At 51.5% G+C, this 246,372-nt stretch overlaps 6 protein-coding genes across 14 annotated transcripts; 2 read left to right on the top strand and 4 right to left on the bottom strand.

Annotated features, from left to right (window-relative positions):
* Window positions 1-7,822: 7,822 nt before the first annotated feature.
* Window positions 7,823-23,395, bottom strand: TP53INP2 (tumor protein p53 inducible nuclear protein 2). Of its 2 annotated transcripts, none has more exons than XM_035548127.2 (4): window positions 23,235-23,395; window positions 16,110-16,442; window positions 12,806-13,112; window positions 7,823-11,281 (listed from the first exon to the last, which is right to left on the bottom strand). In XM_035548127.2, exons 2-4 carry the CDS (start codon window positions 16,231-16,233, stop codon window positions 11,029-11,031), a joined length of 684 nt encoding a protein of 227 aa, XP_035404020.1. In that variant the 5' UTR covers window positions 16,234-16,442; window positions 23,235-23,395; the 3' UTR covers window positions 7,823-11,028. The 2 variants fall into 2 exon arrangements, with proteins under 2 accessions (XP_035404020.1, XP_035404021.1); XM_035548128.2 differs by having other exon boundaries at window positions 12,806-12,935; window positions 23,235-23,388.
* Window positions 23,396-52,989: 29,594 nt separating this feature from the next.
* Window positions 52,990-76,470, top strand: PIGU (phosphatidylinositol glycan anchor biosynthesis class U). 2 transcript variants are annotated; one of them, XM_035548147.2, is made up of 12 exons: window positions 53,000-53,269; window positions 58,164-58,228; window positions 59,492-59,551; window positions 60,516-60,578; window positions 61,922-62,031; window positions 63,704-63,804; window positions 65,484-65,581; window positions 67,855-68,009; window positions 68,472-68,615; window positions 70,760-70,884; window positions 72,834-72,976; window positions 75,878-76,470. In XM_035548147.2, the coding sequence occupies exons 1-12, from the start codon at window positions 53,140-53,142 to the stop codon at window positions 75,989-75,991; spliced, it is 1,308 nt and encodes a 435-aa protein (XP_035404040.1). In that variant the 5' UTR covers window positions 53,000-53,139; the 3' UTR covers window positions 75,992-76,470. The 2 variants fall into 2 exon arrangements, with proteins under 2 accessions (XP_035404041.1, XP_035404040.1); XM_035548148.2 differs by lacking the exon at window positions 72,834-72,976 and having other exon boundaries at window positions 52,990-53,269.
* Window positions 76,471-77,765: 1,295 nt separating this feature from the next.
* Window positions 77,766-85,561, top strand: TLDC2 (TBC/LysM-associated domain containing 2). The gene is made up of 8 exons (XM_050714088.1): window positions 77,766-77,935; window positions 78,037-78,158; window positions 82,876-83,063; window positions 83,241-83,402; window positions 84,250-84,402; window positions 84,573-84,668; window positions 85,262-85,335; window positions 85,426-85,561. The coding sequence occupies exons 1-8, from the start codon at window positions 77,766-77,768 to the stop codon at window positions 85,559-85,561; spliced, it is 1,101 nt and encodes a 366-aa protein (XP_050570045.1).
* Window positions 85,562-90,123: 4,562 nt separating this feature from the next.
* SAMHD1 (SAM and HD domain containing deoxynucleoside triphosphate triphosphohydrolase 1) lies at window positions 90,124-121,187 on the bottom strand. 3 transcript variants are annotated; one of them, XM_035548129.2, is made up of 16 exons: window positions 121,004-121,187; window positions 120,815-120,881; window positions 116,447-116,516; window positions 114,439-114,599; window positions 108,417-108,532; window positions 107,716-107,786; window positions 106,513-106,668; window positions 104,336-104,436; window positions 104,121-104,229; window positions 103,469-103,560; window positions 101,815-101,930; window positions 97,638-97,777; window positions 95,169-95,264; window positions 94,180-94,284; window positions 93,678-93,815; window positions 90,124-92,123 (listed from the first exon to the last, which is right to left on the bottom strand). In XM_035548129.2, the coding sequence occupies exons 1-16, from the start codon at window positions 121,185-121,187 to the stop codon at window positions 92,001-92,003; spliced, it is 1,845 nt and encodes a 614-aa protein (XP_035404022.1). In that variant the 3' UTR covers window positions 90,124-92,000. The 3 variants fall into 3 exon arrangements, with proteins under 3 accessions (XP_035404022.1, XP_035404023.1, XP_035404024.1); XM_035548130.2 differs by lacking the exon at window positions 121,004-121,187 and adding an exon at window positions 119,071-119,174 and having other exon boundaries at window positions 90,147-92,123; window positions 120,815-120,878; XM_035548131.2 differs by lacking the exons at window positions 120,815-120,881; window positions 121,004-121,187 and adding exons at window positions 119,071-119,174; window positions 119,856-120,245 and having other exon boundaries at window positions 90,147-92,123.
* A 2,777-nt stretch (window positions 121,188-123,964) lies between these two features.
* On the bottom strand, window positions 123,965-148,746 carry RBL1 (RB transcriptional corepressor like 1). Of its 5 annotated transcripts, none has more exons than XM_035548136.2 (22): window positions 148,586-148,746; window positions 147,889-148,022; window positions 146,868-147,068; window positions 145,357-145,421; window positions 145,137-145,265; window positions 144,849-145,009; window positions 144,041-144,090; window positions 142,286-142,472; window positions 140,723-140,889; window positions 139,094-139,206; window positions 138,435-138,538; window positions 137,442-137,579; window positions 135,017-135,181; window positions 134,706-134,841; window positions 132,924-133,190; window positions 131,779-131,957; window positions 130,103-130,279; window positions 129,538-129,609; window positions 129,263-129,347; window positions 127,255-127,421; window positions 126,651-126,815; window positions 123,965-126,379 (listed from the first exon to the last, which is right to left on the bottom strand). In XM_035548136.2, exons 2-22 carry the CDS (start codon window positions 147,939-147,941, stop codon window positions 126,209-126,211), a joined length of 2,952 nt encoding a protein of 983 aa, XP_035404029.1. In that variant the 5' UTR covers window positions 147,942-148,022; window positions 148,586-148,746; the 3' UTR covers window positions 123,965-126,208. The 5 variants fall into 5 exon arrangements, with proteins under 5 accessions (XP_035404029.1, XP_035404025.1, XP_035404026.1 ...); XM_035548132.2 differs by lacking the exon at window positions 148,586-148,746 and adding an exon at window positions 148,135-148,333; XM_035548133.2 differs by lacking the exon at window positions 148,586-148,746 and adding an exon at window positions 148,135-148,292 and having other exon boundaries at window positions 139,154-139,206.
* Window positions 148,747-153,599: 4,853 nt separating this feature from the next.
* On the bottom strand, window positions 153,600-242,688 carry CHD6 (chromodomain helicase DNA binding protein 6). Its single transcript, XM_050714016.1, has 40 exons — window positions 242,113-242,688; window positions 215,794-215,849; window positions 214,914-215,414; window positions 208,101-208,245; window positions 203,923-204,425; window positions 199,650-199,797; window positions 199,037-199,186; window positions 197,199-197,264; window positions 196,729-196,787; window positions 196,274-196,391; window positions 194,961-195,047; window positions 194,550-194,699; window positions 194,123-194,244; window positions 191,247-191,490; window positions 190,613-190,789; window positions 189,067-189,210; window positions 187,998-188,253; window positions 187,332-187,542; window positions 186,743-186,938; window positions 186,100-186,264; window positions 185,120-185,299; window positions 182,909-183,019; window positions 181,557-181,759; window positions 180,939-181,138; window positions 175,918-176,077; window positions 175,390-175,479; window positions 174,345-174,448; window positions 173,523-173,652; window positions 173,173-173,233; window positions 172,467-172,524; window positions 171,380-171,599; window positions 168,904-169,112; window positions 166,192-167,757; window positions 165,533-165,681; window positions 165,045-165,251; window positions 163,434-163,880; window positions 162,509-162,700; window positions 160,611-160,730; window positions 159,182-159,286; window positions 153,600-157,124 (listed from the first exon to the last, which is right to left on the bottom strand). The coding sequence occupies exons 3-40, from the start codon at window positions 215,054-215,056 to the stop codon at window positions 156,234-156,236; spliced, it is 8,487 nt and encodes a 2,828-aa protein (XP_050569973.1). The 5' UTR covers window positions 215,057-215,414; window positions 215,794-215,849; window positions 242,113-242,688; the 3' UTR covers window positions 153,600-156,233.
* Window positions 242,689-246,372: the final 3,684 nt, after the last annotated feature.

Here is a 246,372-nt window from a genome sequence, read left to right as displayed (position 1 = left end):
GCAGGGGGTGGTCTGAAATTGGTTTCCAGAAAAAGTATCTACACCTGTAGGATTTCTTATATATCTTTATAATATTTATATATAGTATGCATGCATTTCACACTCACACATGCAGTCAGTAGGAAGCCATTTGAGTTTCTGAAGTGCCCATTTTACTGCTTCCAGCCTCCACCATGTTTCTTAACCTTGCCTTCAGTTGGCCGGCTCACATAGTTGGTTTTATTCTACAGGTGAGCTTGTGCTAAGGACATGGCAGAATTACTGCAAGCCTGTCAGAAATCCTGGTGACTTTGCTGGAGGTGGAAAGGCCATGCCGTGGTGTTGCTGTCCCATGTCCTACCCCTGAGTCTGCCTGAAATGTCAGGGGTGAGGGTTAAGTGTGCGGCAGCCTGGGGTCTGCCTCATCCTGTGCCTGGCCTCGGTGCTGCTATTGCCTGTCAGGTCGGGGCAGGGGGGATGAGGAGCTGGACAAAGTCTGCGAAACTGAAGGGTTGTGTTCACAACCTGAGGTCCATGTTCTGTAGGCTGGGAAAGGACGCGCAGAGCCCAAAGCTCTTGGCATTTGTGCTACACGTGCAGAACGTGAGATCCTGCATTCAAGCTTAGCTGCACTTGTGCTTAGTGCAGCACTGTAGTCTGGTCTGCCTGCAAGGTGGAAAGGCTTCTTTTAATATCCTTTTTTTTTTTTTTTTTTTTTTATCAGTATGCTCAGGAAGAGAGGGATGTGCTCAGGATTACAGAAAGCAGCATGCCGGGGGAAGCTGGGGGCAGGGTCACGATCTACAGAGACATGGGCAGGCCAAAGCAAGGGGCTGGCAGGACCCTTGGGAAAGGGTGGATGTAAGATCCTGCACCTGGGAAGGAACCAGGGACCCCTTTTGCTGGTGCCTGGTCAGGGCATGCTTCAGTTTTTTATTGGTGTCCCTTTCCTGGACAACTTGTCAGTGGCTGGCTGGGGAGCAGCTCTGCAGGAGGAGCCCTGTCCCTGGGCAGCAAGGAGGCTTAAGCTGATGCTCTTAATGGAAGTGTAGCCACTGCCCCTTTCCTTGGCACTTGTTAGACCAGATGTGGGGTATTACCACCCAATTTCCACCCCCACATGCAAGAATATTATTGATAACCTGAAGGGGGCTGAGTAGCGGGCCAAGATGGCCAAGGTCTGGGAACACTGGGCCAAAGAGGAGATTGAGAGTCGGTGGGGTCTCTGGGGATTTTCAAGAATTAAAGCCTTGTACAAGAGGGTCTGAATTTGGTGCCTAACCTGCTGTGAGCAGGAGGCTGGACTGAAGACCTCCTGATGTCTCTCCAGCCAGAACTGCTCTGCCTTGTTTCCTGCTGCTAACTTTGATTTTCCCAGAAGGAGGTTTATCAAAGCTCTCTTTTACCCGTGTTCCATCCCGGCTACCTAACCGAACAATTCCTTGCAGTGCTTCTCCCGGCAAAGGGGGTGGGAGCTGCAGGTGGCTGCCGGTCCGCAGCCCCCAGAGCATCCCTCAGCCTCGCTCTGCTGGGGTCCGGCACCCTGCTGAGCTGCCGGGTTGGGTGAGCACAGCCCCACCACACCACAGCCGCTGCAGGTTGCTCACAACTGTGTCCACGCATGTATCATAGAATCATAGAATATCCCAAGTTGGAAGGGACCCATAAGGATCATCGAGTCCAACTCCTGGCACCACACAGGTCTACCCAAAATTTTAGACCATGTGACTTAAGTGCAGTGTCCAAACGCTTCTTAAATTCAGACAGGCTTGGTGCAGGGACTCCTTCCCTGGGGAGCTTGTTCCAGTGGGCGACCACCCTCTCGGTGAAGAACCTCTTCCTGATGTGTAGCCTAAACCTCCCCTGCCTCAGCTTGACACCATTCCTGCGGGTCCTATCACTGGTGACTAAAGAGAAGAGATCAGTGCCTGCCCCTCCACTCCCCCTCGTGAGGAAGCTGTAGACCACGATGAGGTCTCCCCTCAGCCTCCTCTTCTCCAGGCTGAACAGGCCAAGTGACCTCAGCCGCTCCTCATACGTCTTCCCCTCTAGGCCCTTCACCATCTTCGTCGCCCTCCTCTGGACACTCTCCAACAGTTTTACATCCTTTTTGTACTGTGGTGCCCAGCGCTGCACACAGTACTCGAGGTGAGGCCGCACCAGCACAGAGCAGAGTGGGACAATCACTTCCCTCGACCAGCTAGCAATGCCGTGCTTGATGCACCCCAGGATACGGTTGGCCCTCCTGGCTGCCAGGGCACACTGCTGGCTCATATTCAACTTGCTGTCAACCACAACCCCCAGATCCCTCTCTGCGGGGCTGCTCTCCAGCGTCTCGTTGCCCAGTCTGTACGTATAGCCAGGGTTGCCCCGTCCCAGGTGCAGGACCCGGCACCTGCTTTTGTTAAACCTCGTGCGGTTGGTGATCGCCCAGCTCTCCAATCTGTCCAGATCTCTCTGCAAGGCCTTTCCACCCTCAGCCGAGTCTACAACTCCTCCAAGTTCGGTGTCGTTGGCAAATTTGCTCAAAACACCTTCTAGTCCTGCATCTGAATCGTTTATAAAGACACTGAAGAGGACTGGCCCTAAAATGGAGGCTTGGGGGACCCCACTGGTGACCATCCGCCAGCCAGATGTGTCCTCATTTACCACAACCCTTTGAGCTCTGCCAGTCAGCCAATTGCTCACCCATCGGATGATGGATGGAGACCACAGCCTCTGGGCAACCTGCTCCTGTGGTCAACCACCTGCACAGTAAAAAAAGCTTTTTTCATGTTTAAGTGAATTTTATTTTTTAATTTCCATTTGTGCTTCCCATCTTGTCACTGTGCTGAGAAGAGTCTGGTTCTATCTCCACTACTCCTCCCGTCGGGTATTTATACATTGATGAGACCCCTCCGTAGCCTTCTCCAGGCTGAGCAAGCTCTCAGCCTCTCATCTGTCAAACACTCCACGCCCTTACTTGTCTTAGAGGAATGTCTCTGCCTCTCAGTTTTCGGGAGGGTGGCATAAGTACATGAGGCTGTTGTGTATTTTTGTTTGAAGGAACAGCTGATGCTGTAGGGATGGTTGGGCACCAACGCTGGCAAATGTTAGCTCAAAGAAGTGGTCTTGCAGAACCAGCTGATGCAGGACTCGCTTTTTTTCAGGCAGCTACCACCTGCTTTAGCCTTTGCACTCATCTACCAAGTTTTAGGGTTTGTTAATGAGGAAAAAAATGTTCTCAAATGACTCAGCCTGTACCATCCTCTCCCCTGTGCGTCCTTATCTCCAAGGGGGTTTTATTCTATTGACTTGTCTCCAATAGTTATGGTATTGACTTATAGAAGCTTATTTTGAAAGCAAAAACTTTCTGCATCTTGCAAACAGTTTGTAAACAAGTTTTCTTTCAGGCTTCAGAGCAATACACATAAAATAGACTTTAAATATATTTTTTTTTATTTCTTGTGTTTTTTTCTTTATATTAGATTTTTTTTTCAGTCAAAAGACAGCATTACAATCTAACAACCAAAACCAGGTTACACACACACAGGCACGCTACGCAACATATTCCAGGCAGTCATGTCCTTCAGTCTGTTGACACATGGCAAATGTTTAAACAATGTCCTACAAGAAGTAAACACCCTTTCTCTAGTAACCTTGCTTACATCGATTTAACACGTAACACACAAAAAAGGACGCATTTTGTTAGCTTTGAGTTTCGAACTAGTTTTCAGTTCTACAGCATAAGTGATGTAGAAAATGTGGGGCTTTTTTTCCCTTCTCAAAATCACATTGTCAAGGTTGTCCCACTGTTGTAAGGCATTCAACAGAGCCCGACCACCCTTGGGCAGGACACAGCTGTGTGTTCGTCTGCTGGAGCGCGTGGGCACCTGGCTTCCCTACAACGCGTGTACCCCGACCAGGCCGGCACGGGCCCTGCCAGCCACGGGGCTGGGCAGGGAGCAGAGCCAGCAGACGTACTCCAGTGCATTTGAGGGAAGGCTTAAGGTGACCTTTTAGCCCAAATAGCACTTTCACTTCAGACGAGCCTTTGGAAGGAAAAGCTGGATGTTGAACATGCCGCCTGTCCTGGCGAAGCGCTGGTGGCTGTTCAGCCACTGCTGCTCAGCCTCCGTGCACAAACCGGTGAGGAACTGGGCTGGGGGCTGAGCTTTTCAAAACTGCCTAAGAGATTTAGCAGCTGAAATGGTGGGCTTTTTAGGGCATTAATTCTGTTAGGCTTCTCTGAAAATCCCAGCATCTACTTTTAAAACAACATAGAAATGCAGAAATATTGAAAATGTAATTCCCAGTCATCTCTTGCATAGGACTTTTAACTATAGTTCACAAATTTATTCAAGTTCTGCAGTTGTTTAAAAAAAAAGATGGCATACCATGAAAAAGGGTGAAAGGCACATATACAGTCATACAGCATGGAGATGTACAATGTGTGTAGATGAGCTTTACAAGCAAAATACCTAGTTGTAGGGTTGATACAGATAAATAAAATATTGCAATACTTAACTGCTCCATACGGATACATTTATGATACAAGATAAAAGACTATTACTATTTTACCATTACGCCTTGTGCTGTTCTCCCATCCCTAGATTTCCCAAAGCATAACTGTGATGAAACAGAGCTGAAGATGAGCTTTAGCAAAGTGGGCATAGCTGCTTCCAGCTTCCCTGACAAGGACAAGTGGGTGAACGTGAAAGAGCAGAGAAACACTGGGCCTGGAATTTGCTGTGCTGGTTTCCCTCTCCGTTTGCAAGGAATAAAATCTTCTTGCCCCCCCCAGAGGTGATGAATTACAAAGGTGGGGGAGGGGGGCAGCAGGAGTTCTGCCCTTAGCTGCCATGGAGCCGAAGCGTCACATTGGTGTTGCTATGCTCCAAGTTCACGTGCTGTGGCTGGAAGGGGGTGCATGGCAAATCCCCCCTAAAAGAGCATTTTGGTCACTCTGGGCACAGGGCTGGGAGAGCAGCACCCCTAGTGCAGCCCGGTGGGTGTTAACATGAAAGAGTAGAGTGGGTACCCCGCACATTGCCTCCCTGCGAGAAAGAATGAAAGGACTATCATCAAGGGACAACTTTGTTATTAAATGGAGCTGCTCGCCTTTTTCATCTTCATATTTTAAAGAAAGAGGAGTAGCTGTCATTAATGGCACAGATCTCTTCTCACAGGCGGAAAAGCTGTTTGCTGGTGCGCGGACAAATGGCACGAGGCTCCAGGCCATGGAAGATGCCGCACACAAGCTGAGTCCGACCACCAGGGCCGGGGCGCTGGGCGGCTGGGAGCACTTCCACTGCACCAGTCAGGCGACCCGTCACAGCCTCCGCGGTCACATTGAGGGCACAAGGACTGAGCCCTTGAAGACACCAGGGAATTATTCATGATTCTGAACAGTACTGAACAGATCTGAGAGGAGCGGGTGGAGGAGGAAAGCTTTCCCCAGAACACAAGCTGTGGGTCGATCAGCCCCAGCTAAGGCCCTTGGGTGTCCCAGATGGCTCTGGGTGCAGGTCTCTGGGGGCAGCAGAGAGGGAAGAGGAGGCCTGGGGGGGCTCCAGGTGATGAGGTCTAGGAGGCAGCATCTCCCTCCCACTGCCAGTAGCTGCTTCTGAGTGCTAAAATTAAGGTACATCTGTGCTGTCCGTGGAAACAGTGGCAGGGTTGCATTCGCCAGGCTAGTGATGAGAGGCGCACAGTGGCCCCGGCCACACAAGGGTGCTGGCCTCTTGCTGTAAATCCGGGTGTCTGGGGGAGGCTCAGGTGCCGCCATCGTCCCCAAGCTGCCTGGGGTGCAGCAGGTGGAAGGCTGAGCACCACATTCTTCAGCCACCTCCACTGGGGTCTCCTGCCACTTCTTACTGTATTCACTTTCTAGCTGTTAAATAGTTTAATCTTTGGGACTTGTTTTTCAATAACTCAATAATTCAATAATTTTTCAAAACCTAATTTCCACTTTATGCAGGGCAGCGGAATTGATGTTTAGCCTCCATGGGAGCAATTGCAAAGCTGTGTGATTGGAGTGTGAAATCTCATTGGAGTATTTTTTTCTTCATTTTTTTTGCTCTGATGACAGGACATCTGTGACTCTTCCTGCCCAGTGGGGCTGAATGGAAGTGATATCGGTGAGATGTAAAGGTAAAAATTATGTATTCATTAGAAATGTGCCTAGAGGTAAAGTGAATATTCCCATGGTGGTGATCTTTGGGATGAGCTAAGTGTTTAACATTTTCCATTACAGAAAAGAAAAGCTGGCTCTCATGGAAAGAATTGTTTTCTTCCCAGACCGAGCTTTCACAACAGTTTTTTGAAAAGCGTATTTGTGGGCGCGCGCTTCAGCATGCCAGGTGACCGGGGCCTTCTGCCCCGCCACCTCACAGCCTTCCAGTGCTGGCGAGAGCCAAAATTCAGTAGCGGGACTTTGTCACAGCTGCCGCAAGCTGCCGGTGAGGCACCCTGCTTGTGTGATGCCAGAGCTGCTGGGCTGCCAGCGCAGGGTCGGGAAGCTGGGCTGCCCCAGCACTGCCGGGGGGGCACACGGGTTCGGATGCATCCTGCTGCAACCCGACTTTCATATCAAGCGGTGGCACTTCTCCAGGGGACTGCCCCTGCTCTTCTGGCATTTCTGGCAGCCTTGCCACTTGCTTCCAGGGTGAAACAAGAAATGCAGTCCTGCCCGTCCCCTGCACCAGCATTCCTCTGTCTGCCCCGCTGCCTCACCCACTCCAGCTGCCTCATCCCAGTGACCAGTGGGAGCCAGGCAAGCTGGGACCGATTCAGAAAGCACAGTGCTGCTTGACTTCCAAATCCCGGGGGGCTCTTACACACTGCTTAAAGTCACACCTGGTTACTTACAGCCAAAACGCCTAAGGAGGGACTAGCTACATCCTAGCAGTACAATTTGAATTGTGGGGACATGCACAAGGGAATTGGGGATGATGCTCAGGGATGCTTGCACCACGAGGAAGTGGCTGCAGCTCCTCCGCCTGGGCCGCTCAGTCTTCAGTGGGTGGCAGCTGGCCGAATCTCCCCCCTCCACCGGGGCCACGGCACGCATCCTCACAGCTTCAACATGCTCTGTCAGGACCACGCAGATGAGTAACCAACGGCCTCACAGGCAGAAACAAACACCACATCTGAACAGAGGAGTCCAGAAAAAACACACTTTTAAAGACCCCAGCCAATTTGTTTGTCCCTGAGTCCACGCTGTAGTTTCCTCCTACACAAGTAACAAACAAAAAGAAACCAAGAGCTCGTCCTTGCTGCGTAAGCAGGACACAGCCCAATGCCTTCCTGCCAGCCCTCAGCATGTTTGCTTCAACTTCCCATTGGGAGCATTGCACAGCTAGTCACAAATTGAAAATACTGGATGCAAAAAAACTAAAAACCCCAAACCCCAAAACAACCTACCAAACATCCACACTGTGTTTTAAAATATTTACACATGTACACATGTGCACAAGCAAAAAAAGTTATTTTTTTTAAGCACCTTTCATTTGTTTTAAGATTTGAGGAGACTCATAATCTCAGTGTAAAGGGTTTTCCTTGATCTTACAATACTAGGCCAGGAGATTTGGTATCAGGCCAGCTGTAGTGATCACCACTGTACAGATCAGAAGCATTGCAGGGCTTCTGCAAAGCACAGTTCAAACATGTCTCTGCCACAGCATAAGAAGTGTCGGTCACAATGTGTGATAGGTACATCAGTACTCACTTTGTATGGGGTTAATACATGATTAGTAAATATTAATACGTGTGCAAACAACAGACGGGGGGACCACAGGAGCCTATTCACCACAGTAAATGCACTTCATTGACCTGTGGGATGCTACAAATCTGGATTAACCTCTTCATTAAAACAGTATTAATAATTTATTAACCCTTTATAAAGATACTCTTGATATCAAGTGTGATAATAGTTCTGCTTTTTTTTTTCCAGTGTTGGCTGGGAGTAGCATGATGAAAGATGTCTCAGACTGGCACAGAAAGATGAAAGGAAACCAAAATATTTTGCAGTCGCTTCCCCAAAATGGGACATAGTAACAGCATTAGCTATTTGAAACAGATGATGGGCACTAACAGGGCACAGCCGGCACTGCTGAGCCAGTGGGGGCTTTGCCAGGGGCTGCACGAGCAGGAGGCCAGGGATGGTGTCGGCACGGGGCTCTCTTACTGGAGCAATGCTTGCGAGCACCTGGGGTGAGTCACCACCCGGGGTGGTGGCCCCAGCACATTTGCGCCTCTCAGCTGAGGAAGGGGCAAAGGTGTCGCAGCCAACCCTGGTTTCAGGAGCTCTCTGCAGCAGCATCTCAGAAGTGCAGAACTTGCAGCAGGTGAATATGAGCTGGGAGGCAGAAATTGCTACGGTTGTCCACTTCTTGATGTACACTTGGGCTAGAGAGAAAATTCTTCCTTTGAAGGCATTGCCTGGGCAGGGAACAGCCCGGTGGCCACAGAGGACACAATGCAGAGCCGTGGGAAAGAGTGAGACGAGGGGTGCGGCTCCAGGATTCAGCCCCAGCCCTCCTTTGCCACTCTGAACCTTCTGGGCAGAGGCACCCGAGTGCTCAGAACATCCCCTTTTGCCTTCAGCAGCACTTATGGCAGCATTTGTTTGCAATGCTCCCAGTTTATCTCAGGGATCCCTTTAGAAATAAGAAGGCATTTAACGTGAAGCCAAGGAAGCCAAAGGATGTAAACTTTCCCCTGGAGTCAAGGAGTCATCAGTCGCTGGCGGAGAAATGAAATCGCGCATCCTGTCTGCCAGGCGATGGTGTGCTCAGCGCAGCCTCACGGCTCTGCTGCAACGGTGCCCAGTGAGAGGCAGGGGGATGAGGAAGGCCCGAGGGAGCACCGGGCTCCCCAGCTCGTTCATCTCGGCTGTGAAGATAAGCTCTGCTACCTCCGGATTTATCAGAAAGGCTGAAAAAGCAGTGGAACAGAACAGCCCGTTTTCTGCCTGGGAAGCTTTTACTGTGCCTTTTATTGTAATTAGAAAGCAGAATTTGAAATGGGGGTTTCTGTTAGAAATGGGACTGTGGTGCAGGCGCCAGTCCCGGAGCAGGTACTGGCTGCAGGTGCAGGATATGGCCAGCGTTGTGCCTGGCACAGGGCTTGTCGGCCGCTGTCGCTGCCTGCACCTTTTTTCGGCAGCATGGCAGCTTGTGCCATGCGCATGTGATGAGCGTTGCAGGCCTCTGCACCATCCCAGCAGGGCTTGAACAAGAAACTGGCCTGGAAGAATTGAAACTGAGAGGCTCTGACGTGTGGCTTAAAATAGATATTTGAAATAAATTTTCATTCTTTCTGTGCTTTTGGGAATGCTGTGTCATCAGAGCTAAAGATACACTCTGCAGGCAAACAGTATCAGCCACTTCCCATGAGGTCCAGGTTTCTCAGTCACAGATCCAGGAGGCTGGTAGTTACAGAAGGGCTTGTGGGTGTTTTTTTCCTCTCATTAGAAAAAAAAAATAAAAATAAAAAATCAACAGTCCAAGGTTGGACCTACCACAGTGACTTAAAACCAGTTCAGACACTGATGTTATGGGTGTTAACAATGCTGAAGGGCAGACTCTCCAGTGGGGTGCTTGCTCCCTGGAGCAGCCTGGGTGCAGCAGCATTAAAAATCAGCATTGCCCATGACTGAATTTGGCCCGTCGTGTGAAATATGCGATTGTTGGTGGGGCCAGATGGGGAGTTCCCTGCGTGACTGCAGTCCAGTGGCAGTGCCAGCCCTGGTCTTCCTCCCACCGCAGCCAGGACCACGGTACCAGCTCCGCATGAGCTCGCGCGTCACAGCCGCTCTGTTTCCATCCTCGCCCTCAGTTCAGCCTTTTCCCCTGGCCTCTTGCTCACACCCGACCTCCTCGCTGCTCTCATTTCACATCCTCTCACCACTAGCTCCAATGTGCTTCCACCACCTCAGGGAGGCTGTGCGAGTCCCCTTCTCTGCTGTCTTCCAGAGAGTGATGCAGGGCAGTCAATGTTCCTTGGCTCAAACAGTGCCTCATCCAAGTGCATATAAACATACAGACATGTACATGTCCATATGTACATCTAAATGTGTTATGTGGGTACAGCCAGCGCAGGTGAGTGGCTCCAGGAGGAGCACACAACCTTGAGGCTTGCTCGTGGCCAGCAGCTTGGTGGGACCAACACTTGCTGAAGGTTGTGGTGACCCCACCAACATCCCCACGCTGATGCCACTTCCCTGCAGACCATGCTCTCCTCAGTGGTGCTCAAACAGCTCCTGGGTCAGTGCTTTGTTTCCTGAGATTTCTTGTAATGTTGTCTTTAAAAACACAAAACACCGAGACCTGCCTGGCTTTCTTGTGGGAATGGCAGTGGGGTTTTTGTATTATTGTGGTAAAAGTACAATTAAGAAATTTCGGCTGGGATGGGGTTTGCTGGTTTTACCTGTGCTGGAGCCACCAAGGCCACCTGCTGAGAGCATCACAGGCACTGCCAGGCCTGGGGCTGGAGCAGGGCAGTGCTGTGCCGTGGGGGCCACGCTGAGAAGGGACAAGATCAGGCCCTAGCAGCAATGTCACCAGCGTGCGGCGATAGCAGGGTCCCATCTCTGCTCTGGTCTGAGACACCAGGAGCAGTGGAGGTGTGGGGGAGGAAGCATTATTTAGTGTCATTGATGATATTTTCCTAAAAATACCAAACCTCGTTGCTTTGTTCCTCTTTGCACTTCCACTTGGTATCCGCTTGTGACATCACAGTCTGTTTACATGGAGGAGTATGATGTCATAAAGAAAGGCACTGATGTCACAGGCTCTTCAGGACACAAAAGAACAGGCTTCTCCATGAATTTTGGAACGGGGTGATTTCACAGGGGGCACCACTGCCCCACGCAGACGCTGGTGGACGGACGGGCACGGGGCAGAGGACGGCACCACTCTCCCGGCCCGTGCTGCGTGAGGCAATGCCAGCGTGGGCCTGGAGACGTGAGGGGTGCGGGGAGGCGGAGTGGCGGCACTGGGGCTGGTGTCGAAGGGAGGCCGAGCCCCGCCGGGAGGTGCCGTGGCGGCGGGGCGGCCGCTGGCAAGGTCAGTAGTTGCAGTGGCGCTGGCAGGGCTGGTGGAGGAAGCTCCCCACATGCTGTCGGGCCCGGCGGGCCGGGCGCTGTCGGGCCCGGTCCTGCCGCTGCAGCGCCTTCTGGCTGAGCCATGGCTTTTCTGCCAGCTGCTTGGCCCGCTGCACCCGCCGTGCCTGGCTGACCTTCTCCAGGATGGCAGCCTTCACTGACAGGGACGTGCTGTGGTGCGGCATGTGCCGCTCCAGCCGGGGCTCTGGCACCTCCCTGCAGAGAGACGGGACTGTCAGTGGCCAGTGGTGCTTGGTCCCCCCCAGCCACGTGGCCATCGCACCCACGCACCAGCAGCCCACCCTTACCCACCCGCCTGCAAGATCTGCCTGCAGCCCCGTGGTGGCCGTATTGCCACCAGCACCCTCAAACCTGGTGGGCAGGAGCCAAGCACAGCCCACAGCCCCCTCGTGTCCATCCCGCTCCTAACCAGATTTATTCCCTTGCCTATTCCCAGCTCTCTTTGGCCCCTTTCTTCACCCTCCAGCACTAAGGTTTCTCTTAAGCTCTCGAGATGGCACTGAGACCCTCAGGACAACTTTGCAAAGGGAAAGGTCCAAGAGGGATCATGTGCCCTGGCCAAACAAAGGATCACCCCAAATTCTGCCTTGTGAGGCCGTGTAAATAAGCATGCTGCAATGCCAGGGGACGCTTCCCTGCCCCATTGGGGGGCTCACAGGGGAGGTGCTGGAGGGCCGGTGCAGGGGTAGCAGCGACCCACAGCATGGTGGTACCGGGACTCACCGGTGGGTCAGGGCTTTCCTGGGTGCTGTGGGGAGAAGGCAGAGCTCCGCACGCTGCAGAGAGGCTGCGGCCCCAGGAAGGGGCGGGGGGAAGGAGGAGGGGGGTGGCTGGGAAAAGAGATGGCAGTGGGGTCAGATTTTGCTTGCATCTGTTAGGTGGCAGGCCGGGGCATCTCTGTTTAACACCCCTGTTACACTGGATTGTGGGGCAGGGAGAAAGGTCTCACAGCCCAGGCCAGCAGAGAGCCAGGAAGGAGAGCTGGGGGCAGGGGTCTGCAGCACCCCCCCGTGTGGGGAAACCAGGGACTCAGGGGCACCAGTGCCCGGGGGCCACCCTCTTCTGGTGGGGCTGCTTTGCTTGTGCCATGTACATGCAAGCTTCCGTGTTTAAACTCAGTCCAGGAGACTCCCCCAGACTGGTGGTGGGGTAACACGCAGCATCCTCAGAGGACAGCCATGTGCCAGGAAAGGATGAGGAAGAGGCCACTGCTGTCCGTGCCAGCAGTAACCACACAGCAAGGGCTTCACATGGCTGGTCCCACACCCACAGCTGTCTTAATGTGGACCCAGTACACATCAAGGTCACTCTTCCAAAGTATTTTGGGGCACAGAGGCTGCTGTCCTTGCACAGTGCTGGCTGGGACACCCTGCCAGGTGGGACATGGGGACACTGACGTCACAGAATCACAGGATGGTTTGGGTTGGAAGTGACCTTCAGAGATCACCCAGACCAAGCCCTGCTGTGGGCAGGGACATCTTTCACCAGATCAGGTTGCTCAAAGCCTCATACAACCTGACCTTGAATACCTTCAGCAATGGGGCATCCACAGCTTCTCTGGGCAACCTGCACCAGTGCCTCAGCGAGAAAAGTTTCTTCCTAATAACCAACCTCAATCCACCCTCCAGTTTAAAACCGCCACGCCTGGGTCCCCTGGGCAGCACGGGTGAAATGCTGCGGGGCATGCGCGGCCGCCCTAGTCCTTGGCCCCGCACTCACCCAGCAGTGGAGTCCTGCGGCTCCTCCACGTCCAGCTCGAGGGTGCTGGTGACATAGACAGACATGCTGGGGTGCTCGATGAGCAGGTCCTCCATGGGGCTGCTGCCCACGCCATCGGGGCCGGGCTCCTCTGCAGTAAAACATGGGGGAGGGGTGACAAACCAACTCTCGTCCATCAAGCAGGGGCCGGGCAGGGCAGGCACGGGGCTGCGGGCGTGGGCCGGGGCAGGTGGCGGCACCAGGCAGGGCCTCACCGAGCACCCGCAGGCCCCGGCCCGCCGCTGTGTGCCGGGGTGGGCGGCACCGCCTGGGGAGCGAGCGGGGTGCGGAGCCATGCGGGGTGCAGCGGGGACACACACACACCATGTACAGTGGGGGGGGGGGGGGGGGGGAGAGAAAGGGGCATCATTAGTGCGAGAGGCACCCCACGGCATCGCCACCGCTGCCGCAGGTCCAGGGGAGTCTTGGCAGGCCAGCCATGCCCCTCGCGCTGACCCAGCGCACAAGTTGACGGTTTCAGTCTGGGTGGATTTACCAACCACTGGGGTTTACGGTGGAAATTTTTTTCCTTCTTGAAGCAGAGAAGGAAATTTGGCCAGAAAGACACATTGCTTTTGTCTGCAAGCTTTCTTAGATCACCTGAACTGCGGTGCTCACACAGCTGCGCTGCACTGTGCGCCTTCACACGCGCACACACGGCACTGTGCACGTGTGGAACCAAGCAGACACACGTGCACACACACGGCGCGCACCTTTTTCCTGGAAAAGACCTTTCTCTCTGGGAATAAAATCTTCACCAAAAGCTTTCACTTTGGCTTTGACTTCAGTCCACCAGGGCCAATTTTCAGCCAGCTGAGCACGAGCTGCCCCCACGTGCTCTGGCCTCCGGCCACACAGGCCAGGGCTTTTCCCATGCCGGGAGCCACGGCTGTGCCCAGCAGGGTGCTGCGCTCACCATGAAACCCAGACCCACTTCAGGCTCATCCCGGGGTCAGAGGAACCATTCTCTTCAGCGTGGGTTCAGTGCAGGTCTCTATGGACATGTCTGACTCTGCTGCTGGGTGAGGGTGCAGGAGAAATCAGAGGTGAATGTGAGCTTGCAGTGCCCAAACAGGCTAGAAAAAATATGAAGCACGAAGTATGGGGCAGGCGTTTACCACCTAACATGTCCCAGCTCCTCCAGCCTAGGGCTTAGGGCCGGCCACAATTAGCCTTGCAGACAGGAGAGCATCTTTCTTCAGGTCAGTGGATACGAGGCTATGAATAGCTGCTGACATGCCAGGCTGCAGATTATTTGTCAGCCTGCAGACAGACAGAGCCTGGCCTGAACACTTCTCCCCCCGGGGTCAGGTATGCTCCCACGACATGGAGCCATGTGTGCTTATCTGTCCCCATCCACCCCAAAGGTGGCTTCTAATGTCACAAGTGCTGTTACAGGGTTCCCACATTGCTGGGGGACTTGCAGCCTGAACTCTAAGCCCTGAGAAATGTACCCAGATCGCTCCCAGGAGGGCAGGCGCGTTCTGCAATGCACGGGTCAAAGACCTGTCGGGGGTGCAAGGATCTGGAGGCTGCTGGGGGAGAGCCAGGCTGCGACGCGCTCGCCTGCCACCACCGTAACATGGAGGATCAGGGCTGGAGCCAAGAGGCTGAGGTTTTGAAGTGCTTTGCATAACTCAGGGCTCCGAAAAAGGGCTGAAATAAATCGATCCCTTGCTGGCTGGGGAATGCTTAGGCAGCCATGGTGCCTGTGGGGATTAGCAGTGGGGTGCCAGGTCCATGCAGACATCCTTCCAAAAGCTGGGTCTGCACCAAGGGCCTGGCTGCTTGATTAAAAAAAAAAAAAAAAAAAAAAAAAAAGACAACCAGAAATACAGGAGCCTTTAGTAACAAAGTCAGCCCTGGATCCCCACCAAGCCAGCTGTGGGCTCTCACCCAGGGATTCATGGCACAGCCCAGCATTTCTCTGCTAGAGAAAACTTGTGGTTCCTCCTGGCATGATGCTCTGGGCACACTGTGGCCATTGCTGGCAATAGGACTGAGGCCAGCTAGCCCTGATGTGTGGCAACAGCATGCCCTGTGCTGCAGGGAGCTCCTTGCAACCCATCTCTTCCCGCATCACTGCTATGACCCCCAGGACAGCCACCAGGGAGCCCAGAGGACTGGGACTCCTCCACGGCTGCCCACACCACCCTCCTGCCTCCACCAGCTCTCCACAGGGCTCCCAGGCTGGCACCAGGGTGTCCCTGTCCCCCGCCCCAGGCATGTTTGAGCTCCGGTCCCCTTTCCAGCTCACTGCATGGGGCACCGATCCCTAATGAATGACACCCATCAGCTGTGCTCAGCGCATGTGGCAGGGGCATCCCTGTGAGGGAGACGAGCCCCAGCCCCTGCAGGACCACCAGTGTCTCCTGGGCTGGGGCTCTGTGACTCACCAGAGGCTGTAAAAGCAGCTGGAAGCCACCAAGGAGCAGCAACCCAAAGGCTGCAGCGCAGACAGGCTTGTTTGTGTAAGTTCGCTGTGCAATTTGCAAGCAAAAGGTCACAAAATGATCATTGCAATTGGTTGAGTCATAGGCCCTACAATAGCAACGCAAAGATCTTAATGGAGCTTGAGAAGCCCTCGTGGCACAAGGAATGTGACCTGCCTGGCTGCTGTCAAAGGGCCTGGGATGGTCCCAGCCGTCCCTGGGAGTGGGGAGCCCCAGCAGACAAGGGGCTCCACGGGTACGTTACAACTGTGGACCTCTCCTGAGTGCTCCTGGCAAGGGCGCTGGGAATGCTTTGGGAAGAGAAACCCTTGCAAAAACTTTTGGAGTGGAGATTGGCTCCCCTGGGTGGCCTCAGATGACCCCAGTGTGGCACGGAGCTGGAGGTGGCTGCAAGGGGACGGGCACCCGACTGAGCCACGTGGCTGATGGCACCGGGCACGGCACCAGCCACGGTGGAGGGGACATGCCCGTCACCCCTGCCCGCCTGTGGCTCAGCCAAGGCCACAGTGCTCTGTCCCCAGCCCAGCGAGCCTCCAGCAGGTGGGACTGCACCGAAACCCAGGGGCACCTCCCGACCCAGGGCTGTGTGAGGATCCTGTTCTAGTGCTGGGGGCTCAGCAGCTGGGGGGCAGCACCACCCACCAGCCCAGAGTGCCACCACTGCTGGTGGCAAGGCAGGAACCTCCCCTGAGAGAGCAAAAGGAAGGCTCCCAGGCAAGGTCTGCTATTGCCTGACAGGGCTTGTCCAGTGCTGGAAAGACAAGACCCTCCAGCAGCTATGCGAAACGAGGGTGAAACCTTGCTTTTCTCACCTCCAAGATCGATTATAAGCCATCCATCCTCCTCCTCCTCCTCGGAGACAAAGGGCTTGGGCTCCTCCAGGCCCTCTGGCGTGCTGCTGTCGCTGAAGAAGAGACTGGTGAGACGCTGGAACATGGTGGGAAGTGGTCAGATGGGGCAGAACAGGAATAAAGCTACTGCTGAGCGCCTGCCTCAATGCAGGGAGAGGCAGAGGGGCACGGAGCTTGACAGCGTTGGAGGTCCTTCCTTGGGGCAGGGGTGCTTTGCTGCTAACGAAGTCTCAGCTGAGTTAAAGGGCGTGCAGTGCAGTTATGAGGTTCTTCTCTTGGCTTCAGTGCAAAGGCCTACCAAAGAAAACAAGGAGAAACGCATTCAGACTGGACATGTAGGATGTGTGGTGCTGGAGGGGACAGCAGGAAGGCCGTTCCAGCCCCAGTCCCTGCCATGTCCCCTAGCACTGTGCTACATGTGGCCGTGCCAGGACGGGTGCCCACAGCCCCTGGCCTGCCCCAGCCCCACATGGCATGCACCACCGCCGTGTCCCCTCCCCAGCCAGCCGCACACCCCAGGGGCAGCACCAAGCACTGTCCTGCAGTCAGGCTGGGACCTGCTCCCCTCTCTGTAAATCTGGACCTGGCCAGCACCAGTTCCCCCATCACCACACACAGGCTGTGGCACGAATCTCCGTGGGACAGGCAAGAACAGGGTGAGGATGATGCTGTGTCTGAAGACCTGGCATGAGCCAGGGCGATTGCTGCAGTGCAAGAGGAGTTGGGCCCTAAAATCCACTCTTAGCAGGATGCTAAATGCACACCTCACAAGAGGACAGAGGCACCAGCACTGCCAGCGAGCCATGTCAGCACCCCTGCCTGCCCCAAGCTGCTCTCCAAGAAGCTGTTCAGGATGGGCCACAGACCAAAACTGTAGCTGGAAGTTGGGAAGCAGCAGGGGAGCCTTTCATTTGATTTTTCTTTCTATTAGTAATGTGTGCTGATTGGACTCGGGCTCGAGAACTCTGTGCTGATACCTCTTTTACATTGGTGTAATTCTGAAAGCTGTCACTGTTATTTCCTCTGGGTGCACTTGCAGAGGTGCTCTTGTAAAGCAGCCACACGCAGTTCCAGCTCTGGTAGGTGACACTGTCACATGTGGCATCACTGGGACTTTTCAGCAATGCCCCAAGACCAGACCATGCTTCCGTACCAGCGGGGTTCTCCAAGATCACAGCCCAGCACCGTGGGGCAGAAACCCAGCTAAGTGCAAGGGGGACAGGGACAGCTGTCTTGTGCCTGTCCCCTTCCTGACAGGGGCGATGGGGCATTTCCAGCACAGCCACTGCTCGCTCACATGTGCCGCATGCACCCACAGCTGTCCCTTTGAGAGGCAGACCTAGGACCTTGGGTAGGTGTCGTGGGCAAGGCTCTTCTCCAACCAGGCTACGTTACTGTGCCAGTTTTACCACTGGGGAAAAACTGTGCCAGTTTTACCACTGCAGCTTGGGGGAGGTCAGGACTCCAGTTTCATCTATGTCTGCAAAGCTTTTGGAAAGCCATGCACAGATGGCAGACACAAGGCACAGAGTATTAATCGTGCAGAGAAAATGCATTTGGTCCAGAGACATAAAAGTGCATTAAAATGCCAGCAAGGGCGGGATGTGGGGAAAGGCAGAGCCCCTGACCAGGCTAACTGCACGTGGTCCTGCTCGGCACACTGAGGGCAAAGCCCAGCTGGCAGCTCTACAAGGAAGGTGGTGAATCCATGGGATCTGCAGAGCTGCCAGTCTGGGGACAGGACATCCTCAGTGCATTAGGCTTCAGAGGTAAACGGGGGTCCCCAGGTTTGCTACAAGCTGGTCAGTGAGAGCAGGGACCCAGTGCAGTCCCTGGGCAGCTCTGGGGGGAGTGAGGGGGGCTCGGTACCACTGCGCAGCCGGTGCAACCCGGCCCCTGCAGCACCAGTCAGGCTCACGGCAGGTATGTGCAGTGAGTCCAGGTGCTTGCTCCTGCTCCAGAGCTCTGGCACGCTTGTATTTACTTGTTCTGGGATTGCCGTGCATTTTGGCTTCTTGGTCGCAGATGCACAGGAGATCTAATGCCTGCTCCACAAGGCCAAAAAAAAACAAACAAAGGGAACCTTGAGGATGATGGGATCCCCCTAGACTCTGGGGCTCATCCTGCATCTCTACTGCCACAATTCACCCCTTCGCCAGCACCCGAGAAGTGGCAGTGGCTGAGCAAGCCAGGTCCAGGCAGGATGCCTTGCTCACAGCATGCTCAAGCCATCTCTTGGCATAAAGTCATCAAGGATTCCCCACTACTTGTTCTAGAAGTGTTCCCCCCGCAGTACTGAGTGGAGGGGTTTGGGGCACTGAGGCACATCCCAGGCATTTGCTCTGGCTGCAGGCACAGCCATGGCAGCTCTCATCCCCCAAAACCCTGACCGCAGCAAAGCCACAGCACTTCAAGCATCATCCACTCACACACTCCCCACAAAGCTATTGGGGCAGCCCCTTTCCCTGGAGCGTTAAATCCTACCAATAAAAATTAGGAAAAAAAAAAAAAAAAACAAAAAAACAAAAACCACGAACAAGGGCTTGATACGCTTGCTGGGCTCTCCCCTTTGCTGGCCATGGCCACGCTCTCCCCTCTGTAGGACCAGGCTGGCTCCCAGGACCGTGGCTCCTGGGGCCTGGGGGAGGCAGGGGCGCTGCCCCCCACCCGCCTTGAGGTCTGCTGGAAGCGTTCCTGGCTTGAGGGGGCTGCCTGCGTCTTTTCCCCAGGCATGTGCACCACAGCTCGGCAGGGAACCTGGGGACCAGAGGCTGCGGCAGGGGGATGCCGGTGGCTGGGAGAGGCCCCGGACAAGGAGCTCCTCTCCAGCAGGCTCAAAGCTGAGCTTTGAGCTCAGGATAAATTACAGTCATAACAGAGAGCAGAAAGTCTTGGCTTTTATTTGTATTGTTTAAACCTGAGAGCTGCCTTCACTGGACAACAGCAAAGACTTCAGGAAACATGCTCCTCCTTCCGTCCCTCCAGGCCTCTCAGGAGACCGGGCCCAAAGCACCACGGCTGCCACCAGGAGATCCAGGGGCCGAAGCATCTGGGCTCCGCAGATGCTTACCCTGGCTCATAGATAAGTTCCCTTTCCTAAATGCACAAGGCACAGTGGATACTATTAGTTTCAATTGACACCCCACCCCAAATTCAGCTTCTTTTTCTAAAAACCCTGAGATAACACTTCCATTGGCAGATCCCACCCCCACAACAAGGCAGGGGCCATCCTGCCCTGGCACCGACCCGGGCCCACCTCCCACTGCACCGGGCAGAAGGGAGGGGAGGGAGCTCACAAGAAGCTGCCAGAGCAGCAGGAAAGAGGGAAAGCTCCCCCAGGAGCAAAAGATGGATCACTTCAAGGGTCCTGCCCCAGGCAGCGTACACACACCACCAGCTACCCCAGCTGCCTCACGAGAACCCCCTGCTGCCGGGGGGGGCCTTCCCACGCTTGGGCAAACTCATTGCTGAGAGCAGCCAGGGCCTCCGTAGTGGGCTTTGGGGGGGCAGCCCCCAGCTTCGGGGCCTCCACAAGAGGAGCATCCTTCAGCAACGGCCAGGGCTGGGCTCCGTGGGCAGGATCAGCCCTGGGCGTGAAGCAAGCTTGCCTTGCCCGCACCGCAGCAGGAACACGGCCATATCCAACAGCTAGCTCAACAAGGGGCAGCACAACACTTCTCAGAGTCCATCCTGAGCAGGAAGCAGGGTCTCCGCCCTGGGGATCTTTAATCCTCACACTCAGGTTACACTGTCTGCTTGTACACTGTGTTAAAAAGGCAGGATCAGGCTGTTCACCTCCCCTCCACTGTAAAAGGGAGCAGCTCCCGGCCAGCATGACCAGCACAGAGTCCTTGGTCCCCTCCAGACCCTCCTTGCAATCCACCAAAGCCCTCAGCTCCGTGTCCTTGTCACAGAGGGGCAGCTCTCCTGGGTCCTGATGTGGTGAAAGGCTCCGGGGCTGGCCATGACCAGCTGCACTGTGACAGCGGGAGTGTCCCGCACCACCCCAGGACACCCCAGAGACATCACCTGGCCAAGCACCGAGGGACGCTGCCCTCACCGCTGGGCTCCCCTGTCCCAGCAACCCGTGCTGTGGTGACATCCCTCGTCCTCTGCCATGGGGACAGCTGCACCCATCCCAGGCTTCCAGCTTGGTGCACCAACCCCATCCCAGGCTACTGCCAGCAAGTGGGGAATGCCTGCAAGGGACATGCACTTGGGGACAGAGGAGTTTCCCAAGCAGCCCAGCCCTCCCAGAAAGCCCAACAGCCACAGCCTTTTAGAACTTGCTGGAGGGTATTAAATAATACACATTAAAGTAGGAGTATGGAAATCATAATGCATTTAGTTGTTCCCCCCCCCCAAAAAAAAAATAAATAAACTCTACACAATAATTAGCTTCCTGAGTCACCGTCCCTACGAATAACCCCGGGAGCTAAGAATAGGTGAGAGGAATGGCAGCACAGCCCTGAGGTGTACAAGGAGCCTGCGGCAGCCTCAGCCTCACAAGGACTGGCAGCTCCAGGCTGCAACACCAGCAGCTGCTCCGCCTGGAAACAACACTGGGCTCCTTGAAACTTCCCATAAATACCCCACAGCAGGAGGGATGCTGATGACAAACGGCAGAAACGGTCCTTCCTCAGCAGGGCTAAGAATACTCTGAGCAGTCATCGTGGCGGAGGTATGAATCAGGTGTGTGCCTCCAGCACAAGTGGGAAATGTTATTTTCAGTTCACTTTACCTAAACTAGTCAAGCACTTCCCAGGCTGCTCTCTCCGCACAGCATGTACCAAAACCCTAAACCCAGCACTGAGACACAGAGAGAAGGGAGCGGGGATGCCCCCGCTTAGCGCCCCAGGAGGGGGTGGTGAGGCATCCCCGCTCTGCCCCCCATCCCTCCAAGGCAGGGCAGGGACCCGACCTGCCACAGGCTTGCCCAGGATGGCTCTGCAGGGCTGTCCCTGTGTCACACCCGCGGCACAGCTCCTGTTTGCCCGTTTGCTTTAGCAGCAGCCGCATTTATGAGTCTCTATCCTGCCAGAGGCTGATTGACAGCAGGGTCTCCTCTGCTGCCTCAAATGGAGCAACAGCAAAGGGAGGGGGAAAAGAAGGCAGAGAGCAACAAGAAAAGCCTGGAGAAAAAACTCTAACATGAAACTTTCCTTACTAATGGGAGACAACCCTTTTGGCTTGGATCACACCAACCAAGTCATTTCAGCATCCAAACCAAGCAAGACTCCAGAGACAACAAAACACCCATGCTGAGGCAATCCCTGCAAGTGCCAAGACATCCACTCCGGTGCCAGCCGCGCGGGGTCCCTGTGCTGCTGCTGCAGGGAAGGTCACTGCCCCAAGGACAAACCTCATCTGCTGCCATCTAATGCCATCGCACACAGAGCCCTGGAAAGCCTGCCAGCAGCCGAGCCAGCAGGAATTTTTAGATTTGCTGTGAGCAATCCTAGGAAATGCAAGGAACCCAGATGTTTCCTCTCTGGGATGCACTGCATGGAACATCCCTGGGGGCACACGCTGGGAGGCAAGCAGTCCCAGCATCACACCCTTGGTACATCGCAGGAGGCCCAGTGCTGATGGGAAGGGTGGACTTTGGCACCCCGGGCTCACCTTGGCATCTGTCCTGAGCCTGCCTGGGGCCACATGGGGCCAGGCAAGCCTTGCTGAGCAATTCACCCTATAAAGCTCTGAGACAAGAGTTCACACCCCAGGTTTTTCCAGTCTTGCTCTGAGCAGGTGATATTGGTTTATTCTTGACAGAAAAGCTTCCCCTGCACTTTTTCCTTTTGCATCCAGCCAGACAAGCGCGGGTTGATGCAACAGATTCCTAATGGTGACAGTGAGGTAGAACAGAAATATCAGTGTTCTTTTTGGGGAATTAAAAAAGGAGAGGAAATATTTATTCTAGAGGGGGAAAAAAAAAAAAAAAAAAGTTCTTGGCACTGCATAGCCCAAGCCTGGTAGGAACTAAGGTGAAGCGCTGTCCTACACTGGTGCCCATCGCCTGTTCCTGCAGTGGCTCGGTGTCACAGCAAGGCGCTGGCCAAGTCTGTGGCCACACCTGGCACCTGCACAGCTCAGCCCTCGCTGGTGCCCGCTGCCAGCACCGGGCACTGCCGCTGCGCACCCGGGGCACCCGCCCCTCTGCGCAGGCTTCTGAGCTCGGCGACCACCACGGAAACCCCAGCGCCTCTTTATCCCCAACGTCCCCGTGCGGCTGCCGGGACGTGAGCAAGGCGCGCTGCGGTGACAGAGGGCAGCTCCTCGGGAGCGTGACGGCAGCCGGCCGGGGGCAGGCGGCCTCGGGACCGGCCCCCCCCTTCCCTTCCTTTCCCTTCCTTTCCCTTCCCCGGGCCGCCCTCCTGACCCAACCGCCTCCGCCAAGGGCGCTGCGCCACGAGCCCGCGGGAGCCGCTGCCACGGCTCCGGCTCGCTCGGGGAGCCCCGCACGGGGCCGGGGCCGGGGCCACGGGAGCGGAGCGGCCGCACGGCCCCGGGCAGCGCAGCGCAGCCCCGCTCCCCCCGCACGCCCCCCCCCGCCCGGGGCCGGGGTCGCGGCAGGACAGCGGGGGGGGGACTCGTGACGTCCCAATGTCATATGCAAATGAGGTGACGTCACCGCGGTCTTCCAGCGCGCCGCAGCCAATGGGGGCCGCGGGCGGCCCGGCTCCGAGCGCGGCGGTGCAGAAACAAACAACGGGCGGGGGGGGGAAGCGGGGGAAAGGGGGGGGCGCGCGGCCCAGCCCGGCCCGGCCCCGCCGCGCTGCCCTGACCCGGCCCGGCACGGCCCCGCCGCGGGCGGACAAAGGCTCCCCGCGGCAGCCGCCGCGCCCCGGCTCCCGAGCGGGTCCGTGCCCAGCGGAACCACAGCCCTCCGCCCGCAGCCGGCCCGGCGCCCCGCCGGGGGGAAGGGTCCCGGTGCCGGTCGGACCGAGCCGAGCCGATCCGAGCCGAGCCCTACCCTACCCTAACCTGCCCCGCTCCGCCGCCCCCCACCGCTCCCGGGCACCGGCGGCCCGGCCGCGAGCCGCCCCGCTGCCCGCCCCCCGCAGAGCCGCCGCATCCCGCACTCACCTTGCCGGTGTCGCTGTCGGGGCCGGAGGCAGGGCGGGAGCGCGCACCGCGCGGTTCTGCGCCGCGCCCGCCGCTGCCCCGCACAAATCGGGACCTCCCGACAGCTGATCGTGACGTCACAAAGCGGCCCGCCCGCCCCCGCCCGCCGGCCAATGGGAGGCGGGGCCGCGCGGGGGGCGGGGCGGGGCCTGGAGGTCCCGGCCCCGGGGCGGCGGGGCGGGAGCGGGGGTTGCCCGCGGCCGCCGGGACCCCGCTCAGCGGCGGGGCGGCTCCGGAGCCCGAGCCCCGCGGGCCGAGCTGCGGCGGAGCTCCCCGGGTCCGCCCGGCAGCCCCGGGCCGAGCCGGGCGCTTCCAGCTCGGTGCCGCGGGCAGCCCGAGCAGCCGGCGCCCCGGGCGCGGCTCGAGGGGCTCCAAGGCCCTTGGGGGGCTCGTCCCTGCCCGAGGAGGAGCCCCGCGGGGCCTCACCGCACCGCCCGTGTCGGTGCGGCTCTCACCGGAGGGGCCGCGGTACGGCTCCCGCCGGCCGCAGCCGAGCGTAGAAATTACCCCCTAACCCTGCCGCCGTGCGGGAGCGGCCGCGAATAAACGCCCCGGAACGAACCTTGCTAGGCTTGAGCTTACCCCGGGACAAACCCTCCCGTCCCGTCCCGTCCCCCGAAGGGCCGCCCGGGCGGGCCTCCCCTGCCCGTCCCTGCCGGCACCGGAGATGTTCCCGGCCCCGCCGCCCCCCCCCCCCCCCCCAAGATGCGAGCACCCAGCTCCACCGCCCGGCGCCAGCCTGCAGCGTGCTGCACGGGAAACCCGGTTGTCTTCCGTCCCCTGGCCGTGCGGCAGCCGGGAGCCGGGAGGCAGGGCCACCCGCCCCGCCAGCGGGGTGAGCTGGCCGTGCCCCGGCCTGTTCCCGCTGCCGCAGGCGGGCACGGGGCCGGTGGCAGCGCCCAGCAGGTGCCTGCGGGTTTCCTGCCCGCGGGGAGCGGCCGCTTGGCTGCGGCTCGGCACGTGGCGGCACGGGACCAGGCGCTGCTGGGCTGTGTGTAACCGGTGGCACTCCGGGCACTCGGGTGACTGCTGAAAATAGGATGATGGTCGGGTCGGTTTCTGCTTCACCGAAGCGGTTTTGAGGAGCACCACCAAAAGCTCCCGGCAAGGCGCAGAGCCAGCGTGTAAGGCTTTGTTTCAGCGCTGACACCCAACGGCTGGCACGCAAATCAGCCGGGGCTCTCATTATTTCCCTGTCCTTTACTAAAAACAGGATGCTGCGCCCAGCTACCCAAAACTCGACGAAACAAGAGACTGGGAAAGGGTAACGTGACTGGATCTTTGCAAAGCCCTCCAGGAACGTGTCAGCAGCAGCGGGGGGGGCTGAGCACAGGCGTCCCTCCAGCAGCCCCGTGTCCCTGCAGCGTCCTGAGGCCACCTCGCTGCAGCCTGGCCAGGTGCTTGTCCTGGCATCTGGGACGTGGGGGTCCCCTCGTCCCCGTGAGCGTTGCCCCAGTCATTTCCCTGGCTGATGACAGGGTCACACAGGCAACTGCTGAGCACCGTGAAGAAGCATTTCATAACCGTGCCCTCTGGCCTGGGGTTATAGGTCAAAAGTAAGTTTGAGACCTCGCAGCTCCAACATGCCTGTGGATCAGTTTGAGTCACATGGCTTGCTGCCTTTTTGCGAGTTGCATGCTCATCTTTTTGGGGCTGGGAGGAATTGTTAATGAAGCCATGCACAGAGACAACGCTTAAAACACACAGTGTGTGCAACAGAAAAGAGAAAAGGAAAAGGAACTGAGCTGAAGTTGCTCTTCCTCCCTTTCCAGAAGGAGCCCCCAGCCACAGGTCACCCCTGGGTTGCGAGCATGAGCCATGGGTGTGCCCAGGAAGCATGGCCCCCATCCATCCCTCCTGCCACTTGGGGTCAGGCTAAAGGAAAAGCTTCTGCTTTGACCACTGATCCATTCCCTGTCCCCCTCTGAAATGGTCTAGGAGGTGTCACTGTCACCCACACCTCAGGCATCAGGGTGTCTCCTGCTTCAGCTCCTCAGTGTTTTCATGCTGCTGTCTCTTGGGATGGGGTTTCTTGGGAGACCTTGGGAAAAGCTGTTTTTCTGCCTCCTGGACCAAGGAAAGAGAGAACACACAGTTTTACAACATTAGAAGTCCTCCTTGCTTTCTTCACTTTTTCTCTGGCCCCTCAAGCCGCAGTCCCAGAACAGGAGGTGTGCTGGCCGTGGGTGGGAGCTCTGCCTCTGCTCACTCTTCTCAAAATTCCCTTTGAATGGGCAAAACTCCCAGCTGTGAGGAATTTCAGGAGAGCCTTGCTAGGGTTTTGTGGCTCAGCAGACATCTGTCCCACCACCATGCCCAAGACCTGGTTGCCCCAGGTGAGCTCCATCCCAGGTCCGCACAGCTCCGCAGCATGGAGAGCAGAGCTGTCCCCTCCCTGCTCCCTTCTCCTCTCCGCTGGCATCAAAGGGGTGCTGCCAGGGAAGCCCGCCCGTGCCAGGCCAGGCTGACACCTGCAGAGCATGAGTTGGACACAGCCCTTGCCAGACCCAGGACCGTATAGACACAGCGTGGCCCCGGAGCTCATTAGCTTGGAGCTGTTAACGGCCTTTGCTCACATGCTCCCTGGTGACCGGGGCGCCGCTGCTGCCAGCTCTGGGCTTTGCAGCTTCCTCCTGCTGCTGGCATCAGCTCCCAGCCCATGGTGGGCACAGACACCCCCACCTTCCTGCCCAGCCCCCCTCTGAGCATCCTTGGCTCTGCAAGGAGCCAGCCACGTGGAACCTATCATTATTTCAAGGCTGAGGGTGGATCCTTCCCCGGGGACACCTCAAGCTGTTCCTGGGGCTGGACACAAGACCCCAGCCTGAGCAAGGGGCTGAGGGGTTGAGGGGACAGATGCCACCTCCCAGCGATCACAACCCATGTCCCAGCCATGGGACAACCACAGCCCTGCAGCCCCAAGAAACCTACCTATTCCACTGATTTACCTATGGCCCATGTGGCACCTGAGGATGTGGGAAAGCTCTGCCCCAGGTGCAGCAGCAGGCAGGCAGGCTTCATACTGCACATTTGTCCCCAGGGAGCTGCCTATCACCTGGGATGGGGACAGTCCAGGGTGTTCAGAGCTGCAGCCCAGGGCCTGGGGCTGCTGCAGACTCTAAGCATGGGTTTCCAGTAGTGAAGAAGTTTGCCTACAGCAAATAACTGTGAGAGCACTCAGAAAATGCCCAACATCAGCTGGTGAACTCACCTGAGATAAATCTGGGTGTTATATTTACACTTCTCTGGGAAAGAAAAAAAAAAAAAAAGACAGACTTGCTCTGTATTTGGAGTTTGGGTCAATTGTTCCCATATTCATTTGTGTAAGAGGTCATCAGCTTTCTGCCAGGCAGTGACAAAACATCTTTTGAAACAAGGATTGCAAAAGATTTGGGCCCTGGGAGGCTGCCCAGAGAGGCAGGTGCTCCGGGGCAGCCGAGGGGGACGTGCTGGCTGCCTTCTGCACCCGCACAGCCCATGGTGGGGTTTCTCTCCCAGCCGGGGAGGCTGCAGAGCGCCCAGCACACCCCTGCCAGGATGTCCCCGTGAGCATCCCCGCCTGACCCTGGCCGGGAGCTCTCTGACTCAGTGCCTGTTTGATTGACGTCCTGTTTTCTACTGGCTTCTTGCTTGGCTTTGGGACAGGAGGAAACAGGAGCTGTCACGATGAGCCCAGCAATTCTCCTCGGGGCAGTTTTGGGGCGTGTGCCTCAGCCAGGGGCGCTGCCTGCACGGATGGGGTGTCCGATGGCTGCACTGGTGCTTGTCTAGGGAAGGTGGGTTGGTAACAGCAGCAGCCCGGAGGGAAAGCGAGCAATATTTTCCCTCCAGCCTTGGTAAAATCATTTTGGGCGGTAGTAAGTAGCTGGAAAATTTTGCCTTCCCAGGTCCTTGCTCCTGGGGAGAACTGGGAGGACAAGGCCGAGGGGGAGCTCTCAGGCCACCCAGCTCTGTGTCACAAAGTAGCATCAGAGGTGACGAGGGCCAGAGCCACCTGCAACCAGAGCCGTGCTGCTGACATTTCCCAGCCTGGAAGGTGCCACTGGAGCTGCAGGCTACTGTCCCTGTGGGAAAGGGAGCCATGCCCCCGGTGCCCACAGCCTGAGTGCAGGAGGTAGCCATCCCTTCCTAAGGAGCCACCCGGTGAAGTGCAGCAGCTCCAGGACGTACTGTACTCGGGGACAGGAGCCCCGTGTCCTGGCCCACCTGGGTGCCAGGCCCCTGCCTGCCCTGCTGGGCCTCTTTAATGTCAGGGCCAAATCCTGCCAAGCTGACCCTGGGCAGGGTCCCAGCCTGGCCATGCTGTGCTGCAGCCACTGGGCAAGGGCAGGTCAGGCCAGGATTCCACGGGACTGCCTCTGCACCTCCAGGCTGGGTCAATCCAGCAACCTGCAACCGTCAGCTGGTGCAGAAGAGGGTTTCTGGCTCTTTTGACTCTAGCCACATATTTGTCTTGTGCACGATGAGACTTCGGATGCTGGTCAAGCTGGAGAGCGGCGCTGAGCTGAGCTGGACCCAGCCAGGCAGGGGAAGCTTGGTCCTAACAAGGCAGGAGCGAAGAACTGGGCTGAGTTGAACAAAAAGCAAAGCCCTGGCCACCTGGCCAGGCTGCCCTGCTGGAATTTTGGCATGGATTTGCTCGTGGCTTGCCTGTCCGAGCTGGAGCCCTGGGGCTGTGACCGAGAGGCACTCACACTGAGGAGCGAGTGCCTCTGGGCCAGGACGCGCGGCAGCGGTGCTCGTGGAGGACGCCTCTTGGCAGCAGCACCCGCGTGCTTGTGGCGGGCACCGAGAGCATGCTGGCCCACCCGTCAGCTCAGCCTGCTCACTGGTGTGCACCAGTTTATTTTAAATCACTCGCTGTCACAGGAGGCAGGAACTACCTACACTCGAATTCAAGCCAGGACAGTTAAGAGCAAATAAAATGAAGCCTCGGTCTTCTGTTCCTAGGGCTGGGAGAATTAAAGGTGGGGAAATCACTCTTCTGTGCATGCCCAGCCTTGCCTGCTCAGTGAGGGCCGAGCGTGGGCCGAGCGGTATGTCCCGCAGCAGCAGTTCACTTTGCTGGTGTGATCCAGGCTTGCCTCTTCCCTTTGGCCCTACACCCCTCGGCACACAGCCACACCGCGCCTTCCCCAGCAGCTGCTGTCCACAGGGGACACTGCTCTGGCCACCACCATGGCGCCGTGGTGCCGTGGTGCCATGGCCCAGCTCTGGCATGGACACAAAGCTGTTCCCTCAGGCATTCTGGATCACCCGCTCCCCTGGTGCTCTCCCATTCCCACTGTGTGGCCAAAACCTCACCATGGGCATCCTCACCTGGAGAGCCTGAGTAAAACAGGGACCGCTGACCCCCACCCCCCAGCAATGAGTTTTCTGCCCAGAGGCTGTTTTTGTCCCCCTGTGCAAGGAGAGGGGGCCCTGAGGTGCCTGGGAGGGGGGGACATGGGCTGGCTTTGGGGTGCCCACACTGCACTCAGCTGCCCTGGCCCTGCCACCAGCATCGGTGCTGCTCTGCTGTCTTTTCCTCAGTGGTGACTTTCCCGCACTCTACAGGGCTGGTGCTGCAGCAGGTCCCTGGGACAAGGGATGTTTATCCAGCACTCAGATCAACCCTGATCTTTAAATAAAGTGGGAGGATCTGTTCCAGGCAGTGCCCAGGCTCCTCAGCCGTGTTGATGTCTGTCCTTGCAGTGACTTCACCTTCGCTATTTCCATACCATCTTCAGCCTGCAACACGCAGGGCCAGCTGCTGTCTGTGGGCAACAAGTGAAGGACGGAGCAGACATGGGGCAATTTTTCTACGTGCTGCCCGCAAGCTGGTCGGTGAGGTTCTCGTCATGCAGAGTGCTTTGGTCTGGGGACCCTGTTTAGCAGCTCTTTACGTGCTTCTTGATCAAGATTGTGTGGCCAGGTGTGAAGGGTGGGGGAGGGACCTGGGGAGCTGATGGTGAGCCTGGAGCAAGCTCCCCTTCTTGGGACTTTCCTCCTCGTTGAGCTTCTGTGGCTGCAGTAAAGGCCTTATGCTAACACTGAGCAAAGTCTTTGGAGCCTAACAGCACAGCTACCCACAGAGACAGAGGGACACCAGGACAGGAGATCTCCTCTGCCTGCTGCTCACAGAGAAATGTGGCCGTGCTCCCGGTGCCACCCAGGGCTTAAAGCCAAGAGAACTCCCAGTACAGGAGGGCAGCTATAAATGTCCTGCCCCAAGCAGGTTTTGCTATATTGAGGGGAGGAAGTGAACACTAAAGACTTCTCATAAACTGCAGTCTGACTTTCTGCTGAGATGATAGGAACGGATTCCTGGGTGCTCCTCTGAGCTTTTATAAGTGTGCATCCCTGCTCGGGCCATTCCCCTACCCCATCCTCCCCACACCCACCTCAGCAGCTCAACCATGGTGAGAAAGCCAGGGCCACATCCCAGATGGGGCCGGCACCCGCAGAGCAGCACGGCCACGCGCTGCAGTGCCAGGGAGTGCAGCCTCCTGCGGCACGGCCACTCCGCTCCGTCCTCTGTGCTCCCAGGGCCATTTGTGCTTCCAGGGTTGTCCCCAAGGCCGCATGAAGGCAGTGGGGCAGTAGCACCGTGGGGCACAGCCACATCAGGGCCACCATTGAGAAATGTCCCACCCCAGCACGGTGCAGCTTGTGCCTGACAAGAGCTGACAGTCGCAGGGCTGCGACACCCACAGGTCTCAGAGGGGTTGGGACAAATGAAGGACGCTCAGCGGGAGGGCTGAGTCCCAGTCTCGTCTCTCACCTTTGTCCTGTCTGGGGACAGCGCTGGCCTTTCCTGGGTGCCTGGATGCTGCCAGCCCTGGGCCGGCCCTGCCGGGCACAGCTTGTGTTACTGCAGGGATGGGGAGGGAATTGACACCATGGAGCTTGCTGGCAGAGGAGCAAAAGCCCTGGCGGCCTCCCAAGTCTTTCAAAAGCCCTCCCCCAGTTGAGTGAGGCCAGGCAGAACCTCAGCACCTCTCTGCGGGGAGCTGGAAGGGGAGGCAGGGTCACAGTGACAATGGTGATGGGGCTCCGGACTGGAGGGTACAGGAGGACAGGGGCGAGTCTTTGCTGTCTGGGCACCATCCCAAGACCTTTCACACATACAGGAGTTTTTAAACAAATACATCCAGCCCCTGATTGTGGTGTGGGTCGCTGACTGTCACAGTCCATCCACATCCTGGCTGCAGATCAAGCACAAGGCACGGCTGAAGCACATGAGCAGTGTTTGCTTGGCCTGGATCTGCCTGGGTTCATCATCCCAGGGCTCAGCGCTGGGCTGAACCTGCAGTGCTCATGCCTGGGGCATGTCCGTGTCTCTTCTTGCAGCAGCACTGCACCATCCCCCAGTGACTCTGGGCGTCTGCTCCCCACAGCCTTGCATGCCGCAGCTGCTGTTGGAGACCTCAGAGAGGTCTGGCTCGGCAGCGAGCTTTAATGGCCTTGAGAGGGTGACCCAGCATCTGTGCCTGTCAGTTTGCACCTGGGGCTGTGGTCTGCCCCAGCACAGAGCTTTCCGAGGCGCTGACCTTAAAAAGCGCACATCACGGGCTGCTTGGAAGGGTTCTGCTCCCAGGCTTTTCCACTGGGCCTTGGCAGGCACCCCTGCCCTGCCAGCCGAGAGCTCCCACCCAGTGAGGCTGTCACCCAGCCCAGCCCCAGCAGCCTTAAAAGGCTGCCCCCATGGGGACCAAGCCCCAGTGCGGCCCTCAGAGCCCTCTCCATGATGCATGTGGAGGAAAAGCTTAGTTCCGAACCCACCCAAGCAGCAGATGTACTGTTCTCCCACACCCTGAAGCCCAGGTTTCTGCTGCTCCTGCTGAAAGTCTCCTTGGAAGGAGGAAAAGCAGCAAAGGCCTTTCATGGCATTTTGGAAGAAAGGTTTTTGCTTCACCTTTAGCAAAGATAATTTATTTATCTTGGTTGCACTGGTATTAAATGCAATAAGCATACAAAGCCATGCCACAATGCATTTTAAGCGACTGTGACGAGGACAGCGCTTCTGTCTGTTGGATGGGGCACTGCTGCAGAGCTGCCTCCAGTGCACCAGACCCTAGCCCCACCGGCAGCCCTGGGGACATTGGAGCCAGGCAGGCTTAGAATATCTACTGAAAAGCCCTAGGAAGGAAAGGGGGCTTAAAACATTATTTTCTCTCTCTCTCTTTCTTTTTTTTTTTTTTTTTTTTTTTTTGTTGAGTACTAATAAAAAGACCCAAAAGCCCATTTGCCTTCTCTTCAACCCCCTTCCAAACATTTGGGTATTGGACAATGCTGAAAACTCGGAACCTGTGATGCATCAGAGCACGAGAGTGAGCAGGGACCATAAGTCAGCACACAGCCCAAAAATAGCACAGGAGGGTTATCTGAAAAATGCACTAAATATAGACAAAACCAGTCCAGGCCCCCAGCTGCAGTGCGGGCGGCCTGGCATGCAGCTAAGCACCCCTTGCAGACAGACGCCCCCTCTGAGGGGGCCTCGTCGCCCCAGCTCAGCACAGAGCAAGCTCGCAGCTCACCACCCGCACAGCCCGCAGGCAGGGCTCCTCTCCAGGGCAGGGCGTTCAGCCTCATTCACAGCACTGACTGGGAAACCCTGCAGTTTTCCAGCACTTCACAGCACTGTAAAAGCTCTACCCGGCAGTGGTACCTCAGGGGCAGAAGCCTCACCCTGCACTGCGCGACATGGTGACCCGGTGCTGCGGCTCTCGGGGCAGGGGACGGGCAGCCCTGTGCCCCACGGCGCCGCCTGCCTGGGCCTGCGGCTCCATCTGGGCACCGGCATCCCACAGCTCTGTGTCCTTCCGAGATTTGGTGATTTCTGGTTATTAGCTCCTCTGATTAGGAAATAAAACCTTCCCCTAAGATGAGGACTGAGACAATGGCAGAAAATGCATCTGATAGGGAAGGCCAGGTCTTGGTGTGGAGGCTTTGAAATGTGGTAGGCAAGTCTCCTTGAAATAAGTCCGAGAGCCCTCGAGGTCCTCAGGGCTCACGGGCGAGCGGCTCTGGAGCCAGGCACGTGCTGCGGGTCCCAGCCTGCCTGCTGCCGTCGGGTCGGTCTCGTGAGCGAGTCACACCTGTAGCACGAGGCTGGCTCCGTCAGCTGGGGTTGTCAGTGTGCTTTATTCACAGATTGGAGGTAAATACTTTGCCAGGCATCTCTGACGCAGAGTGCACAGGGGTTGTGAAGAGGTGCTTCACCTGACAGCCAGCACACCTCCCCAGCACCGCTGCTCCTGATTTCTTCCTCATCTCCAGCCGCAGTTTCGGCCACTGAGGAAGCTGGTTTTGCAAGGTCAGCAGCACAAACACACCTGGTGACAAGACCTTCCTTGATCCGCTGGGCCGCGGGGCTCGGCCCACATGGTTAATCACTTCTTTCATAAACACCGTGTCATGGTGCTGTAGATTAGCTCTCACAAACAGCGCCAGCCCCCCGCCCCCGGCCCCACCCTTGCCCGTGCATAGCACCGTGACAGCGTGGTGAGAAGGGGCCGGAGGGGTGAGGTCGGGAGCAGGAGGGGACGCACTGGGCCCATGCCAGGGGCGAGTGTCCGAGAGCTGGCTGGTGCCAGGGTTTGCAGGGCTCGTGCCCCCTGCAAGCCCACCCAAGCAAGGAGAGCAAGCAAGGAGGTTGTCGGGGGCTGATCCATAGCAGGGGGATGGAGTCAGGCACGGGGGGCTCTTGGGAAGGGTCACAGCCATACCGTACCATTCACCTAGCCCTGCATCAGCATTCTCAGGTCCAAGCGACAGCCTCCCAGGCAGCTCTGCAGCCTCTCTTCCCAGGTGGGCCAAACACAGAAGTTTCATTTCAGTGAGCTTTCCTGGTCTCATCTGAAGGAGGGCAATGACACCAGAAAGAGCATGTTTTGGAGAACTTGTGGTTTTCTGCCTACAAACCTCTTCACCTCTGAACCATCGCACACTTAGATAAAAAGCTCTTGCAGAATGGCTTCTCCTGCAAAACCCATGTTGCTCCAGTTTGAATGTTTGTGTGTGTGTAACTCAGGTTGTTAAAACAACAAAAAAAAAAAAACCTTTTACTTCCTGCTCTTCCACCACTGAAGGCCACCGTGCAGGTGATGCAAGAGCTGGCTATGATTGCAGTGTGGCTGCAATCCCTCTGTGCCTGGGGCAGTGAGGGTTGCGCAAGGGGTATCGGTCGGGCCAGGTGTGAAAGTAAAGCCAGCAAAGAGACCACTGCTCCCCCCACGCTGCAGGGAGGGTGTAGAAAAGCAGTGGTGAGGACTGAAACAATGTTCATGGTTGTGAGAAAGTGTTTTAGAGGCGCCTGGTTCAGCCTCCAAAATGCTGCATTAAGCCGAAATATTTTAATTCCAGTACTTGCACTTTCCATTTGGGGCTGGCACCAGTGGCGCCGATGCAAAAAGTTGCCACTAAAGAGGACAGGACTCGTGTATGTGCTTATCTTTAGGAGCACTGTCGTCCTCTAAACAGGCCAGGAAGCTAAATGTGGCATCATAATCGCAACCCTTTCCACCAGCAATCTGAAGAAACAAAGATGAATCTGAATGATGATGAGCTAATTTAGCTGACACCCTAGAGAGGGAGGTGTCCATCCCTTCCCTGCTTTGCTGAGCAAGAGCAGCATGCCAGAGATGGGAGAGCAGCTCAAAACAACGGGTGTCACCCTGAGGACAGGTACTGGCCCCAGCAATCCAGCCAGGCAGGTGGAGCCGGGGGCAGTGGGGAGCCAGAGAGACTGGTTTAGGATGGGGACGGCACCTCCCCAGGGCCTCCTCACTGGGGAATTAGGTCACAGCGGGGCCTTTTTGTGGGCACACACTGAGCCAGGTGGGCTCCTTGGCCTCTGCTCTGCACAGGGTTCCCTAAATTTGAAAGCAGTGATGTTCTCGGGTGGTCAGGCTCCCTTTCGGGTGGGGGGATTTGGCCGTGGCCGGACAGGGGATGCAGAGCAGGGCCAGGCGCTGCAGCTTGTGCGTGGCGCTGGTCCTGGTGCGTGGTGCTGTCTGTGCTCACTGCTGTGTGCCTGTGCAAGAGGAGGCAGTTGGCAGGGGACTTTTTCTGGAATGAAAACAGGAGAAATGCTGCAAGCAAGACACTGGCATAAGCATCTTACAGGGCAGCTCACAGCTGCATCATTCACAGGAGACACTGCTTTCCAGGTGTTTGCCCATTGCTTCCCCAGAACTCAGGCACTGGGAGATCCCAAACTAGCCAGAGATCCCTCAACTTGCTCTATCCAGTGCTTAGTGGCAGGGGCTTGTCTGCAGCAGAATAACCCCCTTCTCCAGAGGCAGCAGCTGAGCAGCCCCTGCCCAGCACGTGGCCAGCTCAAGGCTGCAGTGAGGCCACGTGTGATGGCACAAGGGAAGCGGAAGGGTTTTGAGATTTCCTCCCAGCCTCTGCCCCTGGGTGCTCTGCAGAGACTCACACACCATGGGACGGATGGATACAGACTTCAAAGTGCCACGTCCCATGGGACAAAACTGCCAGGGGGAAGGTGACTCTTCCCTGAGAGATGGTCACAAGGCTCAGCACCCAGCAGCAATGCTGAGCATCTGGAGCGGTGGCAGAGTCACCACCAGGCGAGTCATGCATCAGGATGGCCACGTGCGTGACAACAAATGGCCACAGGTGCAGGCTTGGGGAGGGAGAAGAACTGAGGTCACCAGCAGAGTCACCGGCATGTCTGAGCACCAGCCACCTCCATCCCAGCTGCCCAGAGCATCTTCCAGTGCCTCCCGCTGGCACCAACCCACCCTGACCAGCCTCTCCCTGGGAAGGCTGTCCCCTCCTTTTCTTCCCAACACCCCCGCCTACAACAGGAGACTGTCCCCACTGTGCTGGTGCCATGGGGACGACCCGGGAGCACTCCGGGTTGGGGTAACCCACACCCAGGCAGCAGTGTCACCCTCAGCCCCAGGAAGGATCCCAGCCTCAGCATCAGCTGGCACCAGGAGAGGGAGCTGGAAGTCCTCTGCTCAGAGGACGCATGTCACCCATGCTGCTGCCCTCCTGCTTGGGATGGGACATGCTGCTGCCCACACCTCTTGCCTGGGCACTTTGAGAAGTGAGAGACAACCACAGCCACTTTCCTGAGCTGGTTTGCTTGTAATGACCACCTTGCACCAGGGCTGGAAGAGGGCAGAGATTTTTTTTTACCCTAAAAGCCTGGAAGCATCTGGCTGGGGGCAAGGGGCAGGGGCATGTGACCTTGGAGCAAGGAAGGGATGTCCCCAGCTGCACCAGGGGGAACACAACAGGAGCATGTGGCTGTGGCCCTGGCCGAGGGGTTTGGTGTGGTTTGTCACATGAAATGGTGGCACCGTCACCCCAGGAAGCCCAGCCAATGCAACCCACCAGCGCTCCTTGCAGCATGGGAACATGGCACAGCCCTCGTCCCAATGCCCTGCGGGTGACATTGCCCGGAGGAGCTGGGACATCGGAGGCTGGTGGGGTGGCACGGGCAGAGGCAGAGACTGACCCAGCCATAGCCTGACCTGGGGAATTTTCTAATAAAAAAGGTCAGTGTGTTTTCAAGCCAGAGGCAGTGCCTTTCTCCAGGAGGGAGGCATGGAAATGGTCTCCTAAAAAATGTCTCTAGTGAAGGGTGATTTATGTGGAAAAGTGGCCTCAGAGAGGCTCCATTGCTCCTTGTCCCCAGAGAGGACAACAATGAGGCAGATGATGGGGACAGGGGCAGCTGTGGGCAGAGTACTGCAGGTGACAAACTACCCTGAACAGCAGCAGTTCGTGTCTGGGCAAGCACCAAGGGGGCAGAGCAGAGGAGTGTGTGGCGAGTCCATCCTTACACTGTTCAGCTGCCACTTTGCTTGTTTCTCCCCAAAGCAACCTGTTCTACCGCAAACCACAGGCAGAAAATGTTTCATTATTTGGACACCGGGGATCACTTGCAGTTTTCAGTTTCCACCTACATTTCAACCCAGAAAATTTACCACTGCCTTTTTCTTTTCTTCCAGACATTTCTGTGGAAGGTTTTTCCTCTTTTCTGACTAGAGCTTTAATCTGTTGTGCTTCAGTTCACTTGAGAGCAAGAAGAAATCAGTATTTTAGCCTGACTTATGCCTCCCAAGCCCCAGGAGCTGCAGGAGGCATTGACTCAACAGACGACCAGATCTGTGCACCCAAATCCCCTGCACCTGGCAGCCACCTGTGCACTTTTTTTTGCTCTAGCATGTTTTTTTCAAATTAATAGGTATGCAAATACAGAGCAATCAGTGTTTTGAATAGTCTGACCTAAAATATTTTTTAGTGAGGCACAAAAACCTGAGCCTTCACCTGTGCCTGTGTCTTGGGTTTCAGAGTGAATAGGTACATAATGGTTTGTTTCAATATAAGAAGCATCATTCCCTGTGAGGAGGGTAACTAAGAGGAGCAATCAATCTTGTAATACATTTGTATGCCAGGTTTTAAATAGTTACAAGAAAGCAGGTAGAATGCTTTGGCACTGCCTCCCATTGCAAATGTTCAGATATTGAAGTGTCTCTTTGCAAGTGTTTCATCTTTGGGCTGCTTTGAAAGTGAACGTTTGATGCTTTCTCATGTCTGGTGGTATTGTAACGTGGGAGAGATGCAAAGCATGTCTTAGCCGTAAAATAAGACATTAAGGGTTGTGACACGCATATAGCCCCTGGGAATTTCTATAGATACACATGCAAGCAGGTGCCATGGGGTTTGTAGAGAGAGGGTTTTCCACTTTGTTGAAGTGGAAAAAACAGGCTTTGGGCACACACTAACTCTTCTTCGAGTCTGAAAAAGAGGCACACATCTTTAAATCTAAAAAAAGTACAAGTCAAAAGGAATAACACTGAGAACAAGCTATTTGATAGTTAGGCTGAGAAATCTCTGACGCCTGCACTTGATCTGGTTTCTCCTACGCTAGAGCAATGCCTGCCACTACTGAGAACTGCCAAGGATTTGGGTTTGCTATAAATCTCATCTCATACGGGGAAGAAGGTGGAAACAGGACAGTACAAACACACAGGGTTCCCTAGAGTAACTTCAGCACATTTCCTAAGGCTGTTCAGAAGAGCAGACACAACTAAAAAGAAGGTTTTCGGCCCTGCAGTGCGTGTCTGCACCACTCTCCAGGCAGGGGACAGGAACAGTGCTCAGGTACCATTCACCCCTCTCTGCAGCACAGGAGCTTGTGCAGCCCCTGTTAGAATTTTGGAAACTCTTCCTTGTGGACGTGTCCTCCTGCTACACACCGCGAGGGAAAGCTACAGCCCTTGCTCCAAGCGGTGCCATGGGGATGGCACGCCTGGGCCTTCCTGTCCCACCTCCAGCTCACACGAGACCAGTCCCATGTCATCTGGCCATAGGCCTCCCACTGCTCCCTCTCCCAGCATCATTGTAGCCCCTCCAGTAGTTCCAATGTGGACGTGGAAATATAACTGCAAAGTGAGCCATGGTCTTATTTTCCTTTAACCTGTTTTTCCATGTTGCCAACTTTGTTCCTTGTGTTGGGCTTGATCTGGGCTGAAATGCCCAGATGGCAACGTGGCACTTTCCTGAACTGACTTTCTGTGGGAAACTCCCTGAAACTAACAGTGTTTCATCAGTCCAAATGAAAATGTACAGAATCCATGGCATTGAATGAGGAGTGCTTCTAGATGTCATCCAGGGTTGCCAAATGATGGAGGTGAAACACGTGCACTTCCTGGGGCTGGTGTTGGTTTTGTGACATTGGTTTGGATCAGAATTGAGCTGAGTTTGGGCTCAAAGTTTAGTCTGTTTTTTTGGAGGAGGTTGCAAGACACCTGAGTTCAAAATCTTTGATGTCATCATTTAACCTACGTGGATGAGCTGGAAAAATATTCATCCAGACCTTTACTGTGTTCCAGCTTAGCATCAGTCTGAGGGAGGTGGGGTTGTTCAGCCTGGAGAAGAGAAGGCTCCGGGGAGACCTCACAGCAGCCTGACAGGACCTAAGGGGGCTGCAGGAAAGCTGGGGAGGGACTCTTTGTCAGGGGTGTAGCGATAGGACAAGGGTAATGGCTTTAAACTAAAAGAGGGTAGGTTTAGATTAGAAGTAAGGAAGAAATTCTTTACTCAGAGGGCGGTGAGGCACTGGCACAGGTTGCCCAGAGAAGCTGTGGATGCTCCATCCCTGGCAGTGTTCAAGGTCAGGCTGGATGAGGCCCTGAGCAACCTGATCTAGTGGGTGGTGTCCCTGCCCATGGTAGGGGGTTGGAACTGGATGGGCTTTGCGGTCCCTTCCAACCCAAACCATTCTGTGATTCTATGAATGGATTTCCATGTGGGGGCCGCTCCCTGGACTGCTTTATGCAGCAGGGATGGACAGAACACATGTCAGAAGGAAGAATATATGATTACACTACTTTAGAAAAAGAAATATTTTCACTGTAACTAAAACTGCACACAACAAGGTGGATACTGTATTTCTGCTGCCTTTATTCCCAAAGAATACAGAATCTAAATTTGTCCTCTAGTGCCCTAAACAACATTGAGCTTCCACAGTGCAAAAAGACAGGCGAGATTTCGCACAGGAGTGCCAACCCCAATAACCCTCCAGCCATCCTTCCAAAAGCTGCTAGGTGCTGTATGATGAAGCCTAACAGAATTGCCTGGCAACATGTAACACATGCATGTAGACAGCAATCTAGCCTCTGGCTCCACCACATGTTCACAAGAAACACTTACTAACAAGGACTGGTCTTGTAGAGTGTAGGAAGAAGGCATTTTGCATTGAAAATGAACGCAAAGCATCAGCTCGGTGACATGGTTTAGTTCCTCTGATGAGGAGAAATCACGTGCATTTACTTGCCTCCACCTCTGTCTGTCAACAGCTGTTCCCTCCAGGCCAACTTCAGGAGAAGCACTCTGCTTTCAGGAGCTGACTGACCAGGGCAACCCTTCCACCACACAGTGAGAGGCTGTCCAGAGGAAGAGGGAACTAGGATGCTGGCTGTAGGAATACACACATGGTTTAATAGGCAAGCACTGTGATACAGCGTAGACACAGCACATGCTTGCAGGTGCTTGGGCAGATGCACTGCTTTCAGGAGGAACAACCTGGCTCACTGGGCATTTTGGGTCTCCCACAGCCACAAAGAATAGGGCCAAAGTGATCTACAGTCATGGAAGAGATCAGCTCCTTGTGGTAAAATAGCAGCTCTCCCATCTGAGACGCTACAAGTTCATGCACGAAAGACCAAACAGAGGGTAATCACATGGCACACCTTGCTTTAAATCCTCCTCCCCGTTGCTCCCACTGACACACTCCCCAGTCATTGGCAGGATCATGAGCCCAAGGAGGTTCAAACAGGCAGAAAGCTCAAGCTCTCAGTTCCCCTGCCATCACATCCAGCCTACAGTTGCTTTGCTCAAAGCAAGGGTCAAACACCATAGCTTTCCTCCCTTGTTTGAGAGCGCCCAGTTCTAGCCCTGAGACCTGATGCAGCAAGCTAGAAATGAGTGAAGGCTGCAGAGGTGACTCCCTGCACTGGAATTACCTTCCTAGCAAGAGGATGTCTCCAGCTCCCCTGCTTGGAAAGGCTGATGGAAAGCAGACTCTTCTATGCAGGTGTTGTTAAAATTAGGTGGTTTGGTCAGAAATGGTTGGTCTTCCCTCTCATCCAAATGGGTCATCGGGTTGTGCCATACCTTCTAGCTTCCCCTGCCACACAACTGTACTGTGCAGCACTTTTCACAGACAAAATTAGAAAGGTAGGTCTTTTCCCTGTATTTTTTGAAGAATAGAACCATTTAACTTCAGAAAACAAATTTTGCAAGAAACGAAAATATGTCATTGGATAATGGTGATTTCTTCTAGATCTCTATTTTGTTCAGGACATTTGATCTCCATACACAGAACACAAGTAACTTTGCTTGCCAGATTTTGGGAGGCATCCTGAGCAGGGTCCAAGGCCTCCAAGGAGACTGGAGAAGATAGCACCAGACCTCTAGACGTATTCCTCTAGTTTCTGGCTGCAGTTCTGGATGAGACAACCTAGAGCTAGTGTCACTTCTCCCCATTTAGTCCCTCCAGACGGTTTCTGTTGACTATCATTCCACAATATACTTCAATATTCCCTGTTCTTAAAATTGCTCATTGAACCTGGCATGCAGAAAGGACGTGACACAGGGCCAGTTTGAGCACCCTCTCTCCGAGCATCAGCATGGCACGTCTCTCTGGGAGCTCATCCCAGTCAAGTGGCACTGTGGGTCTCTTGATGCGTCAGCTCACTTGACAAGCTGAAAGCCAAATGAGACACACCAGCCCCATTTCTGTTTGTTTTCTGGGCTTCACCTTTGCTGCACTTCTTTCCTTCCAATGTCATTGTAAGATTAACCCCTGTCCATTATTTCAGGTCTTTCCTCTTTTCCCGTCCCTTTCCCTGGCTTCATCTTGCAAAAGCTTCTCTGACCTACTCTCTGTGACATTTAATGTTTTTATATAGACAAGTCAAATGAAATACTTTTGAAAATAGTTCCTCCCATGTAACCAGGTAGTACGAACTAGTATCAAAAAAAAAAATTAGAAAATCACACAAGTTGTAAACAAGTGGTAAATGTCTGTCTGTTAAGCAGAAGAAGAGCAAAGAGCAGCCCCGGAGAGTGATGCCTGAGCAAGATGTCCCATAGCGCTGGCAGCAGCTGCCCTCAGCTGCCCTCCACCTCCTCACGGCCAGGTGCTAACACCTCCCCAGGCTTGCCCCTGCCTCTTCTGCACTGGCCGCACTCTGCCCGTCCTCATTGCAGGGACTTCATGCCGACTGCTGAAGGCCATCGTCTTCCTGGACTTGGACAATGCTTCTAGGGCAAAACTGCAAAGACCCCTAAGGATTCTAGGTTAAATCATTTTGCAAAATCTTTCAGGCTTCCTGAAATATTTTGGTCTCTTCCAGCCCTCCTTCTCCCACAATAATTGTTTCATCTATTAAGCTTGACATAAATCATCTTTTTTTCCATTTCTCAATGAGGTTTAATTCCAAAACAGCATGCAGTGCTATACAACATCAGGGGTGCTTTTTTTTTTTTTTTTTGTGCATTACTGGTAAAATGCAAGGAGACAAGACAGGACAAACCTGCAGGAACCTTCCCACCCTGTATCAGTGCCCTCTGCCTCTGAGGACAATGGGCAGAGCCCCTGTGCCCTGCGGCACTGTCTCTGTGTACCAACTCCCCTGGGCCAAGGCCCCAGGTGGCTGGGGGACACGCGTTGGTTTTGCTCCCCACCACTGGAAGCTTTGGGGTTGTGAGCTGGTCCCTGAGCCAGGGGAAGCTTACTGCAGGAAAAGTGCAGGAGTTGTGAAGGGGGTGTAGGGGAGATTCCTTGCTCAGGGTGCAATGGAAATGGGTTCCCTGGGTCAGTACAGGGGTGCTTGCAAGGCACCTCTGTATTTTGCCTGAAAGCACGCTCTTGCCTTGATGGCAAATAAATCCAATAAAATGGCTCAGAAAAGCAGGTGCTGCTCTAGCAGTCCCCACAGCATGCAGAAGCATGGGGCAGCTCAGCAGCTGTCAGCCAAAAAACAGCTTTGTTTTCTTAAAACACACTAACGCCCCTGCATAACCAGGCAAGAAGGGGGAGCATCCATCATACAAACCGACCACTTTATCACACAGGCAGCAAAGGCTGAAGCAAAAAGAATGAGCCACGTATTTTAGAACCACAGTGCACAGCACCTCCTCAGCTGCTTGCAGGCAGGACTTGCTGATGGGCAGGAGAGGGGAGCTGGACCCTTGGATCCATTTTCCTTAGGAGCTGTGCTGCCCAGCTGGTCTCCCACAGGGAGACCACAGACTGAGAAAGCGAGCGTGATACACAGAGCTGCTCTTCATAACCATCTTCACCTTTTCAGCCTCTCCTCGCTCCAGCTGTTACAAACCTGCCTGGTTTCCCTTTGCATGAAAGGGAGGAAGGAAACGGGGCAGCTGGCTGTGAATGCCCAGCCTGTGTCCTTGGGATTCTGGATCTGACCCTGTTTGGTATAAAGGGACATAAAGCCAACATACTATTTGATCAGGGAAAAAACAACAACGAAGTGCTTTATTTTTTCATTCATTCTAGATGAGCGAATCTAGGAGATCCACAAATATCTTCAGTTGCAAGAAGTATTGTCTTGAATACTGCAGATCTGGCTGTAAATTTGTTGCCATGTTAGAACTGATATTAGGCTCTTTGTTATATTAAAGCTACAGAGATGGAGAAGTCAAAGAACTGAATGCATTTAGCAGAGCAAAGACAAAGTGATTATCCTCAGCAGTGAGATGGCAGGGAATCAGTAGCAGCATGTTTCATTTCTGTTTCATTAGCCAGGTTATTCTGCCACCAGGATTAAAGCAATGTTGTGTCCAAACGTGTGGTCCCATTATTTGGGAAAGCATGAACAGCTTGAGGGCTTATCTAAATACAACAATTAGAGCAGCCACATAAAAAATGTTGAAGTGACAGCTAATTGAGAAATTTGTGAGCCCCAGAGAGCTCTTTAAAAGGTCACTTTCCAATCAAGACTGGCTCAGCTGCTGTAGTGCTGCTGGCTGTAAGGGTGAGGGACCTCTGGTGATGGTAAAGGGGCAAGCTTTGCACTGACCCCTTGCTTTGCTGAAGACCCTTTCCAACAGCTTCATTGCTGGCTTCCACACTTACCTACATCCACAGGACTCATACTCCTTTTATTTCTTTTCAAATCATTTTTTCTTTTTTTTCTTTTTCTTTTTCTCTTTTTCTTGTCATAACTACCACAAGATGTTGTTTATCTTCAGGCAGCTCAACTCCTCATTCCTCTCTGAATGGGCAGTTCTGGCCAGGAGAGAGGATTTGTCTTGGATCTTGAAATAAAGGATTGAGCTGTCCTTGACTAGATTCTGTCTAAATCTGGAGCTCCTGACAACATGTGGTAGTTTTGTTTGGACTATTCCCTCTATACTGAGTGCTTCTGTCAGTCTCAGCTCCAGGTTGCTATTATGGCAATGATAAACTAACCAAGCCTTGTTCCAAATTCAGCTTTGTCAAGGATAGATCACTAAATCTAAGTTGCATTTATTTTTGGATGCAGTCTGAGAATTTGAAGAGCCTGAGCCTCTTTAGTTTGGCTTCTGTCAACATCAGCTCTTTGAAGGAGTAATTGGTGTGGTTCTGACCTGTTGACCTGTGAGCAGATGACCTGGACCTACATCAGTAACTGGTGGGCAGCTGGAGGTGGTATTTTGCTGGAAAGCTTCTTATTGCCTTTACTGATTTCTTACTCAGTATCTCCATGCAAAGAAGAGAAGACAGAAATAAATCCATTCACAGATGAGTTTCTCCTCACTGATAACCATACTCCTCCAGCCTGGACAGTGTGAACATCCTGGTTATGTGATACCTTGGCCCACTGAAACACTGAAATTCCCCACTGGAAAAGTATCTTTTTTTTTTTTTTTTTTTTTAAACTTCCCCCTGCTGTTTTAGGAGCCCTTGTCTGTCCCTGTTACCTTCTTCTAGACTTCAAGAGTGAGGCAGAGGTTAAATGAAGGATTTGATAGATGCTATGTAAAATAGGCCCCTACAGAGAAAGATCTTTGCTAGCTAGGGAGACGACACAGGTGAGGTTTGTGGGCTCAGCATCTCTATGCTGGTTGTTTAAAAGAAAATCTTTAATTCTTGGGATTTCTGTGCAAATGTAATTGTTTATAGTGCATCCATCTTGCATTCACACATCTCTGGAGCAGCAGTCATACAGTCTCAATCAATGCAGACTCAATCAAGTGCATGAAAGGCTCAAGGCCTTGAATAGCTCTGCACAGAACAGAGGATGTGACACACAGCCCGGGAGTGCAGAGCCAGCTGATCTGGACTCACTCCTGCACACTGCTTTCTGTACAGCTCACATGTTGTCCCCTGCCTCTGTGACAGGTCATGGCTGACGTGCCCACATCTCAGGCAGCTTGCCATGAAACACCTCGCCAGGAAGGCAGAGCTCCAGTGTCTGGCAAGAGTCACCAGCCTCATCAGTGTAATGTTGCAGACAACCCATTGCAGCAAACAGACAAATTTTAAACACTTGAAATTCTCTTTCCCAACACTTAATGATTTCCTTCTGCCTGGACTGTTCCCAAAGCTGAAAAGAGACGGAACTCCTATGAAGAATCTATCCAAACCTTGCTGACATTAGCAAACACCCTACCTGTGATTTTCCACAGCACTGGGGACATTTGTGCTCCAGGCTATTACTGCCATCAGAAAAGGTGAACTCCACCTGGTACACTACGCTGGCAACACCCATCAGAGTGAAAACACACTGCTCCTGCAACTAGCAACGCATCCTGGAAATGACTGAGTAAGAACAGAAGAGAAACACAGGGAAGGGGAAGGGCAGAAACCTGTACAAGGGCCGGTTTGTAAAGAGTCTTGGTAACATACAGATCCCTTTCCACTTCTTGCCCGTCTGACTGTATGTCAGATTGCAGACGGAGGCAAGTATGTTTCCTTAGACCTAACAATGTTTTCAGGAAAAGCTGATGAACACTCTGAATTCCCTCATCTGCCTGTTCCCATTCTGATTGTCTGCTAAAGAGGGCAAAGGACAAAGCACACCTAGTTTTAACAACTGCTTTTCCATCTATCATACCCCATTGGTCTCAATCCTTTCACTGATTTCCTCACAAATGAAGGAAATCATATTGATTTTTAAATCTGTATTAGCAGTTTGTCACTGCACACACCCCAGGTATTCCTTCCTCTCCTGACTTTTGCTTCTCCTTTTCTTTAGTCCAGCTGGTGGGCCCTCTTGCATAACAGTGGGGGTCTCTGCACACAGGTCTGGGCTTTGCTAAGCACAACACACGTTGCTGATCGTAGCACAGACTGCTACAAACCAGGTGTAGCTCTTAGCTGCTCTACCAGGGGGCATTACAGGCAGTTCTCAAGGCTGCAGAATGAACAGTACTGTGGACAAGTAAAGGACTGCCAAAATGCTGGAACAGAAGTACTCTGAGCTGTTACAGCAGTGACCTGTGAGTTCATCACACCTGAAGCGCTTCTGGTCATATCACAAATGACCTAAAATACCCACTGGTCCATAAGACCCAGGGATGAGCCAGCCACTCCACCTCCTGCCTATTTACCCTCTAGTCATTCCTCAGACTTTCCAAGAAAGGCACAACGCAGATGAGTCTGTCAAGGCACCTGCTAGGATGAGAAGTGAATCCAACTGCTAAATCCATGAACCTCTGCAAGTCTGGTGTGAACAATGACCTCTGCAGCCCACCAAGGGATTTTAGCCAGTGACCTTCCCAGAAGAGTGCCACGTCCATCACAATGTTATCATTGGGAACCAGCGATGCACCTGGGTGGTGCAGCCCTGAGTAGGTTGAGTGGTATGACAGCAAAGTCCGTGCCAGCCGATGAGACAGCCTGTTTTTCTAAGATGCTGCTGTCAAGAGCTGTTAATGCTCTGTTTAGACAAGGCCCAAAAGCGGAACAGTGTTTCTTTGTCAGACCTTTTAGATTCATCTTGTCTGACTCTATCTGTCAAGAAGTTTGGTGTTCAGTTTCCATAAGCATCTTGGCCCTTCCCCACCTAGGAGAGATGTCTAAAATAAGTCTTTGGCTCTCTGGACAAGCCCACATCTCCACAATGCAGATAACAAGCTTCCACCAGACGATTAGTTGGCTTAAGTCAGCAGGCAGGAATTACAGCTTTCCTCTCTGGGTACTTTTTTTTTTTTTTTTTTTTCCGTTTTAAACTCACTCTGGAAAATGTTCAGAGTGGCACCAGAAATATCTTTCTGGAAACTGAGAAAATCAGATTTCCTTTCTTACAACAAAGTGATTTGTCTTTCATATACAGGAAGTTCCTGGCATAGGAAGGCACTTAGAGAAATCTGAAATGCAATTTATTCACTTCTCTCTCCGAAGCCACAGAAGAAGAGCTGATCAGACAGACTTCATTTTTTTTACAGATGTCTTCTAACCTCTGTAGAAGAGGTGAAAGCAACTGAGGTGTTTTATCAAAGAAGGATCCTGGTATTTAAGATAGAGGACATAAAAGTGGGCTTCACAAGAGAACCAAAACCACTGGGGAACAGTAATGATTTCAATGCAGCTATTGCTCTGTCAAGTCTCTGGTAGGAACAACAGAAGAGAAGATACTGTAGCACTGGAGTGTTTGACTGTCAGGAAACAAAACATGACACCATGATTAAAATAAAAGATGGGTGAAAATTATCTGTCTGGGACATGGGGGTGTGGTGGAATAGACCCCAAGGCCATAGGAAGCATCCCTGCACTATTAACACTATTGCACAGGGCAGTGATCTCAGTTAGAGTAATATATATACTTGTAGTGTCCCGATACAAAAAGATTGATTTAGATTGGAAGAGCTGCAAGGGAGGGCTGTAGGGTGCCTAAGGAATCATAATAGAATCATAGAATCATAGAATATCCCGAGTTGGAAGGGACCCATAAGGATCATCGAGTCCAACCCCTGGCACCACACAGGTCTATCCCAAAATTCAGACCACGTGACTAAGTGCACAGTCCAAACGCTTCTTAAACTCTGGCAGGCTTGGTGCAGTGACTCCTTCCCTGGGGAGCCTGTTCCAGTGAGCGACCACCCTCTTGGTGAAGAACCTCTTCCTGATGTGTAGCCTAAGCCTCCCCTGCCTCAGCTTGACACCATCCTCAGCTTGACACTAGAAAAGGAGTAGCATGTTTACCCAGCAAAATGTCACCATTGCATAATATCAGCAGGGCACAGAAAAGGTGCCCAAACCAGCATCTGTTTGCAGGACCAAAAATGAATCATCCCTGAATTGGCTCAATCTTAATCAGAGTGTTTTATGGAAGTCCTCCTGTGGTGCAACATCACCAAGTTGTATTTATCATCTAAATATCAGTGTGGGTGCCCCATTTAGGCAATGCAACCAATGAAGTTGAGAAGCTGCTAACAGTAGTCCTCAAGCGTCCTTTTGGCTCTGTGTGGATCTGCACTTTACTTACGCAACAAAAGCTTGGAGGCCTCAGGGTAGACAACGAGAGGAAGTCCCCTTCAGGGCTGAATTTGCTACTGCTTGTGTGGACCAGCAATCACTTCACCATCACGCTGCAGTACCTACCAGTGGAAGGAGATACAGAACCTTCAGATGGTTAAACTGCCCCCATGCTTCAGTACGCCAAGCCTGCTGTGTGTGTTAGTCCTAGCTCCCTTGCACTGAATGGAATTTCAGGAAGAAAGCACAGCGCAGCAAAAGCCCAGATGCTGCAAAAATACCATCAGTTTGGGGTAAACACCAGGAAACAGGAGATCAGGTTTCTTTCTACTGAATAAATAAATAAATAAAATGTTGTATGAACCAAGAAAGACCTGATTTCTCAGAATTTTCTATTTTGTATTCTTATTCTTGCTTCAAGTCTCACTTAAAGTGTCAGCATCAGTCTCCAATAGCCCTTGAGACCTCTTCAGACACAGACACAGACACAGACACAGATTTCTTGGTTGGAAGAGACCTCAAGATCACCTAGTCCAACCTCCGACCTAACACTAAGTACTCCACTAAACCATATCGCTAAGCTCTACATCTAAACGTCTTTTAAAGACCTCCAGGGATGGTGACTCCACCACCTCCCTGGGCAGCCCGTTCCAATGCTTAATAACCCTTTCGGTAAAGAAGTACTTCCTAACATCCAACCTAAAACTCCCCTGTCGCAACTTTCGCCCATTCCCCCTCATCCTGTCACCAGGCACGTGGGAGAACAGACCAACCCCCACCTCACTACAGCCTCCTTTAAGGTAACTGTAGAGAGCGATAAGGTCGCCCCTGAGCCTCCTCTTCTCCAGGCTGAACAAGCCCAGCTCCCTCAGCCGCTCCTCCTAAGACTTGTTCTCCAGACCCCTCACCAGCTTGGTCGCCCTTCTCTGGACTCGCTCGAGCACGTCCATGTCCTTCCTGTAGCGAGGAGCCCAAAACTGAACACAGTACTCGAGGTGCGGCCTCACCAGAGCCGAGTACAGGGGGACAATCACTTCCCTAGACCTGCTGGCCACACTGCTTCTTATACAGGCCAGGATGCTGTTGGCCTTCTTGGCCACCTGAGCACACTGCTGGCTCATATTCAGCCGACTATCAACCAATACTCCCAGGTCCTTCTCGGCCAGGCAGCTTTCCAACCACTCATCTCCCAGCCTGTAGCGCTGCTTGGGGTTGTTGCGCCCCAGGTGCAGGACCCGGCACTTGGCCTTGTTGAACTTCATACAGTTGACCTCAGCCCATCGCTCCAGCCTATCCAGATCCTCCTGCAGAGCCTTCCTGCCCTCGAGCAGATCGACACACGCACTTAGCTTGGTGTCATCTGCAAACTTACTGAGGGTGCACTGGACGCCCTCATCCAGATCATCGATAAAGATATTAAAGAGGACCGGCCCCAGTACCGAGCCCTGGGGGACACCACTTGTGACCAGCCTCCAACCAGATTTGACTCCATTCACCACAACTCTCTGGGCCCGGCTATCCAGCCAGTTTCTAACCCAGCGAAGCGTACGCCAGTCCAAGCCCCGAGCAGCCAGTTTCTTGAGGAGAATGTTGTGGGGAACGGTGTCAAAAGCCTTACTGAGGATCAAGGTAAACCACATCCACAGCCCTTCCCTCATCCACCAAGCGCGTCACTTTGTCATAGAAGGAGATCAGGTTCGTCAAGCAGGACCTGCCTTTCATAAACCCATGCTGACTGGGCCTGATCGCCTGCTTGCCCTGCAAGTGCCGCGTGATGACCCTCAAGATAATCTGCTCCATGAGCTTTCCTGGCACTGAGGTCAAACTGACAGGCCTATAGTTCCCCGGGTCTGCCCTCCGGCCCTTCTTATAGATGGGCGTCACATTGGCTAGCCGCCAGTCAACTGGGACCTCCCCCGATAGCCAGGACTGCCGATAAATGATGGAAAGCGGCTCGGCCAGCTCCTCCGCCAGTTCTTTCAGTACCCTTTAAGGAGTTGTGGTAAGCACACACATGCTGTGTGTAGCTGCCTTTTGTCTAAGGGTCACTTAAGGGAGTACTTCCCTATTGCGTCCACTGTCATCCCTCCCTGCCACCTCACTGCCTGGGGAAGCGGCCATCCACTCTGCACTGGCTTTGAGCTACACAGCACTGCTTGGCTGCACAGTACATACTGCCAGGTGATCTCAAACTATTGCCTTTTCTAAAACTGGCACACCAGTTTGGGTCTCTTTTACCTCTTCAAGGATTCTGATTTTCATAAAACTTGTAAGGGACAGCAAGACTTTTAGAGGTCTACTCCTCTGTCTCATTTGGCTAAAAGTGGATTCAGAAGTGACCCTTAGACAAAAGGCAGCTACACACAGCATGTGTGTGCTTACCACAACTCCTTAAAGGCCCAGTTCTAATCCCCAAATTAGTGCCAGTCTGCAGACAGAAACCAACACTCCGGCACTTAAAACACTTGTATTTGTCTCAGACATTTGATGCTTTGAGGGGACTCAAACACTGTGGTGGTTTTACTCAAGCGGGCAGCCGAGTTCCACCACGGCTGCTCTCTCACTCCCCCTCCTCAAAGCGGAGGAGGAGAAAATACAACACAAAGAGTTCAAGGGTTGAGATAAGGACAAGGAGATCACTCAACAATTATTGTGATGGGCAAAACAGACTCAGAGTAGGGAGACGGTAAGATTTATTGCCTAGTACTAACAACCTAGAGAAGTGAGAAACAAAGAAAACAAACCAAAAACACCTTCCCCCCAATCCGCCGTCTTCTGGTCTTCTTCCTCCTCCCCTGAGCGGAGCAGGGGAACAGGGGAATGGGGGCTGCGGGCAGTCCGTAGCGCTTCGTCTCCGCTGCTCCTTCTTGGTCACTCGCTGCCCCTGCTCCCATGTGGGGTCCCTCCCATGGGATGCCGTCCTTCCCGAACTGAGCCTGCGGGGGCTGACCACAGGCAGCAGCTCTTCAAGAACTGCTCCCACACGGCTCCGTACCTTGGGGTCCATCCCCCAGGAGGAAACTGCTCCAACCTGGGTCTCCCACGGGTGGCAGCTCCCCCCAGACCCCCTGCTCCTGCGGGGGCTCTCCATGGGCCGCAGCCTCCTCCAGGCCACATCCACCTGCTCCACCGGGGGCTCCTCCACGGGCTGCAGCGTGGAGATCTGCTCCGTGTGGGACCCATGGGCTGCAGGGGGACAGCCTGCTCCACCAGGGGCCTCTCCACAGGCCGCAGGGGAACTGCTGCTGTGTGCCTGGAGCACCTCCTGCCTCCTGCTGCACTCACCTTGGGGTCTGCAGGGCTGTTTCTCACTCCTCTCTTTCTCTCCCAGCTGCTGTGGAGCAGCAGGGTTTTTTTCCCTTTCTTATATATGCTCTCACAGAGGCACCTAGATGATTCTGTAACATCGTTTATTGGCTCGGCTCTGGCCAGCAGTGGGACCCTTATCTAACATGGGGCAGCTTCTGGATTCTTCTCACAGAAGCCACCCCTACGGCCCCCTGCTACCAAACCTTGCCATGTAAACCCACTACAAACACGTGAACTCAGATTGTGAACATCATTCTGTTGCTTAGTCCCAAGATATCCTACGGGGAAAACATTTGAGCAAATTTATGCTCCAAAAATTATTGCTGCATTTGTCACAAATTACTCTTTTGACTTTTCTTTTTAGTTGGCTTTTGCACTTCATTTAAATACGGTAGTGGCATGGTTTTACATCTGGATCATGATGCCATCTGAGGTTATCTGAATCTCCCCAAAGCTTCCATTTCCTGTGCCAAGTCAGATGGTGCTGGAAAGCATATGGTATGGATCACAGAATCACAGAATCGTCTAGGTTGGAAGAGACCTCCAAGATCACCTAGTCCAATCTCTGACCTAACACTAACAAGTCCTCCACTAAACCATATCACTAAGCTCTACATCTAAACGTCTCTTAAAGACCTCCAGGGATGGTGACTCAACCACTTCCCTGGGCAGCCCATCCCAATGCCTGACAACCCTTTCTGTAAAGAAGTTCTTCCTAATATCCAACCTAAACCTCCCCTGGTGCAACTTGAGCCCATTCCCCCTCGTCCTGTCACCAGGCACGTGGGAGAACAGACCAACCCCCAGCTCGCTACAGCCTCCTTTAAGGTACCTATAGAGAGCGATGAGGTCTCCCCTGAGCCTCCTCTTCTCCAAGCTAAACAACCCCAGCTCCCTCAGCCGCTCCTCCTAAGACTTGTTCTCCAGACCCCTCACCAGCCTTGTCGCCCTTCTCTGGACTCTCTTGAGCACCTCCATGTCCTTCTTGTAGTGAGGGGCCCAAAACTGAACACAGTACTCGAGGTGCGGCCTCACCAGAGCCAAGTACAGGGGGACAATCACCTCCCTAGACCTGCTGGCCACGCTGCTTCTTACACAAGTCAGGATGCTGTTGGCCTTCTTGGCCACCTGAGCACACTGCTGGCTCATACTCAGCTGCCTATCAACCAGTACTCCCAGGTCCTTCTCGGCCAGGCAGCTTTGGTCCTTCTCGGCCAACCACTCATCTCCCAGCCTGTAGCACTGCTTGGGGTTGTTGTGCCCCAGGTGCAGGACCCGGCACTTGGCCTTGTTGAACTTCATACAGTTGACCTCAGCCCATCGGTCCAGCCTATCCAGATCAGACCAGCAAAACCAGCATCTTAGAGCAATATGTCTTTAATCCCACAACTACACTCCAGTTATTCAGCAAAGCAGTGCTCTCAGGCAACCGCTGTCTGTTACACTAGATCAGAACTGTTGCTTAGAGAGCAATTGATGCTGAAAAAAATGCATTTCTGATCAGAAAACTGAAGATATTTGTTAGCAGCTACAGAGAAGAATTAGCATTTCTGGCTTCTAGTAAGAAGCCAGATGCCTGCACAAATTCTTTAACTTGAACAAATCCACTTTGACTGATCAGAGGATGTGCCAAGTCCAGTCAGTCCCGGGGCCAATCAAGTCCCATGGCCACCTACTGCCTGTGCTAATAGGAAATAGTTTTATCACTGCAATGGAAAATGTTTTCATGCCATCAGCCTGAGAGCAGAAGACGTCCCACATGACAGGCTGATTGCTGAAGCTCCTCTTACTGTTTGAGGACCACATTTATTGTCCTGTGGCAGGGGATAGTACTACATTGGAGGAGCCCCCTGAAAAGGCAGCAGCTGAACAGATCATAGAATCATTAAGGTTGGAAAAGACCTCCAAGATCATCTGGTCCAACCATCCCCCTACCACCAATGTCACCCACTAAATCATGTCCCTCAGCACCAGGTCCAACCTTTCTTTGAACACCCCCAGGGATGGTGACACCACCACCTCCATGGGCAACCTGTCCCAATGCCTGACTGCTCTTTCTGAGAAGAAATGTCTCCTCATTTCCAACCTAAACCTCCCCCGGCACAACTTGAGGCCATTCTCTCTAGTCCTATCACTGGTTACCTGTGAGAAGAGGCCGACCCCCAGCTCCCCACACCTTCCTTTCTGGTAGCTGTAGAGAGCAATGAGGTCTCTCCTGAGCCTCCTCTTCTCCAGACCAAACACCCCCAGTTCCCTCAGCCGCTCCTCACAGGACTTGTGCTCCAGGCCCTTCACCAGCCTCGTAGCCCTTCTCGGGAGGGGCCTTTCCCCGTGAGGTGCTGGGACAGGCCCCGCGCGGCGGAGGAGAGCAAAGCTCCCGGAGCAGGGCGCCTCGGGGTAGCGCGGCGCCTTCGCGCTCTGCCCGTTTCGCCCCACGGCGCTCGCCGTAGCTCTCAGGTGGTGTCGGGCAGCGGCGGGGCGGCGCGGCGCGAGGCCTCCCGGGACATGTAGTCTTCCCGGCCGTGCCGCCGCATTGGAGCCCGGTTCTCCGACGCCGCCCGCGAACTACAGCCGGCGGCCGGCCGGCGTCTGCCCGCGAGGATGGCGGCTCCCTTGGTGCTGGTGGTGCTGGTGGCCGTGACGCTCCGGGCCGCGCTGTACCGCTCGAGCCTCGCCGCTTTCATCTCCGAGCGGGTCGAGGTGGCGTCGCCGCTGAGCGCCTGGAAGCGAGGTGAGGCCCGGCGCCGAGGCCCCGCTCCGCCGGCGGGCAGGGCCCGGCCGCTCCCCCCCCCGGGGCGGCGGGAAGCTGCTGCTCGGGGCAGAGCGGCCGGGAACGGGGACGGGGGCGGCACCCGGCGCCTCGGGCGCTGCTCCCGCGGCCGCGGCGGGGCTGCTCGCGTCGTGCTGCGGCGGCACCGGCGGCGCGTGGCGGGCGGAGCGGAGCGGGCCGGGCCGGGCCGGGCCGCCTGCAGGGACGCGCTGCGGTCGTTGGCCGCGTTCGTTTCGTGGCCCCACGTTACCGCCTGCGTGCGGTTCAAATCGCGACCGAAGACCGAGCTGCAAATCACGCAGGGGTGTTCTGGGGCGTTTATCTCTAAGGCGGCTGAGGCCGTTTCGAAGCCTGATTACTTTAACGACGTCCCTTTGGGGAGGTAATGTCCAGATACAGTGCAAATAAAACTACCTGCAGGCTCGGGGCGGAATACAGAGGCACGGAGTAATGAATGTCAAAAGCATGAACGCGTTCGGTGACCTAAGGCCTTTGCTTTACGCTGTGTAGCACTTCAAAATACAGCTCTCAAAAATTCCCTTGTAACAATGGCTACTTCCCAAATTTTGCCATAGAGCATCAGTTTAGGCCTCTAGACAATAAGGAGCACAGTACCTTCCGACCCAGACAAAAGTCTGCATGGAAAAAGTACCTTTGTGGCAGAAACAGAACCTATTGTTCCAGCACATTGCTGAACCAAAAACCTTGTGTTGCTTCCTGCGATCTCCTGCTTCATCTCCCTGTGAACAAATGGACCTGTTCTGCATAGTTTCTTTCACTGTAAAACCTGTTCCCTTCCCAGGGAACCTTTGTGCTCAGTAAGGTGGAGATCTTGCAGAAAAACGTGTGCAGGCATTGTAGTGCAGTTCAGGCTGCAGAATGTTAGGAAATCTCAAGGACAGGTACAACTTTTAGCTTTGCCTGGGAATTCTTTTCTGTTCTTTCGTATCTGGTTTCAGGCATTTGAGTCCTCTCTATATCTAATTAGGCAAAAAAAATTAAAATTATGCGTTTTATTAAGCTACTCAGGGAGCTAATTCTCAGTGTCCCCTGAGAATCAGCTTTAGAGGGTTTGGGGTCCATTGGTCACTGGTCAATTTTCAAGAGCCACCTTCTAAAAGCCCAGGAGCAGGCAATCCCCCTGTGTCACAAGTCAAGCAAGCAGGGCAGAAGACTTGCCTGGCTGAACAGGCAGCTCCAGGAACTTGAGCAGAAAAGGAAAACGTGACCTCTGGAAGGAAGGTCTGGCTTCACAGGGAGAGCACGGAGCTGCAGTTTGCATCTGCTGGGATGAAACAAGGAAACCAAAGCTCAGCTTGAGTTAAAGTTGGCCACTGTGGTGTCAGAGAACAAAAAAAGGCTCTCTGGAGAATGTCAACAGCAAGAGGAGGTCTAGGGGAAACCTTAGACTGATACTTGATGAAGATGGTCACCTAACAAGTAAGGATGAGGAAGGAGAGGCTTTTTTTTTTTCCCCCTCAGTTTTTAATATTAGTGACAAATCTTGGTCTGCCTGGTCTCTTGAGTTGGAGGACCATGACTCAGAGAACAGTGACTTTCCATTTGTGGCCACAGAAATTGTAAGGCTCCAGTTGAATCAGTTGAATGTTTTTAAGTCTACGGGACCTGAGGGATTCTCCCCAGAGTACTGAGGGAGTTAGCAGATGTTAGAGCCTTTCAACAATTTACCAAAGGTTGTGGGAGTCTGGGGGCGTCCCTGCTGACTGGCAGCTGGCTGATGTTATACCCAGTGACAAGAAGGGCAGGAGGGAAGACCGAGGAAGCAACAGACCTCAGTCTAACCGGAGTCCCTGGGAAAGTTGTGGAGAAGATCGTCCTGGGAGATACTGAAAAGCACTTAAAGAACAAAGCTGTTATCAGGCATGGTCAAGAGGGGGTCATCAAAGGAAAGTCCTGTCTTAGTAATTTGGTCTCCTTCTATGTTGGTTTGAGACCATCTAAGGAACCTGCAGGTGCACAAGTGGGCCCATGGGACCTGATAAGATGCTTCTGTGCATCCTGAGGGAACTAGCAGGTGAAGTTGCTAAGCCACTGGCCATTGTATTTGAGACATGTCAGTCTGGTGAAGTTCCCGCTGACTGGAAGAAGGAAAACATAACCCCCCAGATGTTGCCAGTCAAATCTGGTGGCCTTCTACCATGGGGTAACAGCCTTGGTGGATCGTCAGGCTTGAGAGGTGGGGCTGTGCGAACCTGGTGGAGTTCAACAAGGCCAAGTGCAAGGTCCTGTATCTGGGCTGGGGCAATCCCAAGCACCGATACAGGCTGGGCAGAGAATGGATTGAGAGCAGCTCCGAGGAGAGGGACCTGGGGGCGCTGGATGATGGGAAGCTCAACATGAGCTGGCAAGGTGCGCTTGCAGCCCAGAAAGCCACCTGTATGCTGGGCTGCATCGGAAGCAGCGTGGCCAGCAGGGCGAGGGGAGGGGATTCTCCCCCTCTGCTCTGAGACCTCACCTGGTGCCTGCGTTCAGCTCTGGGGCCTCCAGTACAAGAAGGACACGGAAGTATTAGTACGAGTCTGGAGGAGGGCCACAAAGATGATCAGGGGGCTGGAGCACCTCTCCTACGAAGACAGGCTGAGGGAGGTGGGGTTGTTCAGCCTGGAGAAGAGAAGGCTCCGGGGAGACCTCACAGCAGCCTGGCAGGACCTAAAGGGGCTGCAGGAAAGCTGGGGAGGGACTCTTTGTCAGGGGGTGTAGGGATAGGACAAGGGTAATGGCTTTAAACTAAAAGAGGGTAGGTTTAGATCAGATCTTTTAAGGTCCCTTCCAACCCAAACCATTCTGTGATTCTATGATGTCACCTGCTTGGTGGATGAAGGGAAGGTGGTGGATGTGGTTTATCTGGATTTTAGTAAGGCCTTTGATAGTGTCACAGCATCCTTCTGTCCAGCTGTGACACTGCGCTGGGTGATGAACTGTCTCGATGGTAGAGCTCACAGGGCCCTAGCGAATGGGGCTGCATCTGGCTGGTGGCCGATCACCAGCGGCGTTCCCCGGGGCTCATTTCTAGGGCCAGGCCTGTTCAACATCTTTATCAGCGATCTGCCGGCAGGAGTGGGACGGTCCTCAGCAAGTCTGCCGATGGCACTGAACTGGGAGGTGCTGCTGACTCCCTGCAGAGGCCTCGCAGGGGGATCTGGAGAGATGGGAGCATTGGGCAGTCAACAAAGGGAAAGGCCGGGTGCTGCCCCTGGGACGGAGCAGTGCCGGACACGGGCACAGCCTGGGAGACGCGTGGCTGGAGAGCAGCTCAGCTGGATGGGGCCTGGGGGTGCTGGGGACAGCAGCTCAGCACGAGCCAGCAGCGAGTCCCTGGCAGCCAAGGGGGAGAAAAAAATGCATTTTGGGGTGCATTAAACACAGCCCAGCCAGCCGGTCAAATGAGGCGATTGTCCCTCTGTTTTCTGCTGGTGGGGCCTCGCCTGGAATACTGTGTGCAGCTCTGGGCCCCACAGTACGAAAAAGATGTTAAGGTCCTTGAAAGAGGAGGGCAACAAAGCTGGAAAAGGGGCTGGAAGGCCTGTCCTGTGAGGAGAGGCTGAGGGCACCTGGGTGGTCCAGTGTGGAGGAAAGGAGGCCAAGAGGCGACCTCGCTGCTCTCTGCGGCTTCCCGAGGAGGTGCCAGTCTCTGTCCCCTGGGGACCGATGGCAGGATGTGCGGGAAGGGCACAAAGCTGTGCCAGGGGAGGGTCAGACCGGGCATCAGGAAAATATTCTGGACTGTGAGGGTGGCCAAAGGTTGGAAGAGGCTTTCTAGCAAGGTGATTAATGAAGTGTTCGACCCTGTCAGTGTTCAAGAGGCATTTGGGCAATGCCCTCGTTACTATGCTTTAACGTTTGGGTAGCCCTGAAGTGCTGCTGTGCAGTGACACTGACAGGCAGCTACGTACCACACAGCTGCTCTCTCCACTCCCCCTCCTTTTGCAGGACAGGGTGGGGAAGGAATTGGAGGGAAGGAGGGAAGGCTAAAATAAAAAAAGCTTTTGGGTTTGAGATGGGAGCAGTTTAATGACAGGAAAAAGCAAGGGCCATGCAGGAGCAAAGAGAGAAAACAATTATCCTCCACTTCCCATCAGCAAGTGATGTGCAGCCACGCCTTGGGGAGCAGGGCCTCAGCACGCGTAGCGGTGGCTCGGGAGGACAGACGCTTTCGTAAGGAGAGCCCCCCCTTCTCCTTCCCCTGCCCCAGCTCTTGTTGCTGGGCCCGTTACCGCACGGTGCGGAACATGCCTTGGGTGGATCCCGGCCAGCTGCCCTGGCCACGGCCCCTCCCCAGCACTTGCCCACCCCCAGCCTGCTGGCGGTGGGGGCTGGAGGCAGCCCCGATGCTGTGCCCGCACGGGGCAAAACGCCGGTGCTGTGTCCGTGCTGTCCTGCCTATGGGCTGCCGTGGGGAAAGGGAACTCCGTCCCAGGCAGTCCCAGGACAAGCGGCCAGGCAGTTGGACTCGATCTTTGTAGGTCCCTTCCAATTGACCTGTTCTCTATTCCAGTCTGAATTGTTTGTCTAGCATAAATACCACGTGTCACGCAAGCGGTGACTTAAAATCAGTAAATATCATACATGTGATTTCTATACAGCTAGTTGCAAAACATTTCAGCTATAACATTGTTAGTTGTCTGAAACAAATAGCATGATTGCATGGCAGAAATAAGAAAACAATTCTAGCTCATGGTTGGTTTTGTGAGATTTTGTGTCACCCATTCAGATAGTGATTCCGTGTGGGATACTCATGAGCATAGGTGTTTTAAAAACTGTATTTTTATTGTCACGAGGTTTTTCTCTGCCAGCATTACAGGATTCTCATGCAGGTGTTTTTTGTATGTTTCAGTGGTCGAAGGATTAGCTCTGTTGGATTTAGGGGTCTCACCATATTCTGGAGCTATTTTTCATGAGGTTGGTATGCATGCTTCATTTTAAACGTGATATTCCAGTGGTTCATTTGTTAGCCTTACTGCTCATGGATCGGCAAAGGTTGGGGGTCTGTTTCATCCCAGAGACTTCAGAAAATTTGGAGTTGTGCAGTTGTCTGTGCAATAGTTGCACCTAGTGGCTAGCAGAATCAGGAAATGCAGTTCATCACAGAAGAACTAGTTGCTAAGCAGCTGATAGCCACTGCAATATTTGTGGTGTGTAAGGAGAATCTGAGAAGTAAAATCTGTTGTTCAAATCCAGATTTTCTGTGAGCAGAGGCAGGAGCAGGGAGAGACAGCGCCACTGGCAGTTTGAACACAATTTTGCTGAATAGCAGCATCTTGGGTTTCTGTATTTACAGAAATATTAACTTTAGTACAAGCAGACAGTATGTTTATTCCTCATTTTGGAAAGCACATTGTTCTTCCGAGCACCTGTGGGGTTTTGTGCCCTTGAATGGTCTTACTGATATGAAGGTACACTCGCACAGTGTCACCCAGGTGTGAGTCTCATACCTCGTGTGTCTCTGAAAACTTGTTTCAGTAAATTCTGCTTGAAACAAATTCTCACAGACTGAAGTATTTTCACGTGCTTATTTATATCATCACGTTATTTTAAACCTATTTTAAAATAAATTTATTTTCTCACTATGAAGATTGAATTTATACCATGTAAATGTAATACCTCCAGATTAAGCTTTTCTGTCAAAGGAGTAGTTCGAAACCTGCTCTTCCTCTTACCCTGGAAGGGAAGAGCTGTTGGGAGTATGAGGATAGCTAGCAGGACTGTAGTCCCACTGCTTCAAGTTTTTTTACATGCTTTCTTTTTACTTTATAAAAGACTCACCCAAACAATGAAACCATCTGTGCAGGAAATACTTTCAAAATACATGCAAACAACCTGAAAATAAAGAGATTCTCTAGGAAAAAAAAAATCTAAAGCTATTCTTTATATATTTCTATTGTAACTCTACCACCATACTAGTAGAATTGAAAAGGTGAAACAGAATATGACTTTCAAAGTTGATGATGTCTTTAAGAAATATATTGAGAACTTTGCAAGGAAAAAGATGAGCAAGTGTGATTTTGATTATTCACTTTACTCTGAAGTAATAGCGTTGTGGAAGAGTCTAAGGCAAATTGCCTTTTGCAGTCTCTCACAGTATACTCCACTGAATTGCCAGTTGTTCTATCCAAATGGAGATGGACAGTATTTGACATGGGTTTCCCTTCTGCTCTCTCTTAGACCCCGCTGATAATATATCTCTTTCACTTCCTGATTGAATATGCTGAATTGGTCTTCATGGTGAGTGCTTCTGGAAAGTTCCTCTTGAAAGGTCTCATTCTGTGAAGTGCTGAGTACGACTTTCCTTTTGCTTATCCATCAGGGACCTTCAGTTGTCTCCCTGGAGTTCAAATTCCTGCTGACCTCACACTTTAATTATAAAGGCAGCTTTGTGTATACAAACCCGAGTTCACTCTTTTCCCTTGCTTTACAATTTATTTATTTTTGTGAGTACTTTGTTAGATAAGTATCCTCTTGGAGGGACGGGAAGTTGACATTTGATTTCAAATTTCAAAGGTTACCTCGTGCAGGTCAGAACATTTTGCCATCCCCCCCCTGCCCAGTCCCTACGCTGCCATGTTTCTCATTAAAACCCACTGCCAAACTCCAGGCCTGCAAGGAGAACACCAATGGGTTAGTAATCCAAATGTCTCATGTTGTAAACTATTCTGTGAGTTCTGCATGATCCAGGACAGAAATCACATAGCTGGCTGCACATGCCACCTGGTAGAGCCTCTCTCCCCAGCTCCCTGCTGGGCAGTCTCTAGTAGAGCTAGTGGTGCACTGATTATTTCGATGGCTGTACTGCTGCCTGCTGAGTTTGGGGACAGCTCAAGACGCTGTCGTGCTGGACAGTTGGATTTAGCCACCTGGCACTGCCCCGGTGCTGCCCATGCTCTGATTAGATCAGTGATTCTCTCTGTTATCTTTACATGCTTCTTTCCGCGAACATTTTCTTTGCCCTTAATTCCCCATTCTCTAGTTCTGTAAATGTTAGTATCTGATACATCTCGTGGCTACGGAGGTTAGCAGTGGTGTGTGAACACTGTACAAATCAGCAAGCTAGTTAGTGTTGTTAAAGCTTGTTTTTCCATGAGCTGAGTCAGATCAGAGTCCTTGCTCAGGATTGCAATACTGACCAGTATATTTTTCCCCATTCATTTATTTTACTTACAGTCTATCTGTCTACGCCTTGCTTTTTTAGATAACTGATGTACTAACAGCTGTTGCCCTTTACTTGGCCATCCAGGACTACAACAAAGTTGTGGTAAGCTGACTTGCCAGTGTTGCTGACCCTCTTCTCCCAACAAGTATACATATTTTGTACCAAAGAAAATATACCTGAAGATGCAGTATCAACCAGACCTTGTTGCTTAGCAGATTTACTCGCTTAGCAGTAAATCTGCACATACCTGGATGATCACAAAACAAAAATGGGGACTGAATGTTGTAAACCAGCTGAGGTACTTAAAATTCTGTTGTGTCCATATTACAGTGTGAAGCAAATTAGTGTCCACAGCTATTGCACTGCACTTGAGTGATGATTGCAGCAGTGTTGATTCTTTGATCTGAAAGGAATTTAAAGAATTTGAGAAATTCTTAAGAATGCAATATCTAAAAAAATGCAGACAGTTCTAGGGACACAATAAACAAGAGGGGTGTGAAAATTTAGAAAATGTATTGAAAACCCACCTTCAGTTGTTGCAGCAGTTTGAAGTATGCAGAATTTAATTACTGAACTATGGGTTTGGCAAGACTTGGGTGATGACTTTTCTAACTTCTGCTACAATCTTCCGTATATTTTGTAGCTAGGAAATGGAATGTTTTATCCTGAACCTGGCTTCAGGATGAAACATTGCTTGTGTTTGCACCCAGCATGAGTTAATAGAGGTTCTGAAAATGTGTAAAGGAAGGAACAAACCTTCTAAGGATGCTGAGGAGATGTAAATCATTCTGCTGAGCAAGATGAAAGTCCTACACCAAATATAACTTGTTCCTTTCACATTATAAGCATATTTTTGGGAGTGAGTGATTCCTCCCAGTTTTCTCTCTTAAGTAGCTCAAAGAACATTTTGTGTAAGCAATGCTGTGCTCTCTGCATTCCTAGATGTGTGGTGATACAGTACTAATATGAACAGGGAGGCTGCATTTTCTACATTTGTGTGGTCTCCCATCTACCTAGGCACTTGTCCTTTGTCCACTGAGGTTGAAGAAATAACACGATAGAACTGCTGATATGCAAAAATCCTGCGTGAGAGTTATTTCGCTTGTTGAGAATTTATTGCCAGCATCTCTCTCCTTTTGTCTCACCATGACATAGTTCAGTAAGTTCATAATACAGACTTCTCCCTTGTCTCCATAGGGAACATCATAAAGCAAGATATATTAAAGAGAGAGATTTGGGATCTCTAAAGGAAGTTTGACATAGAGGTATCCATCTTCAAAATAACAAGGACAGTGTAGTTCTGTGACTTCATTTCTTTGGGTCTCGTGTTGAGCAGTGAATTTACAAAGTCAACTTGTGTATGTTCTACAGTAATGAATATCCTAAGTGATAAGGAACAGTGACTTTCCTCATCTGACAGTCTTTGGTCTTTCTCCCTTATACAGTTCAAAAAGCAAAAGCTCCTAATAGAACTGGATAAATATGCACCAGATGTGGCTGAACTCATCCGGACACCCATGGAAATGCACTACATCCCCCTCAAGGTAGCACTATTGTGAGTATTGCTTCTTTCAGGTTGTAATAGGCTGCTTTGATTCTTCTGCTCTCCTTGGGTTTTGTCTGATTTGGGGTTTCAACATTTGCTGAAGATCCTACTTTTTTCATAAATTCTGAGTTTCCTATTATACATAAAAGTCTCCCCATCCCTGAATAATTGGTTTCAAAGTGAAAAGCATAGGCTTTTCTAAATGCATGCTGCTGACAAGTAAATTTACTCAGTCCTCCTAAGAAGGGCTCAACAGAATGAGATCAAGAATTTGGTAGCAAGAATGTTGTGTCTCCGTAGATCACATTCCCGTTTATTTTGCTAGAATGCTACTGTCATCAGAGTTGATTTAATGCCTTCCAAATATCTAGTGTGTCTTTTCAGTCAGGATAGTTTTGGAGCAGTCAGACAAAATGTTTTCTAGATATCACAGGTTGAACGTCCCAGAATCGAGTATAATAATTCAAAGATATTCCAGGTTGTCTGTTTAATAATGTCATGTCTTGGTGTTCCTCTGTATATTAATCACTTTTTAATTTCAGAATGCATCAATTAAATTAAAATAAATAATATACAAACAAAATATTACAAGAAAGAATTATTTGACCTGAATAAATTATTATCTAAATTATTCTGTGTCAGGAAGAATTCTGCATCAGATAAGTTGTTATTTTTTTTTTATTTTCATATGAATTTTTTAAAGTAGTAAATTCCCCATTTTGAGAAAGGTAGAGTTTTGCCTTTTGAATTTGTAAATCTGAGACTGTTTTATATTTGTATGTAACACTGGTGCATGTTACCCCAGGGAGGTTGTCATTAAATTGTACCTATCCTGCTATAGGCTGTCCATCTTTGGAAACACAGAAAAAAAGCCAGACCAGGACTCGGAGAAGTAGGAATAATGTTTATGTAAGAAGATAGTTAGAAGATCACCAGTCTTGTCTACTTAATTCTGGTGATTGACCTAGTTACTACCAAGGCTGATTGATCCATTATCTCACTTACTGTATCGATAAGCCTTTCAAACATTTTTCTGGGCTTTGAACCTAGTTGAATGAGATAATTGTAAATCTCATTTCCAAAAGGAGCAGGCATCCTTACTAATTAAAATGTGGCTGTATTCTGGAAGGTAAAGGTGTTTAGGGCTTGCTGTCTTTCCATAATTCTAATTAAAATGGGATGGTTTTTCATATTTGTCAGGTTTTATGCTCAGAGCATGTCATGGTGAACCTAAGTAATTGCTCTGACATAGTAGGAGTGCAAAGGTGCAACTGGGTTGAGGGAAACACTCTGGTAATGTACCAGAAGGATATGTTTCCATCTTGCTATCTTCTTATTTCTGTTAATTCCTCAGAGCCAGTAAACATGAGAAGCAGAAAGCTTACTTCAGACCCAGTATTCCTAGGTCTGACTGAATAAATGCACAATGTCTCTGAAAAGCAAGGAACATTTTTGGTAGTCGTTTTCTAAGACAGAATTTGCGTTTTAGACATTGTCCCATCTCCTTTTTTTCAGTGTTCTCTCTATTTGTCTGAGTTAATCTGAAGATGAGAGAAACCCATAAAACATAAACAAACAAAAACAAATTGCAAATTGCATCTGGTTTTCCTTTCAATATATTCTTAATTAGGTTACCTCTTTTGAATTGTCTGAATGTAACTTGAGCTTTGCTCTTTTTCAGCTATCTGTTGAACCCCTACACTGTGATGTCTTGTGTGGCAAAGTCCACCTGTGCCATCAACAATACTGTCATTGCATTCTTCATTTTAGCTACAATAAAAGGTAACGCAATGAAGAAAAAGCATTTATTTATGTCTTTCTATAAAGATTAGAAAAGTAATGGAAATCAAATCTGCGTAGAACTTTACAAGTCTGATTACTACAAATATGTGAGTGGGACGCATCAGCACTCGAATGGAGCGATAACTTAGTTTTACTTCAAATCACAAGAGCCCAAGAGACTTTATAGTCAAGTCAAAACTTACTTTCATCTCAGTGTACCTAGGTGATTCCCTTCTAAAAATTTACTCCATTTCCTGGATGACTTCAAATAGTTTTCTGTTTATGAAGAAATCTGTCTTTGCATAGGAGTCTGCTCTTCCTTTTGTACATGAATATCCACTTAAAATATATGCCTTGAGCTTTTATTCAAAAGCAAGCAGTTGCCTGCAACTATTTGACTTTTACTTACAGTTGTAACCTGGGTTTGAAATTAGCTAATTGAGTTCTGGCTAGGCAGAAACAGTAACCAAAGGCCTATACTAGCCCAATTGAATAGACTGTGACAGAATGGCTTTCATTAATTTTGTACATTAAACCAGGTTTCTGTTTCTCTTATGAATCCCTGTGCTAAAGTCTTTTGGCATTTGTGCTAGTCACATAAGCTTCAGGAGTTCTCTGCTGGATTATATGAAATGTCAGTTTGATCTGTTATCTGGTCTCCAGCAGTGCCCAGAACCAGACATCACAAAGCAAGCTGTTATAGCTTATTGCTACTAGTATTTCGAAAAGAAAGTTTTCCTTCAATTATTAAGTAATTGAGGCAGGAGGGAGTACCATTTAGAAGCATTTGTGAAAGCAGATGTACAGGATCCACTTATTTAAACTGATTTTTGCTGTTCGTTGATAGTGTAAGACAAATAGTTTCGTCATATACAAAATCGTAGTTGGTGTTCCCTGTGTTTTCTCCTTCACTGGGAGGGTGGCAGCCTCTAGTGTTTAAAGTCAGCAAAGAGAGAATGTCAGATTATGATTTCTGGGTACCAATTATTTTGATGTTTGCAGAAATTAACACAATAAAATAGAGAATAGGGTGGGTTGTGTCTAGGAAACTGGAATTGTAGAATGGAGAAGACTCATTGCTAGGAAACCCTATACTTTACACAGATGGAAGCAGAGAGAAGCTTACTAAGTGTTTGATGTCAGTCAATGCACACAGGCTGACAATTAGCCCAAGGTGTAATTGTCAAGTCAATGCACTCAGTTTTGGTATCTGTAAAATAGGGATAATGCTCCTTCCTTCAGCTACAGATTTTCACTTGCTGTCTTTCACAGAGCTTTGCTGAGGACCCTCACTCATTCTGTTGACAAGGGCATCCAGCATGCTCAGTGGGATACACCAGACAGCTGTTTCATGCAGATATGAATTAAGTGAATGCATTCCCACATACAAAGAGCAGCCAACATGGTCTATATGTAGACTGAATTACACAAATCACTTTCTGTATGTGAATTATAGGAAATAGAAACGAGTCAGTGGTTCTTTCTCGTACAAGTCATTGTCCTTTCAAAATGCAGTTAAGAAAAGGCTACTCTCTGACACATTCTGCTACTCTTTATGTCATGTTCTGATATTTGTAAACCCATCACAGAGGATTGTGCATTTCTTCCTTTTTGGACTTCCTGTCTGTAAGGTAGTATAAAATATTACTTACAAATGAACTTGTTTTTTCTCTTTACAGGTAGTGCCTTCCTCAGTGCTGTATTCCTGGCATTAGCAACATACCAGTCACTCTACCCTGTCACGTTGTTTGCTCCAGCTCTACTTTACCTTTTACAGGTAAATGATTTCTAAGCATTAATATCTGTTGTCTTACCGTAGCTGTGCAGGAGCAGTTCTTAGCTGTTGAGAGTGAAGTCAGGGGTAGGCCCTGAGTTGCAGAAAAAGTGACACTCTCCTCAAGCCGTGGAGAGTTTACAGCCTTAATGGGGATGCCTTTGCACAGGGAAAGGGGAGCAGAAAGTAATCTACAGAACTGGTTGGTGTTTAGCTTGCCTGAAATATATTCTATTCTTTGTGTCATGTGAATTGCAACAAGGATTTTAGACCTGGAAAGTTTCCTTTGCACTGACATGGGCCACTGAGCTGTGTTAAAATGAAGAGCTGTATGTTTGAATAACCAAACTCAGAAATTTTAAGTGTAATGGCAAAAGTCATGTACTTGTGAAAGCAGCTGGTTTCTGTTGTCCGATTTCCCTCCCCGTTAACAGGACTGTGGTTGAATTCCCACAGGGCTGACCTTGATCACTCACGGGTGCACAACACCTCAACAGACAGGCACTGCTCCAGGCAAAACCACCCCATCAGTAGGCTGGTAGGCACATCTGCAGGCATGGGTAGGGTTTAAAGCTGAGGCAGCCCTTTGCTAGTGTGCAGATTCATCTAACCAGTTTGCCTGCATGCTTCTCCAGTCTCCGAACTTTTGTAAAGTTCAGTAAAATGACATAAAGAGGAATTATAATGTGCTGAATGAAAAACGGATTATTTGCTATTCTCACCCTGATGTAGGAGCAAAGAGAGGCTGTAACCACTAGCAGATGACTCTTATCCTATATTCACAGATCAGTTGACGGTTATTTTTATGACAACCAACTTTTTATGACCAACCAACCAAAAAAATCATTTTTATGATTTTTGTCATTCTGGAAGTCCTGCTGTTAAGCCAGTACCAGTCTTGGTTGCTTCTATCCTGTTTGTCCTCATGTTTTTTATAGTTAATCTTAACTACAGGTTCATCATAGGCTATTCTCAAATCCCTGAGATTCAACGGGAACAGAGTCAATTCTTGTCCATTCCCTTCCCCTGACTGTCTCTTACTTTTCTAAGGATTTTGATTTTCCTTACTCTTTGCAAGACAAGAACTTCTGTTGAGTCAATGTTGCTTTTCCAGTTAGTTAATGTTTAGGAACATTTATTTTTTGTTTTATATGTTGTTACCATTTCAGCTAACTTTAGTCTGAGCTGTTGTTTCTTCATGGCAGCAGAAAAGTAAAAGTGTTGTGTTTGCAAACAGCAACAAGTCCTTTGATATATGAAAGCATGATTTATGACTGACTTGAAAGGGGAACAGGCTGGTGTGTGTTCTTTTACCTGGATTTGTAAATGAAGTTTCATGTATTCTTTGTACAGAATTAAATAGCTTTTCTCCAGTACTTTCCAATCTGTCCTGCCAAAAATCCGTGGTAAATTTGCTTACATTGTTCCAGCAAGTTGTGTTAAATGCAGTATGACTGAGGAAACAGAGCATGCTTTACAGAGAGCCCATGCCAGTTAGAGTTGGCTCTCCGTACATCTCTTGCCAGTGCAAACCCTAGCAGCAAGTGGAAAAGCTGACTTGGAGCTGCAGAACTGTGAGCAGTTCCCAAGGTGTTTGCCCCTGTGTATATACTTGTCTTTATAAATGCAGTCAGGGAATCTTAGATCTCTCGTAGTGAGATACCAGTATGTCTTGTTATGTGATAAGGGCTTGCTGTTGACCTGTCAAGGTTATGTGGCAGCGGCAGGACTGCAGCAGTTGTCTTTGTCTGAAGAGGCAACCATTGAAATGTCTCTGTTGTGTTTAGAAACCCTCCTCGTTCCCTGAGTTCAGCAGAATATGAGTTCCAGTCCATATGGCAGGGAGCTGGCATCACAGGGCAGTTGGTCACAAAGCATGCATCTCAGTCACATCAGACAATGAGGGTTTGCGGAGGAGAAGGCAAGCAGCGGAACAATACTGCAAACACACAAACTAAATTGTAGCTGTGAGGAAGCGTGTGCGAATCTCACGTTGAACACTTGAGACTTGACTCATTTGTAGCATTACAGGCAGAAATGGCCAGCTTAGCACGTTGATTTTCAGGCACAGAAAAATATGGACAACGTGTCTGACTTAAGTGGAGAGAGTGAAGAACATCAAGCAGATTGTGCTTGAAAGCTGCTCTTCCTGGTGCAGCAGTTTCCAGTGTTTGATGCTTTCTTTCAACAATTTCAGACGATGTTCTGAACAATTCGACTTTCTTGTGGCTTTCCAACTGATGAGGGATATCTGCCTGCTTGTGTTTTGTTTTCAGCGTCAGTTCATACCGATAAAACCGAAAAGTAAAAGCTTCTGGCTCTACACCATGCAGTATGCAGCCTTGTACCTGTGCAGCCTGGTAGTAATCATCTGCCTCTCCTTCTTCCTCCTCAACTCCTGGGATTTTATCCCATCTGTTTACGGGTTTATGTAAGTATAAGAATTCTTACTTTTTTTTGTGTTGTTTCATATGTATCACACGTGTGTCCCACTCCCTGCCCTGAGGAGTATGTGATCTGTGATTTTACTGGCAACACAAGAAAAAAAGTGTGTGTGGAGGAGCCATGCCATTAGCCAGATGCTGTTAATAAGTAGCAGCAAGAATTAGATAAGACAGGAAATATTTTCCACCAAGTACATTGGAAATGGATTTGTTTATTGAGCCACTGTGGTTGTAACATTTTTCTCTGAAGAAATGTCTGCTCAGGAGTGGTGTAAATACTGCTGGGGTCACATGAAAGGATGTTATTTCCAGGTTTTCACCTCTTTGGTTTCTCTTCCACAGATTTAAAATATAGGTCCTTTCAATACTACATAACGATCAATTAATGTAACAGAAGCAGGGCAGTGAAAAACAGCCATTTAAAATTGTCTTTTATTTTCAAATTTCAGCCTTTCTGTTCCAGATCTGACACCCAATATTGGCCTTTTCTGGTACTTCTTTGCAGAGATGTTTGAGCACTTTAGTCTTTTCTTCGTATGCGTATTTCAGATCAATGTGTTCTTCTACACCATTCCCTTGGCAGTAAAGTTAAAGTAAGTATGTTTCTTTGCTAGTTTGTTTGTTTGTTTGTTTGTTTGTTTTTACTCCTGTAGTTGTCCAGTGGAAGTTTATAAGACTGGCATCAGATGTCTGAATCTATGAACCTGAAAAACTGTTTTTAATAGAGCCTATCCTCATTTCCCAAAGTCTCAATCTTTTCCTCATAAATAGAGTAAAATATTATGTTTGTGCTGGAATTGAAGGGGAAAATGCCTGTTATCAAGCCATGTACCAACAGGAGTGGTGGTGCTCATTAAACCCCATCAAGAATACTGCCTCTTGTTTTCAGCTCCTCGGTACAAGAAAGATGCCGATAAGCTTGAGCAAGTCCAGTGCAGAACCTAAAAGATGGTCAGTGGTTTGAAGGCTGGAGAGGAGCTGAGGGAACAGGGCTTCTTTAGCCTGCCGAAGAAAAGTCTTAGGGGATACCTGATAGCATTTCAACGCCTAAGAGGAGGCTACTGAGAAGATAGAGCCTTTTGCTGAGATTGCTGAGGTGAGAAGGAAGTGATCATAAATTGAAAGAGGGGAAATTCCAACTGGATATAAAGAAAACAGTCATCACTTTGAGGACAGACACAGACTGGAGCAGAGATCTATGGCTTGTCCTTGGAGGTTTTCTAGATCTGACTGGACAAAGCCCTAAGCAGTCTTGTCTGAAGTCAGTGTTGACCCTGCTTTGAGGAAAAGATTGGACTAACACCACACTAAGTCCCCTTCCTCACATGGGCTGTGACTGAGAAACCTGCTACTGCTGTACACTTGTACACTCTTGGGAAGTCCTCTTTGCCATCTTACTAACCTGCACTCAGATTTGGAGATGGAAAGATGATTTTCCTGAAAAGTATTTCTTAAGCCATGGTCAGGTTTCCGTGGAGACAGCAGTCACTCCTGCCCCTGCTGGAAACCCGTCCTGCTCTGTATGTTTTTGAAAAACTAAAAGTAGCCTGGGGTCACGGGTAGTAACCATCACTTACATGATTCTTCCTTGCGATTTCAACGTAAGAAAATGCCTCCATATCTCCTGGAATTAAGATGTTCAAAGTGCTATATGGGACTTGGGAGCCTGCATTTCCTAACAAGTTTCTGCGGTGGAGATATTTTTCAGGATATTTTCCTTCATCTTATTTCCCTTCCTGCTGCTGTCCCAAAAAGCTGCAGTGGCATTATTGTTACTGACAGCTGAGATGAAATGCAGTGGGCCCTGTTTTTGGAGGTTATTCTCGCCTTAGGTACAAGTCAGTCCAGTTTCACTTTTAATTTTTAAATGTGATTTGGTACCATGGATAGAGGATAAAATCCATCTCCCCTTATGTTCAAAATATGAAAATTTGCTTCATACCTGTACTTAAAAGTTGAATCTAAAGGTCAGTCTGCCCAGAATATTACGTTCTCCATCACTCTTCATTTTCATTTCTCTGCACTACTGCAAAGCTGGTTCACTCATTCTGAAAACAAAGCTGCTCTTTAGACCTTACAATAGCAATCCCAAGTATCACCACCTCCACTCTTTATAAAGTGCACATCTAGAAGTGCTTCCTACGTTTTTAGTCCCTTTCTTGCATGCAATACATAGAAAACTACATGCACTATATACCTGAACCTGGGAAGGATATTTGAACTGACAGTCCTCTGACAGTGAGGCACCTTATCACTTTGATGTTGAGAAACTATTTGAGGAACTTGATTCGTTGCTTGCCACAGTGTAGTTAACTCAGCTGGAATCGTCTCCTGCATTTTTCATAGCAACTGTGATTAAGAAGAAATACCAGACCCCTGCAGTGATCTGTGCAGATCTGGGAGTTGGACTCTGCTATGAAACAGGCATGTTACATGTGTCAAAAGAGAGAGCAGAGGTTTAGGCGTAAAGGTCCCTGCTCCCTGCTTGCAGAAGCCAGTATCGTCAAAAAGCAAGAACTCTTACCTGGAACATCAAGTTCTTTATTGCCAGAAAAAATGAAAACTTGGGGACAATCCTAGCAGCTCAGTTTGTCCCATCAGAGGCTCATTTGGAGAGTGGAGTACCAGAGCCTTTTAAAGCCTGTCCCACAGTATGTTTGTGCCCTCGCTGATCTTTATTTCCAGTTTGCAAAGACCCTACTGTGTCCTCTTACCCTTTGTGTCTTTTCCCTTTTAGGGAACACCCTGTGTTCTTCATGTTTGTCCAGCTTGCAATCATTTCTATCTTCAAGTCCTATCCCACAGTGGGAGATGTTGCACTGTATATGGCCTTCCTTCCAGTCTGGAGCCACCTTTACAGATGTAAGTTCTTTGTGTTTGACTGTTTCTTCTCTGGAATGAGAAAGGGTCTGTCCAATAATTTGTCACCACTAAGCCAAACCACGCCTTTGTCTGCAGGCTCTTGTGGCCTCCTTGGGCTATCCGGAAGAAAGCTTGATTTCTGGTGATACGATACAGTCTCCAACATATGTTCAGGACTAGGGTTGTAAGAGGTCGAGGAGAGAATTTTCACTTGTACATCTTCCCCTTCTAAGTTATTCTGAAGATTAATTTTTTTTTAAGAACCCTTTACAGTCCTGCACAAAAGATGTTCCTCATGTAAACTACATCCATCCTTTCAGTGTTTCACTCCCATGTAAGGGTGTGTAGAGTGCTGCTTCTGCAACTGATGAGTCCCCTAGCCTTAAAATCCCACACTTTGCAGCAGTTCTTTGTTTTGCATCTGCTTGTTTGCTTAGAGTAAAAGTAACTGAATTACTCCAAGTGTTTGTGCAGTTTTTCTTAAATGCTTCGTAAAGAACCTGTATAGTTCTTTAAATCACCAGAGAACTACCTGATGATTTTCAAACTCTGACTGTAGAACTTGTTACACTGAGGAGATTTTGCAAGTCTGCCAGTGTAGTACTCCTGGAAGTGCTGTGTTTTTTCTTGTGTTTCTTGCCAAAGTCAGCTTAAACAAGCTGCTTTATGCAATCCTGCCGTATTGTCCTTGGCTTTGACTGCAGTCTTCTCTACCCAGGGTCAAGTTTGTGCAGGGCAGCTAGTCTACCTGGTGTCAGGAGACATAATTGGGAGTCAAGATGCCAGAGTAGTTTGCATATGTTTGGCTTTAAGCTGGTCCTCTGCAGCATCAGTAGTGGGGAGTAAGTGGAGCATTGTCTGATGTGGAGACCATCCGCTCCATTTGCTTCAGACTAAGGAAAGCTAAGGCCAAAGCAGCTGTGATGAAATAGAGCAGGAAGCTCCAGGCTGGCCCTGAGGATGTCACAGCCATACCAGGTGACATATTTTTGAGAAATCCTAATTCAATTTAGGTGAGATGTATGTTCCAAACTTATAGAGGAAGGCAAGTATGAGCGTGAGAGGGACAATCCCATAGTGAGTGAGTAGAGCTATTGAACGAAAAGCTTAAAAGAGATGGATGTGAACAGGTTTGGATGTGATAATAGTCATCAAATGTCAGATAGCTCCCTTCAGCAGCAGAATGATCAGAAGTCTTTTGGTTAATTTCAGGGATGTTGAGCTATAGCCAAGCACAGCTGCACGAGTGCCAGGATAAACTATACTACTACCGCCAAAGAACAGAAAACAAAACCTCTTCTGGCCTAGTATTTCCTAGCTCTTTTAGACAAAGTTGTAGTTGGTTTTTTGTCCATCTGGCACATACTCATGCAGACTAAAGGATTCTTGTACCTCCCAAGGGCATATGTTTGTCATCACATTTGGCCTATAAGAATGTCCTCTGTTATGGTTCTTTAATTTCCTTACCATCTTCTGAGAAAGTATGTCTTTTCCTTATGGTCCACAGATTAGTTTTTTTCTCTAAGTAGTCAGCTTGACGAGGCTAGGGAATGGCATGCTCTGCTCTCTGAATCTTGATGCTGGTGCAAAGGCCCTTCTCAAAACTGCTAGCTGCTGTAGTGTAGACACCAAAAAAACAACACGAAGTCTTCAGAGGAAGAGTGGAAGCTCTTTGGAAGCACAGGACCTAGAAGGAAGGAGCTGCAAATGAAGGATTCACACACAAGCTAAGGCAGAAATGTTTGTTTCAAAGAGAAAATACAGTGAATGTCTTATAAAAGGTACCCAGGGGATTATCAAAACAAACTGCAAAAGCTTGGTTGTTGCAGAGAAGTATGCTTCGGCAAGTGCCTCTCTGCCACTGCACATACCTGAAATACCATTGCTGGTTGCATGAGCATGGCTGTTCAATAAAGCTTCATTTTAATAACTTTTTATTTCTTTTGCAGTCCTCCGGAACATCTTCATCCTGTCATGTGTGCTCATTGTCTGCTCCCTCCTGTTCCCTGTTCTGTGGCATCTATGGATTTATGCAGGAAGTGCTAACTCCAATTTTTATTATGCCATCACGTTGACTTTCAACATAGGGCAGGTTAGTAGAGCAAGGCAAACCGGGCTGCACTTTGAGGATTCCACTGGATCGGGTGTCCTGTCAGCAACAGTGAATTCTGCAGGATGTGTCTGGCCCATATAGTCCAGCATAGCAGCTTCCTGCCTCTCCTGCTCCAGCTGAAATCTGCCTAGTCCTCACCTTCTGGCACACTAATGGGGAAAGAGTTCTTGTAGTGTTTAAACTATAGCTTAACAATCCAACTCACTCTGCATGTTACGCAGTCTGCTGCTTGATAGCAGAGGAAAAGCATCTCAGTATGGCAGGGTAAATAGCACATGAATCGAGAAGAGAGGGAATGGAAAAGACCATGGGGCAGCAGCACTGGGGCCATACAACAGGCAAATGAGAGCTGCCCAAATGCTGGGACATGGCACCAATTTTTCTAAGCATAACACCTCACTGAAATGTAGGGCCGTGGGCATGTGTCTGGTCTCGCTCATGCCAGGGCTTGCTCTCCTTCCTTCTCTCCAGGCTGTGCCCTTCTAGATTCATGACTTTCACTGCCCTCAGAGAAAACAGAGCTTAGCAACCCTGGAGGATGAGATCCAATGTACACAGTTGCTACAACCTTTCCTAAGGCTTTCCTTCCTCTTCTCTGCTAGTTGTTATGGTGTGTAGATAATCCCCAGGTCCTGGGACGTTTTCACATGTGGATGAGGAAACAAGGAGAACGTTCACTTCGTGTTAAAGTTGCCTTGATTATCAGTGCACCTCAGCCATTTACATTTATATTGCATCTCCTAAAACTAGAGGAGCAGTTTTGCCAGAGTCAGAAAAATCACTCGCTTGTATGTTCCCCAGCCCCTTGATAAATGGGGGCAAGCACCCTCTGTGGTATAAAACCCTCTGTTCTGTAAAAGCCAAAAGGGACTCCATGCAGTGAGTAGAGTTAGCATATAGATGCTATTAATAAGGGCTTACAGGGAATTGTGGTTTGTTAGCTCTCTAACTGTATGCCTTGCCATGGAATGAAAGGAATAGTAAAATTTAAATGACAGATAGCATTTGATCTAAGAGGATTTTATTTCCTACCTGAGAAAATCATGGCAGGTCCTGCAATGTATTATGCTCTGTGCCAATGCAGACAGAGCAAAACTCTCCTTTCTGATTTCTTTGTGAGAAAGAACTAGCCCTCACCCCTGCCATCCCCAGTTATTTCTTTTCCCATTAAGATATCTGCAGAGTCATTTAATTAAAAATAAAATCAACCATATTGATGTAGCATGTCAAGTAGTCAGCCGTAGTGTAAAGCAAAACAAGCAGACAAAGTAAGCACTGCTGTTCTCCCTCTTCCCTGGGCACCTCTACCCCTCTCTGTCTGTTTTCCTTTCGACTTTCTCCTCTGATCTCAGCAGCCCGCAGGCCTCTCCCTCAGATTTCACCTAGTCCCACATATCCTCTCTTCCTGCTGCTGAGCCTTCTTATCAGCAGCTGTATTTGACAGTAACCCAAGCAGGCTCTGGCTGATGGACTAGCTCTGTCTTCCTTTGTCCCCTTAGCAATGCAGCATACTTCAGTGAGGCTCTCCCAGGCATGAATTCCCCAGGTGCATTGTGCCAAAGTGATGTGCTAATGGCATCTGGTCATTTAGGACAGTACCTGCTAGTTTGGTTTGGGACTGTAACTGCTAGTTTGGTTTGGCACTGATGCTGTTTCCAGTGGAAAGGGAGGGTTGCACCACAAGAGGCTGGATGGCAAATGGCATTAGTGAGACAGCAGGTCACTCACTGCTATTGTGCTTACTGCAGCCCAGCCTGCCTCTGCAAAAGCAGTTTGCCGAAGTGACTGCTTTAGAAAAAACATCCTTTGTTTGACCACTCCAGCACAGCTGGCCCTGAGACCCGCTCTTATTTTCTCACCTATGACTGTTTTTAGTCAAGGGAACAATCAGCACTATAGTGCCTCAGCAAAACAGAAGAGTGGACTGAGGAAGGCAGGGACCTCGTGGTTTCCATGCCAGATTTCCATGTTCTCTGCAGCTCTTGAGGAAGGTGCATCAATTGTGATTTCACCATACAATGTGGCCGGTGGCAATACCAGCCTGAAGTATGCAAGGGAGGTCCCTTGCAACACAGGATGATGCCAGCATCAGTGTCTACGGAAGCATTCTCTGAACTGGATCAGGGGAAAATCTGGGGGGTAGCCAGCTCTGTTTCCCACTTAAAGGGAGCAAGTGTGCAAACAAATACACAGGGTTGTCTGCTCCACAGAGAGGGCACTACAGCACAGCGACAGGAAGGAGATGGGAAAGTGATGAGGGTGCTTTTATCTGGTTTTGCTCCTGGATGTTGTTCTGTGAAGCCACAGCCTTGACTTTCCAGCTCTTCCCTTCACCCCTTACCCTGGTACGTATTGTTAAACTGCTGAAACTTCCGTTTGCTAAGGCTGACCTGTGAAGTTTCTGCTGCTACTTGCAAGCTTCTTACCCTTTCTGACTAGAAATGGCAATTGAAAAGTACTCAATACCAGTCAGCAGCAGGGGACTTTCAGCATCTGGGTCGAGTTGCATGACAGCATTTGCATGCACAGGAGTCCTGTGGATGAGGCTTAAAGGTGTTCTGTAAAGCTGTAAACAATATATGGACCTGACCTGCCTTTGTCGTACTTTTTGGCCTTTTTATGGAGCTACTATCTCCTTAGCTGAGGTGTCTGTGGGAACACACTGGTAGCACAATAAATAGGTTAGTTTAAGTCTCCCGTAGTTTTGTACTGTAAGGCCATGGCCAAGGAGTATTCACAAGATCACAGTACCTCATCTTGCAAAGCATGACAAGCAGCCTAGGAGCTTCTTAAGCCCCTTCAGGGTTTGTCACAAACACGTCTCCATTTATCTTTTGTTCTGAAGCGTCACTGATGTGTCTGAACATCTCATTTCTGCAGATCCTGCTCATCTCAGATTATTTCTATGCCTTCCTCCGGCGGGAGTACTACCTCACTCACGGACTCCATTTGACAAGACAAGATGGGACAGAGGCCATGCTTGTTTTGAAGTAAGGATTGTATCCACCAGTCCTTGGGACATGGACTACTCTAAGGAACAGTAAAGCTTGGTGTATATGGGGTGGGTGGGGAAGGTTCCCTGGATGAGGTCTGAATTTGGGGATGATACCTACTGAAAGAAAGAGCTGAGGTTCTTCTGGGAATACCTTCCACAGCAGTGGACTCAGTGCAGGCTAAAAGCTGCAAGTAGAATCTGCAATGCCTCCACCGGAGCATCTCCCTTCTTCCCTCAGCTGCGCTTTTCACCGTGGCCTCAGCCATCAACTCTGGGCAGTCCATCAGGAACTGGAAAAAGTGTTTGAGCTAAAACCAGGACTGAATCTCTAGCCCAGAAACAGTTCAGCCCCTAAACTGTTTACTTCGTTGTCACTGCTTCTTGGAGATGTTTGCTTCTCCTGGAAATTTCCCCTTCACTGCTTTTACCAGTAATGTTCCTGCTTGACACAAGGCAATGTCTGTGTACTTGGTGATAAGCCCTGCCTGCAGATGCCCTTTTTTGGTTCTTCTGCTCTTGTGGGTTCTGGAAAAATCACATGCTCAGACACAGTGGGAGCTTGTGAAACAAATGGGTAACCAAGGATGAATGACCTGTTGGAAGGAGGACAGCTGAAGCTGCTGCCACAGGTAATAATCTTGGAGCTCAAACAACTACTAAGAACTGGAACTGGCAGGGGGAAGCAGCAGCAGGGTACTGGGTAACTGGTCTATCCCGTTGAAGTAATGCTTTCCTGTCAGGAGCTGCACAGAAACACTACTGTGGAGACAGCCTACCACTACTCCTTATTTCTGTATGTTAACAAAGCTCGGCAATGCTGGGCTTGCACTACGCTGTTGTGATACTTTGGGGCAGCAGCCTGGACATGGAATGGGCAAGCTGCCTGCCTGGGCTAGGGACCAGGAGGTGTCAAAATCTCCCCTTTAAGGCCGCAGACCAAACTCTGAAGGAGCCTCAGACACTACTGTTGTGGAGTTGCTGGGCTCTTGGTGTTTCACAGCAGCTTAACAATATAGGATAGCCACTCCCCAGCGTTACCTGTTGCACACAGAGTGATGGTATCTTGTGGCTGTGTGTGGAGGGCCTCATTAAAACACTGTCCCTTAGCTTCCTCACTGCTTCCCCCTATCTGCGTTCAGACCTCTTCACTTCAGAGCTTCTGCTGCTGCTCACCCCATGAATGTGACCCACCAAAAGGGAATACACTGGGCTCTGCTGGTTGCATGTGGCACTGAGAATCATTAATGACGGTGTTGGAAGCCGCCTCACTGGTGTTGGGACAGGAAGCAGCCACTGTGCCTCATTCATCCCAAGAAAAAATTTGAAGGGCTGGTGGTTTGTTGGCACAGAAACCAAATTGCATCTGGTACAGAGGAATTGAGAGAGCAACATGCCAAGAACCTTCCCAGGCAGTTTTATGAACAAATCTTTCTTTCTTTTTCCTTTTTTTTTTTTTTTTTTTTTTTTTTTTTTTTTACAATTAAAACTTTTGCCTTATTGCACTGCTATTAGCGCTTTTGCCAGGGGACGTTTCTGCGAGTCCAGCTCAGCCCACCCCATCCTGCAGCGCTGGGCCGGGGAGATGTGCAGGCAGGGCTGCTCTCAGCTGCCATGTGTGTGGCATGGCAAAGAGCACAATAAACTGTGCAAGTTTTAAATGACTCTTGTGTGCTCTATGCTGAGCAAGAGGGGCGAGGAGCAGGATTTGTCCCCTGTCATTCAGGATGTGACCTGAGCTATGGGAGAATCCCAGGGTTGGTGTTACTGTTGTACATGGAGGGAGGAGACCAGGATGCCTTGCCACGCCACTTTAAGGAGGGTAAATACTCCCAAGGATTTAAGGGGAAATCCTTAATCAGGGCCCGTGTGAACCTGCTGAAGTTCAACAAGGCCAAGTGCAAGGTCGTGCACCTGGTCTGGGGCAATCCCAAGCACAATTACAGGTTGGGTGAAGAATGGATTGAGAGCAGCTCTGAGGAGAGGGACCTGGGGGTGTTGGTTGATGGGAAGTTCAACATGAGCCGGCAAATGTGGGTGCTTGCAGCCCAGAAGACCAATCGGGTGACAGAGATAATGCCTGCATGAGGTGTGAGCAGGTGGAGGATCTGATCAGCCTGGTGGCAGAGCTCAAGGAGGAGGTGGAGAGATTAAGGACCACCAGGGAGTGTGAGCAGGAGTTAGACTGGTGGAGTCACTCCCTGCCATGCCTGAGAGAAAGGCACCGGGGTGACACACCCCTAATAGTGATGGACCCCCTGCCCTGTCGCTGTCGGGCAGAGGGAGGGGACCTGAGAGAAGGAAAGGAATGGAAACAGGTTCCCTGCTCAGCATCACAGGCGAGCCCCCTCCCTACCCACCTCACCTCCCCAGGTGCCCTTACACAATGGGTTTGAGGCCCTGGAGCTCTAGGGACAGGATGGTGAGGATGTGCGGGGAAAGTCTACACAGGAAGCTGTCTAGGGCAAGGAAGTCGACTCCACGCCTCAAGACTGCCTCCACCAAGAAGGACAGGAGGGTAATTGTCGTAGGCGGCTTCCTTCTGAGGTGAACAGAGGGTCCCCTATGTCAGCCGGACCCTACACACAGGGAAGTCTGCTGCCTCCCTGGGGCCCGGGTCAGGGACATAGCCAGAAAACTTCCTGACCTTGTTTGCCCTCTGATTATTACCCCTTAGGGTAATACAATAAAATTCAGGCTAGCAGCAATGAAATCGCTGAGAGAAGCCTGAAGGCTATCAAAAGGGACTTCAGGGGATTGGGGTGGTTACTGGATGGAGCGGGTGCTCAGGTGGTGTTTTCCTGTACCCCTTCAGTGATGGGGAGGGATACTGAGCGGACCTGGAAGGCCCAGCTGATCAATACATGGCTGAGAGGCTGGTGCCATTGCAGGAATTTTGGATTTTTTTGATCATGGGGAATTCTACTCGGCACCTGACCTGATGGTTGTCAATGGGTCCCACCTGTCTCAAAGAGGGAAACAGATTCTAGCCCAGGAGCTGGCAGGGCTTATTGAGAGGGCTTTAAACTAGGTATGAAGGGGGACGGAGATGCAATGAGGCTTGATAGAGGTGAGGCTGGGGGAGGTGTCCCAGGGCTGGGGGTGAGGGCAATGGCACAACTGAAGTGCATCTACAGCAATGCACACAGCATGGGCAACAAACAGGAGGAGGTGGAAGCCATTGTGCAGCAGGCAAGCTATAACTTCGTCGCCAACACTGACACGTAGTAGGACCACTCCCACGACTGGAGTGCTGCAATGGATGGCTACAAGCTCTTCAGAAGGGACAGGCAACTTAGGAGGAGAGGTGATGTGACTCTCTATATTAGAGAGTGTTTTGATGTTGTTGAGCTCAGGGTTGGGAATGATAAGGTGGAGTCCCTGTGGTTAAGGATCACGGGGTTGGCCAACAAGGCGGACATCCTGGTGGGGGTCTGTAATAGACTGCCAAACCAAGATGAAGTGGCAGAAGAGGCGTTCCGTAAGCAGCTGGCGGAAGTCACTCAATCGTCAGCGCTTGTTCTCATGGGAGACTTCAACTTCCCGGACATGTGCTGGAAATACAACACAGCCCTGAGGAAGCAGCCTAGAAAGTTCCTGGAATGCGTGGAGGACAGCTTCCTGACTCAGCTGGTTAGTGAGCCTACCAGAGGGGTGTCCCGCTAGACCTGCTGTTCACGAACAGAGAAGGACTGGTGGGAGATGTGGTGGTAAGGAGTTGTCTTGGGCAGAGGGACCACAAAATGGTAGAGTTCTCTGTTCTTGGTGAAGTCAGGAGTGGGGAGGGTGTCAGTAAAACTGCTACCTTGGACCTCCAGAGGGCAGACTTTGAATTGTTCAGGACACTGGTAGGGAGTGTCCCTTGGGAGCCAGTCCTGAAGGGCAGAGGGGTCCAGGAAGGCTGGACGCTCCTCGAGAAGGAAGTCTGAAAGGCTCAGGAGCAGGCTGTCCCCGTGTGCCATAAGATGAGCTGGCAGGGAAGAAGACTGGAGTGGCTGAACAGGGAACTTCTGCTGAGCGTCCGGAAGAAAAAGAGAGTTTATGTCCGGTGGAAGAAGGGGCTGGAAACTTGGGGAGAGTACAGGGAAGTTGTCAGCTGTGCAGAGAAAAAAATCAGTAGGGATCTGGCCAAGGTCGATGGGCAGAGGCCAAGGGGATGAGGTTCAACATGGCTAAGTGCCGGGTCCTGCACTTTGGCCACAACAACCCCATGCAGCGCTACAGGCTTGGGGCAGAGTGGCTCGAAAGCTGTGCAGAGGAAAAGGATCTGGGGGTGCTGACTGATGCTGGCCTCAACATGAGCCGGCAATGTGCCCAGGTGGCCAAGAAGGCCAACGGCATCCTGGCTTGTATCAGGGATAGTGTAGCCAGCAGGGCCAGGGAGGTGATCGTCCCCCTGTACTCTGCTCCGGTGAGGCTGCACCTCGAGTACTGTGTTCAGCCTTGGGCCCCTCACTACAAGAAGGGCATCAAGGCCCTGGAACGTGTCCAGAGAAGGGCTACGAAGCTGGTGAAGGGCCTGGAGCACAAGTCCTGTAAGGAGCAGCTGAGGGAACTGGGAGTGTTTGGTCTGGAGAAGAGGAGGCTCAGGGCAGACCTCCTTGCTCTCTACAGGTACCAGAAAGGAAGGTGTGGGGAGCTGGGGGTCGGCCTCTTCTCACAGGTAACTAGCGATAGGACCAGAGGGAATGGCCTTAAGCTGCACCAGGGGAGGTTCAGGTGGGAAATGAGGAGACATTTCTGCTCAGAAAGAGCAGTCAGGCATTGGGACGGGTTGCCCAGGGAGGTGGTGGTGTCACCGTCCCTGGGGGTGTTCAAGGAAAGGTTGGACCTGCTGCTGAGGGACATGGTTTAGTGGGTGACATTGGTGGTAGGGGGATGGTTGGACCAGATGATCTTGGAGGTCTTTTCCAACCTCAATGATTCTATGATTCTATATGGACCTGTAGAAGTGAGTCCAGAGGAGGGCCATGAGGATCATCAGAGGGCTGGAGCTCCTACGAAGACAGGCTGAGGGAGGTGGGGTTGTTCAGCCTGGAGAAGAGAAGGCTCCGGGGAGACCTCACAGCAGCCTGCCAGGACCTAAGGGGGCTGCAGGAAAGCTGGGGAGGGACTCTTTGTCAGGGGTGTAGCGATAGGACAAGGGTAATGGCTTTAAACTAAAAGAGGGTAGGTTTAGATTAGAAGTAAGGATTAAGAAGTAAGAAGTAAGTAATTCTTTACTCAGAGGGTGGTGAGGCACTGGCACAGGTTGCCCAGAGAAGCTGTGGATGCCCCATCCCTGGGTGTGTTCAAGGCCAGGCTGGATTGGGCTTTGGGCAGCCTGGGTTGGTGGGAGCTGTCCCTTGGGCAGGGGTGGGAACTGGATGGTCTTTAAGGTCCTTCCAACCCAAACCATCCTATGGTTCTGTGAAATGCTGATTCAGTTAGAGGAGACCGGTAGCACCAAGGCACACCAAAAAGTAAACTTAGGTATGCGAAAGAGGGCTCTGGGGAATGCTAAGAGCTGCCTGGAGGGCTCTGGGGACACGGAAAGGTGTACTGCTGCCTGGGGTTGTTCCTCCCAAGGTGCAGGACCCCCAAAAATCCTCCCAAAGCTGCTGGGGGACCAGGCAACATGCAGCAAGGCAGGAGCAGGCCGTTGCAGCCATCGTGCTACCATGTGGGGTGCTGCCTCGCACTGGAACCACCTTTAATTACTGTCTGATATCTGCATAAAAGGGAAGTTATTTTAAGGTTGGGCCTAGAGGCTCACCTGGTGACAACTGTTTGGGAGCACTGGTGTTGGGACAGCTGCAGGAGAGGGTCACCGTGGGACCACCACAGTCCCTCGAATTTTGCAGCAGCGTCTGCCCGGGGCAGGGGACACCACAGCCCGGGGTTTCCCTCCTGCTGCAGGCCCAGAGCCCCAGCTCGCCTGGCTGCCTGGCTGCAGGACACGACCCAAGGCCACCCAGCCCCGAGCGAGGCGCCGTGCCCTGTGCCGCTCTAGGGCTGCGCTGGCCTCAGAGCTCGGTGTTGACAGGTAACAACTATTGCAACAGTCGTGTTGCAAAGAGCAACACGGAGTGCGACCTGCCTGTTGATCCCAAAAACAAGGGCTCCCCACACTGTTGGTGATCAGCTGAGCCCACATGGAAGCCAGGGTGCAGAGGGGGTGACAGCCACCAGCCACACGGTGACAAGTGGAGGCGGACACCTGCCCACCCAGCCCAGCTCTGCAGGGGACGCATCTCAATGACCCAGGCTGTGGGGCTCCACGCCCATCCCTGCGTCACACCAGTGCGCTTGAACATTAACCCAGGGTGGCAGTGAGGTGTCCCTGGCAGCACGGCTTCCAGCACCCCAGGAGCACCCAGGATGAGGGGGCTCCGTGCCCGCTACCACCTCCTGGTAGGTCTGGCCCTGCGGTGCCTGGCGTGGGGCACGTGCTGGCAGCGTCGGGGCCGGGGCGTGCAGCCGGGCGGACAGACAGATGCCGTTTGTGGGGTTGCCCCTGGGGAGGTGAGGGGAAGATGGGGCACACTGGGGTTCTGCCCTTCAGCCCTGCTGTGATTTAAGCACCAGCAGGTCCCCGGTCCCTCTGGGGCTGCCCCTGCCTTTCCCCCTTGTCCTTTGGTCCCCTGGGGTGTTTTCTGCCTGTCCCCCCCCGTGGGGAAGCTGGAGGAGGTGCTTGGCTCTGCCCCACTGCCCCCCTGTCCTTGAGCAGGGGTGCAGGCTGCGCCCACAGCTAACCTGATCCCACGGCTGGCCGGGACTGCCGCCTGGCCCAAGGCCCTTCAACATCCCCATGCATGGGGCCGGTCCTGCTGTGGGCAGGGGAGGGGAGGGCACAACTGGGATTCACCGTTGCAAGCTCTTCTGCTGGGGCTGAGTTTGAGCTGAGGCTGTGGAAACCTCTCCTTGTCTCCTCTTCCTCTTTCTCCTCCTCCACATCTCCTCCCTGGGTGGCAACCTGCACCCTGCACCCTTGAACTTCCGTGCAATGGTGGCACCGCCTGGCAGGGTGCCAGGGCATGGCACGGCACAGCACGGCAGTGTCGGGAGCGGGCCCAGCCAAGCACCCACGCCGGGGTCCTGGGGCTGCAGAGGCCTTTGGGACCTCTTCACCTGGAGCCTGCACAGGGTGGGAGACCCCTGTGCGGGGCAACTCTGGGGACACTGCTCCCCTGGGGCAAGGCTGCTGGTCTGGGTGGGGGGACGTGGGGCGGGGGGCGGGGGGGAGAGGCACTCACCTCTTTCCACCCCCAGGCCGACCAGGACGAGGACCTGCCCATGGGATGCGTGGAGCCGGACAGCGAGGGGCAGCCAGGCTGGGAGGGGGCCCCAGCTGCAGCCGTGGCCCTGGAGGAGCCGTGTGGTCTGGTGCTGAGCACACCGAGCCGCATCCTGCGGGACAGGGAGACCAAGGAGGTGAGGAGCCCTTCACTCGGCTCCCCCCTGCTGCCAAGCCACAGTCGTGCCAGTGTGAGGTTGGATGGGTGATGCCATCCCCCCGTCCCCATCCCCAGGGACAGTCGGGTCCCCCTGCCCCGGGTCGAGGCCCAGTGCTCCTCCTGGAGGAGCAGAGGCAGTGAGCAGGGCTGCAGGGCTGGCACTGCCAGAGAAGAGGGAACCAAAACTGGGGAGCCCCAACACGGGTTCCCAGCACAGGGCCCCCATTGCCAGATCCCCTGCATGGACTCGGGTGAGGGGAAGGTAGGCACAGGTGGCCGTGCCTTGGCCAGGTTGCGGCTCCCCAAGGACCCAGTTCATCTGGGGGACAGCCCTGGAGGTGCCAGGCCCCACACCCTACCAGAGGGCAGAGATGTGGGACACCTCACTCTGAGCCAGCTGCCTGGTCTCCTGCTTGTACCTGGGCAGGTTCTCTGGCTTCCCACGAGGGTGCTTAGGGTGACAATGCTTGGGGAGCCCCAGGAGGATGCTCAGGAGGACCTTTTGGGAAGACGCCTGGGGGAAGAATGCTCCAGGAGGTGTCTTGGGAGGCTGCTTGGGAACACCTCTTGGGCATATGAATATGGGTGAAAATGCTTCAAGGGAAGGGTGCTTGGTGGGGGGAGGATGCTGGGGGTGGGGTGTGCATCGTGGGAGGTTGGGGGCTGGGGGGGGGAGCAGGAGCTCTGCAGAGAGTGCTGCGGGAGCAGAGACAGGCTGCTGCCCAGGCTGGCCCCACCCCCCCCCCCCGCAGACAGCTGGGAGCGGCAGAGGTGCAGGGGAGGTGGGATAGCCCAACAGCCCCTCTGAGCCCACTCTACCCTAGCTGGGGCCCCACCTGCCCCCCCGGCTGCAGCAGCAGCCCTGGCGCCTGCTGTACTGCACTGCACGGGATGGCTTCAGCCTGAGAACCCTGTACCGGCGTGCCGGCCCGCCGAGCTCCCCTGCACTGCTGCTCATCCGAGACACCGATGCACAGGTACGTCTGGAACCGGTCACCCCACAGCATCCCCCACACCACAGCAGCTTCACGCAGGCCTGGGTCTGTCCTCGCTGCTGCTCGCAGGATGGAGTCGTGCCAGAGAGCCCTGGCACAGTTCATGCCTCAACCCTGCGGCACTGGCATCTGCTCTTCTCTCCCCCTACCAGGCCTTCGGTGCGTTCTTCGCTACCACCATTCACATGAGCAACGACTTTTACGGCACAGGGGAAACATTTCTCTTCTCTTTCTACCCAGAGCTGAAGGTGGGGGCTGCAGCTGTGGGGTCAGAGGAAAGGGGGGGGGGGTCCTGAGGGTGGGGGGCCAGCAATGCTCCATGGCCCGTCCCTGCTGGAAGAACCCTGAGGTGCTGTTGAAAGGTCCAGGGGATGCGCCAGGGTAATGCAGCCGCACTTGGTCAACCACGAACAAAGCCACCAGGTCACCATACCCCAGGACCCAGCCAGTGGGATTGCAACTGGGGGAGGCGGGAGGAAGGGGGGGGTGGTCTGTGTGTCTGAGGGGGCTGATGTCTGATGGTGACATCAGTGAGAGGCAGCTGTCCCCTGAAAGGGCTCCGAGGGCTGCTGGTGGGGACAGGCCCACAGGGGACATGTCAGGGGGCACTGTCCCATCCCAGACCTGAGCCACCCTGCAGTAGCCCGGGAAGGATCCTGGGGAGAGCAGGGAGCGAATCCACCAGCTGGGGGCTGGTGCCCGGCTCTGCGGCTGCAGCCATTCCTTGCAGGGCTCCAGGCTCTGAGCCTTGAAGCCGTGACTGACAGGCGCAGGGCCCGGCCCTACCAGCTGGGACATGGACAGGGACAGGGACAGGGTGGCCTGACTGCTGTCCCCACAGGTGTTCAGGTGGACGGGCAGGAACAACTTCTTCATGAAAGGAGATGTGGACTTGCTGATGGTCGGCGGGGGCAGGTACGGGTCCCAGCTGCTGAGAGGCTCCCCTGGCCGAGCGGCCGGCAGCAGGAGAGGGCCTCAGCTGAGCACAGCCTCCGCATGTTCCAGTGGCAGGTTTGGGCTGTGGCTGGACGGGGACTTGCACCACGGGGGCAGCTACCCCTGCGAGACCTTCAACAATGAGAGCCTCTCGCTGCGGGGGGATTTCTGCGTTCAGGACCTGGAGGTGTGGGGCCTGGCCTGACGGACACCGGTGCCAGGGGAAGAGCCTGAACTGATGGCTCACGGGGCCAGTCGCCTCCAGCGCCCACCAGGACAGTGCTTGGGGAAGGCCACACCTGCCTCCTGCTCCCCAGCCCTGCAAATGGCCGCATCACACACGCCCAGTGAAGGCCGAGGGGACAGACCCTTGCAGGAGGCCAGCCCCCACAATGCTGCTGCCATGCTACCTCTGCCTGTAGCACCCAAGGACCTGGCCTGGCAGGGATGGGGGCAGAGCCTCCCCAAGAGGGCACGAGTCCAGATGAAACAGCAAATTCTGAGGGCAGCGTGCTGCCAGCAGGACCAAGCAGCTGGGACAGCCTCTGCCCTGCTGGCTGCTGCCATAGGGATGGTGGCACCAGGGCTGGTGGGTGAGAGGGTGCTGACCATCAATAAATGGGAAGAGCCATGCTCCAAGCCTTGTCCCTGTCATGAAGACAAGTAATAGCACCACAAAGTTGTACAAAGAAAGCGGCACAAGCAGACATGCATGCACAGACATCCTGGTTGATGGCTCAGGCAGTGGGTGCAAGCCCTCCCATGTATGAGACATTCCTCCCAGTTTGGTCCCTCACATCTGCTTTGTAATGCCTGACATTTGATTTACTATTGGGGGAGAGGAGTGGCTGGGGACTAAGCTGAAGCATCCACTATAACACCGTGCTTTCACATGTCCTCAGTTTCTACCCTAAACCTGTAATTATGTGAAACTTGGATCCCACCCATTGTCCAGATTGCCTTACTTTAACTATACCCACCTTACTCTACACATATCTGCATGGAACGTCACCAGCCATTTCAGCCTCCCCTAGCCCATCTGAGATGCTCTATGGCCGTTTACTCTCCTTTCAGGCTATTTCAGGACTCAACCTATTCCAAAAGTCATTTACTGAGATGGTGAAGAGCCCCAGCAGGATTGCACTGGTGCTGGACCCTGCTGCACAAACTGTCCCTGTCTTCCTTCCCACCCTCCCTCCCCCCGCCCCCAAAGCTGCTCTCCCCTGCCCAAGCCTTGCTCTCTGTTTTGATCTCCAAGGTGCAGAAAATTGTTGCCTTGTGCACAGCTTCCAGCTATGGCACCATGGGGCAGCAGGGCCAGGGGAGCAGATGATGGGTGTTGAGGAATGTCCCCTGGTGAATGATGGGTGTTGAGGACCCACCTGCCTGGTGCTGGAGCCCAGTCCAGTACCTGGTCGGTCTTGTACCCTTTCTTGTCTATTCCTCCTCTGTTCCGCACTGATTCCCTACCCCTTCACATCATCCCATCAGTTGACACAGTCCCCCCACCCCCTCCAACACTGGGGACCCTCAGGGTTACACCCTGACCTGGTGCTGCAGTTTCTTGGGAGCCCATCAGTTAGCATTACTGACAAGGTTCATTTCTGGTTATTGTCTTTGTTAACACTAACTGGCCAGTTTTATGTCCATGTGTTTGTCTCCCTTTCTTTATTCTCCCAACTTAAAAAAATAAGCATTGTCCCCCTCCCCACACCCCTACAAACGAGTGTTATGGACCATATTTGTTCTTATCACCACCTCCCTCACCATGTGTCCATCAGGTTTGCCTCTATCTGGTGTTCCCAGCTCCTCTGACCAGATGCCCTTACTGGAACAGCCACTGTCCTTCCACACCCACTTGACACAGAGCATCCCCTCCCGTGGGGCTCCTGGATGCATGCAGCAGCACATGCCAAGAGCCCACACTGGCTGGTCAGGGCCTCCAAGCTACTGTGTGTTTGTGGCCTCCAGCATCACCTGCTGAACCCAGATACACAGTGCCACCCCGCAGGGACCACGACGTGCTGCGTGGTGCCCGCACATCCTCCTCACCGAGCTCCCTCACTGAGGTGTGATGTCTGCTGCTCTGAGTGCACCCTGCAAGCCCAGCCAGGGGCACACCAGCCCCAACCTACAGCAGCCCCCAGCTGTTTTTCCCTTGGCACACAGCTCAGGTTCCTGGGCACAAAGCCCAACCAGCCCTTCTGGGTTTGCATGGCCAAGAAATAGCTGCAGGCAGAGCCCTGGAGCAGGGCCAAGGTCTGCTGCTGCCTCAGGAACAGCATCGTGAACTGTGGCAGCCCCTGCCAGGCCACCTCCTTACAGAGCTGCAGATGACTTCCAATGCTGGCTTAGGCGAGAAGGATCGCTGCCAGGCAGCAAGGAGGCAGAAGGACACACTGAAGTGAGGCAAAGAAAGCAGCTATCCCTCTGTGGGAGGTGATGAACCCAGAACCATTTATATCTGCCAGCGTCTTTGTGCAGAAGCAGCCCTGGAGGAACCTCCCCTTGGCCTGGGGCCCCAGAGCTTCTGCTGCTGCACAGCCTTGCAGGCAGGAGCAGCAGCCAGCCAGGCTCATGCACATAGCTGCTATCCTGGCAACCCGCCGAGGACGTCACTCACAGTGGTGCTAAAACACAGTGGGAAACACTGATGGCTGCTAGCATGGGGAGAAAAGGCCCTGTCCTTCGCTGCACCCAAGGTCTGAACAAAGTGAAGTAGAAATGTTTTTTTAGAAGCAGTCATTTGACTTGTGGTACAAGCAGGCTCAAAGCAAGGCACCACGAATGTATCAGCCTAGCAGCTTTAAGCAGCAACACTGATCCCCATCAGAGCAAGGCCATGCTCAACAAGTCACCAGAAGTCCTCGCTCCAGACCTATGGGAGGAATTATTAACAGCTTCCCATGCACACCAAAGCCCACACAGCAGACCACCACTACAAATACCTGATCAGATATACCCCACGTCCCTGGGTGTCTCAGCCCCCACCTCTCCACCCTGCCCCACAGGCAAACACCAGCATGCCAGAGCCCACACGTGCAGCACACCCAAACCTAGCAGCACAAACCGAGCTGGTGCAGCACAGCAGCCAACAAAAGCACATGTGGGCAGGTAAAAGGGTAAGAGCCATCGCCAAACACATTCAATAAAGTTTTCAATCTTGGAAGCCCTGGTAGGCCATTCCAGTGCTTTTAGCACCGCCTCACACCTCACCAATATACATCCGATGACTTCAGGCCAATTTTAGATTTCTGTAGCTAGTGCTTACAGAGTGGTTGAAGTTCACAGGAAAAACCTCATGCTCAAGGAGGACCACCCAGAGCCAAGGCCAGGCAGCTTCTGAAGAGCTCCAGGGAGGAGTCTCCACAGCCCCTCTGAGCAACCTGCGCCAGTGCTCAGTTCGGCCCCCCCCGCACAGAAACGTTTACTGATGTTCGGAGGTAGCCTCTCGTGTGCCAGCTTGTGCCCATTGCCTCCGGTCCTGTCCCTGGACATCACTGAAAAGAGCCTGGCCCTGTCCTCTCCGCACCCTCCTTCCAGGCATTTATAGACACTGATGACACCCCCTGAGCCTCTTCTCCAGACTGAACAGTCCCAGTTCTCAGCCTCTCCGTATAGGAGAGGTGCTATGGTGTCTTCATCATCTTTGTGGCCCTTTGCTGGACTCTCTCCAGTCTGCCCATCTTTCTTGCACCAGAGAACCCAGAACTGGACCCAGTGCTCCACATGTGGCCTCACCAGGACCCCCAGGACATTCCCTGCCCTGCTGCTTCCCAGCCGGGTGCCCCCAGCATGTCCTGGGGCCTGGGCCTGTTCCTCCCCAGGGGCACCACTCGGTCTTGCCCTTCTTGAACTGCAAGAGAATCCTGCCAGCCCCTTTCTCCAGCTGCCCAGGACCCTCTGCACAGCACTGTGACCCTCTGGTGCTTCAGCCACTCCTCCCAGCTTCGTGTCATCTGCAAACCTGCTGAAGGTGCTCTCTGCCCCCTCAGCCAGCTCCTTCATGAGGCAGTTGAGCAGGACTGGACCCAGCATGGACCCTCTGGGTACTCTGCTCATTACTGGCCTCCAACCTGGCTTTGTTCCACTGATCACCCCCCCGCCCCATCTGTCCATGAAGCCCACGCTTCCTGAAGTCCAAGAAGACAATACTCACTGCTTTCTCCTCATCTACTGGGCTGGACATTTCATCATTGAACATTATCAAGTTGGCCAAGCATGACTGCACTTCAGTGCATCTACGCTGACTGCTCCTGATGATTTTGTTCTTTATGTACCTGGGATTCTATGATTCTATGAACAGTTATAGTTATGGATTTTTTTTCCTCATTCATATATTTGTATGATGGCTACAGTTTGCATTGCTACAGTTCCTTCATTTACACTTTTCTTTTTTCCCTTCATGATAGTTGGAGGAGTACCTAAAGACAACCTGCCCAGTGTAAGGATGCTGAAGTATAAGGCCTGCCTGCTCTTCCCAGGCATGGGAACAGCATTTGGCTGCAGTTTCACTTCAAGGCACAAGGAGAGGTTGGGTTCACTACCTTGGGACAACATGTAAGAGCCATTCCAGCCCCATGGTCCCATTACAGCAGAACTGGCTCCACCACAGTTACTATTCACACTGTACTTAATTTCTTAATTTACATTTGCTCATCTCCAAGTTGGAAGATCTGCACTTCCACAAATCAGCATTTGTCCTTTAGAAGGACATTGGGCTGGTTTTAACCGTGCTGTTTTTAATGAAGTTCACACACTGAAATTCATTAAAAGAATATTAAAATAATTTTTTATAAATTTATTTTAGTACAGAAAGGCTCAGATTAATGTGTTTGAGAAAAAGAAATGCTCTGTCTCAGAACTTAATATCTGATAGACTTAAGTACAAGTTTTGCTTAAATATGAGCAAAAAGCTTTTCCCAAATATAAAGTGCACCTTTTATAACAGCATCAAAACAAACCCAAGCAACCATAACAAAATTACATTAGTCTGAACAATACTTGATTTCATGTGGATAATGGAGACAAATGCCTTCACTCTACGATGTTATTTCTTGAAGCATAATACATTTTTTAAAAGCTTTTCAAAAGGTCAAGACACCTCCTAATAGCTACCTGGTACACTGCAGATCTGAAATACTGTTAGAGATATGAACAGCAGAGGCTGTGCTGCATCACCATTAAACACATGAGCACAGGTTCATAAGCAGCAGAGCGCAGAACAGCTTCTGATTATTTCAAACCAAATCTGTAAAATAGGTGAACACTCATTCTCCTTACACCTCCTGTATAATTGCTGTCAGTTTCCATGATACAAAAAGACAAAGGAAACAATCAGATATGAAAAGTTACACAGTTTTCTTACACAGTGGCTTCCCACTGCGTTAGTTTCAAAAACTTGGCTGTTAAAATTGAATGCTGAACTTGTATTTTCTCATTTCAGATATAAAAATCCAAAGCTTGTTCCAATTTCTGAGCATTACAGAACCTTTGCTTTGTATTTTTAATGTTGAGGGTAGGCTTTTCAAGCTTTTAGGTTTTATTTAATGAAAGCAGCCTTCAAACAGAACATCTTAGACCTGAGTAAAAAACAAGAGGGAAAAAGTCTTCCTAGTTTGCTTTTCCAACAGGACAGTTAGCAACATTCACATTAGTTTGCCCATAAGGAAAATTGTAAGAACTTTTACAGTTCTACAAAGGATGAGAAATATACACAGGAACAGCAATCACAGAGCCAGGAAATACAGGGAAGGGATACAATAACTAAAGGATTCCTGAAGAGCCTGTCTATCTAGTACAGTGAAATACAGAAACAATGTGCACTTGTGGCTCTGCTCTAGCAGAGGTGCACCGTGCAGCATCCTGACAAGACTCACTAACCATGTAAGAACTGTGTGCATGACCACATACCTTGACAAACATTCAAGTAGCTCTGCTTTCCTGCAAACACTCCAATAATGGAAGTTTTGAGCAGTTTTTGCAGTTCAGTGTAGCAGTAAAAATGTAATATTGAATGTATCAAAAATACACTATAAAAAACAATAAAATGCTGCATGTCAGGGCAATGCATTGTTACTTCAATAAAAGCTGCATGGTCACTTTTACAGCAAGAGGCCTGCATCTTCATCAGCTTTTTCAATACCAGGAAAGTAATCTTTGGTTATTAAAAAGATTCTTCTCCCACCTCCTCTTTTTTATTTTTATTTTTTCAAAATGAAGTTTAAAGAGAGCTAGAAGTTTTTCTACTAGCTCAAGTAACATCACAATTACCTTAAGAAAAGATCAGGACTAGAAGGAGCAGTAACACATTTTCAGCACTTCTTGTAATTATGATGAATTTCTTTTTTTTTTTTTTTTTTAAAAATGAATTTACTCTTGCTGCAACAGTGCCATTACATTCAAAAATAAATGAGAATTGAGTTTGCTCTGCTATAACAGATTACTTGTTAATTTTGTAGAAGTCCATTCTGAATATGCACTTAGTTTAAGTGTCTACATAAAAACAAACTGTATTGTAAAATGCATCGCTGCATTGTTCTACACATTTTTTACAGAGCATCAGATTGCATTTTAGAAGAGTTGCCACTCAGGGCCAACCATCTTCTGAAGAAAATGGTTGAATAGTGCAAAAGGGAGAAGTTTTACTTATTGAAAGAAAGCCTTTGCTTGCAACTCGGTTCTGAAGCTGTCTTGAATTCATCCCCACTTTTGTTATTCCAGCTTTGTTTCATTGGAGTTAGATGAGGGGCAATCACATCACCATCCTGTTATTAAAAGTCAGAAAATATTAATGACAATGCATTAATTTTTTCTTTCTATCCTAAACCAGGGGAAAGAGGCTCACTATCAGGCATAGGAGAAAAATTAAATACAAGGTCCTAGAAGCACTGGAAATTAATGAGTATAGAAGACCATGCATTACAGAGATGGAAACTGCTGTAGTTAGTGGTAGGAACTGAGAGGGAAAAAAAAATCCACCATATATCTGAGAAGCCGGCTTGTATTTTGGGCATTGGTATATAAATTGGAAATATTGTTATAAGCTTTTGCTCTGAATCCCTCCCAGTTTGTCATTTGAAACTGTTGCAGTCTACCAGGTGTAGGTGCTTGGAGGTGCCCTTCACCTTCTTAAGGTATATAACAGTACAGTAACTGGTACGGTCTAGGCTGTGGTGCTCATACTTGTCAGACTGCCTATTTAGTGGTCAGGCATTGCAAACATTGGAACGAACAAGCAGAAATAGACTGGTGGGACTATCTTGGCATGTTATATATGTCCTGCAGCATGTAAGATGGATAACTCTGAACCAGAAAAATACAGTTGCAGGATACAACCATACTCCATGAGCTACAAGAAAAATAAGCCTTTTACTTAATCTATTTGCAAAAAGCCCTTCAGAAATTAACTGCTCTCATAAGACAGACTTGACTGAGAAAAACTTACTTGATACAACCATAACTGCTTGTTTACACTGATGTAGAATACTGGAAGTATCAGAACATCGTAGTTTTATTAGACAAAGGCCACCACCTTCCTGCAAGGGGGATGTGATGGGGATGCTGCATCACACATCACCAGTTTACAGCCACAGTTGTTACAGGTTTCCCCATAACTTTTGGCAGGAGGAATGCAAAACAAAGCCTATGAACTCAGGTTCTGCTTTAGGCTTTCATTTGAATTGCCATGGCAGCTCTTGCACTGTACCCAGTGCAAAACTTCAGATGAGCTGTAACATCCAGCCCTTCCTGTCCCTCAGATGGAAACTTGTGTGTCTGAGAATTGACAGAAAAAGGAAACACAGAACAGTTAAGGCTTTCCAAGCACTCAGACTACAGAGAGTAGAGGTTTGCAAACTAGTTTCCCAGGGATTTTGCACTCTGACTCAGATCCAATGGACTGATCACGTATATCCTATGGGAGAGGTAAATTTAACAACTGGTGAACAGGAAAGGGAGAGAGCCAAAGCAATCAGAAGAACTGATAAGACCACTCTAGATCTTTTGATCTCTCAGTGGCATTTTAAGCATTTGTATGAGGAAACCTGCATCAATACACTAGTGAGTTGCTGCACGGATGTTAGCTTTTGTTATAAAAATATGACTTTTCAAATCACCTAAGTTAAACGAATGAAAATCCATCACTATTCCAGTGAAACCAGAGCATGCCCAGATGCAAGCCACAACAAAACCACAAGCTAGGTTAGTGGGAAGCAGCAACGCCACAATTACAAGGCCAAAATCCCTAGATTTTTAATGAAAGAGCAAGCTTACAAAGGTAAAAAGCTCTAGAACAAGAAAATAACATGCAAATTTGTTACCTGTGGTTTGGTGAAATCCCTCTTTATACACCACTGAACGAAATACTGTTTTGCAGCTGAAATGATATTTGGATCCAGATTTTTGCAATAAACCCGAATAACCTGTTCTGCAAATATCCTGGGTAAAAGCCTTGAAACCTTTGGAATAAAGAACAAATAAGCTTCATTCTTTCTTTAAATTTAGAGTCCAGGGAACTTCAATTTCTTCATCTAAATACAAATTCAAAGCAATAAGAACATCTCACTATAATTCATGAGCTTTATCGAAATGAATTATATTTCTGTAAGAACAAAAGAGTTAAACACTTCGTATGTAATGGATGTTGGTACTCCAGATGACTGTAGTCATCTTGTGACACACACCCAACACCTGCAAAGACATAGATTCCACCACCTTTCCACAACTACTGCAAGAACTACCACGAAGGACAGTGATTGCTTCCACTGCAAGCTGTAAAGAAGATCACCTTCAGAAGGCCATTTGAGGAAGGTAAAAGACTACCTGTTCTTTACTGATCTTGACAGCCTTGGAAGGATCAGCCTTGCAATAGAAGAGAACATTATCAATGGGATTCTGATCTTTCATTCCATAATCCATATTGATAACCTTGCATGCAAAACAAAATGACATTTGTTAATGCTTGTCATTGGTTTTCTTACAATAAATACAAGTAAATACATACTATAGTTCTGTAAATGGCAGTAATAAAAAAAAGGACAGTAATTAACAAATGATTACCTCATAAAACAATCTGGCATTTGCATTTTTAAATCTTTTATTCCATCACCTCTCAAGTGTGCAGCTGCCAGGTGGACCTTCGCATTTGTACCCACCAGCATTCTGAAACACTGCAGTTTCAAATAGCAAAACCATGCTGCTCCCTCACCACACTGTGCCTTCCTGAGCCACACAATCTGCTCAGACAGCAACAGAGCTTACAGTTTTAAACATGAGGGTTAGCCAACATTATTTACATCTGCTTGGGACACTATAATTTGTGTGGTCAGCAGAGAGAAGAGCCCACTTCCCCATGATGTCAGTTTGTGGGACAATGAAAGTAGTCAGCTACGTTAAAGCTACGTAAGCTGCTGTCATTTTCCCCAACCTGAAATGAATCTTCAGTGCAAGACAGCTTTAGAAGTGATTTGTGATGTGCTTTGCAAAAAGCCATTCACTAGCTCCTCTGAGAATTAACCAAGAAGAGGGTTTAAGCTATTTGACAGTAGCAGACTGCTCAAACATTGCCCTGTCACAGGCTCCCTCCTTACACTCCTGGTGGCTGGGGACTGCGCTGCGTGCACCTGGGAGTGACTGCCAGGCCCCAGGCATAAGATGTCTGCAGGAGTCACCCTGCCTGTCTTCCTCCCACTGGAGCCCATGGTTCACTCGCCTTCATAAATAATAGCCAGTTGCTGGACGGCTGACTTTAACACCCGTATGTGATCAAGTAGTTTCTACTCTAAGCTCACTCCAAAAGAAGAGATAGTTACATCAACTACAAAGTCTTCAGCCTTTAGATCCACGTTTGGAGGATTCTTTTCTGGCTTGGAATTAGCGATGTCATCTGCCAGACCATCATATTCATCCTGGAAAAAAATACAACAGCTCAGACTGTATTTTTGCATTATCAGGTCAAGACCTAGGCAACAAAGCACACAACAGAACATGACATGAACCCAAAGCTTTAATTTCTTCATGCTTGACAAACTCTTCCTACAGTAATCTGGTTGTCAGAAGCCTTCTATACCTTAGAAAGCCATAAGTCTACTACTATTTTTTTTAATTTTTTTTAAGAAACAAACAAAAAAATCAGCTTATAAAACTACAAAGATCCAAAGAGTTTTATACCTGGCAACAGGAAGAAAGGACAGAGTCCATTCAGGATATTGAAGTTCTCATGAAAATTGAAAGTAAGTACCTTCAAGCAAATCTTTTACTAACACAAATGTGTTTTAGACAAGCTTTGGAGTGGATTGCAACCCACCTCAAAAGCAGAAAGTAGAAATCCACAAGAGTTTTATCTGGTTTTGGGCCTTGAAGACTACTCCCTGCTGATAGTTAGGTTAAAGCTAAGTATAGGAGTATGGTGTGGTAGAGAATAGTTGTTCATGGAAATGTGTAAGCTCTCTTTAAAAGGCTGTGGCTAGGCAGGAGAGAGAAGTTTGCCTGTTTACCTTTGCCCAGGGCTGCTACATTCTGGGTGAGATGCAAGATTTGATGAAGGAAGGTTTCCTGGGAGCACCTGAGACTGAAAGGAGAAAAGCTGAGTGCAGCACAGGGCAGCCAGGGGGCAGGTCCAAAAGGGAAGGAATTCAACAAGCAGGTTTGTCCATTGCAAAGACAGGGAGAAGAGCAGTGAATTGCACTACATCGACAGGCTGAAGCACGTGTGTGGCTTGCTGTGACTCAAGCCAAGGAAAGGTTTAGAACGAGAGCAAGCCTAGAGGAAAGAATCACCAGGAGGTAACTGATGGGAAGCAGCTGGCAGGAGACAGACTCTTTATAAGCTTTTTTATTTCTATTCTGCATCATTTATAGATTTTTATTTTTTTTTTACATTGCCTATTCCAGTTCATACTAACTGGAAACTGAGCACTCTAGCTACTTGAGATTTTTCCCTTGCTGTGGCCAGCTTGGGGGTCATGAAACACAAGAGTGTGGTCTCTTAAGCAGCAGAACAGACAGCTCCATCTTGTCTGATCACTGCCCATCTTCAGTGCATCAGGGGAAGCAGAGCCTCTGACACACCTGCAAGCGAAAGTCCTCCCCTGCCAAGCCCCCAGCTGATCATCAGAAACTGCAAAATGCTGGCTGGAGGTAACTATAAGACCACCAGCGATACAGTCTCCCTTCAAAACAACACACACAAGATTCAATGTGTCAGGCTGGATTTTCCAAGCAAAAGTTTTTCTTTCCACTAACCAAGCTTCTACAAGGTGCTGTTTGAAGGTAGAACTCATGCAATTTATACTCCTGCCCATCTCCTTTTTGTTAGGCTATCCTAGACGCCAGAAATTTTACAATCAATATGCAACCACTTTGCATTGTGCTGATGTGTGTCTTAGGATGTTTTCCTTCCTCTTCAGTATTTACTCTTATTTCTTCCCCCGTATATACAGAATCTCTTAACACTACGTTTCTTAGACAAAGAACAGAAGCCAAGCCTCTCCTCAACTGATAAGATGAACAGAGCAATAAGGTATCTCCTAGTCTCGCTGTAGCCTTGTTCTTTAGAAAAGCTGAATTATTTTTATTAAAGCTTTCCAGACATCGTCAGGCATTTCAGGAAATTTGGCATGGAAAATTTTGAGCACCAGGGCTGAAGTTTACAGGTATTTAACTTGTCAACACAGTATACCACTTTACGAGACCAGGTGAGCCATCAGAAGCAACATTATCTCTAATATAACATGATTTTGGAATAAGACAACAGTAGATAATCCAATGTCTGATGAGTGCTTGGAAAAGCAAACACTAGAAAAAAATATGAATGCCCACGTTAAGTACAAAATCTAACACCAAGAAATTGAGAAAATATTATTCACATTGTTCTCAAAGTAAAGCAAACAAATTATGATTAAAAACAAAAATATCATCTAATGTTTCTTATTATTTTGAAAATTTCATGAACACAAGAGGATAGTAATAACTTTCTCAAATCACTGGACCGTAATAGCATTTTATGCAACAGGGTTTTTCTGAAAATATTCCTGCAATAATCAACTTCTCAGTTTATCTCTCTTGCTATTCTTCTGTCTGTAGATAAAAACTCTTCCCAGTTTTCCGTAATGTCTTCCACATCTCAGCAACATGAAAACAGTGTGGTGGAGATAGAACTTTTGACACTATTTTTTTTAATAACAAGTTTCAAAAAATAGGAAAGGGAAAAAAGAAAGTCAGCAACTTAGAGAATGGTTTTAGAAAGACAGAACTCAGAATCTTCCAGAAATGGATATTACCTTTGGAATTTCATTCACTTTTTCAGGTTGAGTCTCTCCTAGAAACTTGTATAATTCACGCCGTTCTATTTTACGCAAAATTTCTCGTGCCTCGTTCAGTTCTGGACGACTTGAGTGCAGAATTTCCAAGTAGATATTATCTGCCAAAGTTGTATTATTTCAGTTAACTATGTCAAAATCCAGTGTCACAGCAAAATGCACGTACAAGGACAGTGGCTTAACCAATAAGAAAAACTGCTGATTCAGGAAAAATCTCACTTTCAGTGAATGTCTGAACATATCACGTCTGACAACTGAGAATTCGCTTACAATACAATTTTGGATATCATTGGATTCATAGTAAGTTTTGACTAAAATCCTAGTTCAATTCTCACCCTTGCAACAAACAATTATTTCACTGGAGGTTGCTTCCTCTTTTTGTTTATCCAGCCTTGGTCAGCAGCACTAACTGGCTCAGGGGGGAAGGTGCTTCATCTTATTAAAGAAGAAAGCACTTCTGTTACATCTTCGGAACTTCTCAGACTTTGGACAGTGGTACTGGAAGTCCCCCCTTCCTGTCTCCACGTGACAGCGAAGTACGCGGTGTCATTTCCACAATCCATATGAGTGGCAAGAGGCAGGTTTTCAGGTTTGCTTGGATGTGCCGTCAGAGCAGAAGGGTTAATTTTGCTGTCCTGAAACCACTGGTGTCAGGATGCTGCTCACCGGTCACACAACCAACACAGCTGCACTCCGTGCACCTGTTTGCATTCCCCAGCCAGGAGTACCTGCACAGCTGTGACATGCTGAAGGTTTAGCTCTGCAACACCCTGCCTGGCACAACAACTGGTTTAAGGAGCTCGCCACACACTGTGTAAGCAAGCTATGAACCACGATTACCAAAACATCTTTACCAAGGGTTATTTTTATGGACAACAAGGTTGATCAAAGTGTTGAACTTCCCCACACGGAACAACAGATTTGGTCTCTTCAGCTTGAGAGAACAGATAATCCATGGAAAGTGAGAAGCCCACAAACACATATTTGTGCAAAGGCAGTAGCAGCAAGGAACTGCTTGCTCTTTCATCCATTACAAAAATTAGGATTTGCTGTCAAATCAGAAACAAATTCAAAAACTAAAGGTGGTTCTTCACCCATCGTGGAAGAAAGTTGGGGAACTTACTGCTGCAGGATCTCACTAGAGGTTTATCATTAGCAAAGATCCAAATGGCAGCTGGACAGTTTCACAGAAGCATTGCTCATCTTGGACTACTGCTATCAAGCCTACTGTCCTCCCAGAATCCCCCAGGATGGAATCACTGGGTGCAGGGTGCAAGTGTCTTGGTGTAAGATGAGGAGAACGTACCCATCCTTCTTGATCCACCGTTACATCTGATATTGACATACTCCTCTCATCCTTCTCCTTGTTGCCAAGCTCTCCTTCTGGAACAGGATAACCTTGGCACTAATGTTCACCTCCTTGCTGTTGCAGACAATAATAGACAGAGGACAAACCTGGTCTCCATGCCCTGAGCTGTGTTCCTCACCAGATACTGCTGCAGGTCAGCGGGCCCTGGTGCTAACTTCCCAGAATGGCTGATCTTACAGACCAGAGGGCCCCCAGGGAACAGTTCTGCCTAAGCAGAACTTAAGTCTTAGCTCTTGACTTTCTGCCTGGCTTTCCACATCCCAACACTGCAATTCATGCTCTCTCATAGTAACTGCCACTCAAAGGCAGCCACTTGTTTTCCCCAGCATAGAAGAGGCATGGTGTTGGAGAGGTCAGGTAGCTTCTCATCCCAGCATTCTGCACAGCCCCTTCACCTGCTCAACATGGCATATCAATGGTCAGGCTGGATGTGGCTGGGGTGGACGAAGGGTTATATTGGGTTTATGCGGCAAGGTTTTGGCAGCAGAGGTAGCCTCTGTGAGAAGAATCCAGAAGCTGCTCCATGTTAGATAAGGCTCAGTTTCAGCTGGCTCCAACGGGACTCACCGCTGCCCAGACTTGAGCCAATAAGCGATGTTGTTTGCGCCTTTGTGAGAGCAGATTTAAGAAAGCAGAAAAAAAAAAAACCTGCTGCATAACAGCAGCTGGGAGAGTGAGGAGTGAGAAACAGCCTTGCAGGCACCAAGGTCAGTGCAGCAGGAGGGCAGGAGGTGCTCCAGGCACACAGCAGCAGTTCCCCTGCAGCCTGTGGAGAGGCCCCTGGTGGAGCAGGCTGTCCCCCTGCAGCCCATGGGTCCCACATGGAGCAGATCTCCACGCTGCAGCCTGTGGAGGAGCCCCCAGTGGAGCAGGTGGACCTGCCCTGAAGGAGGCCGTGGCCTGTGAAGAACCCCTGCCAGAGCAGACTCTAGGCCACAGATGCAGCCTGTGGAAAGGAGCCCACGCAGGAGCAGGAGGCCTAGGGGATGTTGCTGCCTGTAGGGGACCCAGATTGGAGCAGTGTGCTCCTGATGGATGGACCCTGTGGTATGGAGCCCTCTTCTTGAAGAGCTGCTGTATGCGGGAAGCCCAGGCAGGATCAGTTCAGAAGGACTGTATCCCACGGGAGGGACCCTACATAGGAGCAGGGCAAGGGAGTAACTCTGCAGGAGCAGCAGAGGCAAAGCGCTATAGCCTGACCCCCAACTTCCCCGTTCTCCTGTGCTGTTCAGGGTGAGGAGGTGAAAGAGGACGGATGGGGGGAAGGTGGTTTTAGTTTGTTTTCTTTGTCTCTCATTTCTCTAGCTTGTTTAATAATAGGTAATAAATTTCTCTAATCTCCCTACATCGAGTCTGTTTTGCCCATGATAATTGTTGAGTGATCTCCCTGTCCTTATCTCAACCCCTGAGTCCTTTTCGTTCTATTTTCTTCCCCTTTCCTTTTGAGGAGGGGGAGTGAGAGAGTGGTTGTGGTGGAGCTTGGCTGCCCAGCTGGGTAAAACCACCACTAGGGTCATCAACACAAGACTCTTAGCATGACAAAGATTATGGCACACAGGAACATCTGCAACTGTGCCCCTGGCCTCTGTCACCTTGTCCGTGGAGCAAAAACAGAAATTCCTGAGCCTCTCTGCTGACCAGCGAAGGCTTGATGATGGAAACTCAAGAAAGTAGCTCTGGGAATCCTTGTGAGCTGTAGCTCCCAGATGGAGCAAGATCTGACAGTCCTTGGGAGCACCTTTCTGCAGGGTCTGTAGCATCCTCTGCCCTGCAGTCACCCCAGCAAAACACCCAGTGCAGCAGGGTTCACGGTGTCCACTCTGGCCTCCGTTCCAAATGCTACACAAAACCCGTAGGGGGATGCCATGGCACTGAACACCAACCAGAGGAACGCTGGCATGCCTTTTGGTGAAGACCAGGAGGGGCAGACAAATCCCATACACAGCACTGGTGGGAAGATGGTGAACTACATGATAGAGAACATTGAATTTAGTAATTTCTCTAAGTATTTCTTCCTCACAGCACTGACCCAGACATTGGAGAACCAACTGCCAGCAGCCAGACTATTTTTTCAGGAAACCCTCACGAGCCTTAACTCATTTGCATCACTACATAATCACACTGGAACTTCCCCACATCTCTAAGTAGCCTGCTGCTCCTTGTATTTACCCTACGAGAATAATTCTCACAAGCTCTTGACTAAGCAACCAGAAACTTTCGGCTATAAAATAACTTGTTCACGTATTCCATTTTCTTCAGATGCATTTACAATCAGGGTTACAGTGCCTCAAACAAATTAAATCAGATCCCATCAGAGCCCTTTGAAACCTGTCTCAGGGTTAGTTTCCCACAATGAAACAAGTACAGTACTCGTCTACCTGATGGAGTTAGATGTAGCATCACTCTGAACTGACCTACATCCCACTTGTAACAAGTACAACAAACCTAGGGCACAGGCATGACTGCCTGACAGCACTGCTCACAGTAATCTAGATTTGAATGCGTGCAGAATATCAAAAGTTGGTGCACCTCTCTCTCACCACAAACATAAAAGTAAACTAAGCTAGGAGGTTTTGCTCTCTCAGCAAGATGTGAGAGCACAGAGAGTTTCAGGTCTGACCTACCATCTGTGCACAAAAGCAGTACTTGAAGAATCCTCATCATGGGCGAGGACCCACTCTGCCAACGGTTCTACAAACTAGAAAAAATAGTCCTATTCTAACAAACACTCGTGTTCTGTCACTTTAAAAAATTTTTGAGAATGCTTACCAGTTAGCTTAGTGTAGGCTTCCATGTCTTCCATTGCTGTAGAAATCCGGTACAATTTTCCTTTAGAGCCTTCTATTTCAAAAAAACGGTCTGCTTTTTGAAAGGCTTCTGTAATCCTAGTTTGAGGCAAAAGTAAGACTTCAGTATCATCTTTAAACACTTTATTGCTTAAGAGTCAAAACAAAAAAATGCTTTAGCACACTATAAATAGGAAACTAATTAAACTGCATCCCAAACGTGCAGCAGAGCCTGACTGCATTGCAATATGTCCTATTTCCATGCTGACATTGCACATTTCAGCAGAGTCTCTCCATTTACTGAAAACAGATTCAGAACAGACCTTAACTTTATTTCAAGAAATGTGAAAGTCCACTTTGTTCTGCTTCAGACTATGAGCTTGATAATGCTCAGATGGCTGCAGAACCCTGCAAGACAGTGATGGTCAGTCAGCGGCAGTGAGGCCACCTCATAGATGACCACATCCTTTTTACAGACCTATTGCTCCAGAAGTTAATAGAGTGAACACAAAGCTTCATAAAGGTAAAACCCATGTATGTGCAGTATTTTTTCAGTTGGGAAAACCTAATGCTCTAAAGGTCAAGTTTTTCCAAAGCTCTCAGTACCACTTGCTGTCATTTCTAGGTTGTATGCTCACTTGGATAGGCTGCTATAATTACGGTAAGCCAAGAACTACATTTCTTGGCTGTTCTGTTTCACTTCTTACACATACGTCCTACCAAACCTCAGGATTTTTAGCCAGAGTGTAACTGACTGCTCTAGAGAACCACTGCACAATGAGCAGCAGATTGTGAAATGAAACCATTCACAAGTAATTCTTGTATTGTATAACCCTCTACATTGCTTTTTCCAAACTCAGCAGATGCTTACTCAGCAGCCAAGACCATTATTTGGGGATACCAGTATTTCTTTGCTTTTGAAGAAAAAATAAAAAGAACGTTATCAGGAAACTTCTATAGATATCAAGAGAAGTACAAATGCTGGTAGGCAACCAAACTGATCCTGAACAATTCCCGCTGTGGCATTACACGAAGACAGGTAAGCTTGCTCCTTATTTTAGTCTGCTAGTAATCTTAACGTTAACCAGTCAGTTTGAGACAAGCACTCTCTTTAACATGTAGATAAAGATTCAAATTCTGCTGTCAGCAGTTAAAACAGCAGAACTACAACTTGGTCCAGTGCTTCTTCAGGGCATTATTAATCTGCCTCTAGTCGAATTTCCTGTGGAAGGATAATGCTGTCTGGCCAACCCTACCTCCAATTCCTTTTGTTGTTGTTGTTTTTGCCTTTTTGTTGTTGTTGTTGCTTTTTTATTATTTTTAATTATTTACAGACTTCTTGACACTCTAAGCACTGTGTAAGTATACAGTATAAGGTCTCCTCAGAGCCTTCTCTTCTCTAGGGGCTAAATAACCCCAGCTCTCTCAGCCTGTCTTCCTAGGAGATGTGCTCCAACCCTCTGACCATCCTCGTGCACCTCCTCTGGACCTACTCTAACAGATCCAGATTTTGGTCATACAGCCCAGTGACTTTCATTGTATGTCACAGCTTATGGATTAGTTGAAGATTCCAAATGGATATACAGTTTCAAAAAAAATTAAAAGATGTGCAAGAAAAAAGAATGTATAATACTTGCATTATTTCAATGATGTTGCCAATCTTATGCTGGTATGCTCGTCGATGAAGGCAATTCCGTGTGTGGAACATATCATACAAATTTCCAACTTCCTGAATCAAAAAAAAAAAAATCTTTTACTTTTCACATTGTCTCAATTGCAAAACTAAAACAATTTTGGAATCAAACGAATTGATGCCTTTCATTTGCCGCAGAGCAGAATACTTATTTTTCACAATTTATAAATGTTGAAATAGACTCAAGTCATGGAAGAGTAGAGACTTGAGAGTGACCCCAGACAACCCAGACAGAGAAGAGCACTTCTAGCTGCTTCAAAAGCCCCACATTCACGTCTTGTTCAGAATAGCAGAGCATGACCATGCCCAATTGGCGATTATCTACTCACCCTCAGAAGGACTTGCCACGTGCCCTTCCAGAGGGTAGCCTCATCCCTCCCGAGACCGGTAAATTCTGCCAGCAGCTCCCAGAGCAGCAACTACTTCATCCTCTTGGGCTGCAGAGCATCCATCTGGCAGCCCCCTTCAATGCAGCACGTGGCTGCACCACCCTGCCCAAGGCTGGCTTTACCGTGCCTTAGCTGTCTGCAACCTGCTGATACACCTCGCACGTATTTTGCTACTGAGTGCTGTCTCAGCTCACGCACACTACTTACCTTGTCACGGGCACAGATATGCTTCTGGTTTTCTACTTCACAGACACGAGTGAATTTAATTAACCGCCTATAATCAAAATTATTCTGGATTCCTAGGTGATGGCAATCCCTAAAAACATTCCACAGAAAATGCTTAACAATGAGCTCATACTTGTAAATATTGCAACATTGTTTTAGTAGGAATTTAATAAAAACAGAAACTGTAAGATTTGTACCTTGCAAAATAATCCCATTTGTCAACATCAATGCCATTTTTTTTGTTAGCTACTATCTCATACAGGAAACTCTTCTCCTTTTGTCGACCACGGTAGGGCCACTAATAACACAGGAACCAAGAAGAAAAATCAGAAACAAGAAATTAAATGGTGCGAGCAATGTCAGAATAATTTTTATAAGACTGTGCCAATACATTTTTTCTTGCCTACGGTAAACATCCAACCCCAAACTAATGAAGAACAAAGACAATAAAAGAGTTTTCAAAAGCTATGCTGGGCATTAGAAATCCAGAACAAGGGTGTAAGCAGATGATTTCCCAGAATATCCGGAAGAACAAAAGTCATGTACACTAAAAGTACTTAATTTTCCATTCTACTAAAAGGAAACTGAGCTCTGAAATGCAAAAAACAACACGTAACAACAGAGGGGAAGAGGTTGGAATTACTTAACCTTCAGGGGAATTAATTAAACCCACACACATCACTGTCTTGCAGTCTTCTGCAATTTCTGCAATCAGCTATACAACTTTATAGAAGTTTTTTTTACTTTTAAAACAATTATTTCGATTTTTTAAAAAATAATTGTTCAAACTGCCAGCTACTTAAACTCCTAGCCCACAAATGAGGAATGATTCAGCCATGAGGCAAACGGGAAATCAACGCCAAAATAATAAAATACAAATTGCACATAAATATTTCCATGAACATTTAATGATTCTCTAGTTAAATAAAGATTGTCATAAACTGGCCTTGAAATTTGGGGGGGGGGGGGATTATCTAAGATATATATAAACAGATACACAGTTTTAATTTTAACTGCGTTGCAGATATATTAAAATTAATGTGAATAAGAATGGAAATGTGTAAACAGTGGGAGGAGAGCACTTCAGGCATAAAAATATTCTGTACTGATCACAAAATGCTCTGTTACAGGGACAATGATCAGGAGCGCAGCTCCCAACAGTAAAATTGAGAAATGCATTGTTTTTGTCAGGACCAGATGGCCTACTGCAAGGTGACATCATCACAACACAGGTACTCATCAACCAAGAGCCTGTGCTCTGCTAAGACCATGACAACCCAAATGACCTCCAGCAGAAAACTGCAACCTAACACCAGGAGGATGTCCAAGTTGGCACATATCACATTTGACATTCCTTTTCCCGTTATTCTGCTGGAAAGTAGGCATAAAGTCCAAATAAGAAAAAATAGACAATGGACAAGAACTTGGTCCAAGATCAATGGTAGCAGCAGGCAGCAAGTTTTGTGTTCAGATGACTGCAGATGGGTAAAATGGACTTGCATGGCTGTCCGTATTGCCTTCCTGTTAGATCTCGGACTGAGTTTTTTTATGCCAAGTTCCCTATGCTTTGTCATCGGAGCACTCCAGTACACATGGTAGCACTACACACTAATACAAGAGAAAATAACTGGTAAGTGCTAACATTTATGGGTGATGCTTGGGACAACATGCAAATTTTTATTAGGCCAAGACTGTCATGACAGATCTCCCACTGGTGGGCTCTTAATTATGGTAGCAACTGAATGGATATCCTTGAAGAGATGACAAGAGCTGTAAAATGAAGAGTGATGACCTGATTCTTTTATAGAGTTACAAAGATGATTAATGACAATCTCTTCTTCCTTGTCTCGAGGCAAGCCATTTCTTCAAGCCTTATCCCTGCCTCTGTATGTGTTACTACAACAAATCCAAACATTCTGCTACTGTCATCAAAGATAATGAGGCTCTGGCACTCACCATATAATTGGGCTGTGCTTTGCATCACTCACTGCCTCATCTCTGCCAGTTCTCAGTTCTGTTATCCATTATTGGATTGTTAACCTAAACTGTGTTTTCTTTGTATGGCCACTTAAAAACATGACCTCATCACCAGCACCTTCAATGCATCCAGTAAATGCATTTCCTCTAATCTGAAGACTTTGAGGCAAGAACTCTACAGGAAGATGTGAGCACATAACATAGCAAAACTACCACCTAAGGAAAAAAAATAAAATAGTGCTCTTCTCTAGAATCCCTCCTGCAAGGATTCTCAGAATTTACTGAGTCTTCACAAAAATGTAGAAAATAAATTGTACGAAAAGCAAAAATTATCTCCTCTCTTAGTAAAATGTAAGACATTTGTTGGAATAACCACACTAGAAATACAGTGACTCACCGATTTCTCAGAAATGTTTTCATCTATAGGCCCTCCTATTTGTTCCTTGATGAAGGTCATATCTTCTTCCAGGACAAGACCATATGACTTCATGACTTCTTCTAGTCTATTGGATGTGATTAAGTGCTCAAACATTTCAACAGAAGCAGTTTCGTGCTGTGAAAAATACCTGAACGTTACACTACAAAGTTCATGCACCTTTCCTGTGGTGACACAGCTTTCTCCTAACCCTGGAAGGGCACCTGAGCATGGGAATGTGAAAGCGCAGCACTTGGGTCATTTTCTGTTCATTTTGTATCTACACAACAGGAAAACACCCTGTCTACAGAGTCCAGAAACAAGCTCTTCCACTGAGAACACTTAATTATACATTTTTAACAAACAGCAGTGACTGTTACAATGTAAAAAACAAAAACAAACAAACAAACAAAAACACTAACCAAGTCTGCTGTGCAGTAAATTAACAAGTTTACTCAGCTGATTTTCCTAGTATTTAATAGCTGACAAAAACCTGAAAGGACTGCGTTAACATTTTGTTAAGAGAAAACAACCCTTGAAACTGTCCAAAGTTTCAAAAAGTTTATATTCTAAACACTGTATAAAATATCCTGGCTTTGAACCAACATCTTAAACTGAAAAGGAACATCTCAGTTGTTTCACATCTGTAAAATACATGCTGGAGAAAGCTAGCACTACATGTTTTAAGGTATGACGCAGGCTTAAAATGATCAGTGAAGCACTAATGAGTTCTGCCTCTTTAGTACCTCACCACAGGGAATGACAAGACCCAGACATTTCTTTTTCCACAGTGTCACCCAGTGAGAGGTGGTGGAGGAGATGCTTGCACAAACACATCTCAAGACATTACACAGCAGCTCAAAAGAGCATTTTCACCTTCAGGGAGGAGATGCTGGTGACAAATGTCACCAGCCCCCACTTACTTATCACACCTCTATTTCACTAGTAAGGCTGTATCCATTCACAGTCACACTAACAGGGCAGATATTCCCCAAACAAACAAAGGAACAAGAAAATCATTATAAGACCATGAAACAATTTTCTATTTTTCAGTTATGCCATGAAAACGATGCAATAAGATGATGGTCACTATATGCTCACAAACATTGGCAGTCTTTAAAGATGAATTATCTTCCCTTTAAGAATGTGAGTTCTCTCTTTTTACTTTAGTATTGAAATGCCTACCTTCCACTTCGAACCTTCACGAGCGAGTGGAATAAATCTTCCATCAAACATGTGTGAAAACGGTCCGTGACCTTAGATATAAAGATTACACAGGTTTAATCTGAGACATGGTTGTCAATAAAAGTATCTTGAGCAAGCTGAGGATCTGCATTCTCTTGTATTTGATTTGATCTTGACATCATCTATGAAGAAGATTCAACTACAGCAAGTACACCTCACTAACACATCACCTTAAGTACTACTGCACTTAACATAGATGGTTCCATTACTGAGACCACAGGAAAGTACTGCAGTAACACTGAGTACGTTAATTGCTCTGTACCAGCTCTGAAGAAAATAAACAGCGTTATAAATGAATAACAAATTTTGAAAGGGCCACTAATTTTCTCTCTGAGATGTTACTGGAGGTTTTGAGAGACTTGAGGACATCATGGAAGGAAGCACTTGACCACTGAGGAAGAACTGTAAAACACCGTATGAAAACAACACAAAAAACTGGCTAAGAGTGGCTACATATTCACCAAGTGGATTTGCCTCTACAGAGGTACTCTGAACCAAACAGGAACAGATTAATCCTGTCTTGGAAGATGGTCATGAACTGAGGAGCCTGAAACAGCTCTCACGTTCGGTTCTCACAGCCAACTCTTCCTTCAGGTTAGCTTTCAAAGAGAAACAAGCCAGCTCAACTGTTGCTCGCTCACCCAAATCATGACAAAGACCCGCAATTTCTACACAGAGGATGTCTCGTTGGGTTATATCCAATTCTGGTTGTCTCTCCTTCAGTGCACGAACCAGGCATCCTGCTAGGTACCCCACCCTGTCGCAGGACAAAAATAAATAAATAAATAAAAGGAAGTGAATACAATAGCATTTTAGCTTGAACAGGAAAAGAACAGTTCACCTATTCTATTTCGCTACTTTAAGACACAGACTTGTCTAAAACATGTCTAAAACATAGCACACAACACGTAATGAAAACCTGACCTGCAAGATGATCAGAGAAACAGTTTTTTTTCCTGTAGTAGAGCTTTAGCCAACAGTAACGCATCTGAATGCAAAAAAAGCAAGAGATAACATGCCCAAAACATGGAAGAAACAGTATCTTAACATGGTACTCTGACATGTCTAAGCAGATCCTGCATCTTCTTTCCCATAAACACATGAGTTAAAATCAGCCTTCAGTTTAAACTGGAAGCGAAACATTCTCAGCATTCTCCCCTTAATTAAAGCAAAGCTTCAGGTATTTCCAACCTTGCAGACATTTGCTTTCTTATAGTCATTATGGCTGCAAAACCCTACGGGAAAACAGACTCCCCTAGCAGATTGACCTAGTCTACACAGAACCACAGAATTGTAGGGGTTGGAAGGGACCTAGGGAGATCATCTACTCCAACCCCAGCCTGCCAAAGCAGGTTCCCTAGAGCAGGCTGCCCAGGTAGGTGTCCAGACAGGCCTTGAATATCCCCAGAAAAGGAGACCCCACAACCTCCCTGGGCAGCCTGTCCCAGTGCTCCACCACCCTCACTGTCAAGAAGTTTTTTCGCATGTTGGTGCGGAACTTCCTGTGATCCATTTTGTGGCCATTGCCACTTGTCCTGTCCTCACAGACCACTGAAAAGAGGTTGACCATATCCCTCTGTCTCCCACACTTCAGGTATTTATAAACATCGATAAGATCCCCCCTCAGTCTTCTCTTCTCCAGGCTGAACAGACCCAGGTCTCTCAGCCTTTCCTCACAGGGGAGGTGCTCCAGGCCCCGTATCACCTTTGTGGCCCTCCGCTGGACTCTTTCCAGGAGATCCCTGTCTTCTTTGTAGTGGGGAGCCCAGAACTGGACACAGTACTCCAGGTGAGGCCTGACCAGGGCAGAGTAGATGCGGAGGATCACCTGCCTTGACCTGCTGGCCACGCTCCTTTTAATGCACGCCAGGATCCCATTGGCCTTCTTGACCACCAGGGCACACTGCTGGCTCACGGCCAACCTGTCGTCCACCAGGACCCCCAGGTCCTTCTCCGCAGAGCTCCTCTCCAGCAGGTCATCTCCCAGCCTGTACTGATACGTCCAGTTGTTCCTTCCCAGGTGCAGGACTCTACACTTGCTCTTGTTAAGCTTCATTTGGTTTCTTCCTGCCCATCTTTCTAGCTTGTCCAGGTCTCGCTGAATGGCAGCACAGCCTTTTGGCGTGTCAGCCACTCCTCCCAGCTTTGTGTCATCGGCGTACTTGCTGAGGACGGACACTATTCTCTCATCAAGGTTGTCAATGAAGATGTTGAACAAGACCAGACCCAGCACCGACCCCTGGGGAACACCGCTAGTCACAGGTCTCCAGCCAGACTCTGTGCCACCGACCACCACCCTCTGAGCTCAGCCAGTCAGCCAGTTCTCAACCCACTCCTTACTGTCCACTCCTCTGTCCCACACTTTCTCAGCTTTGCTAGCAGGATGTCATGGGAGACAGTATCAAAAGCCTTGCTGAAGTCAAGGTAGATGACATCCACTGCTCTCCCCCCATCTACCCAGCTGGTGATGCCGTCATAGAAGGCAACGAGGTTGGTCGAGTAGGATTTCCCCTTGGTGAATCCATGCTGACTACTCCTCATAACCTTCTTCTCCTCCAATTGCTTGAAGATGGCCTCCAGAACAAGCTGTTCCCTTTCTAGGGACAGAGGTGAGACTGACTGGCCTGTAGTTTCCCAGATCCTCCTTCTTGCCCTTTTTGGAAACCAGAGTGACATTGGCTATCCTCCAGTCTTCAGGCACCTCTCCTGTTCTCCAGGACATTTTAAAGATGATAGAGAGCAGTTCGGCAATCACCTCTGACAGCTCCCTCAGCGCACAAGTAAGTAGTCTTACTCCTTTATTTGACAGGAGGCTATATCAGATGCCTCAGTAGGTGCAGTAGTAGTATTTCATAATGTATGTATATATATAGTATGGTAATATTTCATAACAGACAGCCATGGAATAACTTCACTCTGTGAGCTCATTACATTATTGCCAGTGTGTTTCCTGAAGCACCTCAGCTTATGCCTCATCCTTTTACTTTATGTCAGTGCAAAAGCAACGGTCCATAACAGTCACAAAGGCATTTTGTTCTCTTTTTTTCCTATTTTAACAATAGTTTATGACAAAATATCTTCCCCTGTCCCCTCCACAGATCGACTCACTGATGAAAAAAGGCAATAGGTGTAATTGCTAATAGTTTCTGAGATATGGTTTCCGAAGTATAGAGTCGACGACAGTGCTGAGTACAAATACCAGGTTAGAGTCATGACCAGAAATCTCATCATTTCATAAGCCATCGTTACACCACACAGTACCATAACAATCTTAAACCAGGGCCCGGAAAAGATAAACAGCACGACAGGGAGCACATACAGAAAGTAACGTGCTATAAAACTCAATTTCGGAAACAGGCACAGCAGACTTGAGATTAAGGCAATCAACATTGTGACTAGCAACTATTAAGCAGGTCGAATACTTATACCAATTTTAGTTTAACACACTCTGGTCAAATCTGTCGATATCTCAACCCTTCGAGCCCCACGTTGGGCGCCAAATGGACTGTTGTGGTTTAGCCCGGCTGGCAGCCAAACACCACACAGCCGTTCGCTCACCCTCCCCCCTCCCTCTCTGGGATGGGGGAGAGAAACAGGAAAGTGAAGCCTGTGAGTTGAGATAAAGACAGTTTATTAAGACAGGAAAAATAATAATAATAGTATTAATAATAATAATGTGTACGAAACAAGTGATGCACAATGCAATTGTTCACCACCCATTGACCGATGCCCAGCCTACCCCCGAGCAGCCGGCCCCGCCCCCCCCCCGGCTAGCCACCCCTATATATTGTTCAGCATGACGTCAGATGGTATGGAATACCCCTTTGGCCAGTTTGGGTCAGCTGTCCTGGGTCTGTCCCCTCCCAGCTCCTGCTGCATCCCTAGCCTGCTCGCTAGCAGGACAGAGCGAGAAGCTGAAAAGTCCTTGGCTTGGTGTAAGCGCTGCTCTACAACAATCAAAACACCAGCACGTTATCAGCGCTCTTCTCATCCTAATCCAAAACATAGCACCCTACCAGCTACTAGGAGGAAAATTAACTCTGTCCTAACTGAAACCAGGACATTATTTCACTCCCTATTATTCATTTAATTTCAGTGAATAGGCCCTCTGTTCTCACGATATAAAAACAGCAGGAATGAATGTAAGACAAGCAGTCCTGTAAAGTGTTCATGAGCTCTACCCCAGCTTCCTTTTCTACTCGCCTCAACAGTTCCAAGAGTTCCACTTGCTGAACATCTTAAAGCAAGACAAAGTTTTATGACAGAAGGTAACATCTGAGTTGTATTAGCTCAATGTCTGTAAGTCCATGGGGCCTCAGAGATTCATTACAGAGTACTGAGGGAGTTATTAGATATATGAGGATATTAGAGTTGGACCCCTCTCAGCAATTTACCAAAGGTCGTGGGAGTCTGGGGGGGTCCCTGCTGACTGGAAGCTGGCCGACATTATACCCAGTGACAAGAAGGGCAGGAGGGAACACCCAGAAAGCAATAGATCTGTCAGTCTAACCTCAGTCCCTGGGAAAGTTGTGGAGAAGATTGTCCTGGGGGATACTGAAAAGCACTTAGAGAACAAAGCTGTTCTTTAAACAATAGCTGTGACAACTGGTTTCACACTATGCTGGGTGATGAACTGTCTCGATGGTAGAGCTCACAGGGCCCTAGCGAATGGGGCTGCATCTGGCTGGTGGCCGATCACCAGCAGCGTTCCCCGGGGCTCATTTCTAGGGCCAGGCCTGTTCAACATCTTTATCAGCGATCTGCCGGCAGGAGTGGGACGGTCCTCAGCAAGTCTGCCGATGGCACTGAACTGGGAGGTGCTGCTGACTCCCTGCAGAGGCCTCGCAGGGGGATCTGGAGAGATGGGAGCATTGGGCAGTCAACAAAGGGAAAGGCCGGGTGCTGCCCCTGGGACGGAGCAGTGCCGGACACGGGCACAGCCTGGGAGACGCGTGGCTGGAGAGCAGCTCAGCTGGATGGGGCCTGGGGGTGCTGGGGACAGCAGCTCAGCACGAGCCAGCAGCGAGCCCTGGCAGCCAAGGGGGAGAAAAAAAATGCATTTTGGGGTGCATTAAACACAGCCCAGCCAGCCGGTCAAATGAGGCGATTGTCCCTCTGTTTTCTGCTGGTGGGGCCTCGCCTGGAATACTGTGTGCAGCTCTGGGCCCCACAGTACGAAAAAGATGTTAAGGTCCTTGAAAGAGGAGGGCAACAAAGCTGGAAAAGGGGCTGGAAGGCCTGTCCTGTGAGGAGTGGCTGAGGGCACCTGGGTGGTCCAGTGTGGAGGAAAGGAGGCCAAGAGGCGACCTCGCTGCTCTCTGCGGCTTCCCGAGGAGGTGCCGGTCTCTGTCCCCTGGGGACCGATGGCAGGATGTGCGGAAAGGGCACAAAGCTGTGCCGGGGGAGGGTCAGACCGGGCATCGGGAAAATATTCTGGACTGTGAGGGTGGCCAAAGGTTGGAAGAGGCTTTCTAGCAAGGTGGTTGATGCCCCACGCCTGTCAGTGTTCAAGAGGCATTTGGGCAATGCAGTTGTTACTGTGCTTTAACTTTTGGGTAGCCCTGAAGAGGTCAGAGAGTTGGACTAGATGATCTTTGAAGGCCCCTTCCAACCAAGCTGTTGTATTCTATCTTTTATTAGACAAAATTTTGCTGTTTTTTTATTTTTGTTCTTACAGTGCCAGTAAGTACACAAAGCCCCCTCTCTTCTATTTTAACCCTATAGAAGTCTTCAAAACCATATACAAGTTGAGAATAACTGTCCTAAGTTTATCTATATGAATTAATTGAACCGTTTGAAAGAAAAGGTTGTTGCTACAACTGGAGTTTTCAGGTTTCTGGTTTGTATGATTTGTTAATACTCCTTGTGTTTTTTCTCTTCAGACTCATCAGATACAGTCAATTCAATTCTGCCTTACTGATGTGATCCTTTTGCAATAGTCATTTACATCTTGTTAGCATCATGGGGGGCAGTGGCCAGACTTCAGTACTACAAAAGCAAGTTTAGGCTGGCCAGATCACCTAAATAAAAACATCGATTAAGTTCAATTTCTTTGCACCTTGGGATATACCTTCAAAACAAGCCTAAACTTTTCATTAATTGGCATTTTTGTGGAGTGCGAATGATTTAGCAACACCCTGGAAATCCTCACATCCATGACCTGTTTCTCTTTAACTTATATTACTGCTAACAGCCTGACAATTTGGCATCGATTGCATGAAGCACACTTAACTACAAATGCAAACATTACAACTAAAGCCCATTTTATCTGTTCTGGGAAATCTAAGAGGATTGCATCTGTCTGACAGGTCATTTATAGCAGCCTCAGTACTCTTCCCAGGCTTATGCTTTTAAACTCAATTTTCAGCTGGGGAGAACACACAGCACTCAGTCTCTAATTAGCATTACCAGAAGGAAAAGAAAGGCGGAAAGCATTGATCCATATTGGGAGTTTCTTTATCTCTCTTTAGTAAATGAGGTCCAAGAGAACAGCCTATAATCACGAATGATAGACAGATTCATGTGACAGAAAATGCCACCGCAACAGTCTTCATAAACCCTCAAAGCTAAATAATGTACCTTGGCTGGCACTCCACACCAGTGGAACCAATCTCAGGGAAACACAAATACAAGAGACATGCATACAAGACTATGTTACCTTACCCTAAAGAGTGTTCAAAGCGGTTGTGAGAGGCTCCTGGAAAAACAAAGTAAGTGCCACCCAGCTGCTTAATGTATCGCAGGCGCTGAAACTGAGGTGTGTCAATGATGCGAACAAGAAGAGGGTGCATTTCAATATGCCCATGAACTGGATCATTAAAAACCTACAAAAGCCGAGCAACAATGCAATCAACATTTAAAATATGACTTTGAAAACAAACAGGCACAAAGGTAAAGGGTATCTAGTAGGGTCAGGTATTTGGTGGGAGAGGTGGTATTGGTGATTTCTTGATTTCACCTTTAAAAGGGGCATATCCTGTCTATCCTGTATAAAGATTACTTAGGCATGACATCAGGAAAGACAAAGCTGTGCATTTCAGGTGGCGAGGGAATTCCAGACAAAAATCTCTAAAAGCATTACTTGCATTTGTTTAATTCCAATATTTAACACTTGAGAAAACCACTGTCTAGCTACATCTGTTATTCCACTTAAAGGAAGGTACTGCAATACACGTCTGGGATCATAGAATGGTTTGGGTTGGAAGGGACCTTAAAGATCACCCAGTTCTAAGCCCCTGCCATGGGCAGGGACACCTCCCACCAGACCAGGCTACCCAAAGCCCCATCCAGTATAGCCTTGAACACTGCCAGGGATGGGGCATCCACAGCTTCTCTGGGCAACCTGTGCCAGTGCCTCACCACCTTCTGAGTGAAGAATGTCTTCCTTATATCTATTCTAAACCTGCACACTTTTAGTTTAAAGCCATTACCCCTGGTCCTACCGCTACATTGCCTGACAAAGAATCGTCCCCAGCTTTCCTGTAGCCCCTTTAGGTACTGCAGGGCTGCTATAAGGTCTCCCCGGACCTTTCTCTTCTCCAGGCAGAAGAGCCCCAGCTCTCTCAGCCTTCATAGAAGAGGTGCTCCAACCCTCTGATCATTCTCATGGCCCTCCGTTGGATTCACTTCAACAGGTCCATGTCCTTCTTGTGCTGGGGACCCCAGAGCTGAACACAGGGCTCCAGGTGGGGTCTCAAGAGAGCAGAGCAGAGGGGGAGAATCCCCTCCCTACGCCCTGCTGGCCACACTGCTTTTGATGCAGCCCAGCATACAGATGGCTTTCTGGGCTGCAAACTCACATTTGCCAGCTCGTGTTGAGCTTCTCATCAAGCAACACTCTCAAGTCCTTCTCCTCAGGGCTGCTCTCAATACCCAGTAAGAAGTGTCTGGCTTGACACTGTTTTGTTTTTTTTAAACCAAGTGAGATTTTGCAGGGTGGAAATTATGATTCTAGTCTTTCTCATAAAAGAAAACACAAAACCCAAGACAAAATCTGAAGTACTCCCTGATTACCTCTAGGTTTGCATTATCTGAACAATGACTCAATGACTTCTACAGTAACATAAACACATAGAATTAATCCTTGCATCAGAAGAGAACATAAAGCCATTTCATGATACACTTATCTCAGTAAAATACTAAGGCAAATAAGTTTTTTTCTGTGTTCTCTCTACTCCAAACTGGCAGTGCTGCAGTCAGATGCACAGACAACAGAGGGATGTGTGCTGATGGGCTGTCCTGGCCTGGGTTAAACTAACACACACCACTGTGAGAAACTGTCAGACACCACAAGCAGTGGAAGCAAAAAGAAGTCTGTTAACACAGACCTGAGGCTAAACTAACAAAAACCAAGAAGGGGACACTCCACAAGACAGAAGACGTGAAAGGAGAGCTTCTCACATTTCAAACAGCAGCTGATTTGCTCATCCAATCTCCCACAACCACCAGGTGCCCACATCAAGCTCTTAGCTGCTGATTATAACAATTTTTCTGGTTAACATGGTTTTTGAAAGAACACTGACTATCGAGAAGAAGGGCTTGGAGCGTGCTGCCCTGCAAAGGAAAAGCACCACTGCAGCGCTGGCTGGCAGGGCAACAGGAGGGGAAGCAGAAAGACAAAGACAGATCGCTTCAAGTGCCAGCAAGGTCCCCCAGGCAGCACCACCGTTACCTTCATTACGTCCACTGTCTGTCTCAGTTTGTTCAGGCAGGCGAGCACCTTCAATCTCTCAGCTGGGAGGCTAGAAATAGAAGAATAACAGATTATTTGAGAGCAAAGTTTGCTAGGTATTTTCCTTGACAGTATATATGGAATTACTTGTGTGAGTTCATATTACTCTGATGTGCATTAACTCTTTTATGGAAATACATGTTTTTGTGGCTTTTTCATAAAAATACTGAAAGCATTTATCCTTCTGAAGTCAAATAGACAAGGAAGAGAATAAATACCACAGAAGTTGTCTGTAAAGCAGTATAAGTGTACTGAACCACGGAAGCATAGAAGATGCAATTTTGCTAAGAACCAATTCTTATAGTTCATAAAGATATTTTGCTGTCATTTTTAATAAACCATTAAAGGTCTCCTTCATGATATATGCATAAACCTTCAATAGAGCACTCTGCTGTAGTCACAGAAGACTTAGAACACAGACAGACAAGTCCTGAGGAAGAGATAATACACTTCATTACACCCACTTCTGTTAACTCTGTCTGCAAGTTTCGTCCTTGAGCAAACTGGTTTCAGCCTCAGTACAAGAGCAAACACTTTACCACTAGAAAACACAGTTTGTTACCTTTTGCACTCTTCAGCAATTAACCACTCTGAGTCCAGCTTTACATCAGTCTTTGAATTTAAAGTTTAACAGAAATTAATAACAAAAAATGTCAACTATTAACAAAAACAAATACAGCCAGATGCACTGAATATTTTCATCTCAATCATTTAATAATTCACAGTCCATAAAAATATTAAATGCATATGACGCCTGAGCTCCTGGTGAGTTTTTTTGTTTGTTTTAACCAGTTTATATCCCTGTCCCCAGCAGAGGAGTTCTTGGCTGCAGCCTGTGCTGCTGTCACTTGCAAGCCTTCAGCTGCTTCTGCTCGCGAGCAAGATAAAAGCACTGGCAGTGACGCTCAGACCAGCATGTTACTTCACACCTCGAGCAGCTCAACCTGTAGGAATGGTCACAAAGTCTCAGATAATTACAGGGGAGTTCCTGAACGAGGCCACTATTTACAGGGCAAAAGTAAACAGCTAAAACTGAAGACAAGAGGAGGACCACCTGCATATGCCTGTCCTTCCCTGCTATGATAAGATGAAGAACTTGGGCATGGTGGAAGAGCAGAGGAACTCTTCTGCAGCCACCAAAACTGAAGCTTGCACATATCTATCTTCATGCTCCCAGGAAACGCAATTGCAACAGCTCTTTGAGGTCTGTCCAGAAAACGGGACCAAGGACATTCAACTGCTGTCTGTAAGAAACACATAACCTTTGCAACTACGTGTCTGGCTAACTTGGACAGGATGAATGCTTTGGGTGGTAACCAAGCACCACCCTCAAAAACAGTTCAGGACAGTTCAGATTTTAAACACCAAACCTGATGTAAAAAGATGACCCCCCACTTTAGTAAATACAGCTGAGGGGTCTTTGGGGGTTATCACTTAAAAGCATGCTAGTAACGCTGATCAAATGCCACAATCATGTTTTTGAAAGAGCCATAATGCAGCAGGAGGTACACTGACACCATCAGACAGCCATGCCATCAGATAACAACTGCTCAACAGGACATTTTGGGTGACACAGAGTACCTGAACTTAGTCACATTTACGGGAAGGTGAGGCAATGCAAAGCAGTACCGAGCATTAAGCAAGGGACAGCACTTTTCCTCCCAGTGCTGAGTACGTGGCACAGTCTGTTGGTTGGAAGCACCTGACTGTTCTTTTAAATGCCACAGAAATTCAGAAGCAAGGAGAATATTCACTGGAAAATTATCAGGTACGTACGGGGGATGGCACATGGGCATCTACCCACTACTACTTGAGAAGTGACTGCAGCTACAGAAAGAGCAAAGGACACATCCGTGCTATTTACACTGTAGTTTGTTACACAACTACCTGTGCAAATGTTGTCCACAAAGAACATAGCCAGATGTGCTTTTTTTTTTTCCTCCCTCCAGAAACTCACCTCTAGCAGGGCTGTATTACACATTGCTAACACAGCTCTCTACACTGTAGGACAAATCTGATGGAGGTGCCCCCGGCCAGACTGGTGCTGCAGATGGATGCTACAGAGGCAGGAAAGTCCATGCCTGACCTACCTACCAGTCGCTGGCTCCTGCCTCCAGGAATGCTGACCCCACTTTGGGGCTTGGACTCCCGAAGACAAAGCATATGGCCAGTACGGTCACGGTGAGCATAAAATCACAAAGAGCTCTTTAGTGATCTCCAGAGAAAGAACAACAGCAAGGAGTTGTTTACGTTGTGCCTACACGATAGGACTGTCTCAACCAGAAGATTACAAACAAATCATATTTTAATACAGTTTTCTCAGGGTGTGGCTGATGTAGTTCTTCAAACTGCCCTTAAAGCAGCTGTCTTTGAAAGGGTGAAGACTGCCATTTCCCCATTCATTCCCCTCCACCCTTTCCTGCTTCACCCATGCCCTCCCTTGCACCACAAACAAGGAAGAAAAAAACCCACAGCCCCTCTACTGCACCCATTAGGAACTGAACTATTCCAGAGATGTCAACCAGACAGCCTCACTCACCACCTATGTTTAATGTGCACCATACCTCATTCTGCACAGAACATCCACTTCTAGGAGCAGGAGAATGCGTAGACAACCCCTAGCTCAGCCTCCAGTCCCCTGCTGTCCCAACTTCTCCTCTCTGTATGTCTGAGAATGACAGGGAACTATACTATAAGTGTGCAGTCATTACTGGTCTGACACAGAGAAATTATTAAAGTTATTGGAGGACATGGCATGCAATGGAAAAAAGCACAGGAAAGATCACTCTTCATTGCAAAGCCAAGCAGAAGTTATAAAAAAAAAAAAAGCAAACAGCTCTAGCAATTTCTCATCCAACTGACAATATTTTCAGCTCAACAGAATCAAGATGTCAGGCTGCATGGAACTAAACACCTTACAGTACAAAACTTGCCAACACATCATTCCATACACCCCATCCAATTTCTGCACCGACTGGGAGCTATTCATGGCCGTTTGGCTCCACACCGTCGTGCCTGGGTACACACTGCACCAACAGGACTCGACCTACACGCTTCCGAGAAGCCTTGGAGCAGCCTCTGTCTGTCCTGTACATACAGGCACCCAGTATGGGCACTTGATGCTCAAACAGGCACCAAGGTACTAAAAGCAACCAGCCCCCCGGTGGTGTATAAACAGAAACCACTCTCTGCTTGTTCTTTCAGCTACACAAATGCCTTTGGCAACAGAAACTAAGCCTTTAGCCACCTTCCTTGTGATTCCACACTATTCCTACCTGCAGGCTTAAAGTTAAAACCGTTCTCGCAAAACCCAAAACCATCTTAATACTGACTCCTGCCAACATCTTACCTCCGCCAAAGCACGACCCTTCTGCCTTGTCACCTTGAGCCACACGGGCTCTCCTTTCCCGCCAGCGGACACACCCAGACGCTCCCTCTCTGAGCGCACCCTTCTCAAGCTGACAGCGCTCTTCTCCAGCCAAATCTCTGGACATCGTAGAGATGGGGCCCTTCATCCTCAGCACACTGTCAGCTCTGGTAGCCTTGCCTCCAAGCAGCCAACCCACACGCCAACATGCTTAAAGTCCTCCACACGCAAGCACAGCCCTGCACTTGTGCACGCCTGCCAAATAACCACACAGGGAACTGCCTTGGTACCGCTAACCACAACAATAGAAAATAACGTGAGAGGAGCAGAGGATTCGGAGATATGCGGAGGAGGAAGACCCCAGGATGCAGCTAGGCCCCTCAGACACGTCAGACCTTTATTTTCCCTTCTGTTTCCGGAGAGCAAGAAAGCACATTTACCACCTGACCAAGGACCAGGGCTGCAGGAGCTGCCGCTCCCCTCACTGCTGAGGGCAGTGCCGGCGGTGCTGAAGCCGGCGCCCCGCTGCCCCGGGCTCCACACCGGAGGCAAGGCTCCCCCGCCGGCCCCTGCCTCGCGGGGGCACACCGCTGCCTCCTTCTTCTTAACAACCCACCCTAGGGCAGCGAGCGCAGCAAAGATTAAAGCCCGAGCAACCGTCGCGAGGTCAGAATGTGAGCGCCCAGGCTCTGCCCGCGGGGACGGGGGACGCCCCGGCAGCCGGTGCCCCCTCGGAGCCCTGCGCCAGCGCCGCTCCCGGGCTCAGCGCGGCGATCGCTCGCTGCCGAGAGTAAACCCTCAGGAAAAGCCGGGCGCTCGCGGCGCGCGTCCCGCTCAGGCTTCAAGGGCCGCTTCGGGAACCCCCACGGAGCTTCGCCGGGAGCGTCGGGCTTCTCGCGGCCGCGGCACCCCCCCGCCCGCCCGCCCCGCGCCCCTCTCACCAGACGCGCGTGACCTCCAAGGCGCAGGCGGGCAGGTCCAGCAGCATGGCCCCGGTGACGCCGCTCTCTGCGGGGACAAGCACGCGGTGAGCGGCGCGGTGAGCGGCGCGGTGAGCGGCGCGGGGAGCGCCGCTGCCGCCGCCGCCCCCCCTTCCCTCCTTCCCCCCCTCCCGGCCCGGCCGCCGTTACCTCGGAAGCGGCGCAGCAGGCTGGGCTCGCCCACGCCGCTGCGCGAGAGGTGCTGGCAGAGCCGCTCCGTGTCCCACAGCCGCGGGTCGCCGTCGGCGACGGGGCCGCCGGGCCCCTCGGCCGAGCCCTGGAGCCGCGCGCGCTTGGCGGGGGCCGCGGCCCAGCCCGCCGCCGGGCTGCCCATCGCGCCGCCACGCAGGCGCAGCGCCCGCTCCGCTCCGCACCCGCCGCCCCGCGCTCCGCGGGGGCACGGACGCCGCCGTGACGTCAGCGCGGCGCGGCCCCCGGCCATGCGGCCCCCCCTTGACGCCGTCGCCGCCGCCGGCCGCCTCTACGCGCGCGGGCGGGAAGCGCCGCGTGGCGCCCGCCGCTGCCCCCGCCCCGCCCCGCCGAGAGGGGCCCCCCCGCAGGGAGCGGCCCCCCCGCACCCCGCACCCAGCCGAGGCGGCGGGGCCGGGCCCGGGGGTCTCGGGAGGCCGGGGCGCCAGCGCAGAGCGCCCCTGCCGCCCCCTCCGCTGAAGCTGCCGGTCAGCGCGGGCACCGGTGCCCTGCTCCGGCCCGGTCCCGGCACCCTGGGGTGCTGCTGAGGTGCGCGGCAGCCTCTGCCCTGGTGCCAGGCTGGATCGGGGAGCACCCATCAAGGCCAAGTGCACGGCGGCCCCTTACTGCCCAGGCCGTCTCTCCAGCATCCGACGCAGGGGGCTGCTGTCTGGAAGGAGCCGCCTTCCACATCAAGCTTCGATCGAGCCCGCGCATCCGTGGGGCGTGCAGAGCTGCCCTGGCGAGCTGCCCCCACAAGGGCAGGTTACTGTGAGGAACCGAGACAGAAATACCCGCAATCCAGCACCAACACCAGATGGTTCATTGTCCCAAACCCAGTTCAGTCACAGGCATCGACCTCCACAAAGATGCTCCCAAAAGACATGGCGCTGTAACGCTATTTAGCAAATGGTTATTCCTGCAAACAATGCTTCTGAAGATGCCCAAATCCAGTGATCTACCCTTTCTAATCTCAAACCACGAGCTTTTTCACTGTGTTTCCCCCCCCCGTGCTGCTGAGGAAGGGCAGTGAGAGAGTGGCTTGGTGGGCACCAAGCATTTAGCCCCCATCAAACCACCAGAACACGCTTCTGGGAGTTGCTATGTTTTCATCACACCGCAATTCAGACACAGCAAAATGAACAATCAAAAAACTTAATAGCAAAAAAACCTTTCTATGCTTCCTGCAAAGTCTTAGAGCTTACATCATACTATAGCGATTTGCTTTTGTAAGCGAGTGTTGTTTTCTCACTTTCTAGTTCTTGCCAGGAACGTGCACTTAGTGCTCAGCCTGTTTTTCATTTGCCTTTGTCTTTCCACCCCACTCTGGGGCTTTCCGAGATTTCCATCAGCAAATAGCCCTCACTGTCCGAAACGAAGCAGCCTGGCTGAGGGCAGGGCCCACTTACTGAGAGCAAATATGCCTCTTCTCAGAAAGAACATTAGCAGACAAGAACAAGCTAGATCCGTTAAGGAACATGACCACATGAAGTAGTCTCACACCTTTTGACAAAGCACACGTTTGAAAACAGGGTAAAGAGCGATTATTTCTGTGTAGAGTCTTATTTTTTTTTTTTACTTTACAGGTTTCTACTGGCACATTCCTGGTTTTGGTGGGCTCCATGAAGCAGTGCTACAAACACTCAAGCTTGTCTGCCTGAAGGTAGGACCGTCGAAGAATTGCTAAGTCCACAGCAAAGCAGTCATGACCTGGAGCCTGTTCTTTCCACCTCATTGCTTGCTTGATCCCTGTATTTACATGTTAACTAGCTGATGTTCCTGTGACTGAACTCTTGCAAAGCTGTTTTTGTTACTGGGAATCATGACAACAAAAGGCAGAGGATATTTGCAATCAGTACCTGATTTGGGGAGCAGTGCTGTGGGATGTACAGGGTGAATTGGGCACCCTAAAACCAAAGCTTCCCTGTTACTCCCGTGTATTAACCTTCAAGACGAGACACAGCACAGGGCCCTGTGCTCATTAGCCCTGCCAAAGTCTCTAGCTCATGTTCAGCAGGGCAGAATGACTGGGAACCACATGCATAATCCATCTCTGCAACTCACCTGCCTTCTTATATTCTTTTGGTCACTCAAAGAGGTCAAAAAAATGTAATGCATTTGGTATTTAGATGACTTGTCAAAGCAACATCTTCATGTTCTTCTGTTTATCAAGAACTGCTACTTACGTGATTTAGATTACAATAAGCTTACTTTCTTTGTCCTGGAGACAGATTTAAACACGCTCAGCTTCTTTGTTCTGCAATCACAACACACACTTATTGTTCCTTCTGCGAGTCTTTTTGTGTTTCCAGCTTAGTTCCTCAAATGTCAAATAACCAAAACATCCTGCATGAATTACAGGACTGGAACACAAGAAGAACGTTTCCTAGCAGGAAACTAAACTGAATTTCAGTTTCAATTCCCCACAGTGCTTAATCACACTATGTATTTTTGCAACGCCACATCTTAGTATGCTGGAGATGTGGCAACCTAATATTAACATAATTCTTATATCTAAAGTGCTAGCAGATTTATTGTATTCTCCCTGGTGCTGTTAACCTTTCTTCCTCTGACTTTCTGAAATACTCTATTGTAGTAAACATGAAGCTCTGAACCCACTTTAGGCGGTGTTAAGGTGGCGATCTTTTCAGTTAAAGAATTAGTGAGAATCTGTTTGGCTGGGAAAAAAGTGTCTCACTAGATAGCATGTAGTTTTCAAGACTGGTGCTATAATCCTACTTCTCATTTTACACCCCCTGTGATGCTTTCCCCTCACTGGCATTTTTATCTGCAAAATTATGTTTAAGAAAAAAGAAATTTGAAGAAGCACAAAAATGATAAAGGTCTTATAGGAACATTACAGGAAATGCAGAAAGAAGACATCATGTAATGAATTACCAGAGAAAACAGAGCAACTCAGGTTAAAATATTTTTGTTTATTATAAAATACATATTTACATGTGAAGGCACTTTAAACCGTTACAAGCATTTCATATAAGCCATTGTTTTAGCTGTTTAACAAGACCAATAATATTTTTCTATCATCACCTAAACAGGTGAAAAAATCTAAACTGTATCCAGTTGCAGTATATTCATTTTTCTAATGAAAAAACAGTATAGTTAATGACAACTAATAAGGATTTGAGCACCATCAGTTCTCTACAGTTTCAGAAAATACTGTAACAGTGTGATGAGCATATACGTGAGGAAGAGAGAGATGCACATGGTGTTAAATTACAACCAAATCAAGTACATGCTTACCTTACAATACTGCTGAAAGACGTACGCTATTAAGCCTTACATCTACCATCCAGAAAGACTGCAATCGTCCATGCAAATAAAGCAGACTCCATGGAAGGCTAAATCAAGATTCCTCATTACCCCCTAATAATGCAGGAGGCTTTTAGGGACAGGATTATAATTTGAATGGATATAGTCGTAACAGCACCAATGAGCAGATAAAGACAGGTTGTTTTTCTTCTACACTTTGTCTCAAGATCTGAAGACAAATATTCAAATAAAGGAACTGAACAGAAGAATCTACATTAAACCTAGTCGACTGTGTGTCCTCATACTGCAGCTCTGTACAGGCACACCTTTCAGAAATAAGCACCTTTTTCTGAAAGTCAAAAATCAAGTATTTAAGTAGTTAACAACTCAAAAATGAATTACAATTTGTAAACTTGCTATTCCTTGCTGAGTAGGGTCCCTGCACATGTACACTTTTAAATACATTTTCCCTCCATCTTTGCTGTCCAGATTCACTAGCTGAGACTGAGATCACACTAGTATTCTTCCCTGGAACCGTGGCACAGCAGATCTTGCAGCACATACTAAAACCAAACAATGAAGTAAACAGAGCTCTACATACAAGTACTATGTATTTTTTTTTCTCCAGTACAATGTACACAAAACAAGTTGAAAAATGCAGTGCTGAGAAATTTCTGTATGTCTCTAACCCTAAATGCAATTATGAAATAAGATCAAAATACTGATTTACAGTAATGAAAAAAAAAAAAAGACTTTTTCCATTTTAGCAAAATAGATCCTATCAAATACTTCAGCGTTAACAGGTTACTTAAAAGAAATAGATCCTGGAATTTACACATTTCCAATGAAACCGAGCCTTTAATAGCTATAAAAACATATATACAAATATGCCTTACCTGATGGGCTTACATTCAGTGTAGATACTACACAACAAGAGACTAAGATCTTCAGGAAAAAATAAAATGAAGAGATACAATTTGTTAAATGAATTTACACATTTCAACAGCTGTACGGCTGGCCAAAGCCCAGGCTGTTTTTCATCTGTAACCAACTTGTACTTCTTCACAGTTAAGCTACAATTCACATGAACAGCTTCTACAGCGGGGTTGCAAATCAAGCTTCTGATCTGAAAGGAGTAGCTTCCATGGCAGCATTTACTGGCTCGGAATAAAGTTAGTTCAGACTTACTCAGAAAGTTATCTCAGTGCTTTTTCAGATTTCAGCGTCCAATTTAAGCCACTGCTGCTTCTACTTTTTGATTATTGCCTATGTTATTGCAGAAGCTCTCTGATCCAGGTTGTAACATACATATTTGGTGAAGTTCTGATGGGAGATAGAGCACAGGACATCAAGTCATACAGTTCAAAACTATTCAGCTCTTACTGAGGCTGAATTATCAATCTGTTCTCCACTCCAGTTATTTCACTGTAATGCATAAAATTTCACATTCTTTTAAAAATAAGGCACTTATAAAGCTTCTTCCCCAAGTACCAAAAGCTTGAGACCCTTAACCGACTTCACTCATTTCCTTACTGTTTTTATTCCAAAAGTAACGCCCCTGTTCCTAGAAGCTGAGTTACACTCAGAAATCAAATACTCTATATTAGGTTCAAGAACACCCAACATGGCTTTCTACAGATCACTCATTTGCTAAATCAGCTTGAAGAGAGTACCTTCCAGCATAGCAGGTTCTTTAGGAATAAAGATCATCACCACTTTCATTCTCTGGCATTTACTACTTATCCCTTGCTTTTTGCATCCTGCAAAAGTCAGGTAAAAGTTCAATGTTAAACTTCACAGTTGTCTGTATATACCACGTTGGAAATGCAAGAAATAAATAGCACGACAGCTGTATCAAGCTCCATAGCTTCTAGATCCCACAGAAAACTGGCAGTTTTAATGATTTGCTCTTTCACTGACAACATCCTGGAGACGTTTAAGTAGAACATCATCGTTTTCCTGGCAGAGTCGCTTCGTAGGGGATTCGGTATCACTATCAATTGTTATTGCTCGTTTCTTACTCCTGTGTTCACCTTGTTTTATCATATTGTTGATATCCTTCAAACTCTGCGATCAAGAAAAAAATTTAAAAACAATGTGATACAAGTTAATGACTCCATCTGAAACCTGATTTGGTTCTCAGTTATCTGAGAACCAAGAAGTTTCTATTTTGAACCTCTCTGCTGAATGAGTGAAAGATTCTACATAAAGAACTCTATCCCTCGCCACAAACTGAGAAACTGGTTTGGTGAATCCCCATTGTATTAGAGCACGTTCTAATTATGAGATTAATTAACACTCTCCCAAATCAAACATGTTCAACCCTTTTATTTTCTACCTTGGAAGGGCTCCCATTAAATTTGTATAGTAGTGCAGTTCGAGGTGTCAAGCAGGCACCATTCTTATGAGGCGAAACATAAACCGAGTGCTGTTGAGAGATCCGTCGAGGTGATACGGGCTGTTGCTTAATGTTGGGGAATGGAGACAAAGGAGGGGCTTCCATCTGAAAGAGAGGACAAATCCCCATAGGATATGAATCAAAAATTACTGAAGAGGTGTAACTTCACAGAAAGACAAGACTCTCACACTTCCAGGTTTCCTTTATAACATTTTATCCTATAGCAGTTAAACAACTGAGCAAATGTCTGCCAAACCACAGAACAAGTTTATTTCCCGTATGTGTTACACAGATGCTCCACAGGTATTTTAGCAAATGGGAACTGTTACATAAAGATGCTGAAAATGGGGTTGTAAACGGAACTGCGTCTGCAGTTTGTCCTTTTGAAAGGCTGTTAAAGCAAGTCCTCATAGCATTACCTATAACTTCTCAACTTCTGTAACCATGCCAGGTGAATAACAATACAAAATACTGACACAGAGTGCCAGGAAAACCACACTGTCTGATTATTCAGTAGAGCAAAACTCCAAAATAGTTTACTTACTACATGATCCTGGTTTGTAATATCGTACTTCAGTGCAAATGATTTTACTCTTCCTACATAGACCGCATTGTAAAATTTAATAAGATCTCCTCTCTCCTCTGTTCCTGACTCACTGGAGTTCTCTGCTGCAGATCTTCCCGAGGAACTACCAGTTTTCACAGATGAGTCTAACAATAAGAGAAAGCTTCAGATTTCAGAACACAGTATCGGCAAACTTCATTCTTTAAACTTGTATTCAACTGACAAGAACTCATTCATAAACTGACCAATTAATGAGATGAATTCAAGAATCATGCTTGTGACAAGGGTGCATTGTATGTGGTTATGAGCATTAGAAGGAGTTAAAAATCACTGCTAGCAGGCTAGTGGATTATGACTGAAAAGGCTAGTGCAAATCTTCACTTCTATGCTGGAAAACTGTAGCAAAAAAGGGTGGCAGTATCAATCTTTTTTCCTTTTTTTTTTTTTTGTTTTAAAGGAGTGAAAGTCATAAAAAGCCATTTTTTGCTCATCTTTTTTGGACTGCTGTACAATCCTCATATAGCAATAATCAAATTAGCCAGGATGTAGAACAATGTTAACATGCTCAGAACCTCGACCTTGCCAACACTCAGCACAAGTGCTATGCAAACTTGCAGCAAAATTTCAAGCAGCCTGAGAACTTGCAGCTTTTAGCTTCTGTGAAACTTTCTAGTGATAAGCTAGCAAAAAAGTAGCTTTGTACTCAACTCACATCTACTGCAAGGAAGCCGGGAGACCATCTTTTCAGGCATGTAACTAAATGGTTGTTCAGTAGAAAAAGCTGCAGCTGCACAGCAAGTATATTGCTGTTAACTCTTGCCTGCTTAAGCCAGACCCTACTGAACACAACCTTCTTCTTCATTCCTCCACACTGTTTACTACCAAGCAAAACAAGGGAACACAGAATAAAGCCTCTTGCAATCACTGCAACATGGAAAGAAACATCAAAACCTTCAGCTGATACCCGTAATTCCTTAGTGTGTCTGTCTTGTGTCAGAGCACAAGCACATGTTCGTGTAAGCTGCTGTCAAAAGAACATGAATTAATATAGCAAAAAGAGACACTAGTCTCCAACTGATGCAAAAGTCTAGTAGGAAAGGAAACTGAACAACTTTGTAACCAAGTAAACGTGTTTGACAGAACACCCTATGGCAGTACCACTATAGATGCCCTACAATATCCAAGAATTGTGGAGCTGCTAGACAGGATGCTGAACCTACAGATCAGCACTTTCCTGGACCCAGGCAGGACATTGTAAGGTGTTTAAAAATGGCACTAATACTCATTCAAGCAGTTGAATCCCACTCACTGTGGGATCTTGCCATATGGAACAGCCTTCTAAATTCCTTTGTGTGTCCTGGCTGAAGATCCATTCTACTCATGGGCTCATACACAGGCTTGTAATCTATCTTTTACTGACAAGTCAGTAACAATGGGCATGGAACAATTTTCATACTTCTTCTCAAATCCTATTTTTCTCTCTTTCTTCTCTAACCCACAGCAAAGAAAATACCAGCTATTTAAAAGAAATCTACTTGTATATGCAAATTTTGGTCTAAGACAGCCACTATTTTCTGGAAACAAGTAGTCCATATTTAAACCTACAGAATAGGCGATAGCATATTAGAAAAAGAATCTGTCATAATATTCAGATACTGTTCATCTTTCTTTGTTAAATGGTGTTGCTGTCCAAGATGAGCCATAGTAACACTGACACAGTAAGGAAATGCTTCAGTATCAAGCTATCAAATTTAAGAAAACAAAATAAAACATTTGTTCCAACTGGAAAGCATATTTTCGATATCTAACAAACAGTAGGGCTGCTGATAAAATATATTTATCAGTATTTTCAACAATACATTTCTTTATTTTAAATGCATTTTAAAATCTAAAACTTATTTCTCTTCTCCTTATTATTTGGCAGTTCAGTTCCTTAAAAGCATGCAAGTACATTTTTAAAAATACCAAATTACTTTGCTGTACCTACCTTCTGTCATCTCTACATCTTGGTTTTTATTTTTGTCCAAAAGGACATCATCAGAAAAATTTCTCAACAGAACACTCCTATAAACCTACAGAACACAGAGGGAAAAAACATTCTTAACAAGGAAAACGTGAAAGTCAGAAGATTAGATTATATCCATCTGAATAAGAATGAATCTAATTTTGAAGTTGATTCGATTTTCCCATTATCATCATAAACATTTGAAAGCCACCTCTTTCTGATATTTATATGAAGGAAAGGTTGTATCATTTACTCACATGGCTGTTTGCTTGTGGCTGATTTCTGTAACTTTTCATTATGTCCTGAAAAGTTCTTTCCTCTTTGGTTACCTGGAAAAGAAAAGGCTATTGAAGACCAAGTGCAAGCAGAATGATCAGGCTGCTCAGGTCCAGTCTACTCAATTAGCTTCCCTCTATACAGCCTTTTCATGAGCATTAATATGGTGATGGGATAGTTCTGGAGATGGGAATATGAAAAAAACCACACATTTTTCATATCTAAGCATTCTTTTTTATTTCAGCTAGTAAAGCCTTTTTTTTTTTTGCATAAGATACTTAAGAATTATTCCTTTTCAAACTTTTCTTCCAGTGATACTAAAAATTAAAGAAGGGAAGCATTATTACACCGAAAGACATTTGTGAATTTAAAAACTGGACCTCTTAACTTTTCTAAATAGAAAATCCTGAACAAAACACCATGCATATAATTTCAGCTTTCTTTCATATGTCAAAATTGCTCATTTGTTACTAGATGGCTGAAAAACAAAGTCCTATTTACGTTGTCAACTGAACTAAACTCAAGTTTCCTAAACCTACATGTTACCTTTGCCATGATATAAAAGGCACAGAGAAGGAGCTGGTCCAAATGTCTGTCCTTCATTAGATCAGCACAATGAACCAATGTGAATTCAAAACACGTCCATATCTTCCTGCGCAAATCATTGGAGACATCCAATTTTAAGCACAGATCACGCAAACGCACACTTGCCAGATGATAAACCTGGAAGAGAAAGACATGCAGTTAAGAGTCAAGCCTGCTGATCTTAACCTAGTCTGCAAAAATGAAAGCCCTCACCAAAGTATAACTGTTTTATACTTCAATACTTTGTTTTCACAGAACTTGCCCCCTTTGCTCAAGTCAGTGTCTCCAAATATTAAACTGTCAACTCTGTTCAAATGTTGGATGCTTATAGAAAATCTGATTAAAAACATTATGACTATGCCTTCTATAATATATCACTCACTATAATGGAACAGTTAGGACAAGCTAAAAGAAGAGACATACTTTAATTACAACTAAATATAATCTTATATGTTCAAGCTGACAGATTTTTTTTCCCCATTTTGATTACCAAAAACCTGTTTCAAAATCCGAAATAACCATCAAGTGCAACATTAACATTCTTCCATTTATTTCAAAAGTTCTCACTTCATTGATAGTAATTAGGTGCATTCTTTATGCTGGACAGCAGGAAGAATTCATCTTCATTTTCACTTGTTCTACTGAACAGGAACAAGAAATGGAAGCAGGGGAAAACTATTATTATTGTGAATGTGATGATCACTATAATGAATAGGTCAAAATTCTTTTGAAGACAAATTTAAGAGAAGATTTTTGTTCTTCCTAAGAGGAACGTTGCCTACCACAGTTTTTCAAATATATGGCTACAGCTGAAGTATTTCCCTGCTGAGATTAAAGCTTCCAAAAAGCAGTCCATGTTCATGCCTAGTAGCTAGCTAATCAATTCTTAATCAGTTCTCAGAAAAAGAGAGAGACTGTTACTACTAAAATTAAAGAACCAATACTTCAGACACAGGATGTGGCTTTCAAGTGTTTCCGGGAATGAGTTTCTGTACATACAGATACCATAAAGGTGAAAACTTCTGAAAATAACTTCTCTAATAAGATAATTGTAGCCAATAAAAAAGTTTCTCTCAAGCACCCAGTTCTTAACCTACCCTTTTATTCCTCATTGTTTCAAGAATTTCTTTCGTTCTAGAAACTTTTAGATAGCATGTTATTCGCCACTGATTTCTTGAGGCTCCATGCCAGCAAGATCAACACTACTGGGTAGACCTCAGAAAACTCCAAACAAGAGAATATTGTACAGGCTCCAAAACAATTCAGTTTTTAAATGAGCACGACACAGGAGGGTAATCTCATTTTTGGTACATCAAACCCTTGCAAATGTGGGAGGCAATAAGAACAAACGAGGTAGTTAAAAAATGCCAATATTTCCTAGGTAGTTATGGAAGCTACTAAAGAAAAAGAAAAAGGAAAAATTGAAACATCTCATGCGTCAGAGGGAGGGCTGGAACAATATGGGAAATTGAATTCTCTGCAACATCTTTTCTCTTCTCCTCCCAGCTACATGAGAATTGTTCATGCCAAAGGAAAGGTATGTGAAGACTGAAAAGTAATGTAATGTAAATTGCTCAAGGATTTTTAGCATGGCCACAAACAGAAGTAAAGCACTATCTTTTTTAGGAAGTTCTTACCTTTCTGTAAAACAGTGCCAAGGATCCCGTTTTCTTTGGTTTGCTTCCTGATGATAGATGCACTTCTTGTGCTTGGCTCACCTGGGGGTGGCAGGGAGCCTGAGCCTCCATTTTAGGTGGTTGACCTAAATTCATGGAAATTGGTATCAATGTGATCCCACCCATTTCATGCGCAATACCTGGAGATGATAGAAAATGATGATGATCCAGAAATAAACTGCTTGCTGCCACCATGCTGCATAGTTAAATTGCAAATCCTAAACTCATTTACAAATATTTCATACTGAAGACATTTCATCCTTCTATATTGGATGCTAAAAATATGGAGTCTTCAGAAATTAAAAAGTACATTTCTGGTAATGCTTAAAGGAAGAAGATGATTGTGAATAGCCATTTCTAAAACTATCTAAAAGTACAATGTTGACAAGAAATCGCAGTCTCTGTAGTCAGTGTACCACTCTTTTGGGGAAGATGGGCATTCCTGTTCTTTTTTTGCTATTATTTTGCAAATCTAACAGCACATTATATACAGTCCATATTAGTTTGTGCAGTAGTAGTAGTCAAATTCTCTTGCTGAAAATCTCCTTAAACATTAAAAGTAGAGAATTTTTCAATCCATCTAAATATACTTAAGACACAGACTTTAAATTCAGAAAGGCTACAAAACTCATTTCTTGTGTATCCTTATCAGAAGTAGTCAAGCATCAGCCAGCTTCAATAAAACTTTAAAACCACACTATTTTGCTGATGTTTATATGTAGCTCTTTAATAGCAATTTCAGAGTCTTTTTAGATTATAATAGACAAAAAATAAAACAAACAGCATTGAATCACTATTGGAGTTGAGAACCAAAGCCACACTTAATCTGTGATGAGGTGTAATTGGAAGAAGGAAGAACTCTATAACTTTGTTTGCAAGTTGGAATCCTCAGGACACTTGTCAGATATCCGATCAAAACACAGAATGAGATGTTACTATAAAAACTTAAGTTTTACTATTGTTTGTTTTGGTTTTTAATAAAGTCATATATGCTCTTTTAAAACAGAAAAAGTGATACGTGTTCAAGATGCACTGTCAGTCTACATGGATCTTAAGAGCAAGCAAAACATCTCATACGGGAAAAAAAAAACAGAAAGAATTCATACCATGCAGTGGGATAGTAACCTTCTGTCCTACTTTTCCTGGTACTGTAGCTGTTGTCATGGTCAGTACTGTTTGCCCAGGAGAAACTGATATATTTTCAGTAGCAATGCTTGATGCTGGAGCAATTGTCAACTTAGTTCCCTCAGTTAAAATCTTTTCCATCTGCATTTCTTTGGGACTGTCATCTCCAAACAGTCTTCTCTTAGCACTTCCTGCTGTAGGGGAACTGTAGCGCTCATGAACAGAGATTGGTGACAACGGCTGCATGTCTAGTACGCAAAGAAGAAAAAAGATAATCTTCAGAGCAGCTGCTGAATAGGGATTCTTCTCCACAGGAGGAGAAAAGGCTATTCTCTCAAACTACAAAACCAGAGTGCAAGAAATTGTTTCTGATTAAGAAGTAATCTCACCATTCACTGTTCTTAGGCAATATGAATAATGACTATACTCTTTTAACTCTCTCCTTTTACTCTGTAACAGAGAGTTTGGTTTTCATAATCTGTTATTAACATGAAAGAAAAGATTGACCAAGCTATCAGTGCCACTTGTGGGCATACCATTTTCCATCAAGCCGAAGCCTTCCGGCTAACTGGCAAGGTGAAACCAATTCTGGATGTTATTTCCAGTCTGCCAGCATGGTCTTCTCAGTACCAGGAGCACACAAACATTTCCAATCCCAACCATTTTCAATCTGAAGTTAGGAAGAGCACTTGGTACCAGGTTCTCACACAACGCAAGGTCTCACACACTCCTACACTTCTATAGGATACCATCTCCAAGTTGCTTTCCCTTCTGTCGAACAACTCACCATAACATCTACAACTGCTTATACGTCACTCTCCTAATGCACTTGAGTATTTAAAAAAAAAAAAGTTTTGAGTTTTGTAATGTGATTTGCCAGACAAACACAAAAGGAGACAACATCACAGTTCATACTGCACAAGCAAGAACTACGAACTATTGTTTGGGATACAATGAAAGCAGCAATTCCTAACTACTGAAGTGTGAAAAAGCAACAGCTGTGCTGCCACTGCTTCTTCACCCTCACCCTTAAAAACAGTTCTACGTGATACCTGGAAATCTGCAAAGAGCAAGGCAGTTCTTCAGAGGAAAAGAGTATTGCAGACAAATTATCGTCCTCCCCTCCTTCAAAAGAAAGTTCTGTAGGAAGAGGACTAAATGCAGCCCTATCATTCTGTAATGCAGTAACAAGAGGTGACAGTGACAACCATCACTGGTCAAGGGTTAAAAAAAAAGCAGTGACAGGGAGAGCGGGGTCTGAAGGATCAGAATAACGAGAATGCAACAGTGGTTAGAGCTATCAAAAGTGCTGGAAACTGCAAAGAGGAGGACTTTAAAAAGAGTCACCAAAAATCCAGTCCAATTCAGTGAGACAATAAAAACAACAGCAACCACACACACACACACACCCCAACAAAAAAATTCCAACAACAAAAAAACTCACAACCAGGGAAAAATCTGACCAGCAAAGGACCATAAGCTACTAGATGACATCCCACCCCAAAAGTAGGGTAACTGTCTTGCATCAAAGCAAAGGCGAGTTCTGTGCCAGTTCAGACGTGAAGCATTATTAACAATCACTGCTGCTGGTAAAACACATCAGTGGTTTGACTGGACGCATCTAGACTTTCCCTAGATGGACCAAGTCTGCACAATTCTGAATGCTTAATCCAGATTCAAGACTGCTCAATTATGAAGTAAAAAAAAAAACAATCCCAATCCAAATTTGCATGTTCAAAATATATCAGAAACCTTAAACATACCCCTTCTTAAAGTCCCACCAAGATCTGTCCGAACCTCTTTAACTCGAGGATGAACTATAGGAGATATCGGCATCATAGGCAAATGCCCAAGCCCACTTCCTCCATTGCTTGCTTCAAAATTACTGGGAAATATTACCTGAGAAATAAGAAATACCAATGTAAGATAACACATAACTTTCCCTTCATGTCAATGTATTAATAAAAGATTGTTGTTTTCATTTTTTTCCCCAGAAGATAATGTAAGTGTTGAACAGAGTTCTGTATAACAGCAAGAAAAACATCATGATTTTTTAAATAAAAGGCTAACATACTTCTTCACATGTTGGGACCCTGTTTTCTGAAGCCTGGAGAGCACTCCAGAGTGCCGAGTCCCGAGTCCACGCTAGACTCTCAAGAATTTGTTCCTCAATGCTGTTAAGGTGCTTCACCATGTCTCTGGAAAGTCCTTCCTCAGACCGAATCAGTACTTCAATAACCTGATGGTAACAAGACACACATACAAAAGCAAAGTCATATCACTCATGTTTAACGCTATCAAACCACTATTCATTTCAGGATCCTGTTCAAAACCTCTCTTCAACGTAGAGCACTCCGGTGTCTTCCTCACCTTGAATCTTCCCAGCCCTCTCTGATTCCCTTTCGCAGCCCAGCTCAGAGACACCGTAAGATTTTTCATCTCATGTCACATCTCGACAGGCCTTTGCGTCTCCTTCTTTTCCATTTCAGTACAACTGTGCGTGTGTGTTGTGTGTCCATACAAGCAACACAATTTAAAATATCCATTACCCATGGTAAATTTACATGAAATAGAAATGTTAAGCCCGTGCATTTGCCTTTATTTACTTTTTAAGTACAAATAATTAGGGAACCCAGAAATTGGAAATGGACAGCGAGTGTCACCTCAGTGCAGAACAACCCCTCGCAGGGTGCCTTCAGGCCTCTCTCACCACCACCGTGCATACACCGAATGAACGCATGAAGCATGTGCGGTGCTCACACCTGGTCAGATACAAACAGGTATACCCGGTCCAGTTGGGCATGTGAAAGAACACCAGCATTTAAGCTTCCCCTCCTTTCAGACAAGCAGTCCATAATCAAAGGGGTTGAAAAACACTGTTTTAAAGTTTAATTTAAGAAAAGGCCTTAACATGTACAAATCAGGGTTGACAAGAGCTGAAAAGGGCCCTTGGAATACCATGATCCATGTGGGAGTGTGGCCCTGGGGGTCGACAAGCCCTACGGTTGGTGATAACATCAGACTCTTAATGATGAGGCCATCAGGAACGTAAAGAGTTTAGAGGGAACAAAGAAGGGTGATTCAGGAGACGCCTTGCTGTCTGGGTTGCTTGTTCTCCGGCCGTTAAGGCATGGAAGTTGCTGGGTGTTTGCGGTTGTCGGGCAAAGTGGTTGACCAATGAATAGTTAGTGGAAAAGGACTGCTGTGGGGCGAATGGTGTAAGAAGGGAACCTGTCCTCAATATGCAAGGCAACAAGGGTAATGAAGTTATGCCCTCAATATGAGAGATGAAGTTAGGCCCTAATTAAGAGAGAACGAAGTTATGTCATCAATAACGAAGTAGCAGTTACTGATCCTAAAAGAACCCTGGTGTCCGTGTGGTCATTACGCTACAATCCACACCCCTATGTGCCACTGCAAGATCCACTTTACTGTGCTGTCTCTGACAGATGAACGTTCAACCTGTTTCTACAAAGCTCCAATGATGGAAATGCCCTAAATTTCCCTGGGGAACTTATTGATGTGTTTACCTATGTCTAGAAACTAAGAATCCAAAGAATAAAATGACAAGTGGCACAACTGGAATGATAAATATAGTCTCTCTCACGTGAGGTCTTTGTGACAAAAATGCCTTGAAGTAAGAAGAGTGCCACAAGAATGTACGCTGAATCCAGTATGAATGTATTCCACCAAGTTGCAGCTGCACCAGTGCATGTAAACTACTGAAAGTCAGAGCAAGACTGACAGACTTGTTTTAGGTTCACTACTGCCTTATACCTGAAGCTTAAAGGAAGAAGGGAGAATAGAACGTAAAACAGATTTCCCAAAGGGTTGAATACTAATTCTGATTTATTCAGTACTAACCACAGTAAGCTGTTAGATATCTCAAAAATAGCAATAAGGATAAAAGGATCAAACAAGTTCAAGAATAGAAATTACATTGGGAGCAAAAGGGAAATGAGTTTAAAAAGAGCAAAAATAAGAGAACAGTCAGGAAAAGAGATTTTATGCTCTATTCTGTAAAACAAGAGAGGAAAAGAAATTTTGACTGTACAAGCCTGTGGTAAGTAGTGGTAGTCAAAGGCAACTAAGGATATTTTTGTTATTTTACCAGTAATAATCAGAACTAGGATGCAACCAGTCCTACAGCTTGCAGTCAATAAATACAAACGTTATTAAAACATATGTCTGAATGCTTTAGTCTACTAAAAGTTGTCTGTGTGTGCATGTGTATATATGTAAAGCAGAAGTTTATCAACAGCACATTACAATTCAGTACCACTTACAAAATGGTTTTATTGCTTTAAATTTCAGCTTCAACTCAAGCATTACACATTCCAGGTAATATTAAAGACAGACAGAATTTAAAATAGGCATGAGACGTATTAACATCTGTCCTTCTCCTATGTGGCTACCTAGGAAGGAAGAGCATCATCCCTTGAGACTGTCAATCCAGTAACATGCCGTTTTGAACACAGATTTAGACGATATGTATTTACCTTATAAAAATAGAATGGCCTGAGGTCAAGTACTTCAATTATCCAGGGAAAGGTACGAGGTGAGCTATATGCAAAAAGCACAATCTCCAAGCAGCATGCCATGAGGGAGCGGTGAAAAACATCTTGTTCCAAGAGAGCCTGAAGAGATTATAGAAAATGTCAGTGATCTGAGGTTAGGGAAACAGAGGCACGTTTTTTTAGTGAGACAAAAAAAGCCTTCTAGGCAGAATTAGAGTCACCTCAAGAAAATCCATCTTACATATAACTTTTTTTTTAATTTGTTTTTTGAAAACATACAAGTCCTTCTTAGGGGAAAGCAGGACAGATGGGCTTCTCAGCAGATCTAGGATTAAAAAAATCTCAAAAGATACTTAAGACTTTGCCACATCTAAGAAAATTCACAAAAAAACCCTGAAAAACATTTAAAAATGCAGACAGATAATGCAAGCTTTGCTCTTCACAGTCAAGCCAGAAAGTGACTACAGAAAAGTAAATCCACAGCAGCACATCAAGTCCTTAGACTATTTCAGTACTGTGCCATTTGAGATTGAGTTATTGCTTTTTTCTACCTCCACAATCTCCTCTTTTTACATGGAAGTTTAGACTGGAAGTAGATTAACACTTTGAAAAGCATCAGTGTTTTCATACCACAGTCAAATGAATTGGTATCCATATTGTGAGCCATAAAGCGGATCAAATACGTTGCTGTCTAACATGAAATATTGATATTGTTAATGGAATAAAGAAGAGAATAAAAATTATCTGCCCTGAAATTAATGATTCTGGAAATAAACACAGGTTAACATAATTAATAATGCCAGATTTATACCGTTTTCAATAGTAATAAAAACTACATTTAGGCACCTTCCATATACTTCTCTTTCATTAAAAATAACAATGTATACAGATTGCTTGTCCGCGGACTGATCTGTTCTGGAACTGTCTGAACATATCCCCCTACAAATTCTCCTCTTCTGCTAGTTCTTTACTTACAGTCATGTCCTTCCCATGTAGTCTTCGTGTTTCTTGTACCATTATAGTCTCCAAGATTTTATAGTACAAGATCTCTGCCAGTTTTAATCTGTTTACAGCAAAGTCTGAAATTTAAAACCAAAACTGATGAAGCCCTATGCTGTTTCCACAAACAGCCTCAGACTAAAGTGACTTGTACTTGGCCTTCTCTAACAAAATAGTACATGCGTGTGTATAGATTTTGCAAATCCAAATAGTATGCTTAGAAACTCACTAGTCACAAGAGCAGCACACAAATCTAGAAACATTTTAAAGAATTGTGTATTTTAATATTTCTAGTGAAGTCCTTCTGCAAACAATTGCAATAATAATTTTCCTATTTGTATTTCATTTCCTTTAACTTTTAGATTTAACAAGAATGCACACTTACAATTTTTGATAAGATATTTATAGATTCAGTGCTGTCTTGGTTATCCCATTTTCAACTGTAACCTTGTTTTTATTTTTAATAAAATTTTATTCTTTATAGTATTCTGCCTGACAGCAACAATTTTCTGTTTGGAAGTATTGTTTGTTAAAAACAGCTCCACTGTATTAAGTACTCATATGATAGCATATATATTCATTTTATTTGCCCTCATTTAATATTTTGAAACATCCTGTGCATTTCACGTTCATACCTATATGAGATCCTGGTTGTTCATCTGTTGACTGAGTGTAGCTGCGACAAAATGTCTCACCTATTTCTTTCACTCTGTTTGTAATGCTTTCCATAGGGCTGCGTGCACAAGACCTACAGCAGAACACAAAGATAAAGCCTTGTTTGTATAAGTAAATATCCTGCTTGCAGAAAAAAATAAAATAATAAAAAAAAAAATCTAATTTTACTGAGCTTTCCTCATCAGGCAATAACCTGTATTACCATGAGCAACAGAGGAAAACATAAAATACAAAGAAAGATTGTTTCCTGTTTTCCTTTCCTAAGAGAGGCTATGTCAATTTGAGAGCTCTTTCTGAACACTTCCAGATTTGGAGCAAATCTGTACTTAGAGGAAAGTGGCTTGTGTCTAGGTCAAATTGAGACACTGAGTTATGCTGAAAAGCTAGCATTGAAATAAATTATGGTTTCATTGAACAAAGCCTTCTAATTAATTTAAAGGTTACACTTCCAGGGAATTTTTACTTGAAAGAGAAAATATTCGAAAGCATAGACTATTCCATGTAGTCAAAACCACAGTTATTTCCCATTTCCCCCAATCAGACAATACATATCCTATCATTTGCTGAACTCATATCCAAGATGAGCAAAGCATTCAACACATTTCTTATCTGAAGATTACTCACTCAATATTTGTCCTAGTTTTAACATTTAAATCTCTCTTTGACAGACGGGTTACTGCTTGAATGAACTCACGTTTTCATTACAGATAGATATGCTAACATTGTAATAATATCAATTGAAATAATATCAAGCAGTCTTTAAAAAACAACAACAAAATAGAAACCTGCAAAATAGAAATGCATCTTGCTAAGCATTTGTAATGCAAACTTTTAAGAAGAAGTATTAGAAACACCTTCAAAACATGTAATTTCAAAGATGAGAACTAAAAGTAGTATTTTCACCTAGTTATGAAGGTTGCTATAAAATACTACTTGCGCACATCAAATATTAAGTGTTAATTCTAAATGCTCATTATTACTGAATAACATCCGGAGACCTTACACCACAATACAGTAAGGCCATGCTTTGCATGGAATTAGACAAATGCCCAACACCTTTACAATTATTTAATATTACATTTTTACTTGTTATAATCTATGAAGCAACACTGATCTAGTTTTTACTGCTAAATTATTTTGTTTACACTCATCTGCTTACACACCAAGATTTTCAAGTGCATTTCACTACAGTCAGCATGCAGACATGCATCTAGGAGCCAAAAGTATAAACTGATTTACAGAACAGGGACTCTGTCCTAGAAATGGTGATCAGGAAAGCCTGGGGTTGTAATCAGTAGTCACTTAATATATGATTTCCCAGCATCATACGGTGGCTGAAAGAGATGAACGAGATGTTGGCGATATCTCAGGGGTAGGAGGGTCTAGCTCTCCTTCTCGAGAAAAAGAGATCATTTAAAAAACAGAATGTTTTACTTATGTTAAGACCTGTTAACTGGAAATAATACAGAAGCACAAACAAAAAAAAATCTGCACCAAACAAAAAAGTCAATTTTGAGCAAGGAAATAGGCACAAGCATGAGAAGATGAATTTTCACTTGTATGAGAACAATCGCAGAGGATGTACTTACTCAAAAATAGTGATCAGTTGTTCACTCGGTGCATTTTTCAGTCCAGCCACAATGTTCTGTAACCGACTCACACTTTGTGTGGCTGAAGCAACAGGAGTGATGACAGCTTCCTTTTCTCGTAGGTATCTTCTTCCAGTCAGAGGAGTTGAAGGTGCAAATGACCTTTTCTGTGAGACAGAAAAATAAGCAATAAAATCAGTCAACAGTAATGTTTCAAAAACATGATCTCGTGCAAAATCACTTGAAAGATTAAAATGACGCTACTAACACACTACCTGAAGGCTGCCAAACCTGTGGTCTCAGAACTCACTAAAAAGTAGTTCAACTATAACAAATCTCCAGGTAGACAAAAACAACGAAGTTTTTTACTTAATAAAATCTAGAAAAACGAGACTTTAAATCTTAAAGTCAGCATTTCTGCTTAAATACTGGAAAATACAGAGCGAGAAAGAGGAAGCACATGCTTCCATTCAAAATCTCTGGGTTAGCTGGGTGACATGGAGTAAGCGGCATAGCTGCCTGGGCGAGGGTCACAGGAAAACATTCTTTGTGAAACGCTGTTCTGGTGCACCTAGAGCCCCCTGTAATAGAAGTAATGCAATGAAGTATTTGGTTTTGAATGATCAGAACAGACCACATTTTGAAGATACATGGAAAAAAATGATGAAAAGTTATGCCTGTAATCAGCATACATAAATAGCAACAAGGTCATTTTTTTTATACTACAGAAACTGGAGTTTGAAACTGATAAATTCATTCCAAACCACCATGTTTAGTTTGAATATGAGATACATTTATATTTGGGACAAAAACTTAAGCTGTATGATTCATTTATACCAGCAGTAGCATCTTGTAATAAGCAGCAGTATTTTAACTGGTGTGTAACAGTAGTTATCAAACAGCACGAGCTCCTTTCACACAGCCTGGCACACTTTTTCCCCTTATTCAAGTTCAAAAAGTTATCGATTGAGTATTTTCCCATACACCAACTTCATTAAATACATCTCACATTTTTTAAACATAATGAAATACTACCTCTGCTTATAGGCTACTTTTTGTAACAAAATTACAAAGAGTGAGGCTTTGGTGGGTTTTATATCTTGAATATTATTTTTCATTGAATAGTATACACGTTATCTTTTCCTGTCATCAAAAGGAAACATCAGGGAAACAAGTAAATTAATCCAATGTAAAGGCTTCATGGTGTTCTTACTGGGTATAAATTAAGTTTGAAATAACCCTAAGTCTATATAGTTAGGTCTCAACTACTTACAGATTTTTCTTGGACATAAAAAATACTAACTCACACATAGAAGTGCTCCCATCCTGCTTAAGGAGTAGTTATTTACTAAATTACATAGGAAAGAAGAAGACACTGCCATTTCTCCTCAGCAAAACTGTCCACTGAAGCCTGCAAATGTCATTCCTTTCTCTCAGTAAAATGTTCAGCTTTTCAGCTGAAATTCAGCTTTTCAAAGTCATCTCAGGGATTCAGATTGCATACAATGATGAAAAAACTCGACAGGAGTACTCCAACTGAAAATGACAAGTTAGATGAATCACCTTTTCAAAATGCTGCTGAAGATGGCACTCCACATGAGCTCTTGCTGCTGTTTTCCCTACAGGCATGTCTGCAGGAAACTTCCGAGGAGTGCCTATTTCTTCTTCAGCATCTGCTCCTAGGAAAACTCTCTCATCAAAGTCACCCACTGTTAGAACATACTCTTCATATTCCTTATTCAGCGCTTTGCTGGAAGAGAAGCCAAAGCATTACATCAAAAGTTAAACTGCTGAAGAAACAAAAAATATGCCAGCGGGGCTAAAATTCAAAACTGAAACCACACAAGCTCAAAGCATTTAACACTTTCACACACAGTAATGCTTGTACAGGAAGCTTCACTCCCACCAGTAATCTGCTCGTGGACATCCTCGCCTGCCTCATCACCCACCACAAACCTCCCCGATCCCTGCAGGGCCTGCTCTGCTTCCACCAACATTTAGCTCTCACTAAGTAGAGGAGAAACAACTTGGCTTCCATCCCAGTTGCAAATAAAGCGGTTTTGAAGTATTCAACGGATCAAAAGTTAAATCTTTGCATATGAAGAGCACACAAACAGTGGTTGCATTAAACTAGCTGAGTTTGAGTTCTGCTTCTGCCACTTGGTATTCAGCTATTTTCATAATGGCATATAGAAAGGGAAATTTAATTCCTACAATCACCGCTGACATATGATACTGAACTTGGTTTTCTTTTTTCCAGCTAACCCATCTGCAAAATAGTTTAGACAAAGAAACAGGCTTCCATGTTTCCTCAGATGTTGTTTACAAAAGAACGGGGAATACTGTATTATTCTACACGACAGAAATTATTAAATTAATACTATTCCTTCTCAAGTAGAAACGCAAAGAGAAGTTCATATGGACCATAAAAACACAGTTTTCTATCTGAAATTGAGGGTGTCATCCACACTGTTAAAACAACTGAGTCATTGCTCGCAATTCTTAGAAAGCAAATCGAAGAGTTAAAACCTCACTTTGCAAAAACAAATGATTAGGTATTTTTTGAAAAAGGCAAAAAACTCTTTACAGGATCCAGAACAAAGCAGCTGCTGTTTATCTTTTTAGTAAGATTAGCTTTGAGGAGTGAATTTAATAAGTTTCTGAAACAACTGTATTTGCCTCCCACAGAAATTTATTTTGTGGTTTGGAAGAAAAAATTTTCTTTTGAAAAGAAAATTGCCTTCACAGATTTATACACTCAACTGGAGACTGATAAACAAGTCTAAATACTTCCCTACTCAGGTATAATACTTGATGGTATGTACAGAGTATGTATAGAAATACATCCATGAACTTCAGACTCAAGGCTTTGACTTGCATTAGACTACTCAAAGGTAACAGCTGACAGAAAATCAGAATCCTAGAAGGTTGGAAAAGACCCTAAAGATCAAGTCCAACCATCAACCTAACACTACCAAGTTCACCACTAAACTATGTCCCTTAATGCCACATTCACGTGTTTCTTAAATACCTCCAGGGATGGCAACTCTTCCACTTCCCTGGGCAGCCTCTCCCAGAGCCTAACCACCCTTGCTGTGATCTGACATTAAGGAAGAAACCCAGTCGACCCTCTGATATTTGACGTATCTCAGATCCAGAATGCCTTCTAGGCAAGTAACAGCAATGGCTGTCAAGTCTTTAAAAGCAGCTAGTTATGATAAAATAAGGCCACAGGAAAAACTGAGATTTAGTATTCAAAGACACTTACTTCAAAAATAAAACCAAAGCCCACAATTAAGAATGTAAGCTATAACTTACTTATTTTCTGTAAAATTGCAAAGATCCAATAGACATTCTCCTTTTAAGATCTAAGAAGGAAAACAAAAGAAAAAAACCAAATATCTTACATAATAAAATCAAAACCATTCCGTCTCTAGCAATGTGACAGCATGATGGCTTCCGCCTAAAGGGAAATGAGACTTAGGAGCATAATTGGACTCTTTTGCGTATACCAAGGCACTACAATGCAATCAGCAAGACAATCAGACAAGGACAAAGCTAAGTTCTACACAAGCTCTAGAAAAACTCATTCCTCAGAAACAGCACTGCTATGGAAAATCTGTTCCATCGTCAGGTTAGGGACCTGATGAGTGACTACATAGACATTTCCACAGAACTCGGAAACGTTTTCCAGGATCAAAACCAAACAGAACAGTTTGTCCATCTGCAACCTCAACCTCTTAATTCCAAAACATCTTGCTTAATTCCAAGACAAGCCTAGGACCCAGACTATCGTTACAGTTACTCCACAAAATTGTTTCACAAGGTAACATTTTCTTCAGAAAAAAAAAGGCTATCATCCCTGACTCAGTTTTCACACTGCCAAGAAAGTGAAGATTCTTCACTGCTGTAAAAAGCCAAAACAGAGGGGACCGTACAGAACATGTCATTCAAAATGAAAGTAAATTCTGCTCCTGCTAACATGCATACAAAGGAAAGCTGAACCAGACTGAGTTCATTTGCCTGTTAGTGCACTTTTCATCAGTACCTGCAAGTTTTAAACAGTTTCAAGACAGGACCGTTCATAAGAGCACTATCACACATTCTTAACAGTAGTAAGATGTACCTTCCTATCAAATAGTTTTGAGATGTATGGTTTGAAGTAGTGTTCCTTTATTCCTTTTGCTTCTACTAAAAGCCCGTCATGCAGCTCACACAGCGTGGCAATAATGCAAGGAGGATCTTCAGAGACTTTGATCTCTGTTGCATGGAAGTCCCCTGGTAAGCCTGAGAAGGAAGGGGAGGGAGGAGGAAAAAAAAAAAAAAAAAAAAGAAGACAACCAACCTTCAACTTCACTTAAAAGAAATTAAAAACCAAGCATATTTGATTTTAAATAACCTGTCCTCACCATACCTTTAAACGATGGATTTAGCAAATCTCTTCTATTTGTACACAAAAGGGCATTTGCGAAGACCAGGTCCAAGCAGCAGAGAAGCAAATGATAGGAATTTACTAAATCATCCCCAATCATACGGAAATTACCTTTAAGAGACAGCATATCACATCAAGCAACATAACAGAAGTTCATAACTCCAAACGCACACAAAACATGCAGCTAAAAAAGCCAGCCTACCCTTAGTGTACACAAAGAGAGTCCAGCAGAAGTTGAAGAGATCTTTAACACTGCACGGCACCCGCCTGTCAATGAGGAGGACAAGAAGTCAGTCTCCAGCTTCAGGAAGCTGAAGCTTGTTACAAGGTAAGAATTTCCTTCCATTTCCTTGCTCAAAGCAAGCTGGAGCAACCAGCTAACAATTTCACACTCAGGCACACCGTAAGCTACATGTGCATATTTCAGCTTTCATTGCAGTCTCCTGTATAGCTCTACAGGGCTTTCTGCACAGCATCATTAACCTTCCAGCCCCTTTTTGAGCTAACGGTTGCTCTTGGTCCGTGACCCTGGACATACCATTTTGATGGTGTCAGGACTGTAACAGAATTCTCCTGGAGCTGCAGGCAGTGAGATGCCCAGGACAATATAAATTACGGTAACCACTTTCCTAAATATTTTACTATAGCATCAATCATCCCTCCAAAATACGCAGCTACAACTTGTCTTACAGCTCTTACAGTGCAAAATGTTTGGAGTAGAGACTATTCAGAGTCCCGGAGCTTGAAGACCAGGGAAGAGATTAAGACACCCAATGGGGAAGCTAATGGAAAGCTAAAGTTACAGTAACAAACACTGTTCTGATGAAGGCGCATTAACAGGGCATACAGATGAAATTTCCCCTGATACGGATGCAGCAATGCCCACAAAAGCATCCTTTCTGTTTGTAAGTAAGGAGCTGCACTAGAGCATTTTACCACAAGTTATCCCCCCTCACACCCCTGGCAAAAACATGCTGGCAAAAATCGCCGGCACAGGCCCAACTCAGCTCCCTCATTATCAGGGTTACATCCTCACTGTAAAGCTGCCGGAGACAGCCACACAGTCAGCAGAGAACATGGACAAGTCCCTTTAATTAAAGCATTAAAGTACCCTGCATCTGCATCTGTAAGATGACACCACCAGTTACTACATTTGTCATAGAAATGACATAAGAACAAGCACATCGGCTGTAATTTTCTCCCATTTACGTGTTAACGCTCATCCGTGTTTCTGTGCTCATCTGATTGAGCGTGTCAATGCTCAGTCATGCTAAAATCACAGTGATGTGGAAGGTCTGCTGATGCTTTCCCATTTGGTACAGCTACATTTGTATGGGGGGATTACGTCGCAGTATCAACTGCAAGTCTCTTGCCACAAAAGAATATCCCCATACTAAATGCTGTGACGGTCTCACTGTATCTCAAGTTAATGCATCACTCTGCCTCTTCCACCATGCAGAGCCGTGCTCACTAAGGGCCAGGTCCTGAATTCACAGAGAACCGTGTAAACAAGCGCCGGACGCAAAGCTCTGCTGATACGAGCCGCGCTCCACCACGACTAGGGATCTTCCTGTATGCACCACATTTCAGAATCAAGGCCACAACACGAAGCAGCCCTATCACTTTAGTACTTTACCTTATTCTTTAAAAGCATAAATAGTGGTCTTAACATTTGTAAGCCCATTGAAAAGTCACATGAAACCTCAGAAATACCTCTGCTTCCTGCTTCGTTGTGGCTTAGAAGTTTCTTCATAAGGGTTTTGAAATACATCCAGAAATATCGGTTCAAACTTCTTGAAGATCACAGTTGACACTTCAAAGTTTCTCTCAAGCCTCTCTACTCGCTCACGGAATTCCTGTGGTAGATTTGACATGTCCATCCACTTCTTCATTTTGCTGAAAAACTGAATTAAACTTAAAAGAAACAAGAAAAGACGTTTATTTGCAGCTTCACCTAGCTTTCTTTACTCTGCATTTTGATAAAGTCAAGAACGCATCATATTTACTCCTTACCGACTACTTGGTTTAATACGTAGGTTTAACACTTATTTTGACAGACTCCCAAATATTGTCTATACTGCAAGCTTTTTCGCCTCTTTATCACTCAGGTTCCTCTCCTTGGCTCCCTAAGGCACAGGCGTGGGAACGCTGGTTTGCGTTTAAGGGCCGCTGGGAAGGGTGGAGAGGAAAGAGCACGCACTGCTTTGGGTGCCAAGGGAAGGGAGGAGAGACAGCGAACACACAGACACGAGTCTACGCCTATCGGAACCACCTACACAAATCTGTAACTGCAGGTGTAATTAAGCCGGCTTCCCCCCTGGCAGTTTAGGTGAAAGCAGCTCTTTACGTGGGGCAACAACTTGGAGCCCCAGCACCCTTGGTCAGACTGCGGAGGCAAGCAGGGCTGGGAAGCCCCTGCAGCACCCCAAACTCCACCGAAACGCATCGCTCCGTGCTCCCAAAGCACACGCGGCGCAGCCGCCGACGCCAAATCCAGCGGCTCGGCCGAAATCCCGAGTCAAACGCGACTCTCATCGAGACTGGCGAGACGGCGCCGGGATGTCTCGTTCGGGGGACGTCTCGTCCGTGCTTCAGTTAACCACGAAAAGAAAACGGCCGCCGCGGGCGGAGCAGCCGCTGCCCTCAGGCGGGTGCCGCTCCACGGGCCTGCGGCTATAAGCGGGCCGCAACCGGCAGCGCCCAGCGAGGGGCCGGGCGGGGCGGGGAGGTCAACCTGAGCTTGGCGGAGCGCAGGATCCTGGTCAGCGACACGCAGTTGCCCTCCATCAGGCCGCTCCCCACGGTGGGCAGGACGCTCTTGCGGCAGGCCACGTAGAGCGCGCAGGCCAGCCAGTGCAGCGCTTCCCCCTGCCAAGGCAAGCGCCGCCGCTCAGCGGGGAGGACGCGGCCGCGGCCCCGGCCCCGGCCCCCGTCGCCCCCGGCCGCTGACAGGCGGCCCCGGCCCGCCCCGGCCGCCCACCTCCAGGCTGTAGGTGCCGCGCAGCGCCGTGAAGTCGCGCAGCGCCTCGGCGGCGCTGGCCGCGTCCAGGTTCAGCTCCTGGCAGAGCCGCTCGATGGCGGCGCCCGGCTCGGCGGCGCCCGGCGGCGGCGGCGGCTCCGTGCGGGACATGGCGGGCCCGGCCCGGCGCTGCGCTGCGCCCCGCGCGCCAAAACGGCCCCGCCGGAAGGGACCGGCCCCTTCCGCCGCCGCCGCCGCCGTCGGAGGGGGGCCCCCGCCGCTGGAGCGGTGCCCTCGGCGCCTCGGGTCGCGCTGGCCTCGTGCCCGGAGCCCGCCCGCCGCTCCCCGCGTACCCCCCGGCCGGGCGCAGGCTGCGCGCTCCGGAGAGGGCCCGGGCCCTGCCCCTGCCCCTGCCCCGACAGGAGCCGGGGGCCGCTGCCCGCCGGGGCGGGGGGCGCGGGGGCGCCGTTACCTGCGCGAGCGGCGGCTCGGATCCAAGCTCGAGCCGCGCTCGGTCAGGGAGCAAAGCGCGGAAAGGCGGGGTGCGGCCAGGTCGCCCGTTGAATTTAATCAGCCGCCACCGCCAAACGCCAGGGGCTGGGGGCTCGTCGCCCTGCAGCGGGCGGTGGGTGCTGGGGGGCCCCGCTGGAAGGGGCTCGCGCTCGTAACCCGGCCCTGAGCCTGCAGCGCCCGCAGGCAGGACCCCGGCCTCGCCGCTTCGGAGCCGCGTGGGCCTGGGGAGTGCTTTTAGCACCATCTGAGGGCTCGTCTGCGGTCAGCTGCTGCTGCTGCGGGTGCTCTGCCTTGTCTGAGCTGTGTGCTGGACGGAGGAACACGCAGCAAGCACAGGCAAGCAGGGTGGCAGAGCTGGGGGATAAAATGCACTGGGGACGCAGGGAGGAGCCTCAGGGCCCTGACACGGTCCGGGCCTTGCCAGGCCTGGCAGAACGGCCCCAACCCGATGTTGGAGGCCTCCCCTCGTGGGTGGCTCAAACTACTTGATGCTTAGGGGTGAGCTCGTGAGCAGCCCCAGCGATGCTGGCCTCGGTGTGGGACTCACGAGCAGCTTCTGACCTGCCCCAAGCTATGGTCCTACTGTGCAAACACAGGCTGGCTTTGCTTGTTGTTAAAAAGCTCACTTGCAAAGCCCAGCGGCCTTGGGTCAGGACCGTCAGGCAGCAGTCCATCCCTCTCAGCGGCAGAAGCTGCAGGTGATGCAGGCACTTCGCTCACGGTCACCATGGGGCCGTTCCCACTGCAGAATGGGGCCTGGCCCACCGGCTCCTGCAGCGCTGGGCTGGAAGGAGCCACGCAGCAGTGGGGCCTGGCCCCACTGAGCACCAGCACAGCTTGGGTGTTCTGCAAAATGTTACTTCACTTAAGAGCTAGCTTCTGAGCACCTAAACGTGTTTGTAAAAATGTTTGTTGTAAGAGCAAGGAAAACCAAATGCCATGAAAAGCCACGAAGTGGCTTTTCCAGACAATCCAGATTCCTGGAGTCTGTTTAGGATAACTTCCTGGTTCAGGTAATAGACGGACCGACGTGAGGTGAAGCCTTACTAGACCTGGTGCTCACCAGTGTGGAAGAGAGCATTAGAGAGGTTAAGATTGGAGGCTGCCTGGGCTGTAGCAACCATGCCCTGGTGGAGTTTTTGACCTTGAATATAGGTCTGGCAAAAAGCAGAGTCAGGACCCTGAACTTCAGGAGAGCAAACTTCCGGCTGCTCAAGGAATTACTGGCTGGGATCCCCTGGGAAACTGTCCTTAAGGGCACAGGCACGGAACAGAGCGGGCAGCTCTTTAAGGACACCCTTCTGAGAGCGCAAGAGCTCTCCATCCCCCAGCAGAAGAAATCAAGCAGCGGAGGCGGGCGACCGGCATGGCTGAGCAAGGACCTGCGGCTTAAACTGAGGGAAAAGAGGGAAATGTACAGGAAGTGGAAGCAGGGTTGTGTAGCCTGGGAGGAATACAGGGGTGTAGTCCGGATGTGTAGAGACGGGATCAGGAAAGCCAAGGCACAGATGGAGCTGAACTTGGCAAGTGATGTGAAAAATACCAAGAAGGGGTTCTACAGATACATAGACAGGAGGAGACAGGCCAAGGAGAGTGTTCCCCCTCTGATAAACGAGACGGGAGAACTGCCCTCCTCAGACATGGAAAAAGCTGAGGTACTCAGAAAGTGTTTTGCCTCAGTCTGCACTGGTGGTCAAGTTTCCTATGTCTGTCAGGACCCTGAACCTCGAGGAGAGGGTGAGAGGAGCGGATTCCATCCCACTGTGACAGTGGAACAAGTCTGGGACCTCCTAAAGAAAGGGGATGTGTACAAGTCCATGGGGCCAGATGGTATACATCACAGGGTGCTGAGAGAGATGGCTGATGTGGTTGCCGAGCCGCTCTCCATATCTGAAAAATCATGGCTGTTGGGTGAAGTCCCCGGTGACTGGAAAAAGGGAAACATCACTCCCATTTTAAGAAAGGGAAAAAGGAAGACCCGGGGAACTACAGGCTGGTGAGCCTCACCTCTGTGCCTGGGAAGATCATGGAGCAGATCCTCCTGGAAGACATGTTAGGGCATGCATGAGATAAAGAGGTGATTCAAGACAGCCAGCACGGCTTCACCAAAGGCGGATCTTGCCTAACCAATCTGGTGGCCTTCTATGCTGGAGCGACGGCATCAGTGGACAAAGGAAGGGCGATGGATATCATCTACCCGGACTTGAGTAAAGCCTTTGATATGGTCCCTCACCACATTCTTCTCTCTAAATTGGAGAGGTATGGATTTGAAGGATGGACTGTTAGGTGGATAAAGAATTGGTTGGCTAGTCACAGCCAAAGGGTTGTGGTCAACGGTTCTATGTCTGGGTGGAGGCCAGTCACAAGTGGTGTCCCTCAGGAGTTGGTCTTGGGACTGGTGCTCTTCAACATCTTTATCAATGACGTAGATGACAGAATTGAGTGCGCCCTCAGCAAGTTTGCAGATGACACCAAGCTGAGTGGTGCAGTCGATACAATAGAGGGAAGGGATGCCATCCAGAGGGACCTGGACAGGCTGGAGAAGTGAGCCTGTGAGAACCTAATGAGGTTCAATAAGGCCAAGTGCAAGGTGTTGCACTTGGGCTGGGGCAATCCCAGGTATTTATATAGACTGGGCGAAGAAGAACTTGAGAGCAGCCCTGTGGAGAAGGACTTGGGGGTCCTGCTGGATGAGAAGCTGGACATGAGCCGGCAGTGCGCACTTACAGCCCAGAAGGCCAACTATGTCCTTGGCTGCATTAAAAAAGGGGTGGCCAGCAGGGAGAGAGAGGTGATTGTCCCCCTCTACTCTGCTCTTGTGAGACCCCACTTGGAATACCGCGTGCAGGCCTGGGGCGCCCAGCACAAGAAAGATGTGTAGCTCTTGGAACGGGTCCAGAGAAGGGCCACTAAGATGATCAGAGGGCTGGAGCACCTCTCCTATGCAGAAAGGTTGAGGGAACTGGGCTTGTTTAGCTTGGAGGAGAGAAGGCTTCAGGGAGACCTCATTGTGGCCTTCCAGCACTTGAAGGGAGTGTATAAACAGGAGGAGGAATGCCTCTTTACATGTGTTGGTAGCGATAGGACAAAGGGGAATGGTTTTAAACTAAGACAGGGCAAATTTAGGTTAGATATTAGGAGAAAGTTTTTCACTCAGAGGGTGGTGAGGCACTGGCACAGGTTGCCCAGAGAAGCTGTGGATGCCCCATCCCTGGGGGTGTTCAAGGCCAGGCTGCATGCAGGTCTGGGCAGCCTGGTCTGGTGGTTGGGAACCCTGCCCAGAGCAGGGGGGTTGAAACTAGATGATCTTCAAGGTCCTTTTCAACCCAGGCCATTCTATGATAAGTGTATCTAATCAATGATAAATAGGCTATGTACTCCGAATCCCACAGTATTTCTTCCTCTGGGTAAAAGAAAGGATGTGCCTTCCTTGGACAGGCCTGAGCGTTTCTTTTGTCTAGGTGCATCTGCTTGTAAACTACAAATCTGAGCATGGTTTCTGAAAAAATAACGCCAGTCATGGTGGAGCTTTCCTTTTAAAATATGACTTTATAAATAGTACTGGCTATTCCTGTAAAATGACTCTTTTTTCAACAACACATCTGAAATGCCTGTCAGATGCAACAGCCAAAGGCTTAGCAGGAGCCAAATGAGGAGACAAGACATGTTGCAGAGCATCTGCTACAGACTCCTGCTCCTCTCAGTTGCTTGTGCAATAGATCAGTGATATTCCTTGAATATCCTCCAAGGGATGGTGCTGTCTTGCGTGAAATAACGCTTTCATCCAGACTTCTGACTGGAACTTTGAATTCCAAGTTAAATCATTAACACATCCTGCTCATCTGGACCACTGAGAAATAGGAGACAGTTAAAAGCCCAACAGGGCCATTCCAGCCTCCTTTTGATAAAATCAAACTCAAGTCTAAACTAGGTGAGACAGGGAAGCAGAACTGATTTCCTGCTGGAGCTCTTGAATTGTCTGCATCCTGGGAATTCACAGAGATATGGTAAATGCCAGCACGAGTGCTTCATGTATCAAGGGACTACCTGGTTTCTGCAGGTGCTTCATGCAAACTTTCCCATCAGTGATGAGGACGGTGGAAAGCTGCAGTGTGCAGAGCCACAACACAAAAGGAGGCTTGGGAAACAGGAAAGTCATCGCTCGTGGGATCATTTTCCCTCCTCTGCCCCCAAGCGATACCTGATATTCTGACAGGTTCATGCCTCTTCTGCCCAGTGCGCTCCTGTTTCTCACCCCAAGATAAACACAGCAACAAAATGCAAGGAAATGCATTTATGCAAGGGCAAGGGGAGCAAGCACAAGCTCTTGGTTTGCTCCACGACTTTTAAGTTTTCTTGCACCTTAAGAAATTTAGCTTCTCCCGTGCATTTATTTATTCAACTGAAAAACTGAATTAATACCTGCTTTTCTAAAGCACGAGATCCTTACATTGAGATTTATTACAAGCATTTATTTGGCACCTATTAGCATTTTACAAGGCTTAGATGGAGACACTTAATATCTCAGTGAGAGAAACCAGAGCACCTGCTCCCCTTCTGCTGAGAGGTGCTGCGAAAGCGTTCAGGACTATTACTGGTACTGGGGGATTTCATGCCTGCTCCTGGGGCTCCTACCGACCATCCGGGCGAAGAGCCTCAGCAGATAGCCCCCATGCACTGCCACATGCTTAGACTGGCTGGGGAGCCTCGGCTGCTCCAGCACACCTGCAAGCCAAGCGGCGCAGCAGGCAAACCTGTGGCGAAAGCTGCAGGGCACAGCCGCAGGTTTAGCCCAGAGGCTCCTTCGGCTGCTGGAAAAGCTCGTGAGTCTGCTGTGAGCAGGCACTCCCCCGAGCACGTAAACGCAGAGCTCATGGTGCGTGAAGAGCCACCCTAAAGCAGAAGTACGCTGGATTCAACAGCTTCTCAAAGTATTCATGCTGAGAGAAAGGCAAGTAACTTTTATCACTGAGTCAGGTGAATTAAACATTCACATATATTTGCTGAAAAAATTATATACATCTGTAGCAAGGCTCTGCCAAGTCTGAAAGATAAGCATCATCTAGTCACTAAATTAAAAAAATAAAAATCTGACTTTTAAATCTTTTTCTTTTTATCCATGTTCAAGAGCACAGACAGTTTATTTTGTTTAGCACATTTGGTGAAGAATGTATGTTTGTGTGAGTATCCATGAAAACTGGTGAAAATTTGGCATTTGTTTTGGATATGATGGAAAGGTATAAGAAGCCACTTATGCCTTACAGTCTAAATAATCCACAGAGTATATCAGGTTGCAAAAGGGTCACAAAGTAGCAGTCAAAGAGAAGCCTAAACACCCAGAGACTTAGCATACATGTCCGATAAGTAAGAACAAGGTATAGAGCATGCTGGCTAATTAAATAAATTTCATTTTAAACCCTGTTCCTTATGAGTGTAACCCTGGAAAAACCATCCCATACAAGAAGTGGACTCTGAAGAGATTTCTGTATCCATTCACAGTACGGCTTTGAAGATATATGAAGTTTTATAGCATTTGTATTTTAAGGATTTAGGGCAAGTACATGTTCTTCTACTGAATAAAAAGAAAGTTAGTACTTAAAAGGTTCAAAAATATATCAATCGTGATTTTTTTTACATAAATAAATTATATTGATTTTGGATTTAACAGCTGAAAAAACCCTTTCTGCTTCCACTGGAGGCAAAACTGAACAAAATGTTAGTTAAATAGAGATAGCAGCATTTCTAAGAAATCTGTCGATAGTGATACAGTATCTATGCTACAAGGATGTTATTACATAGAACACATTTAATTATTGGGGGGGTGGAGGGGTTGCATTATGATTGGTTACATACTTTAAAAAAAATCATCCAATCCAGTAAACTGGGAATAAATTCTGTGAAAGTATAAACCAAATGTTTTTTAGATTGTGGGTAACAGACTTCTTTGAGATGCTAATTTTAACATGTACATAATTTATAATCCCAAATGTATAAAAGACAATGACAAAAAGCATCATAAATAAATAATGCAAACTGAAATAGTTATGTCAAAACATTTGGACCATCTGATAAATTAGCAAAACTGTAACAGAAAATAAGTAAAAAATACAGTAAATTGTGACAACCAAATGTGTAACTGATTACTAGCACACTCCCAACTCCCTCAACAGCCTGCCATCTCACTGCTGCACCACTGTGTGTTTATTTCAAGTCTCAAACCATGAGCTGCAAATAAGAACAAGCCCAAGTGAAAGAAAAACTAAATAAGGAGTGAAGGGAAGGAGAAAACAAAGAGTTGCCTGTGGAGGTGTCTCAATACACAGAGTTTTGGGCACTGATTGCATTAAAAACCTGTCCATTTAAAATGCATATATCAAAATGATTTGCCAATGGGGGGACTTGGAAATACTGTTCAACAGCAAGTAGAACAGAGAGGAATGGAAAGAAGAAGCAAAAGTGATCTCTTCACAGTCTAACACTAGAAAAGAAGAATAAACTCAAGCTTTGAAAAGCTCTATTGTCCTTCTTGAAGGATTCTCAAAATAGTAAAGCTGGCCTACAGCTTTTTTCTTGTTTTCTGAAAGGATGCTGCATCTGGGGTACAGATTGTAAAATCTAAAAACTCAAAAAGCCTCAGTGTTCATATAAGAGCATTAAAATCAGTGTGGCCTGTTCATGGCTGGAAAAAAATAACTTTACAGCAATTCTAACGCCACAGATGAGAACTAACGCCATAGATGAGAACTGAATACTAGCAGAATGATGAAGAAACTGGTAGCTACAGGTACAGTAATCCCAAAAAAGTCATGCAAGATGTGCAAAACATTTTCAGCTCAGGCTGAAAAGTTCTTGTAACTATCAAGGAAAGGGCAACTAAAACTCCACTTAACATAAAACCAAACTTTGGTTTTAAAAAATACAAAATAATGTCTACAGAATATTTTCACTCACTGTAGTTTGTTTCCAAACCTTTGAGGTGGGGGTGGGGGGTGTGATAAAGAAATTATATCACTACCAGTTATGTTTTTTTTTCTTTCAAAGAAATGAATATATGCATTTTCAATCATTAGTTATATACTTCTGTCTATACTACTATTCTAGTAACCATGATAAAATAGGGAAATACTTCAAATCAAAAATACACATTAGCACTTACTATAGCTGTGCTTTTTACCCCCAAATACAGGCTTTTTCATTCAGTGTTACGGTAGAAAGAAATACCCTTGTCTGTGTGTAGACAAAGAGGTAAAAACTTTCTTTTGCTCTGTTTTTGCTTCTTTTTCTTCTCAAATATGTGAGCAGTTTGGGGGGGTGACCAAGAACTGGATTTGCTATTGTTGGTTGGGATGAACAATTGGAAAACAGAACAAGAATTCTGTGCCTCCCATACTAGCTAGACAACACTGTTTATCTAATAAAGTGGCAAGACCCTGCAACTATTAACATATAATATGTCACCATAGTTTTCTGACAGGGAATTAGGTAGATAATATTACTCATGGAAACACAGGTTTATGAAGGTGGAGTGGGGGCAGGAGGGTACGTAACAAATAGTTATGGGATAAGAAACTTACAAGCCACAATCTTTTTTCAATGAAACAAAAGTTCTAATTGGTATCATTAACTTCTTTGAGCTCCTCCTCTGCTGGTACATCCTGCTCTTTCTCTGCTGATAAAGGTGGTGTTTGCTCTGTACAGTTTTGACCGTTTGCAGCTTCTTTTTCAGGCAGCAAGACAGTTTCTGGTTCTGGATTTGCTGATTCCCCTTTAGCTTTCTTTCTCTTCCGCTTCTGGCTCTCCAGGTTTGCTGCCTCAGAATGTCTGGTTTGCTGTATGCCTGGCAATGCCATGCCAATGCCAGGGGAAAGAAACATTGACGGATAGATCAGTCCAGGTGACATCCCTGGGATAAGAAATGGGTTAAAAGCTACAGGACTACTGGTAGTTATTGCGGATTCTGTCTGATTAGAAAAAGAACTAGGACCAGGCTTATCTTCGGAGAGAGTTTCTTTTTTCACATCCTGGCTACTCTGTTTATCCTCAGTAGCTTTCTCTGTGTTTGATGTACCACTTTTTGTTGTGCTTGTTAATGAAGTTGGAGCAGTCGCAGTACAAGTAGTTGTCATCGGTGGGTTCAGAAGTCCTCCAACACCAAACATCTGTGGTACAGTAGCCATGCCTGGCAGCATCATAGGCAACATACTTAGGGTGCTTTTCACATCCTCACCAGCAGGCACAGCTGCAAACCCAGCAGGAAACCCAACCAGCCCAGTCAGGGGGATCCCTTGCATGTTTCTCATGTTCTGAATTCCTACCAGATCCATTCCAGCAATCAGTCCGTTCATGAATAATGGTCCCATTCCAGAAGAAGAATCTGCTACAACACCGGGGGCTTTAATGAGTTCACTTCTGGGCCTTCTCCCCCTCCGACGGGGCCCTGCGTCTCGGAGCACAGGCTCCGATAGGATACGGTTGAATTTGCTTTCTGGTAAGTAGCCCTAAAAATGAAACACAACAGAAAATGCCTAACAGTTATTACTACATCAAGGAAAATCTGGCTTTTCTGTGCTTGCATCTGCATCCCAGATGGTGTCAGCACAGAAATATTTGCCTACATGATTCTGGATATGGAATTTGAGAGGTATACACAACTTTTCCCCAAGGGATGCTGCCAAATGCAGAACACCCTCACTGTGCCCTGGCCCAATACTGCAGAGCATCAAAGTGCACAGGGAGGAAAGGAGGAAGCACAGACAGCAGCCTTTTCGGCTTTACCTGAGCCCTCACCATCAGTTCCTGAGGACTGAAACCCTTCCTAATATGAGAAGCACCAGGGCAGCTCCGTGTCAGAAACTTCAAGTTCATTCCCACCCCAGCTTTATTCCTGGCTTCAGCAACAGCTGGAGTATTAGCTCTTTTTATATGCTAAGGGCCAAATTTTCAATGCTCTGCCGGACAGCAAGGCTGCATGGAATGGCATACAGACAGTGGGCGTGCTGCTGAACTGCTCACAGCTAGAGCTTCACTGAGTCACCAGCGCGGTTCTTGTGAGCACTCACATATGGGAACACAGCCCAGCGACTACAGCATGGGTGCGACAGTCTGCTTACGTGGAGCAGTGCAGGGAGATCCACAGCACAGCTTAAAACTCCATTATTAAGCATTCTCATCACAAATATTTAAATGTTTCCTTTTGTGTCTCCCTTGAATTTCAAAGACTGCTGGCCTTTGAACCGTTTCCAATAATAGATTTGCAATATGGAAAGTATTACCCATTGACACCTGAAGTGCAAAAAGTTGAAACAAATGATTTGGGAAGTTTGCACGGCCCAACTACTGCCCCAAGAGGGAGAATTTTCTGCTCTGCTCCCACTGGTGTGTGTGAAAATCTGCACAGGATTACGAATATGCCTGGCCACTGCAGGGCAGCCTGCCCGATGCTCAGCCCTGCCCAAGCACCCTGAGCAGCGGTACGTCTTTCTGCATGCACATGTTAGAACGACGGATGCATGCTTGCCAAAAGCCAAGAACTGATGGGGCTGGAGAATGCTAATGGGCGTGCAGCTGCTGAGACCGGGTGCACGTGAGCCGGTAGTGTGGCAGTGGCCAGGTACACGGCTCTCCTCGTTGGCAAAGTGGGAGTGCCTGCTGGGGCCACCCACAGAAAATGGAGGTAATGCAATGCAGTCACTTGCAGGGGTGCCGGCTGCCTGGACATGGGCACTGATGCCAGCCTGGATGTAGAGCTGTTTCCCGGGGGAGTGGGACAGGCCATGCCAAATTTCCAGCACTAATTAAAAGCAGATTTCAGAGCAGTACAAACCTCTAAGCCAACTAATTCCCCCTCCAGCCCCTGTTGAGCAAGGGCATCACAGAAAACAGCCACAAAACAAGGAGCAGGTGAGCAGGACCACAAGGAGAAGCCTGGGCAAGGCCAGCCTGCACGGAGGATGCTCCTCCCAGATCCTGCCACTCATTGGGGCAGGGATTTGCAAATGAATAGGGTTGAATGAATGTGGCTGATAAAATCCTTCTCCCTTTCTGCCCCTTTCCCTGTCTGTGTCTGAGTCTTCAAGTCTCATGATCTGCATGTCCGCTAGCAGGCACAGGATTGCACACAAAGAGTTTGCAGGAGCTGATTAAAAGCCTCAGCTGAAGGTACGTTTTTGAAAATTTGACCAGTGAGAAAGCGTTTTGTGCACTCCCTGCCATCTGGTGGCCCAAGGTGGATTACTGCTTCTAGTGCGCTTCTGTTGCCCCAGCTGTTTCTCTATATCCCAAGCCTTCCAGGAAGGCGTTCCGGATGGTCACCCTGACCTGCTGTGCCCGTCCCCAGGGCACTGACCACCTTCTCCTTCCCCTGCTGTGCTGCTGAGTCGCAGCATGCATTGAACCTTCCTCTCTGCCCCGTGACCACGGCTGGACCTGCGGCTATTCCCTCCCACGTGAGGTCCTGCCCTGCAGCTCACGGATCCTCACTGGAGAAAGGTTGTGGGGATGGGGAGGAGAAAGAAAAGATGACATGATACAGATTTCTCCAAAAGCTCTAACTTACTGAAAGCTTAACAATGTCAGCCCAGTCAGCTGCAACAGCATACTCCAAGTTTGCATCAAGCCACCTTGGCAATTCCTTCAATGCTGGTGCCGTGGCTCCCCCTAACTATAAAACACAGCAGAAGGATGACCTCTATTGCAGAAAGAGTTATGCAAAATAATACAAGAAATATGATTACATGTCTAGGCAAACACACAGTTTAGGAGCATCTGCCAGCCTCTGAAGGGGATGGCTGCTACACACCTGAGAGATGCAAGGCTCATGCAAAAGGTGGCCGAGAAGACACAGGCCATCCTGTTCCTGTTCAAGCAGAGGAAGGACACCCTGAGGCCAAGACGCTGATTAAGATGCAGCTGGGAGCTGAGGCCAGGGTTTCTCTGCTCATGGCTGTGGGCCAGTCCCTTTACCCGTGCTGTGACGGGGGTGACAGCACTTTCCCCAGCTTGTCATTTTGGGCTGCAATTTGTTTGGGGCAGAGGCGCTTCCCTTGCTACACATCCTTGTAGGACTCTGTATGTGACTGCTGCTTCCAGTCATACAGCTCATGGAGCAGAGGGCAAATTCAGCCTCTGTGCCCTGTCCCATCGCTCTTCCTTGCCCTCCCTGCGAACAAGTGGGCCGAGAGATGGGGACACAGCTTTTATAGAAGACATACTCAGAACTGGAGAAACCCACCCAATTCACCCAGGTCTCCAACAGCCATCGCAGGTGTAACACGGGGAAACAGATGTGGCTGAATCTTTCTACCTCACCACTTAGTTTTGTTTTTAGAGGTGATTATTCTCACATCACCTTCTGACCTCATGAAGTCCTGGGTATGTTTAACAGCTGAATTTGGGTGGAAAGCTTCCTGTCTCATTCAAAGAAGTTAATATCGATGCACAGATTAAACTGCAGACAGGTAAATCTGTGCTCCCAACTCATGTTTCCAGCTGTTTAGTAGGCACACTTCAGTAAAGCAAGAGAAAGCACTTCAAGCCCCTCCATTCCCTGCATGCTCATCACTGTCGGGTATCATCAGTATGCTCTTGCTACACCTTGTGAGGAGGAACAAAACAGAGACATTTGCAACACATGGGACGATTACAATTTATGGAATATTGCAGTGTGTTCAAAGGTGACAATCACATTCAGAATGGGAAACAGCAACCAGGGCTATGCTGATGGCAGCTTTAAAACCAAATGCCACTTTGCTGTTGTGGGGCCTGTGTACAGCAGCAGCTGTGAACACCCAGCCTGTCCTTACTTCACAAAGTCAGTTATTTTGTAGCTGTCTCCTCTGTCACACTTCACATAAAAATGCAGATCAATCGTGTTTCAGACTTGTGTCCCATCCACATGCTTCCCCAAATCTATCCCCAGGCCAGCTCAAGATCTGATAAGCATTTCAAGACACCATGGGCACAGCAGAGAATAGGCCTGTGCTTACCCTCCGTCCGGTACCCTTATGTACCACTGGCACCCGCTCCTCTCCCGTGAGTGCATTAATGTCCAATTTGCTGGGGTCCTTGCAGCGTTGCCTCCTCTGCTTGGGCTTGTCTGAAAAATTCTGGAGTGCAAACAAGACAATCTTAATGAGACTGGACAACTTAATGAGCCTGGATGGCTACAAGCCCTGCAGGAGAATGACACAGATGAACACCAAGGGACAGGGATGTCCCCTCAGACTTGGGCAAAGTAGTGGGAGCAGCACAAGCTGGCCTCTTGCCGCAGTGCCAGTTTTCAAATGAGTATTAATTGTTTGCTGTAGGTATAAAAGGGTTTTCAGTGTACCCCACTTTGACTGACTGCTCCACCACTTTCTAATTCCCTGTCAATCTGCTCCCAACTGATGTACACGCATCTGTAAGCGGGGTGCCCTGTTCCTCCGCAGCTCATCCGTGCTGTTTTGCCTGGATTTCAGCTGTTCCCACTGTACACTGCTGCTGTACCGTTTCTTTGGGATCACAGCCCTTCAGGATTGCAATGTACAGTTACAGATGAATTGTTGCGCACCCACTGCACACACCAAGCCCCAGACACCTGTCAATGTGCAGGCACGGATGTAGCATTACAATAAACTACTGCAGGCCCTGATTCCCAAGCGTCAAAGAAAAAGCCTTGAGCCTGGTCTGGCCTTTGAGAAACCTGACTGAGCTGCTCCAGGACCATAACACAGCTTTCAAACTGACCTCCCTAGAGAGAGGACATCTGTCCTGATGTGGGAAATCCCACAGTGCTGACTTGAAATGCCCAGGCAGCTTGTTGGGAGCAGGAGGTTCACCAGCAGCATGGCCAGACAACGTGAGCTCCAGTAAGCCCCCACAGGAGGCACAGGCAACAGAAAGTGGTGGAAAGGCATCTTCACTCCTGTTCCACCACCTGACTGCTTCTAGCAGTGCTCCTGAGAGCCTGGCCTTGGGCACAGACCTGTGTGTGTCTCTGGATCGTGAAAAGCAAGTGTCCTCCTGCCCAAGCAAACACTGAGCTCCTCATCTCTCAACTCTAAAAGAGCCCCAGAACACTGCCCATCTCGCCTGTACTCCAGGACTCCTGCACTGCAAGCTCCAGGGTATCTCTACTTCAGGCACACAATCTACTGCGACTAAGATGCAGTCTTTTATGCATGTTATCACATTTCTTCCTACTTTGTTCTGCGGTCTGTGCTCTGCCTACCACATCGTCTAATAGACTAAATAGGCTGAAACCTGAGGAGCAAATCAATCTGTGAAACCAAGAGGTTTATCAGTTCCTGATACTGCCAGCACAATCAGACAGATTTTGCATTCCACTCACTGCCACTCTGCTCTCTGACAGTGCCTGTGGCTATGTGCCCACAGCCTGTGCAGCCTGCAATGCAGTGGCTTTGGTTCAGTTTTTAAAGCAAGGAACACTGCTCTGCAGAGAACCTGCTCTCTGAGGGCCTCATCTAATACAACAACACTGCCTAAAATGACCCCAAGTGCAAGGGAACCCTTAGGCCTTGAGCATCCCAAATGCCTCTTTCCGTTTCTCCCCCTATCCCTGATGCTTCTGAAGACATCAGACTAATTCTGCGTGTCACTGGGCAGCTGGATGCCCTGGACTGGAACTGGAGAATAGACCTTGGGGCAGGAGCACGCAGCTCAGCAAGAGGTTTTTGTTGCTGCACAATGAACCATGCCCACCTCCCAAAAATGTGACACAGCCTTGACGAACACTGCAAGCCATGGTGCAGGGAAAGAGGCTAAGTTTGGAGACACTTCATGGAAGCCCTGAACTCAAGAGCAACCACAGAAAAACTAACACTAAGGGCAACAGACAGGGCAGACAAAGACACACACACACGTGACCAAAGGCCACCCTTACTGTGCCGAAGCCAGGAACGTCGAGTGTGTAGTCGGATTGCTGACGGAGCCAGTCAAGGAGACTCTTATTTGGGACAGCCTTCTCTGCTTGGCTGCCTGCAGCTGGGACTGGCTGTGGAGTTGAGGTAGCAGCAACCGGTCCATCTGGGAGGGGGGTGTTCTGGGGAGGCTGCGGCTGATCTTCCTGAACGTCCTGAGGTGAAGGGAAGAGCCGGGGGAGCCCGTCAGCAGCACGCAGTAATGCATTCGCACCCACAGAGAGATCCCAAAGCAGCTCATCTGCCTCCACTGGTTGGAAGCCAGGTTCGCTCCTTAATCCTCATATTCCCATTGCCTGTTCCTTAAATCACCACCTACCAACGTGTTATGCTTCCACTCAGCTCCCAGCACTGCCAGCACAGAGGGCAGAGAGATGGGAGATGCTTCTGCATCTCACCTGGAAACACCTTCATGACCGGGAGAACTGACTCATCCCCAGGATCACTCCTAAAAGTGGTCTGAAGGGACTGCTCTTGCTCCCAGTGCTCATTCTTCCTTGAGTGGATCCCAGGGCAGAAGGAAAAGGGATGCAAAATCCTCTTGGCAACAGCTCAAATGCTGTCATGGGCCTTTTCTCATGTTCTCTAACCTCATACCCCCCCGATCTGGAACAGCTGCTTGTGATAATGCTTATCAGGACTCAAACACTCCAGAGAGAGTGTTGCAAGACAGAGAGTACTTCCCTTCCTCCTTGGAGTAGTATTTGCTCCTGCCTGCTCCAGCACAAGCCAAGCTCTCCTGGAGGAGGCCCCACATAACAAGGAGGCAGGCCCCCTGTTACAGGCCCTCTGTAACAAGGGCAGCAGATAATGTAGAGGAGAGCTGGACCATGAGATAAATTGTGCTGATTGCATCAGGGCCATGTGAAGGGGGAAGCATTGACCCACCTGCAGCCTTGTTGGAAGAGGCCTCTCCTTCAAGAAGATGAGGTCCATCCCTTCTACATTTTTTCTCCTGCCCCGTCTCCTCCTCATGGCAGCATCATCTCTTCGGAGGCTGCCATTTACAATTTGTCCTGTGACAGGATGGATTAACCCTGCCTGGAGAATGCCAGATAAGTCCATGCCCAGGGAGCCTTGAAGGGTGTTCACAGTCCCCAGTTTGGGCATGTTTGTATTCAGGGGGAACGGAGAGGAGTTCCCTGGGGACCCATCAGAGTTTCTGGACAAGTCCACAGCTGCCTCACGCCAGCCGTTCAGCACAATGGGAGAATGAATGTGGGTTGCTGCTAACTGCTCCAAGCTCCTCTGTTTGGCATCTCTCTCCACCTCGAATTCGTACAGCCTCCTGTGTTTCCGCTCATCCTTTGCAAAGGCGGGGGTCAGGAAGCCTTCCTGTGTGGAACAAAGCCACAGAGAGGTTTACAGCTGCTCGTGCACTGCCAGGGACCACAGCTCTTCAAACCAACACACAGAGCTAGCAGTCAGGCTCTTCGGCGTCTCTGCCCCTTTCCCTGGGCACATCGCACCTCACCTTGTGTGGGAATGGTGCAGTGGCACCCTCACGCAAACATCCATCTCCCAAGGTGCTCTAACCCTGGGTGCTCCACCAGCTGCTGGAGGGACGTGTTGGGGTCCCAGGCCAGCCGCTTCTGGCTCTGTGCTATTCCCAGCAGTGAGAGATGAGAGATTCATGGGGCAGTGCACTCTCCTGCACCCTTTCCTTTGGGACAGCAGGACATTGTCCTCTTGTCCTCCCTGACCATGCCAGGTGTTTCAGCAGCAACTCTGGAAGCTCCTCTGCAGCCACAGGAGCTGTGGAGATGCCACTGAACAGCCTCCCCCCAAGGAGGGGAGCAGGCTGCCAGGGTGCTGAGAGCGCAGGGGGCTTACCCCCTCAGCGGAGGGGACCGAGTGGCCTAAGCTGTGTGTTACGGATATGAGAAACGAAGTTGTGTTTTCACAATAGAAGGTGTTTTTGCAGTGGAAAATTCCACTAACCTTGCATATTCAAAAGTGATTGTGCAGCAGAGCAGTGGGGAGTATGTTAAGCTGATAAAGGGAAGGTCCCACTGTCCCAAAATAAGGAGGATAGCTAAGAAAAACAGGACGAGCAGTATGAAATCAGTAAAAACAAAAATCACAGGCCTTCTAGTCACGAGAGGAGAAGGAAAAAAAAGGAAAAGTAGAAATTAACAGCTGGTCAAACAAAGTTGTACACATATGGTATAGAAGTGCGTCGAGTAGGCTGTGAACCTGCAGTACTCAGCCAGTGAGGAAACGGGAGAAATCAGGTGTCGGGTAATAGGGGATACACAGTTATGATGAACTCTTACTGTGCGCTCCTGCTTGCAGGACGCTCGCCATTGCAATCGCGAATAAAATAGCTTCACAGAAGATCCTGTCTGAAGAAAATTATTGAGATTTTTCTCACATGGACCACAAATGGCACCAAGAGGCAGTGAAAACCCAGGCCCTGATTAGGAAGCTACTGAGCACTTGTGGGCAATGCTTCACCACAGAGTCCTAAACCTGTCCCTGTCCAAGGGCCCCCCTCACCTTTTGTACCTGGGAGATTAACACTCCGTTGTTGAAGCTGGGATCAGGGGCTTCTGACTCAGCAAAGCTGTTCCTGCTGCCGGCATTGCTGCCTACTGCTGGGGCCGCTATCAGGCTCTGCGTCTCAAACTGCTGGCTGGACGAAGGCCACTTGCCCTTCAGGATGGCATGGCAGATGTTGTCAATGCGATTGATGATCACACGGTCCTGCAAAGAGGATTAGACAATGGCAGGCTGGGACTTGAATGACTTTAACTCATGTATGTCACCTCAGAATCAAAGACAAACCCAACCCTTGTGACCTCCGTTCAGCAAGGAACTGCCCTGGGACAGGGGTTCAATGGCCTGGTGAGAGCACCCTGAGCCAGAGCATCCCTGGGGAGCCACGTGCAGAGGAGGAGGAGGCAGAGCTGGGGCTGTGTGAGCCTCTGCTTGTCAGGCTGAGGCAGTAACATTTGCAATATAAACAGCACTCATTTTTAACTCACCTTAGGCCATTCAGAGAAGGAGTAAAGTGTCTTTTCCTGCAAAAGCTGGGCTATGGTTGGTGCCCGGGCATCCTGAAGATCATCCATCTCCCCGGGCAGGACAGAAGTCGAACTCTTGCTCTCTTCCTCTGAGTATTTCTCCAGACCGTCTGAGAAAATGAGCCCATCATCACCCTCCCTCCCCTACCACCTCAGGGAGCACCTCTTCCCACCTTCCCAGCCCAGTGCCCAGCAGGCCCCACACAAATCCAATTCCCCAGCCAGTGACCAAGAAATGCAGCAGTCCTGGGCCATAGCAGGCAGCCCACACCAGTCAGGAGTGGGCAGATCGGCACTCCCGTGAGCTGAGTTCTGGGGCTTTTACTGCAGCGGCCCTCACACCTTCCCCAGTGACACAGCCAGAGCCCTGGGCAGGCAGGCGAGGAGGGCAGGAGCCTTACCAGAGAGAGCCGGTCGCTGAAGGGCTGCTGGAGGTCTTGGCAAGCCCTGCCACCAACTCTTTTCTCCCCAGTCACATCAGCTAGAAGGGCCCTAGTGCCTGCAGTGGGGTGGCTGCTCCAGCAGGCTGGACAGCCCCAAGGCTTGGGCACTGAGGACAGCAGGCCCTCCCATCCCAGTTGGAGGTGACTGTCAACCAGAGGGAGCTCCCAGAACCCTACCTTGACTCTGGCTGCTGCCAGCTTTCTCCTCCTCATCTCTGATCTCACACTCTTCTTGCTTCATCCCTGGGGGCTCGGGGTGCAGGGCTTCTCTACAGCCTGCCTGCCCCTCGGACCCTTGTCCCCAGTCCTCCTCCCTGGCATGGGGGGGTTCTGCCCCTGGGGGTCCCACCAGAGGTGCAGGCGGGCTGAAAGCCTGGCTCTGCGCCTGGCCAGGCAAGTCCTGCAGGGTGTTCTCCTCGTCCAGGCTGTGGTCCTCCCTTCCCTCTGGCCCAGGTTCCCCAGGGCCTTCGAGTGTTCCTAGCCCCAGGGACTCTCTCTCGCCATCCACGGCTTCGGGGCAAGTGTCCTCAGGTGTGGGGAGGCCAGGGCTCTGCTCCTCGCCTCCCAGTTCATTAGTCTCAGGGTCACAACCAGCTCTGGTCCTTGGACCACGCAAGTCTTCTGCAACATCTGCTGCTGCCTCAGAGTTATCATCGTCCTCTTCCTCCTCATCATCTTCCTCACTGTGGCTCTGACTTGGGGCTGACTTTGCTTCCATTCCTTTCTCCTGCAGCAGATTAATGAACCTCTGCTCAGGAGGAACCTTTATGTCATAGTTATGAAGACTGGAACCATACAGCCCCATGCTTATGACTCCTTCCATGGCACCGTGCTCAGGCAGCACTGGCGCAGGGCTGGTGAGGTCTCTCTTCTGCTGCAAGGCTTCGCAGAGCTCTGCTGGGATGCTCCGTGAAGGGTCACTTTCGGGAGTAGAAGGTGAAGGCTCAGCTTCTCCATTCTGACTGTCCATTTGGTCACAGCCAACCTGCAACCCCTCCAGGAACGAAGCCTCTCTCATGGCCTCTGCATCACAGCTGGACGGATCCTCGTCCCCCTCTAGCTTGCCCTCAGAGAGTTTAGCAATGCCACTTCCAATATCTGTGCAACTTGGGCTGTCTCGGGCAAGGGAGCTTTGTTCGCTGTTACAGGCCTTCTCGTCGTACATCATGCACATCAGTGAGTCCGGCAGAGAGCTCTCATCATAGTTACTGGAAATGATGTCCTGGACCTTAGACATGAATGTTTCACAGTTTGCATCTGGCGGGCTGCCCCCAGACTGGGACATAGTGTTGTCAATGCTTTCTAGCTTGATCTGACTCTCAGCTTCATTCTCCAGGGATTCACAAGTCTGGTCCACCTGGCTATACAGAGGGGAACTGTAGAGTTTGGAGTTAGTCTGGTAAAGGCAGCACAGGGTTTCTGAGCCTGGGATCCCTGTTCTTTTATGCTGGGCATAGTTCCTGTATGCATCTAAAAAAGACAGCTGAGGGTCATTCATGATGTAGTAGTCAGTGCGATTCAGGCCATGCTTGGCGGTGCCGATTAGCAGGTCCCGATCATGTTTGCCACACTCCCACCACACTGGCAGGTAGAGGCTCGGCCGGCACAGCTTGAGCCGCTCGTGGAGCTGTGGACACTTGAGCACCTGCTCGCGCACCTTTCGCAGAAGCTCGATGCGGTACAAGGTTCTGGCAGCACGTTCCTCTGTAATAGGCTCCACATAGATGTCAGGGTCAGGGGGACCTACAACAGGGACAAAAAAACAAGGCCCCATTATACTGGATGATGAGGGTTACTCAGAGGCAGTGATAAGCTAAGTGAATCTTAACTCTTGCTCAGACTGCAGGTGAGGTGGGGGGCAGTGCTTGATGCCACCACTGAGACTGAGTTTCCCAGTGTCACCACCTTCCATTCATTTGCCACCAAATGGCCACGTTAGCGTAAGCTCTCGACCTGATCAGCTGGACCAAGAGAGGCACTTGGCTGCAGAGGATTTCGACATCTTGCCTGAACTCTGCTCCATCAGAGCTGGCAGTGCTGCATGGAGAGTGGCTCCCTGGGGTGTGAGCCTCTGGCAGTCCTTCAGCGGGTTCTCAGAGAAGGGAGTCTTTCAACTCATGCAGCTCTTTTCATGAGTAACACCTACATATCCATACCTAAGGCTTTAACACACATCTCTAAGGAACTGTGCACAAGACCAGACCTCCAGGTAGGTCTGAGATGAGATCCCTTCTGCTGCCATTAGAAGCAAATCACTCTGTGCTTAAATAGCAGCCAAGCAGCTTTTCATCTGCCATATCCTGTGTGTGCCTCGTTTCTGGGGTTATGTTGGGTGCTCCCAGAAGAGATTCCCAGTGTGTTGGCCAGGCTTTGCAAGTGTCTTGTGGTAGCTTCAGACCCCTTTTGCCTTGCAGGAGAGCTCCTCAATTAGCGGGGCAGCAGCATGGGCACTGTGCAGACTCTGTCCACTCCTAGCAAAGAGGTGCTTGGACAGAAAGCAGCAACACAAACTGCACAAAAAACCCTCAGCTCCAGTGTGGAAGCAATATGAACTGCTGCTTCTCTACTTCTCCTCCCTCACATCTAAAGGTCACTATCTTGGATAAAATTAAGTGCGATTCCATGGGATAACTCCATGAAATGTGTGAGAACAGGGGCTGGAGCCTGTCTGGCAGCTCTACTTTCCTGTTGCACCAGAGAGGCAGTACAGAGTGGTGGGAGGGCAGCCAAAAATGCAGGTGTCTCCTGCAAGCCCATGACTCTTGCTACCTCCTACTCTCCCTGAAACTCCTCCCTTGCTGTTCTGCTCCATGACAGGAGCTCTAGTGTGACAATTTCTGGCCCACGGCTACACCGACCTCCCACATAGGCCACACAGTTTTCACTCACCATCCTCTTTCCACAGCGGGAGACCACAGACATTCTTGCACATGGCCACAAAGCTGTAGAAGTACTTCTCTAGGCTCTCATCTGTCTTCTTCTCCAAACGAGAGATGGCTCGGAACTGGGTCCAATCAAAGATCTTCTTCTCCTGATCATAGATGACCCCAAAGGAGGAGACGGTGCGGTAGAAATCTGCCTGCTCCCTCCTGGTCCACCTGTGGGGTAGAGAAGAAGATGTGAATGCCACTGAAACATGTTCTAATGCCAGCATGGGCAAGACACCAGGCTGAGAGGATCAGAGGGAACTATCAGTTACTGCACAGCAGTTTTGGGGGAGCTGGCAGGAGGAGCACACTAAGGAGGAGCACTGAGATCCTGAGGTCTTAAGGTGTATAGCGAGGAGGAGTGAAGGCCATGGGCACTCTGACTCTTGGCTCACTGTGGTGTCCAAAAAGCAGCACAGTTCCTGACTGTGCTGCCAATGGGACACAGGCTCCAGCCCAGCTCCTGTGGAGGCACAAAGCTATCACCCCTACTTGCTTTCTGCCAAATTGAGGTTGGTCTCTTGACCTCCATGGAAAAGTCAACTCTATGTGCCAGGAAATTGAAAGTAAGGTCCTTGCAGACAAAGCTCTCATCCAGCCTCTTCAGGAGGTGAGCCGGGACTGGGGCTCATTGTCATTAGGGTCCTAGTAACAACCACCAGCCACCCTGATAACAGGAGTCAGCAGGATTCCTGGGTGGCAGGGGTAGGTGTCACCCCCTCCTCATTAAAGGAAAGCAGCCCTGGTGATGGAGGTTTTCAGTTAGAGCACAGCTACAGCATAATTTTCACCCTGCCTCAGACCCTCTGAGCTTTCATCTCACGGGGATCTGGCAAAGGAATGATCCAGGACAGAAATGGTGAAGGGCACACTGGGTACATACAGCCCTGGGCAGACAGAGCAACAGAAAAGCAGGCTACAGAGAAGAGGTTAGGGTACAAAAAGTAGGGCAAGAGCAGGAGCAGGTCACGGCAGTAGGTGAGTGCTGTGTGCTAAAGAAGTCTTAAAGTCAAATCTGAACTCCTCTGAATTACATCTTGGTGCCAGTGCCTGCAAGCAGCTGGAACATGTCAAGGGAGATCAGAAGCAATGACAGCTTCCAGTGCTCCAAAAGCAACCAAAATACACCTAGATTAGCATTTCCACCCCTATTTCCAGAGGCTGTGAGTATTCTGCAGTGTTGTTTTATTCCAAAACCAAAAATAACATGAAGGAAGTCAATAAAAAAACCAATGATCCAAACCACTGAGCCCAAAGCAGAGCTTGTTACAATGCTTCGAATTAAAGGCTAGTAGAAGCTACCTAGGACACACCTGTGAGGAGACCACAGAGTTAAAATGCAGAAATACCAGGCTGTCGTGGTGTCCACAGCACAGCCATGTCTTGACCACTGTGAGGAGCACTGGTGTCCCCCACCTTGGAGAAGAGATGGTACAACTGGAAGAGGATCAGGGGAAGATCAGTGGGCTGGGGCAGCTTCCATACAACCATGCAGTGAGCAGAGGGATGCTGCGGTTCCAGTAACACCATCCTCAGGGCCAGTTAAAGGCAAGTGGGAATGTACAAGTGCATCAGAGCTTCCCATGGTAGAAGAACTAGGGAGAAGCAAGTTAAATGACAAAAATATATGCTCAAAATGGGAGAAAGGTGTAGCTAAATCACTGAACTCCTGTCACAGGGCAGCACAGACACCAAATGGTTACGTGGGCTCACGCAGCACGGACACATTCACAGAATACAACACCAGTGAGTACTGCTGACAACGGAGAGGTCCTGCAGTGCAGGACATGCCAGAGCTGGGTGCTGGGGACTAGTAGTGATGTAGGAAGTACCACCCTGCCTCGCACCCTGTCCAGCTTCTGCAGTCACTCTGGGTGCCAGTCTATGGTCCTGCCAGCCTTCCGCTTGCTGGAATGCAACGAAGTGGGAGACCGTTGCAATATGCCACCACCTGGCACCTGAGGCTACTAACAGGAGGCTAATGCAGTGGTGTGCGAGCCATGAGGGTTGGAAAGTCTAAGCGTGCAGGCTGTGACAGCAGCCATTCGCCACCCCTCATCCACGATGAGTCCTGAGTGCACAAAAATGCTCAGTAGTACCCACTCTGCTGGAGGGCAATCCCTAGCCCAGCAGATGCTGGATTTGACCCTGAAGAGATATCCCCAGCTTCTTTTCATGCTGTCACCAGCTGCTACCTACAAACTACAATGGAGGCTGATCCCTGGGCCGGGCTGGCAGCTGGGGCCACAAGGCTCCTTTGTGGCTGGGAGCAGAGTTCCCAGGCTCAGGAAGGGCCCACACACCTGTGTCACGCTGGCAGCTGGCTGCACAGCCAGCCTTGCTGAGATCCACCTTGGTAAACCCAGGGGAGCAGGGAATTCAGCAGGCCTAAGTCAGCGTTGAAAAGGACCCTCCGCCTGGGTCTGCTGCTCTGTTACCTTTTCTGCATTTCTTTGTTCACTGAGTCCATCTCTGAGGCTCTCCTGAACATCTCGTCCTGCAGCCAGTATCCATGGTTACCGGGCACCAGCATCTCGGCACGGGGAGGCAGCTCTTTGCGGTTGCAGCGCTGGTAGACAGTGACGAGCCGCCGCAGTCTGGCTGTGAGGGCAGATGAGACAGGCCAGCAGGATCTGTCTGAGTCGGAGCCATCCTGGGCTTCAAACATCAGCAAGGACATTAGTATTTAATGCACACTGCAAAGCCACAAGTTCGCGCGTGCTGCCGCCCGGCTCTGAGAGCTCCCTTCTGTCTTCTCCCAGGGAGCATGAGTGATCATAGTTGGGAAAGGGGGGCTGCGGTGACCATCCCCGGGCTTTGTACCCTTAAAGCTGCTGGCTCACACGCTCACCATGTCCGAGCTTCCTTCAGAGAGGGCCCAGAGGCAGATAGAGATTGGGGTAGAAACAATGGCTCCGAGCCAAGCAAAGCAGAGGAGAGGTCTGCAGCCCGCAGGACTCCCTCTGCCTCCCGCCCGCTCAGCAGAGCGGCTGGCCAGCCCACGGCATCCGCCAGCACTGCCCACTGCACTGCCAGCACAGACCCTGCACAAGCAACTGCAGGCAACTGCATAGCCAGGACAGGCTAACAGCTTCCAGCACCCATGGCTGGCTTTGGTACCACTCTTTTTCGGGACCCTGGCTGCCCTGCCACGGGGCCCATCCCTGGGTCTTGCATGACTAAGGCTCTCAGAGCACATCTGCGCTCCCACCCCCAAAATGCTCTTGCCATAGTTGTGCCGGGCTATGGCAAAGCAAAGCCAGACACTCCTCCTACAGTTCTCCTACAGGCTGGATGCCAAACGGGCTTCAAATGAACCTGCTCTTCCCTTCATCTGCTTGTCTGCCTGGTAAGAGCGCAGGGTGACCACTGTCACTCAGGTTAAGCTCTCATCCACTACCACAGGCCAGCACATCCCTAACCCCTTCCCGACCTCAGCAGCGCCGGTGCCAGTGCTCTGGCTCAGGCTTTCCCGTGCCAGTCCCCAGGCAGCAACGTGCCACGCTGTGGGAGATACAGCCTCACCTGCCGATGGCTCATCCCGCTTCTCTCCAGCTTCGCCCACACCAGCAGCCACGATGTCCTGCAGAAAGAAGCCATCAGCAGGGACCTCTCCAGACCTACACTGAAGCCCCTGCTGCACCCCCCCCCCAGCTCCGTGGCCCTGGAAGGGTCTGGCGCTGCAGGATTGGCAGGGCCACATGTCCTGTGCCCTCACACACATCCCTCAGCACACGGGATCAGAGCAGTGTGGACAGGGGAGGTGACAGTTCAGGTGAACAGTGTTTTGAGCCCATGGGTGAGGTCCACCACAATGACATGGGCTGTAGTGGCACTGACAGCCTCCAAACAAACCCCACACCCACATGTGTTGCCTGGTCCACTGCTCATCCTCTCCACCAGGGCCATTTCTCTCAGGATCCTTGTGGCTCCTTTGTCAAGGCCCTGAGTGGCTCCCGAAGCCGAGTGCGAGAGCCAGGATCACTGGCTAACCCCAGCCCCTGATCCCTCTCTGCTCCCTGTGAGGCAGATGCTGTCCAGGTCAGCAGGAAGCAGCTGTGCTCCAGCAGGCAGAAATGCCATGGGACAGAGCCTGTGCTTGGCACAGCAATGCCTGCCCAGAGCAGGGACACAGGCAGCACTGGTTCACCTGCACCCCATGGCAGAGGTGAGGCAGGACAGCAGGCAGGGCAGCAGCAGGTGTGCATCGATCACTGTGAATCCCACTCACCTCCTGCTTTGGCAGCCCCTCCATTTTTTCTCCACTGCTCTCTTCCTTTTCCATGCTGCCCCTGGGTAAGACAGTGGATTAGTCCCTGGTAGTGGCAGTGCCGCGTCCCTGGCAGTGCCTGCTGTCTGCAGGAGTGGGGTACCAGCAGGGCCAACCCTCTGACTCGTACCAGGGAGCCAGCTCCCACCTGCCTTCCCTGCTGCCTGCTGTGCTCACATCCACATCTGCATCCTTCTCCCCTCATTGCCCTCTGTAAGCACAGCTCATCCCTCAGCACCGCCCCACTTCTAACGTGGCCCCCAGGAGTGAGCTGGACAACCCGCAGGGGCTCAGTTCCATCACCTGCCCACCTTTCAGCAGTGTCCTGAGCCCCGTCACTGACGCCCTGCTCTGCAGAGAGCAGCTTCTCATCTGGCATGCCCACCTTCTCCAGGAAACACAGCGCTGGGTCTGCCCGCATGGCGTTGTACCTCTCGTAACCTGCCAGTGGCCACAGCCATCAAGGAGGAGAAAGACAGCATAAGACCAGGCCTGAGCCTGGTTCAGGCGAACCTCCAACCGTCCATCTGGCTCTCACACTCTTTATTTGTGCTGCCATAAGAGCAATTGTCACCCACACAAATGCAGAACCCTTTCCCAAAGGCTGCTAATTGCTCTGCAGCCCCTGGGCAGTTGGCAAAGAGACAGATCAGTCTTTTGTTCCACCATGCAGCCCTGCCTTGGAGGCAGCGCAATGCCCACGGAGCTGTGCACAGCACCCGTAGCAGGTAGGAGCTGGGGTTAAACAACCCCATGGCTCCTGGAAGCTGCAGGAGGACTTCATGACAGGCCTGGGGGAGCCAGTGGAGGCTCTAGGCCTTCCACCTTGCCCCCACGTGGCAAGTGCACACAGCTTCTGTGAAACCAGAGCAGTGCCCGCCATGAGACCAGGCACACCACTCTCGGCATCGTGGTGTGCCTGCTTCACCACCCAAACAAGCTGGCAGCGCTGCAGCTGCTGGTGACTGGAGACCTGCCTTGGCCCTGGGTGGCTGCAGCGCACAGCTGCAGCTCTGCCCCTTCACACGGACATGGGAGCACACAAGCCACATCCACTCCGGATCCTGGAGGCCTGGCCAGCTGCTCGGGTCCCTGTCACACACTGGTACCCACCAGGCCAGCAGGGTACATACCGTGCTTGAAGACACCAATGAGCAGAGATTTATCAGCTTCAGCGTTCCACCAGTCCACTGGGATCTCCACATAGTCGATGTCCGGCAGCAGCACATCCAGCTCTCTGTGGCAGACAAGGCATGAGTGCTCCTCTCCCAGCCTCACCAGGCAGTGGAGCACACTGGGCGCTGCACACCCAGGGGCAGAGGGAGACAGGAACATCTGCTCCTTGGCTTGGGGGCAGTTACGAATGCAACGCTGGCCTGACAAGTATGTCCCCCTGGGGTCAGATTGCTGGTGTCTGCTCCACTGCACCCACTGCCTTCCTCACCCTTTCTCCAGAGATGGGGAGAGTGCACAGCCCCTCTGCCCTCCCACCTGAGCAATACCAGGGGAACGGAGCTTCTGTCTGCTGGGAGAAACCACTTTAGGACAACCAGACCCAAAGGAATTGCACATCTGGCAGGGTGGGTTGCAATGCCCCCTCCAGGCAAACTTATGCTGATGGAGCTGTGCAGGTACAAACCACCCTGGGGAAGGCAGCTGCCCCTGCTCTAGGAAGTTAAGCTGAGTGTATCACAGTCCTCTCTGAAACACCAAGAGCTGAGACTTTGCAGGAAGGTCAGGAGGCTGGGAGGCTCAGCGGCACTAACAGAGCCCCTACAAAGAGGGGCTGGGAAGGGACTGCAGGCCCCAGCAATGGGACGCACTCCGCTCTGAGACCTGGCCCCGGGAAGTGGGCACAGTCTCTGCAGGCCCCCACTTTAAGATTAAAGACCAATTCATCAGGCAGCGCTTGGAGACACTTTCCTGCAGGCTGCAGGGTGTCCCTGAGTGTCCTCACCATGCCCATTCCAGTGCTGTGACCTCAGCACTGCTCAAACAACAGCTGCCACCAAAGGATGAAGCTTTGCCTGAGCAAGACCTGGGGATGTGGCTGCAGTGCCTGGCTCTCCCGGAGCCGTGTTGAGCCCCGAGAAGACCGGGCTGAATGGCTGTGACACTGCTCGAGCGCCACCACCATTCCCATAAGAAGCAATGCCGGGGTTCACTGTAAGTTCCTACCTGGCAGGGGTGCCCTCGAAGGCTTTGTCAGCAGCCTCCCCCAGCACCTCGGCCTTCAGGTAGTAGAGCATCCGCACCCGCAGCAGAACCCTGCCCCGGACACACAGAGGAACACACACTAGCATGCAGGTGCTCAAAGCCAGCCCAGGGCCTGACTCGAAGGCCCTCGCTAGAGCATCTGCAGGGGCACACTGTGAGGGTCAGTGAAGGCAGGGAAACCTGCCCCCTGACCGTGTTTTCCCACATGGGACGACACACTTTCTCAAAGCCATCTGTCCCCTTGCAGGGTAGGAGCTGGCCACACCCTGCCACGCCACAATCCCTGGCCCTGCGCTTTGCTGGGCCCTGTGGCCATAGGTTTGCTGCCCAGAACACTGCTCCCGTCTTGTCACCTGGAGGAGCACCCTGAGAGCAGCCCAGCACGATGATCTGCATGGGCTGAGCCCTTCATGGCTCTCTCCCACCCCCTCCATGCTAAAGGACCTCAGCCTGTGGCCCCCAAAAGCTGCTGCGGGCTCCTGCACTCACTTGTTGCAGTGCTGTTTGAGGTGCTTCTTGTAGCTGTCATCATGCAGGACCACCTCAGGGTTGCATGTAGCAAGCCAGTCTGCATTCTTTATCTCAGGAAGCAGCATCTGGTTCTTCGTTTTCTTCCCCTTCCTGCCTCTGGGCACCGGTGCTGACAAGCCTGTAACAGCAAGCGGCAGCAAGTGAGCATCAGGGGCACCGCAGGCCAGGCCAGGAACCTCTGGCATGGCACTGTCCAGGCACAGCAGCACAACCGGGAGCTGGAGGAGGCCTTGTGAGGCTCCCAGCTGCAGCTCGGCGAGCCAGGGTTAGGGAGATGAGTAGAAAGGCGCATGCCCAGGTATCCAAACTGCTGCTACCGACCAGCAGAGCCCACGCCACGCTGCACCCGCTCAGCAGCCCGGGAAGCCTGGCAGCTGTGGGAAAGGGCTGTCTTTGCCCGGGTGGCTGGAGCAGGCTGCCAGTGGTGAACTCCAAGCAAGCTCCTAGAAAAGGCAGGAGCCCAGGTCTGCTGGGATGTGGGGCTCGACAATCCCAGCACCTTTCCCTGTCTCTGTCTGCCCACCCAGCACCCCACTCTGCTGCTGCATGTGGGTGCCTGTGGCAGCCACAGGGCCTGCGGTGGGGGCTGCAGTGCCATCCCCAGTGACCCCACGAAGCTCAGGGAGCCACCAGCAGCCCCTGGGCTCCAGCCTGTGTCTCAAGTGAACTATACGTAATTAACACCATGCCACAGCTTGGAGCCCTCTGCACCTCACACCTCTTCTTCTAGCCCCAGAAGTGGACTGAGGTTGCACAGGATGCTGAAACTCCTCCAAACGCAGTTGAGTCCCACAGCAACCTCACTCCTGCCTCCATGCCACAGTTTCTCCTCTACCCACAGCAGTGCCTGGGACCCAGGAGACACTTGAAAGCCCTCAGTCCAGCTCATCTGCCCTTCTGCGTCTCATCCTAGCACAGAGTTGGGAGCATCATCACATTCTTTGACATTTTGTGCCAGAGACTAGGGAGGGGCTTGGCCTGACAGCTGAAAAGCTGTTTCAAAAAGGTAAAAGGGAATGACTGGAAAGAAGGACTGGGCTGGGTAGAATCATGGGAAGACTCATTCCTCTGTCACTGCAACAGCTGTGATGAAACAGTCAGCCAGCACTGGATCAGGAGAGAAAAGATTTTACAAAACAGGCTGTTATCTTTTTGATAACACTACAGGGCTGGCTAATAAAGCCAATGAGCAGCACTCTGACATCCTGTTTAACATGACATGCCATTTTTGTTTAAAACGTGCATCACATGAGATAGACATGACACATCTTAGATGGTTCAAAGCTGACAGATCTCAGGGGATTTATAATGCCTTTCAGCTCAGCCAAGTGTAGGTGAAGGATCTGTCAGTGAAGTGTCTGGGGTAAACCTGGAGTGGGAGACTCTGTCTCCAAGAAAAACGTGGGGATCATCACACAAACTGTATTGCTATGAGTGCCAAGTGCAATGTTGATCCCAAGCGGTAACAAGATCCCTTGATGTATAAAATTATCAGAGAGAAGCATGGAAGAGACCTTGGTCTCTGGGCACAGCTCCTAGAGCCTTACCTAGACAACACAGCCTGCTCCGACGTTCACTCTCCAGGGACGACACAGTAATTTCGGACATGAGTTCAAACAAGAGGCTCCAACATGATCAAAGAACAGAAAATAATCCTGATGATCTGATATTTGGGGGTTGTTTCCTATTCCATACATCATGTGGAGGGCTATGTGGGAACCAGATCACTGTGGGGGGTATTTGCACTGGGCAAACACACCGAATGGCAAAGCAACGTAGTTCCATCTGGCTGACAAAGATAAAGCAATATCCAGTGGCTGGAGCTGAAAATTAAACACATTTTCAACCTTGAAATAAAATTTGAGTTCACAGCAGAACAGGAAAATGATGCGTGGTGGGGTCACTATTGCTCGAAGTATTCCAAGAGAGATGAGCCGCACCCTGGGCAGCCACTTCTAAGGCAGCGTCTTGCAAATGTCCTGTCCTGTCCTGCATACGCATATGAAGGGGAAAGAAGAGCTGCAGCACTTCTGCCCCATCCATCTGTGGGGTGGATCACAGCAGAGCTCTGAGGGGGGGGCTGGCTGCAGGCTCTGCTCATCCTCTTGTAGTCCCACTGATAAAGGATTGACAAGGCACAGTCCGCAGGAGGAACTAGCAGGGGCTGGAGGCATTCTGTTGCTTTCTGCACATCTGGGGCACCTGGAGCACATCTTGCCTGGTCAGCTCTCTGCAAGCAAGAGACCTCAGGCTCCTCAGAGAGCCACAGCAGCACTTGATGTATGTTTGCTCTGCACTGGAGGCTCTGCTCTCCTCCATCTCCTGTGGTTAGGCTAGATGGTTTTGTTGTTCCCCTGGCCAAGAAAACTGAGATTCCACAGCTGGGAAAAGCCATTCTGAGGAACTGATGGAGAAGCTCCAGGTTGCTTTCCTCTGCTAAATATCCAAATGCATCAATTATAGTTCTACTCTTTCAGTAGAGCATTACTGACCCTTCACTGAAACTGCAGCTTGTTCATTACTTGGCATTACCTAAACCAAGCCCATTCGTATCAGCCAGTTCATTTCTTACTCTTGCTCTGCTCTCCACAAGGCTCTCAAGTTCAGACCCAGTGCTGCTATGGGCAGGGCTGCATGGCAAGAGCACAGGCAGCACTGCTGAAGTGGCTCACGCTGCAAGAAGTGATTGGAGAAAGCCACTGAAAGCCACATGCTCAGACCTCACACTGTAAAGACAGACATCTCCAGACAGAAGGAAATGGTTATGTCAGGTCATAGAATGGTTTGGGTTGGAAGGGACCTTAAAGATCATCTAATTCCAACCCCCCTGCCATGGGCAGGGATACCTTCCATCAGACCAGCTTGCTCCAAGCCCCATCCAGCCTGGCCTTGAACACCTCCAGGGATGGGGCACCCACAGCTCCTCTGGGCAACCTGTGCCAGTGCCTCACCACCCTCTGAGTAAAGAATTTTTTCATAACGTCTAATCTAGATCTACCCTTTCTTAGTTTAAAACAATTACTCTTTCTCCTATCACTACACTCCCTGACAGAGTCCCTCTCTAGCTTTCCTGTAGCCCCCCTTAGGTTGCTGGAAAATCGCTATAAGCTCTCTAGAGCCTTCAGGCTGAAAAGTTCAACCTCCAGGCTGAACAACCCCAACAGCCTGTCTTCACAGGAGCGGTGCTCCAGCCCACTGACCATCTTCATGGCCCTCCTCCGGAGTCACACTAGTACACATCTATGTCCTTCTTGTGCTGGGGTCCCCAGGGCTGACCACAGTGTTCCAGGTAGGGTCTCACAAGAGTGGAGTAGAAGGGGACAATCGCCTCCCTCACCCCGCTGGTCACGCTTCCTTTGATGAAGCACAGGATGCAGTTGGCTTTCTGGGCTGCAGGTGCACATTGCCAGCTCATGTTGAGCTTCTCTTGAGGGTCTTGAGACTGCACCATGGTGTTTGATCACCAAGTAATGCTCGGCATGCCCTTGGGGCTCAGCAACAGCACTTCTCCAGAGGTGCTCCACCCACACACCACCATCTTCAAACAGGTCGAAGAGCCTGAGGCTTCAGCATGGCTCACTGTCCTTACTACTCACCTTGTGCCATACATCACCAAGTGCCCAGCAAAGCAGCACACAGCCGTGGGGCTTGATCACCCTGCGGGAGTGCCAAGGACTCCCCCAACAGCTCGCCCAGCCCAACTCACCTCTCCTGAAAGTCACGCAATGCAGGCACTGTGCTACTCAGTCGGTGGAGTCCTCTGACACAGAATGGGCAGTGACCATGTGTCCCAGGCTGCAACCCACCAGCTGGTCCAAGGAGCCAGCACAGGCTCTGTCTTTGTACCATTAAAGACAAAGACCACTGTGGCTGAATGATGGCATCTACGTCTATATGCTGTGCTGCAAGAAATGCCTACAGAGAGCATATGCTGCAATGCAGGCATGGGGGTGAGTCTGCAGTGCCCCATTCCCCAGGCAGATAAGAGCGGCAGCAGGAGAGCAGGGCAAGAGCTGTGTGGACCCTATCAGAAGCTGAGGTCAAACTAGGAGCCTCAGCCCAACAGAATCCAGATGCAATTAAAATCTGAACATCTGGTATGATATGTGGGGTATTTAGACATCACACACGCTGGAAAATACATGTTCTAGTCCTCTGAACAGAGAAGGCACAGGCAAACATGAGATAAAGGGTCCGACTAGACAGACGGAGTGGGAGAAGGCAGCATCGCCTTGCAATGCAATTCTGCATTGCAGAGGTCTCAGGACAAACCAGCAGCACTGCACCTCCACCGACGGGGACAGGCACTGCAGACCAGTGTGTCAGGGACAAGAACCACAAGCTGGTGACTGGGGATGAGACAGCTGCACAGACTACATCGCCAGCTTTCGCTGCCATAGTCAGGGCACTGGGCAGCCACAGGCAGCGCCAGGCAGTCTCAACATCAGCTTTAGCACTGGACTGACCAGCAAGCAGGTAGGTCCCTGTGTGATGATCCACTCTGCATCCTGTGATGCCCTGAGGAACAGCCAGGCAATTCTGCACTTAGAGTGGAGTAAAAACCCTCATAACTATCCCATCCAACGTGTTCACGTGGTCACCTACACCCACCCCACGAGCTCACTGCACAATGTCCCCCAGCACAGAAAAGCCCTGAGAGTATTCATAAGCCAGTGAGAACTTTGTAGCCCCCTCTCCGAAAGCAGGGTTGCATCTCTGCTCCCGCTACAAGGCTCTGTTTGGCACCAGCCAGAGCCAAAAACAGGCACTGGGAGCCATGAAATGTCCTCCCCCACTCAGCCAGCCCCTGATGCTGTCTGAGGTCTGTGGAGAGGCCAATTCCATGGCAGCCACTTTCTCTGTGCAGAGAGCACAAGTGCTTCCTGGCTGTTTCAAACAGCTTTGCTTTCAATCCTGCAGCCTTGGTCCTGCACACAGGCGGCGAGTACTGGTGCAATGGCAGAGAGAACACGCAATACCTGAGTGATTCTGCAGAGCCTGGTTCTGGCCGTCCTTCGTTGGCGTGATGAGATCCCAGATAAAACTCTTTATCTTCTCATCCCCTTTGTAGTGTTTGACGCAATAGACCAGCAAGGCCCGACAAATCATCTCCATGTCCTTCTCATTCAGGTGCCACTTGAACCGCCCATGGGTCAGGATATCTTTCCAACGTCCCCAGCTGAAAGAGCAGTAACAAAGATACAATAAACACTCCTGTGCAGCTAGAGACCTCGTTGGCACCTCTCTCCACAAGCTCACACAGTGGCGCAGCTCCCAAGGATTGGGGGTGTTATGCCCCCAGATTATAGGAGCAGAGATGGGGAAGAGCTTTGCACAGGACTGAACAGGCCAGAGGTAGGAGCAGATGCTGGATGCCCTGACTGCCAGCTCGCGCTTTGCCCCCTAACTCTCCTTCCAGTCCAAAAGTTTGCTTAGAGCCTAACAATGCAGGTCCCACTAGGGAGGTCATTGCTTGAAGAAGGGAACACTGCTTCAGGCATTCATTGCTCCGGATGGACGGAAAGTGACTGTGGCAGCTGGAGGCCCATCTGTGAAGTGGGCTGTGGTTGTTGTCTCAAGGAGGGGGTGAGACTCACCCGAATATGAGCAGATTCTTCTCCACGCGGAAGCACTCAGCCCGCAGGTACCGCCGTGTCTTCTCATTGAAGCGCCGCGAGCGTGTGGGTCGCTCATCCGAGTCACTGTCCAGCTCAGAGAACTCCATCAGCTCGTCCTCCTCGAAGGAGTTGTAGTGTTTGGTTTGCTTCCGCACCCGGGGCCTGTCAATGACCAAGCTCTCCTACAGGGGCATAGAGGAGAACACATCCAGGTGTGGGTGGAAACACCTGCCCTTTATCATGGCACAGTAAGTCCACCATGCTGCTCCCTGGCTCTGTTCACAATTCCCAGCACTGGCTCACCAGCCCTGGGGCTGGTCACCACCTTGCCACTAGGATATCTGCTTCAAATTCACTCCACGTGGCTTTGTCTACACACACGAGGTAACAAAATTCATCCTGAACAATCACAGGCTGAAAATCAGGCTGTCAGGGTTCAAACTACTGATGTTCAGCACCTGATTCAGCTCTGAATTACACTCCTGGTTCTCCCAGAAATGCCTGGGACAAGCTGTGCTGACGGTGGTGTAATTTCTATTGATGGGGAGGTAGGTGGGAGGAAAGAGAAGAGGAAAGGCAGCTACCAAGAAGGTGCAGGAGGGAGCAATATGAAATTAAATGGTATGTACATACTTCTTCTCCTTCCCATCACCCTGCCAAATGTATCTATGTCATCAGCAGCCCAACTCTGGGCAGGAGGAGAGGGCTGGGACCCCGTCTGTTCTGCCTCCAGACATGCACTGGGTCACCAGCATCCCCTCAGCCCTCAGGCACAGCAGGCAGGGCTGAGAACAAGGACGCTGCCCATGGGAGATGTACCCCCGAGGTGCATGGGGAAGGTTTGGCAGCTTTGCTACCAGATCAGGGGAAGCCAAGCACCAGCTCCCTGGAGCTCCAGCTGCCACATTCCCCATGGTTGCTGTGTGAAGGAGCCTGTTTGCCAGGGGGGGCAACAGGCAAGACTGCTGGAGCATCCATTCACGGTCTGCATCCCCTTGCCCAGCCATGGTGATGGGCCTGCTGGATCCCCCTGGCTTTATTCCTTGCTCCCATCACTAGCCTGAAGGCAGGACAGCAGAGCTGCAAATGCAGATGGAGAAATGAGCAGCACAATCCAAGCCTCTCCTTGCTTGCTCCACCGGGCCAGGAGAATCCCTGGGAGGCTCCCCTTACTCCTATTCATGTTTGGATTTTACAGTGGTTCGTTTCTAGCAAGCAAACTCAGATACTGAGCCTGACCCACACAGCCTCTGAACAACCCCCCAGACTTGGGTGAATGTGGGGCATTGTGTATCAGCTGTGGGGCACACAGGCCCTGAGCTGGATCTTACCTTTTCATTCTTGGCATCTGTATCGAGCTCTGCTATTTTGGCCCACTTTTGCCAGAAGTTTGGGTCATCTAAGGAAATGTCAGTTCTGTTTCCTGACGCTACAAAGCTGGCCTGGGAGTGAGAGAAGATGAGTGAACAGGATACAACCCACCATCCAGATATGCTTTCCCCTCACAGAGATCCACAACACATCTGCCTGCAGCGAACAGTCTGGCTGCCACGCAGAATCACAGAATGGTTAAGGTTGGAAGAAACCTCTGGCGGTCATCTGGTCCAATCCCCTTGCGCAAGCAGGGATACGTACAGCAGGTTGTTACACCCTGCACTGATGCATGCCAGTGGGCTCTGTTAGAAAAGAAAGCTGAGCCCCAGTCTTCTGCATTTCTGCCTGGCCCACTGGAAACAGAGCCTGGGGTTGTGCCACTTGTAAGTGGAGGAGAGCCAGATGGCATCCCTGTGGACACCAGCCACAAGCGTGGCACAGAGCTGGCTCCTTGGGCTCCCTCCGGTGGGCAGGCTGCAGGAGGCTGCTTATGTGGGGCTGTCAGAACCCCAGGACACACAGATCCCCGCAGCATGGCAGCAAACAGCTGCTGGCATTATGGAGGCCAGCAGCCAAGTCCTGCCACTTCCCCAGGGGTCTTCCTGCAGAGCCAACTCCTACGGCAGAAGAATGAGGCTGGCCACAGAGGCTGTGGCCAGGCTGTGCTGAAGGTACCACACTACCTTCCCACACTGCTGGCAGCCTTGGTTTCCACCTGCATTTCTGTCTAGCAAAGCATCACACCAAGGCACCACCAGTGTCCAGAAAGACAGGGAAGGTAACAGACTCCAGGTCAAATAAGCTCAGGCCATGAGCACAAGATTAGCCCTGTGAGTTTTCCCAGACACGGAGCTCACCCAGGCTTTGAATTCATCCATCCTCTTGTGGGCCTGACTGCCCACAACAGCCCTGGGGAAAGGCTCCAGCTCTGATCATGGCCTGCTGCCTCGGCAAGAAGCCCTGAGCCCAACAAAAGACCAAGCCCTCCACCTGGGATTGGAGCCTGCACCTTGCCAGCACAGTGCCCTGGCTAGGACACGCAGCAGCTCCGCACCTCTCAGCACAGAGCATCTGCCCACACTGCTGGCCCAGGGAGAGAGCACACCCTGGCACTGACTGGCACTTGGAGTGCTCTGCTCCCTGCTCTGCTTTCTCGCCAGCCTGACTCAAAGGATACGTGAATCCAGGCAAAGAAAAAGCTAGCAAGCTGAGCCCTCCTGGACAGCCACACACAGAATCATACAATAGTTTGGATTGGAAGGGACCTTAAAGATCACCCAGTTCCACCTCTGCCATGGGCAGGGACAACTTCCACTGGACCAGGCTGCCCAAAGCCCCATCCAGCCTGGCCTTGAACACCTCCAGGGATGGGGCATCCACAGCTTCTCTGGACAACCTGTGCCAGTGCCTCACCACCCTCTGAGTGACGAATTTCCTCCTAATGTCTAATCTAAACCTACCCTCTTTAAGTTCAAAGCCATTATCCTATCACATTATCAACCTACCCCTATCCTATCACTACACTCTCTGACAAAGAGTCCCTTCCCACCTTTCCCATAACCCCTTTAGGTCCCGGAAGGCCTCTTATAAGGTCTCCCCGGAACCTTCTCTTCTCCAGGTTGAACAACCCCAGCTCCCTCAGTCTGTCTCCATAGGAGAGGTGCTCCAGCCCTCTCATCATCCTCCCAGCCCTCCTCTGGACTCGCTCCAACAGGCCCATGTCCTCCTTATGTGGGGGTCCCAGAGCTGAATACAGGGCTCCAGGTGGGGTCTCACAAGAGCCAAGTGGAGGGTGAGAATCACCTCTCTCGCCCTGCTGGTTACGCTTCTTTTGATTCAACCCAGCATACAATTGACTTTCTCAGCTGTACGCACACATTGATGGTTCATGTTAAGAGCTGGCACAGCTCTCAACCTGCCCAGGCTGGCAGTCCCCTCTTCCCTGCTCTGCTGACATCCTGAGACAGGATGTCCCGTTGCCTCCATGTCCCAGCAAGGTCTCACTCCTGGGCACAGAGCGGTAGGCAGGAGAGTCTGGCCTCCAGGCAGACACAGCTCCAGTCAAATGCAGGAAGAGCTCAGCCCAACAGTACTGCACTGCCCCTGCCCAGACTGTTCCCCGCCGCCACGGGAGGGAGTCCCCTTCCCTCCCAAAGAGCACGGCACACCTTGGCAAAGGTGGAGCCCTTCCCCTCAGACTGGATTGTGATGGTCTGCGTCCTGCGCTGGAGGATCTGGTCGATGTCCTCCTCGCAGAACTTGGATCCTTCATCCTCCTCATCCATGAGAGCACCATAGGCACCCTTCCGCAGCAGGTCCTCCACCTCCATCTTTGAGAGCTGCTGAACCTGTCCAAAACACAAATGCATCACCAACCGCGCCAGCTGCTCTGGGCACTGGCATGGTGGGAGAAGGCTCTTCTCTGCCCCAGGAGGGAGGGTAGAGATGCCCCAAGCTAGCCCAGACCTCCTGCTACCATGGCAGAGGTCACTTCAAAACGCTGCTCAAGGGACTCAAGAAATTCAGCCCTTGTCACCCAGACACAGCACCGCGCATGTCTGCAAGCCCCATGGCAGCACAGGGACAGCCTGCCAGGCTGAAGAGCAGCAGTGTGAGCGTGTGGGACTGGGCTCTCACTCCCCGGGAGCCTGCCCAGGTCTCTGCTCCAACGTGACAGTCACTTGGTTTTCTTCCAGTAGTTACCCATCCTCTTCCTCTCTCCATTCTGCTTTTCTGCTCTGCTCAGTACTGCACAATGCTCTCAAAACAGCCCTGCACGACTGCAATGGACTGGGTGGCCTGCTAATATAGCCAGCAAGCTCTTCTCATGAAGGACAGCAGAGCTGCGACACAGGCTTTGCCCTCTTCAGCTCTTGGTAGAAGAGCAAGAGACAGGCAGATGTTGGCCAGCGTCACCAGGCAATGGACCAGCATCCTTGTGACAGTACCAATTGCTGCAGAAAGCTGTGTGGTTTGAGCCCAGGTGGGGTCCTTCCCACCTTGAATGCAAGGCTTTTATCCCCACCTGGGGACACAGCCCTGCACGCCTGCCCCTGTCACAGAGGCAGCAGGGGGACAGGACGCAGGGGAAGGAGAAGCGCTCTGCCACATAGCCTCCTGCCCAGCCCCACTCTGACAGCCAACCTACCCCATTGGTGCTGCCCTTGCGGTTGATGTCCTGCAGCACAGCCTTATCCAGGCCCAGTTTCAGGCTGGCCTTGTCAAACATCTCCCGCTCATAGGAGTTCCTGGTGATGAGGCGATAGACCTTCACTGCCTTGCTCTGCCCGATCCGGTGGCAGCGAGCTTGAGCCTGGGAGAGTGCAGGGTACAGCTTCAAACACAGTGAGCCCAGCACGATGGGGGTGGTGTGGCTTGTGGTACCCCTACCAGCAACCTCTAGTCACCCACCAGAGCCAGGTCAGCTCCCACATCCCAGGGCACCCTCCCTGAGCACTTGTGGCTGAGCTGGCACGGCTCTGGCCGCAGAGTAAGAACCAGACCCATGCACTCCTAGGCAAGGACGCAGGGCTCAGGCTGTAGCCTTTGCTCTCTTCAACCCCTCTATCAGGAGGAATGGGCCAAGCGTTGCCCACTTGTGCTTTTAGAGCCACAGCGTGACCTCCCCCATGGCGCGTGCCTTCTGCTCACACTCCTGTCAGCTCTCCTAGTGTTGCACCCCCCCGTGCCAGAGCAGCCAGGTGCTGCTGCACCCCTCTCTCCGGCTGGCAGGGGTGACGGGAGCCATGCTGAGGGACCTGCACGCAGTCTGTCCCAGCCTGGCCCATTACCTGCAGGTCGTTCTGTGGGTTCCAGTCTGAATCAAAGATGATGCAGGTGTCAGCAGCGGTCAGGTTGATGCCCAGCCCACCTGCCCGCGTGCACAGGAGAAAGACAAAGCGATCTGAGTCGGGCTTGCAGAAGCGGTCAATGGCAGCTTGGCGCAGGTTTCCTCGCACCCGCCCATCAATTCGCTCGTAGGTGTACCTGGTCCAAGAGGGTAAGATGTGAGAGCAGGGTCACAGCAGGGCCTGAACTAGCTGCAGCTACAAACCCCTTCTTGCTCCTTCCCTCAGGCTGTGTGCGGGCATGCAGACAGCCAGAACTAGGACCAAAGGAAGGGTCTGTCTCCATTTGGTCACTCCTAGGACTAGCATAGTAGACCAGGAGCCCTGCAAAATGGCCAGGTCAGAACTGCCCAGGTTTGGAGTCTCTACACCCATCAACAGTAACTCGTAACTCGGATCCTTTGCTACATGGATGGGTACAGAATAGCCAAATCCCCACCCTGGGCTGTTTCCACTCTGTTTCCACGGTTTCTACAGTGCAGGATGGACACGACATGGAGGAAATGTGGTGAATGCTCAAGCCTGTACTAACCGCCTCTGAATGAGATAGTCTTCCAGGATGTCAAGGCAGCGCACCATCTGGGAGAAGATGAGCACCTTGTGCCCCCCAGCAATCAGCTTAGGAAGGAGTTTATCGATGAGCACCAGTTTCCCAGCTGCCTGGATCATTGCCTGCAGCTGGAAGTCTGGTGCCTCCGGGCTGTGTGTTTTACGAAAGTCTTCCAGGATCTTCTCCTCCGCCCCTGCCAGGTGAGAAGGGATGTGAGCTCTTGGTGAGGCTGGCAGTGCAGCTGCCCCCAGCCTCCTGTCCACGGCAACAGCATGCAAGGAACAGAATCCATGCAGTTGATCGGATCTAGGGAGGCTGGCTAGAAACCTCCAGAAGCCCCTCTGCTCCTGTGACTCTACTCCTTCAGGGCTGGCACCAGCTCTTGACAGAACAAGCCATGTTGGGATGCAATAGAGGATTCCACTCTAAAATACCCCAGAAAACAGCTGTACATGGAGAGCCTGGGCAAGACCCTGAGGCTGGCAGCGCCCACCAGCAGACAGCACTTGAGGAGAGCTGGGCTGCCCATGAGGGCAACAAGGCAGATCGCTGCAGGTAGAGGGCCAGAGCTGGGTGAGCCCTGCAGGCAGTGACCAGTGAACGGTGCGGTGAGACATAACCCCCCCACCTCCTGTGCACAGCCCTCACCATTGATGAGATATGGGTGATTGCAGCACTTCCGCAGCTCCATCATGGTGTTGATGAGGTTGGGCATATTGTGCTGGTTGGCACCCTTGGACAGGAAGGAGAAGTTCTTCTCCAGAATCGCCCGGTAGTATTTCTTCTGGATGTTGGTCAGCTCCACCTCAATGATGGTTTCCTGCTTGGGTGCCAGATTCTTCTCCACATCATCCTTCAGCCGTCGCAACATCATGGGCTTCAGGATGGACTGCAGCTTCTTCACCTGCCAGAGCAAGCGCAGAGATTCACTCCCTGCATGGCAAGCACAGGGTGACAACAGCAGAGGGGCCTGCAACACTAGAGCCTCTCTAGGCTGGAAACCCTCTACAAATGGCCCTGAAGAAACTGCACTGCTGACAACCAGGGCAACTTTAGGATCTAGCTCCCCTGGAGCAGGCATGTGAGTGGCTGGCCCTGGGCCATGAACTCGCACATTGTGGGTAGCCTTGGGTACATGTGTCTGCTGCAGGAGGAGGAAAACTGGGAGCTTTGCTAACAGCTGAGATGATGGGTGCTCCATGCGTCCATGCCTGCTCCCCTAGGATGATGAAGCCAGACACTTAAACAGCAATGAGGCAACCCAGGGGACCGTGCTGCTCCCCACTACCCATGCTCAAGGGGAACTTTGGAGGATGGTTCCCCAGGGTAACCTGACAGGGTGACAGATCCATGGACTTACTGACCTCCTCACTCACCCTCTGGTCTCAGGAACAGACCAGACGGGAAAGCTGGGTGTGCTGAGCTGCTCAGGCGTGCAAGGAGCAGTGTGGAGCTAGGCAGGGAGAAGACCCTGGCCTTGGCACAGGCTGGTCTCCTCTCTCCAAAGCAGCACTGGCCCATGGGCTCTGTCAGAACTTTGCTTCTCCTGGCTGAGCTCAGGGCCGGCATGCAGCACTGCACCTTGCAAGGGACAGACCTTTAAGCAATGAGAGGTCTTGTTCACTTCCACAAAGTATATCCGAGTGCGTGCCTGGCGTGGTGACCAAGAGTGCCGGTGACCTGTAGGAACAGTCACCAGCCTCACTCTTCTAGGTACCTGCTCCTCTGTCTTCAGGTCCCCAAACTCCTCCAGGAAGGCCGTCTCTGAGGGAAACTGTTGTGGCTCCAGGAAATTCAGGAGGCTGAAGAGCTCCTCCACTGAGTTCTGTAGGGGGGTGCCTGTCAGCAGCACCTTGTGCTCCTGGGTATACACAGAAAACAGGTTGAGGGCTCAGACCCACTAGCTAGGTCCAAGGGGCCCTGAGATCACAAAGCTCCTTTTTCTTCCAGACCCAGAAATGCACTGTGTGACCTGTAGACACAGGCACTCCCAGAAAGGCTCTCTTGGCCGTGGTGCCAGCCCTTATGCAGCTGCTGCCATGTGACACTGCCATGTGGCTCTCAGCACACTCCCCAGGATGTATCCCAGTCTAGTTGTGCAGCAAGAATGGGCAACACTGAGAACCCCACGCTGCCCCCAGGGCTCAGCCCTGCTCTAGCATGAGACCCTCGGCAGGGTTGTGTTGGCACATGGACAGTGATGCTGACAAAGCCCAAGCCCCTGTACACCTGTGGGCAAGATTTCCCCAGTGCTTTGGCAGATCAGAGCACTGTTGTTCTGGGCGCTGCCTCCCAGGGCTCACCAGCAGCTCTGTCCCAGCAGTGCCAGAGCCTGGGGCACCCACTCACTGTTCAGGCTATAAACCTCCTGCCAAACCTAACACGGGTAACATCCTCAAGCTTCACAAGCTATGAAAGAAGGGCAACTGTATGGCTGAGAGGCTCCCATGGGACTTGTGCAAAGGAACATGAGGGTTATGAAGCGGAGACAGCAGCAATTCCCCTTAGGCCCAGGCTACTCACAACCCAGCAGGGGCCTGCACAAGATGCAAGATCACCAGAACATCAGACTGATAATTTCTGGGGACTTGGTCCAGCTACAGGTGAGTGTGACCAAAGCTGGGTAGGGCTAGGTGATACAATATGCCTGATGGCCCTCAGTCCAGCAAACAGCCACACTGCTTTCTCCAGGGCTGTGAAGGATCTGGACATCCAAATCCACATCCCGGATCAGCTCATTGATCCCTTTTTCACTACACACAGTCCTGCACCCCCAGCCCTGCCACAGACTGGTCCCATGCCTGGAGAGTGTTAAGAAACCAGCTTGAATATGGCAGCCCTGCTCACCACAGGGTACAAGGCACACGGCAGCGAAATGATGCTGTGCATGGCTGCCCAGCCATTGCCTCTGTTTGCTGAAGCAGCCCAAGCTGTGCTGCAATGGCCAAGTAGTGTTCTGCTAGGGAGTGCGTACAGATGGGAAGGACATAGGAGGAATTGTCTAGCTGTGGGTTAATATTCATTACACGTCAGCAGAAAAGTTTGTGATGGCTGCAGATCACCAGTGCCCCATCCATCAAAGGGCCCTCCATCAAACTGGCACTCCTTCGGTGACCTGATGGGTCTTGGCCAGTCTCCCCTCTGAGACAGGGAGCTCTCAGCTCTGGCCCTGTGCTAAGCAGCTGGCAGTGACACCTGATTGCTTGGCATGGCCACCTCTGGCCCACCCTGCTCTTGCATGAACCTGGGCAGGACGTGCTCACCAGGGCCATGAGTTTCAGCCCCTCCAGCAGCTTGCAGTTCCTGTTCTTCAGGCGATGGGCCTCGTCAATGACCACACAGCGCCACTGGATCTTCTTCAGCTCTGGGCAGTCAGCAAGGATCATCTCAAAGGTGGTGATAACCACCTGGAACTTGAAGATCCCAGGGAGAGGGTTGCCCTAGGGAGACATAAAATGTATGCAGTGCTTGACTCCTGCAGGCAGCAGGGCACTGTCAAGCATCCTGGCAGTCCACACAGGCTGGCCACCATGTCAGTGTTAGAATCTGGATCCTGGCTGTGATTCTCCCTGATTCATCTCCCTCACTCAGTGAGCAGGTTCCTGCAAGCCTTCATGCTGGCTGCATGTCTCCAAACCAAATACTACTTCAGGGCAGAAAAATAGGCCTGGGCAAGAGCTGTGGTTGGGACTTAGCTGCATTTTCCCCGTTTTGCAAGAATGGGGCCTGTTCTTCACTCATACACTGTGCACTCAGCCCACACCAGCAAAGGGGTCTTAAAATATCATCTTGCTCTCTCTGGATAAACCACAAGCTCCACATGCAGCAAAGTGCTTCCCAAGTAAAGGAAGCTAGAGCTGGAGGACATATTCTGGGAGTGCTGTGTGCATCAGTCACCTGTGTGTCCCTGTACACCATCTCATACTGCTGGATCATCTGCCGGCTGATCTGGCTGCCGTGGTACACGATGGCATTCATCTCCGTCCAGGTGCGGAACTCCCTCTCCCAGTTGGTGATAGTGGAGAGGGGTGCGATGATGAGGAACGGGCCATGGATGCCCATCAGGAAGATTTCTGAGAGGAAGGTGATTGACTGGATTGTCTTCCCCAGCCCCATCTCATCAGCCAGGATGCAGTTCTTCCTGCAGAGATGGGCAAGAGCAGGTTAGTGCAGCTCTCAGGGGCAGGAACCACCCTGTCACTAACTCCTCGATGTGATGTCAGGCATGTCACCTCCCCTCACACCTCTCTGACTCCATGGCGTGGAGGGTTGGAGACATCAGGACAGTGCTCCAAGTGGCCCAAACTGGTCTGGGTAAGCCAGACCACCCAACCTCTTGCAGATGATGGCCTTGAAGTTAGTGTGAAAGACGCTGCCCTTCAGGTGCACACTAGCCTGTGAACAATGCATCTGATTGCCTGCTGCAGATGAGGACATCACAGAATCACAGAATCATCCAGGTTGGAAGAGACCTCCAAGATCACCTAGTCCAACCTCTGACCTAACACTAACAAGTCCTTCACTAAACCATATCACTAAGCTCTACATCTAAACGTCTCTTAAAGACCTCCAGGGATGGTGACTCAACCACTTCCCTGGGCAGCCCATCCCAATGCCTAACAACCCTTTCGGTAAAGAAGTTCTTCCTAATATCCAACCTAAAACTCCCCTGGCACAACTTTAGCCCATTCCCCCTCATCCTGTCACCAGGCACGTGGGAGAACAGACCAACCCCCACCTCGCTACAGCCTCCTTTAAGGTAACTGTGGAGAGCGATAAGGCTGCCCCTGAGCCTCCTCTTCTCCAGGCTGAACAACCCCAGCTCCCTCAGCTGCTCCTCGTAAGACTTGTTCTCGACCCCTCACCAGCTTGGTCGCCCTTCTCTGGACTCTCTCAAGCACCTCCACGTTCTTCTTGTAGCGAGGAGCCCAAAACTGAACACAGTACTCGAGGTGTGGCCTCACCAGAGCCGAGTACAGGGGGACAATCACTTCCCTAGACCTGCTGGCCACACTGCTTCTTCTACAAGCCAGGGTGCTGTTGGCCTTCTTGGCCTCCTGAGCACACTGCTGGCTCATACTCAGCCGACTCTCAACCAATACTCCCAGGTCCTTCTCGGCCAGGCAGCTTTCCAACCACTCATCTCCCAGCCTGTAGCGCTGCTTGGGGTTGTTGTGCCCCAGGTGCAGGACCCGGCACTTGGCCTTGTTGAACTTCATACAGTTGACCTCAGCCCATCGGTCCAGCCTATCCAGATCCTCCTGCAGAGCCTTCCTGCCCTCGAGCAGATCGACACACGCACCTAACTTGGTGTCGTCTGCAAACTTACTGAGGGTGCACTCGATCCCCTCATCCAGATCATCGATAAAGCTATTAAAGAGGACTGGCCCCAGTACTGAGCCCTGGGGGACTCCACTAGTGACCGGCCTCCAACTGGATTTGACTCCATTCACCACGACTCTTTGGGCCCGGCTATCCAGCCAGTTTCTAACCCAGCGAAGCGTACGCCAGTCCAAGCCATGAGCAGCCAGTTTCTTGCAGAGAATGCTGTGGGAAATGGTGTCAAAAGCCTTACTGAGGTCAAGGTAAACCACATCCACAGCCTTTCCCTCATCCACTAAGCACGTCACTTTGTCATAGAAGGAGATCAGGTTTGTCAAGCAGGACCTGCCTCTCATAAACCCATGCTGACTGGGCCTGATCGCCTGGTTGCCCTGTAAGTGCCGCGTGATGACACTCAAGATAATCTGCTCCATGAGCTTCCCTGGCACTGACGTCAAACTAACAGGCCTATAGTTCCCCGGGTCTACCCTCCGGCCCTTCTTGTAGATGGATGTCACATTTGCTAGCCGCCAGTCGACTGGGACCTCCCCTGATAGCCAGGACTGCTGATAAATGATGGAAAGCAGCTTGGCCAGCTCCTCCGCCAGTTCCCTCAGTACCCTCGGGTGGATCCCATCCGGCCCCATCAACTTGCATACATCCAAGTCCTGTAGCAGGTCGCCAATCATTTCCCTGTGGATTGTGAAGGCCACGTCCTGCTCACCATCCCCTTCCACCAGCTCACGGTACTGGGTATCCAGAGAACAACTGGTTTTGCCACTAAAGACTGAGGCAAAGAAGGCATTAAGCACCTCAGCCTTTTCCTCATCTCTCGTCACTAAGTTTCCCCCCACATCCAGTAAAGGATGGAGATTCTCCTTAGTCCTCCTTTTTGTGTTGATGTATTTATAAAAACATTTTTTGTTATCTTTAACGGCAGTAGCCAGATTGAGCTCCAGATGAGCTTTGGCCTTTCTAATTTTGTCCCTGCACAGCCTTGCAACATCCTTATAGTCCTCGTGAGTGGCCCGCCCTCTTTTCCAAAGATTATAAACCCTCCTTTTTCTCCTAAGCTCAAGCCACAATTCTCTGTGGCGTTAATAACATGCGTTATTTCTGCATTCCTGCCACAGGAATGGGTCACCATCAGCCTGACCAATACCAAAAATCAGCTGTATTTTAGACCCATAGCTAAGCCTATACTATCTCCAGAACACATCAGCATTCACCAGGGAGAAACATTCCTAAATACTCAATTGCAAAGCTAACAAAAACACAATTTTTCTGGATGCCGCCTGTCAGCTCCAACACGGGCAGCTCTCAGCAGCTGCTGTCAGGCCCCTCCTTCTTCGTTCTGCTCCCCCAGCCCCACTGTTCTGCAACAGCATGTGCTGGGGCCCCATTGCCAATGGGACACCTCACAGGAGCCCAGGGCTCCAGCCCCTCCTCACCTGTTATACCAGTTAAAGAGCAGCCAGTTCATTCCTTCCAGCTGATATTCCCGCAGCTGGTTGCTGTTCTTATACTCCCGGGACTTCTCCAGTTTCTGCCAGGACTCAGATGCTGGGCGCTCCTAGGAAGAGAGAGCAGGAACAAGATCCATGGAGATGAAAAGACTGCTGCCCAGTGTGGTCAGGCCCTGCTTCTGGGACTGCACACCAGGACAACACTTTAAAACTGTCATTGACACTCAGCAGATTCACAGAGAGGTCTTGGCCTCTGGATCCCACCCACAGATCCCACTAACACCTTCAGAGGGGAGGATACTGGGCTTGCACTGAAATAGCAGGGACACAAAGGTCACCACTGCCGGGCCTTAAGAAAACGCAGATAGTCCCTTCCTGCCCAGGGCAGTGAGCTGCCAGCTGGGTACGTTACCTCTGGGTACGTTACCATGTGCTTGATTTCTGGAGGGATCTGGAGAGCTTCAAACTCTTTAATCTTCCCTGGGTCAACATCTTCCTCCAGCTCCCAGGTGCTCTCCTCATAGGGCAGCGAGCACCACTTCACCAGGTAGTGAGTCACCTCCTGCAGCACATAGAGAGGCTTGCAGACCAGAGCCGGGCTCACACTGCTCAGCCCCAAGGTGCAGGCTGCAACTGAGACTGAATCACAGCAATACTCAGTGGCCTTTGAATCCCCCCTGTGCCAGGGGCCCCCCAGGAGTAGGGTTCAAGCTGTGCAAGGCTGGAAAGGCCTGGGGTTGGTCAGAGATGACATGTGATGGATGTGCTGGGTCCAGATCTCCAGCTGAGCTTCCCTCCCTCTGTGGGACACGTAGCCACTCACCTCCCCGGTGTCAGGGTCTTTCGTGTGAGCCACCTCCAGAATTCGATCTACCTCCACGTAGTCCGGGTTGAACAAATCCTCATCAGGCTGTGAGATCAAAAAGAGAGGTAAATTCAAGGTGATCCCAGGATTAAACAGATGGTGGGTGCAAGAAAACAGCTGTGGGACATCTGTCCCCAGGATGCTGCTGGCTGCACACAGCATACCAAGTGCCCATGGACACAGGTAGGTGACATCTGTCGCTGGGCATGAGGATGCAGGGAGCCTTGCAGAAGGCAAAGCCCTCACTTTAGAGCAGCTGCTGGCTCCATGCTGCCCTTGCTGGGAGGCAGGACTGTCTGTCCCAGCCCATCTGGCCCCGAGATACAAAGCCCTGAGCTGTGTGCTCCAGCTCATATACAGCACCCAGAGCTGTGACTGCCACAGACCGGAGCCACACATCGCACCACCTCGGTCCCTCCAGTTGTCCCCTCATACACCCCAGTCCTCTACAAGGACTTGTTCTCTCTTTCTGCTTCTCTCTCCCTCCCCACTTTCAGCTCAGCAGTCACCAGCACCAACTGCTCACGAGGCAAGGCCTCATCCTCACACCAAAAAAGCCTGGGGAGGATTGCGCTTTAGCCTAGCAGTGGTCCTTTGGAGAGACACATGTCTAGGGCTTGGGAATGAGAAAAAAAAAGACTTCTACGTTCACAGCTCCCCAAGCCCCACTTAGTCACAGGAAAGAGCAGTTTTTCCTTGCTAAACTGTTAACGGTATGATGTGTTCCAATGCATGCTTTTTCTTTGCATCCTGGGAGAGACCCCAAGCAGACTCAGGAGTGAGAAATTTGACACACACACCCAGCTTTGTAACTACAGCCATGGAGAAATTTTCATAGCCTACTGGCCCAATTTACACTCCTAGGGGACAGCTTGAGGAGATCCAACAACTATCTCTAGAGCAGCAAGATAGATTATAGAACACCTTCCACATTGAACACAATTAATCTGCTTACAGAGCAACATAGGCAGGACCTGCCCTAAGCCCAAGTATTTATAGGTCTCTCTCCCGCAGCATCTCTGCTCCACCATGAGCAGGCACATTCCCCAAATGAACATAGAAAGCACCTTCAGCACTATGTGCTGCCCTCCCTCCCATTGAGCAAGACTTCCAGGGTTGGCAGTACCCAGCAAGCGACATCTGTCACCCTGCCTGTACCTCCTCTGGTGACACCATGGGTGTTCAGGGCACTGTCATGGCTTGCTCAGCCACAGCACTGGGCCCAGCTGTGCTGGGGAAGGCAGTGGCCACGCGCTGCACTCAGCTCTCACCTCTGTAAAAATATGCTTCATCTGAGCCTGCTTGTTCCGGAAGCGCTTTATCTTCTGGGATATCCTGGGATCCTTCTCCAGCTCCTCCAGAGTCGCCCACTTACAGTGCAGGTAGGAGCTGCAGAGGGAAAAAAAATCAACAAAATGTGACCAAAGAAGCCCTTGGGCAACAACCCCATCCACCATACAGACAAGCAGGAAGCTCCCAGCAACCCAGAGAACATCCAGCTCATGCCTCGCCATGTGGAGCCCCAAACTGAAGAAAGCCATGGCCAAGACTGAGCACTGCAGCTGCAGTGGCTTGCCTGCCCTGCACAGACTGGGCCTGGCTTGGGAGGACAGCAGTAGCAAGGCAGGGATGCCAGGGCTGCAGCTGGGGCTGGGAGCCGCAGACCTCGCCCCGGCACACACAGTGTGCACCGCCGTGGCACAGGGGACCACAACGCTGCACGTACAAGTTCCTGTACTTGACGTAGAACTCCTCCATCTCAAACGTCAGGCCGCCGGGGTGAGCCTGAAACCAAGGGAAGGAGAGTCAGTTAGTGGCACCCGGAGACCGTGCAGAAAATGGGGGGCAGGCACTTGGCGTGGCACCTGCCTCGCAGGCTGCGGCCCTGGAAAACACAGTGCAAAACCACCCTTGAGGATGAGGGGACTCAAACACCTCCTCGGGACCAAGACCAGGCCTGACTCCTCTCCAGAGGCTTTCTAGTGCCCAGGAAAGGAGAGGCACCACATTACTCCCCAACCCTGAGGGATGATGCTCTGGGTACACCCCAGCAGCATCCTGCAGGAGCAGGTGTAAGGTATGGCATGGCAGCACGGACTGCTGCTGCCTCTCCCATGACTGATGAACAAAGGCAGACAGGCCTCACCCCTCCTCTGCCCAGGGACCTTCAACCCCACTGGCACCTTTGTCACTCACCTCCTTCTGCACCATCCTAGAAGCAAGGATCTTCTCGATGATATTGGCATCATCCTCAGGAGGCTCCTGGGGACAGTGGGAAGAGAGCAGTTTTCCTGGTCTCTGGCACCCTCCCAACATGGAGTGGCTGCTTGTCCTCTCCCAGCCCACCAGCCCAGAAAAGAGGAGGAAGCTTGGGAGCTTCTCCACTGAGACCAAAGGAAGGAAGGTGCCCTGCCACCAGCAATCTCTCTTGCTGCCACCTGCCCTTGGCCAGGGTGCTTGGAGGGGGACAGGACCAGGGTGATGACATGGATGTGACTGGCAGAGTCTCCTGGCCTACTGGGGCAAGTGAGCAGGGCCAGAGATGGTGAGCGAAGGATGCTCCAGCCAGGGCCACGCACTTCGGCGGCCACCACTGGGACAGAACAGCCTCCTTCCCTCTGTGGGCTTCGGGCCTGCCATGAAGAAATCCCCCCACGAAACCACAGAGCTCTTCCACTGGCCACCTATGAGCTCCCGCTCCACAAACTCATGGTGGAGGTAGCCCTAACATCATCCTGCTCCCAGTCCCAAGACAGAAGGCACAAATGTGGCCATGCTTTGTGGCAGGAGCAGCCCCACAGAGCACTGCAGGCTGGCAGCTTTTGCAGCCTGAGGGCTGCTGGAGGAGCTGTGCACCGCCCCAGAGAGCTCCTGAGAAACACAGCCAGGATCCAGGGAGGAAAGCTGCAAGTCCAGGCCCTAGAGAGAGCAGCCCTGGGACCTCAGCATTCCCATCTTGCCCCATCAGGTCAGTCCTGATACCGGGAGCAGCCACAGCCAGGCCGGGCCGAGCCTGCTGGCAGGAGCCCAGCGCAGGCACGCGGCGCAGCCTGGCTGCCGTGACACAGCCTTCGTAACTCTGGAGCTGGGCACATCGAGGCAGACATCCGAGACTAAGTGCAAAGGAAAGCAGGCTGGCAGCGTGGACACCTGCCAAAGGCAACCCATTCCCTCTGGCTGTGTTGAAAATCTCACTTGAAGGGAGCACTCCCAGGAGCCCCACAGGGGCACGGCCCCGGGCAGCAGCGGAAGGAAAGGACAGCACGTCCTGAGGGTGCACAGCAGCCCTCTGGGCAAGGCTGGGGGCATCAGGCCAGGAGCCATTTACTGGCTCAGCAACAGATCTGGCTAATATCCACACCGAAGCCTTGTTAGAAGGGGACTAGAGAGGGCCACAAGAACACCATGAAAACAATTAGTGACCATTATTAATATCTGGCAGCTTTGTGGGTGACCACGGAGAGGCAGCGAGCTGCAGGTATCTGGAACGCAGAGCAACAGGAGTGAAGAATGAGCTCAGTGTGCAGAGGAGGTAGGGCAGCGATGCCCAAACTGCAGTGACTCCAGCTGGTCCCTGCCCGCAGAGCAGGCTGGTTGCCAGGTTGGCTACACTCAGAGGGACTGATGGAGAGTAGCACTATGGGCAGTAAATGATGCCCTGGCACCTACAAAGACCTTGGCTGGCATAGCCGAAATACTAGGTTAACTTCATGGGCAAGAGCTACAGGGACAGGATCCAAAGGTGGGCATGGGCAGAGGGTTGGTCATGCATTCAAGGACATCTCCAGCTACATGACATGTCCTAGAGGCCTTAGCCTCCCAGCAGGAGGGGGGAGGTTGGACCTGCATGACTCTTACCTATCCCTCTTTGCACTCAGACTCCCTGCAGAGCCAGCTGGCACGCTCCTGGACACATGCACTCCCACCCCATCCTTGTACTGGGATCCTACACTTCCTTGAACCTCACAGTGACACCCCCGGGATGTCCTGAGATGCAGAAAGCCCCACCACCCCAGCCCCAACTCCAGCCCTACCTCTGCCTGCCATGCCAGAGTGGAGGCGGAGAGCGCAGAGGTTCTCCCAGCTCCCAGCACGGCTATTGTCTCACCGTCATCATCCACCACCTTGAAATCCAGGTCCTCGTTGTATTTCCTCCTCTTCACCTGCCGGCCAGAGCGGCGTTTCTGTGTATGGGATGAAAGAGGCAGTCACGGGGGAGATGGGCAGCCCAGGTACCCCCCTTGCCTGGTGTGGGGATGGGAACTGGAGGAGAGAAAGCCCCATGGCTGCCTGATCTCCATTTCCCCCCCTGTGCTGGTGGGGTGGAGGTGGTGGGACAAACAGGCCACCATCAGATGTAAGCCCCTGCACTGCTGCAGAGGTAGAGCAGCTTCCATCACTGCTGTGCCAAGGCCTCTGTCAGTGCTTTGGAACAGAGCATGACCTGCACAGCTCTGCTGGCCCCAAGGCCAAAGGCAGAGGAGCCCTGCAGGGGCACGCAGCTCCTACGGTGCCCACCAGCCTCCCTGTGCTGTCCCGGGAAAGGGGCACTGCAAGAAGACACAGAGGACAAGGCTGCCTCCTGGTGCCCAGCTCTTCTCCCACTAAGATGCAGCCAGGATTTCCCCAACCAGCAGCCAGCCATACCTGGCTGTCAGCCGACTCCACACACTCCTCTGGGCTCTGCACGGACGGGCTCAGGAGATCCTGATCCAACTCCAAAGTGTCCACTGGGATCTCATTTTTCCTCTTCCCTTTCTTCTTCTTCTCCACGGGGGTAGGCCCCTGCTCCTTGCTGCCAGGACAGACTGACAGTTAGACTGTGCTCCTTGCTACCAGGACAGACTGGCAACCGGGCACTGCTCTGGGGATCCTGGGGGAAAGCCAGCAACCACCCGTGCTGGGCTCTGCTCCGGGCCCTTCTTCCCACCTTGTCACACAAATGCCAGCACAAGGCTCCTGGGCCTCCCTCAGCACAGGGCGAGCCCTTCCTCAGACCACCAAGTCTCCACGTGACGGCAGAGCACGGCAGCCTCTGCGCCTCTGCACAAGCTGGGAGGCCCAAGGCAGGTACCCACGTCCTGCTCAGGTGCAAGGATGACCTCCCCACCGCCAAGCAAGGTCTTCACCACTCAGCCCCAGCAAGCCAGGGCAACGAGGCGCCTGCTCTGAGCTCTCACCACACGACCTGCGCTGCTGACGGTTGGAAATCCTGTTCAGCAGGCGACACAGTCCTGGCACACGAGAGCCAGATCTACCCCAGCCCAGGGAGACCCAGCCATCCCCGGGGTGGGATGCATGTGTGCTGCAGCACCCTGCCAGACCCTGCCAGGCTTCGAGGCAGATGTTGCTCCAGCTCTTGGCTTGTCTCCCGGAGCCACAGCACCAAGCCCCGCCTGAGACAGCAGCAGAGCGAACGCTGGCCTGTGCCTGGAGCCTGAGAGCATCAAAGACACAGGAGGAACACAAGTCCCGGACACCCAGCTGTGAAACGGGTCACCACGGTGTCACCACGGCTCCCCACGGACACACAGCAAGGCTCTGCCACATCAGGCAACTGCCCTCAGCGCTCAAGCCACAGGCCAGGCCGAGGCACAGCCACGGAGGGGATGTGGGCCCCGCTCCCAGTGAGTGCCAACACCTCCCTGCAGACACAACGTGCCAACAAGGGCCACTGCCCCAGGCCACCCGGCCACCCCCAGGCACCCGGCATGCCCCAGCCAGAGCCACAACCAGCCTGTGGCAGGGAATGTGCCCAGGAAGCACCGGGGTCAGAAACGCTCACTCCCAACACCACCCCGTCCTTACCCGCTGCAGCAAACACTGCTAAGGGCAACATTTCAAAGAGCTGGCGCCTGCCCCCGGGCTGAGCGAGGAGCCCGGGGAGCGGAGCTTCCCTTCCACGCTCACCGTCAGCCCTGCGGTTCATCCCCTCCGCTTCCAAGGCTTGCACAGCTGCAGAGGAACAGTTGGTTTCAAAACCATGCCTAGGTTTCACCCCCCTTTCAAGAGACAATCACTGCTTGTCTGGGACTCGCAGAAGCCAAGCAGTTAAAACTCTGCTGTTCAGGCCAAGAACGGCCTGGCCGTGTAGCAGCGATTCAATTAGAGGCCCTGAAAATGCACTGAGAGTATTGCTTCCACCGAGCAATAACTCCCAAGATATTGATTTGTAAGTCACAATTAACAACTGCTTCATTCATGAGCCAGTAGTTGGCTATGATTAGAAACAATTTAGAAGAAATTATGCCACCATTATCTGCCACTTAGAGGACTCCCAGCAATCATTCCATTTGCACGGAGCACCCACCCCGCCTGCTGCTTGCCTGCCGTGAGCCTCTCCTGCCACCCAGCCCCACGGCCCCGGCCCTCCCCATGGCTGGCAGCAGGCTCCTCCACGACACCGGCAGCTGTCTGCACCCAGCGGCTCCTACTGCGGGTGTCTTTGCCGGCTGTTGAACCCAAGCCCAAGGCAACCATCCAAGGAAAGGCTCGACACGGGGTTGTGGAGGGGCAACGCTGCCAGGAGGAGCTGAGGACCGGGCAGGAGCAGACCTCGCTCCTCCTGGAGGGTGCAGATGGGTGGGAGGAGGCACCCTCAGCTCAAGCTCAACTGGGAAAGAGGAAGCACAGAGCTTTATGGCACCCCCGAACTCCTGCACACAGTTTCTTGTGGCTGGACGATGTGTTACGGAGTTACGTCAATTGGGATTTTTTTGCACTGAGCAACCTCTTCGCCAAGGCTTCTCACATTGTCCCCAGGCACCTCACCCGGCCCTGGCACACGCAGGTCCCCCTTGGCCCTCCCCTGCCCCCAGCCCCTGACTTGCCTTTTGCAGCAGGGACCGGGGCCCCCAGGTCTGCAGCTAGGGCTACCCCCCCACACCCCCACACCCCGCCAACCAGTCTGGTGCCCCAGTGGGCAGGTCACGCTGTCATGGTCTGCTCTTAGCACTGTGAAAGCGCGGATGGCAGCCAAGGGACCTCCCAGGTGGCAACAAGCTCCTGGACAGCAACCGTGAGTGCCTCCAGGAGCCCAGGCCTCCAAGGTCTGCTCTTCCCCACACTTCGCCTGCACTGGCTTTTCTGAAAGCTCCCACTGCAGGGGTGGACGCGTGTGAACTGCCCACACAGCAGTCTCTTACCGGTGGAGCGGAGGCAGCATTGGGATGCCAACTGCATCCCTCCTCCCTGGCAAAGGTAGAAGCAAGCTGCCTTCAGGGCCTCCGGTTCAGCCTCCCGCCGGGCAAGGCCACAGCAGCCCTGTGCGCCGGGCACAAGGCCAGGCTGGGCTCAAGGCCAAGCCGGGGGCTCTGGGAGAGCCACGGGAAGGGGTGACCACACAGCCTGCCTGGCCACAGGCCGTATGGACCAGACGGAAATCCTGCTTTTTGGGAGCAGGGAGGGTTAAGAGCAGGCGCTGACCCTGCAGGGGTGGCACAGCCACGTGTTGCTCCGGGACTGAGCCCGCACTTTGCACTTGCCAGGAATCCTTCAGGTGCCCGGCGCTGCCTTTGCACGTGCCTCATCCCTCCCTTCCTTGCCTGCAGCCCCTCTCCTTCCCCCTCTTCTCCAGCCCAGCTCCCCCCAGGGACAAAGCGCCCAGCTCCGTCCCTGCCGAGCTCCCCAGCAGTCTGGTGTGGGAGCTTTGCTGCCCCGTACCAGCACACACCAAGCAGCACTAGCAGGAGCCCCGGGCACAACCGTCCCAGTGCAGGCTCTGTGGCCCTGGCCTCTCTGGGATCCAGCCACCAGCGAGCTCCAAAGGAGACAGACCCCCTGGGGCAGGGGCAGATGTGGGGCTTGTGCCGCTCTGCACACAGGCAGCCGCAGGGGGGGAGGCGGGCGGGTGGATTCAGCCCGTTCTGGTGACCATTTCCGAAAAAGTTCCTTCGAGAAGCTCTACCAAACCGACGTTTTCCAACAAAGAACGGTTTTGCTGAAGAATTCCCAGCTGGATCCTGTACTAGTCACATTCACAATACAAATACATTCATCCTATGGGTTATTTACAGCACAGGAGGAGGGCCCAGCTCCAATCGATAGGCCTGCTTTTTGTGGGACTCTCCAAAACATTTATTCTTGCCAGTCCACAACAGTAAATCAAGCGATGCTGGTGCTGTTGACACCTGCTCTGCTATCTGCATACATTCCCAATTAAGAAGAAATTGGAGCTAAGAAATCAGAGCTCCTTTTCTGGCCAATCAGCCTGTTAATTAATAGGATGAGGAATTACCAGAGGCTGTGGCATTCAGCTGCGCAGTACGAGCGAGCCCTTAGGCCTCCCAGCTGCAGCTCTGCTACGAGCCCACAGCTGCAGCTGGGGGCCAGCTCCTGTCTCCCCAGGAGGCAGGCAGCAGCCGCTGGGCTTCTCCCCCTGCCCCCAGACACAGCACCGCAGCTGCACAGCAGGGACGGGTCCCAGACCCGTGGGAGGGAGAGGGGACGGTTTGTGCTCCACCATCCTCCCACAGCTGACCCGAGGGCCTCTGGGCTGCATGGGGAGCGCAGCGACCCTGCCCTTGCTGACAAGGTAAGGTGAGGTTGGTTCTTGCTCACATATCCTCTTCCCGAGCCCCAAAACAGATGCAACAGGCCCTCTGTCACACAGCGCCTTGCTGTGCTTCTGAGATACCTCCCTAAGGTCTCCCTGTCCTCCAGGACACTTGGCACAAAGGCCAAGCCAAGGGGACGCCAAGACTCTTCTGCTGGACAGGGCACCGCTGACCCTGTGGTCTCACGGGGTCTCATCCCCAGAACAGCACCCGCCCGACCTGTCTCTGCATGGCCAGAGAGCTCACCTGGCCTCCAGACCCGTGCGTCCCTCGGCAGGAGGAGCCCGCATGCCCCACACGAGCAGCCAAACGGTGGCTGAGCCCCAGCTGCACCGGCACAGAGACAAAGTCACGCCAGCACCCACCTGCTCTTCTTGGGTCTTGCTCTGGAGGCAGGCTCAGAGCCACTCTTCTTGTCTTTAGGTTCCTTAGGGGCTTTGGGTTCCCGAGGTTTCCGGGGCTTCTTGGCCACCTCCCTCTGTTTGGGCTCCTTCTGCTTCTTGGGCTCCTTGGCCTTTTTAGGCTCTTTTGGTTCTTTAGGCTCTCTTCTCCTCTTTGGTTTCACCTCCACAGCTGCTTTTTCTCCCCCTTCCTGTTCTCCCTGATCCTTTTTCTTCCGTTTCTTTTTCACCCCCGTGCCTACGCCCCCAGTGTCCTGCATCCCGTTCTGGGCACTTGGCCGCTTCTGGGGAGCTCCGTTGGGCTCCTCCTCGGGGCACTGGCGCTGGCTGCCCACGTCCGCGGCCGTCACCTGGTGGGGCACCTCGTCCTGCTCCTCGCTGCTGGCAAAGGGGTCCTGCGCCTTGCACTCCCAGGTGTCCGAGGCATCCGACATTGGGGAGCGGCTCAGCACTTTTAAGCTCGACAGCTGCAGAGAGAACAGAAACGCGGTGTGTGAAGCAAACGCCACATAGAGAAACAGTAGGTGTTTGCAGAGAGGCTGCTGGAATACAGCCCCGGCAAGGCTCCGCGTGCCGGGAGTGTGAGCCACGTCCCTTGATGTACAGGGGACCCTTGCTGAGGCCTAACGGCCACCCCATGCAGACACAGTTCAAAGGGCAGGACCCCCTGTCCCTGCCTGACAGAGGCTGCCTGGTTCCCCCCTGGCCCACAGAGGTGCAGGGAGAAGGTGGCTGGCACCTCTCCTTTGCCCCCAAGCACAGCCCCAGCTTTGGTCGCACCCTCCAGCACCTTACTCTGCTGAGACCCCGAGTGACCCCCGCGCTCAGGCCACCTCCTGCCCCTCGCCCCGAGCTCGGACAGGAGCGCGGGGTTAGCGCGGTGCCTCTCCCAGGGGCTGCTCAGTACCTGGGTCCCCCAGCCCCAAATAGCAGAGCTGCTCTCCCTGTTCTTCCTCCATTTCCTACACATTTTCCAGCAGCGACACCAGCTCCTCTTGAGCACCTGGAACGGTGGGGCTGGTACGGGGCAGCCCAAGGAAGGGAAGGCTTCACTCCTCCTTCTAACAAGGGCTGAGCTGAGAACAGCATGCTGCCACGGCCACCCCCCGCCCAGGGCCCTGCACCGGGATGGCAGATCAGCACTGACCAAATCCAGCAGCGCAGCCTGGGTTGGGAAGCTGCTTGTCCACGTGGCGTTCGGTGGCTGTCCTGTCCCACCACGTGGGGGCCTTTCCTTGGGGAGAGGCTGCTCCAGAGGGCACAGCCAGCCCCCTGCTCCCCGGCCAAGGCTCATACCAGTGGGTACGCAGACTTCTTGTGAAAACTAAAACGCGGTGGGTGGTAACAGCTTTGCATCGTAAGACACAGAAGCGCCTTATTTCTCCCCCAAGGGCCGAACCCGCTGCGTCTCGCAGCAACTGTGTCCCAGGGGCAGAGCCTGGGAGCCATGGGCTGGGCTCTCCTGGCACCCCGAGCCCTGCCCGCCCCGTGCCAGCACGGCTGTTCCCCTTCACCAGCCGCTTCCCTGGGCTGAAGGCAAGGGGTTGGCCCTGGGACTCCCAGAGTCATCCGGCTCCTCAGATATTGCAGAGCTGCCTGAGCATGTAAATATTTATGTCCTGCGGGCTGAGGACCGGATCCCATTCATGGTGGTCCAAGCCCAGGGCACCCTGCACAATGCCCTTTCTAATTGGAATTAGACAGACGCCTTACGCGGAACAGCCCGCGCTCGGTGCCGGCTGGGCAGGCTGCGCTGGCCTTTCTGTCCACGCACAGCTGCCCCCGGTGCCCTGCCCTGATCCTGCTGCCAGGCTGCTCCAGCGAGCTGGCCGCAGAGTGCCACTGCCCACGTGGACAGAGTGCCCCCAGGCAACTGAGAGGAACCCATTTCGTGCAGGCAGAAAAACAGCCCTGCAGATGCCGCCTCCGAGCCCATGGGCTAAGCAACAGGGTCAGCCCCAGCCGCAGCCTTTGTGTTTCTCAGATCTTGCTAGCTGCTCGAGCACGGGATCAGCTGGAACAATTTACTAGATCAGCTAAAAAGCTTGCAGACCCCCCACAAGGCTGGATCTCGATTTGCTTCTATGCTGCACTGCAGTCAAGTGCAGATACCAGGCAAAAAGCAAACCTTCAGCATCCTAGCATGGCAGGAGTATGACCCACTCCTTCCTGGCCCCAGCTTGTAGCTTGAGTCTCACAAGGCGTTGCTGGCTTGCAGGCAGACCTCCCAAGAGGAACAGGGCTGGAGACAGCAATTTTGGTGCCATCCAGCAGCAGCGACGCCATCCCCTGCTCACCATCGGGGCTGCAGCAGGCGCGGCGCCGAGCACCTGGAGCAGCTCGGTCCCTGACAGCCCGTCCTGGGGGCACTGAGGCACGGCAGCCAGCCATGGGAACGGGGTCCCTCTCGTCGTGTGCACCAGCTCATCCCAGAAAATCAATGCTCCCCGCCGCCTGCCTGGACAGCTGGGAGACTTGCACGCTGGCTGTGGGCTTCTTCCACAGCGGCCGGCACCTCTCCCGGCACTGAGCAGAAGCCCTGGAGATGAGCGCACATGCTCCAGGCCGGGGGAACGTGGGCACACCCACAACAGCAAACGCTCTTGCTTCTGGCAGCCCCAGCAGACACGATTGCTGCAGGCAGAGCTGCATGGACCGTGCTGCTGCTGTGGTCATGTCCTGCCAGGCAGATGCAACCTCTGGACAGGAGAGGGACTGATGTCAGCATTCAGAAGGGAGCACCTAAACTGGCTGATGGTTTCCACCACTGCATGCTGGCCAATGTCTCCAGAGGTCCCTCTGGCCCTGCTGAAAGCCAGGATCTGCAGCTCTGACCCAGGCTGTGGGGCCTCAGCAGGTCCTGCTCCTGGCATCGTCTGCGAGCCCCAGGGCCTCGGGCCACACCTCACATGTGGGCTGAGAAAGCTGGCAGCAGAGCAGGCCTCCAGCCGTGACCTACTTTGTGGGTCCGGTCTGTGCTTGCGCTGTGCTGCTTCAGCAAGTCAGACCAGGCTCTTGGGTGACTGCTCGCAAAGACGTCCCTGCCTGCCACAAACGGTGCTGCAATAGGAAGCCGAGTGCTGTACAGAAACAACCACGACCTGTCAGAAATTCTGTGACATCGCAAGCACACCACGGGATCTCTCCTCTCCTCCTGCAACGCCGCTGGGCAGCCAGCAGCCCCTTCACCTCCGAGCAAGCCCACTGCAGCAGGGCTGCAGCACCCCCGAGGCAGCGCTGCAGGCTCCAGGTCCAGCAAAGCCAGCACTCACCTCGGGACACCCTGTGGGCATCAGCTGCCAAAGCCTGCCGGGATGGGTCAAAGCTGAGTTTTGGGACAAGACAGCAGCGCTTGCCTGCAGCTAGAAGAGCCCAAAGCTGCCCTGCCATGAAAGGGATGTCGAACACCAGCGTGTGGGACTGAACAGCTCATGGCTCACTCAGGCAGCAGCTGAAAAGGGGGTGCCAAAATGAGGCACCTCCACACCGCCTGAGCAAGGACTGCCAGCCCCTGACGCCCTTTTGCACCTAATCCTAGCCCTAACCTGCTTGGTTTGTCCCGAGGACAGAAGGCTTCATGTCACGCTGCTACAAGCCTATGGCAAGCTCTTGCTGTCCACATGGGACTGCGGTGCCAAGTACTCATTTGTGGTCGGCTTAGTGCACTGGGGAGAGCTAGGGACAGGCTTTTCCTACTTCCCCTTGATGAGGTTCAGTTTATCCTGGTTTCTCTTCAACACAAGTCAACAGGAAAAGCCTGGGAAAGCAGAACAAATGTTATCTGTGCTCCTGCGTGGCTTCAAAGCACGTTTGCAGCTTGCCTACCAGAGCCTTTGCAGCTCCCAAGAGCACACTGTGACTGTGGGCTCCAACGCACGTGGTGGCGTTCAGTTCCAAGTGATAAGATGCGGGAAAAAAAACACACTCATTTTGTTTTGATCCTGCTGCCCTCCTAAGTGGCTTCTAATTCCCAAGATGTGATTATAAAGAAGCATTTCCTCACCACCCTCTGCCCCATTCCCTGTTTTGTCATCCTCCATCGCATCTTTCCTCTGCGGAGCTCTCTCTGCCCAGCACAGGTGCCAAGCAACCTTCTCGAACAGAAGCACAAGCTGCCCCACCTCCCAGACCATCTGCCTTACCCTTCTCCGTGCCTCTTCTAACCCCACTGGGCTTGGGGTGGCAGCAGGGAAGCACTCAGTATCGAAGAGGTACCACACAGCAGCAGGAGGATTTCTGCTCCGTTGTCTCTCCCTGTCCGAATCCTGAATGCACCTCCGTGACGACCTGCAAGCAGAGGCCAAAGCCCCCTGCAGTGTTTCAGTCTCCTCCACGGGCGGGGACAGCCCCAAAGGAACCCATACAGCCAGTACCCCTGTATGCGTTACTTGGCATATCTTAAGATTTTTCTACAACTCTTCCAACTCGGTTTCCATTTCAGCATCTCAGATAATCGCACGCAGCAGGCACTGTACACCCGCCTTCCCTGTGACTTTGGGGAACGCGGACCGAGCAGCACCGGCAGGCACCATCAGGTGCCTTCTCCCCATGCTGTGCTGTGAAAGCCAACACAGTCCTCCTATTCTTTAGCCAGTCATTAATTCACAGGAATACCTCTGATCAGGACACCACTCATCTTCTTTAAAAGCATTTTGCGAGATGGTGTTGGGAGCTGCTGCTGGCGAACAGCTGTCTGCGAGTCCTTCTGGTCTTACCCACATCTTTAAAACCCACAACAGATTGCGAGGGGGGACTTTTCTTTACAAAAGCTATCCTGACTAATCACCATCGTAGTATTTTCACATATAAATGCATTAAACTGAGCATTTATTGCAGTTCCTAATGATTTACCCAATGCACAGGTAAATCTGTTGGTCTCTGATTTCCCAGAGGGGCCCCAGCTCCTTTCTAAAGCTGCATCGTGTTTGCTGCACCCTCCCTTCCGCAGGCACGGCCCTGACAGGTGACGACTCCTAACAAGGGATTCCCAGCATCGCATCAGGCTCCTTTACAGTGACAGAGCAAATACCACCTAATCCTGCTGGCATGTGTTACTTTGCTCAAAAAACTCTTCATCCAACCCCGCAATTGAAGGGCAATTCTCGTGCACACCTGCCATCAGGGATGGCTCTGGGTTCCTAGCAGAGCTGTTCTGCCAATGCCCTTTTTCCGCAAGCACTCACTTGACACCTCAGTTGCTGATTTACCCTGTGGCTCCTCTTAAGGGCTTTTTAGTCTTGAGATATTTGAAAAAGAATTTATCAGATTTCATGCTTTTAGCAAGCTGTTCCTAAAAATATTTTTAGTCCTGCTTTGTTAGGGGTTTATTTTAAATTCCCAATGTGCCCTTTTTCTCACAACTTTTTTATTAAAGATGAACATATTTTTACATTGAACAGCCTCTTCTACTGTCTTCTGCACGTCTTACGATGTACCTGCGTAACCCTGCAAGTTTTGTTGTTTCTGAGGTGTTTTGGAGAGGAAGGGGGGAAGGAAAGAAGACTAAATCCAGGTATTGGTAGGCAATGCATACCTCCTCTGAGCCTCCCATACAATACCCAAGCAGCCTCCATACTCCTTGTATCATTTTTATCCTTAGAGCTTTTCCTTTGAATTGTCTCTCAACTAGCATTTTTTTGGTGAGGACTGTAATGATTTTATGTTTTCAGAATACATTTTTATGTACAGTTTATACATTCTTTAATTCCCTGAGGAACCTTCTACAAATTACATTTAATACGGATCCCTTGGCAAATCCCTCGGCAGGAGCTGGAGCACAAAGTCTTTTCTCATGTGTCGAACTACTGTCAAAGAGAAGGTCAGGAGTGAAAAAAAAAATTAAAAACTCCCCAGAGTGCCATAAAGGCTAATGGAGAGCACTTATAATTGCACTATCCCATCAGAGGGCAAAGCCAAGGTTAGGGTGGGCCTCAATGGTGTGTTTCCTTAACTTAAAATTGTTTTGTTTCATGTGAAGTCCCAATTTGCCTCAACTTCCTAGCTTTTATTCAGGACTTGTGGGAAACAGCACCAGAAGGTGCAAGGCACCGTGCCAGCTCCTGCCCCGGCTCTGGGAGGGCTCCCTTGGTCTCCCGAAGCGCAGCAGCGCAGGGCTGGCCGGCCGGGCATGCGGCTGAGACTGCCCTCTGCGAGCCCCTCGGCATGGAGCAGGGCTGGGTTTGCAGGGACCTCAGGGGAGAGCTTCCAGCTCCCCTTGGCCACGTGTGTGGGCAGCTGGGGAGCGGTGAAGTTTAGCAGGGGCTGCCCCCAGCTTGAGCTGGCTGCGAAACCCTTGCCCTTGCCTGCTGGAGCCGGGCACCTGCAAAGAGAACAGCAGCGAAAGGAAACGACAGAGAACGGAAGGCAGCTTTGGGTGAAGATGGGAGAAAACTGGGCCCAGGCACCTGGCAGGGTACAGGAAAAGGATCCAGACTTGGCTGGCTGGGGCAGAAGAGCCTGCACCTTGTGCACAGGCAGGAGGGAGCCATCGTGCACCCAGAGCCACGGCCAGGGAGACCTGGCCACAGTCCTCCTGCACTCCCAGCCCCGTGACGGGCAGCCCGGCGTCACCCCTGGCCAGTAAAGGCGGCCCTGGTTCCACAGCGTGAGCACTGGTCACGCAATGCCAGGAGAGGCTGCAGCAAGAGAGGCCCCTGCTGCGCAGCAGAAGCCACAAACCGGCAGGGCAGCGTGGTGGGGACGAAGCGGACCTCGCACCGGCACGGCCGGGAGCTGGAGTCTCCTCCCCGCCCGGCAGCATGGCCTTGCCAGCGGGGCAAAGCTTTGCCACAGCCCCGGGGCCTGTACTGCAGCTCCATCCTGCGAGGAGGCCAAGCCCTTCTCACCGGCATCGCCCGGAGCCGAGCTCAGATGGCACCCGCACACCGTGTCCTTGGTGGGCGGCGTGATCGGCGCCAGCAGCAGTGGCCATGCCACGTGCTGCCTCGTGCCTTGCAAGCGCCAGCACGATTTGATTCCCCTCTGCTGCAGGCTGGAGCAGGGCCCCCTGCAGCCCCCCAGGAGGAGCACGATCCCTCTGAGGAAGCGTGCTCAAACCCCACACAGATCTGTCCTACGCAGGGAGCCTCAACAGGGACACCCTGACAGAAGGGTTCCTCAAAGGCTTCCACGCTTTTCAAAACCAGCCCAGCGCCTGGGGGCTGCCCAGCGCCCCTGCTGCCTGGCTCCCCTCCACGGCACTGCCTGCACCCGCCAGCAAGGCGGCCCCCAAGGCCGGCAGCCCGAGGTGGGCAGCATGGCCCAGCTCTGCCTCCCCAGGACGGCTGCACTGGGCAGGTCCAGCCCCACAGCTGGCTGCGGAGCACCCCGAGGGGCGTGGAGAAGGCAGCTTGTTCCATACGCTGCATTTTCACAGGCTGCTGAGCCACCCTCGCTGGCAGCTGCAATCCCCACCGGTGGCGTGCACAGCATGGGCTGTTGCATCCTAGCTAACGTCTGTCCACACCCCTTGTTTCCAGCTCTTATTGCAATGCAGCAGAAGCTAAAAATACACAAGTGCCACCCTCCGTCACGTCTCCGAACAGGCTCCGCAGTCGCCACGGGATGAGCGTGACGGAGGTGGGGGCTGGCTCCGTTCCCAGGGCACTTCACTACAGCTGGGAAGCTCTGTCCTGCGGCTGAGCTGGCCCCGGCGGCGCGGGTGCTAGGCAGGGGGGGGGACGCTGCGGTTTGGGACCAATGGCATGGTGCCCAGAGGACCCTACAGAGAAGCACAAGCAGCAGTGGGGTGAGCAGCCCCTGGGACAGCGGCTCTGGGGGCCAGCTCGAGGAGCAGGGCAGCCCCGGCTCACCCTGCCTTCATCCTGAGCAGAGCAGCTGCCCGCAGGCTGCTAAGCACAGCACGGCTCCTCCGTGCAGCCAGCACCAGGGCTGCTGCCCCTGACTGCCTCATCAAGACAAAAAAGCCCCAAGTATGCCAGGAGCCCAGGGACACAGCTCGGGATTGAACCACGAATGCCCTCCCACAGTGAGCCCCAGCCCTCCGGCACAAGGTCCCTCTGCTGTTGGGCGAGCTCTGTTTATGGCCTCGGCACCATTTGCAGTAGACGAGACATCAAAGCTCACGTTTCACTAAAACAGACCCATAAAATTCAGGAAATAGCTTCGTCTCCTGCAGCGAGTACTGGAAGCAAAGGCAAAGCAGGGCTTCCTTCAGACGCACCGTGGGACACCGGACTGCCGGAGGACACAATGCCGGTGGGAACGTGCGCTATGCCCGCCAGAGCAGTACCCACAGTCCTGGGATGTTCTCGCTGCCCACTGCCTCCCCACACCGCTAACCTTCTCCAAACCCAGGCTCAAAAACCAGAAGAACCTCCAGGGGCAGGCAGGAGCCTAGGACTCGCACTGCTTCCCATCCTCTACCACTCCGACAGGCAAGAAATGTTGCTCTGCTCCCACAGCCTGGGCAGGAGGGGGCCGTTTCCACCCCTGCAGAGATTTACAGGCACTGTGGGATAACTGCACTTATTTTAGTTTGGTATTTCTCAGGTTATTCAGCATGGCAGAGCTTGGCAGAAAGTAGCAGGAGCAGCACCCTGCTTACTGTGGCAGAAACAAAGCAGACCCTTTAGCGCCCAGGCAGGAGCAGGACACAGCCGGGAACGCTGCCTGGGGAAGGACGGCGCCGCCGAATCCGCTGAACCTCCCGGAGAAAACCCATCGCTTGCCATCGCTCCCCAGGGAACCAGGCACCCCCACCCCACCTCCATCAGCCCTGGCACGCTGCTTCGTAAGTCACGAGGGAGGTGACGGGTTTCACGAGTTAGTCACAGCTTGGTGACAAACCCACCAGGTCTTCACGCATTGCTAAGGAAGCGCAGTGATGCAAGCACCTCCCCTGCCTGCCCCAGCAGCAGCTCAGCGGCAGTGCCCTGAGGACAAGCGAGCTCACGGCGCTGCCGCGGCTCCTGCAGGTGAGTGGCTGGCAGAGGTGGTCCTGGGAACCACGCAAGCGTCTTGTCCTCTCTGGAGCCGCGCTGCTTGACAAGGCAGTGGCTCTCCTTGGTGCCACGAGGAGGGGCTGTGTGCAAGGTGCAGGCAGCTCCTGGGCGCAGGTCCAGCCCCAGGGGAGCGGGGAACAGCCCAGCCCCTCTTGCTAGTTCTGTCCCCAGCGCTACTCAGCAGGTGCTGCAGAGAGCCACCGAGCACAGGGAACACCGCTGCCATTGCCTCCTCCGCCAGGAAGTCAGCCTTCCTCCAGGAGCGCTGCCTGGCCAGGCTTTCTCCCAGACATGGAGCTCACAGTGGCATTTGTGACTACTGCCCACACCCTTCTGGAGATACCCAAACACGGCTCTTGCAGAGCTGGTGACCTCAGGAACGCTGAAGCCCACTCCACGACATGCTGTAAAGATTGTCCCGCGCTGCTGCCAGTTCATAGAATCATAGAATATCCTGAGTTGGAATGGTCCCGTATGGATCATCGAGTCCAACTCCTGGCACCACTACCCCAAAATTCAGACCATGTGACTAAGTGCAGTGTCCAAACGCTTCTTAAACTCCAACAGGCTTGGTGCAGTGACTCCTTCCCTGGGGAGCCTGTTCCAGTGGGCGACCACCCTCTCAGTGAAGAACCTCTTCCTGATGTCCCACCTAAACCTCCCCTGCCTCAGCTTGACACCATTCCTGCGGGTCCTAACACTGGTGACTAAAGAGAAGAGATCAGTGCCTGCCCCTCCACTCCCCCTCGTGAGGAAGCTGTAGACCACGATGAGGTCTCCCCTCAGCCTCCTCTTCTCCAGGCTGAACAGGCCAAGTGACCTCAGCCGCTCCTCATACGTCTTCCCCTCTAGGCCCTTCACCATCTTCGTCGCCCTCCTCTGGACACTCTCCAACAGTTTTACATCCTTTTTGTACTGTGGTGCCCAGCGCTGCACACAGTACTCGAGGTGAGGCCGCACCAGCACAGAGCAGAGTGGGACAATCACTTCCCTCGACCAGCTAGCGATGCCGTGCTTGATGCACCCCAGGATACGGTTGGCCCTCCTGGCTGCCAGGGCACACTGCTGGCTCATATTCAACTTGCTGTCAACCACAACCCCCAGATCCCTCTCTGCGGGGCTGCTCTCCAGTGTCTCGTCACCCAGTCTGTACGTATAGCCAGGGTTGCCCCGTCCCAGGTGCAGGACCCGGCACTTGCTTTTGTTAAACCTCATGCAGTTGGTGATCGCCCAGCTCTCCAATCTGTCCAGATCTCTCTGCAAGGCCTTTCCACCCTCAGCCGAGTCTACAACTCCTCCAAGTTTGGTGTCGTCGGCAAATTTGCTCAAAACACCTTCTAGTCCTGCATCTGAATCGTTTATAAAAACACTAAAGAGGACTGGCCCTAAAATGGAGCCTTGAGGGACCCCACTGGTGACCATCCGCCAGCCAGATGTGGCCCCATTTACCACAACCCTTTGAGCCCTGCCCGTCAGCCAATTGCTCACCCATCACATGATGTTTTTGTTAAGTTGTATGCTGGACATTTTGTCCAGTAGGATCCTATGGGAAACCGTGTCAAAAGCTTTGCTGAAGTCCAAAAAGATCACATCACATCAGACTAGATGGGTGATCTTATCATAAAAGGAAATCAAATTTGTTAGGCAGGACCTACCCCTCCTGAACCCATGTTGGCTGGGACCAATGACTGCATTGTCCCCCAGGTGCGCTTTGGGGGACAATGCAGTCATTGGTCCCAGTTCTGAGAGCTTGGGAGATGAGCAGCTTGACCCCTGCACCTTCTTCCTCACACTAGCTCACCTTTATCTCCCTCCCAGACTTGATCTGCAGGAACAGTCACACAAAACACTGACAACTGAGCCATTTCAAATCTCCACACGCTGGGGGAGGATGGTTTTGCTGTGCTCAAAACCCACATCGCCTCAGCAACCCCATCTACAGAGCAGTCAAAGCTGCTCCATCAGCCCAGTGGTGAGGTGGGAGTTTCTCACCTGGCCTTCATCCCCAGCAGACGGACGTCACTCTCACGCATGTCCAAAAGCCCCTGCCCTGAGCAGCACCGAGGCACCGCCACAGAGCTGGCCAGGAATGGCACCAGCTCATGCTCTCCAACAGATTTATCCCTCAGCTCCATGGTCAGTTTAATGGCTTCCCATTAAAGCAGCACAGACACAAATCAGCTCAGGGAGGAGCGGGTCGTTTTACACCTCCAGCCATATTTCACCCTTGCCGGCAGAGTCTCCACACACGTAACAGGTCCTTTCCCCTTAGCAGAGCACCAACGGCCAGGTTTTCCTGTGCACACAGTTAACACAAAGCCCACTGGCTCATAAATCTCCTCTGGGAACAGCAGGTGGTTATGATCCGAGGCAGCAATTCGGAAATGGCAGCTTGGTGGGATGGGATTATTTCTGAGCAAGGGAAGATTTGCTGGCCAAGCTCTTGCAGCACTGCAGATGTGCTCGTCCCCAGCTTCCCCGCTGGTGCCAGTCCTGAAGCATTACATTATTAGCAGCAATCACAGCAAAGGTGCATTTTCGTAACATAGGCATGATGAGATTCAACCAAGAAGCAACACTAGTGACTTTGGGAGAAAAGAAGGGCTGCTCCTACACAAGGAATGGGACCAAATCAAGAGTATTTTGATTACTGAAGACAAATCCCACCCGGTTTGATTGCCCAAGCAAGACTTATCCACTCCAGGCTGCAGCTCTGGTCAAATTTCAACATCCTGAGCTGTGGCCCCAACTGGAAATACAATGATCCCTCCCTGCCCCCTTCCCACCACACATGAACTGCAACAACTCACACACAGGACAAGGTCCCAAGGCCTTGACAGCTCAGTTAGGAGAAAGAGAGAGGGTCACAAACCTGCTTTTCTTTTTTCTGTATTTTCATTATCATCAAATCTGGGATGAATGTTATTTCTGTAAGACACAACAGAAAAAAAAATGACAATAAAGAGACTGGTGAACCCAAGGTACTCAAACCGTCCACCTCACCCCTCCGAGAGGCCGTGCAAACCCCAGTCCCACCCAGAGTAACAAGGCTGCACGAGTGAAATGCTCTCAGGGACAAACTTGGGAACTGTGGTCTGCTGAACCATGGTGACTATGCAACCCCACGCAGCTCAGTGCTACCTGAACCCAGCACGAAGCAGCGTACCTGGGGTTAGTGGACATGCCAACCTGCCCGCCAGAGCACAAACCCTACACCGGGCACCCGAGATGTGTCAGGTGCTGCCAATCCTGCAGCAGCAAAGGGAAGCAGCAAACCAGCTTGTGCCAAACTGCGACGACAAAAGTACAGGATGCAGACAGGATGCAGCTTGGCGGGCACCAGAAGCAAGGGATGTCCCTGCACTCCCGTGGCTGGGGATGGGGAAAAAACGCACCTCGCTGTGGTGTTCCTCGCCCTGGCTCAGTGCCATGCACCGCTGGGGACAGCTCTGCAGCAGCTCTGCTCACTCACCCTGCATAAGGAGCACGAGGCTTTTGTTCTGAAGAAGCACTACCGGAGACGTGCGCTGCCTTTGCCACCACAGCCAGCTGCTCCCGTGCTCCATGGCACGGCGTGGTGCCTGAGGGCCGTGAGCCCTGAAGAAAGCAGCAGACGCTGGGAGGACAGAGGTGAGGTGGCAGGGGAAGAGTCAGGCTGCCGGTGGGCGCCATCTCCCTGGCACAGTGCCGTCACCCACTGAGGAGGGGACCACCGAGGACCCCATGGGTCTGTGGCTGCGCAGCACCCCTCGGGGGCAGAGACCAGCCCAGAGACCAAGCTCCCTGCTCCAGGGGCCGTGGTAGGGCCCAGTCGGCAGGGCCGTGTTGCTGGGCTCTCCTCGGTGGCCAAAGATCCCTGCGGGCGCTGCCCAAACGCAGGCACAAAACGCAGAGCAGCCCGCCGTGCCAGCGACACGTGCCACCAGGCTGGCGAGCAGACACGCGCGTGCCCAGGGCCAGTTTCCCTGGGGACCCGGCACAGGTTGGAAGTTGCCGGGTAAATGAGAGCTTTGGGCTCACTGCTTCCCCCTCGCTGGTACATCGCCAGCAGGAAGGCCGGGAGCAGCCCTGCCCCACGGGGCATCAGCAGCAGAAATGGTGCCGAGCCCAGGCTGATGGGGCATCACCGCAGCTCCACAGGAACACGTGCGCCGGCTGGGACAGCTGGGGGCACGTGGTGAGGTTTCAGCCCCGCGCCCTTCCCAGCGCAGCCTTGCCACAGCACACCTAACAGAGCTGTCGGGTCTTGCCCAGAGCCCCAGCTCCAGCAGATGCTTTCCGAGGGCCAGCCCTCGGCAGTTGTCTGCTCCCACAGTGCCAGCAACAGAAGCCAAGGAGCCCAGAAGTATTTGGGGAGTGTTTCAGACACAAATCCCACAAACATCTGCCTCTTGTTTCCCTCCCATACCGTGCGCACCCCACTCCACACAGCAGCCAGCAATGCAGGAGCCGGCCTTGCTGCAGCAGCTGTCACACTTGGCACAGGCAATCGGCTGCTGCAGACCCAGCAGTCCCCCCCACATCCTCTCACTGTGTCTCCTGTTACCAAAACCCAGAGCCGCTTCTGAGCAAGTGTAGAGTCCTGCACCTGGGAAGGAACAAGCGCATGTATCAGTACAGGCTGGGAGATGACCTGCTGGAGAGGAGCTCTGCGGAGAAGGACCTGGGGGTCCTGGTGGATGACAGGTTGGCCGTGAGCCAGCAGTGTGCCCTGGTGGTCAAGAAGGCCACTGGGATCCTGGCGTGCATTAAAAGGAGCGTGGCCAGCAGGTCAAGGCAGATGATCCTCCCCTTTACTCTGCCCTGGTCAGGCATCACCTGGAGTACTGTGTCCAGTTCTGGGCTCCCCAGTACAAAGAAGACAGGGATCTCCTGGAAAGAGTCCAGCGGAGGGCCACAAAGATGATACAGGGCCTGGAGCACCTCCCCTGTGAGGAAAGGCTGAGAGACCTGGGTCTGTTCAGCCTGGAGAAGAGAAGACTGAGGGGGGATCTTATCGATGTTTATAAATACCTGAAGTGTGGGAGACAGAGGGATATGGTCAACCTCTTTTCAGTGGTCTGTGAGGACAGGACAAGGAGTAATGGCCACAAAATGGATCACAGGAAGTTCCGCACCAACATGCAACAGAACTTCTTCACAGTGAGGGTGACGGAGCACTGGGACAGGCTGCCCAGGGAGGTTGTGGAGTCTCCTTCTCTGGGGATATTCAAGACCCGTCTGGACGCCTACCTGGGCAGCCTGCTCTAGGGAACCTGCTTTGGCGGGGGGGGTTGGACCTGATGATCTCTGGAGGTCCCTTCCAGCCCCTGCCATTCTGTGATTCTCCCCTCCGAGCCTCTTCTCTTGGGGCTCTCTCCCCAAAGGTGAGTGCCCGACGGGCCCTGCGGCCGGGCAGCAACAGGCCAGCACAAGAGGGGCCCGATCCTGCACGGCAACGGTGGCCTGACTCCACAGCTCCCTCCTGCTCCTGCAGCTCACAACAATCCTGCCAGGCTCCAGCAGAGAGCAGCCCCAGCCCAAAGGTTTGCTCAGAGCCAGATACGCTGAAGTCTAGGTTTGGTTCAGCTTTCGCAGAGGCCTGTGGGCTGCAGGAGGCTCCCGGGCCTCAGCTGACCCCTCAGCAGCAGCACAGGAGCGCTCCAGCCTTCGCCCGCTGGGCCCAGCCTGCGTCCAGCACGGCCCTCTGGGCGCCTTCTGGTCCCCGGGCAGGAGATGCTCTTAGCCCTGGCTCTGCTTCACGGCCTCTCATTCAGATTCTCTTCTGGAATAGCTCAGAAGATGGACGTTGGACCCCTCAGCCCTTGCAGGCACTAGCGCTCTCTTTCTGCTCTTTATTTTCCATCCCTCATCAACAGGCTGCGACCTCCCTCCTGTGCCCAGGTCTGTGCAGCCCTGGGGAGCTGAGGGAGCTCCCCCCTCGCCCCCTCGCCCCGCAGGCCGGTGTCACAGCTCTCAGCCACATGCCCTGAGGATTCGTCCAGGCCACCCCCCAGAACAGAGCTCTCACGGGGCAAACCACTTCCAGGCCCACAGAGCCAGGAAGAGCCGTGGAGATGGCTCCGGCAGCACCGCTGACATCTCTGTCAGCAGGGAACGTCCTCCGGGGACCCCCACATCTCTCCAGCGTGACTCTGGGCACCTCCTGGGTCCAGGGCAGGGCCAAAACCCACCCAGAGAGAGACTACAAGGGCGTCTGCAGCTGTCTGAGCGCACAGGCAGTTTCACCCAGCCAGAAGGGGTGGCAGGGAAGGAGGAAGGCTCAGACGCTGCCCACAAGGCAGCACTTCAGCGCTGCTTCTGGCAAGCACAAGCTGGGATGAATACGTTGCTGCAGGCTCCTCAGCACCAGGCTAGCCCCGGCTGGAAGCCTCTGTACTGTGTCCTCTCATAGTCAACATCCATGGCCTACAGGAGCTTGCTTCTACCACTCCTCTCTGCCTTTTCAGGCTTTTTTTTTTTTTTTGATTAAAATAAAACAAACGTTACACACTATGGATCAGATGCATTTAGCCGCCTAGGTGCCAGCACGCTCACCACCTTCTGTATGTCTTTCTTTTAACACAGGCGGTGCCGGGAGCTGAAGGAGAGGGCAGAGGGGTGCCAGGACACCGTGCTCCATGGGGCCTGAGCCCGCTTCTGCTCCCCCTGCCCTCAGCCCCGGTGGCCTCCCACAGCCCCGGCCTCTGCCTCCAGCACGGCCCCGGCCCCGTCACATCACGCAGCCTGGGGCGGGATTTTGGGGCACAGCAGCTGCACAGACACCGGGCCGGCAGGACGAGGCCTGCAGGCAAGAAAGGGTGGCCAGTGCCACGGGCAGGTGGCACAAGGGAACGACGCCCACGGCGAGTGGGCAGAGCCCCGGCTAGCTTCAACCTCGAGTCGCGAGTCTCATCCCTAGCAGGGCTCTTCACCCTTTACCAAGCCAGCGAGCCCACGGCTCAGGCACGCGGCAGGCCCGACGTTCCCAGGAGCCTCGGAGCAGGGATGTTGCCAGCAGAAAGGGCAGCAGGGATGCTGCAGCCAAGGGGGCAGCCACGGACCGGGCTCGGGGGGCTGCTCGTTCCTGATGGTTGATTTCCGCAGCGAGAGCTCCCAGACCGTTCTGCACACCCAGTACGCGCACACAGAGCTCACGGGCAGCTTCTGCCAGGGAAGCTAGCAGCAGGAAAGGCGTCTGCAGCTACCCCCGCATGGCAGGACACAGACAACCCCGGCTTCGGTGGGTTGCAGGGGGCACGGCAGAGGCCCAGCCACGTCTGGCAGCACTGGCACACGGCAACGGAGGACGAGCCCTTGGCCTGTCCTCTGGCAGGCTCTGGATGAGCTGGGGGGACAGGATGGGACTAGGGAACAGGCTCAAGAGGGGACATGGGGAGCAGAGAGCTGGAGGAGGTTTCCCCGTGACTGACGCCGTGAAGCACATGGGTCGCTTCTCGGCACACACCTAGTGAGAGCCCAGGAGCTCTCGCTGCAGGCCACAGCCACAGGACAGAGCTGTGCCCCAAAATCACTCAGCACAGCCGCAGCCAGCAAAGGACACATGGGAACAGAGCAGGCAAGATCCTCCTCTCACCCTACCAAAACGACAGGAAAACGTCTCTGGGTTTTCCTTCTTCTGTCTGCCTCTACGTAAAGCAGCTCGAAGATGCCCAGCCCTGCACGGGCACCACCCGCTCTCCCAGCACCCCATCCAGCCAAGCCCGCTGCCCAGTGCGGCCCTGGGGCAGTGTCCCCATGCTCAGGAGCGGTCCCAAGCCCCAGCACGCAGGTCTGCTCTTCCGCTGCAGCTGGCAACAGGTACCCAGCACCCACTGGGTTACCCGACTTATTTCCATAGCACTGAGACCAGTGCATGTACCTGTCTTGGAAAATCAAGGCTGAGACGCTCGTTAGTCCCAGAGGAGACAGCTTTAACAGAGATATCAGCTCTGACAGCGAGCAAAGCCCTTTCAGCACAAAGAAAGACCCAGCAATGTCATTGCCAGCCTCAGGAGAGGGCGCTTGGCCTCCTGTCCGCACACACAGCGACCCCGCTGCGGGAGGCTGCCCCTGAGGATGGCAGCACCCAGGTCCCCGCAGGGCCCACAGGCCCCGCTGTGCCACGCTCCTGCTTCCACAGGACGTGAGCTGCGGCGGCCAACGCAGCGGGCAGGGAACGGGGGGCAGCTGAGGCTTCCTGCTGCTCGTGGTCCCACGGATCTGCCACCACGGTTCAGGGACGAGCTGGAGGGGAGGCAGGGGCCACGCTGGCGCTGCCCGGAGCTGTGCTCTGCCGCCGCTGCTGCCTCCAGAGCACCCGGCACGGGCAGGCCTTGGAGCCAGGAGCTGCTCCCGCATCCTGAAGGGAAACACGCTGCCTGCTAAGGAGCACCACCGCTGCTGGCATGTGGATGTATGCTCTGCGAGCCCCGTTTAACTAGCCATTTCCATGCTAATTAAGTATTTGCAGACTAAAGAGAAATTCTAATCTCAAATGAGACAGCCCAATTTTCTAAACGAGCTTATGGTTTTCATATGGAGATCAACATGTTCTCACTACCACATCATGTAAGTGCTCCAGGCTGCTAGGTTCAGCTTTATTGCCACGGCTGCAAATGGGGAGCTTTTACGCTCTGTGCTTAAGTTTTTATGCCTTTTTAACCCAATATAATTGATGCATGCCCCATACCAGTGTCGCCAGCCTACAACAGCCCCAGCACTGAGCGGTTGCCGGAGCTGCAGGTCACCACCGGCAAAGGCAAGTCCTTCGCCACGCTGCGGTACCAGCTCCTCACGTCCCTGGCTCCAGGTGCTCGCAGGCCGCAGGAGCACACATCGTGTCCTGGCTGTGCACCCGGAGCTGCCCTGTTGCGCTTAGAGACCAGCAAAGCGGTGCTGAAAGCTGTTTCGTCCCTCTGCACGAGCAGACCATCTCTCTGTGGCATGGCCTCTACAAAGCATCTGCTGCTAGCAATGACGTTCTCAGTTATACAATTTGGGGCATGTCAGGTTACTGTCCTCCTCCCTTCAATTTATTTTTATTGTTCTGTAAGTGCCAGACATCCCTACACCAGACCGAATCCACATCATGCTTGTATTTCCTGGCATGCCTGCCTGGGTTCCTCCAAGAGCTGAAGTCTTTGTGCACGAGCCAGAAACATTATCAGAAATTCCATGTCTGAGCCAATACCACCCCGAGACCAAGCAGTGACTGTGTGCTCTTCCCCTTTTACCAGCCTCCTCACAAGAGTGGCCAGGCTCTGTTCTGCAGCTGGACGATTGATTTTCCCCATTCAGAGGCTGAGGCTCGCTAACATGCGGCTCACGTGCTCCGAGCGTCCTGCGGACACGCAGAGCGCTCCTGCCAAGCGGCCCCAGCCACCCGTTCTGCGAGCAAAAACGTACCTCAACTCATGGCAGGGAGCAACCACCTACCTCCTCTGTACCCGCACGTCCCTGCGGAGCAGTGCCCCTCTGCTTTCCCTTCAAAATTAGAGAAGATATTCTCGAGATGATCTTCAGGAGGAGAAAAGCAAGCATCGAAAATGAGCTGATTGTAAAGGCACAGAGAACGGAGGTGTCCCAGACTTGTACACCCACAGAGAGACAGACCTCTAGAAAATTTCACTCCACTTTGCACAGCTATAGGAGAACTTTTAACACGCATTTCGGAAACAAGCCAGGCAGCCTCGGGGAGGAGGGCAGCAGAGGAAAAGGACCTACATCTTTGCAGTGGTAACTCGGATAGACCCTGAGCGAGTCCGTCGTAGCCTGGATCAGGCGCGGCGCTCGTAGGGCTGAGCCTGTGAAGCGCAGAGCCTTGGCCACGGCACGCCGACCGGGACCAGTGCGGCTCGTGGACACATTCACGTTACCAGAGACAAAGGAAAACAATGTTATGAGAGCACAGCCCGCAGGGAGAGGCTGTGAGCTGGGCCTGCCCTGCAGCACTAGCACAGACAGCAACAGAAGGGCAGGCCTGGGAAGCCAGGGACCGCCCAGGATGAAGCCACAACAGATGGGCCGCTGCTGAGGCTGTTTCTCAAGATCGTACCTGATGGAAGGACAGACTGCTGTTGCCTATGCCCTATGGTGTTTCAGAAGGAGAGGAGGGTTCTGGCAAAACAGCCAAAGTGCTCTTCCAAACTGTCCACCACACAGCGTGTCTCCACACCAGAGCAGCCAGCTTCCTGCTTGCTGAACACCATCTGCTGAAAAGCCAGCTCCGAGCAAGCACGACGCACACTTGTGCACTCACCCTCAATCTGCACAGGCTGGGCAACAAGCTGAGCACAGAGGCCTCCGTTTGTACATGCCGTGGCTGCACAACCACTAGATTAGCAGACACGCACCGTGCATCCAGACTGCAGAGAGCCACCGAGGTGAATGAGAAGCACCGGCACGAAGCGGAGCTGGGATGGGCTGGGGCAGCAGGCACGCAGCAGGAGCTGACACCAAGCGTACAGCGCCCACGATTCATCCCTGAGCACAGCAGCAGATGTGCCAGCAAACACCCCGAGAGCAAAACCCAGCAGGCACGACAGGGGCTGGCAGCACTGGCTTGCTCAGGACCGCCAGCCACGGCAGGGGCTCGCTCTGTGCTGCAGCCGCACTGGGGAGCTCTGGCCCTCCAGCCCAGAGGTGCTTCACCAGCAGGCTGCCAGGCGCTGAAGGCTCTGCACCGTCTCCAACGTGCCAGGCAAGGCTTTTACAGTTCCAAAGGCAACACATCCTTTCTTGCAGCTACAACAGCTCTGCAGCAGGGAAACGAAGCAGTAGGTTGTCAGATGAGACCCTGTCTGGATCAAACCACCTCAGGAAAGCAAGTTCATACTGGCTGCAGCTCTCCCTGCACCTTCCTCCGGAGTTTTAAACACCGCAGACCCTTGAAACATCCCCCGGCTGATGCTGGAGCCTGGGAACATTCCTTCTCGCAGACACCTCCTAGGCTGTGGCACCGCTCGAGACAGCAGCTCAGCGAGCCGCCTCCCCGTAGCAGCAGCGAGGGCCAGCGCTGGGAGGGGATGCCCAGCTCTTTGCACCTCCCTTGCTTCTCTCCTCCTGGTATTTTACGGCCATTTAATACAAGCTCTGTCAGTACAAGCTGCAGGAGGATACCCTGGGCTCAGCTCTGGCATCGCGCTGTTCCGGGGGCTAAAACGAGCAGGGCAGCAGCCTCGCAGCGCGGAGGCAGGAGGAGCGCTGCGCTCACCTGGGCCCCAGCCCCCAGCCCCCGTGCTGCATGCTGGAGGGCCTGGGGCCGTGCTGGAGGAAGGCCAGCCTGCAGTCAGAGAGCTCTGAAACCGAAAATCGTACAGCACGAGCCCTTTCTGCACGCAGCCTGCAGGGAGATCCACGACAAAACTCTGATCAGGGGGATGAGCTATTTTCTGGCACGGTCAGCGCTTACAGGAGCTGGCAGGGCTGCTTGAAAGCAAGCGGGGCAGATCCAGGAAGCTGGGGAGGGCTCGGTGCCATCCCTCCTGACAAGGAAGCCTATCAGGGGCTTCTTCTCTGTCCCCCACCCACCCAAAAAGCTGAACGTGTCCTGCACATCACTGCTACTACTGGGCCGGTGGCAGGACTGTGTGGCAGAGCCCTCCAAGCACGCCTCAGTGTTCCCACGGGCACCGCTACCTGCGCTGCGAGACCCGGACAGGAGCCCTGCAACACGGCCGCAGCAGCACGGCTGCAAGAAATGCTGCAAGCCCCAGTGCTGGAAGCAGAAATCTAAGAGCCGTTCTGCCGCAGGACACTGAAGAATTCCCAGTATGTGGTTTACAAAAACAGTCCCGCGGCTAGCTTGCCTGCAATTGGTGAGCGGTGTTAGAGCAGGCAGCTCTTCGGGTCCCCCTTTACCATCAAACAGCTCTCAGGTAAGTCCACACATACTCCACAGCAGCCCCAAAGCCACTACCTACAGAAGTCCCCCAGTTCAATGGGAAAAGCACATTTTTAGCCAGGTTTTGAAACTTTAAGGACAGCGAAGTCTCAAAGAACGTTCTCTAAAAATTTCATTTACATGCTGCATAGCCAGTGGTCTGCAACCACGGAAAGCCGCGTTTTTCTGCTGCTTCGGTCTGCTCGGGAAGACTTGCTACAACGCGCAGGCTTCAGGCTAAGAGCAGCCAGGAGAGAAATCGCGAAGCAGTGGCCAGAAGTGTACGAAGCTCCCGGGCAGCCACTGACCACACGTTACCCCTACAGCGTTGCTTCCAAACCCGACGTGCTTAATTTTCCGGCAGAAGAATAAGCAGCTTCTAATAACTCATCACCTTGTGCAACAGTGAGCGTGAGCTCTGCATGAAGCCTGCCGGGCCACGCAGCTCCTCCGGGCGCTGCGGTCCTTGGGGCACGCGGGGCACCGCACGGCCCGGGGGCCAGCACTGGGGGCTGCTGGGGGCGGCAGTGGCACCGCTCGCGGGGAGAGCTCGGCGTGCTCATTCCAGAACCCAGCACCGCCAGCTGCTGGCTCCTAGAATAGCTCTGATCAGCTGGGGGGGATCACGTACTTGCCCCAGGGGTGGGAAGCACTAACTGTATTCAGCTTGCTGGAAGCTTTGCTGAACTAGAGGAGAGCAGTCATGAGGGGCAGTGTCACCCACCGAGCTTGGGCAGGAGGGAGAGCCTTCGGCTTGTTGTGCTCTTTCAAGGTCTTGTTTGTCCTAAGAAAATGAAAGGGTTTCAAAGAAGGCTTAAACTCAATTTTTTTCTTTTGAAACAGTTTTCCAAGAGGCCTCCATGCTGCAGTTTTACAAAAAGAAAACAAAAATCTTCAGATCTTGGCATCGCCCACCCTGCCCTGCCAGAGCAGAGTGCGGCTCCTCCCCAGCCTGGTGCCCAGGGACCACGAGGGCAGCTGGGTCAGGGCTGGCCTCGGTGCTCAGGCTCCTCATCGCAGGCACTCAGCACCCTGCTCCTGGCTCCTTTTCCCTGACATCTTTGTATGTCACTTTCAAAAGCCCCATGAGAGCCCCGAAACTACTTTACGGGCTGCAAAATCAGTCGTGCCCAGAAAGCTGCTGAAGTCCTTCAGGGCTGCAGGCGATGGCAGCTCAGGGCATCGCTTCTCCCAGGCCGGGGCAGACAGCAACACCAGAGTCCAAATCCAAACCTTGGATTCAAAACTGGGAAGGAGCAGCCTTCGTGTCACAGCGAGCCTCCTGCTTCAGCCCTGCAGCCAGGAGAAGGCACTGGTGCTGTGCCATCCCCCCAGGAGCAAACGAGAAGGAAGGGGGAGAACAGAAGCGAGTTAATATTGTGCAATCCCCTCTGAGTGCTCAATTTTGAAATAACAGCTGACTCGTTTAAAAAAAAAAAATCCAGAAATGTGCAGATAACATTTTTAGGTATCAGAAAGGGTCTCACAGCTGCCAAAACGAAGGGGAACGGCCAAAACGCCCGGCCTGGGAGAAGCTCGCACCGCCAAGAGCTCCGGGCTTGGAGAAAGCCCTCAACGGGGCTGCGGGGCTTGTCCGGGACTCTGCTGGAAACAAGGGTTAGGGGTCAGGGAAAGAAGAAGCCGAGAGCTCACACGGGCCTGGGAAGGGGCTGCCAAAAGGAAGCGGGGCTGCCAAGAGACGCGGGCTGGGAAGCAGCTGGGAGGCCTTCCCGCAGCCGGGCCGCAGAACGGCTCCGAGGGCTGGGCTGCCACGGAGAGGGGCTGCTGAGGGGCTGGGGCAGGAGGTGCTTTCCTCACGTACCTTCCCCAGGGAAACGGTGGGGGCCTTCCCCAGGGCTCAGCCGGAAAACGAGGGCTTGGGTTGCGAAGCAGAAAGCCTAGTGCCATTGCCGGGGTGCGGCTGGAAAGGGGCCGCCAGAGGCCAGCGAGGGGGGCCGGGCTGGGAGCAAGCTTTGCTCCGAGCGGTGGGTGAGGGGGCTCCTCTGGGGCTTGCCACACAAAATAGTCCGGGCGGAGTGAAAGAACGAGCCTGCAGCTGAACCCGACCTGGGGCTTCAACAGCAAAGCAGGGGCTACCAAGAGAGCCGGGCTGGGTAAAAGCAATCCCTGGTTGTGGGGCCTGCAGAAAGCCTGCGGCTGGAGCTGGGCCACGTAACGGGGCAGCTGGGCTGGGAGAACTTCTCATTGGGGTCTTCACATTCGCATCTAATGCTCAGGCGGAAAATGAGGGCGAGGGCTAAGGCTGACAGAAAAGGAAAGCCCGGAGTTTCTCTTGGAAAAGTACTAAAAACGGGCTACTACAGATTTTAAGCTGCCAAGAGACCTTGGCTGGGAATAATCTTTTGTACGGCAGGTCTTGCCAAAAGGTTCAGCTGTAAAATTAGGGCTAGGGTAACTGAGAGGGAAAGGAAAAGCCTAAAGAAGCCATTGGACTGGGGCTGGAAATGGGCTGCCGAAGCCGAGTGGGAGCCGCAAAGAGAAACGGGCTTGGAAAGACCCCTGGCCTGGGAAAGAGCAGAGCAGCCTCACCAGCACCCCCAGGACGGGGCCAGGGCTGAGAAAGACAAAGTCGGGAGCTGCAGGCAGAGCGGGGCCGGAAGGGGAACAGCCTCAGGACACCCACCCGAGGGGGGCCGCGAACCTCTGGTTTGCGAACTGGCCACGGGGGTATGCCTGGGGCTTCCTGGGGAAACGAACGTTAGGGGCAGGGCTGCAGGACGAGAGCCACCGTTCATGTGGTGCTGGCAGCGGGCTGCCAAAGCAAACCGGGGGCTTCCAAGACTCTCGGGATGAAATTTTTCACCTGCGCAGTGCCTGGGGGTCCTTGTCTAAGGCTCAGCAGAAACTGAGGGCTGCACTGGAGACGAAGACTTCTGGATTGAAGGCAGCACAAGCCAGCCCTAGTAACAGGCTCCTGCCCTCCCTCGGTCGGGTGCAAAGGGAACAGAGCACAGAGACAAACAGCATTTTTAAAAATCAATTGTTTGTTTTCAGAGACTGAAGCTTTGCTGATGCTGACTGAATTTTTACAAGGACAGGTGAAAGATCAAATTTTGCCTTTTCCTTCCTCAAAAGCAACATTCTTGTGGAAACCCTACCAAAAAAGCCAGCCTGAGGCACAGCAACGATTTGCACTGTAAAACAGCGAGAGCTAGACAAGGATTATTCCAACTGTGCTGAGTGGCTCCATCACGGAAAGCACCAGAACCACCTTAGATTGAATTATATTAAAAACTTTCTTGTGGGAACAAGCCGTAATTAGACTGGCCCACAAGTCTGACGATCTTCACAGCCAACGAGCTCAGAACACAGCGCGTGTTCGCAAGCAGAAGAGGACTGTGCCCACGGGTTACGTTTTCCAGGAGCGGGCACGGGGTGAGTCTCAGGCGATGCCCTGCTCGCTTTTCAGGAGACCCTGCTGGGGGGGGGCTCTCACAGCTCGAGCTCCAGCTGATTTCACAGGGGGAAGGCTGGGCTGACGCGAATTCGCTGCCGATCAGGACACCCGCTGCCCGTCACAGGCATCCTCTGTGCGATGTAACGCGCACGCCGGCGAGGCTCAGCCCAGCGGGCCGGTTTGCAGGGCCCTGCGGGACAATCGCTCTGCTGGCACCAGCGTCCCTGTAAGAGCCCCGCGCCCCAGGTGCTGCAGCCAGGAACAGAGGCATCGGCACCCGTCTGTCACGGAGCCATCAGGGCGCTCCGGAAAGAAAGTTTTATGCCTCGCCTTTATCCAGAGAGCAACTTCCAGTTCCTGCAGGGAAATCACATCTGCGACGTGGCTGAGGAAGGTGGGAGTCAGCGGCTCCCGGCGCAAGCACGCGGCCACAGCACTGCACAGGGCACGGCCCCAGCCCCACAGGACAAGTGACAGCACCCCCTGTCCCCTCCCCGTCCCCCCCCGCCCCACGCTGCTGCCCTCACAGGCTCCTCGCCAACAGCCGGGAGGGCTGCGAACTCAGACAAAGCAGAGGCCTTGGCGTCTGCAGAAACTGATGGGGTTTGCCCAAGATTGCTCCTTACGCAGCATGGCAGTGAGGACAGGAATTTTTTTGCTTTATTAGACACACGTCCCTGCAGCACAGTGCCATTTTCAGCTGCCTGTGAGAGGCAGGTGGCTTCCTTCTTTAACGGGGAGAGAGAACAGATTTTTATCTGCAGAAAGAAGCTGCAGCCAGGAAACAACATGTGCAGTTAAAACAAAAATCAACCCAACCATCAGGCCCCTAGAGACTCCCGATCCTTTTCAGACAGGCAAGCAAAAGGGGCACGGGGCTTCTCCAAGGGAAGCACAAAGCCCGGCAGGAGGTGGGATTCAAGGGGCGAGCGCTGCTCCCAAAGCACCTCCGGAAGGACCCACAGCTGCTTGTGAGCATGCCTGTCTGTGTGCCAGGAACGCCAGTGCTCACACACTCACAAAACCTCCTCTTTCCACCTTCTAAACAGGAATTCAAGCCTGAAACACATCTCGGGCTCCCACAATCTGAGGCGACACCGAGCAGAAACAGGCTGAGCCCTCAGCCGCCCGCAATGCTCTCGCGTGCCGCGGCACCCCACCGGCGGTTCTGCCCGCCAGAGCACAAACACGCCACGCACTCGCTGCCACAGCCAAGCCACCCTCAGGAGCCACATCTCCACAAAAACCCAGCCAAGAGACCGCGTTTGCCTCTCGGCAGGTCCCTAGGAGAGCCCAGAAGCGCGAGCCCTGACCAGCCGAGCCACGTGGCCTGGCCGCAGCCCCTCCAGCAGCTGCCGTCGGTCCCCGCCACAATGCCCGGCGACGCTGCCGGCACCACCCCGGCACCACCCCGCATCATCCTGCGGACCCACGCACGCTGGGACCGCGGCCCAACAACAGCCATTACGCCAGTTTCAGCCGCTGTCCCTATGAGCGTCTTCACCTTTTTGGGGGCGGCAGGGACATCCCTACTGCCTTACATGAGCTGCAGTAGCAGCTCCTGGGGAAAAGCAGAGATGCTGTGGCAGCGCTGCCAGCCCGAGAGCTGCTCCACATCCTCACAGCCCGCTGTCATCGCAGCCGCAGCCCTCAGCTCAAACCGAGCAGCAGCGCCTCGTGCCCAACACCATGCCTTATGGCCTCAGGGAAGGGGGAAAGGAGTCTGCAGCCACTCCTTACCCTGCAGAGAAGACATCAAGCCATGACATTTTTGTATCAGGGTTAGGCACCACGTGAAACCTTTCAGGCTTTTGCAAAGCTGAAGCACTAATACTGGTGCACCAGCAGGGACCCCCCAAAGTCCTTGTCCTTGCAGATGGTCAGAGGCAGAGGCACAGCACCAGGACCCTGTCTCACAGCGCACCCTGGCCCATGGCGCGGCCAGCCGCCACACCAGCACACCCACCAGAAGCTGGATCAGAGTGCTGGGCATAAGGGACCAGCCTCAGCAAGCAGCCACAGATCACTCCCAGAGGAGCAGGAGTGCCTGCATCTGACTGAAGACAGCTGGGGACAGCGAGGCTTGGCTGCTGCTTGCCAAGAGAAGTTTGCTGCATCGCCCCGCTACTCGCTCTCTGATCACCGGGAGCGTGACAGAGTGGCGAACGGACAGGTCAGGACCGTAGCCCAAGTCACTTTGTGGTTGACAAGCCAGAGAGCAGGTCCGAGGAGAGCTGAGCACCACAGTCACCACACAGCCACCCCCCTACCTGGCGAATCCACTCTGCAGGCGAGCGGCAGAAGACCCAGGGGTTCGCCTGGGACAGAGCAGGAGCAGAGCTCCGGGCCTGCACCGTCCTTCATCCGCTTGGCTTGGCCGGCCCCCTTCTCCAAGTCACCGAACAGCAGACAGACAGACATCTGCAGTCCCCTGATGCCGTTCGGTTCCTGCTACCTTATCAGTCCCTGTTCCCAGGCAGGGCTGCAAGGCACGTCTCCGCCGGCAGAGCTCCTGGAGCCTAAAGCCTGAGCATCTGTGGTGCAATCCGGAGGGACTCGGGCTGCCACGTCCCGGTGGGCTGCCTGGAGCAGGGCCTCTGCAAAGACATCGCCCTGCCACCGCCCGCACCGAGGGCTCCTGCTCACCTAGAGCCCGCCACCGTAGCTCGGGGCACCAAGCGCTGACGAGGTAACTGCCTGCAAAGCGCTGAAGAGGCAGAGCAAGGGGAGGAGGAAGGAGAAAGGCAGCGTGTGAGTGCCACCTCTCCCCAGCTCCTCCCATCCAGCCATCGAGCAAGCTCAGCTCGGCGAGGCCGGGCGGCCCAGCAAAGGCCTCCGCCGGGCAGCGCGGCCACCCACGCGCGGCACACTCAGCTGCCCCAGCGTCCCGGGGATGCTCCCTGGAGGTGCCCGGCCCCACGAGAAGCCGCACGCCCGCAGCCCCGCAGCAGGCTGCCTCCCCGCCGCCTGCTGCAGCAGGGGTCGTTCGTGTCTGCGGCAGCGCCGGCCGAAATCCCGGCCGTGCCGAGCGGGGAAGCAGCCTCCGGCCGCGCGGCCTCTGCTCGGTGAGCGCGCGGGGCCCCGCAGGCAGGCGCAGGGGCGCGAGCCCCGGGAACAATCCTGCCGGAGCCCTGAGCCGCATTCCCGGCCCTCCGCAGTGCCTCCCCCACATCCTGCCTCCAGCCCTCCGCCGGGGGGAGCGTATGCGAATCTTGGGTTGTAATTCTTCCAAGTTAAAAATAACCCGGCGGTTCAGCGGGAGAGAATCAGCAGCAGTGAGGCAGGGGGCTGGGGAGCCCGTGAGCTTGCTGCGGGGCAGCCATGGCACACATTTTTCCTTTCGCAAGCACAGGATACGGAGATGCAGCTTCCCAGCTCTGCGCACGCAGCTCCAGAAACCAAGAGCCCTTCGGCATCCCAGCTGCAGTCGCTTTGCCGAGCGGCCAACCGCTCCTTGGGTCGAAGCTGCCCTCAGGCCTCCTCAGCACTCCCCGGCCCCAGCAGGAGGGGAGCCCAGGCCCCACTTCACCGGCCAGGCGTGCGTGGCAGCACCAAGGAAGCAATGGGCAAAGGAGCAGGCAGCCAGAAGCCGGGCGGGGGCACGCCTCGCGTGGGTGCGTGTGCCCAGAAGAGCGGGCGTGAGGAGCGCAGCACCACGGCCAGCCCCAGGGCAGTCAGAGCTGTGCTCCCTGCAACGGAGGAAGGAAAAAAACAAACAAAAAAAAACAACGGGGGGGTGGGGGGAGAAAGGGTGGTGGGAATTCAGGAAATAAACGTGCTCTCTGTGGGGTCAGGGGAGCCGAGAGCAGCAAGAGCTGCCTATGAGGACACCCACTGCACACGCCAACCCTGCCAGCACCTTCGAGGACACACAACTCCTCCACACCGCGGAACAACGGGCTAGCAGACTTCGGCAGGCAGGCAAGATGTAGGCACGACCTCCTTGCTCCATGGGAGGAAGAAGAGGACAGGCAGCAGCAGTGCTGTGCAGCATGCCCCCTCCAACACGCTTGCTCAGCACCACCGCTGCTCCTCCCAAGCCCCCCCGGCAGGCTCCCGGCCCTGACGCACAAGCCTTGTCGCAGAGTCCGGGGGTCACTCGGGACTGAGGCTGCCGTGTTGGCACCCAACAAGCAAGGAAGCGCCCACGGGCTGGATACGGCCCCCGGTAACACAGCCTCTGTCAGCTGCACGACGTGACTCTCACGACAAGCTCACGTGGCAAGAACAGCAACGGCTCCTTTCAGGCGAGTTTTCAAACGCAGCTCCTAACTCGAGACCGAAACCGCGATGACCTTCAGCGGTTACTTCAAAGCTGCACAGTGCCACAGGGCTGACAAGGGAGGGTTTGCTCAGGCTCAGCGAGCACGGCAGCAGCCAGGGACCAGCAGCACGAGGGGCGGGAAGGCCGCAGGGGACGCGCCGCTCCCGGGCGGTGCTGGGGGCCCGGCGGTGGCAGAGCGGGGCCGGGCCTGGTGCCAGCGGCGTTCCCTTCGCGCACCAGCGCCGGCCGCGGGGGAGCTGCCAGGCGCGGGACACGTTTCCCGAGCCTACGCCCGCTGCCTTCTGACCAGCTGCCCGAGCAGCTCACAAGCCCCGGGCGTGGAATTTTAATCCTCAGCAAGGCAAAACCAGAGGCAAAGTAAAAAGCAAAGCTCTGCAGCTCCGTGCCCGTACGGACGAGGGAGAGAAGGGAGGCAGGAGCAGCCTGCAGAGGTGGCGCGGGCTGGGATGCAGCGCGGGGCACCCCCACCAGCCCCGCGCCCGCCACACCAAGCGCCGAGCTTCCCCCGCCGCCCTACCGAGGCCCATCGCACCGGGGTGGCACTTTGCAGGCCTCTGCTCCCGACTGAACACAGGCACGCTCTAGCGTGGCAGGCAACCCATCGCCCAGGCCAAATCTACCCTAAACTACCCCGGCTGCCAGTGCGCAGCTAGCTCTTCCTCTGCCACCAGCACCGAGATTTCCTTCCAGTTATTCACAGGCCCAGGCTCGTTCATCAGCGTGCTAACAGGGAAGGACATGAATTACGGGTCTGGGGGACAGACTGTGCCAGTGGCCACCCAGCCTAGCCACTTCTTCCACCACGCTCTCAGCTTTTAGTTTCCTGCTTTAGATGCTGAGGCTGACAAGGCCGTGGCAGGCTGCAGCAACTCCAAAGCCGCCTGGTGGGCACCCCCCTGCTTCTGCGGGGACAGTGCACCCAGCCTGCTCTGCCCCTCGGCACCAAGGACGCGCGAAGGCTGCCAAGGAGCCTGTGTGAAGCCAAGGGTCAAAGGACACAAGCGATGATGCAGCTGCAGTTGAATTCTAGGTGAAACAGGTGAAGAAGTAGCTCTGAGGACGCGCTCCTGGTGCTGGAAGCACGCCCTCCTCCCTGAAGCGTCTGGCTGTTAACCCCGGATGGAGACAGCTTCCTGCAGCGGTGGTCAGGAGGAGCCGGACGTCCCAGCAGCATCCAAAAAGCCTCCTCTGAATTACTGGGCCTGTGGGAGCACCGGGGTCCCAGCTGGCATCTTCAGAGGCTTCTCACAGCAGGGCAAAGCCCCCAGCTGCTCTCTGGCTATCAGAAGGGATATGCAGGCTTCAGCAGAAACAAGCGCCTGCGCCCTCCACATGTTTTCCTGCTATTTTTTTCTTTTTCACTCACAAGCACTCTTTGGACTTCCGTTAAATGCCGGAGCCAATCCCCAAGGTCACCAGGCCCGTAAAGATGCCACCAGGCACATAATTTAGCCCACAGCACCTTTATTAGCGCTGAAGGTGTACAAAAGCCAGCTCAACTGGTAGACCTTGAGAGCTGGCCAATTCAAAGAACCTTTTGTATGGCTGCTGCTCGAGAGCTGCACACCTACAAGCACTGAACACAAGCTATCCCAAGGCAGACAGCCAAAAAATGAGATGGCATTTCAGAAAGCAGAGATCCTCCTCTCTTGCCGTTGTTGATACCCTGCACTGCAAACTCAAACTGTCAGAAAGCAGCTCTGCCACGTCGCAGACAGCCCCTCAAAGGCAATCAGAGCCCTTTGTGCCCCTATTTTCCAACTGTAGAACGGGGATAAAATCAGCCTTCGTGGCAGGGCTGCTGAGAGGACGAGCAAGCACTTGCAACGCACCTCAAGGTTTGCCTGTCGGTATATATGAGGAGCACATCTGATGCCCCTGGGCAGGCTTCCAGCTGGGATGGCAGAGCAGCACGAGCTACAGCTCCAAACAGGGACAGAAACCCCGCTAGGGCACCCAGGCCTTCTGAAGACTATTCTGCCCGGTGTTTCCAGCGGTTTTCTCCGGCTGAAGCTCCCTGCCCAAGACCTCCAAGGCAGCCACGTAGCAGGTGTGCCCCCAGCCCCACGTGTTGCTGTCAGCAGCCAGCTTTAAGTTCTCCCCCATCGCCTGCTCGCGCTAACCACAGCAGGTAAGAGGCTGACCTCAGCCGTGTCCTCCTGCCGCCACCCCCTGCTTCGCCTAGCCCACAGCTCGTGGGAGCGTGCCCCAAAAAACACATTCAAGACAGGAGCTGAATGCAACGTAGCTCAGACATCAGCAGCTGGGCCACGAGCTCAGCCAGCGTTTCAAGCGTTTTCAGGGCTCACAAGCAGGACGGACAGCATTGTGCTGCCAGCCTCATCTGGGTATGGGGGGGGGGCTACGCATGAAGCAAGCTCAGGGTCTCCCCCATTCTGTTCTGCCCACCGCCGCCACATCTCACTGCAATTCTTGAGCTCAAACACCGCAGGATGACCCCTTCCCACATGGCCTCCCTCTGCACCCTGCCTTGGAAGGGCCCCACACGCGCCGAAGGCACACTAGCAGTACCTCGGCCCTCCGTAGGGCCGGGCAGTATTGCCACCCTGGTCCTACGGGACCCGAAAGGCAGGTGACAAAGCTCAGCGCAGGGCTGCACTCCCTCAGGCCAGGTGGAGGTTGGAGGAGGAGCAGCAGGGACCACCAGGAGCACACGGACGCTTTGCTCCCCTGGCGCAGGACACCTCCAGCCCCACCACAGCAGCTCCCAAAGGTCACTTGCTCGATGCTGCCAAGTTAGAGAAGAGCTCCTGCACGCACGGAGGCTGCAGCTGCCCCGCTGGCACTGCACAGCCAGGCGACCCCAGCCCAGGCCAGAGCAGAAAGACTGGCTGGCCAGACCCCTGCCGGCCAACGCCTGCTCCAGGCTGATCCTCAGCACCCGGGAAGGTGACATCCCCACCAGACGAGGCCCAAGTGTTGGCTGCGTGCTGCGGTGAGGTCCCACGGCTCACAGCATCTGGTCTGCCTATACATCCCCAGAGAAACTAGTAAACATCGACCCAAAATAGCAACAGACAAATCTGCTGTTCTCCAGGCCCGAGAGCTTGCATACGGCAGCATCAGGCCTGTTCCTCAAGCGCCTAAAGAACAAGGAGAGAAAGCAAAATGTTAACAACCTCTCCTGATACAGCACCAAGCAAAAGCACCCTTCACAAGCTGCACGCTACCCCTGGCCCCCAGGCCCACGTGCTGCAGGTTGCTGCCGCTGCCCTTACACACACCTCCACCCCAGCTGCTCTGCCCTGCTCCGCAAGGGCTGTAACTCAGCCAGCGCTCACCTCCTAGGGATTCCAGCCTATGATAAATTATAACACTCTGGGATACAAGTTCTTCACAATCTCAGCTTAATCTACTTTGAAGAACAGTCTCTAGAGTTCAGACACCATCTGTAAGTCGACATCCCTCTCAATCATCTCCACGCTTCCCTGCGTTTGTGTCCTTTACGCCATCCCAAGAAACACTCCGGCACGGGAGGGAGAGAGAAGCGCCAAGAAGAAATTCGTCAGTCCCTCACGTCCCTGCCGCTCACTCTGGCAGACGCCCGCGAGCATCCCCCAGGGGAGCGGCGAGGCCGTCGCCCTCAGCGGGCCGGGGCCCCGCGCGTGCCCAGGGACGGAGCACGGCCCTCGTGGCAGGGCACCGTGATGGCCAAGTGCCCGCTCCTAGGCGGAGCCGGACCTCAGAGCACACCGAGAGCCTTCAGCACACGCAGGGCTGCTGCAGGGTTCTCGTGGAACCGGGCTGCTCCCACGCAGAGCGCAACCTCGGCACGTGTCCACCGCGGGCAGGAGGCTCCCGGCCGGCCAGCACCACCTCTGTGGGCTCAGCTAGCCAGGTGGCGCCCACGTGCCATCACCTGCACCGAGCCACCAGCGCAGCCCTGCTAGCCTGGCAGGCCTCCAGGCGCCCGTCTCCTTTGACGAGGAGCACCACGAAGGCCAGGCAGGAGACAGGCTCAGGACGCAACGGCTGAGCACGGGCCCCACGCCCTAGCAACGTGGTTTTCACGTCTCCTCTCCCTCTGCGCCTAGATGAGCGACTCATTTTCTGACCCCTTCCCAAAGCAGACATCTCAGCAAGACCACCACATCGCCCTGTAGTTCTTGGCCACACGATTCTCTGGAAGAACGAGGACACAACAAGGTCCAGACGGCCACTTCTGCTCGGCCAGACCCCTTTCCTTTGCAGGAAGAGCTGTAGGCAGAGCTGGACCCAGCAAACGGTTTCGGAGCTACCATCCAGAGCCCCTCAGCCCAAACACCACCCTTTGCTCAGCAGAGCCTGTCCAGAAGCTGAGGAGCAGCATCGGGAGGTAAGCAGCGTGCTGTGCCCTGCCAGGAATGGACATGCATGGCCTGCAACCCTGCGCAGAGCCACACGGAGATGCGGGGCTCCTGGAGAGGCCGCTCCGGGTGAAATCACAACTGTAACAAAGAGCCCGAGCCCAGAGCAGCCCACTCCTGCCTTCGGGTACCGGATTCAGGAGTCCGTTCCTCCCTCTGGAAACGCAATGAGAGACTGGCCCAGCTCCTGCGATGTTATTCTCAGACAGCAATTCTCCCTCCCCAGGGCAGGGAGGCGGAGCAGTCACAGGGACCAGCCCACAAATCTGTAACCACTTCTCTGAAGAAAGCAGGGTAACCGCAAACCTCAGCACCTTCGCGGTAAGCACAGGCTTCGCTTCAGTCGGCCTCCCGCAGCATCGGCACGCCGAGAACAAACAGCACAGCCTGCTGTCTGCGGCGGCCGAGAGAAACCTGCCTTGATGCGTGCACAGAAGTGCATGCCGGGAAGAGCTCAGATACCCCGGTGCGGGGCACCCTACAGGGACCAAGGAAGATCTCTGAGAAACAGGACTTTGCTCGCCCTAAGGCAGGGAGCCGAGGAGCATACAAATAAGAGCCAGACGCTGTGCTGCTCTCCTGCCTGGGCTGCGTGAGCACAGGGCGCAGCCGGGATGCACCGCGCACACGGCCAGAAGTCACTGAGACAGAATGGTGCTCTCTTCTGCAATCCCCAATTAATAAACACAGAACACGTAAGCGCCATTTTATTTTAACTCATTTTCATTTTAAGTACAACCCAAGGGGACGAAACATTCAGAGTTACAGGCGCTCTGTATGCGAGACCTGGAAAAGTCATGGCAGTAACTAACACAAAAATAGCAGCTTCCACAGCACGGCTACAGCAAAGCGCTGATGCTTATTCCTGTATCTAGAACTAACTTTAATTCTGCCTCAGTGCATGCATACAACAAGGCATTAATGTTTAAGAAGCTGTACTTCCCCTACCTATAAGTCAAGAAAGTGAAAATCCCCCTTGGGGATCACCCTTGCGACTTGACACCACCCCTGCTCCTGCACGTAGCATGCTAGCACCTTGCTAGTGCTGCAGGTCACCTTCAGAGACAGACACTGAGCACATGCTACAGTGCAAAACGAAAAACAGAAAGCACATAAAAGCACGGGAAAAACTCCACCTTCATGACTTCTGACAGAAGGTTTAACAACTGAAACGTTTTTGGAAGGAAACTGAACGATGCCCACGTAACGAACGTGTATTACCAGCACAATGCTGAGGGACCAAAATTCTCAGCAGCGGCTGCTACCACGCAGCACCACGTAGCTAGCTGGAGTCCTTCAATTCCTGCTTATTCCTTCAAACAAAAGCAAACGTGAGAAACCTCCCGGGGGGGTCCTCACATCCTGGGAGAGCTTTTGCAATCCTCAGGACTGTAACAGCCGCGGCTCCTATCAGTCCCAGCACCACCTTCAGCAGGCCAGCGCAGGACACCAGGCAGCGCAGCCCCCACCAGCCTCTCGCGCAGGCTTTTGCCCCAGGGTCCCTCACGGCATGCTCCTGTGTTCCCATCCAGCAAGAGCTACACTCCTGTGCAAGAGCTCCCGGGCTGTAAGTTAAACACAAAGGGAAAGAACCTCGCTCCTCTGCCTCCCGCCTGTCCCCCCCCGGCAGCAGCACGCAGCTGGCAGGGACGCGCCGTCTCCCCGATGCGGCGCGCTGGGCCGCCCTCACCTCCTTTTGCTCTAGTGCAAAACAGGGCTCCCCAGACCCCACGCTTTCATGGAAACGTGAAGGCAACACAAGTATTCTGCAAATTCTTGCACTGACAAGCTTAACTTCCACCTGCGTTCGGCACAGTCACCCCAAAAGGAAGCAATGAGCTGCTTGCATTTCAGTGCCGACTTCCCATGACAACTTTGAGCTGAGAACCAAAGAGGCAGACAAGCATCAAACAGCATCACCAGAGGAGATCTAAACTTCATCTCATCAGCTAAAATACAACTGAAACAAAGCAAAAGCCAAACGGATAAAACTCCTTATACTGGTGCAACAACAGGACTGCACAAAGCCGGGGCAAAGGCAGGACTACAGAAAGGAGGGATCCCAGGAGACGCTGCGTGCTGAGCCGTGCTGAACCTCTTAGGGAAGATGTCCGTAACATCATCAGACTGCTGTTGAGGAGCATCTCATGTGGGGAAAACGGGGCTGGAAAATGTGATGTGCACTCCCTAGCCAAGGCAACGTCTCATCGTCACGTTACCACAACGCTTCTTGATCCAGACCCAACGCACCTCTGTGAGCACACCTGCGCTGCCCACGTCAGAAACAAACTGGAACTAGGGAATTTGCTCCCTCACTTCTCACTTTCTTTTCTGGACCGGAGGAGCACTTTGCTCCTGGTGGAGCTGGATTTGCGCTTGCTGCAGGCTGGAAATCCCCTAGAGGCAGCAGCACGGAAACAGTGTACAGCCCCTTAACCTCGAGGCAGCACCTCCTTCCTCCGCGGGGGGAAAATCCTTACGCTAAGGACGGGCCAACTGCTCCTCCGACCTCCTCGGCGCCGACCGCGGATCCCCAGCTCCCTGTGGAGCGCAGGGCCCAGAGGCAGCAGCAGCCCCGCTCCCGGGCACTGATCTCTTCTGCTCCCGCCTGGCTCCGTGCGGGCAGCGCCCGCGGCCCGGCAACAGGCGTGGTGCGGGGACCTGCCTCCCACCTTGGAGCCCCGCTGCAGCGCCCCAGGTATTTCCTTCTTCTCTGGTCGACTGGACACAACCAGTGTAACACCGCTCAAAATTAATAGCCACATATTGGCAGATTGCTAGGCTGCATACCAGATTTTCCCATATAAGGGAAAGTTGAAGGCATTGTCCTATCACACGGAAAACATATTGCACCAGCCTAAGATAATAGAAAGCAAAATCAGAATCTCCTCGTGTCACAAGCTGACATCCACAGACCACGTTTGGCCCATTTTGCCGCCAGTTCGGTCAGCTTTGCACAGCTCTGATACTCCAGCCGCTGGCTCGTGCCTGCAGAGCAGCAGGAGGCTGCCTGGGACCGGCACGCAGCTGTGCAGGGCCCCGCGCCCCCGGGAGGAGTTTGGTCCCACCGCCGCGCGGGCAGCACCGGGCCCAGTGCCACCGCTCCCAGGTGGGAGCGCAGCTCCGGTTTCTTGTTCCTTCAGGGTGCTGAGAACCTGTCAGACAAACCCCGGGCGCTGCCACCACCACCGTGAGCGCAGCCAGCCTTGCCACCCAGCTACACGTCGGTCGGGCACCCTGACTGTCTTCTCTCTCCTGACGGTTTGTCTGCCTCCCAACAGCTCTGCCTCTGGCTCCACGGAGCAGGATGAAGTCACCAACGTTGTCCCAGGCAGGAAACGGGGGATGAGAGGAGAAACTTTCACTGCCTCTTACACGAGCTATAAAAACGAGCCCCCTCGACTCCCCTGAAGCCCAGTGAGACATCCGGCCACCGTGTTTGCCAGCGTTTCTTTAAAATCATTTCAGAGAAGTCTCCCTGCGCGTGCCCATTTCCCAGTCCCAACACACCAACTCCACATTCCTGCACTAAGGGCTCGCTCACAGTGCAAGGCTGATCAAACCTCTCCCTCCTTTGCAAGGGCAGGCTCCTGCTGCACACTGATGTGCAAGATACTAGCTCTTATCTTTGCGAACCTGAGACGGGCCAGGACAGCACAGCTTCATGCAAAAAACAAAGGACAGCTGTGGTGGCCAAGCTCTCAACCTTGCCACCTCTCTAAAACAAGCTCTCTTGCTTCTGCAAACCCTTCCTGAAATAACACAAACCATTAAAGTGAAACACTTTATATTATCTACCTGTAAAACTTTATTGTCTTTAGAGAAGCTCTTAAGGAGAAAATACGAAAGATCTCTGAAGGAAGATTAAATCTTAAATATTACTGTAAGATTACACATCCAGAGGGGGGGAAAAAAAGGTAAAGCTTTGCTTCCTGTTACAGAAATGTGGTAAAAAGCAGTCAGGAATATAAGACATTCTTCTGAGAGCTCACTAAGCCATTGCAAATCGACAGCCCTCAGACCCACTGACAGCACCGACCATCAGGACTAACGCTGCCATATCCAAGGTCAGCCACTCAACGACCAGCAGCTCAGACAGAGCAGAGCCGTCCGCCCCTAACGCCTACACGCAGAACAACGGATGGGGACGTAAACTTAAGCCAGCAAAAAGGCACACGCTGCGAAGCCAGACAGCAGCGCACCGAAAGGTATTACGGGACTCTTACCAGCGCCTCCCGCGGGAGACGCGCATCCCTGGCACGCTGCGAGCACTGAGCAGCAGCGCGAGAGCTGCCTTAGGCCCACAGATTCGCGCAGGTTAATTTTTAACACGCCCGCAGCAGCAGCCTGCAACGAGGGGCTGCAATCGCCATCTCAGCAACAGAGAGATCGACGCCTCTGTTTGAAGAAAGACGACAACCCGCAGAAACCAACAGCCACGGGCGCAGGATGGCCTTCAAACTTTCCTGAAGGGAAAATGCACCGAGACCAGTTTTTCTCCAAAGCCTCTCGTTGACTTTGGCTTTTATTTGAAGAATAGCGATACAGAGCTTCAGCTGTGCCACACAGGGCACTCGCAGATGTTTTGACGGGATGCAACCCTACCAGCCAGCACGCATTGCAGCTCGAAGAGCTCAAGGGTCAGCATTCAGGAGCAGGCTTCGGCCCGCTGCCCACCTTCGCAGCGGAGGACGCTCAGAGGTATTCTCAGTGCTCCTGAAGGACCTGCAAGTTTCCACAGCCGTACTGATTCAGGGATGATAGGGAGACCTAGCTTTCCAAAAGCAAACAGACAGCAACGCTAAGCTTTAAAGTGGAAGAGGAATCAATTTTCCACTTAAAAATTGGGAAAGGAACCCTGAACGAAACCAACCCAGTTGGAGGCCAGAAGCCTCAAGAGAAACAACCGATTTACTCCGGGAAGAATTAACTCCCAGAGTGAAAATATGCTGCTATTGCTTCATACTTCAACAGCTGGACCAAAACAACAATTTCTCTGCAAAGCAGCACAGTCGAGCTCCCACATGAATGAAGTAAACAAAGGGCAAGGAGAGGCAAGAAGGCACCTATTCCCGCACCAGCGCCCCACCAGCGCCCAAAAGCAACATCAACGTTTTGCTGTGGGAAAAGATTAACGGAGCTCAGCGTCCCCTCTCCTCCAGCAACACCTTAACCCAGGTGACCCCACAACAGTTAAAAAGATACAGGCAGCGGCTGCCAAACACCTGCAAGCGAACGGGTCAGGAATAAACACCTACCTCTAACAAGGACACCCGCACCTGCCTGCCCACAGGGAGCCCCCTGCCAGGGCCAGTGCTGGAGGGCTGCTGGAGGCTCCTGCGCAGTTCCACGAGAAAAACTCTGTACGAGCACCGCCAACGGCCCCCGACCCTCCGCCCCCTCCCTGCCTTCTCTGTGCCCAGAGGCGTTTGCTGCAATTCTCATGTGGCAGTGGGGAAAAAAAAAAAAAAAAACTGAAAAGGCTGGGTTTCTGGCCAAAATCATCTGAACTAAGCGAAGACGTAAACTAAGCACTTTTCAGAGCAAAACTGCTGAAGAGCTCTGCCACATCGGAGGCCTGCAGCCAGACCAGCTCGCGGCACAGCCGGATGGCCCCGTCGGCCTCCTCGGTGCCCAACTCGGCTGGGAGTCCTGCGGCGCTGCCAGGGAGGCAAATCGCTAAGGAGAGGCAACGTTAGCTGCTCCGGGACGGGCGCGCGCGCCAGGCAGCGATGCCGGCAGATGATTTCTCTTCATCCCTTCCACCTCCTGTTTGTGTGCGCTTCCCTCTGACTCCTCGCAGCGTTTACCCCACAAGCCTTTCCGACCAGCACCGGAACCTATTCCGGTCGCCGGCAACGAGTCACCGGGAAGAACGCGGCCAATTCGGCGACGAATCCTGCGAGCAGCAGGGCCGCGGGGCTGCGCTGGCGACGTGAGGACCGCAGCGCGACCGAGGTGCGACCGACGGCACCGCGGGGCCTCCCCGCCGCCACACGGCCGCGACGGCACCGCGCACCCCGCCGGGCCGGGCCGGGCCGGGCTCTGCCGTCCCCGCTCCCCGCCGTGGGGCGAGCGGGCGGGCGCCGGGGAGCCGCTGCCCCGCACCTCCGGGCACCGGACCGCCGCCCCCCCCCGCCACGCCGGGGAGCTGCGCCCCGGGCCGGCCGCCTCCCGCCGCTCCGGCCCCGCGGCTGTGCGAGGGCCTCGCATCCCGCCCCCCCCGGCCGGGAGGAGCCTCGCACCGCTCCGCACCGGGGGAGCCCCACCTCCGCCCCCGGCCCCCCGCGCTCCCCGGGCCCCGAGCTCCGGCCCCGCACCGCAGCGGCGGCGGCCGCCGGTCCCCGTCCCGTCCCCGTCCCCGTCCCCCGCCCCCCCCCCCCCGGGGCCGCCCCTCCGCGCCCAGCCCCGCGCCCCAAGGACGGCGCCGCTGCAGGGCCGGGGTCGCCGCCAGCCGCCGCCGCCGCCCGGCCCCGCTCCCCGCTCCCGGCCCCGCTCCGCCGCCGCCACCGCCACCGCCGCGCCCGTTGGTAGCGCCGCCCCGCCGCCGCCGCCACCGCCCCCCGCCCCGCCGCCGCCCCCGGCCGCGCCGGGCGGGCGAACCCAAAAGTTCGGGGCAGAACTCACCTAAAATGGCTCCCCGGCAGCCCCGCCGCAAACAGCCATTATTTGGTGAAGTTTAGCCCAGCACCCCGCAAGGACACCCGAACCTCGCCCGGGCCCGCCCCCGCCGCTCGCCCATTGGTCGCCCGCCGCCGCTCGCCGGCGCCCATTGGCGGCCCGGCCCGTCAGCCGCGCGGAGCCCGCGCCAAGCTTGGCTGCAGCGCGCCCGCGGCCCGCTCCATTGTGCTGCTGTTTGCACCGATGAGAGCGCGGCGCCGATTGGCCGCGCCGCCGCCCCCGCGCGCCGCCCCCCGAGCCCGGGCCCTCGCCGCCGGGGCCGCCCGCGGCCTGCGGGGCCCGGATGTGGGCGCCGCGAGGGGCCCGGGGCTGAGGCCGGGCTGGGGGCTGGGGGCTGCGGGCTGCGGCCGCCCCCGCCGCGCCCCTCGCGGCCCCCGGGCGGGCCGAGCCGAGCCGAGCCCCGCCGCCCCCTTCCCCTCGCGGTGTGCCCGGTGTCGGGCAGCGCGGATGGGGCCGGCCGGGGCGGGGGGGAGGCAGCGGCCAGCCGGGGACGCGGAGGCGGTTGAGGGGAGCCCCGGTGCGGCTGCGAGCGGGGCAGGCGGCTCCCCGGGGGGCGCTGAGGAGCCCGGCGTGGGCCGGGCTGGGAGCGAGCGGGGGCTCCGTCGGTCCTGTGCGCGGAACCCCCCGGCAGCGGGTGCCGCGGGTGGCACCGGCAGGCCCGGGGTCCGGCAGCCTCAGGAGAGCAGCCCGCCGGGGGGCGAGGAGGGCTTTCTGCCGGGAGTCACTGCGCTCGGGCCGGGCCCTGTTCTCCCGGGGGCCCCGCGCAGCCCCAGCGGCCCTTCGCGCAGCTCTGCGCCCAGCCCGGGACCAGCGGCACCCTCGCGTTGGTGACCAGCAGCATCGGTGTCCCCCTGCTGCAGCCCCGCCGGACCCAGGGCGATGGGAGGCTCAGCGGGAGCTGCTCGCAGGGAGGAACGCGGCTAGCAGTGAGGAGCCGCGCTGGCCTCCCCGGGCTGTGCAGCTGATGCAGAGCTGCTCGTGCATGCTCTGAGCAAGTTAGTGCCGGCACCAAAATGAAGCTCTGCTAGAACTAATTAGCTCTGCTGAGACAGGGCTGATAAACCAAGTGCAGCGCAGTCCTCATGCAGCCACAACGCTTGTAGGGGCCTGGGGGAACGCTGGCACAGGCCTTTGCTGCACTGTTGGAAGTCCTGGCTTGTCCGGGTGTCCTGTGCTGGCTGGCTGGCACGTTCCCTTTCTGCCTCTTGCCTTGCCCAAGCTTCTCCCCTTGCTATACATTTCTCCAGTGACAGTGTGTTCTGGAGGTGCTTGCTGCTGCACACGTGTGGACCAAACAGAAAGGGGACAGCCAAGGGATGCAGATCCCTCAGAGAGCTGCACCCCTCCACCCGCATCCCACGCCTCTTGCGGGCCTTCTGCGCAAGCCGTTACACCCCTGTGCTCTTCCCAGCGAGCCAAGGCTTCCTTCCCTGAAGCGTTACCCTTTGTGCCATCTCACTTGCTACCAGCCCACATCTTTACTCTAAACCTTCTTTCCTCAGCTGGTCTCCTTGCAGATGGCATTTGTGGGCTTTTCTGAGGTCTTACATTTACATTTTTGTCTTTATGCCACATTCAGCTTCTTGTTCTGCATATAGGACATCAACATGTATGAAGTATTCCTCTCCAGTGCCTTCTCTTTTCCCAAGCCCTCCCTGTTACCTCGAGCCATCAGGCATGCTTGTGCCTGATCTTTTCAGTTGCTTCCTGCGTTGGTCAACCTCTCACTAGCCAACACTGTCCTTTGCTATATCCTCCCTCTGACCCCAGAGCAATACCTTGTTCTCTACAGGAACACCCATAAAGGTAGAATTAATTGAGGCTTTACGATCAGAAAACCCATGCAGCTTATTTTCATTTGGGGAGGAATTTTTAACACCTGTGTTACAGAAGTACAGATGTGCTGGCAGGAAGGGACCAGAGGAGGTTGGGTTAGAAACTTCCAGAGATTCCTTCCCCTCACCACACTGGTGACAAACACAAGGTGGGATCTGCCATGGCTCTGCCAGGGATTCCCCCATCTCTTTGGTGTCCTGTGGCAGGGCTGCACCATGCTACCTAGAAAAGTGTTTTTCCTAACATCCCACCTGAACCTTCCAGGACGTGCCAGGTTCATTGTGCTAGCAACGCCCAAACAGGAGTGAGCACATGCCCACATATCCAAACAGGGACCATTCCTGCCTGGTTCCCTCACAAGGCCATCATGAGCTCTGTCATTGGATGGCCCCAGGACTTTTTTACACCAGTATTGGAAATCCGACCAGCCTCTCCAAAAAGCGGAATTAAATCCTGAGCTTGGCTATTCCCAAATCATTCAGAGCACAGGACGTGACACACTGTGAGTGCAGGACACTCAGCTGAACAAAGCTGGGGCCAAGCATCACCCGGAGCATAGACATCATTCTGCCCAATCTTTGGGCTCATCATCCCCCCCCATATGAGCTGAGATAATAAAAAACAACTTTCGGCCTCTACAGAGAGGGAGAGTGACAGTCCCCCTGGGCAAGCTGTTCTGGGCTCAGGACACCTCACCTCTCCTCCACACCTCGCCACATGGAGGGGCTATGGTCACCCACCATGTGCTGGGAGACCTGTGCTGGCCATGGCAGGCATGAGCAACCACCACTGCCCTGATACACAGATTTGCACCACCCTGAAGAGGAAATGTGTTGCTGTTACATGTTTACCTTAAATTAAATGTTAACTGGAATCAGGAGTAGCAAGATGTAAATGAAGGAGCTTGCTCGCAGCACCCGAACTAGGCAACAGTGACAAACACACATGAAAACAATGAGGAAATTGAAGAAATAACATGCTTAGCTGGCTTTCCCAGGAAG

Source organism: Cygnus atratus, chromosome 16 (genome assembly GCF_013377495.2).
Source record: "Cygnus atratus isolate AKBS03 ecotype Queensland, Australia chromosome 16, CAtr_DNAZoo_HiC_assembly, whole genome shotgun sequence".
NCBI lineage: Eukaryota > Metazoa > Chordata > Aves > Anseriformes > Anatidae > Cygnus > Cygnus atratus.
This window is presented reverse-complemented; position numbering and strand designations above follow the sequence as displayed.

Bases quoted from the DNA above. Each gene is read 5' to 3' on its own strand.
- TP53INP2 (XM_035548127.2), bottom strand. From the start codon at position 16,233: ATGTTCCAGCGTCTCACCAGTCTCTTCTTCAGCGACAGCAGCACGCCA. The intron at 13,113-16,109 runs GTGAGAAAAGCA...CTCGCTCCCCAG, and splicing joins GCTTATAATCGATCTTGGAG to GCGGTGCCGCCCACCCCGGC. The intron at 11,282-12,805 runs GTGAGTGCGGGG...GTCTCTCTGCAG, and splicing joins CCGCAGGACTCCACTGCTGG to GGAGGTGCCAGAGCCCCGGC.
- SAMHD1 (XM_035548129.2), bottom strand. From the start codon at position 121,187: ATGGGCAGCCCGGCGGCGGGCTGGGCCGCGGCCCCCGCCAAGCGCGCG. The intron at 120,882-121,003 runs GTAACGGCGGCC...TTGTCCCCGCAG, and splicing joins CCTGCTGCGCCGCTTCCGAG to AGAGCGGCGTCACCGGGGCC. The intron at 107,787-108,416 runs GTGAGCGAGCAA...TTTATATCTAAG, and splicing joins GGGTCTTTGTCATGATTTGG to GTCACGGACCGTTTTCACAC.
- PIGU (XM_035548147.2), top strand. From the start codon at position 53,140: ATGGCGGCTCCCTTGGTGCTGGTGGTGCTGGTGGCCGTGACGCTCCGG. The intron at 58,229-59,491 runs GTTGGTATGCAT...GCTCTCTCTTAG, and splicing joins CTGGAGCTATTTTTCATGAG to ACCCCGCTGATAATATATCT. The intron at 70,885-72,833 runs GTAAGTTCTTTG...TTTCTTTTGCAG, and splicing joins CTGGAGCCACCTTTACAGAT to TCCTCCGGAACATCTTCATC.
- CHD6 (XM_050714016.1), bottom strand. From the start codon at position 215,056: ATGGAGCTGAGGGATAAATCTGTTGGAGAGCATGAGCTGGTGCCATTC. The intron at 190,790-191,246 runs GTGACTGATGCA...ATGTCTCCCTAG, and splicing joins TGGTGTACAGGGACACACAG to GGCAACCCTCTCCCTGGGAT. The intron at 162,701-163,433 runs GTGGGTCAATGC...CCTTCACCTCAG, and splicing joins CTCTTCCAACAAGGCTGCAG to GACGTTCAGGAAGATCAGCC.
- TLDC2 (XM_050714088.1), top strand. From the start codon at position 77,766: ATGGAGGGAGGAGACCAGGATGCCTTGCCACGCCACTTTAAGGAGGGT. The intron at 84,403-84,572 runs GTACGTCTGGAA...TCCCCCTACCAG, and splicing joins TCCGAGACACCGATGCACAG to GCCTTCGGTGCGTTCTTCGC. The intron at 84,669-85,261 runs GTGGGGGCTGCA...CTGTCCCCACAG, and splicing joins CTTTCTACCCAGAGCTGAAG to GTGTTCAGGTGGACGGGCAG.
- RBL1 (XM_035548132.2), bottom strand. From the start codon at position 148,284: ATGTCCCGCACGGAGCCGCCGCCGCCGCCGGGCGCCGCCGAGCCGGGC. The intron at 144,091-144,848 runs GTACATCTTACT...TTTCCTTCTTAG, and splicing joins CAAAACTATTTGATAGGAAG to ATCTTAAAAGGAGAATGTCT. The intron at 139,207-140,722 runs GTAAGTACATCC...GTTCTGCTGTAG, and splicing joins CAACTGATCACTATTTTTGA to GTCTTGTGCACGCAGCCCTA.